Below are 283,087 nucleotides of genomic sequence, written 5' to 3' on the forward strand. Positions count from 1 at the left end.
AATTATAACAAATCAGTTCCGGTGCTTTAATCAAGCAAAAACGTATTCACCTATACAATATATTACCTGTAAACAACATGTTTTTATGACCTTAACTAAGTGGCGAGCTTCCTTATAATTTGGGTAAGTTACAAAATTCTCTAATTATCCAGGCATTATCTCTTTAGTCCGCCTACTCTATGTTTAATATATTCTACTATATAACGTATTACCTGTCAACAACAAGTTTTATGACCTTAATTAAGTGGCAAGTTTCCTTATAATTTGGATAATCCGCCTACTCTATGTATTATGCTGGTGTGAAAATATTTAACACTTAATATTGATTAAAGTACTCATTATTATTTAATGCAGCCTTTGCTGTCACATTTACAGGATTGTATACGCTTCTTTTATACACGTGAATAACATTGTCATGATAAGTACTTATCCAGGGGGGTAATTGACCCAGGGGATGGGTAATTGACCAGGGTATTATTGGCCCGGGTAACTGACCCGGGGGTAAATGACCCATGGGCAATTGTCCTGCCACCATACCACATATATGATAGGAAAAATAAATTTTATCGCTAATAGTTATATGCTGTTTGGAAAAAAAATCTCAGGATTTTGAGCAAGCTGGATTATGTTTATCATAACATGCAGATGGTAGGAGGAAGGTCAGTATGAACATAGGTTTAACAGTATATTTACCACATACAAGAAGGAGATGTAAAAGCAAGACATAACTACGATATAACATGATATTTCTAGGGGTAATCAAAGGTATTTTTGTCGCTCTGTGATATTTTCCCTCCGATTATTGTTTTTTCTTTCTTCTCAACATCAAGAACGCGTTGAGCATCTGTGATTCCACGTGGATTTAGAAGTCACCAAAAAAAAATAAAAAATATTGCCCTAGAAATATAATGTACAAGTCACTAAAAGAACCCTTCTCTCTACGGTAGCTCCACGGCCGCGAGAAATACCGTTAAGTGTATAAAATGTACATCGACGTGTGCAGCCAAAAATGTATGCGAAATTTTCATGTTTTGATGAATAGGTAATACCAATCCCTAAACTGCCAATCAATATAATCAAGGGTGAGGGGCTGATTTATCGGCTTTGTCCATGTCCAGATCGTCGAGGTTACTGTGCGTGTCTTCATCGGTGTTCTCATTATAATCTTTTTATTTAAAAAAGTCTTATAGCGTACCTAGTTTAATGCTGGAATTCATGAACGGCGTTTAGGGGTGGCAAGTGGGGCGACTGTCTCAGGCCCCGCTCTTGACGGGGCCCCGCGCTTCAGGCCTAAGGTCGTCCTTATGAGTTGATACCGATACTCTGGTTCCGCTTTGTCATGGTCGGCCCTAGGCCCCGCATACTCCTAACGCCGCCTCTGCTGGAATTATCATGCTTATTTTCAATATTTTTAATACGTTTCCAGAAATCTCCCTGGCTTTTACTTTTCAGTTGCCTGAGCTTTGCGTGCATACTGTGATTATGCTTATTTACATGGAATGCCACGATTAACATATAACATTTACTTGAACTTCATGATTAGCTTACAATACCCATATTCTTTTCTGAAGGGTTGCTATTATAAATCTTTCTTGTTCGTGTCTTTGTCTATCTCAGTTTTATCTGAATGTGTATTATGTATGATTCTATGTTATACATTTACTTCGTCGTTATCTATGTTTTTAATAAAGTCGCATTTCCGCTTTCATCCCAATCTTTGTTCCTTATAGTCACTGCATTTGTATGCGAATCCTTCTGATTGAATTCAGCACCAGCGAATTTTAGGGTAGTTGTAAGACGTGAATGACCATCTGAATAGAGTAAGTCAAGTTCCTTCACACTAAAGTTTTCAACGTACTTATGAGCTTTGACTGAAGGATTAGTCATTGTTTGAAACATTACCGAAAGTACGTGCTCCAAAATCTTTATCATTTCCGTATCTTCTGTTCAAAATAAGTAGAGTGATAGCTTTAAAAATTTCAAGTAAATTATTAACCTCATTATAAATATTATCTTGAGAGCATCTCTTTTGCTGCAGAAAATATTTTTCTAGAGCAGATGGGATATCATAAGAGTCTTGCAGTGACTCATCATAATGAAACACGTGAGACAAAATCATTTATGTCCACATAGTCGTCTTTTCTGTGTGTTCTTGCATTGAATTCTCCCATTAAAAACACGTGCACATTTTTTATATTTGCGACTGGAACATATTTAATTCGGCTGCAGTATTAAATCTTGATGGAAAAGGGGGACATACACCGCACCGATGATTATTAGATCCTTATCAGAATGGAAAATGGACATTTTAATTTGAACAAGAAAATATAGTCTGATTCATTTGTGACCGTTGTTGTGCGCACCTCTCAAGATAGTATAGTGCAAAGTTCGGCTTGTGAAGCAAATACCATTTGGGCGCACTCTCACGACAGTACAAGGTAAGGTTCGGTTTGTGAAGAAAATAACATTTGGGCGCACTCTCGCGATAGTACAATGTAATGTTCTATTTATAACGTAAATAACACAGATAGCCGAGACTGTGCAAAGCCTGAATGAGAAATTGGTAAAACTGATACAAATTAAAGAATAAGAAATAAAATATAGGATATTGACTTTAAGCAGGGCATATAGTTAAAGCAAAATTAACAAGATATGAATACTAAAATCTTAGTCATTACTAGGTACGACTGAATAGACCTAAGAGAATTGGGACAAAAGGTTCAGAACACTGGATAATTATTACAAGAAGCTAACTGTGCATACAGTCACAATATGTGTACATTTTCAGTGTTGAAACACGTACACGCGGTCGTTTATTTACTGCAGCACCAATTTGTTAAAAGTGTACTAATATTTATGTTAACATAGTCAGAGAAGACTCTGCTAGTTCTAAAATTGAGAGTCGTTGATACCTACTGTCGATTGCCTTGGCGTTCACCAATATAAAGTATACTGCTATCAGTGCAATAAAAATTCATCTCACCACGGTGGGTTGTGTTCACTTTGATGAAGAAAGCAACTCTCGGTCCCTAAATACTAAGTGTAACACTAGTGTACTTTGATGAAGAAAGCAATCCTCGGTCCCTAAATACTAAGTGTAACATAAGCAATCCTCGGTCCCTAAATACTAAGTGTAACACTAGTGTATTTTGATGAAGAAAGCAATCCTCGGTCCCTAAATACTAAGTGTAACACTAGTGTACTTTGATGAAGAAAGCAATCCTCGGTCCCTAAATACTAAGTGTAACACTAGTGTATTTTGATGAAGAAAGCAATCCTCGGTCCCTAAATACTAAGTTTAGCACTAGTGTATTTTGATGAAGAAACCAATCCTCGGTCCCTAAATACTAAGTGTAACAGTAGTGTACTTTGATGAAGAAAGCAATCCTCGGCCCTTAATACTAAGTGTAACACTAGTGTACTTTGATGAAGAAAGCAATCCTTGGTCAACTAGCTGTCAGTCAGAAGTGACCTATTTAAATTTAATAGACCATCATGCGATGTATGTTAAGTGCTTCAGACCGTTAGTAACCTGGACAACTAGGTTCGTGAGCCTGTGGGTCACGCTGATACTGTGGTCACTGTGCAAAATACAGCCCTTAATCGAAATTTGATACCGCCACAGTTTTTCATCATAGCTGAGTAAGATCTTTATTTACTTTAATTAGAAATTGTTTCCACAAGAGAGAAAAGAAATATGTTACTTATGAAAAAGTGACACACCCATCCAGCCCCCAGAAAATTGAAATGACTATTATAAACTAAATTATTTCAAAAAATGGGGTATGCCTAGCTAGTTATTTTTCTTTCATGGTTATAATCCTATCTTTCACTCGTTTAAGTATTTTGATTATCGATGTCATTGGTCATTACACAGTTTGTTTTGAAGCTATGCTTGACAACGACCGGTTTTAATTTTTTTTTATTTTTGTTGATCAGCTTATGAGCTAGTACAGAATTATTGATATATTTGTATTTTTAAAATCTTAATGAGCAGAAATCTCGTCAGTCAAATAGTAATACTTCCCAAAGAAAGAAGAAAAATAAATTGAAACACATAAGCTACTGAGATGTTTCAACATATCCAAAGTCTGTCTGCCACTCTACTACGACGTAAATTCTTTAAAACCGTTTTCGATTTATATTACTACAATTATGTTATCGAACTGTGCAGAAAGAGTGTTTGATCTTTTGCATTTGTTGTATGAACAAATTGTCAGAATCTTACGTAATGCTTCAGGACCTTGTTGCTAAGGGTGACATCCAATGAATGTCGAAATAATTGTAACCAATCGCTATTTTGTTTATCAGGGCCGTGATAGGGCCTATTTAATCACTGCCTTTGGTTTCCTTTGACTCATCTGGAACACACTGCGTTACTTCGAGAACATTTCCTTCACTGAATTAGATCTAGATACCACAGTGACTGTATGTTGTGGAAATGTTGCTATTTAAAGGTCAGTAAAGAGGTAGATAAGACAAATAGGTAGATAGATAAATAAATAAATAGATATGGACGGTCACCTGAAAGACTGGCTTATATGTCCGTAGTATAAAGGTGCCCATTGATTCAAATATTTATTGAAAAAAAGTAGGTTAAAGATGTGATCAATGATATTTGTACGATAGAATCTGAGAAACAAACGCTACATTGCGTTTAATAAACTCTTAAAACTCTTAAAACGTGAGACGTGCTCGTAATCAAATATAAGTAAATTATTAAATCATTTGGTAATTAAAATAAAGTGAAAATTGTTAATAAAGTAAAAGCAAAAACAGTAGTAAATGATAAACGACGTAAAATGTAATCTCACTGATGACGTTTATAGTTAATTTATATTGTCGACCAATTTCAAATCATAGGATGTTCTATGTATGTACGTATGTATATGTATATATATATATATATATATATATATATATATATATATATGCTTATTTGTTAGCAAAATACTGAAAGGCTGAATATATGTGCTGACTTCCGCAATATACGGATATTTCGTCATTTGCTGAAACACGGAAGGGTTATCCTAATATGCGGATTTTATTTTAAGCTTAACATTATTTCGTAAAAAGCGCCATTTTTCTCAAACTCGGGTGTTTACTGCTTAACTTTTCGTTTCCACGTTTCTTCTGTGATTAAAAATAGAACAAGTTGATAGATAAATTAAGAAAAATACTATTATATTTTGGTGTGGAGGTAGAGGAATTACATGTATTATTATTTCAGGTAGTATTATCAAAACCATCGTAGTCATCGTAATCGTCTACTATATAAAGGTAGTTTTCACATAGTATAGTGATCGAGGTGGTTTCGTTGCTATTATGAGATCGAATAATCAAGCTGTCAGCCATTCGATACGAAATGAATGACTTTGTTGTACGTAATACCTTTTAAAATATCACAGTATGATCTCTAATTTTTACCAGGTATTGTCCTGAAAGTGATATTTAGTGCCAGCTGCCTCGCCATCTCAGAAAGATCAGGTAGTATATTGGTCACGTATCTCTCTTGCTGTGTGTCTCTTTGTTTGTATGTATGTAAATACCGATGTATTGACTGATGAATGGATGAATAAGCGCCCGTAGAAAATATGTACCTCTGAATCAGTTTGTCCTTCAGTCTGTAGTTTGTAAAATTTGTAAGTATATACATGAGTATATAACTATATATGACAATATGACAACTTTTACCTCGACCCCTTTTGCATAATTTAATTTTGCAAATATGTTTAAACCATATAACTATATACATGGTATTAGTAGAAACATATGTATTCTTAAACAAGTCATATCCAACTATCTATTGATACTATTTGTAAAAGAAAGTGACTTAAACCTCATGAAACACCATATTTATCTAATCTAGTAGAAACATATTTATTCTTAAACAAGTCATATCCAACTATCTATTGATACTATTTGTAAAAGAAAGTGACTTAAACCTCATGAAACACCATATTTATCTAATCTGATGACAATAAAGGCAACAACACGGTGAAGTCAAAGATAAGCAAAGAGTTCACCGTGTGAATGCAGGTGAAAGATTAAACGGTACGTTTGACTTCAAGTTGAGATATGGAGCACACGATCTTGTATCATGCTGCCTCATTGATTTCAACAGTATGCATTCATCTGGAGAATGACTTAATGTAATCTGAATAAGACAATAGTAGATACGTAAAACAGATTCATACATTAGGAGTTTTCCTCACAACCATCATGTGTTCGATTGGCACATGAAGTAAACCACATGTATTTAAGTTTGAACCATATTTATTTGAGAAACTTTGTGAAATGCGATCACAAACATATGATTTGGGGAATCAAGTAGAACGCACAGGCTTATTAGCAATGTCTCCCCAACAGTAACAAGAAAACAAATATAACATCAAAGATCTCGATGCCGGTACCAATGGTTTTACAGAAAATACATACAAAGCATAACAAACAATACGAACTAATTAATTGCGATTGAAATGGTCGTGAGTTCAGTCAATTAATTAAATCTCTTATTCATCCTGTTTTAATTTTGCACAGCTAAAAAATATTTGTGTGCTGATTTCTACAGTTAACAGAGGGCGGCCAGAAAATAATATTTCAGTCGTAAGAGCGAAGGGGAGTGTGTATATAATTTATTTTCAATTTATTGTCTGAACCAAAGATTATCAGGCGGTGATGGTGCAGAATGTTACGTCTTTATGTTTTCATACAGACGAGTTGTCATATTAATGGAACACATTCACACATTATTCCAACAGAAGGCATATGGGTAATATTCGACCTGTTGGTTCCTTGCTTAAAAAGATTTGCTTATGAACACGGAAAGAACCAGTCTATAATCGATATAAATAGTCATCCTCGAGAAATGGCGATGAGTGAATCCAGTTATATTCTTTCAGTTAAATTGCTTTCTCAGTAAGGACAGAAAATACAGACATATGTATGAAATTCGTGATTGTCTTTCTATTCTCCTATAACATACAGGTACAACACAAAGCTGTATAGCCGGTCCTTTGCACAAACCGGAACCTTCCCCAGAGGGAAAAGATTACGTGGAATGCCATTCTTGGAAACACAGCACGTGCTGCCGGGCAAACTTTACTCGTGAATTACTTGAGAATGAGGTAAGCTAAAGGCACCATACCGCATGCAATTCCAAACGCAATCACCATATCGAGATAGCAAGTTGGTATGTATGGTCACCAATAAAGGAAAAAACATCGCAGTTTGCGAGATTGGCGTGGTTCTATATTGACATAGACTATATATTTTGCATACATTGTGAAAGAATGTGCCTTTCCATTTTGTGAGATACAAAATGTGTTACAAAATGGAAAGACATTCTTTCACAATGCATGCAAAAGATATTTCATGTCAACATAGAACCATGCGATCTTTTAATCTGTGAAAGGACACCAATGCAGGGATCGCGCTGGGCTTCGCCAGTCTCGCAAAATGCGATGTTTTTTCCTTTATTGGCGACAAAATATACCATTTTGATATCTTTTTGGCTTTTAAAACTTGTATGTACAATCTATCGTTTGTATTTGAGAAATTCAAAGGCACCATGACAGAAAGCCGCAAACTTGGATATAAAATTGCACTACAGTCTATTGTTACATAAACAAATCCTTTGTTCATATTGACAAACCACCCTGACACGACATTATAATGTCATAATCTGCTTATTCTGATGTTTGGTCTTAGTACTATATGCTGTAATATAACCCAAATATTCATTCTACCTGCCTAGCTACAATCGACCACCTCTGGAGGAGAGAAATGGAATGACCACAATCTTCCAGACGTTGGCAATTATTTTCGCATTTTGAAAATTATACCAGAAAAATAGTTTTGCTGAAACTTCAAAGAAAACTAATTAGCTTTTAAGCACTGATCGTTCTGTATACATACTTAGCAAATGAAATATAAGTCTCTCTACCTCAATGTTTTACAATTATTTGATGCCCCAACAATAAGAAATGGACATTTGTTTGGTCCTTCAAAGAGTGCCTTTAGCGGCGCCTTCAATAACACATGAACCTTCATAAATGCAAGCCGAAGACCTTTGATCAAAGAAAGTTGGCAATAAATTTAAATAAAAACATCGTTTCATTTTTCATAGTGATTGGAACATATTATATGTGCCCTGAAAGTTTCCTGTTTGCAACAAAAGAGTTCATGCTTTCGATCGCTACCAATGGCGGTTTACTACTAAAATTGAAGTTACAATATTTTTAAATAATATATATCTGGTTGTCGAGTTAAATGAAGGCAGGGCATTTTGCAAGAATGCAAAACTTTTTAATTTTTTCAGATGTTTTTATTTACCTATGAATAACCTCATCCCCTTGGTAGCTTCGGCATTATGGTAGTTGTCTCTGACTGACCAAAAGCTTGGCCAATTTAAGTACATGTACATGTAGCATATAAACAACTATACCGCCACTTGCTACTAGGGTAATAAATATCAGAGTGAATCGTTTCTAGAAACCTGTTTGTTGACAGTGGCATATAGATCAAACGAGGAATCGCGTTTATATATAGATGCGTTTTAGTTGTGTTTTCTGACGGGATTTTACTAATACATGAATTTTCTAACATATAATTGAATATTCGAATTCATGGATTTTTCAAATGCATGTATATTATTTTAACACATTATGGAGAGTTCTATACAAATGAAAGTTGTCAATATACAAGTGTTTTGTAGACTACTTGTCTTCATTTAATAAAAACAGATTTATTTTTCCGTTTTTTTAAATTTTCTGCGTAAATCCTAGTCACAGACGACATGTTATCTCTTAAAAATGTCACTTGTATGCGACATTATAATTTATTTTATCTAAACATCAGCTTATGTCGACAATATTGCATTGATAATGAGGATGTTGAGATAAATGGATAGTAATGCATTATGAAAATCGTGCCATTTTTTCAAAAATTGGCGACGAAATATTGATGTTGGCAATCCATGCCAAAGTCTCGTTTCCACAGCAGTGAGTAGTAAAAGACAAAAGAACAATTATGTCCTTGTCGATATAATTAACTTTAAGGTACCCGCACTGTACTTTAATATTTACAATGCTATCTGAAGCAATTTTCCTTTTTGGTGGAATTTTGAAGCAAACGCTATCGTCTGGTTGTTCATGTCACGAGTGACAATTTCGTTCCAGTGTTTCGATATTATGATTGCGTTAGAGATAATTTTTGAACACGGTAAAATGACTGTTGCTTTAATGATTGTATATTTTAATCCTCTGTACCACATCCACCACCCCACCACCCCTTGTCTCTAGAAACTTCACACAGAGAAGAAGATTCGTGGCCAAAGGAACATGAATATACATATGTGCTTCTTTTTCCTGTTGCATTTGGGTTTGGAGCCCTGTCATGGCTATTGTTCTTAGATCACGTGTGGGTTTTTTTTGGCGGTTCTGAGTTGACATATTGAATGGCTTCAATCATCACTCGAATATTCTGGTGACCTTGTGTCAGAAGAAAGAGGCAAGCACACAAAATTACGATCCAAAACAACTTTACAATTGATTTGTTAATGTATAAATGTATGTATAGTCTTTGGCTGCATGTCAGCCCAAAATTGGTTATATATTCCCATTCAAGAAGATGAACCCTAAAAATAAATGTAAATATCTATTCCTGAAAGATATAACATGAAAGGTAAAGAAAGTCTGTTAAGGGTATAAAAAATAAAAAATAAAGATAAATTAAATGTAGATTACTTAATGTATATGGTCTCAATTTTGTTATATAAGCAGCATTTTCGCAAAACATTAAAGACTCCATCAAAGCAGTCATCATCATCATCGTCATCCAGGAGCATGTTAAGATATGTCCGTCCACCTGCCCGTCAGTACCCTATTAAACGTTGTGTCACTTTAACATTGTGGGTAATCCGTGTTCCATGATGATTCTACTGGATAATATTCATATTTTATTACTGCTATTATAAGAAGAGGAAATCAAAACGGTATGTGCTTGTTTATATTCCAATATATGGCGATTTTTACACTCACTAAATAAAAGTTTCTTGTCTTTACAGGTGCTTGGTCTCTTCAATTGGACCTATGACGTTTGCGGTCGCGTTTCTGACAAATGCCGTCGTTACATCCTACAAGAAGAATGTTTCTACCAGTGTGAACCCAATGTTGTCAAGTGGATCGCGCCGAGCAATGATACGTTTATTAACGTTCCGATCTGCGCTTCGTACTGTGACGCATGGTTCGACGCCTGCAAAAACGACATGACTTGCGCTCTGAACTGGCTTACTGACTATGCCCGATACCCTAACCACGGCCTCAACAAATGTGCCGTCAATAGACCATGCATTACCTTTGCACAGATGTATCACAATGGTGCAGGGTTATGCAATCAAATGTGGGGAAACGCTTTCCGCTATGAGACCTCTAGCAATTGTATGGTTATGAACTTTGACCAAGATGGACCGAACCCAAATAACCACGTCACGCACAGTTCCATTATCATTGGATGAATAATTCATTTCATTTTCACTTTCTCTGTTACTCATGTCTTGTGAGTTTACATTTATTGAACGTAGCTTTCAATCTAAAATGTATTGCCAGAACTGTCCTGACGTGCTGTTAAACATACATACATACATACATACATACATACATACATACATACATATTCTTAATGCAATGTTTGCATGATAGGTTTTGTTCATTCGTTTCTTTCTTTCTTTCTTTCTTTCTTTCTCTCTCTCTCTCTCTTTCTTTCTTTCTTTCTTTCTTTCTTTCTTTTATAACACAAACATCTTGAAGTTATTCTTTCTTCGTGACAGTTTTCTTTCGGTATGTTCGTTCTTTTAGAAGTTACTGGTTTCCATCATCAATTAGTGGTATCACTTTAGGTAAAATTGATAGTACCAATTAATCCTTTACAAGATGTTCAAACTGGTTGTGACACTGTTGCTACCAGTGTGTACTACATATCGGCGACATGATGCCCAGTGCTAGACATCACCATAAACGGCCAAAATGAAGACATCGTAGCGAAATGACTGAAAAACTGTTAAAGCTACGTTAAAAATCCAAATAACACACACACTTAATATGTGAAGGAGGATGTGTTGATAACGATAGCCCTGTTATTCATCCAATCACTTCAATTGTCCCACACAATGAAGATTTAAACGATGACGTGAAATACTTAGGTACAACCAATCTCAGGAACTCAGATATGTTGAACAATGTGGACCAAAAACATTTGCGCCTACTACCACTGGAGAATATTGAATTACAATAGATATTAAGCTAGTATAAGCCCTTGTTTCTATATGTTCTAATTGGAACAAATAAACTCTACCAATGACGTTGAAACTGTAAGTTGTATACCCGTGGAACAACATATTTTCATGGTTAATTCTCTTAAACATGAATGTATAAAATAATTTCCGTATTTACTTTACAATGATTTCAAAGAAGCAATTAAAAGCAACTTGAGTTCACGATATTTTTTAGCAGAAACTAGAGTAGAAACTAGAGTAGGAACTAGAGTAGCAACTATATAATACTATCTGCCTGTGTTCTGACTATAGACATGTAAACAATGTCACAAAACATATTAATTTCCGGTACCAAGAATAGATGACTGCATGACAAAATTGGAATGCAAAATATGTCGCACAGATTTACTTTTGACAGAATTCTGGTAAACTCCACTCACGGAAAGAGCAAACGAAAAAATCTCTAATCGTAAGTCCAGATGGGCTTATGGTATGAATGGCTCGCTTTAAGTTTCCAACGTGTAATGAACATGAATACATATGGTCTAGATAATTGTGAAACTTGCATCTGTGACGTCATCGTCTACATAGACACCTGGAAAGATCACTTTGAAGCAATTCGAAGTTCTTTGATCAATTCAGTGATGCAAATTTAACAATTTATTTATCCAAAAGTGAGTTCTGACGTGTTTGTGTCACATTTAAGGACATTTCGTGAGACGCGTTCATGATAAACCTATATAAGTTAAGGTCATGGCTATCTCTGAATTCCCAGAGCCAAACATTTCTTTCACCTCCATATTTTGGTCATTCATTTAAAATGTCTGTGTGTGCACTTTCAAGACTACTATATTGCTATACAATTTAATCAATTACATAAACAACTGTGATAAAAAGTTACATTAAAAAGATACACTTCTCTTTTGAAAGAAACTATTCACCGAATTTCGACATAAATATACTTATATAAATAGCCGATCTGTTTTAAAGATAAAATAGGTTCATCATATAATCGAGTGAACAATCGAAGTCATTGCCTTGTTCAACTTCATAACCTGATTATTTCTGGTTCACTCCAACTTCACTATGGCGGTTCGTTTTAGTCTTTCGCTTTTGTCTTCTGCAAACTTTATATTGTCTCGCCTCTTTCGGCCCTCAAACTTTGTGTGGGTAGGTGGATTCGTAAGTACGTTGATACGTAGATACTTGGATAAATAGGTACGTGAATACGTTTTGGAGCTATTTTCCCTATCAAAATAAACAGAGAAGCAACCCAAATCTTCTGTAGGATATCTTTCTGGGAACAGATCATTACTCCCCTCTCATTATGTCAGATCGTTATATTGGAATTCAAACCGATTCCAAAGGCTATCTGGTCAAGCCAAATATGGCAGACCATAAACACACCTAGTTTCATAAGATTAATGTACTTCCCAAAGGCCATTTCATCATTGACTTACGTTAACATTACACGAGACATACCAGTTTTAATAAGGGATTTACCCTCTTTTCTTATACATTAGTTTTGTAAGGCTGTTTATTTCTTATTAGTAGTGAAAGGGTCCACTTTAGCGACAATGGGAATTAGTATTACAAGACACACACCCGAAGCACTAAAGAGACAACATTTTAAAAATCACCTTGGACCACTATAGCGACAAGACAAAAGGTTGGGTTTTGTATAGGGACAATTGTAATGGAACAGGTGGGTGGAGTCACGGTACTGGAGATCGATACCAATGTAGCAAGGGGCTGACATCAATTGAGCGGAACACTGGCAACAATGTTGCAAGTGGCTGACCAGAATACGCGCTACCCTAGGTATAGACAAATCCAGTAGAGATATAATCATATATAATACATAGACATAGATTGATGAACATCAATCCATCACACAAACAACTATACAACCGACTAAAAACAATGTTAGGCAAGAAGGCGAATCTTTTCGAGACAGTGGAGTGGCCATGCAAAGGGCCTTTGTGTTTTTGTTAACGTCATTTCGTTAACACAGAGGGCATCGCATTGGTGGCCTTCTATTCCTCAAACTTCTTCTGACGTCTGGACCGTAGATGATGATTCTGTTCAGACAGCCTTGTTTCTCCACATGTTGTTGTTGTTGTTGTTGTTGTTCTAGGGTTTAACGCCATTTTTCAGCACAAGAGAGGCTATACATGGCGGCCAGTATAACTGGTGGAGGAAGAACCCTGGAAAACCCAGGGAAGAACCACCGACCCACGAGAAGCTACTGGCGGGCTTTCCCACGTACCAACGCTAGCCGAGCCTTGGACTCGAACACACGCAGACAGAGGTGAGATGGCAGTGATCCGGAACGGTGAGCGCTTTAAACCACTCGGCCACTCGGGGCCCCGTTTCTCCACATAAATTCTTCGTTTCCAACCGCTCGTGTCGGTGATCCGGATGATTGCCCATGCTCATCTGACACACATGGGTAAGTGCGTATGGAACAGCATCGACAATACGAAGGTAGATAGTTCAACGTTAGTCCACATCTTGTGACGAGAACAGGTGAAGGGCATGCAGTGAACCGCTCATATTTATCGTGGAAGAGTGGATCGAAACGGATTGAGTTTTTCACCAATCCTAATACGCAGTACAAAATTAAGTCAGAGTTTGGATTATGTCTTCCAATCCGAAGAGAGCTGCTTGTGATGTAACATTCCTTATATGACGGAAACTAAAACGACGAATAATTGGGGTGCACCGGCTGTGGAGACGAGCGATGGCATAGCAGCGGCTACCAAAGTCAACACAGCCTTACTTACAAAAGAGACCGATTTCAATTATAATTTAGTGGATTTTCTCTCTTCGCAAGAATTTGTTACATTACCAGCACCTTAACCATCTTCTCCTTCTTTACCACACGCCGAGGATTTTAAACAGAGACAGAAAGAAGAACTGGAGAAATTTTTACAGCAGCAGAAAGAAGTAGAACAAGATTTTCTCCTTCAACAGCAACAGCAAGAAGAAGAGGCAAGAAGAAGGAAACGACCGGAAGAAGAAGCAGCAGTAGAGAAGAAACAATTTCTACGAGAGAAGGAAGGCAGTGAAAGACAAACGGTGACGGTAATCATAGACATTATTTGCAGAGTTAAGGTGTCTAAAACAAATGTATCAGACTTCTTTATTACTACCCAAGATATCAATATCTTTCCGAGTCAAACAGCGCAAACCTGTTACTACAACTAAGGTACCCAGATTAGTGATTTCTACCAAATGATCATCGACAGGAGCAAGTCCAGAAGTAGGCCTTGGCCTTGGAAAAGGCTTAAGACACTTAAAGCTGATTACGTCCCGTTCCTGAGTTTTTTTTTTCTCTCATAAAAGAACACCCAGCGGTCCTTTTCAGAGCCACCCACCTCTCTTGAAAAGAGATAGTATTCATTTTGCCAAAATCAATTAAAACTCAAAATCCCTTTTTTTTTGGCCATGATGTACGACGTGTGTGAGTGAGTGCTATAGTGTAGGTCCATATTCTAAAACGTCAAGACCAAGATACACTTATGTTTTCTGTCTGGTCTATTCTGTTACAAATTTTATAATCCGATTCAAAACATAACACTTTAAAAAGTTCATAAACTTCTTCGACGTCTTTGTTCACTCTCTGTTTTTTGAATTTCTTCACTTTCACAGGTTTTTCCTCTTCTTCCTCACTTTCATGTCTGGGTTTTTCCTTTTTGGAGTGCACCTCTTCTTTTCTTCCTGTTCGAAACCCCTCTCTTCGTTTTGCGCCTGTTGTTTTCATAGGGCGGACTGAAGACCAATGTCCTTTCTTTTGACATTGAAAACAAGTATGTTGACTTTTGTCTCTTCTGACTGCTGTCTTGCGTTGTTTGTTTTTTTTAAAAAAAATTTTGGACATTCGGTAGCACATTGCCCTTTTTTCTTACAGATATAGAAAGTATCTTGACTTTTATTTCAGAACTGAGGGGGAATTGTCCGTCGGCTTGTCTGAAGAAAACTTGTTGTGCGTCAACTTGTTGAGCGGGAATAAAGCCACCACTTAACAATATTTTTACCCTACTCTATATGCAACGAGAACACTAATTTCGGGGATTCACATGTGCCCACCGCGCACTATTTATTTCCTCGTCGAGTGGGAAAGAGGAACCTCAACTCGATGCTTTATTCATGCACCGCATGCTTTTTACTGTATATGTCTAGACGAGGCAATGGAGGACATAGTGCTGGAGGAGGCGCTGGTGAGCTCCAAGTGATCCAGGGTGCAATTTTGATTTTATTTGCCAAAGCTGAACGGGTGTCGTTTTACATTTGGATAATACGGAAAAGTAATTTTAAAAGATAAACTCTGTGCTTGTGATTTCCGGTCAAGTCATGTATGCGTGTGTTAGTCTTTTTCAAAGTCCTAAGCCAAAATTCTTCTTTTTGAATTTTGGTATTTTTCAATCACTATCATCGTGTGCGACAGGGCACGATGGTTTTATTTTGTTTACCATCTTTCAATATATTTTTTACCGATTTCAGTTTCTTAACCGATCCTCAGCAACATTTGTGATCATATCAACGACTCGCATTGCAACTTGTTTAGTGATTAGTTTAGAACGCGAAAACAATGTGATCACTGCAAACAATCAACGAACATCCTGGCCAACACTACTTCCGTAATATGCTCCATAAATGGTTTGGGTTTGGGTCGACGTGTGCTAGGTCATTTTCTGGGTCATTCCTTACCTACTTCTTGCATTAATTTTAATTTTACCAGCCTTGATCTGCCTTCGTCAAGACCAATTTCTGTATTCCAAACTACTTTATGTATTTCAATATAACGATCACGCAACTGGACAGGGTATGTTTATACTCAGTAAATTCCTTGTATACTCACTTGCTCCATACATATTTTATATCTAATGGTGGTTCTCAGCTCAAGTACTCTATCCGTTTGTTGGGTATCGTAAAGGCGACATTTAAGGAAGTTTCAAAGATCCATTGTCAACGTGCTTCATGAAAATTTTGCGGCTTTGTTCTCACCAACGTTGACTTGTTCGTGAGTGTTGGCGGTTGTGGAAGCTTTTCTGGTGCTGCTCTGATGTACTCGTCAAGTTCCCTGGTGCCTTGTTTATTTATTAGGAATTGTTCGGTGGCTTGGGCTATCCTGAAGATTGAACCAACCATCTCAGTGGTAGTTTATGTAACTTTCTTTACCTGTTCCGTGGTTACACATATGGGTCTAATCAGTGTGACAACATTTGTTTGAAGCCCTCTGTGAGTTATTACTGTGCAGTTTGTCTCGACTGCAAACTATCTTTAACACTAATGCAACCAGCTATAACATCGCAAATCAGTTCCTGGTGTTCGTTGGCCAACCTTTATGCATGGGATCATGTTGGTAACGTTCGCGGATTACTGTCCAATGGTTTGAATAATACGAGTACCATTCTATCTCCTCTTTTGCAATATATGTATTAACGTTCCATTTAGATTTTGGATGGATACTTAACATTTTGTATTCACACGATTTGGATCCTACCCTTTTCTCTCGGCTCTTTAAGATGGACCATTCGTCTTCTGTCCACAATGCACACATACTGCTTGGGTGTGATGATGAAATGTTCGTGCAAGCAAATCATCTCTCGTGATTGTCCTCCGCGACTCTAAAGCGCTTGCATTTCTTTCATTTGCTGAACACTTATAATGCGATAGAGAGAAGAAAAAAGAACTAGTCCATACAAAAATATGCAACCTTTTAAATTAGGTGAATTAACGACCTTTACGATACAATAAGTTCATGTATAAAAGAGCAATAAAAATACAGCAATGAAAACTAAATGCTTTTCCGATCAACATCACATTCGACAGTAACGACATGCAATAAATATAAATAAATACAAACGAATAGACGCAAATGTTGTATACAACAGGTATATCAACGTTTAGAGCTGCAATTCCATTGGAAAAAAATGCTTGATGGTCTAAAATTATGGCAAATATGCAAGAGTTTCCGAAGACACTGTTAGCAGCTTGAGCGAAAGTTTAGCTTGTAAACATTCAGGATACAGTAAGACAGAGTCAAACAGAGAAAGAGAGGAAACACAGCCGAGAGAAGAACACACACTTTTGGACATGAATTGGCTAACTTTTGCAATCCAGAATGTGTATTAAAACATATTCATTGTTGTAAATCCCCTGGGAAGCCAAGTGGGGGGTAGAATTTGCAATACACCAATCCCTTTTGCCATCCTAAATTTAATTCTCTCACTTAAAAGCCACATATTGCCACTTGAAAAACACTTGCTGAATGTTTGTTTCAAAAACATGCAGTGTCGGGTGAGGCAGGTTTGGTTCTTCAGTTTTGTTGCAAATTTAGATTTTGCCTTTCTAGGTTTTGTACACTGATTGACTTTACCTGCTGTCAGTTCCTCTCGTTCAAAATGTTTATCGTTCGAGTGAAATATGGTCTATAAACAGAGGCGTTAGATGAATTGGCCAAGGTGACAAACCAAGTCAGAATTTGCCTTAAACTAAGGGTGTACGGTAAAGTTATATTGGTTTGTTTGTTGTTGTTTCAAAACCGCACTACTAGGTATATCGAAGTTATTCACTGCACATGGATTTTGTATTTGTTAAGAAAGAAATTGCTGCATGTCTGTAAAATGTGGAGTGGAAAGATGTCATACGTAAGATTTTGTATAGCAATAGTTCTGACGTGTTTACCAGTTACATTAGACTTTAGATATAGTTATGTGTCACACAGAGAGAGAGAGAGAGATTACGTATATTTTGTTCAAATCTGAAAAATATAAAACTAAAGAACATTGAATATATGCATCGTACATTCATCCGTTGTACCTGTTAGTACAAAGAAAAGATTATATATGTCTGTCTATCTGTCTGAACATATATAAGTGATCTCGAATTATCTATTATCATATTACAGACAATCCCAGTAATCGTACCACTGTGGTATTAGGAGAGAAATAAATTGTAGACGTATACATACTATATACGCATACATACTTCTGCGCTATTATATACGGAGTGAATGAAGAGAAAAGAGCACGAGTATTTATACAAATGTGTAGCCTTTTATTTGACATTCAGTAGCAAGTAGAAAATAAAACAAAAGCACGCCACCATTTATGGAGTCAAAGAGGAGGTAAGTGTGCTTGTCTTCAACCAAGAACGTGCTTTGATGGAAACGTGGATAACCGTTGAATGGTTTCGTGCTCTCGATTATGGATAGCTCTTGTACCGCTTTCCTACAACAGAACAATACCAACCGCACGACAACTCCAAAACTATCCATAGTTTTAACGTTATGGGTCGATATGAAGCTTAAGGAGATTTACATGGGCGGGTCTCTCTAGAGGATAATGGGAATTGAACATAGATATACTGACAAGTAATAATGCCTACTAACCAATACATAGTGCACTACTACCAAACACCCCAACCTAATATCCAACAAGCATATTTGAGTATCCAACACACGTTATAACATCAACGCATATTCACCAATATCCAATTATCTACTATCCACCACCCCACAATTGCTATTCGAGTGACCAACACTCACTTGTCTACTATCTATCCAATATACACACTATATCATCATCACGCCGTTGACGTAACCAATACCAATTATCTACTAATCGAGATCCGCACTATACCATCAGCACGCCGCTGGAATGGTCAGTACCTAGTCATCCACTGTCCAACAACCAAACCTGCTATCCAACAAGCGTTTGGAGTGGCCAATACTTAACACCCTATTCATAAAATCAGGAATGGTTTGCAGACAAGTTTGTCCGCAACATATTAACATTAAACATTTATCGATATTTCTAGCGTCTCTTGATCTTTAGTCGGTTCAGTGGTCCTTTTGGCGATAGGTACAGAACATTTCCGATCAAATTCTGTGTTTGGCGACCTGTGAATCCACGTGGAATAAAACAACCCTATGTCCTGTGGTCATTTTAAATTTTTAAATTTTGCGCTAGATATGGCTATTACCAAATATCGTTAAATTGTCTAAACTGTTTGCGGGAGTGTTACGGAAAGATTTGCATGCAGAAAAATTGATCATTGTAATGAACAGGTAAAAACAGACAAACAAATGATCCATCAATATCAACAAAGATATGGGTGTCTGATTTATCGGACTAGAATGTTAAGAGTAACAATATAGTTCCAAATACTCGGCCCCATTGCGTTGTTTATTTTTTTATGACTGGCTAAGGTCATTTATTATATATCTCTTGATTGTAATTTAAACTAGTTTAATTATTTTTATAAACAAAATGTGTTCATGCAAAGCGTAAAACTGCCCATCCTTATTTCAGCACCTCTGTTGTCAGATCTTCTTTGTGGGAGGTGGGTAGTTGTACACGTTGTTAAGATCTTATACTTCGAATGTAAATATGTAGTTTTGAGAAAGTGACGTATGTAAGGTGAAATAGTTCGCATTTAAAACATGCACAATGGAGAGAATGTTGGCATACCTCTATGCTACATTAATGTAATGTGGATGATATTTCTTTGGATATTGTACTTTTATAAATTTTACATGAGTTAAGCACACTGCTAACTAAATGGACTGCTCCATTGTGCTACAAAATCAGCCTAAAATAGTCTAAAGCACACTATACATAGCAGCTATTAAAATAGGGAAAATGAATTTTGCCAGACTAGACAATACCAGCTTCTGAAGGTGCAATGAATGAATTACCAAATATATAAAATGTAAAAAAAGTTATTGGCTCTTTTTTATACAATTTACCTCTGAAGTTCAGGAAGTGAAAATGACCAAGTAGAGCTAGCAATTTTTTGAAAGATGCACATCTGAAGTAAGGCCAAGCTGTATACTCTATAACCCACAGTACACCCATAAATCATACACCAAAATAAAGGGAATTAAATTTTCTTTGAATTATACCTAAGATTTGCAAGGTCTTTTTTTAAATAGCCAGTATAACTAGTGAGGAAAGCCGAGGAAATTCTTTTTCTTTAAAATCCTAATCTATGCAAAATACGAAACTGTAGAGCGCCACCTAAACTTTCACATGTAATTCTTATTTCTATAATGCCTAAATATAAGTGATGGGCTTTGTAAAAGACCGGAACATGTGAAGTTTGCGATGATAGTTTTATTGTCGTTAGCGTTGTCCATCACGTTGAACTCGATACTATTTTGATTCAGTCTCAGATGTACATCATTACTATTTGCAAAGTCTTATATTGCGACCACTTGTCCAAGTGTAAATAATCCATTATTTTCAAGTAAATCCGTTGTTTGATTTTCTTTTAGCAGTCGTTTAATCCAACATTGTAAGAATCGTTATCTTCTGTCAACTCTGTATCGATGAAAGCATCCAAAGCGTCCGACACTTTTAGGAACGTAAACGGTTTACTAGACACGCTCGATAAGGGTTCGTGTCCAGGCTGCTGCTCACCTTGATTTGTTCCTCAAGTACAAATTCACTTCACTGAACAATGAATGCGCGAAACTCTTGAGAAGATCTTCTCTGGTGTCGGTGCTTGAACTGGTGTTGTCAAGTTTGAGAAGTTCGACATTTTGGTAAAAATAATCTGTTATTCATGTCGATGTACTCTTTAATTTATCTGTTGGTTTCGAACCCAACAGGAGCTGAGGTAGTCAAAGACTAGTAATTTGGATTATTGCATGTCATCATGACAACAAATTTCATTCTGACTTGGAACATTCACAAGAATCTCAATGTATCGTTTTCTTTTAGTAATCCAAAACAGCAAAATCTCTGCCAGCTGGACTTTTAGCTTTATTTTTCTTGTAGTGTTGGTGAGGCTGGAGAAACTTTGTACGTTTGTTTTCCATTTGTTCTTTTTTTTAAAATTATTTCCACTGTTAGCGAAGTTTCTTTTAATAAAAAAATTAATAAAATAAAATGATGTATATAGGTAAACAGTAGGAGGACGCAAGCTGCAGAGGCTCTGGTATGGAGCATCAGTTCGATCTTGATTAGAGTAAACACATATGAATAGCCCATATAACCAAAACAGAATTTTAAACAAAGAAAATAAAAGAATATGTAAAGAAAATATCAAAAGCGATAAATAAGATAAGGGGAATAATTAACCACTCTTCTAAAAGCAGCTAATGACATTCTCTCTGGTTTGGAAAGTGGAAAGATTACAGTCCTCACCCTCCTTGATTTGTCTGCAGTATTTGACACAATAGACCATGATATATTACTTTACCGTCTGCAGCATGTATTTGGCATTGATAATACAGCCTTACTGTGGTTCAAGTCCTACTTGGTCAACTGGACACAAATTGTGTCTGCAAATGAAATACACTCCAGCCCAGTTAATCTATGTTGCGGTGTTCCACATTATTATTATTATTATTATTATTATTATTATTATTAATGGAGTAACAAAAATCATTCGTAAGTTTAAAACGTGTTAGCGAATTCCTCATTGCAAAGTATTCCAGATCAGCATATTTGGTAGCTTGTACGGCCGGAATGCCAACGTCTGTCAAGTTGTTAGACTGTACCATCAGTTGGGTTTATTTCCGTTTAAACCGCCGGTAACCGGGACTTAAACTTAAAAAGTAGAATTTTTGCAGAGCCAAGGGTATCACAAATCTTGGTAAGTTGCAGGAACTTAATTTTAGTCTCATTTAGCCTTAGCTTTGTGGGAAATTATTTACAGGCATAGTAAAACAGTATTCAAAAAGCAGGTTTGACACATATGGTCATGGACGAGAAGTTAAACTTAGAACCTTGAATAATTTTGTTCCGCACTGCATAGCGAATGATATTGTAAGTCTTTTTCACGTTGAATTTTCATGTCAGCATCTCGAAATATAGCTAAACTTACTGAATTCGTGTCGAACAAGAATAATTTAAAAATAATTCATATTGACATACAACGCAACACCATTCGATACAAGCTGAAAAATACTGTTCTGTGCACGAGCCACAATGTCGTAGCATCAACGTTATGGAGGCTACAACGTGATCCTATTCGTTACAGTGGAGCAAATAAAACAATTGTTAAAGAAAGTCACAAAGAAGGTAAACGAGATTTTCCACTTATTTCTATAATGATACACGGTAATTCTGGTATTTGATAACTATTTCATTTCTCTCAGGATGTGTTACGAACTGTTCAAAATTGTTGACAGTAGACTGAAAAAGCACAAGGCATGTCATTTGTATTAGTAGGTTACGAACTGTTCAAAATTTGTGACAGTAGACTGAAAAAAAAAACACAGGGTGTGAATCCTGGCTGCTGTTGATACTTGGTGCAGCATTGTAGGTCATTCAACCATGCAACTAGAAGTCAGATTTTCAAGAATATCTTGGATAGTTGACATATATAATGACACCATTCCACTGATACTTGCTTTAGTCGTACTATATTTACTGTGATTCTGTTTTTATTACTATGGTGATAAAATAGATAGGTATTTCAAAATAGGTTGATTGCCATTCATTTGGTTGATCAGATCTTATAAAGCAAGCAATAAGGTAGGTAGGACAAGTGGATTTGTGTAAAATAGCTAAAGATGTTAAAGAAGATGTGTAATGGTGGTCTAGTTACTCCCTTTGCCTCAACCATTTTTTGTTACTGTTCTGACTCATCAGAGGGAATTAATCTGGTTGATTCGTGTGTGATTATGATTTTTAACATAGCTTTAACAATTTTCAGTCATATTGCTACATGCAGTGTGGCAGTTTATAGTGATGTCTATCACTGAGGCATCATGCCACAGACATGTAGCATGATGTCCCACCCATTCACATTATCCTGACACCAGGCCGACTAGTCCTAATACTAAGCTCTTAATGCTGAATACTTAGATAGGCAGCTATTAGTACCATTTTTGTTAAGTCTTTGGTATGACTCGGCTAGGTATCGAACTCATGATCTCCTGCTTCTGTGGCAGAGACTCTAACCACTAGGCCACTGGAGCGGTTGATTCATTTGTTTAACTAATTGCTATGTTTTGTTAGTGAGTGGTTTACATGTCCTTTTGTCTTCAATGCAGCTAACATTACTAAATGTTCAGTCATGTGACAACTGTAGTGACATTACCTACTATTGTAGCATCCTGATTCAAATGACAGCATTTTCTTATAGCCAGAATGTGGCTCAAACACTGAAAAAATAAAGAAATGACTGGAAAACTCTTGAATTTTTATTTAAATTACAAACACTTTGTTTTCTATATTGTAGGTAAAGAAAGTAAGTGTTTGTAACTCTAAGCATATGACTGCCGTATTATCAGTTAAATTAATGTCTGTTGGTGTATCTTGCAGATAGTTTATATTTAATCCAGGTTGAATTATAAGGTTATCTTCTGGGTTGACATAAGGGCTTAGTATGAAATTGTTGTATATTCTATTGGACAGTATCTTTGTTTCCCAAAGCTGCTTTTCTGGTTTTGTGCAAACAGTTCAATAGAAATGTATTAAGTGGTATGTGATTCCAATCCATTGTTGGATTTAGAAAGTCCTCCATATGTCCTCTTTATGAAATGTGGTATCCATATAAAATCTCGTCTATTCCACTGTATCAGTGTTTCCCTTTACCCTCATTTACGCTTTAGAGATCCTCAAATTTTTAATTTGACCCTCAGTTTTAATACAAAAGTTTGTTTTTTAATCAGTCTGACCCCTCAGTTTTGAGACCAAGGAGACTTTTGACTCTCAGTCTTGCACCCCTTGGGGATACACTGAGTATAAAAAAGCAAGAAAAGCTATTTTTTAATTGAAAATTTTGAAACATGGCTGACTATTTGCAAGATTGTGGCCTTAAGGGAAAATAGCTTTAGCACTGTAAATATACCTATACCTAAGTTTAAATTTTTTTTCCCATATTTGTCATCACTTGGAATAATATTCTTTCAGTTGTCTAGAAGAAACTAACCAGCCTGAAATTAACCCATACACTTGGAGGTCTCGCTAGGATTTTACAACTAGGAGCCCAGGACTCCTATTTTTGGTAAAAATAGGAATCCCACCAGGAAAAGTTGCATTCCCCTCTCGTAAGCATATTGGGCATACCTGAAGTGGCTAAATGTGCTTACTTGCTGTATTTTTTTCTGACCACCTGTACATATCTGGGTCTTCCTGCCTCAGAGTTCAGTCATTGTAAATGTGAGCACATTTTCCCACTACACAACAGCAGTCCAAGATTTTGAACTTGCTGCCCAGCTATTGGGTCATGTTCTTTTTGATGTACTCTTATCATGACAACATATACATCTGGGGGTCCTTACACTGAATTCTGTTAATGTAAATACTATATCAGCACAGCTAAAATGACCAATTGATCAACACATTTTCCCAGTCAGCAGGTGGTTGAACCAGGACTGGCAAGCCTTTGAATTTGCCATCCAGCTATTGCGTACATATGTAGGACTCGTGCATTAGTGATTTTCTGCATCCCAGATACAAAATTTGTGTTCAAATACGCGTGATTAAGCATTTCCTAGACCTCTGGCACTCCTTATAACAGATGAATGTGACACAGCCTTCCAGAATGCTATATAAAACAACTCAGAGATGTGCCTTCTTGATCAACTCAAGAATACAGAATTCTGGCTATCTTTACATATGATAAAGATTATTATTTTCATCAGCGTGCAGTAAGACTTCTCTGGAAAGTTGTCAAATTTACCCTACAAGAGATCATCCATGATGAACAGATAGTGTTTATTGCAGCTACTGCATGAAAATGGATGAATCAAGAATCTTTTGAAACCCATTTACAAACCTCAAATATAAATCAAAATTAAGAGGACACTATACCACATGAAATGTTGTCTATTTACTCACCTGCCATCAGTGTGGCAAACAATGCATTGGTGAGACTAAAAGGGAATTCCAAGTGACAATAAAAGAACACTTGAGGGTATCTGTAACCATAAAGATTTCCCAGTGTTGAAACATTTTAACCAATCTGACCACAGCATACAATAGATTGTGTTAAGTGTCAGATACTAGAAATCATTAAATCTGATCCAGATCGCTCTACCGGTAGTAGCACCATTTATGAGAAAAAGAGAGAGAACTCTTTTTGCATAGACCAGTTACATATACAGCTGGTAGAGATTAACATCTCTGCTTAAATGGGAGTCCAGGCATTTTTAACTAAACTCAAATCTCTGCAATAGCATCAGTATATATGATATTCTTGGAAATTTGGTCTTTGGTTACGAGGTCAACTGACCTTTGGACATGCTGTAGTACGGTCTATACAGACCATTGCCTGTTTCCTTTTTCTGTAAATTTCCCTCATTACCAAAAGACTGACAAGTATAAGATTTTCCTGGACCTCCAGAATATTTACTAGTCTTAAAAATTTGCTTTCTTAATGGATTGTGTATTTCAAGCTGGTGATGAAAACCATTTAGTTCAGTTTTTGGCTGACAGATCAGAAAATAATGGCATTGAACCATCATCATTGATTAATTTGAATGTTGTTTCTATGGTGTATCCATTTGTAGGAGGGGTTCATCATCATGTGTGTGCATGTGATTTTGGATTTTTAACATAGCTTTTTAAAAAAAATCATATCTATGATGTCTGTGCTGTGTGGCAGTTTATAGTGATGTCTAGCACTAGGGTATCATGCCACAGACATGTAGCATGATGTCCCACCCAGTCACATCATCCTGACACCAAGCTGACCATTCCTATAACACTACCTCTCTTAATGAAGAGCACCAAAAGAGGCAGCTGCTATTACCATTGTTATAAGTCTTTGGTATGACTTCCAGGGTTCGAAACCCGCGACCTCCTGCACTTGAGGTGGATGCTCTAACCACGTAGGCCACCTGAGGAGTTTTGGAAGATTTTAGCTTGCCTATAAATATGACAACATAACATCATGACTAAAGTAAACAAATAAGGTATCATTAAATATGGGATGTGTTGTTAATTAACATTGGCTTATCATACAGTGTGTGATCTATATTTTGGGCATACATATATTGTTACACATGGTTGACTGTTTATGTTCACGGGAAATGAAAAAGGTCGTTTATGAGCTGCCGCACTGCCATGATCTGTTCAAATAAACAAAGACCTCCTTTATTGATGTTTGTGCATCAGTGTGTACTGGTAGTATTGGCTTTGGTCACTGATGTATTGCTAATTACATGAATAAGAAATTAAATCAAGCCATAAGCAACCATATTTGGTAGTGCTGCTTGAAAATGGACATTTTGCTACAAAAATAGTACAAATTATTGGTGATAGATTTGTTGCAGTATGAAAAAAAGCCTGCATAAACAATATTGAGTGATAGCATCCTAAGATGGCCTATTATGATATTATTGTATAGTATATTAGCTAAATAAAAATCCAGTATGGATAATTTACAGTTAGATGATAGTAATAGATTAATGGGATTGCAAAATGTCAACATCTAATGGCCAGCTGATGGACAAGAAGACCATCAGTGAAAGAAATTGTTTGATTATCTTTTATTTCCTGATCTTGAATAGATGAAATTGGTGTGACAGTTTCCATTAGCAAGATTTGTCTGTAATTAAGACTAATGATATGTACATGATGAAAGCTGCTCAGTAATTTTGCTTACTGCAGTCTTGAAGAAAACTCCTTTACTACCATGACAACCTGATTTTCAAATCTGCTTGCCCAGACACAACCATGGATTATCAAAATTCTTACATCTCTTGGTAGATTCTGCAAATGTACGATTAACCAAGTTTATTTACTTGTATAGTTCATGATCTGTCAGTGATAATTTTTTCCCCATTTTAAAGCAAATTCTATTTTTTGTCTGGCCAGAATATGATATTCTTTAGTAAGTTTTTCTTTTCTATCATCTCCAATCCCGTTTTTTTACTGGTGGAATATCCCGCCTTGTTCTGCAATAAATGTACAGTGTAAAGATGATCATTGTAGACAATTTGTTCTTAAGTTTATTTAGCAGATAATCATTGTATTAGTAAGAAGAATTGTGATTGGTCAGAAGTGTCTGCTTGTCAAATCTTCACATGAAAGATGCATGGATGAGGATTTGAAAAATGGGGGGAAATGAGAATGGCTGGAATGCAGTCAGCGTGAACATAAATATTGGTCAGAGTGGCAAAATTTTTGAAATTATTGAAGTATTGTTTAAAGTTGAGTAAGTTTCTCTTTTTGGCTGATTTCTTTGTTGGATTGAGAGAAGAAAAACAATTATGATAAATGGCTCACTATGAGCAGTTTGGGGAAATATCATTAAGTAGTCTCCACAAAGGTGTATTATACTGTCTGGACTTGGCTGAGTTTGTAATTATTTTTATATATTTATAATGTATATCCTTATTTTACCATTTGTTTTCTACACAGGTAGAAATTTATGTTTAAGAATGATAATGGAATTAAACCAGTCTGGTTATAGGCTTGGTGTGTGTTTGGGAGATAGTTTGATAATATGAACCAGTTTGTTAGAATGAATTATTATAATACAGGGATCACTTGGAGCAGTTTGTGGGAATATTGTTAAGCCATTTCCACCAATATATAATGTTGTCTGAAATCTGATACATTTATTTGGTAAATTGTTTTTTTTTTTTTACCATATTTAATCAGTACAATTTGAAATTTTCATTTATGAATTGTTATGGAATTAAGAGAACCTCACAACTGCATTATAGGTTGGGGGGGGGTAGCTTGACAGTGTGGTCCAGTTTTATGAGTGTTTGTATGTTAGTCAAAGATCCGTTTTTGGCCCATTGTGCCATCTGTCATCTGGATGCCCTTTGTAAGGGAATCTGCATTTTGTAACCCCACTGAGGGAAAACAAACCAAACATTCGGACTATATTTTGTTTTTTGTTGTGTTTTTGGCAAATAATCAAAATCATGTCTAGTTAATATCCTGATAAAATATGTTGAACACCTAAAACATTTCAATGCTATTTTGAAATAACCCCTATAAAAAGTACACATTAGGACATAGACAGATGTCCTCATACCCTATAAAAGTACACAAGAGGACATACACAAATGTCCTTATACCCTATAAAAGTACACAAGAGGACATACACAAATGTCCTCACACCCTATAAAAGTACACAAGAGGACATAGATGTCCTCACACCCTATAAAAGTACACAAGAGGACATAGACAGATGTCCTCACACCCTATAAAAGTACACAACAGGACATGCACAAATGTCCTCATACCCTATAAAAGTACACAAGAGGACATACACAAATGTCCTCACACCCAATAAAAGTACACAAGAGGACATACACAAATGTCCTTACACCTTAGTATTAATGTGCCTGTATTCAGACCATAGTCTGATAGTGATCTTTGATGTTAAGTGTGAGTAACCTCAGCTTTACAGAGTTCTACATAATTTAGAGGTCAGGTGAAAAATAAAAAATGGAATATCAATATTTTAGTCTTGATGATGGTCAGTTTCAGGTGAAGGTAAATTGGTTGTTAAGGTGGTACTTGATTCTGTATAATTATTAATAATTACCATAATGTAAGCTAGGTAAGTACTATTAGTTGGAATAAATTACAGTGTATAATATTTTCAGTACTTATATGAAATCATGTGACCCAAATACTTGGTGGAAGCACTTGATGGCTATGCAACCTCAAGGCAACATCAGATCTGAAGTTTGTTTTGACGTACAGTACATGTAGTTAAGATATTTTGGATGGATGCACAAGCCTTAGGTTATGATAAATAACTGGTAGGTTTCTTCTTTATTTTAAAAAGAACTCTCTTAAAATGTGTCTTTGCACAGTGTTTTTTCTGCACTAACCTGTTTTTATTGTAAAAGTTTTTGGACAAAGCTTCAGGATGATTACCATCACAAGGAACCCCAAGAAGTCTCATCTTCATAGAACACTTTCTTTGATTAGCTTTGCAAAGAGCGTCAATGTGCTACTTTATTCAGTTACTTATTTGCTTTCATAAGTAAGAAACTTTGTACAAAAATCATGATGGAATGAAGAAAGGAAAGTAGGTCAGATAAGCAACAGTATTCAAAGATGAAATATTCTTTTTATTTTGAGTTGGTGTGGGATAACTTCAAGCTGGAATTTGTTTTTAGGTTGAGCTAAATTGGTTCTCAAGGATTCAGGAAGTCTGTATGGATACATGCATATATGATGAAACGTATATATGATGAACTAATTACATGCAGTTTCTTAACATTGCTGTCAGGAAATAGTACAGCATCAGGATGGCTGTTTTGTTTTCTTGACGGTGGTGTGTGTGCAGAATCATGTTTAATGCTTCAGTTTTTTCTGTCACTAAACTGGACAGGAAAAGGTATCCTTCAATATTGATCAGCTCAAAAGCTCTTGTAATTGTTCATTTCAAACTAATGAAATAAATTCCAAATCATTTATGGGTCACTATTTTAATCTGATTTTTTAAAATTACGTTTAAAGGTAACTGAAATTTTTATTTAAATCTAAATACATGTTTGTTTTTTTACATATAATTATTTAATGTTCGGCATACTTGTCAGAGTTACGGCTTTTACTGAAAAGACATCCACATCACAAGAGCCACGCAACTCACATTTGATACTGGCTGACTTGATATTCGGTTAACATTTATGTAAGAAATATATAATCACCAATAATTCCTTTCTATTAAAAAGTCAAAGTTTAAGACCATAATTATACATAGTAACTTTTGTAAAACAACTAATTATGAAAGAACCAGGCTATGAAATGCCCAGGTTACAAAATATACAAAATGACTGCCATTCAGTCCTTTGTCACTCACATTTAGTGTGTGTGATTCAGAGTTTTAACATGGCTTTTAAAAGTTTTCAGTCATATTGCTACGATGTCTGCAGTGTGGCATTTTATAGAAGTATCTAGCACTGTGGCATCATGCCACAGACATGTAGCATCATGCCCCACCTGGTCACATTATCATGACACCAGGCTTACCAGTCCTAACACTAACCTCTTAGTACTGAGCACCTAGCAAGGCAGCTGTTGGTACCATTTTTATAAGTCTTTGATATGACTGCCAGGTTTAAAACCCACAACCTCCTGCATCCAAGGCAGATGCTCTCACCACTAGGCCACTGGAGCTGTGTGTCACTCATAAAAACAAGTTTGTGTCCACAGCAGTTGCTTTGCATCTGTAGGAGGTAGAGTGTGAAGGATGTGGTTGTTAGTAATCAGTGCTCCCATTCTCTGACTTGTTCTAGATATGATTTTCCACGCACGAGGATGTTGCACTATTTTGTCTGTTTAAAAGACGTAAAATGTTTTGAAAGCATTCTATTCATATTGTGCAAAACAAAGGGCATGGTGACCAAGATATGTCCTGCTCATGAAATGATCAAATGGAGCATCCTGAAATAGCCTAAAATGTTGAATACAAGTCACTGACATCAAACAGGTAGTCTGTTCGGAAGTAAAAAGAAATCTTGTCAAGGATGAGAGTAGCATATGAACAGATGATGTAATCTCTGTAATCTGCATGTGAGAAATACAACCAGTATGTCAACACATAAAATGGCTCCACCCTAAAACAAAGACTTTCTAGAGATGAAATGACCATCAAGTACTCATTTTTCAACCAGGAGTTAAATACCACATTGATCAAATTCTTATGTGGAACAGTGCTTTACTGGTACATAATTTTCTTATCCATGCAACAAAGAAATCTAGCTGTTTGTTAACCTTATCTCAGTTGGGTTGTCTCGGACAGGTCATCTCAGTAATGGTATCCACGCAATAAAAACAAATTTAAAAAAAAAAGAAACCCTTGTTGTTTTCTGCTGTGCTTGACAGATTTGATCTGAAAACAAACAACAACAGATGTATAACATAAAAACCCATATAGCAACTTAAGGTTTTGCCAACTTTGAGAACACACTATATAAAACATTTTGAGAGACAGACACGCACACAATGCCAAGCTATTTGGTATTATGCTTGAAACTATAATTCGTTTACTCAGCATGGTTAATTTTGTCCTGTTTGTAGGGCAACTCATTAAATTTTCTGGTCAGTGCCATTATATATTGCTAAAAGTACCTAATTAGTTTTTTAATACTTTGTGTGAAACAAATTAAAGACTTGGCTACATTTAATGATGCTGACCTGAAAATTTTCTGAGCTTCAGATTGGATTAAGTTCGCCATACTGTGTGGAATGAACTATGACAGAAAACACTTTTCAAGGCATACAGATTATACACGTCTCTGTCTACAAAAAAAATGAAAAATCCAGACTCTCAAGAGCTACTGCAAAAACCATTTTAACTAGAAATGTGTTATATCAGAGCTGCTTCTTTCAAACATTGTCAGACACATTTAAATGTGATAATACAGTAAAAAATATCAGATATTTTTGTTTCTATTTTCTCATGCGTGGAACTTGCTTACTTATGGTTGATGGGTCGCTTTTTGCCCTATTAACAAATTCATATAAATTTGTAGAATTGTATTTTGAACAGCAAAAGCACATGGCTGGAAATGCTTGTTATGCAATACTTCCAACACCTAACAATTATTACTTTTTTCTTGATGTTTTTTTCCTTCCTTTTTCTAAGAACAGCTTATATAATGAGATTCTACTTAGGCAGTTATTAAGATTTTCATTTAAAATTAGTACAAGACCGAATGACCTTTGTATAGAGTGAGAAGCAATAACAATACCTGATGTATAAAAACGTTTTGAATCTGTTGACTAAATTGCAATGTGCAGGGTTATTTTAATTTATTTGTAAAACATTATGTGACAAAAATAATCTGTGTTGGTGTACCAAGACAAGGAAATCCCAGTATTGGGGTTACATTCTTTGGCTCCCACCTTGGCAGAGCCTCATGGGGAGACAAATTATAGAAACCTTTTGAATGGGATTTCCTTGTCTCGGTGCAAACTCAACATAGATTCTCTTGTAACTACAGGCAATCATGTAGCCTTGTATAAATTCTGGGTACTTACTGTGTGCCTCAGAATTGTCTCTGAAATTATTTTACTTCATGCCTTTATACCATGCAGTAATTTAACATTTGTAATAAGATTTAAAATGGCTACTGTTTTTTTCATTTATATGTAAACCACACCCTACATCTACTTGTCTAGGGTGGACTATGACATCAAGATAGCAAACAGCTTTGATACGCTTGAAAGGCGGAGTGTGAAAGCTTGCCAATAGCTTCCTGTGGCCTAGTAGTTCCTCCCAGGGTTTTCCCTGGGTCCTTCCTCTGCCAGATATACTGGCCATCATGTATGCTGAAAAAGGGTATCAAACCAAGAACAACAACTATGCCTATATTAAGCACAATACTGTATATACTTGTTTATCAGTCAAGTCCAACTTCTTCATTGTATACCTTGATCTGTCATTGCATAATCATGATAATGTGGTGGCTGAACAAGGTCTGTTTTGTTTTGCCTTTTACTACTAACAGACTGGACAGACCCAGATCTGCTGGCACATTATGCACTTATATCTGGATTTGTTCAGATTGTAGTTGGACTTGTTGGTACATATAGTATTAAGTGCATGTTTGAAATACTATAGCTGCCAATTTATGAAATTATCACAAAGGCTTTTTTGCCTTCTTTCTCCTCAATAAAAACGAAATACACCTGGAGCACCTGTTCAGTCTAGTTCCACATTTGATGACAGCTTTCGATGATGTGGTTGATCTGTTCTTACAGTATTGTGGTGGAGGCTGGGAAGGAGAGTAGACTATCATCTGATCTGACTTCATCACCCCTAAAGGGTTATGTCAAGGCAGAGTATCAAATCAAAAGAAGTAGTACAGGCATGTCTAGAACCTTGTGTAATACTATTGTGGTCTATGTACAAAGCTATCTATATGATTTCAGAAACACACTATATTGAAAATTGTCGACACTTTCAGAACTGAGTCCAAGACCTTAAACTGGAAACCTTGTGAAAGCATTTCTCTAATTACAGCTAGTTCTGGACATAATTTTATACTAGGTTGATCCCACATATTGCTAATGGTAGGCAGGTGTCAAATATCTACTGTGTAATGTTGTCAACACAGTATGCATATATGAATGGTGCTACAGTAGATGTGGTTGATAATCAGGAGTGATTACATGTTTTGCCATTTCTTTAGTGGGATGACAGGTTAGAGGAGACAGGGACCAGTATCTCTTGTCTGCATGGATATTGTCTTTGGTAAGAGTCAACTTTAAATCTGTGTACACCTGTCTGGAAAGAGTACATGATATAGATGTGTGTGTGTGTGTGTCTCTCTCTCTCTCTCTGTATATATATATAGAGAGAGAGACAGACAGAGAGATAGTGTGTGTGAGAGTATGTTTATTTATTGTTTGTTGAACAGATGATGTAACATTGGGTAAAATACAGGTTACTGTTTTCAGACCAATGAAATGGTATGATTTAAGTCAATAAGATTATAAGGTTGACAATTGTACTTGACATTGGAGGTGTGATAAGCATGACTAGTATTTACATAAGAGTTGATTGCTGAATCATGCAACCCTACATGAAAGACATGTATAGTACTCCCACACTACAAGATGTCTGGCTGTTAGGTGGTCCCTTTTATACTGTAGGCATAGTCATGAATCCCATTCCATTACTTAATTAGTATTATTTGTATTACTATACATGTATTTTATGTAAAATACCACATTATGAGGGTGTCCACTTTGACTGTAAACAACATTGGTCTTTTAGCGATTGTTTACATTGTTGGCTTAAAACTTGTAAATCAGTGAGTTGGTTTAGACCCTAATCTGCTGTACTATATATAATGTGATCAAAGAGCTTAGTATTTGCTGTAGGGTGCTAAGCTGCGCATTATGCATAGTTAGTGTGGTATGTTCAGCTAGAGTCACTCATTTACCCTGTACCATACAAGTTAGAGTGTTATCTTAGTTTCAGATGACTGGATGTAAGCTTTGATGTATTTGTCAAAATCAGGCAAGACTCTGCATTTCTTTCTACCTTTTTATTAAGCCCTCACTGTATGCAGTAATGGTAACTTGAATTTGGCCATGTCTGTCTGTCTGTCTGTCTAAGCTTGTTTGCAAGATTGCTTTTTTTTAAATAGCCCACTTGACATAGACAAATGAAACATGGTAGTGGTATTTGTATTCATGTCTAGAGGACCTCTTCAGGAAGTCTGGATGGGATCATTTAACAGCCCAAAGGAAAGGGGCATTTAAGTGTTTGTAGTCAGTTTACTAATTAGGAATAATAAGGAACATGTTCAGAGTAGTGAGTGAATTACATACTATTTGGGTTCGTTTATCTATTAATGTTGATCATATGCCAAGAAATCTTTCAGTCAGGTCACTTTGGACAGAATGTGTCAGTCTTATATTTTCATTGGAGTCAGAATAGATTCAGAATGGACTCCCAAATTATGAGAGCCTAAGTTGGATCCATCCAGTGCTTCTAAAATTACAGAAACCCAAGAAAGTGCTTCAGAATTTTAACTTTGGTAAATATCTAGAATGTTATGTATTTGATTCCATGCATACACCTATACATATCAAACCTGTTTCAGACTTCGTGATTGTTAGTTTTTTTCTTTGTGGTTTATTTTCATTAGGGTGATACTGCATGTTTAACATTCATGTACACATTTGTGTGGAAACCTGATATGCAAAGCTAACTCAACATTTACATGTGTATGCCAAATGTCCATTCTTATGGGTAAGGGTCAGAGGTTACTGTTGTAGATAAACAAGCTCTGAATGCCTTGACATTTGATATGTTTGTAGGTATGTGGTTTAAATGTACTATGTGTGCTTGCATATATCTCTGGGTCCAGTTGAAAGTTTCATTGAACCTGATCTGTCATTGCAATATACATCTGTGGATAAGGGTCTCTGTTGTTTGGTGTACTGATTAAGCATAATAAACTGCATATACCCTGATCTTTTGTTTCATCATATGCAGGCTGATCTGGGTCTTTGTGGTTAACCTGATTGGTATGCTGGTATTTATAGTATTTGTAAAAGCTCATTGGTGATAATATTGGTTTTGGCAGTTTCAAAATTAGGCCATTAGAGAATAACCTTTTATCCTAATCTGATACTTAATTCTTAGTTGCATTTATTACCATATATATTTTGTTACAGCACGGTCACACACACACTGTATTTTGCTATTCAGTCTGCCAGAATATTGCTTACCTTTTCTAGCATTATATTCATAACAAATCCTTTTGCTTTATCATGCAAATTTCTTTTGATGTTGGTTTCTAATCTCATACATGTTGTATCAGCTTTAATGGGTCTTTCAAGTAATAAGGCATTAAGTTTGCTGGAACAATGTTTATCAGCATGTTGATTTAGTGGATGTATAAAAAAATGTGCCAGATTATTGTTCTGGCATGTAAAAAATGTTTTGGATGATAAATCTTTGTCTTTAAGTACCAGTAGTATATATTGTACATGTTTTATTTTTGCTTGGAGTTGAAGATTGGCTGTCATGTCTGGGAGAGTATGTTTTATTGCTGTTACATGTACTTAATTGTAAGTTTTGCAGATTGATTCAGAGTATTGGCGATGCTTTGTATCCATTGATTAAGAGCATGGGTAATGCTTTGTATCCATAATTTATTTTCATCATCTTGGGCATAATCAGTGAGAAGGCTACTAACCTAGACAGGTGCTTTTGCTTGGATATTGTTTGAGAGGGTCAGGGTGAACAAGTTTCATTGCATCACAGAGGGAAAATAGAGAAATAGAGGGACAATAGCAGGTTAGAAATAATGTATAAAAAGTGAATCAAGCATAACCACTTGGATTATTTCATTACATCTATGTAATATTGTAAGCACAGAGATCATTAATGAATGATTTTGTCTTGTATATTTGATAATTGTGCGTACCAGATAAGAATTTTTCTGGTGCTTGTTCTGATTTAAATTTATCCCTATCAATAGTCAATCGTCTCACATTTGAAAGGGTGTGGATTTGAATCCAATTTTGGGATCAGTCATGGTCTGCTTTTCAGTGTGCCCTTTGGCAAGGCACTTCATATCAGCCAAGGTCAGCTGGTGCAGTGTGCCCTTTGGCAAGGCACTTCATATTAGCCAAGGTCAGCTTGTGCAATGTGTCCTTTGGCAAGGCACTTCATATCAGCCATGGTCAGCTTTTTCAATGTGCCCTTTGGCAAGGCACTTCATATCAGCCATGGTCAGCTTGTGCAGTGTGCCCTTTAGCAAGGCACTTAATATTAGCCAAGGTCAGCTTGTGCAGTGTGTCCTTTGGCAAGGCACTTCATATTAGCCATGGTCAGCTTGTGCATTGTGCCTTTTAGCAAGGCACTTCATATCAGCCATGGTCAGCTTGTGCAGTGTGCCCTTTGGCAAGGCACTTCATATTAGCCATGGTCAGCTTTTTCAATGTGCCCTTTGGCAAGGCACTTCATATCAGCCATGGTCAGCTTGTGCAGTGTGCCCTTTAGCAAGGCACTTCATATTAGCCATGGTCAGCTTTTTCAATGTGCCCTTTAGCAAGGCACTTCATATCAGCCATGGTCAGCTTGTTCAGTGTGTCCTTTGGCAAGGCACTTCATATTAGCCATGGTCAGCTTTTTCAATGTGCCCTTTAGCAAGGCACTTCATATCAGCCATGGTCAGCTTGTGCAGTGTGCCCTTTAGCAAGGCACTTCATATTAGCCATGGTCAGCTTTTTCAATGTGCCCTTTAGCAAGGCACTTCATATCAGCCATGGTCAGCTTTTTCAATGTGCCCTTTAGCAAGGCACTTCATATCAGCCATGGTCAGCTTGTTCAGTGTGTCCTTTGGCAAGGCACTTCATATTAGCCATGGTCAGCTTGTGCAGTGTGCCCTTTAGCAAGGCACTTCATATCAGCCATGGTCAGCTTGTGCATTGTGCCCTTTGGCAAGGCACTTCATATTAGCCATTGTCAGCTTTTTCAATGTACCCTTTGGCAAGGCACTTCATATCAGCCATGGTCAGCTTGTGCAATGTGCCCTTTGAGTCTGACAAGGAACTTCATATTAGCCAAGGTCAGTTTAATGCAGTGTGTCCTTTGGCAGAGCACTTTATATCAGCCATGGTCAGCTTATGGCAAGTTCTGCATGATGCTCTTTGACAAGATACTTGACACCAGTAACCATGGCACTTTAAAATCCCTTGTTTTTTGTTCCTGTGCCTGAAAATAACATATACTGAACCATATATTAGTATGAATGTAGTTATATTTCTAACTTGTCCATTGATGGAAGTTACTTTCTTCAAATTTTAAGTTGTGTGTTAATATCAGCAGTACAAATAATAAGTCACACTGGTGATTTTCAGCAACTAGATGACCGTAAAATGTTTGAAATCATTTGTTGACAGCATGAAAAGACCTGAAGATTTAAATCACCAGATTTGTTATTTTTATTTAAAATCACAGTGTTTTTGATGAATGTAAGTGTCAGCTGATAAGACGTTTGCCTCCAGGTTCGTTACACTTATCAGCTACACAACACAGTGCACAAAAATAACACTTTCTCTATCCTAAAATTTATATTTTCATGAAATGAATCACAAATTCACATAACATTTTCCAGCATGGGTGAGTTTCATTTGCAGTAAATATATCTAAACAGGAAATTTTTGTTTAGAAATAGTAGTAGTGTTTGAAAGAACTAACAATTTCAAACTTTTATGATATTTCAACAAATAAAAATGTCTTTCAGAATGATGTTGGAGGTGAGCATAACGAAGGGATTTTATCGAATAAGATTAGATAGCATTTGTCGACAGAAGTGGCACTCTAGGGAAGATCAGACTCCCTTGCCCCAAGATGGAACTGATTTTGTTCATGTGGACAAATTTATTAAGATTTATTTCCCCCGTTGTAAAAAACAAATTTCCCAAATTTATAAGCTTTAAATAATTAAAAAGTTTCTTAGTTTTGTATACCGGTATTGTATTATCGTGGAATGCAAGACATTTCATTTTGATCAGGAGATTTGTTTTCTGTGTACTTTTACCCTTTACCATCAATATCTTTATTTATTTATATATTTATTGAGATTATTTATCATGCTTTCAAGTATGTGAAAAAAACTATACTGTGCAATGAAACAGATCAGGATAGATAAACCCAGTGCCTAAAGACTTACAGAGACATCTGAGTTCTGTGCAGAGTTGGAGATACATAAAAAAACGTACACTATTTGTGCCAAAATTTCATAAATGTGTAAGAATTGGTATCTCCATTGTATTTTTTGGAGTTAAGTAAAAGGCATCAATTCTTTGATCCTACCTGTACTTGCATTTTGTATGTTTGCACATCTTTTTCATGGTTCTCAAGATAGATGCTGTAATTTTTGGGATACAATTGGGGGTTTATCTGTGAAGTTATGTGTACAGTGGACCAAATGGCAACTTGGTCCAGATTGGGTTCTAGAATTTAAAGCTCCTTTGAATTATGCCTAGAGGGTATTCGTTTGTAGCCTTTGAGTCATAATTTTGAGACTTCAAATATTGAGATCTCCACTTATAAATATAAACTTAATGGGCATTAAAAGAGAAATTTATAACATCTCACATTATTGGCCCCTGGGTATATTCTAAACTCCAGGGACTTGAATATAGAGGCAGTGATATTTAGGATGGTTTGCAGAGAGAGTGAGTGTAGTGGTATTTGTTTCATATACACTCTTGGGTTTTATTCTAAAAATTTCTACTTGTGTTACTGGATCTGCTGTTGATCCTTCTACTGAAGCTTTTGTGTATGAAAATCTTTTATGAACAGCACTTTGTGGTGTAAAAGCTGTTTACTTGTATTACTGAACATGCAATTGATATGTTTTACTGAGAACTACTGGTATTTAAATGAAAACTTTTTATAAACAGCAATCCATAAATATAGGTTATCTGTGAAATGACCGTATTGTATCTTTGTCTACTTTATTTGTTGTCATTCAAACAACTGTTAAATACGTAAAATTAAAGACCATCTCACGACATGCTGTGCAATTTTATTCATCAACACTGCTACCGGTAAACTACCAGTGTACGTATTCATTTGTGGACTGCATAATCAGATTTTAAGAATATACTGCCTTGAGCACGTTGGCAGATACATGGTGTTGTGGTTGGCATTGTTTCTTGGTAGCTGGAAGAAAATTGAATAAGTTGAATGTATAATCTCAGCTTGCTTTATTTCAGAGTTGTGATTATTGAATTACATTGGGTTATTGAAAATGAAATTGAGAATTCTTTATTTTAGGTGATAGGCTGTTGGCCCAGTTTTCCTTTATTTTTATACAATGCAAACTATAAGATTCATTCATGTTAAAAAAAGAGTGAGCTGGTAATTTAAGACAAATGCCAGGTTCCTGTCATAGAGCAAACTCGTAAACTGCTGATGGAGTCTCCTTTAGCAAACCAATTGTGTATGAATTCACACACTGATAATACTTTATATTTTTTTTCATATACATCATTTTTCTGAGTTGCAAATCCCACCCTCCTTTTTTTTAAGCATAAAGATGATAATATGATATCAGATGTTAATTTTTAGTGACAGCAAGAGTCTTCCCTTAATTATTATTTACATGATGTCCCATCCCATCATATCTACTGTTACGGCTGATTGGCTAATTTATACTGGGAAGTTTCTAAAGCTTAATCATAACTCAGATAACTGGATACTTGATTCATAATGCAAATTAGCATTCTGATGGTAATAGACTTACAATGGGAGTAAAATGGAAGACTTAAGGTATTTATAATAGCTTCAGGCCAATTTTAGAAAGAGCAGTCTTTTAAGTATTGAGGTAATGGGTTATGAGAAAAAAATGCCACCATAATGTCTACAGATTGTGTCAGCTGTACATATATGGTACCATATTTACTTGCTTAAAAGTTGAGTCCAATTGCAAGCTGCACAGACCCAGATCTGCCATCACATAATGTGCCAGCAGATGTTGGTCTACGCAGTTGTGTAGGAGCAATCAGTAAAATAAGCAATGTACATGTAGACCATGTTCTGCTGGTGCATTATGCAATGGCAGATCAGGATCTATTTTGTTCATCTGTTGGACTGAACTTTAAAGCGATTATGTATTGTATCTATGTCAATGTCTGAATAGCAAGATTTTGATTTTTATAGCCCCTATTTTTTTATCTGCATTTCTTGAGGCGATATAACATTTTTATAGTATGATTTTGGGACATCTGTCATCTGTCCAAAAGTTGATTCCACTACACAAAACATGATTTCTTAGATATAGGGCTAGCAATAAAAAAAGCCCAAGTTGACCAATGACTGTCTTGTCAAACATGGGGTAGATCTGCTTATCATGAAATTTTTTTACAATATTTTAATTCTTTCTGCTCAGTTATATCACTACACTGATCTCTGATCCATAGCAGATGACATGATCAAAAGGTACAGTATAACATAATTCATATTTAAGAAGACGTGCATAAATATTAATGAATCTCACAGTAAATAATGCTTTCTTTACTTGCTGGATTGTGTTTGTTATACTTAACTTTAAGACAAACAGCACATAAAATACAGGCCAAAATAGTTTTGTGAAGAAAACTGTTTCTACACATTCATTTCAAAAGAGCCATTTTTTGTATGATGGCAGCAGTCATTATCAAGTAATAGAAGGTAGGTAATATTGAAGACTCAAAAGCCTTTGAGACCTGTATGAGTATTTCCATTCTAAAACCAACTATAAAACTCTCTTATTTTCATTATTCAGGGCCACTTATTGGGAATACCAAAGGAAATTAGAGAAAGTACAAATATCAGTGCATTCATTTACCGTACCGTATAATCGAATTCATTGGATGGAAAAAAGTCATATGTACATTATGCAGTTAAACTATAATTCTCAAACTTAAAACTTTTTCTCACTATTTTTATATAATTGTATATACATAGGGTGCCAAGAAGGAGCATGTTCTTAGGAAAATTTCAATTATTATGTCTGTATATAAAAATAGCTTATTGTTAATTCTTCAAGCATGTTCTTATGAAATTTTCAGTTTATTATGTCTATATATAAATGTAGCTTATCAGTGATTTTTTAATTGTGTGTGCAACTATGTACATAAATCAGTATATAAATGTACACCAAAAGATTTGTTCCATGCATTTAATTGTCACCCTTTATAAATAAAGTTGTTATTGTTATTATTATTATTATTATTATACAGATGTAGTATAAAACTTCCTTTATGCTTGTCTGATATACTTTTGTATAGTAGCGTAAAAAGACAGTCGTCTATTGTAAAATACATGTACTTTAATTGTATAGCCAGCTTGTTGTTAACTTAATGGAATTCTTCTTCAGCAATGGTTCGATTATTTAGTACATGTACTTTTTAAAATTAGTTTACCCATTAGATTAAATATGTATATAGACTGAAGTGTATTTGCAGGCATATATAATCATAATATTGAAACAAAAAAATCAGAAAACAAGAATTACTATGTTTAAGCTGTTTTACTCTGCACATTGAACAAATAAAAAGGTACAAGTTGATACTTTACTCAGAAAGCAAATGATCAGAAGGAAGGGTGTGTATATTAAAGATCCTGACTTAAGAAAAGGTGCCGTCATTTTCACTGCATATTTGGGCAAAATGACAGGCACTGAGGTGATTATAGTACCTGAATCAACCGTTAACTTTGATCCTGGTTCTTGCATGTAATTGGCTGGGCTTGTTACCTCTCTGTAGACCGTATTTCTGATTGGATATTGATCAAACAGGAAATATGGGTTGACACTGAGATCTCAAATGAGTTCAGCAGTGAGCAAGATCCATCATGTTAATGACCCGATCTTGTACCCGATTCTGCTTGTCTGACCTTGTTATTGCATTCACGGCAACATTTCTGATCATATTTTAATTGAATTTAGAATATGGCTTTGTATCATTAGGATTTTTGACAAGTACATGTAAGGCTGTGCATGCATGTAAATATCACTGTACAGGAGTGACAGTACATTGTATATGATGATACAGACTTCCACCATGTACATTTATGTTTGAAAGATCTACTTTGCTATGTGGGTGTAGCAAGCATTTGACAGGGTATTACAGGGTGACTTGTATGGCTTCAATATACACGCATCTTCTGCATGATTTTGTTAGGATGCATTGGATGCATGAAACCAAATTTTCCAGATTGGAGCATTAAATATTGCTGATGTATCTTAGCAAAGCATTATGGGATCAGACATTTTTTATGTATTATGTTGATATTAAACTACAGACTGTCCTTCATACCTGAATTTGTAAAAAAAACCCCCAAAAAACAAAGCCCCCACCCAACAGATGTTCAACATGATTCGTTTATCATTTTACATAGCCATATCTGGCTAAAATCTTGTTTCATCTTTGGGACTGGTGGTTTAAAGTGCAGGGTAGGGGATCCAGTCTGATAACTGTGTGTAACAGATGGATAATAATAAACAAAAGATCAGTGCTGATGTTTGAATATTTTTGTCAAAGATATTATTTTCCTTTGTTTCTTTAGTATCAGCCTCAAACACAGTATGTTGTAAGACAAGAGATAACAATTTATTCAGCTGCTTATCTTGGTTACAGTTTCAAACTAGGGGCTTGTGGACATCAAGAAAAAAACCCAACCCTTGTAGCTTTTTAAAACTAACCATATAAAGATGCCAGTCATTTATCTTCAGTAATTTGTTTGCTCAACGACTCCAGCTTTTACCACTGATGGGTTGATTATAGGACTGTTGGCATGCCAATACAAGTAATGTGCAAATGTGTTGTGACAGTATTACCATGCCAACTATACTTGCTTATAAGTCAAGGCAAACTGCAAAGAACAAAGATCACGATCTGCCTAGCTTAATGTGCCTGCAGATCAGGGTCTGTGTTGTTTTTTCTACTGATTACTCCTGACAAACTCAGATCTGCCAGCACATTATGTGATGGCAAATCTGAATCTGTACAGTCTGCAGTTGGACTTTCTTATAAGCTAGTATATATGGTACCTTTTGTGAACTGAACTGTTTTCTTCTGCATGCAACTCAAAGAGTCTTTCCAACATTAAGGCCGGATGCAGACAAAAATACAGACTAGGATAAACGATCGTGAAAATCTGCCCTTTGACAGACAATGTAAACCTGATTCTAGGAGTATGAAATATGCAGAGCCGAGTCAAACAGATGGTCAAGGTGACAAGGTTATCAGTATTACCTGAATGTATCATGACTGTCTTGGAGATGCTGTATATGGTGTTACCAACTGTACAATGTCTTCTTAATAGTTTGCTCATTGAAACCTCAAATGTTTGGCAATGAAATTATGCATCTATATAACAAAGAATGTGGACAGAATTAACAGTAGAGACAAGTCCCACACATAAATGTAATGCATGGTTTTTATGTAGTGTACCTTTTTGAAAGTGTATTCAGAAAGAAATTTGGTGGCAGCTTGAAAACGATAAATTTTAAAAAGTCATTCAAGAATAATTTTCAGACTTATGGGGTAGTCTATTGCTGATTGGGGCCGTGAGTGGTCTAAAGCACTTGCTGCTACAGATCACTGCCATCTCATCTCGGTCTGCATGGGTTCGAGTCTCAGGCTTGGCCAGTGTGGGTATGTGGGAAAGCTTGCTGGTAGCTTCTCATGGGTCGGTGGCTCTTTCTGGGTTTTCCCAGGTTTTTACTCCAACATTTATACTGTCTGCCATATATAGCCTATCTTGTGCTGAAAAATGGCATCAAACCCTACAAAAAACAACATAACATCATCGATCATCCATCAATGCATTAGCACAAATTTGATATAATTATTCATGAGCTGCTTGAGGATTGCCATGAGGCTTTACATGGTACACATTCATCACATGATCTGCTGGGTCATAAATTAAAATGTTCTTGCTCAGGTATCCAATATGGCCAGCACAGTGACATCTTGAAAATCTTTACTGCTACTTCTTATGAAATGGATGGTCAAACCATTGTAGGGTTTTCACTAGAAGATTATCATGGGAGGTGATGCATTGCATTAAATTTGAGCTGCCATATTTTACTGAACTGTCGGTTCAAGGTAATTTATTTAATGTATTGATTTTGATAAGTTTTCATACAAAAATACCAAGTGCACCAAAGTCTGAAGGTTCTTAGAGTATTATTATTATTAAATAATTGTCCCAAGCGCAGCTGATAACTTTAAACACCTCAACTGATGACTGGTTGAGGTGTTTGAGGAAAGTGCATGTCATACTATACCCGAACAAAGATAACTGATTAGACTATAAACTTTTGTTTTTGATACATACCATCATTTACCTAAAATGTTTGATTAATACATTATTTAAAGCAAAATGTACCTTCGGTCGAGGTAAAAATCCATCACTGCATCTGTAAATTCACAGAACGCATCACTTTTGATGACACAGATTTTAGGGATATGTTTGGCCGTAAATGATGCCCAGTATGGCTGTCAGTGTGGTCATCTTTAAGTTTTTGTTATCACTACTCCTGAATGGAAGTTTGTATTGACATAGAGGTTTTCCAGAATACTTCTCATCGTGTGTAGTTGGGGCTGATGTGATGGTCAACATGGCCACCCGAGCAGCCATATTGAAAATATTGTTTCAGCTACTAGAGCTGAATGGATGGTCATATCAATATGATGGACCACTGCAGTGGCCTAAGTGGTTAGAGCATCCACCTTGGATGCTGGAGGTCACGGGTTAGAACCCTGGATGTGTCATACCAAAGACTTATAAAAATTATACTGGCAGCAGTCTCACTTAGCACCAGGCGTTAAAAGATTAGTGTTAGGACTCAAGGTGGAACATGATGCTACATGTCTTCTGCATGATGCCCCAATGCTAGACATCACTTTAAACTGCCACAGTACAGACATTGTAATGATATGATTCAAATTGTTAATGCTAGCCTACATTAAAAATTATATATATAAAAAAAAAAAAAAAACTCAACATGAGGTTTTAACTAAAAGATTTCTTAATTGTTCCTAAGTGAAAATTGCTGATCTGGTGTTCAATATGGCCATGACAGGGGCCATTTACGAAATCTTATCACTATTTCTTTTGAATGGAAAATCATATTGAATGGAGTTTTCACATTGTCTAGTTGGCTTTAACTGAAAATGGTGCTGATCTGATTTCTAACAGCTGCCACAATGTCCCTCTTAAAAATCTTTATATAACTATTTCCCTTAGATGGCTGGTCCTATTGACATTACGCTTTCATTAAAAGACTGCTTATAATGTTTTGTTGGTACTAAATAGGTATGGTACCAGTCTGATATTATTGGATATGGCCACATTGGCACACATCTTGAAAAACGTGTTATCATTGTTCCTCCAAACTGTAAAGTCGTGTCAACGTTCAGCTTCCACTAGAAGACTTCATATGATGCCCTGTTGGTCCTCAGTGAAAATGGTGTCAAGCTGATATCCAGTATGTCCATCACAGCAGCTAATTTAAAATCTTATCGCTGAAGAATATCAAAAATGGTTTCAGTATTCCGCATTACAAAAATAAGAAACGGTCTTAATGAGTCATATTTGAGGGACTCTTGGAGGTGTATCATTTATCATGTGTTCTGCATTTTGCATTACACTGTTGGCTTTCTTCAGAATGCTTTGATCATTTCATTTCTGTTCACTTTATATTGTGATGTAACTTGTGTTCATTCAACATTTGGTTTGCTTTCATGCTGAATTACCCATTTCTACATTTCATTCTATTCATTTTTATCCGATACTTTAGTAACTGTCTACAGACTGCGGGGAAAATGAATATTTTATTAATCTGAAATAATATAAACATCGTGATATTATTATCATGCAAAAGAAGTGGTGATATCACATTACAACTTTAGTTTCACAATAACATCACTGGAACTGTTGACAGGACACCCATTTTGTTTGGAATACAGATGTTTAGATATTATATTCAAGAAAGTTTGGGAATATTGGTTCACTTTGGGATTGGATAAATGGATTTCTGTTTAACTTTATATGCAAGTGAGAGTACAAAATGACAGATTAAATTGCCTTGTTGAAGTAATTTGAATATACCTTTTTCAGGGTAAATATTTTTGGGAAGAGGCCTCGCAAAACCGGCTAGCAAATTCTGTCCTTTCGGTGGGATTTGCTAGTCCTTGACCAGTTAGCATGCATATGATAGACTTTGTTTTTTTTTCATTAACTGTAGCTGAATTATTTTTCAGATTGACAGCTAATGTGATAACAGAGGAAGTTAAACTGTCAGTCCACCACAAATTACCATGACTACTATAGATGGCGAGTTTTTTCCAAGTCCAGATCGCAAGCCTCATCCACGAATCAAACCAGAGGCATCAGAGTATGCTGAGAGAAATCGAGGTGGAATGGAAAAATGGTTCGACCACAGTGTGAATGTGAATTACCAGTCACCACGTCCTGCAGAGCGAAACATATCCGAAGAAGCTCGCAAAAATGCACAAGTAAACAAAGGAAGTATGTCTGAGGTTCTTGGTGGTTATGCTGACCCTCCAATGCAGAGGAATATTCATCCACGTGCCATTAAGAAAGAAGCAAATGAAATTGCAGAAGCAAATAAAGGAGATGGCATGAGAAACTTGATGGAAAATTATGGAAATTTAGGTTTATCAGATAGACCAGCTCCAAAAGTGAAGGGTGTTGATGCAGAAGAATATGCACAAAGAAATCAGGGAACAGTTGACCACCTCATAAATAATTATGGAGTGGTGACCCCTCAAGCACCACCTGCCCCTAAAGTTAAATATGGGGGAGAAGAAGTTGCAGCTAAACACACTGGAGCTGGAATGGGGCCTCTTCTGAGAATGGAATTAGAAAAGACTCCAAGGGAGCCCAAGTATGGAAAGTTGCATCAAGAGTCTCAGGATGCAGGGTAAGTATTTTAAATATTATATGCTCATTTTTTTTTTCTCCATTAACTTTACATTGTCCGAATTGTTAAGTATTTTACGATATTGCACTTAAATGCACTTCATATTCCACTCATGAAGGATGTACTTTCTATTGTAAACAAACAATGGATGCTGATGCCAGCACTTTTGATTTGTAAACAAATCATGTACACTCAGTTAGTAGGCACTTTAAGTTTTGGTTGATTGTGTTTGTTTCTGAATGAACTAAAATGTATGTTTCATGGACTGCCACATACCAGCTGCTTTGCTACCTGCCACGTTAACTTCTTTAATACAATGTTTTGGATTTAGGCGGGTGATAGACACCAGATTTCATAAAATTGCTGGGTCCCTACAAAAACATGCAAGTGACAAGGCATACACTATCTTTTAACTGGTAATAAGAATGGCCAAAAATATACTTACAGTTTTACATCCTGAATTTCTTCAAATCCTCCTTACTGCACTCAAAATGAAATAAGCATTATATTCCATAACATCTTTTTGATAATTGCAATTAAAAGACTACATATTTTTCCAACATTATGATTTCAAACATTCATTGACAGAACAGAAACACACTAGCAGATGTCAACATGCTGCTCTTTCTTCACTGAAATCCGGTGTGCCTCATGTAGATTTGACAGATAAATCCAGTCCATAATCACAAAATTTCGCAGAAATGACAAAAATACCAAATTCTATTCCATATCAGATGGAAAAGTTGTTGCAATGCGCATTCGTTCACAATATGACTCCAAATTTCAATTTTAAGTAGACCAAAACTGCCATTTTCTTTTGAAAGTTATGTCTAGCACGTGACTAAGTTCAAATTTATATGGGGGAGTTACGTGCACATTTTGTTGTGTAAAGATGAATCTGCGCTTGCGTATTTAGTTTGGAATACAGCATACATTCTCTTTGTTTCATGTAGTGTATTTTTGTTTACATAATTAAGCCTTAGGTAGAACAAGAAAATGAGCATATAATAAAAAGGTTACTGTTTTTGTATGGGAAAATATGAACTTGTTTTGTCAGATGGATATACATGTACTGCACTTTCAAGGTTGTGCAGTATTTCCATCCAGACAACTTGTTTGGCAAGTATTAAATTACAATCAGTGCATCATGTGCATGTAATACTGTACACTGCTGGCAGTTATTAAATTACAATCAGTGCATCATGTGCATGTAATACTGTATGCTGCTGGCAGTAATTAAATTACAAGATGTGCATCATGTGCATGTAATGCTGTACACTGCTGGCAGTAATTAAATTACAAGATGTGCATCATGTGCATGTAATACTGTACGCTGCTGGCAGGTATTAAATTATAAGATGTGTATCATGTGCATGTAATACAGTACACTGCTAGCAGGTATTAAAATACAGATGTGTATCATGTGCATGTAATACTGTACACTGCTGGCAGGTATTAAATTACAATCAGTGCATCATGTGCATGTAATACTGTACACTGCTGGCAGTAATTAAATTACAAGATGTGCATCATGTGCATATAATACTGTACACTGCTGGCAGGTATTAAATACAGATGTGTATCATGTGCATGTAATACTGTACGCTGCTGGCAGGTATTAAAATAGTGTATCAAGTACATGTAACACTGTGAACTGCTGATGGATGTTATATAGTGTTGGGAATTGATGCGATTTCATGAACAATCATTAACTTTGCTTTCTGCTCAAGGCTAGATTAATAATAAAAGACTGTCTTGAAGGATGTCTTGCCCGAACTGGGGCAATAATTCAAGAGGCCTGAACTCTGACACAGCAGAATGGTGTGGAAATTAATTTTAAACAAAAGTCAAACATAAAGTGATCAGTGCTTGACCAGATTGATGAGAACTTGTCATGGAAACCTAGCTATAACAGATTGTTTGGGGTCCACAGCTTGCCATCATGCTGATTGTAATCTATGATGTAGGTCAAAAACATGTCAGTTAACTGTAGAATATTTTGTATGCATATTACTAAGGCTGTACAGTTTGGGGGATGAGGTGGGAGTTGGTGCAAAAATTTACATGCTTGAATAATGCACTTACCTATTTATATAATAAAGCAGAAATAATGAAAACACTGATTACATATATAACATTTGGTTTTATGCAAATAACCAAATATTGGTACATATATACATTGTAGTGTGAGTAATTAAGTTGATATACTCACCATCTGATCTTTACGCATCTATAATAGAGAATCTGTAAAAAATATGCAGAGAAGAATATTTTTTTGTTATTTCATCATAAATCATGATATGTCTGCATTCAGTTCAAAAAATGAATCGAGAAGAAACAGGGAAAGAGAAAGGAGAATTATGGTTTAGTACTTATGCACGAGTACACATGCCAGAGTCACCTCAGATTTGACAGTTTTTCCAATGTCACCAGTATGAATAATTTTTCATGAACAATATCCTCATTTTTATAGGAAATGGATGGTATTATTCATGATCATTGGACTGTGATGATTCAAACACTGCTGAGACACTTGTGCTTGATGGTAGCTCTTTTTTTGAAAAACATCTACACAGTACTGTTTATGTTTATAAGCAGTGCCTAATAAATCCAACAATATTTTTCAGGCCGACTTTGAGCATCATAAGTTACTTAATTAGGTATATAAATTAAATGATTTGTAAATTTGGGTGGGTGATAGATATTTGTAATCATGGCATTGTTTGGTGCATGGTTGTGTATGCAGGTTTGATTGAGCAAGTATTGGTTGGCTTTTGTTTGTTATGAAGAAGTATTTACAGCGGGGATTCCCCATATTAGGGACTCAGATTGATGTGTTATGATGAAGCAATTATTATAAATTTATAGTGGGGATTCCTAGTATTAGGGGCTCAGATTGATATGTGTTATGATGTTTCCGAGTATTATTGACTGAAATTGATATGTGGGAGCTGCATTGTACACCCCTTCCGCAATTTTAAAACACCCTGTTAACTCATGCAACCAGTGTAAATTGCAAAGGTAAATCTGGCACGTCTTTTTGTTTCTTCTTATAGCAAGTTGAAAATAATTTCCTATTTACTTACCCTCCCCCTTACTATTTTTGGACAAATGATAGCTTCATATACAGTACCTTTCATTTTATCATTTACAAAAATGGCATTAATGTACAGAAATTTGTATGTCATAAAATTCACACATTTGAATAAGAAATCATATATTTTGTAAAATGTTCTGTAATGAAAATATTTTTCTCAATAACAAATCATGTATATGACAATATATGACAAAATATTGATGAATGTATCTGTTGGTAAATGCCATTTGATGGTAACACTGTAAGACAAAAGCCAATTAGAGAAGTAATGTGAAGTAAAATGTGTTTTATCCTTTAATGCATTTAAAGTGTAATGATCATAAATATGATATGCCCTATGCAAAGAGTCAATCAGCTGTCAAGGCAATGTCCACAAGTACTTCCATGATCGACTGCTCCAGGGCCTTGTACTTATAGTGTATGCCTCAAATGTTGGAGGTTGTGGCTTCGAACCTCAGCTGAGTCATACCAAAGGGCACTCAGCAATAGGAGGTTAGAGTTAGGACTGGTTGGCTTTGTGTCAGGATAATTTGACTGGGTGGAATATCATGCTATATGTCTGTGGCATGAAACCCCCAGTGCTAGACTCACTATCAGCTGTATTATTGCAGACATTGTAGCTATATGACTGAAAAATTGTTAAAGCTACTTTAAAAATCAAAATCATACACACACATTCATAATCACCAAAGTATGGGGTGACTAAGTTGCTAAGCTGTGCTTTTCTGTTTTTTTTCAACAGTTAAGAACTTAATGGTCCGTTGACCAAATAACACAAGCCAATAATTAACAGATTGTCTTTATAGCTGATCAGAAAATCTGAAAAGTGCCAACATCACAGTAACATGTGGATGTTGTTCAGCTTAATTTCTTGTTAAAATTACACCAGAGACAACTCCAAAGTTTTTGCCTTTTGTAATGTTATTCAGCGAATTCATCAACATTTGTTTTGATAAATTTAAAAATAAATTTCAGGTTCTAGTAAGGCATACACATTTTTTCCTTTTTTCTTTCTTCATGGTTAATTTTTTAAGAAAATCTATATATTCTGTTCCAGGGCCATGGAACTGAAGTATTTTAGTAGTAAAAACATGGAGTTGTACACAGTCATTGCCATGTACAGTTGACAAAGAAGTGTAAGACAGTGTTCCACATTGAGCGAGCCCACTGGATATTTTCCATGCCCCGGCTGCCAGTGTACCCCTAAATTTAATATGTTCCCATATTTTGATCATTAGAGGGGGATAGAGCAGAGGTACTGTATTTTGGTGTCTAATGCACACCCCTGTGTGTTTTTTTATTTGAATGCGGTAACAGTAAAGTTTTGAACATAAAATATTTTATAAAATCTTCATCATTTTGCTCTGTGTCATAGTGTGATATTGTCAGCCAATTTGGATACTGCACAGATCATTTGTTAAATGACATTTTAATTTGTTATCAAGAAACCAGCATGGGGTCCTGATGATGATCGATAATTTTGTTTAAGATCTAATAAAAGAAAGAATGAAAAAGTGGCATATTGGAAGTATATTTTTCTGATTTATGGCTGGTCCTTAAATTTTTAACAGTTTATGGTTCACCTTAGTGATGGAATTCAGTCGGTTTTGTCAGGGTCCTCTAATTCCATTTTGTCATTATCACTCTCAAAAGTCACTGTAGATGTATGTCCTCACCTGTCATTCTTCTTCATTCTGTACCAGAAAACTCTCCTGCATTGTACTCCTTCCCAACAGCTCTGTTACTATATGCTTCTGCATAGGCAATGATGATTATCTCGTCTTTCACAACGTACATGTTTCTTACACCTCCCCAGTGGATTCTTTGCCGGACTGTATTTGTTCCAATATGAAATTGAATACAAGATTTATGTAAAAGTTCAGATTCAGTATCAATTCTTTTTTGGACTCTCATGACACCTTTAAAATATATCTCGGTGTCCCAACTAGAATTTTACCACGAGAGTGTATTGTAATTGTGCACAGCATATCAAAGCTTAGCCAAAATGTATTACCTTTAAAAACACCAAATCAATTAAACAATTGGACCGCTCCTGTGGCCTAGTCACAGGTTACAGTGTCCTCCTCGGATGCGGCAGACCATGGTTCGAACCCCATCCAAGTCATACCAAAGACTTACAAAAATAATACTAACAGCTGTCTCGGTAGGCACTCAGCATTAAGAGGTTAGTGTTAGGACTGGTCAGCCTGGTGTCAGGATAATGTGACTGGGTGGGACATCATGCTACATGTCTGCTGCATGATGCCCCATTGCTAGTCATCACTACAAATGGAAATCATAGTGATATGATTGAAAACTAGTTATAGCTATGTTAAAAATCCAGATCACATTATTGTAACAAAAGAAATATACTGTGATTTAAGATGATAAATAAAATCCAGGAAACAAGATAAATTTCCAAAGAAAAAAAATATTTGCCAATTTCATACATTAGCATCTTCTGTTTCATGATATGAATCAGTGTTACCGTAAGAGACAAACTGCTGTTACAAAAAAGCTGTCCCCTTTTTGTGCCTTAGATGAGAATATTAACACTGTTTGAATTCTAAATATCATATTTAAGTTAAACAACAAAGAAATTATTAAAATATTTATTCGATCAACAGATATTGATTGTTGAACACTTACGTGTATAGTAACAGACCTGCCAACCCTTGCGATTTTGCGGTAAATATTATGGAAATGATCCATAAAATACGGACTTGGCAATAAAAGTACAAATTAAAGAAATATGATTGTTAGCAGTAAATTCCAGATACTGGTTTGTTTGTGTTTGATTCAGATCCAGGTTTCATATTAGACTTAGTGGAATTGGTCTGGGAACCATACTAACTTTACTGGAGTACCTCAGACACTTTGAACTGCGCATATTTTGTGACATTTATTTGTTTTAAAAATGTCCATTAGGTGATACATTTTCAGAATGAAAGGGACAATAAAACTGCTTTAAAATTTTTAATAGTGCAGAAGAATAAAAGAATATTCAGATTCTCTGGGAAAAAACTGTTTTGATTTGAATATGGCACATGGCAAGAAAGATGACTCCTGTCGCCATGGTTCATGTGAAATTTAATTTTTTTAAGGATTACATCAAGTTGAGAAATAGCAAGAAGCAATTGAGCTCTGTATGAATTGGAACAGGAGTTTGTGAAACTGATCCGAAGGTATTTAATGCTCAAAACTAACTTTACAATTTTTTTAGGCCTACTTGAACACAATGTTGACCATATCTGCATCGGTCTTAAATCACACTACTGGACCTTTAAATGCAAAATTTCCAGCTTGACAGTACTTTAGTAGTAAATAATATTTTGTTACACCTTACTGAAAACTGCTCTAACTGGCAGAAAAAAATCGACTGCCTTGCTGACCAGGTCTAGTTGGGGTTATCAGGTCTGCAGTAATCATAATTGTTCCACAGCAGTGCGCTGCTACACAAAGCTTAAATGTAATTGTTGACAGTAGAGCAACTAGTTACCATAGTTACCAGTCATATGTGCATATTTTTCTGGTCATCACAGAACAAAAAGCAACGGAAAAGTGAAATGAAATTGGTTCATTAAGGTTTGTAAGCATTATTTATTTCTTTAATAAGGCAGGTAAACAATTTATTTTTACAATGCATTAGATTTAGTTTTCACAAGGAGTGAATGTGATGTGTAGGCAGCTTTAAATGATTCTTTCTTAAGTTTAAGTCTTTTTTTTTTTGTGTGTTCTTCTGTAAAACCTGCACCCTCCCCTGAAAATAAGAAAATGTAGGTTTTAAGAAGTGCATGTTATATACACCAAAAAATGGTACATGTGCGAAAAGTGCCTGCTTGACAGCTGAACCATAGCAACACTCTTACTGTGTCATTTTAAAATCAGTCTCTTGAGGAATTAATGAGTGCAAACATATTTATTTTTAAACATATTTATTTTTTGGGTTACACAGTAGTTTATTAGTAGTTCTACAGTCACTACACAGTTTTGGCTCATTTATGTTCACTTATGACACATACATAACTTGATACTAACAGGAGGGTTACTAATTGTGTTTTTTGTTGTCATTTTGCTTACACTGAAAGTGTCAAAAATAGTCAACTTTTGATTTCCTAGGATCATGTCTTTAAAAATTCATTATATGTGTACAAGTGCTTGTGTCTCTCACGCTATCCCACATTTTCACTATACAGAGGTTAATGTTTATGGATGCTGTTACTTGTTATTAAGGCAGATATGTAGCAACCTTTTCCATATATTCATCTATGTGTCCATCTGTCTTTGTTAGTTTCTTGTAATCAGCAAATCTTTGCAACCTCTTGACATAATTCAGTGCCATTAAATGGTAGTTGAACTGCCTGTCACACCTATGCATGCGTCTTTGAAAATGTTTCGGTTTTCTAGTTCTTTTGATTTTGACATTGTTATTACCTCTTGGGGTTTTCATGCACATTCTTGGATTTAGCTTTGGAAGTTGTTTGTAGTTTGGTTTTAAAGGTTTAATGCCATTTTTAGCAATCATTGGCTCTGCATGGCAGCCAGTATCTTTGGTGGAAGAAGAACCTGGGAAAACCCCAAGAAAAACCACCAACCCATGGGACAGTACCAACAAGCTTTCTTACATACCCATGTTGGATAACCTGAGACTCAAACTCATTCAGACTGAAGTTAGGTGTCAGTGATCTTTAAAGGTGAGCACTGTATTCCGCACATTCACTTGCGGCCTCAATTTGCTTTTAACCAGACTAGCTCCAAAACGATTCAGTATATATCACATTGGAGTTTGACATGTCCTTGTCATATAGATGCAGGTGAACCATTATGGGGATTCAGTGCTTTTAATTGACAGAGATTTGGGCCATATCATTTAAAGTGAAGTTGACTTCATCTAAGAAGTTGCTTGTTAGAGCCCCATCATATATTGGTACCCCCTCCCATACTCATTGATATGAGTGATAAATACAGACATGCCACCTATCAATACATATTATGATAAACAATCCATTATATGATACATGTAAAGAATAAAGAGGTAAATAAGTAATAAGTTAACTAGTCAAGGTCATGCAGGATGAACATTAATTATTATGAGGTATATATGACTTTGAATTAATTTTTTGCCTCTTTTTCACCTTTTGATCAGTTTTTCACCTTTTTTTTCTTCGATGTTGGTATTAACATGGCAAAATGTTGTTGTGTATTGGTGTTTCATTTTGCCTATTGAATATTCCGAACATGCCTTCCAGCATGTTGCAAGAGGCAACATACGTGTGCAACTCTTTTGCCCAGGGATGCATACCTGGCTGAGAATTTCTGGGGTGTTTTGAAAGATTGCAGTTTACTGGACACGTATATCAAGCTTTATCAGAAATATACTGCATTTCAGCTTTATCCCTGTTTTATATGCTCTTTCAGGATTACTTGAATTTGGTTTGCACTGTATAGCCAGGATTGTGCTCATTTGCTGTCAAGCCCTATACATTTTTGGTTACAATGACATTTATTTGAGCTCAGGGAATTGTAGATAATGTCTTTGAAATCTTTTTGGGTTGTTTTGTAAGCTCCAGCTAGATTTATGACTGCAATAGAACCAAGCTACAACAACCTGAGCAATCGTCTAATATGTTATCAACAACACCAACATTAAATTCACACAATCATTACAAAACCTAGGTGTTACTCTGGACAGGACTCTCACATTGCACCAACATGTCATGAACATATGCAAGGCTGCATATCTTGAGCTGAGATGCATCAGCTCAATTCGCAAATATCTTTCAGTTGATGCCACTAAAACACTTGTGTGTTCATTAGTACTTTCAAGACTGGACTATTGTAACTCAATTCTGTCTGGTTCATTTCAATATCCACTCCAGAAACTTCAAAAAGTTCAAAACACAGCTGCACGGATCATACTTAGAGTACCACGATCAGAGCACACCTCCCCACAGCTCTGTATCCTAGACTGGCTATCCATTAGATCCAGAATCAAGCACAAAATTTGTTCTCTGTGCTACATTTCACTATCGGACTCTAGTCCAACATACCTATCTGACCTCACCCATGTGTACACACCAGCAAGATACTTATGCTCCTGTTCTGATAATCGTATACTCGTTATTCCCACTATGAAAACAAAGTCATATGGACAGCGTTCTTTTGCATACCAGGGCCCAGCAACGTGGAATGAATTGCCCACTGAACTTGGACACAAAGACAGTGGTCACATTCAAGAGGGCTCTAAGAACTCACTTATTTCGACTGCAAGAACAAACTGAAAGACCTAATAATGTTTACTACCTGAAATATTCTCAGCATGTTTTTTATTCTTTAATGTTTTTCTAATTTCATGTTGTTTGTTTTTGTAATAATATTATTATTATTATTATTATTATTATGTGAGGTATTTTTGGGTTGCTGTCATGGTTAATCAGCAGAGGTGTAGACTTGTTCATTGAGCTCTGCCATTGTGAAACAAGGTCTGTAAAGTTGCCCTGTTATAATATTTTTTCATTCAGTGTAATAAACCAGAACAAAAGTATTTTGTTTCAAGCTATGTGAGGAGAGAAAAAACTCTGCCCCTACCCTTCTGAAAATTAAACGGTCGGTCCCTAATGTGAAGCTTTTCATAGTAAGCATACACACTGACAATGTTATAAATACATTGTTTCTGCCAGACACGTTATTATGGGATATAAACACCAGATACCACAAACACTAAGTTTGAATGCTCCAAATAGACACACGGTACTAATGGTATGGAAAAATGGGAACCAGCCTGGGAATGGGTGAACATATAATAGAGTATATATGGGTTAGGCTGACCAGGATTGGTTAATAATGTCAGTTTTGTTGTAGGAAAAATAATCTTTTGAGAGCTTATCCTAGTTGTAAATGATTTTTTTTTAGAGACGTTGTTTTATTGATGGAATTTCAGTCCATTAACAGAGCCATTATTTTATTTATGGAATTTCAGTTCTATAACAGACTTGAGTTTGGAACATTTATTACTCAAATTAGCATCTGACTCTTTGGTGCAGAATTGAAAGCACATGTTTCAAGCATGCAGGTTCAGAAAAAGCCGTGCCTCATCCTTTCCTAAGCACAGAAGATGACGTCCAGGTTTCATCTGTATGGATAAATATAGGTTTGATCATGAGCATTCAAAAATTTTAAGTTACTGAATTTTTAATATCATGGTGTTTGCATAGGTTTACTATGGGAACTGAATTAATCCAAATGTGGCATAGTAAATATAAATATGGCACATTTTGATTTGCTTCCAAATGGTGCAAGTAGCTTCCGTTGAATTGGAGTGTCTTACCGGGGTTTTCCTGGGCTCTTTCTCCACCAGTTTTACACTAGCCACAATATATAGCCTACCGGTATCTTACACTGAGAAATGGCATTAAAATCCAAAATAACAACAAACAACCAGTCATTAAATGCCTAAATTCTGAGTAATTATTTTTATGAAAATGAGCACAATCCATCAAGGAATCAATTCCAGTGCCAGTGGTATCAATCACTAACGGTATGTTTTGGCATGGTTTTTTTTCCCCTTCATAATCCCGTATATAATAAAACTTCAGCTGAGCTGTAAAGAAATGTGTGTTCATTATATCCCATAATATCTTTTTGAGAATCAGTTTACCATGCTACTACTGGTAGATTATAATATCCTCAATAAAAATGCAGTAGTTTCTATACTTGGCATTTCGTGTACACTCATTTATAAGATAATAAGTCCAACTGTAAACTGCACAGACCCAGATCTGCCATCATATATGGTGCTGTTCATTAGTAGTAACAATTTGAACAAACATCATAGAATCATGATCTTTTGTTGTTTGCAGTTTAATTTGACTTGTAGGGAGTCCCCGATTGACTGTGTGGTCCAAAGTGCTCAGCGTTATGAATCAATGCCATCTTACCTCTGAGTGGGTTTGTGATTGAGAGAAAGCTTGCTGGTAGCTACTTGTGGGTCGGTGGTTCTTTCTGGGGGTTTTCCCGGGTTCTTCCTCCATCATTTATATTGGCTGCCTGTCTTGTGGTGAAAAATGGTATTAAACCTTATAACAACAACAACTTATAAACGAGTATATATGGTAGGTCATGAAGAGAAGCCAAGTAATCATTTCTGTGTTTGAATCCCATATAGAATGTTTTAATATTTGAAAATGGCTTAGAGTACGAGATCATAAGTACATACAGTTTACGTAAGAATTAATAGCATTGAAATTTGCATACTTCCATCCTCTCATTATTCAAGTAAATAACATGATGTAATGTGATAGTAGAAAATGGTCTGTGAGCTTTTTTCATAGCTTGAGGAAATAAAATTACATCTGTTCTATTGTTTCTTCTAGGTGGGATGAGATTCCACCAGCAAATAGGACCCGACCTGAAGCAGAAGGAATCGTGGAGAAGAACAGTGCTGACACCATAGGGAATTTGATGCAAGGCAAGGTCAAGCCACCAACACAACGTGATCCTAAGCTACTGAAACATATGCAAGAGTCAGAAACTCCGTGAGTAAAACTTTTCACATTATGCACTGGAATAGGTCATGGTATAATGAGATTTCATTGTTGTAAAACTAGTCATTTGAAATATGATAGTAGTAATAATAATGTGTAACATAGGGATCTAATCAGTCATACTATTTGGTTTTTTATTTTTCATGGCACAAGTTTTTCTGTCAGGAATGGTAGCAGCTGTTGCCACAGCGCCATCAGGATAAGTAAAAAAACATTCTTTACTCTCTATAATGCGACCAGCCATTTTAAAATCCCAGCATACACCATGTTGTTTTATGTTTTGTTAGAATGTTGCTGGAAATGTTGACATCTGATCTATTCACATATATTTTATCATTTTGGCACTTAGTACTGACAGCTGCGAATTTGTGGCTTTTATGGTTTGACAGTTGCAACTAATCAGGAATGTACTAATTCATACAGTGTATATGAAAAACAAATTTGTTTTCATTAAAGAAAGCCTCTATATATGTACCAGACCAACATTTGTTTTAATTAGTCCTCATTGCCATTAAGATGCTATCTGACAAAAAATCCTGTGCTTTGGAAGCAATGGCTAGCAGAATATGGAAATCATGAAGTTGCAATGATACATGTATATAAAATTAGGTAAAGTTTAGGGTTATGCCTACCACAAGAAGAAAAATGATGATACTATTTGAATATCTGCTGAAAAGACATTAGGCATTTTAATTTTTGCAGTACCTTCCATTACTTCATATTATATACTTACATGTTGTTTGTGATTTTTTCATGACGTAAACAAAGATTATTAAACATTAAATCGGTGATCTCATCTGATAAGTAATCAGATACTAGTATTTAGGTCACAGCTAACCAACTTCATTCTAAGTTCAGCATTATCTTTTGTTGTTTGTTTTCTTTTTGTAAGTCATTTACTGTGTAGACACAGACACCTACATACACACACACACAGAGGTGGCCTAAGTGTGGGAGATTTTGGGTTTGAATCCCGACCAAGCCATACCAGAGACTTATAAAAATGGTACTAGCAGCTACCTCACTTGGCACACAGCATTAAGAGGTTATGCTAGGACTGGTTGACCTAGTGTCAGGATAATGTGGCTGGGTGGAACATGATGCTACATGTCTGCAGCATGATGCCTAAGTGCTAGACAACACTGTAAACTTCTTCACTGCAGACAGCATAGCGATATAACTGAAAAGAAATCACACACAATTAAAACACCTCATTTCCAGTAACTACAGATGGTGGATGTAAAATTGAAGAAAATTCAGCAAACAACAATTTACTTCAGACCTACTCAGAGGCAGTGATAATATTGCCTCAAAACTGGCGATGAACAGTCATTCTTGTTGCTTACAAGGCAGTCATAATATAGCAACATAGGGTGGCAATGGACAGTCAATTTTGTTGTTCACAGATGATCTTTCTGTTAGGAAGTGTAACCGTTGCTGTCTGTCTGTGCCTAGAATGACTTTTTACGTTCATTCCTACAGGTTTAGAAGAGTGATGATAACAGTTCTAAGAAGAAATCTGTCTGTATTCAGTCAGATGATATTAAAAAAAAAAAATAGAAATGAGGATGATTACTTTAAAAGCTCAGTAGTCACTAATGGTTACTGTTTTGAAACTGATTGTATCAGATTGGATCTAAGCCAACTGCCAGCATCATTTGCATTGATTGCATAACATGTAACATGGTTGTTTGTTCACAATAAATCACCATTTACTTTACGATGAAGTGTGCCTGAAATAATTATTCAGTTGTCGAAAAGGTCTGTTCAATTTAAACATTTTGATTGTTCATGCTAAGCTATCCTTTGCTTAACCTGTTGTAGTGTACCCAAAAGTGAATCACTTAAAACTGGTATTAACTTCCAACATTTGTGGAATACCATATGTACTTGCTTATAAGCAACATCCAACTGCAAGTAGCATTGATCATGATCAGCTGGCACATTATGCAATGAACAAAATAGGTATGTGCAGTTTGCAGTTGCGTTATACTTATAAGTGAGTGTATATGGTACTTAAGAATTTTATTGGCAGAACATTATTCAGCTGGAATAGCTTAATTTTGGAATACTTATTTGACTCACCGATCGTAATTGGGTTAGGATGCATCATTAGGCCTTGTTTGCACTTAGATTGTAAACTTTACCTTCTAACATTTTCTTGTCAGAAGCCCACAAACAAGTCCACTTCGTACTCGGCCTGAGGCCATGTACAATTATCAGAAGAACCAGAACCAGTCATCAGAAATGGCTGCCATTCTTCGTGGAGAGGCAACCGTAAACACTCCAAGTAAGCGTTCCAACAAAATGAATAAGAGGTCTGAAGAGTGGTAGGCTGAGTGATCAAAAGATACGGATAATTGAATGTGAAAGATGGCCTCAATTCCTGTGTACATTTTGTCAAATCAAAAATACCATTAACGGAACCATTTTGCCAAGCCATGAAACTGTTTTTAAGAGAGCTTTTCGAGTTTGTGTTGCTTTTCAGTTATACATATTTTTGTTCGTTTGTGAAATAACACATGTATATCACTGTGTCAAATAAACATGAGCCATATCAATAAGCCATAGAACTATTATGTATATCATTGTGTCAACTAAAAATTAGCCATATCAGCAAGCCATACAATTTTATATCTAGAGCTTTATTAAAGGTTGTGTTGTTTTTACTGTTGTTCTTTTTAGCTTTGTGCAGAATTTTTTTTTTTGATTTTACAGTGTTGTCTTATGTTTACTTTGTGATACTTCAAGGAATAATATTGTGAACACTCACAAGTCGAGTCCAACTGTAAACACATAGACCTTGATCTGCCATTACATAATGTGCCAGCAGATCAGGGTCTGTATCATTTGCTCCAGTGATTACTCCTAAGAAATTGCATTGACCAAGATCTGTTGGCGGATTTTGCAATGGCAGATCTGGGTCTGTACAGTTTACAGCTGGGCTTTATATATGGTACGTAAATGCATTTTCTTAAAGCTAATGTCAAATAATAGGCATCAGACAAGTTTACACTGGAAAATTATTCCATAGGCCCACCAGTTTAGTTGTCATTAACATCTTTTTGTCTCATATGCATTGGTATGGTGAGACAATGAGTATTACTTCTACACCAAAAGCATCATCATCAACAATGTTAGCACTTTGCATGAAAATTTCATCTCATCTGCCTCATACAGCTATTATCTCTAACATCAAAACTATTATGAAATGAGGGATGACCATGATATGGGGACAACTACTGCTAAAAGGAGACTGAATGAGTGAAGTCTCATAATGAATGCATTCACTTCAAGGATTCTTGGTTATGAAATATGGTTGCCGAATTTGGAATTTTCATTAGGCATCTGGCTTTTATGTTGCCTTTGCGTGGAGCAATGTCGGAGACTCGAACTTGCAAGTCATATATGGTGAGGGTAAATTATAGTACATTGTACAGCTCACACTGCTTTCCAATTAACCGTTTTTTGCTCAAGATTGCTACTTTAACAGGACCAAAGTTTCAACAATAGTGCAGATTTGACTGCTGGCATAATAGAAAGATTTCTCGCTTACAAAACAACTTTTATCAACATTCTTTTTTTAATGTTGCTATAGGTTTATTTTCTTCTATGCAGGTTATACTGTTCACTTTGAGGATCAGAAATCTCATAAAGTTGACATAGAACCTCTGTGTATAATAAAGCAAATTTTCAGATAAATCAGCTTGGTTTATGTACCTAAATTTTGAACTAATAAACGAAGACATGTTACAAAAAAAAGAGAATCAAATGTTTGATGATAACTTTGCTGATAAAGTGGAATTTAGTGAACAAAGTTTGCTGTAGTTTCAATATTTTGAGGAATCCAGATGTCATATTTGAATTCAGATGGTCTCCAACCATTTTGTAAATTTGGGCATAAACTTTTGTGACAACTTGTACAAGGCAGCAGATGAAGAAAAATACTGAGATATTCCTGAAAGAAAAGGCACTTTGGTTAATAGTATTTTCACTACATTCAAATGTAAAGTACAATTTATTTTTCATGAATAAATTTTCACCAGTTGTATGAATTCAGCACACTGTGTACCTACAAATTTACAAAAATCTGTTAATATGCATTATACATGGAGTGTTTTATTGCTAATATGTTATTAACCTGTACAAGGTCTATACAATTAAGTTACACTCACAAACATTTTAAACTTGCATAACTTGCAGGATTTACAATTAATGACTTAGAAACCAGTCATTGGTATTAAGATACAGTATTGGGTGCTCAGTGTTTTCTACAGGAGATGCAGATCCTCACTGAATTTATGGGATATCCCATAAGGATGAGCAAACAGGTGACAGTAATCTACAATCGATTTGCCATGGATATAATGAAATCTGTAAAATTCATCACTATTAACATGGTTCAAGCTGATCATGTATGTGCTTGGCTTCTAAGTCAACTGCTACAATCAAGCACTTACTAAATAGCTTTTTACCATCTACACTTGCCAAGATCACACAATGGCAGACGTGCAGTATGTGATGTTAGGTGGTAATGTGTTTGCTTTTGTAATAGCAGATGGTTGCTGTGCCATTGACAATGTATAACAACCTCGTGTCAGTGTCATAACACGTGAATGCTGTGCCATTGATAACGTACAACCTCGTGTCATTGTCATAACAAATGATTGCTGTGACACTGTTAGCATAAAACCCTGTTTCAATATCATAACTGACTGCTGTGTCATTGTCATAACAGATTGCAGTGTCATTGATAATGTATACAACCTTATGTCAGTGTCATAACAAATGATTGCTTTGCCATTACTAATGTATGCAACCTCTTGTCAGTGTCGGAACACATGATCACTTTGCCATTAAAAATGTTTACAACCTCTTGTCATTGTCATAACACATGATTGCTGTTGCCATTGGTAATGTATACAACTTTGTGTCAATGTCACAACACATGATCACTGTACCAGTGATGAAGATAACTATAGCTGTTATCTTATAATAGAAGATACTTACAAAACACATTTAGTGATGTTGCAGTATTGGGTCTATTTACTGGTTCTGTTCTCATATACCACCCTGACCTCCAAATCCCCATAAAATGTGAAAATCCCCTTATTAAAATACTAAAGAGGGGCATTCACCTTCTGTGTTAAATCCTGTAGAAATCACTGGGTGCTTAAAATGAAAATGTGATTGTAAACATGGGATAAGGATTTTAAACCCCAGTGCACCAAGGTGTTCATTAAATATTTTATTTCATTATTTTGGCACTTGGGGTTGTCATTGTTGTTTTTTATTTTTTACCAGTGATTGTATTTTATCTTGAAATATGGTACATGTCATTGTTGTGATTGTTAATGTATTTGGATCAGAAATTTTGGAACAAAAGAAGCAGAAATATTTTTAATAAATGAATATGCATAAGTTTTGATTTGAATTTTATTGAAATGCAAAATTATGCATGATATTCTTTTCAGACTCGGTCCTCTTTTTTGTTCATTTGTAGTTTTTAATTTTGTTTTCATTGAAATGGAAATCTCATTTTTGTTTTATCGTGTGACATTTGCTTAATTGTCTGTTTAAAAGATCTTATTTTATCATTTTAAATTCCATTTCATTGGATTAAAATAATGTCAAATTAGTATACAGTTTTGCCCAAAGTTTCTGATTACTGATGGATCTCCAATTGAAGTACAAGTCTTTTTATATTTTAGTTTATATCACACATGTAAAATAACCATTTTTAAACAATTTACTCATCAAAACTTGATAAAGACATGCATTGTGTGTTCCTACAATTCCATATCGTTCAAGACTCTTATTCTACTTCCAATGTATTTCTTGGTTATATTTTATTTGTATGCAGTTTTGTACCAACTTATGAAATTTGCATAAGTATTATACGTGTCACTGTAAAAACTGGACATTGTTAATGGTTTGCTCCATACTTAAAATACATGTTTTGCGATTAATTTTAACAATTTATGAACTTCTGTTTACACTTTTGAGAAAGCTTTTTCCCCAATATTTTGTTTATTTCAGTCAAAACCAGTTCATATTGGTTGTATTCAAACTTTTAATTATTTGAATGATTGATCTTTTATTTTAAAATACATATATACAATACTACTTTCCCAAATTTTGTATTTATTTACACCTTGGAACTGTATTTATAGTTGACTGACATATCAGCCATGTTGTCAACAAGAGCGTTGTTCATGGCAAATTTAATCCTGTCAAACAAATGTTTTTTAACAGCCTAATTTGCTTTGTTTATAATTTTATACAGAAAGTTGACAATTCTTTCAATTTTATTCAAGTAAAAGGGTGAAATCTAAAGAAACCACAGGTAGAGATGAAGGTAAAGAGAATGTATCCACAAAAGCAGGTTTTACTATAATAAAGTGAAGATAACAGATCTGGATGACTCTTATACAGTATATAGTTTTAAATAAGTTTTAAGAAACCACAAGTGTCTTTGGTGTACAGTTCAAGGTAAAGAAAAGGATCATCATACATGCCAACCCTCCTGAGGTATGAGTGTAATTATTGCTATTTTTATAAGTGGCAGAAAAAAGTAACTTTGGTATATAAAGTGTAATCTATATATTATTTGCCAGAATTACTGCACATATGGAAAAGATGCATTTATTTTTGCTACTAACCTCATTCTTCAGCTTGTCAAAATTCATGGACATCTTTTGTATAAGGGTATCCAAAAATGCAGGTTTCTCTGTAATTAAAATCAAGATAACAGATCTAGATGACTTGTACAGTATATATTTTTAAATAAATTTTAAGAAACCACAATTGCTTTCTGTGTAGAGTTTAAGGTAAAGAAAAGGGTCATGGATGTCCATTGTACAAAGGTATCCACAAAAGCAGGTTTCACTGTAATAATGTGAAGATAACAGATCTGGATGACTCTTGTATACTGCATTTTTTTTAAAATAAGTTGTAATCTAGCTAAGATGATTCTTAGAGGGTTGTGCATGAGAGCTCATTTTCATATGGAATGTGTTAAACAAGTTGCCTTTATGAGCTTTGGAGAGCAAAGATTGAAAATAATCAAAAGTTTTGTCGGTTTTACATGAAGTGATAACAATGTATCATTTGACAAAAGTGCTAATTTTGTTCAATAAATGCAGAAATATTGTAGTGAAATTACTGAAGTACATTGGGATTACTCTGATGATGTCAAAAGTTCTCTTTTTTACATGTCAATTTTTTGTGTGATTTTGGATGTGATATTATACCCATCGCAGATCAAACATGCTGGACGAGTTTATGAAAATCCTGATGGTGACATGTGGTCAATTTTTATCAATTCAGTGCCCATGATCCAATAAAACTCCAAGGCTAATATGTTAAATACATTTATTAGCATTCGACAGTCTTGAATATGGGTCCTATTCAGCTGTAATATGTAAGCATGTATATGGTTTATGTAGCAAGATAAAAAAATGTACTGTATATAACTGCTTATAAGTCAAGTAAAACTGCAAACAGCAAAGATCTTTCTCAGCCGTAGCATACTGTGCCTGCAGACCACATGTCGTTTGTTCTACTGATTATGCCTAACAAACTACACAGACCCAGATCTGCCAGTGTATTATATACAGTGGTAGATCTGGGTCTGTGCAGATTGCAGTTAGACTCTACTTATAAAGCAAGTATATACTATAAACATATAATACTCACTGTAAATTAGATGTTTTAGAACAAACGGAATGACTGTGATCATATAAGCTGTTTGTTGATAAGTTATCTATTGTTTTAACAAGCATATTATCAAAACTGGGTGCAACTTAAAGAAATATGGTAAAACTGTATTTTCCTATGTTAACATAACTGTAGAAGCCCAGAAAAGGCACGTTAAATGAAATTGTTTTTCCTTATGAGAAGTCATTAATTTTTCTTTTTGGAAGAATAGTTCCTTCCACAAATCATTCCTTTTGTCAGTCTGACACACTTTGTTTTCACTCAGTAATTATTATTGAATTTCATAAAAATTTGGAATGCATCTTGGCATAGATGAGAGTTTGCCTGGCTTCAGTTGCCAACACTCATCATAATTGACTGGAAGAGTTCTATCTGCTGATCGTCAGTCAGACCCACCCACTTTTCCACACATTAAATTCATTAAATATTGGATTTCAGCCAAATTTGGTATGCTGATAATGATTAGGCCTTGGCTTTGTTCAGGCGTCATCTGTTTTATTCTCGAGTCTGAAAGTCAGACCTGCCACTTTACTTTAGACACAAGTCCCTTAAATATTGGATTTCAACTAAATTTGGTATGCAACTTGATTTTCATGAGATCTCAGCAAAGTTTGATTGTTGGCATTCTGCATTGTTTTAGTGAAGTTACATCTCATGTTTATCAGACCCAGCTGTTTAATGTCTGCACAATAACTCCTTGATTATTATTGGATTTAAGCCGATTTTAATAGTATTTTGCTATTTACTAGGTTAACAAAATGGAGAGGACATCAAAATTCTAGAATGTATGTCTTGAGGATAAAGTTTTTAAAATGCAGACCAAGTTAAAACATCTAATCATAGCAAAACATACAAAATTAAAAAATGCAATAGTCCATATCCAGTATTCTGGAAGCCCATACCAAGTATTCTGGAAGCCCATATACAGTATTCTGCTATCCCCTGGGCTCCATATTCTGTTGGTCCCAGGTGCTCCAGGCAAAACATTGTCAGATGCTGTTAAGATACTGTGAATATGTTGCACAACATTTTCTGATTCTTCAGGGAGAATATTCACAACTGATTTATTTTTAAAAAATGTAATAGAATGCATATACACTGCATCATAATTTTAGTTTCTGCTATAACCTCACTCATTTATACAGTATGCCTGTTCAAACATTACAATGCTAAATATAAAATAAGAGACCCATCTTAGGCAGTCACCTCTGGGAAGTGAGAAAAGTGTCTGTCTGAAATAGGTGGCTGTTGAAACAAGGTTCCTTTATACAAGGATTTAGTTGAGGGACATTTAATAAGTGGCCGTTTAGGATGGCTGATTGCATATTAAATGTGACATTAATAGCAGTTTTGACTTTGCTTTCATTTATGGACATAATTAGAGGGAAGTTTTCAAGGAATGTTTATATTATCATTAGCATATGTTACTTTTTTGCGGAGTCTGTCTCGGTTTTCAAGAGAGAAATTAGTATAATTATATGAAACTCAGATTCTGTAATAAATTTTGCATTATTTTTCACAGTTCTATTTTGTTTTTTTAAAAAGGTGTATTCCCTCAACGGTAATGGTTGTGATTTATCCAACTGCTTCTCTTGATTGCATTCATTGTAATAATACGAAATATCTGAATCTTTATTGTTGAAGTTTATCCTCATTTGAAATGGATGAAGGTTGTGCCAGTACCCATCAACTGACCTGATCAAAAAATGAATCATGTGTTAAAGTTTTGTTCTAAATTCAAAATAATGTATATACAGTATCTTTTAAATGTTCAAAAAAATCAGTGAAAATTATGACATTTTTATATTCATTAATGCGGAAAGTGTATGTTTATAGTATGCACAAAGTGTATGGACTGTTTTACACTAATGTCTGCATAGCTACCAATTTTTTTTACACCCAACTAGAATGAAGTATCAGGGGTTACAGGTGATATCAGTCCTAAGCTTTACTGTGCTGTGTGATGTTAGAATAATTTAAGGCAAATGGAGTTAACCAGTCATTTATGAATATTTCATTATACATAAATTGGCATGGTACACTCAAGTGTGTCAGTGGAATTGAATGCAACTTTTACCTGGGGAGAGTAGTGGCTGAGTCAGAATATTAGACAAGCATATGTCACTTAACTACACTCAGCAACACCAACACGGTTGTCATACAGTCAGTCACTGTGTGTGTACTGTAGATCAGAAGCGATGAAGAGGTTCAAAGTTTGGTACTTGCTGTCAGTAATTACCAACAAATTATGTGTGAATTTTGATGTAGTAATGTAAGCTTTATGTGAGAATTCTGTTGCAGCATATTTGCACAAGATATATATATTTTTAAACTGGCAAGTTTGTGGAATATTGATGTTATTTTTTACCAGACTTGTGTAATAAAACTATGGTGCTTACCATTTAAACGTTGTTTTTTCCTTTAGGTACACATTTTAGACAATCTATCTTATGTTTCACTGCTTCACAAGTCTATAGCAGTACTGTTTGTTTTTCACTATTTGCAGCGAAGTACCAAGTTTTTATGATTTGATGGTTGCTACGAGTCACAGTTTAAAAATTTAACGAAAAAAGTGATTCTACTATTAATCCTGTTCCAGTCCATGAGATTAAGTATTGATGAAAATATTTTGCTAAACCACAAAAATTGATGTTCAGGAAAATAAATGAATTTACGGTAACAAAGAAAAGCTGCACTTTAACAAACAAAAAGCTGTTTCAGGAATAATCTAATAGGAATTTGCAATGTCTTTGATATTATTTACATCAGATTAAAAACAAAACTGATACAGAGAGCTGAATGTGGTAACTCTTTATCTTTACCATATTAGTTCTGGGTAAATTGGCAGGCAAACAAAGTCTGTGTTTGCAGAAATATTTATATATTTTTTGAAGATATCTAGGAAATCAAAGCGCTATGGGCTGTTCCATTTAAACTTACATGGTACCCAGCTTAGCTTGATTTTTAAAAATATGTGTCAAGGTAATTTGATTACAAAAAGTTCATAGTAAATTGAAAAGAAAATTTTATATTGCATCTATGGGTGTGTAACCCACATTAAAAGTGCCTTCTCTGGGTCCCAGGTACGTTTTACTGTAACAGGTGTATCCAGAATATTAAAGTTTCATTGCACTGTTTTCAATGGGATAAGAAAATACACTTAAGATACACAACGATTGCAATATCACCAAACTAAAGTATCTTGAAAATAACTAGACGTTACCATATGGTGGGGCATAACGAATTTCAATGGCTAATCATCAACCCAGCCTCATTATAATGCAGCCAAGCAGAAAATTGGAATTAGAGACCGCCTTAGTAGTCATATCTAGTCCAAATTAAATTCCATCATGAATTACTAATTGGCCTAACAATTTTATATATTAGTGGCAACTGTAGAAAAGAATTTATCAGGTCTAAGGTATCCAAGAATGCATTTTTTTTCTAATTATCACTGTATGTGATGTAAGAACTCGCAAGTATACCGTGACGATACCATTATGATATTCTCCGAGGTTTGTATGTTTTAGAAGATGAAACAGTGCCCTGAGCCAGCATTGCCATGTACAACCCACCCTGCCCTTAGCACCAAACACCACAAAGTCAGCAATGTGAAACCGCTACCTAAGTTTTGGTGGTCCAGGTGAACATCACCCAGATCAATCATCCTTTACAATAGCCCTGTTTACAACTAAGGCTAATAGTGGTGGGCATATTGCAAAGGTTCCACTCTAAAGTTTAACTATTTGCACTAAGTATAATTTTTAAGGAAAACGAATTTCCCAATTTTTCCTCACTGCATATCCTGGTTAGAATAAAGAGACCTTGTATATCTTAAATAACTTTTAATTGCGATTATGAATGTAATTTGCATTATAGATTATCCCACTTGGCCTTACTTCAATGTGTACCACTCAGAGACGGATAGCTCTACCTGGTAATTTTCACTTCCAAGATTTCAAAAGAGTACTGGAGAAGAAAACAGCTGATAACATTTATTTTTTGAATTATGTTATAATTCATTATTGTTTTTTCAGAAGTCAGTGTGGTTTATTCTTGCAAAATTAATTTTCACTATTGCATTAACTGCTTAAGTTTGTGTACTTTGGACCAGTTCATTTCTTGGGCAGATGGGAACAGCCGCTGACTTTAGGCAGTGCATTAATTCCTTAATACGACATATATAAACCAATTGCAGTCGCAAAACAACACTTTTCTCTGCTGTACTTGTTGCAAATACATACAACTTTATACCTGTCTTGCTTTCAAAAGTATTTATTATTAGAGCAGAAATGAATGGCTTGCTTTCAGAAGTATTTAATTATAGAACTGAACCAAATGGCTCACTTCCAAAAGTATTTAATTGTAGAACTTAACCAAATGGTCCTCTCTCTATATTTTTGTTCAGCTGGGCCGTAAATAGATATTCTTTTGAAAAACAAAGTTTGGAGAAGATATCATTGAGGAGCCCAACTACCTCTTCCCAAGAGGATGTGGAATGATGAAAATCAACTTTCAGTATAGCGTCAATAGAAACTTTCAGAAAGTTATGGTTTTCAGTTAAACTTATCCTGATGACATAAATTGGTAATAGCAGGTCAAACTGTATGCACATAAATCATGGCTAGCTGCTGTAAATAAACAGCATGGTAAAGGTTTTTTTCTCTCCATTTTTGTTATTCTTGTATAAACCAACTACTGGTTATAAATCTAAAATAGAATGTAAATTCCTCAAACTGGGCAGGCTGTTTGATATTAGATAAAGAATCAACAAAAAGGGTAAAATATCACACTTTCTGACAGGTGATTATCCTGGTTTTCTTTTCAAACTACCTTTGCATATACCTACTGTAACAAGGTAATCTATAATTTAGAGCTGTGCAAATTGAAGAATCTTGATAGATTACAATATAATTTTAATTTTTCATCATTTTATGTTTCGATCAGCAAATTCAAAAATTTTGAATGTGTACTGCATTTAATATATTAGTAACTTCAAATCTTTTCAAGGAAACTAAAAATTTGTAAATTAAAGACTTATTTTGGTATATTTTCATTTATTGACCAAATTGGAAATCCAGATTCATATTTAAAATTATTGTTACAATTAAAAGATATCAATTAAAGAAATTTCTTGTACGTTATTTTTGTTAGGAACTTCATTATGTGAACCTTTCTCTTATTAGATATAGATCAACAATCTCACAAGTCGACTCAAAATTAATAAATGAAAACTTCTACTCTAACACTTAAACAGTTTGATTAAAATGTCTTTAAAAAAAAAGAGTAAGAAATATAACTATGTTGACTTAGATTCTCTTATCATTGCTAGATCAAAATTTGACATAAGATCAAGGCTGTCAAAATATATTCTAACACAGAAAACTGGATAACTTAATATACATACAGTAAACACCTAACTTTCCATGTTGAAAATTTTGTGAAGTCTGTGTTGATACATTCCCCATATATTATTTCCTTTATCTTTCCCTTTTATAATCAAGAATAAAAAACATATATAAACTCAAAGTAGTCTCAACAAGTTCGTACTAAGATTAAAAATAGGATGAATTAAAGGACTTTTAATAAATAAATAGAAACCAGATTCTCCAATTTTCCATATTAAATTTAAATTTAAAGTTTCAGTCATGGATTTGAGCAACCTAAAATTATATTTATAGCAAAAACAGATCAAATAAACTACATAGATTTTAAGGGTAATATGTGGATTTTCCCACCTCTTTTTAGATTAAAGTAACAACATTGGATATCAGCTGTCAATTTTTTAAAAGATAAGTGTGAGCACGTAAATAAAAATAAAGATGTGTTTATCTAACATCAGAACATCAAGCTCATTGTTGGAGATTGGCATCCTGTGTACAGAAAAAAGTGACCGAGATTACGTGGTATTGTGCTGATTCGGTATACCGCATGAACCGTGCCCAGTGATAGTGGAACACTTTCTTGTTGAGTACATCAACTTCCATCCTTTTTTGTAAAACATGAATTCATTTAAGAGACTTCATGATGTTCCAACAGCAAAAATCCCAGATGTTTTAAGAGAATGTAGTTCTTATAATAAAAAAATTTTACCCCAAATTTTAGTTATTTTTAATTCTTTACCGATTATTTTTCTTTTCTGTATAAACATTTCATAGAACCAAAATATCCCCAACATTGTAGTTTTTTGTCATAAGGTTTGTTTTTGCAATTTTTGCATTGTGTTGACATGCTGTCAAACCCAGATGCATGTACATACATGCATATGTATATATATACACAAACACACATGTATACTCTTATGTAACTTGTTTAGGCTCGAATAAACAGTAACACAAGAAAGAGTTAAAACAACAAGCTTTTAAAAGTACAATAATTTATTTCCCTGGAAAAATTCTGTAAAAATGAAAAAAATATGAACTTATGGTTTTATAGAATCAAATCCAAAAATAGAGAATAAAATTTTAGTAGTCCTAATAACAAATGTTCAACTGATTTCACGTTTGAATCTCAACAAAGAATCCAAGATGGAAGATGATGATGTATGCTATAATCTAAAGTGTTTAAGTCTACAGTTCCTTGTAGAAATACAAATAATGACACTCCAGTATTGGAAATCCAAATTAAATTTGTAAGCAATGTCTTTCCAAAATTTCTGTGTGAGCACTCCTCAAAATATTTCCAGAGAAAAAAGAATTAACCCTTTTGAAATCCAACTGATCTGAAGAAAATTATAACTCAAAATCTGGCTACAACAAAATAACTAAACATCAGTGTAAAAAGCCCCAAACTGAGAAATCTCCTTCTATGCACCTTTGTTAAAAGTAACAGATGTGCAGTAATGGAAAAACCGGAATTGCAAAACACAGGGCCACATGACCATGTTTACATATGTAAAAAAATCACATACACAGAATATGGCCTTGATTAGACCAATGATTTTACTCTGAGAATATAAAAAAAAATTGTTTACATCTTAAAGCATGACCTCGACAAGATATCATTTTAAAATAAAAATAGAACTTATTTACATGGTTGCTACTAATTTTGAATCATGCTCAGGATCTAGGTCAACACGTGGTGTTTATGAAAGAATGATTCAGGTCAACTGATTTTCTGGAAAAATATAATCTCCAGTGAATACATTTACATCATAATAGTATTAAAAAAAATTATATATATACACACACACACACACACCTGCATCCATAAATAATACATTCATGCAGTAACCAAAATTTTGTTGAAATGCAACAAAGAGTAAATTTGTGTTATGGAAACCAGTCAGGAGTACATGCAATAAGGGCCATAACTCTTTGAATTTCATAAAACATTGGAAATCAAAGCCACCAGTTATTATGTACTTTTGAGAGAGTGACGTATGTAAGGTGAAGTTGTTTGCATTTAAAACATGCACAATGGAGAGAATGTTGGCATACCTCTATGCTACATTAATGTAATGTGGATGATATTTCTTTGGATATTGTACTTTTGGAAATTGTACATGGTTTAAACACACTGCTAACTAAAATGACTGCTCCATTGTGCTAAAATAATCAGCCTGAATTAGTCTAAAGTACACTATCCATACCAGCTATTAAAACAGGGAAAATTAATTTTGCCAGACAAGACAATACCAGCTTCTGAAAGAGCAATGAATGAATTACCAAATATATAAAATGTAAAAAATGTTATCAGCTCTTTCTTTATACAATTTACCTCTGAAGTTCTGGAAGTGAGAATGACCAAGTGGAGCTAGCACTTTTTTGAAAGGTGCACATCTGAAGTAAGGCCAAGCTGTATACTCTATAACCCATATTACACCCATCAATCATACACCAAAATAAAGGAAATTAAAGGTTCTTTTAATTTATGCCTAAGATATACAAAGTCTTTTTTAAATTGCCAGTAAAACCAGTGAGGAAAGCCGGGGTAATTATTTTTCTTTAATATCCAAACTCTATGCAAAATACGAAATTGTAGAGCGCCACCTGGATTATCATTACTCTGAAGCCACATGCCAAAACTGAGTGAAAACTGATCTTATGGGAACAAAAATCAGGAGTTGTCAGGGGCCACAACTCTGTGAATTTCATAAAACATTAGAAATCAAAGCCACTGAATTATCACCAGTCTGAAGCCACATGCCAAAGCTGAGTAAAAATTATGGGAACTAGAGTTAGGATTTGTCAGGGGCCATAATTCTTACTACCAAGAATAAACTCATAAAAGGCATATGTAATTTATTGAATATGAATATAAGCCAAATGGTTCTTGAGCTATGCAGGTTACAAGCAGCATCCCACATGAAGTTATTAAATTCACTGTAAAGGACCACAACTCTATCCAAATTCTCGCTGATGAAACAAAACCCATAAAAGGCACATGCGGGTGTTACATCACATGAAGGCTGTACAGGCATAGTGTGCAATTAAATTTCAAGCTTCATGATGTCAGGAACCCTGTAGAAATATAAAGTTCAATAATTACAAACAAGCAGTAAACAAATAACAAACAAGAAATATAAAAATGTTTACCGAAACTGTCAAAGCACAAGAATACACAACCAGTACTGTGTATGTCAGATGCTATGCATGTAAGTTTCAAAACCAATATTTTCAGTTTCATATTAATAACTAGTATCTGTGTTAATGTATATAGCACTGTGTGTACTAGATGCTACAGATTAAGTTTCATAACAGAACAATGACATCTCTCAGCTACGTACTTGCTGACGTTGTTGTTCTAGGGTTTAACGCCATTTTTCAGCACAAGATAGGCCATATATGGCGGCCAGTATAACTGGTGGAGGAAGAACCCTGGAAAACCCAGGAAAGAACCACCGACCCACGAGAAGCTACTGGCAGGCTTTCCCATGTACCCACGCTAGCCGAGTCTCGGACTCGAACATACGCAGACAGAGGTGAGATGGCAGTGATCCGGAACGGTGAGCGCTTTAGACCACTTGGCCACTCTGACATAAGTATGAGAGTTGAGCCCCATTAAAACATAAGCAAAGAAAGTGCACATACCCACTTATAAGACAAGTCCAACTGCATAATGTGCTGGCAGATCTGGGTCTGTACAGTTTGTTAGAAGTAATCAGTAGGACAAGCAACATAGACTCTGATCCTCATATGCATTATGCTACAGAAAATCAGGATCTTTATATTATATCAATTATCACATGATTTGTAAAAAGCTAACAAATGAAACATTTTATCAAGAATTTACATTCAAGTATTCTATGCAGCATTGTTTAGTAATATGACTGCCAAATCTCACGAGATAATTTTTTTCTTCCCCACATAGGTTGTATCACATGATCATGTCAAGATTAATAACTTGGGCCATTTGACTATGCAGTGATGGAAATGGTAAAATTCAGTGTCCAGTTTGTAACACCACAAATCTGGCTCAAGCAGTAGCCTTTTAAAGAGGCACAATTAGTTTTGATAATTACAAATGGGAAGATAGATTTTCTGCTTATTGATATGAGCCATGCAGGGTTCAATAAAATATCATTTAATTATGCTAGCCCTTGTAAAAAGTGCTGCTACTGCATGGTTTCAGTAAATTCCATGTTTTTAAAAGGGTGTATACCCTGACCTCACACCCCAAAATAACTCTTCAAATATCTCTGACAGGGTGGGAAAGATCAGAGGAGACTCAGACTAGATCTTGACTTATGACATTTGACTGGTCAATTTTATGTAAGGCTTAAATGATGGCCAGTCAGATTGTTCAATTCAAGACTCAAGTTTATTTTCATACTTTTGTAGGTGAAACTGAGTCTCTCTCTCTTGCAGACACACTAAAACAAATAACTAAACTACAAGCAGTGTTTCCAGCCCTTCTGACTCATATCACCGTCATAATTGTGCCAAATGCAAGAGATATTTGCTTAAAAAAAACACTCAGCATACACATAATTTTACACACCAATATATTATTGCCCTCTCTCTCTCTTGCTCTCTCTCTCTCTCGCATGCACACATATTCATTTATTACAAGCCTTTTTCAGTACTTTACAAAAATAATTAGGTTGACAACAAAATCAGACAAAGCAATGTTTTGTTATTTATTTTACATTAGTGTTGTTCAGTTGCCAAACATTGTGTCACAGAAACAGTTACATCTGAACCAATTATATTTTTGTATACGGTCACATCTCCAAAATAATAATATTTTTCACATATAATGTTTGACCACCTCGGTGGCCTTCTGGTTAGAGCATCTGATTCGGATGTGTGAGGTCATGGATTCAAACCCTTGCAGTTATACCAAAGACTTATAAAAATGGTACCAACAGCATTAAGAGGTTAGTGTAAGGACTGGTCAGCCTGGTGTCAGGATAATGTGACTGGGTGGAATGTCATGTTGCATGTCTGCGGCATGATGCCGTTGTGCTAGACATCACTATAAACTTCCACACTGCAGACATCATGGCAGTGTGACTGAAATTTTTTGTAAAAACACCTTTAAAAATCCAAATCTCACACATGCATACATATAATATTTTGAAAACAAAAAAATTATTTTTTGTGAACAAAATATACATGAAATACAGTAATACCCATGTCTTGTCCATCACAGATGATGCTTTGTCCACCACAGATGGTTGTTGTTGTAGGGTTTAACGCCATTTTTCAGCACACAATAGGCTATACATGGCGGCCAGATTTAATAGTGGAGTAAGAACCTGGAAAACCCGCGGAAAGATCCATCGACCCACGAGAAGCTACTGGCAAGCTTTCTCACATACCCACATTAGCTGAATCCGAGACTTGAACCCATGCAGACAGAGGTGAGATGGCAGTGATCCATAATGGAGAGCGCTTTAGACCACTCGGTCACTCGGGGCTCCTCTGGTACTTATGACTTGCTAATCACAGTGTGTGACTTATGACCAGTGATATCAATAACAGGTTATGCTGATGTCTTGTCAATAACAGGTTAAACTGGTGTCTTGTCAATCAGGTGATATCTAAGTCCTGTCCATGAAAGGTAATACCTATGATCTGCCATCATATCCATCTTGTACCTATATCATGTTAATCAAGGCTGATCCCACTGTCTTACCAATCACAGGTAATACTTATTTCTTGTCAATAATAAGTTATACCCATATCTTTTTAATTGCAGTTGATACCTTTGTCTTGTCAATAAAAGGTAATACCAATGTATTGTCAGTAAGGCAAGACCAAAATTATATAAATCACAGGTGATATTGTTATCTTATCAATCACAGTTAATATCTATGTCTTGTTAATAAGAGGTGATACCAAAATCATTTCAGATACTGATGATAGTTAGGCCTTGTCAGTCACTCTTATGGTAATATATAGTTCTTGTCAGTTACAGGTGATATTTATGTCTTGTCAATAACAGGCTTGACACTAAAGCACTGCATATGTAAAACATGATAAAAAGTATGGTGATAGAATAAAATCCTGATGACGAAATGTATCTCAGTGTGATTTATGCTTCTGTTTCAAAAGCTGCTGTGACCTATATTAATCTGTCAGTTTTAGCTAGATTTACTATAGTCAAGGGTATACATGGCATATGGATACATTCCAATTTCAAAAACATGTTCATATTTTTACCTGGAACAGCAGCATTACTCATACCCACATAAACAGATTTAAATACTGTTTATGGTCAATTGTCAATTCATACATGTCATTCAATGGGTTGATTTTGCTGTATACATGTATCAAGGGAAATAAAAATAACAATGTTAAAGCATTATACTGGATATAGTATTGTTGTATTTTGTTAAAGACTAAAATAATGACTACATTTCTGACAAATAAAGATATAAGCACAATTCATTTACATGGCAAGAAATGAACAGAACACTTAAATAATAATGTTCCTATAAATAAATGTACATACACAATGATACCAAACAAAGTATTTAATATTTTTATTGCAAACTAACTCTTCAAGTCCTAACAACCCATCATCCAAGTATCTTGAAAGTTCAGGAAAAGGCATTAGGTAGATTGTATCATGAAATGAAACTGGAGAACCCAAATGAAACCCGCCTTTGATGGTTAATCACTAGTCCTTGCATGTACCAGTTTCAATAATCAAACCTGGTTAAAGAATGGTGAAATGAAGCAAAATTCAATTACAGAAATATATTTGTATAAATAAATCTCAATCTTTTACTATTCCATACAAAATTTACAAATTGGTTCTGTAAATTGATCAACTGCTGAATGATTACACATATCGTGAAATTTAAATACAATGTACTCCACTACTTCTTGTGCATTTTTCCATCTGGGTACAATTTTTGGGCTTAATATGGTTCAATGTTGATAATTTATTACCTATCAGAAAGATTAACTAAAGTCACAAATACCGGGTAGCACTTTAACAATTTTCCAGTTGAATTATAATCCATTCTAGATAATAAATTACATAAAATAGTATCATGATGACTTGCATTTTAATAAATCTGTTTCTATCAATTAAATAAAATCTATTGAAACAATGATAAAATAAATAAAAGTCTGACCGTAGGCTCATGTGTAATAGCAACACTTTAAAAGCTACATCACGCCAAGTCAAGTGGTGTAACATGCTTTGCCTAAGAGCACATGAAGTGTGATCCAATCGTGGGAATTACCCCCCTTCCCTCACCCCTGCTGGTCAAAAGTCCAATACCTTAACCATCAAGTCACAGAATCTGGCTAAAAAATAAAGTTTAATTTAATCTGTTTCATTCTTTAGTTTGTTTCTCATCATTTAAGTCCACACCATGCTCACTGACCATGTGCGCTCTGTACACATACTTCCGTATAAAACCCTTCCCACATTCTTCACACTTGAAGGGCGGTTTAGTATCATGGAGGTGCAAGTGTCTGTAGTAGCTGCTGGGGTGATTGAAGTCCTTATTACAAATATCACAATATAGAACCAAGACCTTGTTCTGAGGCTTCCTGCCCCGCTTTTTGGGCATGTGTCTCACTCTACCAGATGTATGCTGGTGAATAAAAGATGACTGGTTAACATCAACTGAATCATCCGCATGCTGCTGATCCTCAGAATATGACTGGTTGAGATCATATGAAGACGTATCCTGTTTCTTCAACCTGGGAGGAGCTAACATGAATTGACTTGATGCTTTCTCTTCTGTTGCAGCTAACACATGTTCACTTGCTGCTGACTGGACCGATTTTTTTAAAGTGGAAAGTGAATGGTCAGAATCAGAACTAAACTCCTGGACATCAACTTCAGACCTTGCTTCAAAATTAGCACTTTTTGACTCCTCAAACTGGTTTTCCTCAACTGAAAATTCATCCATGGAAACTGACTGGTCTGATAAATTTAAGCGGGATGCTGACAATGAAGAAGAATCTGTTTGGGAAAATTTCATAAGTTTTGAGCTCGAAATTCTTTTTATCTTCGGAAGCAAACGAGAATAATACTTTTTGGGGTCCTCGCCTTTATGGTGCTTCTGGATATGTTCCTGAACTTGATACTTTCTGATGTAAAACTTTCCGCAGAGCAAGCACCTGAATGGCTTGACCATGTTGTGAGTTAGCATGTGCCGATTCAAGCTTGCATGATTAGAAAGATCACGTCCACATATCTGGCACATGTACAACAAGCGACCATCTTCACTGGAAAACCGGACATGCATGTTCTGTTTCTTATGAACTACATACATCTTAGACTGGTCTGAAACTAGTGTGGCAATCTCATGACTGTTTGGCTGTAAATTTGAATCAGAATCAAAGTTTTCCTGTATATCCATGTAGACTCTGTCAGAGTTAGTGGAACTGTTATCCATTTTCATGCAAGCTGATGAGGTTTTGGATGAGCCTTCTGTATGGGCAAATGACGATGACAAAACCTCAGAAGACAGCTCTGTATATTGTGACTTTGGTGTCATCTGCCTCCTTTGAATGCTTGCTAAAGGGATGTATGGACTCTTTGAAACAGACCCACTTGTAGTACTTATGTTAGATACAGTAACTTTACCTGATGGAAAAAGGTTAAACTCTGAATGTTCATTTATTTCTATATCATCACTGGGTTCAATTTTAATCCATATTGGAGGTATAGATGAGTTATCTCCCTTGGAAAAACTCTCATTAACACTCCCCTTTTCTGCCTTGACCTCTATGTCATCACTTTCAATTTCATTGAACAGTGCTACACCCATTGTTGTTGTTGTGTTTGTAATACTGCCATCTTCTTTTGGAACACCTGATTTTGACTGGTTAGTGAACACAGGATTTTGATTCTGTCCTGATATTCCCCTTGTCAGGGCATCTTGTATCAGCTGCTGCTGCTGACGTATGGAAAAATCAATATTGTTGGATGAGGCCACCATTGGCTGTCCTATTAAAATATTATGGATGTTTTCTGGAAGCAAGAAAGAAAAAAGGTGTTAACTGTATTAGGAAATTATCACCAAAGACTGGATTTTATTTTTATCTTAATTTGTTATCAACAATTCTTGTCCAAATTTCATGCATTTGCTGAGCTGTCGATAATCTGGAGAATAGAAATCACTGGTAATAATGCAAAATGTATCTTTAATTCACAGCAATAATGATATGTTGTTGTTGTTGTTGCTTTGGATTTAATACCATTTCTCAGCACATGATAAGCTATACATGGCAGCCAGTAAAACTGGTGGAGGAAGAACCCAGGAAATTCCAGGTAAGAACCACCGACCCATGGAAAGCTACTGACAAGGTTTCTCTAAATACCCACATTGGCAGGGCCCGAGACTTGAATGCATGTGGACAGATGTGGATTGGTAACAGTCACTTTAGACCACTTAGCCATCTGAGGCTACAGCAATACTGACATCTGACCGTTAGGTAATTTCATGCATTAATAAAAGCATTTACCAACTTGGTTAGGAATCATAGGTTATTATGATTACCATATGTAATTGCATGTAAGTCAACATTTTACTCAAAACTGGATTCATATTAAGCAGGGGTTGTCTTATGAGCATGCATATATACAAATTAGTCTAGAGACAATGTTGCAAACTTGAGATGTCTGCTGTACATAAAAATGCTGTAAATTCAAATATTTTTTTTTACATATTTATACCACTATTCCCATTCAGAAATGTGTATATGGTATGTATTGTATTTACGTCTTATGTTAGTATTCATTAAACAAAGATTATTTCTATAGTTGTTTGGATTTTAAAATATTATGGGTAAATTAAATAATACCCACTACAAAGTGAAGTGTCCATCAAGGTGGTTTATTGTGGGTATTTACTAGCAAGTATATTGTTTCCATTTTCGTGCAAGTCCTAACAACCTGTATGATGCAATACAAGTTTTAAGTCTTTTTCCTTTTCGCTCTTCCTGTATTCTACTGATCATTTCTGAACTTAATCTGTTCTTATCTATGCATGAGTATTGTTCTGTACTTGAGAACCCCCTTTTACAGTCTGCTGTTTGAAGGGGCATATACATAGTTAGCTTTGTCAGCTGAAAGAAGTTTGAAAACTTTTCTTTATGTTTGTTATGTACAATTTTCTACAGCTCACAGATATTGCCTTTTGGATACTTCTGCTCCAAAATAAGATATTTCGCTAAAATTTAACTTGTTTGAATTAGCACTTTACTGCAGACTACTATGCCAGATGTACTGTTCCGAAATACTGTATGAGGATTTCAAGTCCATTAATCTGGTAGTATACTTATTCATACAGAAGTATTTTGATCAAATAAACAGCTTTCCTTCTTAATTTCAGATTTAGATTATTCTTATCTGTTAGATTTATCTTAACCTTCTTGCTAGGGCTACAAGTTTTGCAGCACATGATCCCATAGTGCTAAATTGTCAATAGAGAAAAAAACAAAAATTCACTCTATTTTTTAGTTATCTGTATTTTAATTTGGCTTTTTAGTCTGCCTTTTCTACATTTAATTTAGAAACAATGCTGAAATGTGGGATTACTGACATGCTGTAGGCTTTTGCCCATACAGCATAGCATGTACAGTGGCCTGGTATTTAATGCCATTTGGCTCAAACTCATTAACTAGTATCTCCATTAACACTTTCCCAGCTCCAATTTTCTGGTATATTTCATAATGTTAACAATAAATTGCCTTCACCATTAAAACTGGTCAGTATTTGCCTAGCGTAATCATCACCTAAGGATGACCAATACTGGGACTCAGCTATTTTGGGTCTTCGAGATAGCCCATATTATAAATGCAGATTTGTAAATCTTCTTTGATGCAAGGTTCAGACTATGACAGAATGCATGTTACAGGGCCCAATCTGCCAAACTAATTCAGTTTAAGAACAATTCATGTCAAGCTGAAGAAACAAAATGTGATATGAAAAAAGACACATTGCGACAAGTGCTAAAATATTTTTCTACTGGCTTGGTTTATATTGCAACAAACACTTTAAGGGTGAATGGTCAAATAAATTTGTATAATGTGCAGAGTACATTTCCATATACATGATTTGAAACTAATTTGGAAAAGTTCTCATGTATCACTGTTTCCAGGTGCACAAGTTCATATGAGTTCTGTGCAAATCACATGATTGTATGCACTGGGTACATCTCTGCTGATGTACCAACAGTCCAGAATATATTTATGTACCAATAGTCTTGACGTATTACAATAATATAGTCCAGAATTTTTTTGATTGAATTAACAATAATTGCAAAGTAGTGTTTCAGCCCAAAACGTCAAAAAGTACTTTGTAATTCCAATAATAATTTAAATAACTCTTTACCTCACAGAGGATAGTTACAAAGTGCAGCGTGCTATAAATAGAACAACTCTTACCTATTCGACTCCATACGCATATGCCTGCCTGTTAACTGTTAAGCAATGTAGTGTATGTTACGTTTAACATCAATTTTTACCATTTTACATTTCTGGTACACATCTATTACATGTGGAAAAATTTAATAGTAAAGTCCGATTGTTATAGCTTGGTAATTATTTTTCATGGAAGAACTTTTATGTGCATTAAAATCTTGAGAGAACTCGTTCACCATCATGTCAGTGAGGCCATGTGACCAACCGTAGCTGCCATTTCTGATACTCGAAATTTACATATTTTTCGTCTGCATCTACATCACTAAGTCATCTGAATTTGATAATTTATAAAAACTAATTGGTGCCTAAATCAATATCAGAGCCTTTATCTAAGTTACTGAATCTTTCATAGTTGTGATTCTGATCGTGAAAATGTTGTAAGTACTGAATGAAATCAGTGACTGCCATTTTGGAGAGTGGAGATTATGACCCAGTTACTTTAAATAGCAGATATCGACCAGAGCATAAACAGTGACCATGTGATCTGATATAATTGTCATTCGCAGAAATGAATGTAGTATCTAATAGTTTTTTCCCCCCAAAGGTAGCCTACAAAGACCGCCTTAAAATGGCTGATGTTTACAGCAGACGTCAAAATGTGCTTCCATGCAAATAAAGTAGAGATGTCAAAAGGCGCTTCCATGCAAATGGAGTAGAGGTGTCCAAAGGTACCTGCATTAGGTAAAGGGATAAATGATTTCCATGACTGGGCTTAAAATAGGGATGAAGTCGTTTTTTTAGAAAACCTCTATATATACTACCGGTAATTCCACTTGACCTAAGACACAAAAGAATGCCTAAGAGGTGCATCATTTCATATGATAAATTCCATCAAATTCATAAACTTGTTCAGGCCTTGAACTTAAATGTTAATAAACATCTTTCTTACCCTTTATAACCATGAATAAAATCATGCAAACATTACATGACATTAGTCACGTAGGGCAAATGGCTACCCTCAATCACAGAAAAAAGATCAAGCACAAAATATAAATTAAATGTCACATTATCACTTCGGATATCAGAAACTAAAATGAGTCTTTAAAGAGTTGGAATATATGCTGATTGATTATTTAGTTGTTAGTTACCATATATCCTTACTTATACGTTCAGTACAATTGAAAAAGAACAAAGACTTTGATCTGCCAATATAATTAAAATACATCAATGTTTGATATCATTCTTAAAAATATCATGATATATTGTTCTAAATCAAAAACAAATTACTTTATCTTAGCATGGAGGGGGGCTCTGAAAATTGGCTTTGTTAATTTTTTTTATTTTGCTTGGCATTCGTGATCTAGTTTGCTGGTACTCCACAAACTTAGTGAATCACTGAGTATATAATTTTACACATGCCTATGAAGGAACAGGCATCCTGTTCTTTTTACCTCCATCTACATAAGTCTAAGCAACCATGTGATATTGTGGTTTATTTTTGTTGTTGCTGTTGTTATCATAGATAATGGAACTCAAATTTTCATTAAGGCATAAAAAACTGCTATATGGACTTTATGAATCCAAATTCCTGTACAAATGTATTAATTCTATACCAAACCTTTAACCTACTCAGTAGCTATACTGTTAAACTGGTCACATGTGTGCAACAAAGCAGTTGCATTTTATACTGCTTATAAATGTTACAAGAGCGGCTAAAATATGACAACAAAATTGACTAACTGGAAACATCAATGTGTGAGATGACCTTGCCAAAATATCAGAGCAGCTTGTTGCCATGATTACACTAGATAATGAAGGTAAAACAAGCTGAGGATATTCCAAGTATGGCTTTTTTAATTAACAATGGTAATTGTGTAATTGATACAAGGGCCTAAATACAGTACCCCTTGTAAGCATGCTGTTCATAAAAACCATAATAATGAACCACATTATAAATGAGAGTACATTGTACTCAAGGATGTTCTAACAAGAATAGGTAAATATAATAGAGCACAAAAACTAACAAATATACATGAAATCACATTATAAATGGTTTTCATTAGCCAACATCTAAAATGAAATAATTCAAGCAGAAATATTACAACAAAAGTTAATTAATAATAATGGGCTCTCTGACCGTACCACTATCCTAAGTGAAACTGCAGTAAATTGAAAGAATTTACAATGAAGGACTGTACACTTTTAAAGGCAATACACGATCTTACAAGAGATAAAAATGTACCTCTATCAGTGGAGTCCTCCTTTGATGTTGCTTCCTTTGTCTGATCATCAACGTTATGTGACAAAAATGGGATACATGTATCTTTCTGCAGTCCTGAAAAAAAAAATGATTACAGATGTACAAAGATCGTAATGCTACATTATGATAGTTGTCCTATGACGGTTTGTATGTTTTATTTTTATTTGGTTTTAATGACACTTTTAATACATTCTTGGCTGAATTATGATGAGGAAACAGAAGCTTAGTACCTTTCCCAAGGACACAATGAGGCAAAGGGTCCAGACTGGAGAGGATGGGTATCAAACCCATAACTTTATTAGTATACCAGCTAAGCTACTATGTTTACCCATCCAGTGACCAGAAAACTGAAAACAGCACTTTGGGTCTTGGACCACCAAGTTGGTTTAAAGAATTCAACTACGATATTAAGATTCAGGAGTAGACAGCAAAAAAATAATTATGCTTTACTTTAAAATACTTTGGTGATTAGAGTCCCTTTATGTCAGACACAAGCAACCTATGATTCGTGGGACGGATCTGGCCCACAACCTTGTTTTATATACTTATTTATATCATAAAGTGTGGCTTAAAAAAACCACATATTCAGCTGAAGTCCTGGAGGAGTTCCACTTTCCTTCTCTATGTGGATCACAATCTTAGTGCATCATGGGGGTCAAGTTTGGTCCCTCAAGGGTGCCACAAAAATTTCCTGGACAATAATCAATAATCAAACTTGTAGTGGTTTTTGCTCAACTGCATAACTATCACAAAACATATATTAGATCTGATTCCTGAAAAATGTTTTTACATTTACAAGACAGTTACTTCCTGTGTAAGTAGTGTTATTCTACATGAGTTGACTGTACTTGTAAAAGTGTCATATTGTACACAACCATAGATATTGTTATTCTACATGAGTTGACTGTACTTGTAAAAGTGTCATATTGTACACAACCACTGATAGTGTTATTCTAACATGAGCTGACTGTACTTGTAAAAGTGTCATTTTGTACACAACCATAGATATTGTTATTCTAACATGAGTTGACTGTACTTGTAAAAGTGTCATTTTGTATACAGCCATAGATATTGCTTTACATACAAGAGTCCCTTGAAGGGACTGACATTCTAATGACCAAAAAGAATTTCCAAGAATTAAAGACAATACCATTTCTTCATTTAAACTGCTGAGGTGTTCAAACAATATCTGTTATTCTACAGCAATAACAAGATTTTCAAATTCACTGCTTTCAATGTCAGATTGGCACAATTTTCTATTAGGACCAATAGTACACAATTAAAACCAACAAGACATTATACAAAGTCTTCCGAAGTCATAACAAAATTTCCAAGACAGCCAATCTAGTGGCCATATTGCAGGAATGCATCAACACCATTTTCATTTATGACTAAATTGACATCACAAGTCTTTCAGTGAAAACTGCATGTTAATACAACTTTCCAGTTAGAATGAGTGATAACAAGATTTTCAAGATGGCAACTGTGAAGGCCATACTGGATGTCTGAGCATCATCATGTTCATTTAGGACCAACTACAGTACACATATTGTGGATTATGGATTCCTTGTTTCCATGGTGAAATTTAATCAGTCCATGCTATTTCCATCACAAATCAGATACAATGCTAATCACGAGTGTCCATGTCAAGAGTCATATTGGATGGAATTAGTTTTATTGCCCCAATTAGAAACTCACAGTTATTAAGTAATAGTGGATATCCATTACACCATGTGTAACTGACATTACACCATGTATAACTGATATTACACCATGTGTAACTGACCTGTTGGATAAGCTACAGGAGACAGTGCATATTGCTACATACATGCCAACCCCTGGCAAGGAAAAAGTGTAATCCAAGTGGACAAAAAGAGTAATCCATGCTGAAAAAGAGTAATCCACATATAACATGATAAAAATTCAATGACCATATGAGTAAAAAATTATTTATTTATCCCTCTGGAATTATAAAGAACCAATATTCCTTTCATAACCTGACAAAGAAGAGGAAATTTATATCTTACAGTTACTGGGTCTTATAGCTGGGAAATAGATGAAAAAATCAACTCTATCTGTATATGAAGTACATTGTCAGGTAGAGTGGAGTGCCAACTTGATACTTCAGGAGTTCTTCTACTTTATCAGCAGCTTTTCCTGCAACATGGTGCATCATATGACAGAGACAACCTGATATATACAATGATGGAGACATTTTTCAAAATATAGAATGCAACTCCTTTATGAATTCCAGTCATCACTGATGCAGTATCAGCTTAAAACCCCATACACCTATGCCAACTTAAGTTTATACAAAGTATTATCAAGCAAATAAAGTTTTAAAAAATATCCAGTGGAATCTACTGTTAATTGTAGTAATGAAAGAAGAGCACTCTGACTTTGCCCTTTACATTGTCAAAGTCTCTTACAAAGACTGGGTACAACTTTTTATCACAATCACTACTCCTGTCTGTTGCAATACTAAATGGCCCAATTTTCATGGTTTCTGAAATTTTCAGTGAAGTATCTTCTGCTAAACACCCAAAAATATTAGGTGATTTTGATCTTGCACATGCCTATTTTCTGCAATTTTTAATCAGGAAACATTGATTTGAGCAAAGGACCAAATTGAATGTAGTTTTCTACTGCTAGAGGTTGTCCGTGTTTTATTACGAACTTGGCAGATAACGCATCTGCATTGATAAAATTCGTGTCCACAATTTAATTCTGCTGTATAACAAGAAGTTACCTCAGTACTGGAGTTAGTGAACGAGCTGATTCAATGTTTCTTGTTCTACCACCATGACCAATATTAAAATCCTTTCCATGCAACCATGCAAGGTGCCTGAAGATCACTAGAATTGAACGATGTATTGTGTAATTCATGTATTCATGTCTGAATCAGTTTTTTGTCTTTCCCTAATCAATCTGTGAAATTATTTGAAAATATTTTTGCTGAAACACTCATCGACTAAAATAAATCTGACGACTGTTAGCACCAAATACCTACAGACTGGTTCTGTTCTGAATCAGAACAAAGATTAAAAGTCAGAAAACCAGTCTGTTCTCTCCTAACTAAGCCATATAGCTGCTATAAATAGAAACCAAGGTCAAAAGTTGAAAGTATAAATCAGCATGTTTCTCGAAGTAGGGCAACTGCTATAAATAGAACATAATACTGTTAGGAAACTGCATGCGAGTCTTCGGACAAGCGTACTCTTATGTCGTAGTTACATAGAAGCCGTCTTTTCAAGAATACGGTCTGTGGGATTAATGGGATGTTAATGAAAATGAGAAAACAAATTATTAATTATTTTTGAGGGGAATATATAAAAATTGCGTAATCCCAATACAGTTACACGTAATGCGTAATTTGTGGAAAAAAAGTGTAATGATTATGCCAAAAGCATAATGGTTGGCATGTATGTTGCTATTAATGCTTTTTTAAAAATATAATGCTGTTTAATATCCAAAGACTTACTGACTAAAACACATTCACATTATGTGTATTGTGCAAAATGACACAAAGTCTTCTGAGCAAATAAACCTGAGAATAATGTGGTATAACATACTTAAGGATAGTAATTTTAAAGTGTGAGCATGAGAAAGATGCTGCTTATAAACAAACTAAAGGAAATAACATATACATTAGAGGGTTTCATTCCCCTATTTAGATTTTTTAAAAGTAAAAGTTGCTGTGATTCATTTTTAATTCTCACTGTCACATTTAAATTGTTTGTTTCACATATTCCAACACAATCAAATATACACATTTCTATCCAAAATAAAACCTCTGCTTCTCCATTTCTAGGTTTAGTACTTGTGACCCAAATATAATATCCATGTGACACTTTTCTCAGGAACAAGATGTGTTAATGTTTAACATAGACCTATTGCATTTATACAAACTCTACAAAGCATGAGATGCTGCATTCTATCACCAACAGCTTAAAAATTAGGATTGCTTATTTGATCATTTAGCAAGTTTTAAATGCCACACAAACAGGTGATTGATCAAAAAGCATATCACTCAAATTAGGAGATAAACATGTATGTGTGTTATTTTCAGTTGATGCATATACGATTTCTTTGGTACAGTATATATTTTCAATCCATAAAACACAATGTGAAACTGTTCCCAAATAACAAGCAACTATTGTTCATCAGTTTAATCACATACCTATTACAATGTGATATGATTGTCCTTTCTAAGAAGTTGATGTAAATATAACTAAAACTGTCTGTTGTCAAAGAACACAGACCAAATGCATATTTATACTGGGTTTAGCAGTTAGGCCAACAATGTGAAATTATTAAAATTATGGCTACAGTTGCCACAAAGGGTACTGAATCATTGACAACCAAAACTAAGCTTAGAGTCACATGAAGAAACTTTAGACTCTAAAGCTGAACTAAAAGAAATAAAAATGCAAGGTTAAATGCCTGTAGATAAATATGTACACAGCACAGAAAAAAATGCAGATCCAGTAGTAAGTGGAAATGGGGGAATTTATTTCCACTTCTCCATAATACAATAGGAACTAATAACTTCAGGACATCCAACTTTTCGTCATCATCATCTTTTGCAGTTCGAATGAAATGCCATTTATTATTTAAACTTAGTTGTAAACTGGGTATCTGTGGTAGATACAACTGTATTTACTGTATAGTAAACTACCTCTGTTTATTTTAGCTTTAATATAACTGGAAGTTCTTCATGTTCATATAATTTTGTTTTCCTTGTTGAACTTCTACTGAACACATCAAATCTATCAAAAATGTCTTGTACGTTGCCCAAAGATGTCAAGCCATGTGTTTGCCAAGACTATAAAATCCATCATATCATGTCTTGTATGTTGCCCAAATATGTCAAGCCATGTGTTTGCCAAGGCTATAAAAATTTATCTCTAATTGCACTGATTGCTTTTAATATGTGGCTCCTTATTTTAATGGCTTTATAGAACTACTTTATCAATTCAGACCTGAAGGTGGATGAGGTTTGGGCTTCAAAGGATATAAATCTTCATTAGTTCCTGTTTATTGTGAACCTTTAATATTAATTCTAAGGTTATCAAAAATGTTGTCACTGAGTTCAGTTTGAATATTGCAGCAATGCTAGCTTTATCGACTTTCAATTTATTAAAATGTCATAAGTTTTAAATTCATATATGTTAATAATGACCACATTGGTCTAAAAAACTAGAATAATAAGAAAATATGAAAAACACACTAATAGTCAGTCAAAAACCAAATTAATTTTATGAATTCTTTTAAAATAAAGTATGAATTGCTAAGCAATTACTTATTTACTAACTCTGAATGAAAAGCAGTACCAAAAGTTTATATAAATTTTTTTCAGTAGACAAATTCCATAAGATTATTGCAACAAAATAAATGCATAGTCTCTAATGATCAATGTCTGTTTCCGAGTTTGTGATAAGTGTTACTTCTACTAACAATTCAGAGCTACTCTGCATAATCTCCCCTTTCTTATGTTAGCATATAATAAATCATATTTTATTACAAAGAAAGATGCATCTTTCAAAAAAGAAAGCATGTAGTGTAACAGACCTTTTATAAGCATGCCACAGCTATATGATGCCATGATAGGCATATTACATTCACTGTATGTGATGATTAATGGAGAAAATAAAGATGTGTGGTTTGTTTCATATATCACTAGAAATCACTTTTACACAAAAATATCACAACTTAATCTCACTGTGTTTCTCAGTCCATACTGCAAGTTCAAAATTTATTTTTTCTACACAAAATACTTTCATTCGGAAGTTAATGTTTCTTTTGAAACATCTGTACTAAAAATAACATCAAAGTTCAAATCCTTCCTGACTAAATATTGTTTACAAGCCTAGCATCTGACTTCCATGTACAAACATCACTCCTCTGCAGGTGTTTGACTACAGATTGACCCAAAAGGTGACAAAGTATATTTTTCTCATGAAAATCACTCTTTATGGCAAGAACAATCACTGACAGAGATCAGCCTTGAATACAGTGTAAAGAAATTTTTCAAACATCAGTGAGGGGTGACAGAAAACCCACTAAGGCTGAAGTAAAATCCATGACTGAGTTTCACTAGATTGAGTGGATGTCCACTTATCTTAGGGGGAATCCACCATATATAGGTAGAATCCACCATACACAGTGGACATCCACTATTCGCAGTGGACACTTAAGACTCTTCCGGTGTGTCCATGTCCACCGGATCAAGTGGACATCTGTAATCCATGATCATGCTTGTACTGTAGACATCATAAAAAATCATTTAGAATAAACCCAACATTGATATGACCATCCATTCAGGAGAAGCGGCAATAAGATTTTTAAAATGAGTGCTGGTGTGGCCATATTGGACATGCAAGCGGCACCCTTTTCATTTAGATCAAGCTTGACATTAAGGAAGTCTCTAGTGAAAATTCTATGAAATATTAGTTTGCTTAGGTGGAGTATCAGTAATATTTTCAAGAGGGTCATTATGGAGGCCATGTTTTAAACATATATGCATCATTTTCATTTAGGGCCAACTAGACATCATAAATTTTTTTAGTGAAAGTTGATGTGAACCTCCATTCACGAACAGTAGTAATAGGATTTTCAAGATGGCCACAGTGGTGTCCATACTGTACACAATATTGGCCTCATTTTCATTTATAACCAACCAGACATCATAAAAATCTTCTGGCAAAAACAAAATGTTGATGCGACTCAATTGGAGTAGTGATGATACTTTCAATATGTCTGCTGTGGCAACCATATTGGATTTCTTAAGTGGCACCATTTTCATTTAGGAAAAGCTTGATATCTTAATAAATCTTTTGATGAAAACTCCCAAGTTGATATGACTAGCAAAACCTAAATTTTCAAGATGGCTGAAGTGGTGGCCCGATTGTATGTTCAACTGGCGCATATTTTATTTGGGACCAACTAGACCATGGATAAACATGTGTGGAAAGTTTCAAGACAATATTCTGTGTAATTTTGGAAAAGCAGTGATGATCAACTTATCCCAATGGATGGTTGACAAATGACATACCATTCCATCAGCTATTCTGGTCTATGACCAGTAGAGCTAAAAATGAATGCATGGTATTTTTATTATTTGAGTACTCTTCCAATGCACTCCACTTGTCAGTTATTAAGTACCTTTGAAAGAGGGACAGATTTAAGGTGAAGTTGTTTATATTAAAAACAAGCAATGGTAATAATGTCCGAATACCTTCATGCTAGTTTCAATTTGATCATAAGAACAGACCTGAAGATTCAATAATATTTACCTTCTTAATTCTTGAAAACATGTTTTTGTTTTGTAATTTCATTGTTTGTTTTTTGTAATCTTGTTGTCATACATTTTTTTATGTATTATCATATACTGTAAAGCACTTAGAGCTTCTAAAGATTAGGCACTATAGTAAATCCACATTCTTATTCTTATTATTATTATGCACTAACATTAAAATCTCTTTATACGTAGCATTAGGGAAACAAAATACTGTCTAAAACAAACAGCTGCTTGAAAAAGTTGCTTTCATGTGCTTAAGAAATGAACCTAATAGTCTGAAGTACACTAATTATAGCAGTTATTAAAATAGGGAAAAGTTTGCTTCAGTAGATAATACAAGATGTTGTAAGTGCAATAAATGAATTATAACGTAGTATATATACAAAAATCTCACATGTTCTTTTTTTAAATTTGCTTATGAAGTAAAAATAACCGAGAGATACAAGCTTTTTAGAGATGCATATCTAAAACAAGGCCAAACTATATATTCTCCAACCTAAATTATACCTATTAATGACACACCAAAGTAAAGGCAATTAAAAGTTTTTTTAACAATACCTAAAGCATACAAGATCTTTTTTAGGTGGCTAAGATTACCAGTGAGGACAATTTGGGATATAAACTTAAACCCTCTGCAAATGATTAAACTGTGGAGTGGAACCTTACCTGTGCAGAATTTGAAGAAACTGGTACAGATGGATGGCAAGAGTGGGTCATCCTTTTCCAAAAACTCTTTCCCCATGATGGACCCATAGTGATTATATGTTCCCTTTTTCACATTTGTGGAAATGATGATCGACTCATCTCCTGTCTCTAGGGCTAGTTTCTGAAGCTGAAAGACATACAAGATGTAGACACAACTGACACAGAAGTTATGGCTGACTCAAAGATAATAAATGGCTTTTGGCAGAAGATACCTACATACCTACTGTTATAAAGAGTACAGATTTGCATACTGTTGGCAGTCAGCAGCATTCTTACTCTTTCTTTTTTCTCTTTCACTATTTCAGTGGTCAAATAAATTTGTATCCAGACTCAGACCCACATCTATGGCGTTAAAAAACAACTTAACCCTAACAAAACAAACACTTGCCCAATGAGATCTTATTTGTTTACAATTTTTATGTCTCACCCAACTCCTCCCAAATAAATTATATGGACTGTCCCTTAAAATGGTGATATGGTTCATAATAACGAACCCCTGTTCACATTCTACTGTAGAGGGACTCACAAGTGCTGTGATTTCCAACAATTTAAAAAGTTCTGATTGTTCAGGTGTGGAGTCCATACTAGATGTGGCATACACCTCTGCTCTTATTATCTATGACTGTATGACTTCAACTTTTGTGATCTATGACTGTATGACTTCAGCTCTTGTGATCTTTGACTACAACTTCAGCTCTTGTGATCTATGACTTTATGACTTCCACTCTTGTGATCTATGACTGTATGACTTCAGCTCTTGTGATCTTTGACTGTATGACTTCAACTCCTGTGATCTATGACTATGGCTTCAGCTCTTGTGATCTTTGACTGTATGACTTCAGCTCTTGTGATATATGACTGTATAGCTTCAGCTCTTGTGATCTATGACCGTTTGACTTCAGCTCTTGTGATCTATGACTATATGGCTCCAGCTCTTGTGAGCTATGACTGTATGACTTCAGCTCTTGTGATCTTTGACTGTATGACTTCAGCTCTTGTGATCTATGACTGTATGACTTCAGCTCTTGTGATCTATGACTGTATGACTTCAGCTCTTGTGATCTCGATAACACTTGTTTTGCTAAGTGTTGTTTGAATTGCTCTCCAATGGGGTGGGGGGGGAAGAAGAACTATCCAGTCACTAAGGCAGATTTAGGCAGGCAAATTACCCATTTTCTAGTGCTTAGAGAATGTCCTTGTGACTCACAGACATTGCTCTGTGGTGATTTTCCACAATCAAATACCCAGACTCCATGACATCACAAGGTATCAAAATAGAAGGGGAATTTTTGTATTATCTGCTCCATGCTCACTACTCCCTTTGTGATGTATGGAGAATGGAAAATTCATGTGAACTGTACATTATATTTAACAGGCCTAACAGTATAGAGGCCAACAATAACTCAATGACACCAGAGGCCTATATAACAAATAATATGGTATGTATACAGTGCAGCCTTCCATAATGGTCACCTCTTTAACCAGGCACCTCTTATGTCCAGCCAGGGACTCATTTTCAAATACCGTGGGAATACATTTTTAATGGTTTTTATGAAAATTACATTTTCATGAATATTTAAATTTATGTATTAGAAAAGGGATCCTTTACTTTTTGAAGAAGCTGGGATTGGGGAAGGGGTCCTACAGTTTCCACCGAATCATGGATTGGGGAATGGGTAGTATACTTTCACCAAAAAAATCACTGTTTAAGGATTGGGGAAGAGGTCCTATAGTTTCCACAGGATAATCATTGTTAATGGATTCAGAAGGTAGTCCTTTAGTTTCCACAGAATAATCATTGTTAATGGGTTGGGGAAGGGGTCCAATACTTTCCAAAGAATTGTGAATTTCAGAAGGAGTCCTATACTTTTCACAAAATAATCATATTTAACAAATTGGTGAAAGGGTCCTTTAGTTTCCACAGGTTGATCATTGTTCATGGATTGGGGAAGGGGTCCTATAGTTTCTACAGACAGATGTTAATGAGTGTAGCTCTTCTTCAAAAGTCTCTTAGAAATGAAATTAATACCAAGTTAATGCTGATCACATGAGTGTCAAATAAAGCACACAGTAATTGAGTTCTAACTGAAAAGTATAGTATTTCTCATGAAGTATTTATACACCAAGTTACAGTGTCAAAGAAAGTGAGATTAATGCAGATAACAGGAACTGCAAATAAAGATCAGTGACTTAGTTCTAATTGAAGAGTGTAGTGTTTTTTATGACGCATCTACATACCAAGTTATATGACCAATCAATGATTCAGATCACTGTCATGGGAAAAATAGGTCATCATAACCAAGTTTTTACTGAAGAGTGCAATATTACTTCTGAAGCATCAGTATTATAGGTTACTGCATTTGTATGGGAAAATATGAACGAATTTTCGGAATGAATACTGCACGAACTTGTGAGTGCAGTATATCCTTCTGACAAAACGAGTTCATATTTTCCCATACAAATGCAGTAACCTTTTTATTATATGCTCATTTTTTTATTCTACCTAAGGTTTAATTATATAAACAAAATACACTACAAGAAACAACGTAAATGAATGAATGCTGTATTCCAAACTAAATACACAAGCGAAGATTTGACATTACAAAATTACATCATTATTGATGCGCACATAGCTCCGCCCAGATAAATTTGAACTTTGTCGCGCGGTCGACATAACTTTCGAAAGAAAATTGTGTGTCTAGTTAAAATTGAAATTTGCAGTCATATTGTGAATGAATGAGCATTGCAACAACTTTTCCATTTGATCTGGTGTGAATATATTTTGGTATTTTGTTTCAATTCAATGAAAGTTTGTGATTTTGGACTGGATTCATCTGTGCAAATTATACATGAAATACATCGGATTGAAGTGGCGCGGAAGAAGCGTATTTACATCTGCAAATGTGTTTCTGTTTCTGTCATTGAATGTTTGAAATCATAACGTGGGAAAATATGAAGTCTTTCAATTGCAATTTTCAAAAAGATGCTATGGAATTTAATGTGTATTTCATTTTGAGTGCAGTAAGGAGGATGCAATTGCACTTATCATAGAAATTACAGCACACTTTCAAAATGTATAATCCAGATTGAAAACCTATGACATGGCTCATGTAATTCAGATTTACAGAATTAAGAAAAAACATTTTGAGGAAATTCAGGATGTAAAACTGTAAGTATATTTTATTTTGCCACTTTTATCATCAGATAAAGAATACAGTATATTCCTTGTCAGTTGTATGTTATTTGTAAGGACATGATCACTCGTCTGTTATATAATGTAGCTAGCCTAAATCCGTAACATTGTATCAACGCGGAACGTGCCAAAACAGTTTTTTTTTCTTCCAGTCTACGAAACATGTTTTAGTTATTCAGAAACAAATTTAAATAACCACAATGTAAAGAGCCTCTTATGCGAGTGTATATGATTAGTTTACAAATCAAAAGTGCTTGTGTCTGTGTCATTGTTTGTTTACAATAGAAAGTAGTTCCTTTATTCACATGAATGCTATATGTGTATTGTCGCGCGCGTTCAGTATTGGGGAGTACTGAATGATTCTGACAGTGTAAGGTTAACGGGGAATAAAATGAGCATATAATAATAAAAGTTAAATGAATTAAAAAAGCAGTGCAAGAAAACCTCAACTAATGCTAGACCTAAACTAGAAAAAATAAAATTAATGCAAAGGCATGTACATAACAATGAATCATAAATTATAGGTTACAGTGTCCTAGTTTTCACAGATGGCTGTAGTACTCCTAGTTGGACATTTATCAAGCCATGTGACTCTACAGGAAATAGGGTCTGCGTAAATTACCTCAGTATAAACATTAGCTTCAATGTTGATATCTGATGAACAAACAAATGGCCAGACAGACATCAATCCATAAACCTGCTTTGATAAGACTAAACATATGTACCTAATCAAAACAAGCACATGTGGAGTATACTTATACTCCTTTAAATATCCAAGTCCTGACGGCTGGTAAACAGAGGTAGCACTTAAAGCTGTACCGATGTCACTTTTTTATGATTATGCTGATACCGCGTATAGCCGATTATTAAAATTGCCAATACTGATTATGAGACCAATTATTTCAAGAAACCACCTGCTCTACAGTTAGGGAAAGCACTAGCATTTGATTGACAAGTAACCCATGCCCTATTTTTGTTATAACTAACAATGCCTAAAATGGATGCGGATGCAGATTAATGGTAACAGTGGTAATGTGGGCTCAAGCTACCATACATGTGATAACTATTTCCCATATTTGATATCCCATCTTATTTCTTATTGTTATCTCATACATGCAAATAAAACTCTTTACTAAATAACATATTTATTCCGAATTAGTTTTTTGGAGGCACATATGCTCTGTGATATGTTTCTTCATTCCTCCTATTAATTTAATGATAGTAATCAATGCTAATATATGCGGTACAGTAATGCCGGGTCAAGTTGACTCGTGTAAGTTTCATTGGTGGGAAGGGGCCTTGAGTGGCCGAGTGGCCTAAAGCACACTCCATTACGGATCACTGCCATCTCACCTCCGTCTGCGTGGGTTCGAGTCTAGGATTCGGCCAATGTGGGTATGTGAGAAAGCGTCCCAGTAGCTTCTCATGGGTCGGTGGTTCTTCTCAGGGTTTTCTGGGGTTCTTCCTCCACCATTAATACTAGCTGCCATGCATAGCCTATCGTGTGCTGAAAAATGGCGTTAAACCCCACAACAACAAAATCATTGGTGGGAATGGAGATCATAGTTTGCTTGTCGAGAAAAAATCTACAGCATTCAGTGATCATTCCTGGGATTTAAAAAGCAGTTCATTAACAAGCAAAGCAGGTAAAGCGCGGCAAAAATAAATTTCAGAACTCCTGGTTGATAGAGATGTACTTTGTTAAGTTAGCCATAAAAAAGAGGGGTGGATTTAATTCCTGAATGCGTGAAATCGACGGTCGCATTATATGTCACTTATCTTACATTGCAAAGTACGATCATAGGGTTCTAGTATTAAAATGTAATTATCTAAATAAAGTTTCTTACAAAACTATTATTTGGAAAATAATAGACATAATATAGATTTGCTTAATACCTAATGCTTCTATTAAAAAAAGAGAGACTGTAGGAAAGTAGATATTTTACATTTGATAATGCATTTATTTCAGGTGACAACAGTTAGACCTATGCACTAACAGTGATGCGCAATGCAAAGACCATGGAAGTAGTGCAAAACAATCATGTAATGATGCATTTTGCAATATTATGGCTGTATTGCTTGTTGTCAATAAGGTAATAACTATCCCATTTTTTTCAATTTTTATTGCCTATTACATTAGTAGTTTGGAAAAATATTCACTACTTATTCTGGCGACAATGTTTGAAAATTGGCAACAAAATATTGAGATTGGCAATTTTCTTTGGCGACAACTTTTAGAAGGCCAGGACCATCCCTGTAATATGTATGCTGGAAGTTCAATGGCCACACGAGGCCTCATTGGCTGGTTGGCTGCTGTGATTGGGATGAGTGCATGCATGGTATTGATAATTTGTTGTGAGCAGACAATCAGCGGTAGTTTACAGCAAGCATGTTAAAAAGTATTTACTTTTAAAAATACATTTTCTTTTAATTAACCCCCAAATCAAATGTTTTTTCCTTAATTTCCACTATTTAATTCTAATTTTAAATTCAAGCCATGTCAAGATGAATGTTACGATTAAATTTATATTTTGGAAATTTGTTTACATCGGCACCAATTATTTCTGCCGATACAGATTGTGGCTGGTACAGTTAGCACCATATATCTATCGTAAATTCATGTATTTAGATCCCGGTGGCTGATAAAAAGATGTAATGGCATACATCTACTTAAAATTGCCACATCCAGGTGGCTGATAGATAGAAGTAGAACTGTATATCAGACTTAAATAGCCTCATCTATAAGGCTAGTAGATAGAGGTGACACCATACATCTAGCTTAAATTGCCACATGCAGGTGGCTGGTAAACAGAGGTAGCACTATTATTAAACTTTTCATAGCCATGTCCAGATGGATGATAAAGAGATCTAGCAAAGTACAGCTACCTTAAATAAATAGAAACATACAGATGCACAATCTAGTTAGATGTTAAATAGAGATAGTAATATATATCTACCTGAACTGCCACGTACAGGTGGCTGGTAAAAAGAGGTAGCACTGTATATCTCCCTTAAATATCCACAATCTAGTTAGATGTTAAATAGAGACAGATGTAGTAATATATATCTACCTGAACTGCCACGTACAGGTGGCTGGTAAAAAGAGGTAGCACTGTATATCTCCCTTAAATATCCACAATCTAGTTAGATGCTACATCAAGATAGTAACATATATCTCTACCTGAACTGCCACATACAGGTGGGTGGTAAACAGGTTACACTGTATATGTTATATATACAGATCCAGGTGGCTGTTAAATAGAGGTAGCATCATATATCTAACCTAAATAGCCAACTCTGGTAAACATAGGTAGCACCATATATCTACCCTAAATAGCCAACTCTGGTAAACAGAGGTAGCACTATATATCTACCCTAAATAGCCAACTCTGGTAAATAGAGGTAGCACCATATATCTACCCTGAACAGCCAACTCTGGTAAACACAGGTAGCACCATATATCTACCCTAAATAGCCAACTCTGGTAAACAGAGGTAGCACCATATATCTACCCTAAATAGCCAATTCTGGTAAATAGAGGTAGCACCATATATTTACCCTAAATAGGTAACTCTGGTAAACAGAGGTAGCACCATATATCTACTTAAATATCCACATCCAGGAGGATGATAAACAGAGGTAGTTCCATATATCTATCAAACTATGATGCTCAACTGAAAATGTATTTCAGAATGTATTCTTGACCATTAAGCTGTATAAATTTCCTAAATAAACATCTTATCAAATGGTATAATATATTTTTAATGATTATACTATCATGTCAAAACATGGCATAAAGTCACTGCTTGTTTCAATCTTTATGTACCATGTCAGATGTTACCTTTCTTAAATGGGCCCCCGAGTGGCCGAGTGGTCTAAAGCACTCTCCGTTACGGATCACTGCAATCTCACCTCTGTCTGCGTGGGTTCGAGTCTAGGATTCGACCAATGTGGGTATGTGAGAAAGCTTGCCAGTAGCTTCTCGTGGGTTGGTGGTTCTTCCTGGGGTTTTTCCGGGTTCTTCCTCCACCATTAATACTGGCCGCCATACATAGCCTATCGTGTGCTGAAAAATGGCGTTAAACCCCACAACAACAACAACCTTTCTTAATGGCTAATATACATGAGAACATTTGCTTGCCCATGTGAAAATTCACTTGCCCAAGGCAAAGATTTAGTAAGTCCTAGGTCATAAATCAGAGTATATAATCACTGTCTAAGTCATAATGTAAACCTACCAGTGCTTGTATCTGCCACTGGATGACAGACTTGACAGCCAACTTGTACTCGCTGGATGTAGGAACACTCTTTTCTATTGTCTCTTTCTGGATGAGCATGATTACTCTTCACTGCATCACACTTTCAAGGAAAGCAATTGTGGTTTTTGTTAAATTGCCTTTTCCCTCTCTGATGGAACATCTAACATTTTAATAAGCTGAAGAAAAAAATTAACTGTACAGATTACTATGTCCACAGTGTACAATTACAACTAGTACTAGACTGAAATAATCCAATTACTGTACAATAGATTGAAAATTACATTGTAGCATCTACTGTATAGCCCAACTCCAAACAACAGTCTGACAATGCATAATATGCTGACAGATCAAGGTCTATGTTGCATGTGAAACTAATTAATCCTAACAAATTACATAGAACTATTCAAGCACATTGTGTGATGGCAGATATGGGTTTGTGCAATTTGCAGTTGGACTTATAAGTCAGTATATAAGGTACAACAACCAATCTATACATAACAAAATACCATCACAAAATCATTCAAGTGGTAGAAACAAAACCCAGTCAAAATGGAATGAAAATGAACAGACACAAAACTGAAACAAACCAAAAAATACAGAAACAAGATTATATATGGAAATCTAAAGAATACAAATATTAAAAAATAAAACATTATGCAAGAAATAAAAATGGCTCCTCACTCCTAAGGACTAAATTGACCTACTTAATTACTTATTACAAGAACCCATCATATCATTATTATGTCATCAATGGCCATTCATACATGCTCATTCAAGAAAGTCAAATGACTAGTTTTCATTCATTCAGGCCTGGGATGGTGAAAAATCCTTGAAAACTGCCATAATATTTGCTTAATGCCTAAACATTTATTGCAAAATAATAGTTAAACATTTATTCCCAAAATTTAACTTCTGTGAAAATACTATTGGAGAAATTTGGGGTAGAACCCAAGTTAAACCAAATATTTTCACATACCGGAAGCAATGTCCTGCCTTTAATAGCCCATATGTATAAAATTATGGATGCATTAAAAAGTTGTTCTGAGTACTGTCTTCATCTAGAAAATGCATTCTCCACCAATGACATTAATGCATGGATCCCATTACCAAGGGATCTTAAAACCAAAACACTGTTCCTACTAAAATGTCTTTAGAAGAACAACACATCTCATATTTTAAACAGAAGTTAAAATACTTTGAGAATTACAATATTACAAATGCAGGAATCAAATTCCACAAATTTTACCATACTTGACAAGCATAAACATTTGCAACATGCTTTGACTAATATGCAAATCAGCTGATAGATAAAACGTACCTGGTAATCTGAAAATGCTGTTCTGCTGGGATAGAAGACGAAGTATGCACCCTAATAATGTGTCAACAACACAAGAATATAATAAAGTTAGTCTTCAAGTTGGTACACACACACACACACACACACACACACACATTAAGCAATCTTGAAAAAATGTTTCTCATCATAGAACATCTTGATACTATATCCCACAAAGTTGTGGAATTTATATATTAAATGCTCTGTGGCACAGGGTTGGCATCCACTTGTAGCTTTCCAAGAGCTGTAGAAGACAAATTACTGTGGAGTTACGTGTTTCCACAAACATAAGCAATGAACTGTTACATTCAGCAATAAAAATGTTTAAGCAAGCATGGGCACCATGAATGGCACAGTATATGCCCATCTGGTCTTTAATAGTTCTCTATGTTGATAACTGATATTTCTTTGCATAAACTATTCTTTTTCGGGACAGTGATTTTGACCTTTGCCCAAAAAATCGAAAGGCTTCTTTCATATCCAAGTGTAAGGTAGAACATAATTGTGCAGAAACCATTTTTCTTCTTTAGATCATGGAGCCGTAGTAGACAATGTAGACATGAAAATCTCAAACTAATGAAGGATACTCAACATGTATCTTTATGAAAATATTCGTGTTCTGGAATGACCTGTTGAATCAATTCATCTCATTCTTCATGGAGATATTCTTAAAATAAAAATAACATAACTCAACCTTGGAAATGAATATTTTGTACACACCAATGAAATTTCAGAATGTATGAATATTTAAAGATACAGTTTAGTTTTTTTAATACATATTAATGATTTATACAACAAAAAAATGGCAGCCAGTCATAAATTTTATTTTATTATCATTATTAAGATGGATTGTCTATTTCATGGACATGTCGTGTGGATGCGATTTTGTTTGAAGTAGTTACTGTAACTGACACGCTCAATGAGATATGATATTCTCACCAAGAACGACTTGAAACTATGCCTGACTGTACAGATGACTTAAGAAGGCATGAATATCTTGGTACATGTAATTACACATGGTTTACTTGGTTTCTTTGCTCTTTGTTCAGTTACAATGAAGTGACACAGTTGATCAATTTATAACTTTCGATATGGGACAAAATGATGTGCTTATTTAAAAGTATTCCTTTCATCTTAAAACATTCACCATAAAGCACTGGCACTTTCCATTCACTCTTCTGTTTCATTTTTACCAAATCTCTTGATTTGGTCATTGCATGTATTAGTTGCCTAGTGAGATCACTGTGATGTATATCAGGAGTATCCAGTCTCTTCCACATACCAGGGGTCATGCTACCAGGAAAAGTGTGCGACTCAGCTGCCTAAAGCTTCTCCTTTGCATATTTGGAAAGTGACAATGACTTAGCCCTGTGATTTTAAGATGAACATCGATTGATTGTATCTTTTGAGATGCTCCCATGAATTAGCCAGTTATTTCTGGTCTCGTGTGTGGTTTGAATTTTTAATGTAGTTTTTTAAAAAATTCTGTCATATCGCTACGATGTCTGCAGTTTGGCAGTTTATAGTGATGTCTAGCACTGGGGCATCATGCCACAGACATGTAGCATGATGTCCCACCCAGTCACATTATCCTGACACCAGGCCGACCAGTCCTAACACTAACCTCTTAATACTGAGCATCTAGCAAAGCAGCTGTTAGTACCATTTTTGTAAGTCTGTGGTATGACTCGGCTGGGGTTCGAACCCACGACCTACCGCTTTCAAGGCGGACACTCTAACCACAAGGCCACCGGAATGGTCTGGTGTCATAGCTCAAGGCGAAATATGGGTATCATGCCTTCCAAAAGCAGTTTTTCATTTCAACTGCATCAACAAACTCTTGCACATTCAAAGGTATGTGTTTGATAGCTGACTGACCATAAATCCTTTACCAAGTAAGCTGTAGCAGATATGTTTTATGTCTCTGGTTATAGCAACTATCACTGGCCAATTTTCACAAGTTATCAATGTATCCCCCAGGGGTGTAAAATTGAGGGTAAAAAAAACCTTGGTGTCAGAACTGGGGGGATCAAATGAAGTGTTAGGCAGGGATCGTCCTGGGCTTCGCCAATGTCGCAAATTGCGATTTTTTTTCCTTATTGGCGACAAAAATATCCCATCTGGCGATTTTTTTGGCGACATACTTTTTGGTTATTTAATTTGTACATACAATCACGGATTTGGACTGAATAAATTTAAAGCCAGAACGAAAGGAAGCCATAAACTTGACTAAGCAATGCATTGGAATCAATCTGTTACACAAACGATCCTTTGTTCTTATTGACAACCCTATCTTTACAGTGCATTGTTACATCATAATCTGCTTATGCTGACATCTGGTTTGAGTACTGTATGCTGTGATACAGTCAATCATGCTACCGCACTATACCTACAACTGACCGACTTCTGAAGACGTGAATAGAACAGATACAATTAATTGTATGGCTAATCCTTCTGTTTTTTTTTTTTTTATACATATACCAATACAATAGTTTTGCTGAACCTTCATAGAAAACTGATAACCTTTGAAGTACCGACTACTGTGTATAAATACAAAGCAAATGGAAAAAATCTCAATCACAATTACTTCTGTCGCCAGTGCAGCATTTTACTCATTGATCTTTTCCTTTTGCCATCAGTACCGTGTTACGGCTGCAGAGACTTAAACTCCGCAACAAGAAATAGCAAAAAAAAAAAAAAAAAACACAGTTTTGCATAATTAATAATAATTATTTATTTCTCAAAATACAGGAGTGAAAGAATCCCTAAATTGGGTGTGCATTTACGCTTATATATACGGTCCAATATTGCCAGGTGTTGACTCGTGTAAGTTTCATTCGTGGGAATGGAGATCCTATTTTCCTTGTCGAGAAAATTTATACAGCATTCAGTGATCATTCTTGGGATTTAGGAAGCAATTCGCTACAAGCTTTGTGAAGCTAGCCATAAAAGGGGGGGGGGGGGCTGCTGAGAGACTACTGGTGTCACCTGTCAGCACTGAGGACTGTGAACGTGGATTCAGTAAGATGAACCTCATAAAAACTGACATCAGAAATAAGCTCTGCATCTCATCTCTTGAGAATTTAATGAGAATCAGCATGTACAGATGTGAAAAATTAGACTTTGAAACTGCATTCAACAAGTGGGCAGCCCTAAAATCGCGACGGATCTTCATGTAACACTTTGTAACATTTTGTTAATGCTTGTTGTAATTAAAGTATTAACTAATCCATCTTTTGTAATTTTCATTGCCTGTTACATTAATAGACTAAATTAACACTTGGAAAAATGTACACTACTTTTTTGGGCGACACTTTTTGAAAATTGGCGACAAAATATTGAGGTTGGCGATTATTTTGGCGACAGCTTTTTAAAAGCCAGGACCATCCCTGGTTAGGGTTAAAAATGTACTGACAAACTTTCGTTTGACCCATACTTTTTCAGCTTGAATAAGGAAATTGCAACTTGCACAACATAGTCTCTCTCTCTCTCTCTGTCGAAAAATAAAGATAAACCAACACGCACAATTAACAAACAAATGCACTGTCCATTCAAAGAATAATTATATAAGTTCATTTTCCTTTTAAAAGCCTCCTTATAATCTGGATGTAGCAGTATTATAAACCAACACATTACATTTAACATATATAAGCCAGTACCAAATCCTAAATAAAATCTTTTAAACCAAATGGCAATTAATTTAATGCCTGTCGAAAAATGTGTACAACCATCAGTTTTAATGTACTTTGTCCTAGAACATATTTGTCCAAAAATCAAAGAGGCTAATGATTCATCTTCTTTTTAGTAAGTTACACTTACAGTTTTAAATCTTTCTCTTACTGCAGAAATGTTACAAACCAAAAAAATCTGCAATGACTCCCCCGACCTTGTAATCCAAATAACACATTTGTCTCTGCAAGCTTACTGATTTCTTTGTTGAGAAAGAATGCCATTGGTGATAATGTGTTCGCCATATATCTTGTGGCAAAGAGCAGATTTTTTAAAGTTCTTTTTAAACCCTGTCATGAAAGGATTATTCACTATAGCAGTCTTTGCCATATTCCAGTCAAGGGAATTATTTTCTCTATTTTTCATTAAAGTTAAATCCACAGTTACTCTTTTTCTGTACGTATTTCACTTTCTTGATTATGAGGGCAAGGCGTTTTCATCTGAAGATCACTTTCTAGTCCGACAAGCATTGAGCTTAAACGTCTGGACGACATCTTGCTGAGCTTGATGGAAATAACATGAGATCATGAGAGATTAGGGGAAGCTACTCCATCATAACAATGCCTATGCTCAAAGTATACATGATACCATCCCTCATCCTAAGCACTGGATGTTAAATAAATCCCGATCGCATTATGCAAATAATTTGAGTAAAAAATGCACAGAAACAAAATGTGCCATCAATTTTCTCCAGCATGTGTCTCTGACACACAAATGTGCATAAAGGGAAACACTTGAGTTAGTTATGATTTGATGATAAAAACATACAAATTTGTGTTTTGAAACTTAAACAATAGTATGTAATTAGCAGTTTGTGTTTTATGAATAGAATTGGTGATCTGAAGATTTAAACTGCCTCATGTACATTATTTTCTTCACAAAATCAGTTTGAAATATAAGTGAACCTTTTCAAGGGGGAAATAATGTCGGATATAGAAAAATCTAAATATTATGTTACTGAAAATTTAGCATAAAAATGCAATTATGTAGGTGTGAAACAAATTGGACAATGCTATGTGGAATTCAAGAAGTGCTGTAAGGTCAAAGTTACTCTCATTTTTTTTTTAAATATGGAAAAAAGCAGCAAGAAAATACTATTTAATTAATGCCTGACATTGCTACACAAATAATAAAACCATAAATTTGCAATCCTATCCATGGACTGCTGTAACGAAGCTAGAATGTGAGTGGTTACATGATAAAACCAATCTTTCTGAAAACAGATGCATTCACATGTTGGCCATTTCAGTTTGGTTGGAAACAAGTTTAGTTCATTCATACACTGCCTTTCATGCTTCATAGCATCATCTATGAATAGTTATTGTAACGTTTTTTCGGAAACAAAGAAACTGGGAAGGGCAATATGGTATCATGTAAATGTTACAGGGTTTGCTTAAAAAAAAGTTTAAGATTTTTATCAAATGCTATTTTATAGTGAACTTTCATAAAGTTAAAGAAAAATAATTCTTGCTTACAAGTACTGTAGTTGATTAAAGGGGACAAAAACCCCGACCTGCACAATTTTATTGTAAATAGAAGGATATTTAGACGTTTCCATATATAATCTATCCCGACTATATTTGTTTTGCATCTATTGTATTTGCACAACCATTTCATACAAAATATTGTCCTGTATTCCGAGATCAAACAGAAAGAACCTGCCATGAATTTGTTAGCTCCCTTCCATACAAATAGTATGTGAAGTCATTTGAGATAATTAACGTATAAGAGTTGTATTCAATTTGTGCAGGGAAGTGTCAATTAGAAACTAGATGGTTCAATGTGCAGCTCTAAATTGTGAGAATAATAGCAGTTCTGGAACAATCCCCAATTATTTAACTCTTTTTTTCCCTCCATCTTTGAAAAGTAAGAAATTATCTACCAAATGAAATAACATTAAAGAAATGTCTATGCTTTTTCATTCAATGTTTCCAACACCAATTTATTATGCACGTTTGATTTTGTGTGTAACTGCATTGGATGAATATGCATTTTTTTTTGACACTTATATTCAAGACTGATTTTCACTCGTATAATAAACCCCTCCTTCCCATTCTGCACTCATATTGTTGAGTAATGTCGATATAGAAAAATAAATCACTTATAATTGAAAGTCTGTGTGTTCATATAAACTCGTTAGATTTCTTATAACTACACACACCGAAACACCACGATACAAATTTTTAAACAAATGTTACTGTTAACTTTCTTGATTGATAAATCTTTTATAATAACATTATTCATTAATGTGGTAATTACTCTCAAACTCGGACCAGGCTGATTCGGTACAAATCGTGACTGATTCAGAACATATATCTGGCTAATTCTCCAAACTTCCAAGCTTATTCGGACCATGTGAAATGTTATTCAGTTTAGTCCATGATTTAAATGTCATTTAATTTGTTTTTAAAGATGATATTCTCATTATGTCCCAAGTACGTTGAGCAGTTCAAATATGCATTTAAAATAACAAATTCCCGTTAGTACACGTGATCATGGTATTGTTATATATAATAAAATAACGTAATCATGTTTATTGTGCATCGGCAATTTTTATTGAGAAATAATAAAAATTATGAACACTGATGAAGAAGCAGAAATAAACTAAATGATGGGCATAGTACATGATAACTTTCATAAACAGTCCAAATTCTGCGCATTAGCCATGATGTTGAACTCAGTAGTGACCGCATTTCCTGAGTAGGTGTCAATGATGCTTTTTATCGAGTTCAAGTATCATTCATCAATGGTTAGCAAATCTCAGTGAAAAATCAGATTAAATTGTTCAGTTAGAGAGATGATACTATAACCCTTTGGATTAATGATGGTCAGCAAGAATTCAGTTGATTTCGGGTTATAGAAGTCAATGCCATAAAGTCGTCTCAGGATGACTTTAGTTATTAGGTTGGAGCCCTTTCATGTATAAAACTGCAGATGTCACATCATGCCTATACAAGCTCTATTTTTCCAATTAAAATGCATTTAATGATTTGAAGAGCAGAGCAAAAGGGATAGATACCACTTCTTTTTCGTTAAGTACAGAAGCGAAGTTGATAAAATGGAAAAGTTGAAAAGCTGCAAACTTTATAGATTTAATAAGTTATTAAGTTGAAGAAAAACAACAATAAATAAAGCCTTAACAACCACATGGCGACATCTCTGAATTAGTATATATGATACTTGGGGCGGCTTCTCCAGGCTCAGTGGGGCAACTTCTCCAACCACTATGGGGCGACTTCTCCTAACACCTGGGATGAGCTATCCCAGGGCGAGTTCTCCATAATTCATTATCAACAATGCCAGTGTGTACGCAGTGTCTCAAATGACGTCACATGCACTATTTTTACAGGGGGAGGGAAGCGCGTTGTTCTATTCAAGACGGATCGGGAGAGATGATCGTTTTTTCATAAATTTCTTCGTAACGAGTAAGAATAAAAGGTACAAATTTTCAGAAAATGAACCTTATACATATATCAAATTATATATGAAGTTTGCGCGAATTTCAGTTTTGCATGTTTGTCCCCTTTAAGCTTTTAAACATACTTGCTGTTACAATACTGCAATCTAGTTACTCCTACCAGTTAAAATTAATTACAATGTATAGCTTCTATTAATACATATATTAAGATGTATGGGATCATGAATAGATCAATGAGGTATTCCTTTAAAGATATTAAGTTTTCTTTACCACACTATTATTTTAGAGGTAATCTATCTACCATAATCATAATGATCATCATCTATTCTATTTATATTTTATTAACACAGTAGAACTTTTGAAAGCATATCGACAATACAAAATTCTGAAATTATATATCTTGAAGTTTGCTTAAACATATGCTTAAATTGTGATTTCTCGGAAACTGGTGATCATGGGAAACCCATTAGCACGATAATTGGTAGACTGGCGTTCATCTTGTTTGTGCGTGTGTATTTTTGTTATCTTAACATCTGAACATGTTGTATTGGTATTTGTGCATGAAGAGCAGGATGAAGATAGACAAGGATATTGCAGTCTACGAAGATCCAATCATTTACGGTGAAAGTCGATGTCACAGGACTTTGTGGTCTGTACGTGATGAAGCTTATCGCTATACACGAGAATGTGCAAGGTTAAATTAGGTCGAAAGATCTACTGATGAAAATATGAAACAATAGGAGGACACACTTCATTTTGCATTGATCAATCTTACCCAAATCATTTTTAACGCCTCGCTATTTGATAAAATTACGCATGTTTAACCGTTATTGTATCTCGGGTCCCTTTTCTATATCAAGGGGCGTAACTCATACACTTATATTAAATTTCAGCAAGACAAATCAGATCCGGACTTATACCTAGAACTAAGAAATTGCCATGTTTTTTTTATTAAAAACTTTTGTTGTGTTTTCTTCTTTTTTTCTTTTCAGTAAGTATACCTAACTATCATTTGCTGTTTCCACGCCAAACGAAGTGCTTATTTTAACATTTTTGCTGTTTTAATTCAAATAATGAAAATGTTAATGCTATGTACAATTCTGATTTTCCTGGGAATTAGAATGTGGCGTTATGTTTGTAGCAATGACAGTTGTACTTCGTGCATTGAACTCCTCCACTGTGCCAGGTGACCGACTGAGAAGTAGGGATATACTGAATCAAAATTCAAGCATTGATCATATAAGGAATACTTAAAAGAATCGTTTTAAGTCTGAATGGTACGAAAGGATATGGTGTGAGTTTGTCATGTTTCTAAATATTTTAGGACCAGGAGCCAGTTTCATTAAACGTTTGAAATTTTCGTTCTCAAATTATTATTTTTAATTATATTTCTTCTTGCTTCGTTGAAAGCAATGGTTTTTTTCCCTAATGTAACTTTAAGCAGGCATTACCTTAATTCCGAGGAAATTTTGTAGATTGTCTCAAAATTAAGGAGTTTTTCAACTCTTATTTTTCAAGAATAAAAGAAGCTAACAAACTTTTCCATGTGTTAAACAATAAAATTAAACGTTATTTTCATTCTTCCCACTGTCTCTACCTCTGACAAAATTGTTAATATTACTTGAAGTACCGAAGGAAAAATAATGCGACATCTTAAATGCAGAGAAAAACTTTGCGAAATTAAGAAAAACCAGGGTCTGCTCCTCCCATAAATATAACTGAACACATTGATAGACGAACTCGGTAGAAAAAATATTATTTGAGTCATAGCGTACGCTACTGAAGAGTTGACTTGTTCAGGGGAGTTAAAAGAACTTGTGTTTTGGTATTGATTTGCAATATATCGAATACCCGGCACCGTACTGTTTTAATCTCTCTTCACAGGGTACAGCTTAATCGTCTTTGGTATTCAGCTTGGGGTAGTAGGAACGGTCATATACTTTTACTGCGTCAAATTCATCTTTCAAGGTGAACGTTTACGATCAAAATGATCTTTCTTTCTTGGAACTCTCCTTTTTATACTGAAGATTTCATTTGAGACGTCGTACTCTTGTCTCGTAGAGGATATGATGCACTTTTTCCCAGGGTTGACTAATGATTTTGTTGTTCTTGACCTTGACATGAATATTTTCATCCTGACCAAGGTTTTTTCAACACGTCAAACTTTACTAATTGACTTCAGATCAGTATCGCTCTTTCACCCTGCATTTGATTTAAATGTGTACTTCATTGTAATGGTACTGGTAGATAATTTGTAGGACCGTTACTGGCAAAACTCAGAATAGTCTCTTCGGGATGTTCATTGGTACACGTTCCTGATAGTTGGTCTTAGTTGTGATGGTGCTAGCATTTAGGTTCATCAATGAACATGCTAGTATCGGTAACAACGTGAAGGAGGCAGTCTTCTAGATGTTTCAGCTCTGAGTACACTCTTAAATGGGCATCGACTTTCACCTACGCAGCGGTGATTACATTGTCAAATTTGTCGAATGGAACGAACAAACGAAATAACTTCTTAATTCACCAAGATCTAATCTAGCAGCAGGGAGGGCGAACATCCTCTAATTGGTTCACTCGTATTTTCGCAAATTAAGCCTTCCTACAAAAACACAAAAAATCGTTAAAAAAAGTGCGTATCCAGTGTAAAACAACTTTGTTTACCTTTATCGCTGGTATGTTTTTTTTTTCTTTGTCGCGCTGAAGGAAAATGCGCGATTGTCGGTGACAATTTGGAGGCATGCCCTCCTTGCTGCTTCCTGCGTCCCTTTTCGAAAACCAAGGTCTTTATCGATGTACGAAAAAAAAAAATATTTGCGCGTCTGCTGCCATAAATTTCCGGCTGTAAATAAAAAATTTAAATTATCAATGTTAGAGAATCACATTCCACTAAAGTTTTCCATAATGTTCAGGAGCATTGACCTCCTCGATAAAAATCTTATCTTAAAACGTTTATCAAATACACGTATACGATCTCTTAATTTAAGTTTGATTTTATCGAGTATCTTATATAACGGCTCAATCTCGTGAATTTGATCATATCTAACAATTATAATTTTACACTGTGTTGTAAGCATTTTAAGGATTTACCACTCTGAGATTTCTATTTCTTGGATGATATCGCGTGTACGTTTATCTATCATTTCTAATTCATAAAGTTTATTTTCGAGTTTGTGTAAATCTTGCAAGTTCGCCACAACAAACTCCTCTCTCTCTCTCCAGTCATAATGTTCGGTCTCTCTCTCGTAGTAGCCGCGCATTACTTCTGCGAGATTGTCATGAAACTATTTTACGCGTTCGTACATGCTAGTTAGTTTTTCCGGGTCCATCAAATTGAGACAGTATTTACTGTGTAAATTTTCAAGGTGTGTTTTGATTGTTGCTATAATTTTGTCGTTCATATATGTATATGATTTTGTCTAAATGTTTGTTATGTTCAGACAAAAAATGATTACGCAAAAAACTCAGCCGTCATGGTATCCCAAACGGTTTTGAAAACCAGTGGTTTTACACCAATGTCAAATATTTTGATTTACTCAATGCTGTTAAACAATTAAATATAACAAATTTCAGAGGCGCCTTTATGAAAGATCAGTTACCGCAACAACCGAATAATCCAGAAACTGGAATTATTAAACTCGATAACAGCGATGGTCCAGGAACCTACTGGGTTGCTTACGCGATACATCCACGTGGAACTATCTATTTTGATTCGTAGGGTTATCACCGCCAGTTGAATTCCTCAAATACGTCCATAAAATACAAAGTATTTTCACTTCCATTCCAGTCTGGTATTCAACGCTACCAACACAAAACATTAACCGATCCGCCAATATGTGGACGTGAAGTAATTATTGTACTTCACTCGATATCAAAATCAATCAAACTAGAGACCGACCGAAATTCGGTTTCGGTTTCGGCGCCGAAAGTTGGCAAATGGCCTCTTTCGGCATAGTTTCTGTTTCGGCCGAAGCCAAAAAGTTAGATTTCGGTTTGCTTTCGGTTTCGGCCGAAATTGATATTGACCTTCGGTCATCAGCCGAAGATCTATTTTAACTTTCAGAATGCAACACTAGTGCTGCGTCTATTACTCTGCTTGTCGGCCGGTCAGTCGGCGCTAGACAATTCTAGGCACTGTTGCATTTCAGTCTACTCGCGTGTTGAATACAGAGATTTCGAAGTCTGACAATATTGATAATTTCAGTTAGTTAAACTGTGGCGAGTTAATCTGTGTGAAGTAGAAAATTAAAGTTAATAATAAACGGATTAGTTAATCATCGCAAAGAATGTCGAAAAATGCAGTGTGGGTCTGTGGGATTACATCACAAAAACCGGTTCTGATGCAAGCTAGGCGCAGTGCAAAGAATACAACAAACTGTTATCACTTAGCAGCGATACACTAAGACTTCAGACAGTTTCAGACTTGAAAGGTCATCTGGCCAGCTGCCACACGGAGCTCCATGGTACGTATCTCAAGAGGTCCATGAACGACGGAGCAGAGCGTGCCTCGAAAAAAGATGATGATGAAAGAGAAAGCGACTAAACATGCCTTACCGAATTTTGTGCAGTCGTCCTTGACATCAGTGGTCGAGAGCAGAATGGTCTGGCCTGATGACCACGTTGCAGTTCAGAGAATTGATAAGTGCATCATGGACCCCTGATTGTTGTCGACATGTTACCCTACTCAGTTGTTGAAGTGTAGCATTGCATCATGACCCAGGCCTATTTAATAAATCTTGAGTTCGGCAACTTCGGTTTATCTTTCGGTTTCAGTTTCGGTTTCGGCCGAAGGTGTAGTTAAACTTTCGATTTCGGCTTCGGTTTCGGCCAAGAGTAAATTATAACTTTCGGTCTGGTTTCGTTTTCGGCCGAAACCAGAAATTTAGTTTCGGTCGGCCTCTAAATCAAACCACCTCACAAAGTCGTGCACGATTATAAGGCCGGTCGATTTAACCAATCCTTAAAGAATAATGGTTGATATTTACGGAAGATCTCTTCTCTCAAAGACCAAAAGAAAGCGGTGATGTAGATTTATCAAAATATGCGACCAAGGATGAAATCGACAATCTTTTATCGTTATCCGGGATAGACCCATATGAGGTTGTTATTTTTCAGGACCGACACGGAAAACTAAAAACCAGCGATATAAAATGGCATGTAATAATTCGTAGGGTTATTGGAGCTACTCCGGGTAACATCCCTGTGTTCACTGATAGCGGAAAAATCAAAGATTCGCTGATATCAATCGCGGCGTTAAGAGATGATACGCAGAAAGCTGCAGGGGAACGCGTAAAAAAGACTGGTGATACAATGACACGTGAACTCAGCATGAACGGAAACAAAATAGTGGTTTTAATAGATCCAACATCTCGGGAAGATGCCGCGACAAAAAATTATGTTGATTCCGTTGACGGTAAACTATCCACGTTGCGGGTCGAGTATGACGTTCACGTAAACGCGTTTGCAAATCTTCGCAGAAACTTAAGAAAAATAAATGAAACCGCAGAAGAATTCTTTGGCACTCCACCCACCGCTGATATGAAACTTTCTGGTATCAAAACTAACATTGAAACGATCAAACAAACACAGCAAGATATCGTAAGCGGGATTCCTGAGATCGTTAACAAAACAAGTTTGATTAAAATCTCATCTGGAGTTACTCACGGGCATATTACCAACATAGTATACAAGGTATCATCTGGATTCGCAACATGTTCTAAACAAAATAATACTATCAAATATACCGCAACAGTCACTTGCGTGTATAGGTTGTCTGTGTTCAGTGCTGAAAAATTTGAGATATTAACAACGTATCCCTGGCGACATTCCACCGACAAGTTTTCCGGGGTTGTGATTATCATATTAAACAAGGGAACCGAAGAAACATTTATACTGGAAGCAGCCGATAAGAAATTAACCGCAGCATCTTACTGTTCGTGTTTGGAATTTGTAGCTGAAACGCCTCAATTGGTTACCGCGTAATGTAAATAATGGCGTCAGAGTCAACTGCGCAGCAATATAGGTACGATCAAGTACGCGAAATGGCAATCAGAGTTAAAAAATCCTATTGACAAATGCACAATAAAAAGTATAAAAAAAATACAAGCGGCATGTAGTCGTGTTGGATGCTATAGTATACTCAGTATCCGCGTTAGTTGCATCCACTGGAGTGGTATTATCAGCGTTAACACTCGCGACAACTGCAATCGCGGTAACAATTACCGTTTCAACATCAACGACAATTGCAAGTGTTTTTAATATAATCGCGAAAACAATATCTTCATGCGCGCTAACAAAATTGCACGATTATGAAAAGTTAAACAACGCGGCCACGAGCGCCTACTCGAAATTTTCGTTCCTGATATCATTAAGTCTCGACGATACAGCAATATCAGATTCCGAATTCGCGCCAATGGCAAAGATATACGAAGACTACACCAGTCATTTGAAAAGACAAAAAATAAATAGTGACGGAATTAGTTCATCGAGCTCTGCTCGATATAGCCACAAATACAAATCAGACAGTCGCAAATACAAACACCTAGAAAACTTCTTCGATAACAATAATTTCGACTAAACCAGAATTTAGTATTAATTTTCCAACTGCGATTCCAGTAAACGATATCGCGTTAGCACAATTACAAGTATATTACAATTGGTCCAAAATCAGATCAAAATCATTTTGTGGATTGCCAGCGAATAACTCGTTTGTGTTTGCAAATAAAAATAAACAAGATGGCACTCCCGACTGGAATGTCATTGGGTTACCAACCGGGTCTTATCAAATCGAAGAAATCAATGAGGAATTACAACGTCGAATAAAAAATATCACAGGAAAAGATACCAAAATAACAATAACTGTTCATGAACCAACGCTGTCTTCTGCAATCGAAATAAACTCTCCATACTACGCCGTGGATATATATAATAGTTCGATTAGAACAGTGTTAGGATGGCCTAAAACTCCACCTGAAGTACCACCGATACCACCAGAGAACAAAAAGTCTGATTATGTCACAGACAAGCAATCATACCACGAATTTGCCCCGTCATACAAGAAAATGTTGTTTGGAATGAAAAATTTAAAATTAAAAGAAAGTTTTACTGCCGATTATGATGGTTTAGGATTGAACAGAGAGCATGCCATGAAGTGGATTTTTAATTTCGACCCTTCTCCCTTGGAAGTAGTAAGGAAGATAACGCATCTGGGTTATGCTTTTAAATTACGCGATATTATTAGACTTTTTCAAGAAATTAATAAATTACATAAAACACAACTACAGCAAATACGGCAGCTCTTCCAAGAACATCTCTTTGATGCATCGCTATGAAGTGAAATCATCAAACGCGTAGAAATGTTAAATCAGCATGTATCCGACATGGAATATATTAACCAGCAAGCAATTCAGGTAACAATTGATGGTATAGATAAACAAAAATTTCTAGATTCATTCTTGTTAACAGAAGCCAATCTACCGAATTTTAAATTTCTCGGGTATAACTCAATCGAGCTAAGAAAATCAGTTAGTGATCTCATCAATGAGTTCTTTGATGACATACTTGCACAGTACAAGCGAACACTACCACCAGCAACTATTCTCCGATACAACAATAACTCACAAGGATAAGGCCGATATTTGTCCCCGGAAATCGTAAATATAACCGAAGTGGTCACGGTCAATCTTGTGTGTTATGTAATCGATGGCAGTTACAGCACGGACACGACAGTATCAAATCAAGTCCAGCAAGGATTTGTTCTTTATTCATTCACCCCGAAAGATATACCACCTGGATTTCTAATCGTGCAAGAGCCGATCAATCCAGTCTATCTACGGTGTCATAATCCGTGGCTGACCAGAATACATTTCAAATTAACAGACCAATCTTGTCACCTTCTTGATTTTCGAGGTGAAACACTACATATTAATTTACTTGTGAAATCGTAAAACTCTTACGATTTTCGGAAAGGTAGAAAAATATATCTACAAGAAATTTTATTTTTTTACTGACAATTAATCAAGCGAATATTATATAAAGTACCAACATGTAAAGGTTTTCATACACGACAAGCTAGTACTTGAAAACTACATCAAAAAGATATTTACACAGTTTCTAGTCGGCCCAGTTGATTTAGTTATTGATGTATACGGTAACGAAGACTTCTTATTGACCCAATCACAGCTGGATAAACTACAGACAGAACATATTTCTATGATCACTTGTAATAAAGACCAGATTCTAAATTACGCACATTCTTGCATTAAATCCGATCGACTAAGGGGAATATTATCTGTATCACCTTGACGAAATCAAGGAAAAAAATAATCATTTGTATCACCTTGACGAAGTTAAGGAAGTTAATTTTTTTTTTACCGTCAGTGACATTCTACTTTCGATTTCATTTCTAGGTACTTGATTTCATCAAGGCGATTTCATTTCCAAGTCCTTCATTTCTAGGTACTTGACTTCACAGTCTGACATACTTTCTTTTTAGTTGTCTTACGCGAGTATTTATTACTTTCTTTGCTTCATATTCTTGGGATAATTCCAACCTAATTTTTTCAATTGCACGAGACAACGAAACAAATTCATTTATTTGTGCTTCTTCTACTGTAGCCATCGATTTATATAACTCCGCATTTAGCCTCATGTAGTGTTTCAAAATCAGAGATGATTTTTTTCAGGATTTAGTTCATCATTAATTCCGTTTTCTTCTAATTTTTTAATAGCAACAATCACATCATTATTTTCGTAATTCATATATTATATATTTAAAAGAAAAAATAAATAAACAGTAGCCATGATGAGCGGTTATCAATCATGAGTCTTGCACTGTGTGTTCGGACTTTTTGTTCCAAGATTTTATCTTGTAGATTTTATCTCAGTCTTACAGATCTTTTCTTATAGATTCTCAGCATCCTCGTGATTGTTTTCTTTTTGGCCGCATTCTTTGTTGGACCCATGTGACGTAGAGCTTTATGCATCCAAGGCTACTGTTTATTTTTGGGGGGCTCCACACACATACCTCCAGCGAATTCTCTAAGCGAAAGTGAAATGAAATGTTAGAGTACTCAGAAGGCTGTCTGTGTACTTCATGTACATACCCCCGAGATCAAATCCCAGGAGTGAAAAACTCACCCCCACGATTCGACGTGGAGGAGATATGTACACGAGGGCCCTGCTGGAGCTCCCAATTATTATAAAACCCTAAATGGGCAACGTCGACAGTATATCCGTGACGAGACTAGAACCATTGGCATTTGATGGAGTCGGGGACGAGAGTCAGACGCTCTACAATTGCACCACGGTCTTATCTAATAATACAGGATTTAAAAATTATCATATAGGTAACTAATGACAGACAGTTAACAAGTTCTGAACTGGATTTTAAACATTACTGCTAAATTTAAGTTCTGAACTGGATTTGTGAAAAATAACACTTACCTGTACTGACAATTGTTGATTTTATCAAACGCGGAAGTGTTAATGTATTGAAATAGACTGCGGCGCAGTGTGTATACAATAAGACGGTTACAATTGGCTGAAAAAAAATATAAACTGTATACCGCTCTGCCGCGCTGGATATATTACCTAAAAGGTAATGATATGTGTGTTGCACAATCACCTTGACGATGTCAAGGGGGAGGAAACTAGTTGCATGAGATATGCTTAACGGAGTTATCTCCCTTAAATTTGTATTAAACTCCTCGGCTCTAACAATAATGAAAAACAATCCTTTGCTTATATTTTTTGAGAGGGCGGATTTATATATATTTTCTGCAACTTTTCGTACTGAAGGCGCACAAATATCAAAATATTTGCCAGCTGCATTTATCGAATGAAACATTTTTTTCCTTTGTGTTTAGATTTATGGATAAAATTGCTTTGGCGCTTTTATTGTTACATCCAGTGTTTCTAAATTTACAATTCTGACTTTGTGTGACACTTCTCAGATTGGATAAAGAATTATCGGTTTTAATATTGTTGATGTGATCGATCACAAGACCGTCTTTGATCTCTCCCAAGAAACATTCGACCACGAAACGATGACAGTAATATATTTTTCCCAATGATAAAGCTAAGATAACCAGAATTATTAACAGTACCAACTGGTTTTTTCAACCTACAGTGCCTAACTATTCCATCATGATTCGCTTCGTAATTCTTGATGATAATAATGTATTTGTCTAATTTATAATTTGTCTGAAAACTTAGTTATATAAACGCGCTAACATTTTAGCGCATCATTATTATTTTTTTGTTATAATATCTTTTAAGTTCACGGTATCTTTTTCCCTCGCATCTTGCACATAACTGTGTTTTACTCCTGACCCCAACACCACATCGCAGACACGGTATTGGTCCTAAACTCCCTTTTCTAATGCTTTGGGAATGTTCCCGCAAAATTCTTTCTTGCAGGATTTGTTACAAAAGGTTACAGATCCAACTTTAAACCAATTGCACTGATTCATTGTATATATAATATTTCTTATTTAAATGTTTGTTATAAATATAATATGGAGGAATTTGAAAGATTATCTGCAATCAAGTCCTGGAAAGCTTCTAGATTCGATCTTGACAGACTAACCCCTGACTCGCGGAGACGAGCCTTGATTGATCTGATTGATATTATCAGGGATGCCAAAAAAGAATTCGTAATGATGGAGCTTCTCACGTATGGTCTACATTCAAAATTATACGCCTTGCCGAAGGGAAGAACGACGCTGTCATGGATGCTACAATGAATGATGCACGAGCGAAAACAATTATCGATTCCTCTTTGATAATCAGAAATATTTTTTCAGAATGAAGTTTATCGTGCTAGCAGATTCCGATACGTGGATTATCCGTGACAAACGTGATCCTGTCCTTGCTAATGGAAAAACCATTCTGTTAAGTAAAGATTCCAAACCAGGAATGTTGACTGGGATTGATAAACCATATTACGCTCGACAGTATCCTGTAACAGCGGCCATTTATGGAATCTATCCGATAAAAAAAAAACAAAAATCATTAAACTTGCCCCAATGAGATTCTCAAAGCAGAATTGTGTAGCCGAGCGAGTAATATAATATTTTACAAATGCGAAGCGTAGAAACGGTTTAACTAATCTGCGACGTGAAAAAAATAAACAATGGGCTGAATCTATTAAGGATACAGGAGCGTCAATAAACGATGTCGCTGAGCTATCAAGTAAATTGAAGTTTCCAATAACCGCAAAAACATTAACCGGAGAGGTATTATATGAATCAGCGAATAAGTCAAAGGGAGCACCATTTAAAATTATTGACCATAACGCGCACGCTTGGACTAACGCAATAACAATGTTTCACAAAATCGTGTTGTGAAATATTACTCGTCCTCGAAATTTTCCGGGGGTGGAATGTTTGATGCTATCAGCCGGATAAGCGAAAACGACCCTGTATCAGTGTGGTTGTTTAAAAGTTCCGAAGATGGTGAATATGATCAGTTTGTAAGACCTAACGGCGAATTATGTCGTAAAGAATCTCTCCACGAAGAAATGAGAAAACTCGCACAGAGATATTCAGAAAACACTGAGCAGGTATTAACTAATTGTTTTACAGTTTCGTCAGTTGCTGCCCACGCCGCCAGATAGAGATATTTATGGAGACCAACACGCGCTGAGTTCCTTGAAGATGTCCAGGATAGTTGTATCGAATACGAAAACGGCGGTTTGTGGAATACCAAATATAACCACAAAGATATCATCTCCGTAGACATGATTGCGTGTTATCCGGGAAGTTTTCTCGGGATGGGCGAGTGTGCTGAATATTTTAAAAGATTTGGTCATCCTTGTCATGAGATGGCAAGAGTTACTATAAATGGTCCATTACCCGATTTTGAACTGACAGGATTTGCTCGTGTGACATCGTTTGATTTCGCTGAAAATCTTCATCCGATTTGTTATGTTTGGTTTGGCAGACACTTCTCGGAGAAACGTTGCGCACCAATAGTATTATTACGATATATGCTTGACAAAAGAATACTGATATCGTTGACGGTCAGTGAAGCGATCATATCGTACCGAAAACAGACTTCGGTTTGGTTACCAACACCGGAATGTATCAGTCTCTTTGAAGTCATTCAAGAATATGCACGAGAGTGTCCAAACGTTTCTACTGATGTCAATAACAATGACGCTCCTAATATTCTTAAGATTAAACTCAACAACAGTGAAAAAACAGCAAAAGATCTCGGTTAAAGAATAATCGGTAAATTTACTCAAGGTAGTGCATATGATCATAAACGGCATCACTCACGACTGAATATGGATGATGTTGAATTAGATTTTATAATTGCTGATGCCGCTGCGAGAAATATATTTTGTAATCGGGAGGACGCTTACTTGTCTGACGGAACACGGTTGGGCACAGTTGTTAGTTACATTAATGGAGAATCACCTCAGTGCACACATTTAAGATATTCGATGCTGGCTTATGTTTCTATAAATTTGCTATCAATGATAAATAGATTTCCTGACACTGCAGTTAGAGTTGCAACGGATTCATTTTATATCGATAAAAAATATTCAGAATTACTGGCTCGTTTTACAAGCAATGATCAATCATGGGGTTCTTGGAGAATAAAGAAGGAAATGTAACACTTTTATTGTGAATCCGCTGATGTTGCGGTTAAAGATAGTTATTGCAAATCAGAATTATCAGAAGTGTCGTTGGCGCCGTCTGTGTATGATCCAATCACTAGACACAAAACCGTTTATTTGAACGGGGCGGTGGGATCTGGTAAGACAACTCGAGCGATTGAATTATTTCGAAATTCAGATATGATTGTGCTAACACCAGCACACAGACTCGCCAGGGACATGAAACAACGAGGAGTCAATTCTTGTACTTATCAGAGCTTCTTCAAATACAGCGGTGGTGCGTGGACTCCTGACCGAATGGGAACACAATACATTCCGCGGATTATTATTTGGGATGAAATAGGCACTGTGTCATTAGATATATTTAAAATATTTCTTGATTGGCTGCTAATAAAAAATACTACAGTGGTTATGTGCGGCGATCACGGTCAGCCACCACCTTTTGTTGGTCCATCTCCGCATTTGTGGTAAAAAGATTTTGTTGATTTTTATGAAGAAGTGTCTTATGATTATAGATCTCTTGATGCAGAATTAAACGAGTTCAAGAAATTAATCAGACTACAACCGAATAAAATTCAATGTGAAATTATGCGTAAAATAATTTCAGAGACTTCAATGAGCGAATTTTGGAAAACGTGAAAACCAAACGATTTGATAGTGGCAAGCAGAAAGATAGTCAGAGACACACTTCAACAGCAGTTATTTCAATTACAACGGGAGAAATTTCCGATGTTGCCAGTGCCGTTGTGTTATAGACCAGCTGATACACGACTACAGAATACTGACATTGATATACCAGGACAGTCAGGGAAACAGAATTTAGTATTAAATGATATTGTCACAGTTGATGTCAATGTTGATGAAGCTGCACTGCGCGCTGATAAATCCCCGTGGACGCTAGGATACGCAATGACGATTCATTCATCTCAATGACTGACTATTTCTGATACAGTTGTTTGGATCGTTGATGATCGAATCGAGTGGTCAAACATAGTTTACTTGGCCGTGTCCAGAGTCAGAAGAATATCTCAAATGCGAAGAATTGTCTTGGATGAGACAATGGCTGATGGCTGATGAAATTAATAATGAAAACAGCAATGATATAATAAGAAAAAATTAGCTGGTTACAAACAGTGACAAAAAAAAATCGCGATTTTGACCATGACGTTGAATTTATTATGACACTGAAACAACAGCAGAATAATCACTGTGCGAGCTGTAATTGTATAATGTTGTGACAGCATTCGAGTAATAATCCAAGACAATTCACCGTAGATAGAAAAGATAGTAGTCGCGGTCATACACGACAAAATGTGATGCTGACATGTCTTGACTGTAATCGACGTCGGGGTGCTAGTTAAGTGATATGGGCGGTAATTGTGTGTCCTCGGGAATTACTTGTAACTGTTCACGTGTGAATCCACGCTGAGGAGCAGCTGAATCCAGTCTGTAGATTGCTGGTCTACCAGTGGATCTAATTATGTTAGATATCTTGTTTGTCGTGATGCTCCAGATATGATCAGTCGCTCCTTTTTTACCACCTTCAAGTTCACCTGGTTCATATAAATATCTCACATTGACATTGCCCAGTATTGGTTGTTTTGAAAAATCACGTCGATGTACGGGTATATTTGTTTTGGTAATTGCATTAATAGGTTTCATGTTGGTTGTTCGAGTTATTTCATTATTTAATGCAGTTATCACGCTTGGTAATCTTGCAACCCATTCGCGAGATCTCTTGTCCTGAGTGAATTCTTTCGCGTACTGATATCCAGCAAGTGTTCGATTAAATCGTACAACAATTTCTTGATCACGGTGAATCTCAGTATGTCCTCATCTGATAGTGGCGTTATGTTGTTTCATCAGCGCTGATACCGCACCCTGAAATTCTTTGCCAGGATCAACTTGTAACAACTGTGGCCATCGTAGACCACCTCGCTGATAAATTCGTTCAAAAGCAGAAGCAACCTCAGATGCTGTTTTAGTCGTTAACGGTTTTGCATCTTTGTATTTACTTGCAACATCAACTACATTTAACGCGTATTTGTATGTTCGTCGACGAACGGTATCATGTGGCAGAAATAATATATCAGCCTGATGAACTTCATTAGGAACACTAACATTAAAATGTGCAAAATTAATTTTTGTAGGACGCTGTAGATAAATTTGCCATATTGCCTGTTGGGATAACCAATCTGCTGTAGTATCACGTGTGACTTTTGTTGCTTCAGCGAGTTTGCTAATTGCTGAGCTACCTTTCCAGTATCCTCTTGGGGAATAATAAATCGACTCCATTATAAACAATTACCAGCACCTAGCGCTACTTTACCTTTCATTGCGGATTTTATTAACCAACTAGCTAACCTCTCCTTGAAAGATTTATCAGTGATGGAATTTAGCGCGTGAATTAATTTCACATTCGCGAGATGCCTATCTTGTAGATTTTTACTTTTATAAGCTACATCATGAGCATGACACGCTTTATCAATAGCGTTTATCGGATACTCACCTGGGTTTGGTTGATCTTGGTCATCAAGTCTGATAACAAGTCTGGTTCCAGGACCGCAGTAATTATATCATGGGAGGTGTTTTTCTCCTGGGTATTTAGCCCACGGAGCTCCTGGCAACTTTGTTAACTTGGCGGCAATATCACCTCCTCTTTGTTTTTTTTTTTACTTGACGCTGGCTTTGACTTTGGCTTTGGCGCTGACTTTGGTTTTTCACCTGACTGTGTTGACTTGCCAGTGGAAATAAATTTAAATTTCTTTGTACCGCATCGTTCACACTTGCCCGTAACCGCAGATCTATTATTTTTTGTTGTAATAGTTGTTAGATCACTTGTTGGCCTGATCGCCCTGCATTTCACACAATATAAATCCATATTTATTTTATATTATTCTAATGGAAATCACTGACTTTTCTGCAACAAGGAAACGAGAACCAGTTAAACATCACGCAGCGCTACCAAATTCTGTTCGTATGATTATAATTGGACTATCTGGGAGTGGTAAGACACAGTTGTTACTTAATTTAATAATGAAGTGGATGAAGTGGGACAAATTGTATTTGGTAGCTCCATTTGTGGACGATCAACGATGCTATGAAGTGTTAAAGATTTCAATGAAAGTGCAAAATTGTTAAATGAAAACGGTGATGATGTTGTTGAATTTATAACTGACATTAATGAAGTATTGATGATATTGATGGATTTATTAACAATTTAGTCGTGTATGATGATGTCATGTTGGATAAACAATAAAATCCAGCTAGGATATTTTCCAGAGGCAGACACAAAAACACAGATGTGATTTATGCAACCCAGCGATACACCCAGATACCGAAAGTGATCAGGGATAACTGTAATATTCTTGCAGTGTTTAACGGTGTTGATACACACACGTTACGAAATATACATCAGACTTGGTACAGTGGTACAGTGGTGATATGGATATAAATAAGTTTAGAAATATATGTAGTCATGCCCAATCAACCCCGCACGGATTTATAACAATAAATTTACATGATCCTCGAACACGGTATCGAGTCGGGTTAGATACGATTTTCGGAAAGTAGCAGCAGGGAGGCTATGCCTCCAAATTGTCACCAACGATCGCGCATTTTTCCTTCAGCGCGACAAAGAAAAATAAACATACCAGCGATAAAGGTAAACAAAGTTGTTTTACGCTGGATACGCACTTTTTTAACGACTTTTTGCGTTTTTGTAGGAGGGCTTAATTTGCGAAAATATGAGTGAAACAATTAGAGGCTCTTTACTGTCTCCTTGACAAAATAGGCAGCAGAGACGGTGACAGTTGTTGTTAAAATCTTATTTTGACAAATATATAGTGAATCAATTAGAGGCTATTCACCCTTTCCCCTGCTGATAATCTTCACGTACGATTTGGACGCTTTTGTTCAATTTTATTTCTTTGTCGATTAGCTAAAATATCTACTTGGATCCAACAAGTTTTTGACTTGGACAACATTAGAGGTTGAGGAAGTTTTCTCCACAAATAACCAAATATGACTTTACCAAAAGTCGTTCCTCCTTCCTTCTGTTTTATGTATTCTATGTCAAAGCCTTCTACTGAATCGGTACGATTGCATGAATTTATATTTTTCTTCTAAGGTGTCACAACACAGACGGATAACCACTGGTTTCTTGTTAAAATCCGAGGATCTCATTGAGGTATCTTGAGAAAAATCTCTGGATTTGTGTAGTCTTCCTTTGTTATTGTTAAATGGCAGGAAAGCGTACAATTTCGTATACTTGTAACAATTGGTATCCGGGGTCCCGGTCTAGGCCGATAAATTAGCCCCTCACCCATAATGATATTGATAGGCGATCTATCGGCCATCAGTATCGACACAGATTTGGGGTGTTGGTTGATTTATTGGACTAGTCCTTTTCGGCCGAGTGACATAATGCACTTTCCTTTACTTATAACTGCCATCTCACGTCTGTCCGCATTGGTTCGAGTTATGGGGGTCAGCCTTTGCAGGTATGTGAGAAAGCTTGCCAGTAGCATACGGTGGGTCGATGGTTCTCACTGGGGTTCTCCCGTATTTTTGCCTCGCCAATTATAGTGGACGCTATGTATATCTTAACTGTGTTATGATTCGAATATAACTTGATTAACATTTAAGCTTTTAATTCATCTTTAACACCGCTTACTCAAGTCTTACCGTACATACTAAAAGATGAAGAAAAAATTAAACTTGTTTAACCAGATGACAATTTTTTGCGCTTATCTATCACATACGAACAATTGAACGTGGTGTTTTTTAAATAAGAAGACGATTAGATATGACCGCGATTAATCTATGAACTGGTACAGATTAGAGTGTAACAAGACATTTTAGAAATAAACAACTAAACGGTATGCTTCATGATCACAACAATATTTCGTTGTACTTCCTAGTGGCATTGTCCAAACTAATATGTGACAGAATTAGTGAAATATCGTCACTGATTACCTGTTTACCACCAAATAATAACACAAAGCACCCAGAGAGTGTACAACACTTTTACCAAGTGTGGATGCGTTTTAATTCTGTCAATAATGAAATAAGTATGAAATAAATTATTTTGATCTTTGACAATTGATACATTTCACCGAAACGCAATTTGAAATGTATAAGAGGAAAGGATGAGAGGTGCATTAGGTGATGACATACACTAATGGTTAAAACGAGGACTAAAACGACTATGAAGAAATGATCTTTCTAGTACGTGAGAAAGACGTTGACCTTAATAGTTTTTTTTTTCTTCTTCAGATTAAATGATCAGATAAATAGGAGAAATCTTCAATAAGACATAACTAAACAAATTGGCTCAGGCTACGTATTTCTACAGGAAAGTATTAATCCAACAGCAAAGCGAAAACGTGATAGAAAGCTGCGATGTATGTTTTTTCCATCAGCTTAACATTCGCTAAAATATATCCATTCTATATGACTTGCATGAATAAGTTTTTTCACAAACAGGCAGTAACATCGGCGAAGACATTAATAAGTTTCCAATTTATTTTCACGGATTTTTAAAATTTATCAAGTACTTCAGTCATATGGGGGATTTCGAAATGTACAAAAGAAAAAACAGAATTGCCGACATTAGACAAGCGTAAATACATTTTCAACATCCACGGTCTATTTATGGGCCATATATAGCCTATCGTGTGAAGAAAATGGGGTTAAGTCCACAACAAAAACAACGACAAAACGTCTAGCCATCATGTTACTAGAGTACAATATTATTTAAAAGAGCCATGCATTTTAGAAGCATACTATTAAGGAGATTATGACAGGCTGTAACAGATTTTAAAAATAGCATAACAAATTCAAGAGTGGAATTAATTTGAGCCCTTTGATGTAATAGTGGATATTTGATATTTAAAAGTCATGGAAAAGGGTAGCATTGTTGGATATAATAATAATAATTTATAGAAATCCAAAGACTAATTTTAACCACTATAAGGCAAGAATACTAATGTGTGTTAAATTATGGTAGGAAAGAAAGTGAGAACAAATTATGTAGAGAAAGTGTATGATAATGTCAGCACGAACTGTCAGACTGGAAAGACCTGATAAACAATCATTTTTTTTATATCAATGACTGCAAAAGCTGCTATAGTTTCCTTTTTAAATTATTAGCTGAGCTAGTCGAAAATCACTCATACTGCTACATATTTTGTTTACACTATACAAAGAAAACTACAAATAAACTCAATTATGCCAAAATAAGCATAATAGCATGCTCAGCTCTCTGCAACTGTTTTCATTATAATCTCAAAACTTTCTGCGTTGTTAGATGGGCTAACATTCAGTTATCGTGTATAAATATTCTATGCCAAACGATGTGTCTTACTAACAACACATAATTTCATCTGTACATATTTTAAGAGCTGTTCTTTGCCTTTGATTTTAAATATTTTTACCAAGCACAATTTATTCATTAGCTTAAGAAATTCTTTTACAGAACCATGTATGTTTCTTTCTCAAATATGTTATTAGTTCAATGAACGGTTTTACCATCATTGCTGATAGAGAATAAATCCGTTTTAATTGTCTCCACTGTAAAATCTAATTGTGTTCAAATATTTAAATTTGTATTTTGAATGTCATATTGCACCTAATTTTTCAAAGTAATCACAAGTTTTTGTACAGTCGGTTTAATACCTTTCGAATCATTTATCAGCCTCTTTTTTAAGGGTGAAAAACAATTTTGTGTTTGAAACTAAATTATCAGAGGCTAATAAATAGTGCTAGAAAGGTCATGCAAATGTAAAAGAATATTCCGCTTGTAAAGTCCACCCACATTGTTTGTTATTGTGAAGACATTTTCTTCCAGCCATCGAATTTGGTTTCCTGTTGTTTAAATTGGACGTTTAGCTTCATTGCGCTCTGTAACGTGGGGTTATTCTTTAATTTTACCTGGCTATCTTAGTCCTACTTGCATTCACGATCTTCTTGGGTGTTTATGCGGCATAATGCTAATTCCAGTTATTTTCATACTCCAATTTTCCCGATATTTTCTACCCAACATCGATGAAGGCAATTACTGCAATTATTGAAATAGTATAGTGATGTTGTTTGTGGATACTTTTTGAAAATGGTTAATGCTTCATAAAAGAAACGTTTTTAATTGAAATGTGTTAACTGAAGCTTTCTTGTTCTTAACGCAATGCGGCAAGTCTGTGTAAGAGTTTTCTTTAAGCAGCCAATGTATACGTGCAGTGTTAAATATTCAATTGACCCAAACGTAAATCATATACTTTCGCTCAATTTGTTTCCAAAATTAATATGTAAAATGACATGAATATTCAGCAACATTAGTGTATATGTGCGTGTGTGCTTGATTTGGAATTTTAACGTAGCTTTCAACAAGTTTTCACTCATATCACTACGATGTCTGTAACGTGGCAGTTTATGGTAATGTCTAGCACTGGGGCATCATTTCGCAGACATGTAGCATGATGTCCCACCCAGTCACATTATCCTGACACCAGGCCGACCAGTCCTAACACTAACCTCTTATGCTGAGCGCCAAGCGAGGCAGCTGCTAGTGCCATTTTCTACAAGTCTTTGCTATGACTCGGCCGGTGATCGAACCCACGACCTCCAGCATCAGAGGCGGACGCTCTAACCTCTAGGCCACCGGAGCGGTTCAGTGACATTAATAATTTCTACTCTGTTTTAAATATGTTGATGCTTTGGTAACTGGTTTTCTATCCATCCTGCTCTGTCTCTGTCTCTGTCTGTCTCTCTCTCTCTCTCCTGGGTGTTTCTAATCGTTATGTTTAGGTGTTAATGTACAGAAACTAACTGCTGACTAATTTTACTGGTACGATTTCGTAAAATATGGCTCAGTAACGTTCAGAAATTCGTAGAAATATTTGTTATTCGTACAGAAAAAGCCTACGATAACTCTTATGTTAAATAAACCTCCGATTCTTTTCTATTCAATTTCGTTTTTTTCATACGTGTGAATAATTTTCTAACTGAGAAAAATACCAGATCTTGGCATAATTTACTCAGATTTTTATTTCTGAAAACGAATATTATGTTTGTAAATAGGCTCAACATTACAATATTTTTCCTCACAAATCCACATGATCCCCCACAATGCATTTTTTTTACCATTTCCTGCCTACATTACAATGGTACAAAAAGAATCAGACAGATACCAGTTTATTTTCTAATTCAACATTTAATATTCAATACCATCAAGTCAAACCGATAGGAACTATTTTTCACAAACAATACCAAGTTAAAGTTAAAGTTGATATTCATCTTTTGTATCTGATTCATCATTAGATCTTGGTCATGGTCTTGCCTCTTTGGTTTCTTGGTCCAGTCGCCTTAACACAGAAAGATGACATATCTTGAATTATAATCTTTGGTGTCTGGACCCTTAAGGAGTACCATCATTACTGTGATTACAGGAACGACGTATGAAAAGTTTTACAACCACATGGTTTCCAAGCTTTTCTGAATATAAATTTCCAGCTGATTTCCAGGGTTTTTCCAGGATGAAATTAATTTTTTCAGGGTTCACATATAACTATTACTGAATGGAATTAAAGAACATTTTAGATTATAAAACATGCATTTTCTAAATGTAAAGATGTTTCTCTTTCAAGACTCTCTAAAACATATAAGTCAGAAAAGATGGTCATGTAGAAAACCACAAATGTATAACACGAAACAAGTTTGACCATATTCCTATAAATTGGCATGTAAATTCATTTCAATGTACATAATAAAACTTCTAACGTTTTTTGCTGACCTGCGTTATGTTGCAAACATTTCCTATTACAGTATAAAAAAACAATAAAAGCAAATAATTAGAATCTTGTCTTGTAACGAAAAGAGTTAACCCTGAATTTATGTGTGCCAATAAAATCCCAAACAAGATTTTTCAAACAACGTACTCTCCTTAAGACGATCTGGTTGAAAATCCATCATTTAAAAAGTAAAAGATCTTAATAAATATATACTGTTGTATATACAAGGAGTGAATTTTCTGTAAACTCAACTTGTCTTCTTGTAATACGTTAAACAAGTCCCCAGACCTATATTAATACAGGGTTCTCATATCGTTTATAATATATAATACAAGGGACGACAATTTCTCATTTCAGCTCAGAGATTCAACAATTTGGACTACAAATTTGGCTTAAAACGAATAGCAGTCCATTTTCTAATCCGGGTTTCCTCCGAATATTCCCACCCCATTTTTCATATTTGGGCATTTGGGTATGGGGTCATTGCATATGCATATCGAAAATTTGGAATTTGCTGCCACCGTGCAATAGTGACATATGGTAGTCACGTACCAGCGGGCCTAGAAAATTTAAATGTATGTTATATCGACTTACACCTGTATGAAATCGATAGGAAAATGATCTATTTTTTCCGAAATGGCAAGTATTATAATCGTTATGTCTTTAATCCGCTGACAGACTAGACGAAACTACGGCAAAGATGAAACCTAACACTGTACTCGCCATTTGCATCACAAATCTCAAACGACGACATCGGAAGTCCAGTAGCCACGTGATATCAACAACTCCTTTTTAATGTTGTTGTAAAGAAATTCAATTATATTAAATGAAAGTCTGATACCTTTTGTAAAAACCGGCATTCTGGCCAGTCTGATTTGTCAAGCAAAGAGCACATGTCGACGTGGTAGTCACGTGATACAACAAAACTCCAGAAACTGTTCTCGGAATATATAAATATGGACAATTTTGTGTTCTTTCGTTTTTGTATTTTTATTACAGCCAGCATACGACTTTCATTTAATACCTTTTTTTAAAACAAAATTCTCTATGACATTTGAAAATGTGAGTTGCTAGATTTGTGTACTCATGCGACTAGCAATGCAAATCGCGGGAACCTGGTCACGTTTCATCAACTCTGTAGTTTTATCTTGTCCTTCAGCAGATTAAAGACATAAAGATAATAATAGTCACAATTTCTGAGAAAATATGTACTTTTCATATCGATTTCATGCATGCATCACTAAATCTAACAACGTTTAAAGTTTGCTTGGTCATCCGGTAAGCGGGTAGGCTTTGCCACCATGTTGGCATCTTGTGATGCTAGACTGGTTTTCATACCTTCCAAGTAAGGAAAGATATGGATATCGAGCTGACATTGAAAATAAAAGTCTACTAGACGAATATAGCCCAGTGAGCGTTAGGATTTACTCTGCATATATTTATATTGCAAGCACCCAAATGATCCATACTGCACCTTCCTAATATTTTGGTTAGAACTCGATAAATCGAACTCACGATCAGTTTAGTTACGACTCAATTTCGTGATTGTTTCGGGCATCAAGTGCCTGTTTTTTCCCGACTTTCATCAAAATTTGCAAAATTCAAGGACTTTTCATGGTCGGGAAAAATTATCATTTCTCCCAATTTTTTCCCAATTTCTCGGTAGCTTGGGAACCCTGCAACCATCAATTAATGTAACATACAGTAACACCGCACACATTCGTATTTTGCCGAATATTCAGTGCAGAAAATACAAAACATCAGCTTATGTGACATACTTCAGCCATTGACATGCCTTTTATCCCAACTTTTCTGATCCTTTCTTAATCTCTTTTCTTAACCATATTTATGATAGCGTTCTCTCAAGTAATCATTTCAATTTTGACATTTCGGTGAAGATTCAGCTAACGTATGCGAGAAAGCTTGCCAGTAGCTTCTCGTGGGTCGGTGGTTCTTCCCGGGTTCTTCCTTCACCATTAATACTGGCCGCAATGCATAGCCTATCGTATGCTGAAATACGGCATTAAACCCCACAACAACAACAGCAACGACATTTCGGTGGAGGATTAACACCTTGCATAACTTTCAACATCTTTCCAACTGTCGCCGCAAAATGTATTGAATGTTTGTCAGCAACGGCAGAAATATTACAAAAACCTTTTAATCTCTCCACTACGTTTTTCATTTGTATTCCACGTTCACGAAGACTGTTTTCTCGATAAACGCCCTAGTTTACTTGATACATGAAGTATTATGCCTATCCATGTATATCTCGGGATTCGTTATTATTCTGCTAAATGGATCGTAGAATGCAGGAATAGACTGCAGATGAGCCTTTGGTATCTTCTGATGGGGTGTTAGTACCATTTGACAAGTGTGACACGATCTGCTCTATTTACGAACATAACTTTTAATTTATGACCAATAGTAGTGATTCAAGATCGTATGATACGTCTTCTTGATCATCAAATGACCAGCCGAAAGAGTTTCATGGGCCAAAATAAGAATGTCATGTCTGTACAATTTTGGAGCTACATTGTGATAGTTCACTGACCACTTATCAGCAGTAGGTACTTCAGGTGGTCTCCATTTTCTCATTTGGACCCCATTTTTAACAAAATAGCAAACAGGTATTTCTGTAGATTCATTTTCGCTAATAGCTCTCTGAAACAAACATATCTCAGGATCTTTTCCCTGTTCAACGACAAGTGATTGCCGCGTGTCACCTTGACTGATATAAAAAGAATGAATAGTTAAAAAAGAATTACTGTGATCAATACCCTTTGATTGATCTGAACAAGGAGTAAATCTGACCTCATCAAAAGCCTAAAGGAATAGCTTCCTGATGAACATAATTGTCAAGAGTTATTTTTGTCGAGTATCTGCACAAGCTCGGTATAAATCAGGGATTTCGTTTTCAATAGGATAGACTTTCTGATCCAAACAAGGATTGTGAGTTACAAGTTGATTAACCACAAACTTATCTCCAGCTAGATCACTGCCTAGTACTAAATGAATTCCATAGACTGGAAAAGCCGACACTGTTCCGACTGTCACCGGCCCTGAGACTAGGTCTGATGAGAAATTTACACAATAGAGAAAAACGTTAACAACCCCGTACGCAAATCCCTGAATAAGAACACTCTCATTCGAAGAAAACTTCTTAGACATAGGCAAGGTACGTTATAATAGACGGTTCTGAGAATCTCCTGTGTCAAATAAAATTTTCATAGGAATAGGATTGGCCGAATCACCCATGAGTGATATAGAACCATTCGACATGAATGGGTAATAATTCTCCATAATAAAATAAGACTTGGGTTTGATTGACCCAACAAATATATTGCTTTCAACACGTGACCATAACCATGATCTCTTAGAAATAAAAAAAATATAATAGGTATTACTTGATTTTGTTGCTTATTCAATCTGTAGCAATCAGAAATAACGTGCCCTTCATTCATGCAATATGTACCCGTAGAAAGAGATAAGGACTTCTGCTCCGTCTGATCAGAAACTTGATTGCCAAAGGGTGTGCCAGTATGAAATTTAGCAGTGCTGGCATTAGGCTGAAGCAGATTTTTACCAGAAGACTAGTGAGAGGATGCAATTCTTGAACTCTTCAACCAGCATGAATGGTCTGAGATTTTCGTAATCTTTACCAACTTTATTCACTATACACCTCCTATCAAATAGCTGCTCTTTTTATGTTGCCAGTTCAACATGAGTTTGTCTGGTTTGTCTTTTATAGTTCCTAAACTTTTGTCGATAAGCGTCAGGCACGAACCTATTACCCTTCAAAATGCAGTTCTTAGGTAGATCATAATCAGCTCTTTTCTGTACTGACAGATATCAAAGGCGTTGCTAAAAAGGTCACTTTGAAATAAGAGAGACCAATGCTCTCTTGGCCATTTCAAATTTTCAGTGTCTTTTTCAAAATAAGGAAAATTATAATCTACTTCTTTTTCCTTAAAAGGGAATACTAACCTAATATGTTGAGTAGCATCAAAACCTGAACTTGTGTGTAATGTGGAGGACTTCTTTTCACTTGCCAGCTCTAATTCTTTTAACCTAACTTAAAATTCCGGTTCTTCCGTTTCTCTTTTTCTTACTTTCTCTCTTTCATTTTTCTGCATTTGCATTGCATTTCTCTCCTTTTTCTCAATTGTTAGATTTACGTATTTCTGTAACTGCATTTGTCTCTCATCCTTCTGCGAATGCATTTTCCTATTGCTTTCCTCTTTATCTAATTGGATTGGTCTAATTTATCAAATAATTTATTTCCTTACAATACAAAGTGGAAATGAAACAAATGCAGTATTGCAAATTAAATTCCCCCAAATCCTCGAATAACAGACACAAGTCCTTATAATTTTAAGTTCTGAATAAACTTTAGAAGAAATCCAAATTAAATCCAAGGATGAAAGTATTGATATGCCTGTGATAGTTTGTAAAGTACTGATGTGCCAACAGTCTGTTTTGCTCAAACGCAGTAATGTAATTTTAAGTTTGAATTCACTTTACATCCAAGTTCGCATTTCCAAAAATGTTATCAGAGTACTTTTGTATTTCCAGAAAAAAGTCCCTTGAATTGAATAATTTGAAAAATAAATTCCAGCCCCAATGAACTACTGGTTACAACAATAATATAAATTGATTTTTCTAGATCTTAAAGCATGATCGAATACAGTTTCTAGCGACAATATTATATAGTCCTCTGCTTGACCTCATATCACAATCAGCATTTTCCTGAACCCCCCCCCCCCAGAAAGTAATGGAAAATAACCTTCTGGAAAGTTCGTAATGTTTTCAAAATGTTGGCTATAATTAGAAATCTATTGCTAAAGTTATAACATGGAACCAAGACATTGTCAGGTACACCAGGTAAATTGTAGGTGAGTTCCAATAACCTATATCCAGATATACATGTTTACTTTTATTAGTAATGATCTTGATATTAAACCCATACTATAGCTATATATTAGTTATTTATAGAATTTAAAAAAATAAAATTCAGGTCAAGTATAAAGTAACATTGATTTTGAACAAAGCGAAGTCCAACAAACAATGTTACATTACAATATCAAATAATGAAATTAATAAAATACAAAAACCGTAAGAAACAATGCAGATTAAGTTTACATAACACCATACAGGTGCTAAAGTCAATTGTGTGTGAATGGTAGTATGTGAATTATGTGTGGGTTAAATGCTATGGAATATTTATTTATTCTGCATTTTGGGCTGGGGAATGGTTTTATCTCAAAGGTCAGTTTTTACTGGATTTATTTGATGTGTTACTATAAGTTCAACCGGGTCCCCCACATCAGTATATCAATGTTCCAGCATGTCCTAATGTTTGATTCATTTACCTAAGTTTGATCCTTCCCACTTAGCTAGACAGTGGTGTACCCCTTCTTCACCCCACATTCTTTATATCAGCATTACTTTAAGAACAATACCAGGTCTGAAATTTGTGTGTGTGTGTGTCAGGCTAAAATTGCTTTTAAAGTACATTATGAATGTAAACGTGAGGTGACATTTTTCTTACTTGGTATACAATACAAAAATTCATCAAATAATTGATTCCAGAAAAGAGAAGTTATATAATCGTCAACTATGAGAGTCTCTCATATTCATTTATTATTTGCAACTGTAAAATCCATTCTTAACATTATCAGGAATTGCATAAAATGTTAATTCTTTTTCAATGCAGTCGTCAAACACACTGTTGAAATGAGTAACATTATTATTACTTTTGCACACAAAATAATTTCCTTCATACCATTTTCCTAGATAATGTCTAAATATGTGACATGTGCAAATTTTTTTTATTACTGAAATTAATTTGCACAAGATGTAAAGGAGGCAGGGAAATGTTTCGCAAATTGCATGTATACTTTCTATAGTCACTGCACGGTCTGTAGTCAGTGAAATACTAATATTTAGATAAGAAGCATTGCTAGCCACACACATAGTTGACACGTGGGTTAAAGGCAAGCACAGTATCTCAAAAACTACATTTATGTGAACCATTTGGAATTGTATTAAGCTATTCAGTACATAATGTTTTTCAAAATTATCACCCATGGAAAGGGATTGCGCTTGCACTGTGAGCTAACGTACTGTCAAAAATGGCCTTCGGACCTGAAAAATGCATATATAAATTTGGGGTTGTGGTACAAAAATGCTTTATTCTATGAAGTTACACTGACCTGTCAAATGAAGTGAATGATATTCTTCTGTTTTGCTTTATTATACCTAACATATACATACATTATGGACATTTTTGACTACGTCTGCGTATTTTATTTTTTATGAATTTTTTTATTAAGGCAGGTGTACACAGCCTTAAAGTTGTGCTCAAAAACTGTCTCTTGCACCCTTAAACCTGATATTTGATTGCAAGCCAGAGAATGCCCAGTGTCGGTTATAGGGCAGGCAAAACAGTCCACATTTCGTGCCCTTTATTAAATAGTTCATGGATGAATATATTTATTACTAATCATCTGCACGCCGGTGAGTTATACTTTGACCTAGTTCTTGTTGAAACAAGTATATAAAACTGTGTACACAAAAGTAAATATTCTAAATCTATGTTTCTATCATCAATGATTTATAATTCAGTACTAAATGTTAGTTGGATGTAGCTAATGACATAAGGTTATTTAATGGGAATTTAAATATACTTGGACTTAGATCACCATGTGAATGCCCAAGATTGCAAGGAAATCAGAGGGTAGTTTTATTTGAGATGTAAAACAAATTGTACTAATTAAACAATGTTATAAAGACAATGAAGAAACTCTAGCACATGCATTTTCAAAGCTACTGGTATGCGTAATACACAATTCATGTACGCATGTATTTCAATTATATGCAAGTGTTCCCATTATTCTATTAGACTGCATGATTTAAATAGTAGTCTTACTAAACAATTTCCTTTATTTCTATCAATCATTCCGCCAAAGAAAAGTGGAAATATATGATAGTACATGCATTGTACAAGTATACTGAACTGAATAGAAAAGAGGACATATAAACTGAAAGACTTGTGAGTATGGGTTAACAAAATTAATTCACCAGCCATTTCAACAATGAGTAACTAACAATTACATTTAGTATTTCTCTTTGACCATATAAATAATGTTCTGTTTCCTGCAAAATGTAGTTGTGTCTATTTCAATACATTGTTGGCCTTGTGCGAGCGGCAACGACTTTCTTAAACAGAAGTCCCAAGTAGAATTTGGCAGCATTGTGATGTGGGCAGATTTTCAAGGAATCTCTTAAGCAAATAAATGCATTTCTGGATTTATTATCCTGCATGTAGCAATAAGCAAGAACATTTAGGGCCGTGTCTTTATGTGGAATATCAGGCTCTGTTTTGATCACATGTATCATGTTGTCCATAGCAACCTGTTTGTGTCTATCCTTCCCTTGTCTACTGAAATTAAGGTACTGGAAGAAATAAAGGCACATAAGTGAATCTAACACAGCCCAATCGTACCAGAAACGTTTTTCTTCATCTCTTAGCCCCTGCGGTGTTCCAACGGACCTGAACATCTCCATTCTCAATGGGATAGGTGTTATAGAAATCTCTGACTGGAGAAAGACAACGCTAAAGGAAACCTGGTTCTCCAAAATGTCTACAGTAGTGCTTCTCACATTCAAACACTTTTCACGAAATACCTGAGTGTTACATTTCAATGTAGTAAATGCATTTATGCCACATGGTGAAACTGAGAACAAGTACCTCATGTGGTTCTCACAAATATCTTGTAAACATATCTCTGTCAGATCATGATTCTCCAGTACTATTCCCAAACCACACAACTTGAGTCTCACTGAGGTAGCGTCACTGTTCATGCTGAGTGAGAGGCACTCCGTTGTTAGAGCTAAAAGATACTCTACATTCGCCCAGGACAAAATACCTGCATTTTCTTTGAGGACTGAAGCAAAATAAAATCCTAGCTGAGAAAAGAGAAACATGGCTATATACTTCAGTGGGTATTGAATGACGTAGGGTGCATACTTAGAGGCATGAGCGAATCGTGTTAGGTAATACGTCAGACTTTGATAATTTTGTGGAATTGTCTTTAATATAGGTCCCCTACTTCGTGCAGCACTCCATGCACATAAGAAATAATCCAGTACACCCTCATAACTGACTGCTTGCCTAAGTTCTAAGCGGTAATGTTCAAAGCTACTGAGATCAGAAACAAGCATGCGTCCAATATGACAGCAATCTATCCTACATAAAAATCTACAGCCATCAGAAAGAAGATGTTCAAGTATCTGAATTAACTGCATTCGTGCCATGCCAACTATTTTTCTATCGTATATGTTATTCCTGACAATGAAGTAGTCAGGACAAAATCCGGCAATGGCCCACTCATACAACTGTCTGATGCAAAGGACGAGGCAGCATAGAAGATTTTCAGTGCACCATAATTCACTTGGTGTGCTCTCCCTCATCCACAGCACACAAACTTTGCAATGATAGCTGGAAAATGCATCTTCAAGGAGAGGTTCAATAAATGTTTTCCTTACCATTTTCAGCAATATGTATACTTTCATCACTGTGTCTTCAAAAGATCTCACAAGGTCCCTTTCAGCTAAAGAAAATGATAATCTCCACTCCAGGTGTGTTTCACTGCTGCTTGTATGTCCAACAGGTGAGGCAAAGCAGCCATATTTCCGTGTGTTCTGTATCTGACGAGTTTTAGGCCAGTCGTAGAATCTACGACGATGAAACCATTCATATCCCTCACGTGGCCATTGTGAACATCTCAAAGCCTTGACATAGTCAAAAGATACATATTCACCTTGATCACGCGCTGCAGGACCGGTACGGTATCCAAGGTCATCCAAATGACAATTTGTGTTTGGCAGTACAGATACACCAAATGAATCTAAAGTGCAGTCAGGATAGGATAATGGAACAGGAGTATTATCTGGTAATATTCCAATTAGCTGTAGCTTAACATACCCAGGATGCGTTTGTCCATCCTGTAACATATAGAGATAGATCTTACCTGCCTGACAGTCAGACAGGTCTGTGATTATTTTTAATTTATTACCCTGAAACAACAAATCTAGATCCGAGTTTAGTCCAGGTCCTGTGGATCCCTCTCCTCTACTCCCAAACATATACCACATATTTCTAGATGTCTCTAAAGTATGTATAATGTACCTGAATGCCTCATTCTCAGTAGCAATCCTCACCTTCCTGTCTCGATGTTCCGGTGAATATCCGACCCCATCCATTATGTCGGATAGACGGTGAGATACAGCATAGCAAAAATCTGGGAATTGGTGGTACATATTTCTCTGCAGACAGAGAAAAGATTTCTTAAAACAATACGTCAATAATTGTGTAGAGAATTAAATAATAAATTGAGCTTTTAATTACTTGAGTGATTTAATAATAATAATAATAATAATAACAACAATGGACTTTCTCATTTCACGTATATCATCATCATCATCATCATCAATGTTTTTCTCCTTCTTCTACAAAAGTGACCATTCTGGTGACCTACCGGCTATAGCATCCGCATCTGATGCGGGAGGTCAAGGGTCACCAGAGGCATATGGCATCATGTCCAATAAAGTCATATACCCTGACACCAGGCTGACCAGTCCTAACACTAACCTCTTAATGCTGAGTGCCTTGTGAGGCAGCTGTTAGTACCATTTGATATGACTCGGCTGGGGTTCAAACCCGCGACCTCCTACATCAGAGGCGTACGTTCTCACCACTAGACCACCGGAGCGGTCTGGGGTCTGTGCAGTGTGCATTAAGACCCAACATATAAGCGATTATATATGGTAATACTTTAGACAACGTTTCAATGAAATTATGTTCGTTATGATCACAATTCATAAACTAAAAACACACTTCTCTTTCGTATTTAAACAGGTGGTAAACTAGATAGACATACTTATTAGACAAAATTGGTCAAATCCTCCTGAAGTTTCTTTTTCTTATCTGTATCGCACTTAAAAAAGACAGATTTGTTAAACTGATGGAAGGATAAAGAACAAACCGTACCAAACAAAATTGTAATTGTATTTCTTAATTACGTGACACTTTTTGAACTTTTAGAATGAAATACAGATATAAATACGGGGAGTGACTCATTGAAATTCTGAAATGTTTTGGTTTGGATCTGGAATTATAAGAGGTGAGCTGGATTACACGTGTTCTTGTCTAATTTTGACCAATTGGGGACAAAGTAAATGAAATGACGTTTTGATATCTACCTGAATCGTATGATAAAATACATGGAATTTTCATTTTTCCTTTGGACATTAATACTAGCAAGTCATCGGCACCAAATTTATTTATTATTTTTTTGAACAACACATTGCATGTTAACATTTTAATTATCAATATCGTTTGTGCTTTTCTGTAAGACCAATACTTGTCTCTAAAAGAGTTTTATCCAAAGAGGCACTTTCAATTTTACTTATAAGCAGTTCTAGTTGCATTTTGTTTTGTTAACGACATATATTAGCACAACTTTGAATACCTAATACATCCAAGATTCATTAAAAAAATGTAACTGGCAGAGTCTTGGTTATTAAAATGAAAGAAATGACTTAACACAATTGGCGAAAAAGCCTATTATGATTATACAATTACAGTTGATTGAGTTCATTTTATAGAACTTGATATTTTCGACATATTATAAAATATGTTGATGTACATATGAAGAAATACAAGTATTTACTGTTGCATTATACGTTTTATTTTTCAGCAAAGCTAGTTTCCGACATGACAATTTACATGTAATTTGACCTTTTAAAACAAAATCTGATATATGTCCGCATTGTCTTATTCGCATTAATTTTAGCACTGCATTAATGCTAACATGAATTGTATGATTCAGTAGTTTGATAGATTTTCCTTCTGTTCCATTTTCTGTTCTTTTTGATTTGCCTGCACATTCAACAAAAAGTTACAGTGCTGTTTTATTTAAGAAGAAAGCTACACTGACGATTAGAGCTGTGTTGTCAGTGAGTACATAACTTAAATCTTGATTTATAGCATGGAAAATAATTGTACAGTACTCCATCAGGCTGAAAGAGACGTGTTCCCCTCCTACATCAACATAACAACTTTATTTATGATGCATCTAAATAATTGCACAGTACTCCACCAGACTGGAAGAGACGTGTTACCCTCATACATCAACATAACAACTTTATTTATGATGCATCTAAATACTTGCACAGTACTCCACCAGACTGGAAGAGACGTGGTTCCCTCCTACATCAACATATCGACTTTATCTGTGGTTGAATTAGTGCAGATAAGAATAAAAGGACTTGCATCAAACATAAATCAATAAATGCTGACGAAGTGGTTTATATGCTTATTTAATAATAATAACAATAACAAAGATGATGATTATGATAGTGTTGGTAGTGGTAGTAGTGTCGGTGGTGGTGGTGGGACCGAAATATATGTTATATTTGCACTGTCCCGCTATGATGATATAATGTATGTATTCATGTTGCGATGCCAAAGTAGTAACATAAAAATGAAGATAGTAATCTGCATTAAGAGAGTAAGTCTGACATTTGAACACTTCCCTGTTAAACAGTAGGTCTGACATTTGAACACTTCCCTGTTAAAGAGTAGGTCTGACATTTAAACACTTCCCTGTTAAAGAGTAGGTCTGACATTTCTACACTTCCCTGTTAAAGAGTAGGTCTGACATTTCAACACTTCCCTGTTAAAGAGTAGGTCTGACATTTCTACACTTCCCTGTTAAAGAGTAGGTCTGACATTTCAACACTTCCCTGTTAAAGAGTAGGTCTGACATTTCAACACTTCCCTGTTAAAGAGTAGGTCCCTGTTAAAGAGTAGGTCTGACATTTCAACACTTCCCTGTTAAAGAGTAGGTCTGACATTTGAACACTTCCCTGTTAAAGAGTAGGTCTGACATTTGAACATTTCCCTGTTAAGGTGGCGCTCACCAGATAATATGTACTTTTGAGAGAGTGACATATGTAAGGTGAAGTAGTTCGCATTTAAAACATGCACAGTGGAGAGAATGTTGGCATATCTCTATGCTACATTAATGTAATGTGGATGATATTTCTTTTGGATATTGTACTTTTGGAAATTTTACATGATTTAAGTACACTGCTAACTAAAATGACTGCTCCCTTGTGTTAAAAAATCAGTCTGAATTAGTCTAAAGTGCACTATACATAGCAGCTATTAAAATAGGGAAAATGAATTTTGCCAGACTAGACAATACCAGCTTCTGAAAGTGCAATGAATGAATTACCAAATATATAAAATGTAAAAAAAGTTATCAGCTCTTTTTTATACAATTGACCTCTGAAGTTCAGGAAGTGAAAATGACCAAGTAGAGCTAGCACTTTTTTGAAAGGTGCACATTTGAAGTAAGGCCAAGCTGTATACTCTATAACCCATAGTACACCCATCAATCATACACCAAAATAAAGGGAATTAAAGGTTCTTTGCATTATACCTAAGATATACAAGGTCTTTTTTAAATGGCCAGTATAACCAGTGAGGAGAGCCGGGGAAATTCTTTTTCTTTAAAATCCTAACCCTATGCAAAATGCGAAACTGTATAGCGCCACCTTAAAGAAAATATAAAAATGTTTGCAATTATTTTTTTTATTTTCATATAATTATGTATGATGTTCTGAATAAAATGGTACATTCATATTGATGTTAAGCATGAAAATAAGCTAATTATGATCTTTTTTCTCTTGCTTACATAATGTGCCATGAGGTATGTTTGTGTGAGTAGTGACCTTAATTATGGGGAAATTAGATGTCTTAGAATATAGGAATAGAGTCAACTTAAATTTAAAACTGTTGCAATAAGTGACAGAAATATATGGTGAAAATGTTTCTTTTCATTTATTTGCAATGAAATAAAAAAATAAATGGAGAGAAAGTGAATTCGCTTCTTCCATATTAAACAATAGGCAAATATTTTACACTTTGACCTTTGACCTTTATGAACCTGATGAGTTACCTCCCTTTTTTAATTGTAAAATTCATTGTTGATCTCTCTGAAATAATTCTGGCTAGTTTCATGTTCCTGTCATTCAGCATAACATTGGTTGCTATGTTTACAAAATGTAATGTGCATTCTTAAAATAGCTCACTTTTATCGGGGGGGGGGGGAGGCTGGACTTGTTCGAGACTCTGACACTCATAAATATTGTTCTGTGGGGGAAAGGCAGGAGAATTATTCAAAAGGATTGTTTTGATGCTTGAAACTTAAATGTTTCAGCCATATAAACATAATTAAATCATACAAAAATAATACCTATATCTTCTTTATGGTGGCGCTCACCAGATAATATGTACTTTTGAGAGAGTGACATATGTAAGGTGAAGTAGTTCGCATTTAAAACATGCACAGTGGAGAGAATGTTGGCATATCTCTATGCTACTTTAATGTAATGTGGATGATATTTCTTTTGGATATTGTACTTTTGGAAATTTTACATGATTTAAGTACACTGCTAACTAAAATGACTGCTCCCTTGTGCTAAAAAATCAGTCTGAATTAGTCTAAAGTGCACTATACATAGCAGCTATTAAAATAGGGAAAATGAATTTTGCCAGACTAGACAATACCAGCTTCTGAAAGTGCAATGAATGAATTACCAAATATACAAAATGTAAAAAAAGTTATCAGCTCTTTTTTATACAATTGACCTCTGAAGTTCAGGAAGTGAAAATGACCAAGTAGAGCTAGCACTTTTTTGAAAGGTGCACATTTGAAGTAAGGCCAAGCTGTATACTCTATAACCCATAGTACACCCATCAATCATACACCAAAATAAAGGGAATTAAAGGTTCTTTGCATTATACCTAAGATATACAAGGTCTTTTTTAAATGGCCAGTATAACCAGTGAGGAGAGCCGGGGAAATTCTTTTTCTTTAAAATTCTAACCCTATGCAAAATGCGAAACTGTATAGCGCCACCTTAAAGAAAATATAAAAATGTTTGCAATTATTTTTTTTATTTTCATATAATTATGTATGATGTTCTGAATAAAATGGTACATTCATATTGATGTTAAGCATGAAAATAAGCTAATTATGATCTTTTATCTCTTGCTTACATAATGTGAAATGAGGTATGTTTGTGTGAGTAGTGACCTTAATTATGGGGAAATTAGAAGTCTTATAATATAGGAATAGAGTCAACTTAAATTTAAAACTGTTGCAATAAGTGACAGAAATATATGGTGAAAATGTTTCTTTTCATTTATTTGCAATGAAATAAAAAAATAAATGAAGAGAAAGTGAATTCGCTTCTTCCATATTAAACAATAGGCAAATATTTTACACTTTGACCTTTGACCTTTATGAACCTGATGAGTTACCTCCCTTTTGAATTGTAAAATTCATTGTTGATCTCTCTGAAATAATTCTGGCTAGTTTCATGTTCCTGTCATTCAGCATAACATTGGTTGCTATGTTTACAAAATGTAATGTGCATTCTTAAAATAGCTCACTTTTATCATGGGGGGGGGGGAGGCTGGACTTGTTCGAGACTCTGACACTCATAAATACTGTTCTGTGGGGGGAAAGGCAGGAGAATTATTCAAAAGGATTGTTTTGATGCTTGAGACTTAAATGTTTCAGCCATATATACATAATTAAATCATACAAAAATAATACCTATATCTTCTTTATGGTGGCGCTCACCAGATAATATGTACTTTTGAGAGAGTGACATATGTAAGGTGAAGTAGTTCGCATTTAAAACATGCACAGTGGAGAGAATGTTGGCATATCTCTATGCTACATTAATGTAATGTGGATGATATTTCTTTTGGATATTGTACTTTTGGAAATTTTACATGATTTAAGTACACTGCTAACTAAAATGACTGCTCCCTTGTGCTAAAAAATCAGTCTGAATTAGTCTAAAGTGCACTATACATAGCAGCTATTAAAATAGGGAAAATGAATTTTGCCAGACTAGACAATACCAGCTTCTGAAAGTGCAATGAATGAATTACCAAATATACAAAATGTAAAAAAAGTTATCAGCTCTTTTTTATACAATTGACCTCTGAAGTTCAGGAAGTGAAAATGACCAAGTAGAGCTAGCACTTTTTTGAAAGGTGCACATTTGAAGTAAGGCCAAGCTGTATACTCTATAACCCATAGTACACCCATCAATCATACACCAAAATAAAGGGAATTAAAGGTTCTTTGCATTATACCTAAGATATACAAGGTCTTTTTTAAATGGCCAGTATAACCAGTGAGGAGAGCCGGGGAAATTCTTTTTCTTTAAAATTCTAACCCTATGCAAAATGCGAAACTGTATAGCGCCACCTTAAAGAAAATATAAAAATGTTTGCAATTATTTTTTTTATTTTCATATAATTATGTATGATGTTCTGAATAAAATGGTACATTCATATTGATGTTAAGCATGAAAATAAGCTAATTATGATCTTTTATCTCTTGCTTACATAATGTGAAATGAGGTATGTTTGTGTGAGTAGTGACCTTAATTATGGGGAAATTAGAAGTCTTATAATATAGGAATAGAGTCAACTTAAATTTAAAACTGTTGCAATAAGTGACAGAAATATATGGTGAAAATGTTTCTTTTCATTTATTTGCAATGAAATAAAAAAATAAATGAAGAGAAAGTGAATTCGCTTCTTCCATATTAAACAATAGGCAAATATTTTACACTTTGACCTTTGACCTTTATGAACCTGATGAGTTACCTCCCTTTTGAATTGTAAAATTCATTGTTGATCTCTCTGAAATAATTCTGGCTAGTTTCATGTTCCTGTCATTCAGCATAACATTGGTTGCTATGTTTACAAAATGTAATGTGCATTCTTAAAATAGCTCACTTTTATCATGGGGGGGGGGAGGCTGGACTTGTTCGAGACTCTGACACTCATAAATACTGTTCTGTGGGGGGAAAGGCAGGAGAATTATTCAAAAGGATTGTTTTGATGCTTGAGACTTAAATGTTTCAGCCATATATACATAATTAAATCATACAAAAATAATACCTATATCTTCTTTATGGTGGCGCTCACCAGATAATATGTACTTTTGAGAGAGTGACATATGTAAGGTGAAGTAGTTCGCATTTAAAACATGCACAGTGGAGAGAATGTTGGCATATCTCTATGCTACATTAATGTAATGTGGATGATATTTCTTTTGGATATTGTACTTTTGGAAATTTTACATGATTTAAGTACACTGCTAACTAAAATGACTGCTCCCTTGTGCTAAAAAATCAGTCTGAATTAGTCTAAAGTGCACTATACATAGCAGCTATTAAAATAGGGAAAATGAATTTTGCCAGACTAGACAATACCAGCTTCTGAAAGTGCAATGAATGAATTACCAAATATACAAAATGTAAAAAAAGTTATCAGCTCTTTTTTATACAATTGACCTCTGAAGTTCAGGAAGTGAAAATGACCAAGTAGAGCTAGCACTTTTTTGAAAGGTGCACATTTGAAGTAAGGCCAAGCTGTATACTCTATAACCCATAGTACACCCATCAATCATACACCAAAATAAAGGGAATTAAAGGTTCTTTGCATTATACCTAAGATATACAAGGTCTTTTTTAAATGGCCAGTATAACCAGTGAGGAGAGCCGGGGAAATTCTTTTTCTTTAAAATTCTAACCCTATGCAAAATGCGAAACTGTATAGCGCCACCTTAAAGAAAATATAAAAATGTTTGCAATTATTTTTTTTATTTTCATATAATTATGTATGATGTTCTGAATAAAATGGTACATTCATATTGATGTTAAGCATGAAAATAAGCTAATTATGATCTTTTATCTCTTGCTTACATAATGTGCCATGAGGTATGTTTGTGTGAGTAGTGACCTTAATTATGGGGAAATTAGAAGTCTTATAATATAGGAATAGAGTCAACTTAAATTTAAAACTGTTGCAATAAGTGACAGAAATATATGGTGAAAATGTTTCTTTTCATTTATTTGCAATGAAATAAAAAAATAAATGAAGAGAAAGTGAATTCGCTTCTTCCATATTAAACAATAGGCAAATATTTTACACTTTGACCTTTGACCTTTATGAACCTGATGAGTTACCTCCCTTTTGAATTGTAAAATTCATTGTTGATCTCTCTGAAATAATTCTGGCTAGTTTCATGTTCCTGTCATTCAGCATAACATTGGTTGCTATGTTTACAAAATGTAATGTGCATTCTTAAAATAGCTCACTTTTATCATGGGGGGGGGGAGGCTGGACTTGTTCGAGACTCTGACACTCATAAATACTGTTCTGTGGGGGGAAAGGCAGGAGAATTATTCAAAAGGATTGTTTTGATGCTTGAGACTTAAATGTTTCAGCCATATATACATAATTAAATCATACAAAAATAATACCTATATCTTCTTTATGGTGGCGCTCACCAGATAATATGTACTTTTGAGAGAGTGACATATGTAAGGTGAAGTAGTTCGCATTTAAAACATGCACAGTGGAGAGAATGTTGGCATATCTCTATGCTACATTAATGTAATGTGGATGATATTTCTTTTGGATATTGTACTTTTGGAAATTTTACATGATTTAAGTACACTACTAACTAAAATGACTGCTCCCTTGTGCTAAAAAATCAGTCTGAATTAGTCTAAAGTGCACTATACATAGCAGCTATTAAAATAGGGAAAATGAATTTTGCCAGACTAGACAATACCAGCTTCTGAAAGTGCAATGAATGAATTACCAAATATATAAAATGTAAAAAAAGTTATCAGCTCTTTTTTATACAATTGACCTCTGAAGTTCAGGAAGTGAAAATGACCAAGTAGAGCTAGCACTTTTTTGAAAGGTGCACATTTGAAGTAAGGCCAAGCTGTATACTCTATAACCCATAGTACACCCATCAATCATACACCAAAATAAAGGGAATTAAAGGTTCTTTGCATTATACCTAAGATATACAAGGTCTTTTTAAATGGCCAGTATAACCAGTGAGGAGAGGCGAGGAAATTCTTTTTCTTTAAAATCCTAACCCTATGCAAATGCGAAACTGTATAGCGCCACCTAAAGAGTAGGTCTGACATTTCAACACTTCCATTTTAAAGATTAGGTCTGACATTTCAACACTTCCCTGTTAAAGAGTAGGTCTGACATTTCAACACTTCCCTGTTAAAGAGTAGGTCTGACATTTCAACACTTTCACTGTTAAAGAGTAGGTCTAACATTTCAAAACTTCCCTGTGAAAGAGTAAGTCTGACATTTGAACACTTCCCTGTTAAAGAGTAGGTCTGACATTTCAACACTTCCCTGTTAAAGAGCAGGCCTTACATTTCAACACTTCCCTGTTAAAGAGTAGGTCTGACATTTCAACACTTCCCTGTTAAAGAGTAGGTCTGACATTTAAACACTTCCCTGTTAAAGAGTAGGTCTGACATTTTAACACTTCCCTGTTAAAGAATAGGTCTGATATTTGAACACTTCCCTGTTAAAGAGTAGGTCTGACATTTGAACACTTCCCTGTTAAAGAGTAGGTCTGACATTTCAACACTTCCATGTTAAAGAGTAGGTCTGACATTTCAACACTTCCCTGTTAAAGAAGTAGGTCTGACATTTGAACACTTCCCTGTGAAAGAGTAGGTCTGACATTTCAACACTTCCATGTTGAAGAGTAGGTCTGACATTTTAACACTTCCCTGTTAAAGAGTAGGTCTGACATTTGAACACTTCCCTGTTAAAGAGTAGGTCTGACATTTGAACACTTCCATGTGAAAGAGTAGGTCTGACATTTCAGCACTTCCATGTTAAAGAGTAGGTCTGACATTTCAACACTTCCCTGTTAAAGAGTAAGTCTGACATTTGAACACTTCCTTGTGAAAGAGTAGGTCTGACATTTGAACACTTCCCTGTTAAAGAGTAGGTCTGACATTTGAACACTTCCATGTGAAAGAGTAGGTCTGACATTTGAACACTTCACTGTTAAAGAGTAGGTCTGACATCTGAACACTTCCATGTTAAAGAGTAGGTCTGACATTTCAACACTTCCATGTTAAAGAGTAGGTCTGACATTTCAACACTTCCTGTTAAAGAGTAGGTCTGACATTTGAACACTTCCTTGTGAAAGAGTAAGTCTGACATTTGAACACTTCCCTGTTAAAGAGTAGGTCTGACATTTCAACACTTCCTGTTAAAGAGTAGGTCTGACATTTGAACACTTCCTGTTAAAGAGTAGGTCTGACATTTCAACACTTCTATGTTAAAGAGTAAGTCTGACATTTCAACACTTCCATGTGAAAGAGTAGGTCTGACATTTCAGCACTTCCATGTTAAAGAGTAGGTCTGACATTTCAACACTTCCCTGTTAAAGAGTAAGTCTGACATTTGAACACTTCCTTGTGAAAGAGTAGGTCTGACATTTGAACACTTCCCTGTTAAAGAGTAGGTCTGACATTTGAACACTTCCATGTGAAAGAGTAGGTCTGACATTTGAACACTTCACTGTTAAAGAGTAGGTCTGACATCTGAACACTTCCATGTTAAAGAGTAGGTCTGACATTTCAACACTTCCATGTTAAAGAGTAGGTCTGACATTTCAACACTTCCTGTTGAAGAGTAGGTCTGACATTTGAACACTTCCTTGTGAAAGAGTAAGTCTGACATTTGAACACTTCCCTGTTAAAGAGTAGGTCTGACATTTCAACACTTCCTGTTAAAGAGTAGGTCTGACATTTGAACACTTCCTGTTAAAGAGTAGGTCTGACATTTCAACACTTCTATGTTAAAGAGTAAGTCTGACATTTCAACACTTCCATGTTAAAGAGTAGGTCTGACATTTCAACACTTCCCTGTTAAAGAGTAGGTCTGACATTTGAACACTTCCTGTTAAAGAGTAGGTCTGACATTTGAACACTTCCATGTTAAAGAGTAGGTCTGACATTTCAACACTTCCATGTTAAAGAGTAAGTCTGACATTTCAACACTTCCATGTTAAAGAGTAGGTCTGACATTTCAACACTTCCCTGTTAAAGAGTAGGTCTGACATTTCAACACTTCCCTGTTAAAGAAGCACATGCTTCTAATTATCTGAAGGAGAACATAACATAGAGAGTGATCGAGATAACATATTACAAACAAATGCAAGAAAAAGTAAACTATTTATTGTATTTTCTTTTCGGATCCACAAGTTGAGAATAATTCATATTTCAGGGCTCACAAATGAACATATCGCTGTTTCCATAAATATTCATCCTTAATACATTTCATGTAACTAAAATGCGACCATTAATCGTTCAGTCGTAATTTAAACAAAATATCGAAACATGAGTCTGAATGAAGTTACCAACTTTGAACAGATACTGATTAGTCCCGAGTTTATCTTCACCGGGCAACTGTGTGTAAGAGTATATCGATCTGTATACTGTTTATATTATTGTATTGGCCTAACCGAGACCTCTATTATGTTAACGTCTCCATTACAGGAGGCTCACCACGGGTTTATGTACATTTACTTAAATCATTCATTCGCGTGTGACGGAACGGTAAAATCACGGGGTGGAACTGACCTATATCAATAATCAAAATACACACCCCTATAATGATACTACTGCTATTGTCTTCTCACATCATCTCGTTTGTTTGCAAATCTCTACCTGTTTTAAACAGAGATGGCACGGAAATTAGTCATTTTATTCATTGAGATATAGGTTATAATCTGACCGTCGCTAGGGGCTGCCAAACACTATCATCGTGTTGGTATTTCAAATCAAACGGGAGTTTCTGTAGCAATACGGTCTCTATGTTTGCATGGGCCAGTCTAAGTTTTCAAATAACATATGTAATATAATTCACCGTCTTTGACAAATATCAATAAATCCCGAACTTATGACGTACTCTCTCAGCACATGTACAGAGTTCCTCCTATTTCTTTGTTCAATTTGGTTTAGAAACACTGAAAATAGACGCTACAAATGTTTGACACTGAGGATAGTTTTAGTGCAATTGACTATTCTTGAAACCAGAAATGGAGAGCAATCATCCTGTTTGCTTGTTTACAAAGAGAGCTTCTTTTTGCATGTGTGTATTTTTTGGATTTTAATGAAGCTTTAACAATTTTTCAGTGATATCGCTATGATATCTGTAGTGTGGCATTTTACAGTGACGCCTAGCACTGAGGCATCATGTCGTAGACATCTAGCATGATGTCCAACCCAGTCACATTATCCTGACACCAGGGCTAAAGTCCTAACACTAACCTCTTAAATGTGAGGTCCTGGCGCGGCTGCTGTTAGTACAATTTTTTTTTTATAAATCTCTGGTATGACTTGACCTTGATTCGAACCCGCGACCTTCCGCATTCGAGGTGGACGCTCTAAACACTAGGCCAGATAAATGGTCTAGCTTCTTTTTGCATATGACTTTTAGTTTTACTGCAATAATAACCATTTTTACAGAAAATACCTTTTATATTACCCAAAGCCTGTGTACTTGCATCAAAAATAAATCATTAAATGCTCATGAAGTGGTTTATATGCTTATTTAATAATAATAACAACGATGATGATTATGATAGTGTTTGTAGCCGTAGTAGTGTAGGTGTCGGTGGTGGGACCGAAATATATACTGTGTTTGCGCTGTGCCGCTATTATGATATATTTCTGCATTCACGTTGTGCCGCTATTATGATATATTTCTGCATTCACGTTGCGATAGCAAAGTAGTAAAATAAAAATGATGATAGTATTCTGCATTCAAAGAGTAGGTCTGACATTTCAACACTTCCCTGTTAAACAAGCATATGTTTCTTATTGAACGAAAGAAAACGTAACTTAGAGAGTGAGAGAGATCAACAATCTCATATAATGCACAAAAATGAAAACTAGTTTTTGCATTTTCTCTTCTGATTCACAAGTCAGGAATAAGAATGTTTATTTAGGGCTCACAAATAAACTTATATCCATTTCCATAATTATCCCATATTGTATATAAAATGTGCAATAATTGGATGTAACTAAAATGCGACCACTAATCGCTCAGTCATAATTTTTAAAAAAATTATAAAAACGTGGGACTGAATGAAGTTACAAACTTTAAACAGATACTAATTCATTCCGAGATCATCTTCACTGGGAACTGTGTACCAGAGTGTATCGATATATTATTTATATTAGTGTATTGGCCTAGCGAGATATCTATTATATTAACTTCTCCTTAGGCTCATTACGGGAGGCTCTCCACGGGTTTATGTCAATTTACTTAAATCATCTCTTCGCGTGTGATGGAACGGTAAAGTAATGGCTTGGAATTTGCCTATATCACTAATTGCAGTTCATGCAACTAAAATGCGACCATTAATCACTCAGTCGCAATTTAAGCAAAATATCGAAACATGAGTCTGAATGAAGTTACCAACTTTGAACAGATACTGATTAGTCCCGAGTTCATCTTCACCGGGCAACTGTGTGTAAGAGTATATCGATCTGTATACTATTTATATTATTGTATTGGCCTAACCGAGACCTCTATTATGTTAACTTCTCCATTACAGGAGGCTTACCACGGGTTTATGTACATTTACTTAAATCATTCATTAGCGTGTAACTGAACGGTACAATCGTGGGGTGGAATTGACCTATATCAATAATCAAAATACTCCTATAATGATTCTACTGCTATTGTCTTCTCACATGACCTCGTTTGTTTGTAAATCTCTACTTGTTTTAAACAGAGATGGCACGGAAATTAGTCATTTTATTCACTGAGATATAGGTTATAACTGACCGTCGCTAGGGGCTGCCAAACACTGTGAACGTGTTGATATTTCAAATCAAACGGGAGTTTCTATAGCAACACGGTCTCTATATTTGCATGGGCCTGTCTAAGTTTTCAAATAACATATGTGATGTAATTCACCGTCTTTGACAAATATCAATAATCCCGAACTTATGGAGTTACATCTCTCTCAACACATGTACAGAGTTCCTCCTATTTCTTTGTTCAGTTTGGTTTAGAAACACTGAAAATAGATGCTACAAATGTTTGACACAGAGGATAGTTATACTGCAATTGATTATTCTTGAAACTAGAAATGGAGAGCAAGCATACTGTTTGCTTGTTTACATAGGGGTCTTCTTTTTGCATGTGTGTGCTTTGGATTTTAATGAAGCTTTAACAATTTTTAGTGATATCGTTACGATGTCTGAAGTGTGGTAGTTTATACAGATATCTAGCACTGGCGCATCATGTCGTAGACATCTAGAATGATCTCCCACCCGGTCACATTGCCCTGACACCAGGACTACAAGTCCTAACACTAACCTCTTAAATGTGAGGGCCTGCTGTTAGCACAATTTGTTTTATAAATCTTTGGTATGACTCGACCTGGGTTCGAACCCGCGACCTTCCGCATCCGAGGTGGCCGCTCTAACCACTAGGCTAGATAAATGGTCCAGCTTCTTTTTGCGTAAGACTTTCAGTGTTACTGCAATAATAAACATGTGTTTATAGAAACAAATATTTCTTATTAAAAGAAAGAAAACATGACTGAGAGAGTGAGAGAGATCAACAATCTCATATAATGGAAAAAAAAGAAAACTAGTTTTTGCATTTTCTCTTCTGATTAACAAGTCGAGAATATTCAGGGCTCACAAATGAACATATCCCCATTTCCATAATTATCCCCCACTGTGTATAAAATGTGCAATATATTGATGTAACTAAAATGCGACCATTAATCGCTCAGTCATAATTTTAAAAAATTATAAAAACGTGGGACTGAATGAAGTTACAAAACTTAAACAGATACTAATTAATTCCGAGATCATCTTTACTGGGAACTGTGTGCCAGAGTGTATCGATATATTATTTATATTAGTATATTGGCCTAGTGAGATATCTATTATATTAACTTCTCCTGAGGCTCATTACGGGAGGCTCACCACGGGTTTATGTCAATTTACTTAAATCATCTCTTCGCGTGTGATGGAACGGTAAAGTAATGGCTTGGAATTTGCCTATATCACTAATCGAAATTCACTCTCATATATTAATAACACTACTTTAGTATTCTTACACCATTCCTTTCGTCTTTAACCTACAAACAATTTTAAAAACAGATGGCATGATTTATATAAAACATGCACGAAACTTAATTATTTCATTCATTGATTAATAAGTAAAAATCTGACCGTCGCTAGAGGGTCTCAAACATTGTCAACTTGTTGGTATTTCAAATCAAAGGGGAGTTGCTTTAGCAACACAGTCTCTGTACTCGCATATGCCAGTCTATGTTTTCAAGTAACAGATGTGATGTAGTTCACCGTAATTGAAAATCTCCATAATTCCGTAACTTTTGGAGTTAAATCTCTTTCATCAATGTACACATGTTCCTCCTATTTCTTTGTTCAATTTGTTTCAGAAATATTGAAAATAGACGGGGCAAATTTTAAACACAGACAACACAGTTTTACTGCAATAGACTATTCCTGAAACCAGAAATGGATTATAATCAGCCTGTTTGCCTGTTTACTCTGGGAATTTCATTTTGCGTTGAAATAAATAATTATACACTGTTACTATCCCCTTCGCGACAGTCTATTTAGAAGTTTTTAATGAATGAATGAAATGACTACGTTTTCTACATTTTTCTTTATCATTGATGCTTCTTATATTTTAAAATCAGATACGGATGCAAACAAATATGAGGGTGTGCTATTGCTATACAGTTAAATTCATACTGGTCATGTATTCATTCAACGCCGATTATTTCAGTAATGGTTGTCATGTTTTAGAATTTACTTTTGCAAATCTGCAAACTGCAATGATACACTTTATTTGGATCATCATACATTCATATTCCCTTGGAAGATCATTATTTGCACGCACTGAGAAGTACACACAGCATTATCAAGGTTAATGTACGTCAAGACTTTTGTACCAAGTTCACTTAAAAGTGTGATCCAGTACTACCAGGTTTGAATGTCGTACGCTGAATGTTATAATGAAAGCTTCGGATGTTGATAAATAAATTCGTACTACCCTATACTGTGACCAATTTACACGATTTGCTCTTTTCTTGACCCAGTTTACAGTGATATTTTTCCACCATTGTAAATGTCCATATCGATTGATAAGTTTCGTGTTGACAGTTAGGATGTAGAGCATCCAATAATCAGGATAGAATAGACTTTGGTACACAATTAGTATTATATTTTTAAACAATGATTTATATTTAATGTACAATCAGTAGATGTGCATGAATGACCTGTATGCCTTTTTGTTTTACTACAATAATACTTATTTTCATACAAAATACTTTAATAGTAACCAAAGCCTGTGTGCCAAAAATATGACATAACTAAAATATTATTAGAAGTAGATTCTACATTGTATACGTATTTCTTATGCACATTAAATCAAACGAGGATGTCAAACATCGAAAGTGTTCATTGGTAGTACATTTCGTTATGCGGATATGTGTACCTACCTGTTCCTCGTGTATCTTGTATATAGAACTTCACAATTTATCAAATTAATATTGGTTCAGGGATGTATCCTTAAAAAATCCAGAAAGACATACCGACTGATCGTATGTGCACAAGCAGTACGTGACCTCCTCTCCAGCACTGTTCCTGATGTATTATTCTTGTATTGAGTTGTTTGTACTCTTGAACGCTACCTTCCAGGTTATTCCATTGTTACTATAATTAGAAAATGGGATTCCTACATCAAGTGACGTAATGGACCGTGATAACAAGCATGATACTTTAAAAAGAAATAATAAGCATATGCATTGAAAATTAGGATTATGCAAGTTACTTTTAGTGACGAATTTTTAGTTCCTATGACCTCGTATTTTCTTATACATTCTTCCGTCAAGGGATGTCGAGATGGTATGCAGAATGAAGACGCCGTCACGTAACCAAATATTGTCATTTCATTAATGCTTGCAACGTTTCCGGTACGATTTGAAACATACCGAACATGTGATGTCTTTATATTACGATGTATAGTTACCTTAATGCCTACTTTGATAAGTAACATCGTCTCTCTTTCATACTTGTATGCTTAACGTGCTCATCTATTGTAGACGCAGCTTTTTCCCGACGTGTGATGTCATTCAGTACCACAATCCTCTAGTGTGGAGATATTGGAATTACGTCAGGAGGCGGGATGCGACAAGAGTTTTGACTGGTTGATCAAGCTTCCCTTTAGTTAACGTATACAAAGACAGCTAAGACGACAAATCAGGGTTGATTTACAGACACTTAACACCCACGTAGCGGTTGTAATAAATGCAGGTATTATTGAGGTTGAAGTAAACAACTCATAGCAATCATAACTATAGTTTATCCGGTTTTGGAACACATTCCAAATTACCATCCATGGAGGCATACCAAAGTAAAATACATGCAGGTCATGAATGCGCATTTGCTCATCTTAAATTAAATATAAATTGTCGCTTTAAAATTTAATCCTAATTTTCTTTAACCAGATTATATTCAATCCCGATTATTGAATGTTCTGTACTTTAATTGTTATTAAGAAACTTCCAGACGAAAATTATCGATCGCTAAGGACTGTTATTATAGTGACCAGGTAATAAAGTGGGTCAAGAAATTATCACGTCGAATCTATTCATCGCAATATATGGCAGTACGAATTTGTTCATCAACATGAGTAGCTTACGTTATGGCACCGCATCGCCTGACAATCAATCTGGATCACACCTTCAGGCTAATCTCTTCCAAAAATGTCCATATACTTTTGATTTTGATGTATGTACTTTTCAATGATTGTAAATATAATCTTTACAAAGGATTATGGATGTTTGAGAATCCAAATAAACTAAATAATTACTGTTTAAAGGTATTTATAATAAAATTCCATAAATTGACTCCCAATATTGAAATGCTCGGCTTTGAACGCCTACATGAATACTATAATTTCTAAATACATTCATTCCAATTCTGGCTGACAGTCCCAAAGGATATATATTACCTATGTATATTAACGTTAAGTAGGGGAAATATTCTAACTGTACACTCACCGCTATGAGTTGTAATGAAACATTGTGGTGCAAAGCCATTGTAAAGCCTACATACCCTTCTCAAGTATCAGGTACGTTGACAGTACCCATAGGTGGATAAACATTATACATGTATAATACATACGTCCATATTGTGGATGTATGGTTCCAATGTGTGTCTCATTACATCTTTTATATTTTATTCATCCTAACTTAATTTTTCTTTGGACACGTGCTTGGTCGGGACGAATCTTTTAATACAAATATTGACGTAAAGTGAATAAAAAATCCATTACATTGGTGTCAATAAGTGGGATTAGAGGAATATTTTGTTCTATATTTCAAAATTGTTTAACCAATTTCTAGTCGACCAAAACAACTCCTGACTTAAAAAAAAACAAAAATGCATATAACTGAATACAATAAAGCGACGTTATTGGACATTTTTATAAAAATTAAATCCACAATAGATTATAGTGAAATCAGTTTGATGAGATAAAAAGATCACTCCGATTTAATTGCTGAAGACAATCAGGTGGAAAAACTAAGTTTTTGAATCGTTTCAGTTCTAGATCTGACAATATACAAAAACATGAATGTGAGTGGCATTCATATCTTAAATAAACTTACTGAGCAGCTATTGTCTGTAGACAAGAAAATATGAAAATTTTACAGGATATGAAAAATTCGTTGAAATGAGACGTGTATGAAAATATAAGGGAGTTAAGTAAAGATTTTAATTCTCTTAAAGGTTATGTGAACACTGGAAAAACTATTTTCTAAAGAAGCAACTCTTAACAAGCTTTCGCATGGTGATTATATTAATACTAGTTAACCTTTCCAAAACTCAAACAGAAATGAAAACTATATGTAATTTTCTTGTACATATAACCCAACCTCCGATGGCGGACTTTTTAATGCGGTTGAGGCCTCAAGAACCCTTAGTTAAGTTACTAAATATTAGATTGAATCAGTCGAACAGTACGAAATGTATAAAGCGAAATTTGAAACAAGAGTTATGGGAAAAGACTAGTTATTATCAGAGCCTGCACAATCTAACCAAAACCTATCCCAGTTCTTCCATCAGGTTTCTCAGCCTGATGAAACAATGTGGTTATTGATTATTTCACTGACTCTTTCTCAGATTCAAATATAAGGCTCTCTATAAGGGAACTTAGGTGTAAAACAATCAATGAAGATGAAGGGGGGGGGGGAGGTGTAACTATGTACAGAACAGAATCCCCACCATACAAACAAATACCTGGAATGATAATCAGAGTTAGAATAAAATGTACAAGCAGAACTACAGTGGAATTAAAGGTTTTTCAGATACAGAAATGACAACCAAAAGCTCACAGGGTAGGGATAATAGAAAGACTCAACGTTATATAGACTGAAATAAAAAATCAAAGAGCAAACAGAGAAAGAAAACCTAGTTAGTGCTGAAATCGAGGATCAGAATTCAACAGGAAATGAAGAAACCATATGATCTCTGTGCTAAAATACAAAATCATCAGGCACCTTTGCTTGTGGATACTGGTGCTAGTGTTATTATCATTAGCAATAGAAATTAGAATGTATCGCAAAGTTTCAAAATGTGTGACATTATATTTGGTCACCTCAACTGGAGATAGGAAACCTTTCTTAGGAAAATGCTAGCTTGACTTTCCCTAGGTAGTAAAAAGATTAGGAATTAGGCTGTCGAAGATAATATTGACCAGAACGAAATCCATGGTCTAGACTTCGTGACGGGACATTCAATAGGTATTCTCTTGAATAAAAATTGTATAACAGTAAAGGGGGAAACTATTCCATGCTTTCGGTATCAAACTGAAATAGAACCCATTTGTAGCCTTGTTTCAGTCTTGGATGATGTCATTATTCCCCCAATAGTGAAATTATTATACCTTGAAAACTTGTTGACTTAAAGAGAAAACTGCGTTAATGGAACAAACGTGAAATTTGATGCAAAAGGATGACATATATTTGCCTAAAACTGTTGTCAATCCTACATTGGGCAGTGTACGTTTGTGGCTTCTAAATATTACTGACAAGGGCTATAAACGTCAGAATACACTGTAGTTCCCACTGTTCGTATGGTCATTTTGTTTATTGAACAACCATCCACTGTAAACGAAGTCAAGTTCATAGAATCTAGCCTAAATGAAAACACAGTACCCGAACATTTAGATCAATATTTCCAGGAGTCCTGCAAAGAAATAAACGTTGATCTCTTTGACAGATTTACTTATGGAATATCAGGACACGTTCCCAAGGAAAACGGATGAAATGGGTTTAACATATCTAGTTGAACCTCATGTTAATACAGGGCGTAAATACTTTCTTTAGGCAACAACGTCGAAGTTCCATTAGCTTGTATGAAACAAGCAGAGAAAGAAGTTGAAGTTATGGCAGCAAAAGGAGTCATTGAGGAATCTAATAACTCCTGGTGTTTCCATTTTTTATAGAAGACAAAAAGATACTTGTACATTTTGCACTGATTATAAAAAACTGAATTACGTTAAAATAAAAGATAGTTACACTCTCCCAAGAATTGATAGTACCATAGACGCACTGTGTGGATCAAAGTCGTTCACCACTCTTGACCTCAAATTGGTTACTACGGGTAAAAACAAATTGTACGCAGTAAAATATAGATAGCTCAGAAAAGGTCTGTCGGAGGCGCATGAAGCTATCTCAGACGGGTGTATTCATTTCACTTGTTGTTCATTACCTATTGTATTAATATTTAACTACCAAACTGCTACAGCACTTGGCTTCTACTCACTGAATAGACGATACAAGTCCAGTATTTGCTATTATTGGGTATTATTGTGCATTGAGGTTGATAAGTGGAGATTGATACATTTCTCCTGCTTTGTTACACCCTGCAAATGCATTAAAATACATTTACTACAACAATAAATAATACCGTCATCAGTGCATTATTGGTCTGCATATTTACATTGATTCTGTTTACAGTACATTCAATACGAATAACTTACAACACCATATATTTATTAATTATCCATCTAGAGAGATAGTGGACCAAATAAACCTAAACAACTATCAGTGTTTAGAGCAAAAGTAGAGAGCATACAGACAGACAAGCTATGGACAGAATGATAGGCTCATAAAAGAATATGTAGGCTGATAACCTATTAATGTACTAAAATACCTCAACATATATTCTAGAGAAATATACAGAGTACATATAAAATAAACTGTTACATTAACCATATTATAAATCTATTTACTTTATCATTTGTGATAAAGGTCAAGTCACATTTTCCTTGAAGCAAAAGAATAATCAGGCACTTTTCTTAATGCAATGCCATGACCAGCACCCTTCAGAAGCTCCAATGGAATGACCACCAATAATATGATGTTCATACGATATTGTTTATACATAAAAGTAGCAAACTAACCAATCAGAAAGTTACTTACCACTTGTCATACAATAGACCAAGCCAGCGTGAACAGAACTCGAACAGGTAATCCTGGTTCAAGGTTGCTTAAATGGCTAAATATGTATAAAATGAGAATAACACAATAATTGCAACTGATGACTTCATTTCACTCATCAATAAACATTAGCTACATAACATAATAAAATACTTCTGCCTAATTAAAACATGAACATATAAAATTATAAAATATATGCTCCTGCTACACAATCTTATCGTATGTAATGTAACTCTGTGCATGGTTTTATGACCGATATTTGTATTTAGTGTGCATGCGACTGTCATGCGTATGATGTAATTGTACAGATCTAATATATTAGACTGTTGAATGGGGATACAACTGTTTATTTAGTCACTGCATTAACGATGTTGCTGGGGTCTCAATATGATTGAATTTGCAATCCATAGAAAAAGATGTGGCAATCAAAGGAGATTTGTTATGCTAGATGTTACAATTAATGGAAATAGAAGACCCATCGTGAATTTGTACGGGTATAACGACGATAATCAATGCTTTTAAAGAAATCTAAGGAAAGATATTTAAGTATTTGGAGCTCGTCAGTTATAATATGTGGAGATCGGAATACTATCCAAGATAAGGGATTGTCGGATTATATAGATGGGTAAAGTATGGAAAATTTAGATAAAAGCAGAATGTGGGAAATAATACATAGAAGATTTATATTAAGATCAAAGCTAGATGGTATGTGTTAAAAGAAAAAAGAACGGCACATTTTTTGTAACTTTGAAAAAAGAAATTATGACAATAACAAAATAACAAAATCAAGGACATTATTTTAGATGATGGGACAAAATGTATACCTGAGAAGCAAGAAAACTTTTATTAAGTCTGGCTGCAGAATTGCTCGGTTTGACTTTAAGGATTTTAAAGAAACACAACTTAGATTTCTTAATCACAATATTATACTTGGTCAACAGGAAAGAGAATCATGTGAGAGTCTACTAACAATCAGTGAATACGATATGTCTATAAAATGGATGGAACATGGGAAAAGTACTGGCGCAGATGGATTTACGTCAGAGTTCTATAAATTCTTTTGAAAGACAATTGGGGGATTTTATGAGATTTATAGACGCAACAAACTTTGCACAAAAGATTCAAAGTTGATCTCTCTTAATGTTACCGCAAATTACTAATTTTGTTTCTAAAACAACATACTAAGCGACGATAAATGTACTCTCTGTAAGAGCAAGTACGAAAATAGTGAAAGTATATACTGTTCATTTATCCCAAAACAATACTTTTAGAAAGCGAACAATTTGACATATTGTTCAATCTCTTGCTTATTTTGGCTATATATTATATTGACACTGCAGGTTCAATATGCAAAATCTTTCTTCTGCTTATAAGCAAAAAGTTGAAATGCATAAAAACATTGAAAAATATACGGCTAGGTTAAATAAAAATAGACCAATTTCTTCAACAATGGGCATGAATCATGAACGTGTATTGTATTCAGTTCAGTAAACAGGAACAAATGCTGTAATATCGCAAAGTCCATGTCACCTAGAATGCCGTATACTTGTGTGTATCTAAGCTGTGTCTCTAAAGGGATTGCGTGTTTAATCAATGTATGCATGCGTATGTATGCGTGTGTACGTGTTTTCTGTTTCTTTCCTGTGCATGACATGTATTGTCCCTAGATTACCTGATGACCTGAAGTGTGTTATTGTAATTTGACCCTGGGATGGTGTTTCCCGAAACAGTGATCAACTTATTACGGGGAATATAATAAAAAACAACATGTTTAAAACAAAGTGGTGACTGGAAAATTAAATTTCCCTTGACGACAGACCCCAAACCACTTTCTCTATACCCCATGATTGATACATTGCTAATTTGGATTGTTCACCAAATCGTCAACATTTTAGACAGGGAAAAGTCACAACCAGAACAGACTTTTTTAAAAGCTATAGGATACATACCAGGTGCTATGATCCACAAACAGAATACTGGCTATGACAATTCTGAAGCGAGGAAAGACAAAACAGACATTAACAATAACCTTGAGAGAATAAATAATAACACCGTATGTTTACAAAAACAAGATCCAGTACTAAATAGTGTGATACTTTTGTTAAATAGTGGTTTAAGACCAACATGGCGCAAGATATCCAACTTAGACGAAGACAAAAAGAATATAATTGGGCATGATGTCATTATTTGGAAATACACAATAACTTACTATGCCGTAAATGTGACCCAGGTCAACGGAGACAATCAAAATTTCCAATAGTTATTCCACAAAATTCGAAAGATGTTCTTTTGAATCAGTTAGACAACCGTGTAACATGATTTAATTTGGGAGTTAATAAAACGGTTTCAAAAGTAGAGAAAGATACGTCTGATAACACATGGTCAGGATTTTGTGAAGCATATTAATAGTGTAGAGATCGAGGGAAAAAAGTTAAAGCAGGTTCATATCATGAAAATCAAAAGTGGTTTAAAATGGTTTATGTACTTTATTATAAATGAAAATGATGGAGGGTCATATGCGACATAGGGTGTATTTGAACAAAAATGGTTTAGGGTTACATGTTCAAAATTGTGGATGGTTATATTGTTATTTAAGTCATTCTATGTTTGGTTGGATGGATGTTTTTTTTTTGGAGATGGGAGTTCGATGGTTAACCGTCCAATGACAATAGTGACAAATAATTCGCTGCATCGTACATTAATAGAACATCTTTCAGAAGAAAATACTATACAAAGTTTTATATATACAGGTTCAGTACCCTAGGTCACCAGAAGTGAAATGCAGATGCAGGGATTCAGCATATATTCAGAAACGCACTTTCTCGTCTTTTGTGCTAGTGTTTAATATTAGATATGTCATTATTCACTTAAATGATACTAACCGCAGTGATGAGGTTGCAGAACTTACCCACGAGGAGTTGCATAAACTGACAGCTGATGCTAACATTGATAGCAAATTCGTTGAACTTGTTGACGAACATTTGATTCAAAGTGGTATTAGCAGACCTAGCATACAATGAAATATAATATTGGTAGGAGTCAAACAGAAATTGACCATTGGAAACCCATTGATGCACAACAATTAACTGGAGGCCAACTTGGAATTATTGCAGAAGTACATAAATATGCACTCAATCTTTGACTGCACCACCAAATGCAAAATCATTCTGGAATTATTTTGAAAACGATGAAGTGGAATCAACATCCATTCCGTATGTATTTCCCGTTACTTATGTTAAACAAACATCTACTTGACCAGCAAGGGCGCACTTGTTCTGGTAACATTTATCTGGAGAAGATGAAAACTATCGTTTGATACACTTGGCACGTGTGCAAATAGTATATTTCAAAATGACAGTAATGCTAAGCCTCCAAAATATAGAATTGTTAAAAACTTCAATATTCTTCAGTAAGGAATTTGTTTATCACTGGTTGACAATTGTATCAGTAGAAAAGGGTGATTGGTAGGAATGCATGTGTCTATTGCATCTGTACATGATGAGTCTGTACAATGTATACTTTGCGTGCAATTGTACTACGCGTGATGACATTATTAATAGAAGACTTATGGAAGACCATCAATGATATTGACGTGAAAAAATAATGGAAATGGAACAACAACTTTAAAATGACATGACCAAGAGAACCGCGCTGGTCGTGAAATATAAACTCGCCGTTTTGGTCGTAGATGCTATTTGCAGATTTTCCGCGGCAATAACTGTTGGTTTAGGTGTTATAGGAAGTACGGCAACACGAAATATCTTAGGTGATCCAATTGGAATTATTGTCGGGACTATATCGATATTAATCGCTGTATCTGATGAAGCTAGCAAATTAATTTCGATTCCATCACATGCATGAATAGTCATTTGTTTAGAACTGCTTGCAGCTGCACAAAGTAGTCTCAATACGATTAATAAACTGTACTATGTGGCTATCGAGGATAAATTACTTGGCACGGCCGATTTCGAGACAGTTTTGGCGGACTTGGAAAACTCCAAGCACAAATGAGGAACCATGTATTAGCGGATTTACAGACCATACAAGATTAATAATTTCCATTAAAACAAAACTATTACTACCGATTAAAAACAAATATTATTGTGATTACAGACATAAATGCATCAGTGATCAACTTCGTGCGCATTTTACAACAAGATCTTATACAATGCTAAACATAAATATGATACAAAAATCTGTCCATGGCGACACATCACAAGTACGTTTCGTAAGAGGTGAGGACACCAGCAGTAGGGTGTAATTCCTGAGGCGGGGAGTACAATCCTTTTGTTACAATAATAAAACTTTAGATCCATGGACGGAACAATTGCAAACATTGAAACAGAAATCCAAGCAAAAAGATATATTTCAAACAGAGACAGGAACCCCATTAAAAATATTTTGTTTTCTTTATGAAATTAAGTTTGATTTTGTGAAAAGAATCCAACAACTACAGGTCAGGTGTGTGGTAGAGTGGGGCTTGCTATCTGTGCCATAGCTTTCAAGGCTCGGAATTTCCACACAAACAATAGCAAAACAACTGGTTTGATTTCTCTTCAATTTTTTCTTTAAAATTATTTAATTAATTTTAATTTGAATTAGCTGTCACGTTCAAACAACGCTGTAATCGTTTCAGGTGTTTTGTGTGTTTTTTTGTGTAGCAATTAAGCGAATAATTTAGAATTATTTTTTGAGATTTTAAAACCTTGAATAAATATACCTCCTCTGCACATTTGACCTCGTGCAAAAATTTGTTTCCACCGTACAAACTAGTATATGTCACTAATTACCGTTTATATTCGTATGCAGTAGAGTGCAACTTGTTCTGTATATTTGATTTAATTATATCTGATTTAATATATATTTATTTGAATTTAATTGTTAGTTTGTCAGTTTTAAATTTTATTTTATTTTTCATTACATGCTATTGTGATGTAAATTTATTCACCGGGGATGACACTTTTTCCAGAAAATAGTTTGACCGTGACTGTTTCTTTTAATAAACACCATATATTGACCTGAATCCTGAACTTGATTCAAAATTAGCAGTAACCACCACGTAAATAAGTTTTAGTTTTATTTTAAAATGATTGGTTGTTGTCGAGGTCATGATTGAACTATGTGTTTAAGATGTAAACAATTATTTTTCTTAGAACAAAATGATTGGTTTTTCGTCAGGGCCACACTGGGTGTACATCATCTTTAACAAGTAAATAATTTCGACGAGAGTCTGAAACAAGATCACATGACCCTCTTTTGCGTTTAAGAATACGATATAACCTTTGTTTTGGAGAGATAGTCTTATTATTTGAGCTGTTACAATGGAAGTTGTATGTTGTGCTGTTTGGAGTTATTTCAAATTTCTTGGATTCAAAAGGATTTTTAAAAAATTCTCCCGGAAAATACGTGTGTTCACATGAAATTGTTGAACAAGGATATCTTTTATAAAAATGTATTGAGATTTCCAAAACCGGATTGATATTTCTTGTTTTTACAAGAAACGTTAGACTTCAACACTATTGATTACAGCATACATCATCGTCTTCCATCTTGGATTCTTCTTCAGGACTAGAACTTGAAATCATTAGAACATTTTATCATTAGGACTTTAGGAATTTTATTCGCGGATTATTCTTGGATTTGTTTTGGATTTGATTCTGAAAACCGTAAGTTCATAATTTTTCATTTTTACAGAATGTTTTCAGGGAAATAAATTATATTTTTCAAGGCTTGTTGTTTTCACTCTTTCTTTTGTTACTGTTTATTCGAGCCTAAACACGTAACAAACTCCAAATAGCGAGTACCCTGATCTGCCGCCAAATAATGTCCTCGCAGATCAGAGTATATCTTGTTTGTTCAACTGATTGCAACTTACAAAATGCATAGATGCAGATCCGGCACTGCGTTACGTAAAGCCTGGTCTGCGTCTATGCCATGTGCAGTTAGACGCGACGTAACAGCGAGTACATACGGTAATACAATAGGCGTTTTTGATGAAATTATGATCGTTATGATCACAATTCACGTGATTTCCAATCACTTTTCTCCGTTATGTTTAATCTGGTGGTAAACTAGATAGGCACACTTATTAGATAAAATTGTGAAATCGGCTTGGTTTTTTTTTTATCTGAGCGAGATTTTAGTTTTTAAAATTTATTTCAGCTAAATCGATGGAGTGATAGATACAAATCTTGCTAACATAACAGGCATAAGACAACAGTATTATTTTATATTATATTATAATTTTTTAAATAAAATTGCGAAAACAATTTAATCGGATTTCGTTTTTTAGGTGACATTTATTGAATTTGTAAAATATCATATAGATAGATTATTACAGTGATTGACTGAATGGTATATGTTTCGGATGCACAGGTAACTTCAAGTCCATTGACACGGAGTTCATGCGGCAAAGAAAAAGGGGATAAATGTGTCCTTTACACATACAATGAACATTGTTTTGATGTTAAATACATGTGGGCTAGATTTGGTGTGCTCTAGTCTAATTCAAGAGAACGTGTGGAAAACTTAAATGAAATGAAGTTTTGAGCTCTACTTGAATCTAATGACAAATTGCATGGAAGTTTCCGCTGTTTTGGGAATTAATAGCAGAAAGTCATCTCTACATAAATTATATATCATTTTATCAAACAACACACTGCATGTTAATATTATAAATAACAATATTGTTTCTCAACTGAAAGCCAAATATTTGAGTCTGAATGAATTTATCCAAGTATGCACTTTCAGTGTTACTCATGTTATAAACAAGGCCTGTCGTATTTAGTACTGTTCAACCTATTGATTCCGAAAACGTTCTAATGCAGGGATGAAATTAGGCATATTAGTTTGTCTATTTCTTTGTTTTCTTTTTTGTTCTCTTCTTCAAATTGAATCATCTCAGTTGGCAGAATGTCGATTTGTGCTCAAAAAGTTTAGATATATTTCAAGACCAAGTGAGGGATGGAGTGACGAAGGCAATTTTATATACTGATGACATATTTCCTGATTACTTACTACCGTTTATAATTAGCATCACTTGCAATACATCAGCTGTATATTTTCAGGTTTCTTTAAATAATTTAATTGGCGTCATCTCTTGATTTTTAAAATCAGCTATTATATTTCAAGTCTCTGTAAACTTATATTTTATTATACATTATCAAATGAGAAAAGCCTAAGATGATTGTGCAATTATAGGTGATTGAACTCATATAGTACTTTATATGTCAGGCATATTTTGGTATATAAAAAATACAATGCACAGATAACGAAATACAAGGTTTTACTGTTGTCTTATACCTGAAATGTTAGGAAGATTTTTATCTACATGACAAAATGCTTGTAATTTTACCTGTAAACACAAAACTCTGATGTCCGTCCCCATTGTCATGTATACAAAATTATTTTATCACTGCATTAATGCGATCATGAATTGATTTAGTAGTTTTACTGAGTTTCCTGCTGTAACATTTTTTAAAATTCCTTTTGTTAATCCTGCAAATTCAGTAAAAAGCCATATTGCTTTTCTTATTTAATACGACAGCTACACTTAATGTGAAAACTATTGCCACAGTGAGTAGATAAAAATGACTTGTTATATATAACTATGGAAATAACTATGCAGTTTTCCACCTGCCTGGAGAAGATGTGCTCCATCCAACATGAATATATTATTGTAGCTTACTTAGAGGAGATACGAATAACAGGACTCACATCAAACATAATCATTAAATGCTGAAAGTGGTTTGCATGCATATTTAATAATAATAATAATATTAATAATAATAAAATAATAATAATAATAATAATAATAATAATAATAATAATAATTGCAGTAATGGTTGTAGTATAATGAAACATAGATGGGATGTGTTACGTAGCTATTTGATATGTATCTCCACATATGTTGTGATCACAAAATATGAAAATAAATATAAGGGTTACAATCTGCGTTACAGTTGTAGGCATGGTATTTCTAGACTTCGATTTAAAATAAGAACATATTTAAAATTAATTGAACGAGAACCTAACAGTGAGAACCCATGCTCACCTTAATCCCTTTCTCAAACGTCTGCCTCATCCTCACTTTAAATCCATCCCAAACTTATGTCTCATCCTCACCCTAATCGCTTTATCCAAACTTCTGCCTCACTCTCACCCTAATTACTCTCCCAAACGTCTGCCTTAGAGTCTGGAGAAATATATATTTGTTGATTGAATGCATGTGTATGTGTGTATGTGCGCATGTGTGTTTCCTGAATGAACACGTAAAGCTAAAAGTTGTTTTGCATACAGGTCTCTGAATACAGTAATCTATAGATTTGGTGTATGTATTCACTCAGCTGTAAAACTTTTATATACAAGCAAAATATACAACAATAACATACTCAATAATTTTATTATGAGACGTCGTAGGTTTACCTTTCTGGCCTCTATAATCTATACAATTTAAATACACGCTATACGATACTCACTTATTTCGACAGCTGATCTCCCTTCATGACTAAAACCACTGAATAAAGTTTGTGATGTCGTTCAGTACAACTTCAACATACCTGTATGAACACAATGACAAATATTTTGTTTGTACGAGTACCTATCGCTTACATTCTGCATAGATTCATGTTCTTGTTACAGGGAAAAGTATAACCAACTGATACGTTATCTATTGAAAATCAGAATGTACATTTGATAAATATTTTTCATACACATTAAAGTAAATGATGTTTAATATTGAAATTATGATTTAAGTGCAAATTCCCAAAATATGAAGATAGTCAGTGTATCCCATGCATAGCTCTTCGCAAACTTTTAATATATGAGTTTGATACGTTTCAAAGAATATATATAAAGACCTAAGAATACTTACTGCATATAAACTAAGACCACGCAAGACCCGTGTCACTGGCTCTGAGATATAGTATTACCTTCTTTGTTTTCTTTAACCTTATCTTTCCAGGTTATTCCACTGTTACTAAATATAGAACGTGTGATTTCTAGATAGGGTGACGAAATGTATTGTGATAATAGGTGTAATACTCAAGACGACTCGTGTCCATGTTTTGTCTGCCAATGTTCAATGAGTCATCCACCAAGCGACGGCGCGAGCGAGGGGTTGGGAGAGGGAAAAATTGCCCGCCCAGGCTTGAGGCGAATGAGAAAAAGTCGTGATTCTTTTTTCTTCAGCTGAATTCTTTAACAGTATTTCTCCTTAGTGTAACGTGGACATTTCTACCTTACATTAATATTAAGATGGGAGGAAGGAATAGGTTTGCTGGCAACTGACAGAACTGATCGCTGTAGCAACGAAGAGGCGACGCTAACGAACTTGTCCTTGGGCTTTTCGAGCTATCGCACCGCCATTGTCTATACCCCATGATAATACTGGTATCACACGAATGAATATTACCTTATTGATTTATTACATAATCACAGCTTTTATTCCATATTAGATATGATCGACACCCTTTTGTTTCACCCAGATAACGTTTTCTTCCTTTCTGAGCCTTTTGTCCCGTCTTTACTTTGTTAAATTGTACCTTCTATCAAAATACATTTAGACATCTTTGGCTAATCACATGAATACTTTTGCGGCTTTTTCAAATCTAAAACATTCGTCATTTGTACATGTACTTTGGACAGTCTTGTCATGGAGACAAATACTAATCTACATCAATTTGTCTCCGGTTTTCTAGCACGTTTAGTACTGCAATGGAATAGTGATCTTTTTACGCGGAGATGCACGCTGTATTGAAGGAACATTTGTGTAAGATTGGACCAGCAAATTCCATTTGAAAGGTCAGATGAGAAAGCCGTCTTCAAGCAATATTAGAAAAATAATAAGCATTTTCACAGAATACATCTAAAACAACATAAAATGCCTAGTTGCCAAGACTAGACGATACACAATAATATTACTTACCCAAATAATATTCTACATTTTATACATGTATTCTCTACACACATTAAAACAGATGATGTTGCCCAATATCGAAAGTGTTAATCAGGACTATATTTGCAATGTGGATGAAAATAGTACCTGTTGCTTTTGTATTGGGTACATAGAACCACAAATTATCAGTATGGTTAAGTGTCCATTCAAATCAAAAGTATAGAAAGACTTAACGGTTTATGTATTACAGTATGGTTAAGTGTCCATTCAAATCAAAAGTATAGAAAGACTTAACGGTACATGTATTATCTGCACAAGTACGACGTCAGACCTTCAGCACCTTTTATGGGATATTTCCAAGTACCGTATACAGTTCTTTGTAATCAGGAACGCTATTTTTATGGTTATTCCACCGTTACTAAAATTATAAAGTGGGCTTTCTAGATAGATGACCAAATGTACCGCGATAAAACCTATACTACCTTAATGTAGGATTAACCGATCATGGCTTGGTATTTATCGATGTGTAAATTGTTAACTAATATCTCACAAAATAAACGTAAAGTCCGACGGAAGTACTTTATGTTAACTTCGCGAGTGATTAGGTAACATACTAAAAAAGTGTTCACTTTTAGGTTGCCGCTGTTTAAACCAGGCTATTACTGTTTATAACATTACACTTGCATATGGCAGGCGTTGTTATAGCATTCGTTCTTCTTGCTTTCTACGCAAACTCGTGTCCATCTAAGTGAGATCCCTTTCTCGTCATATGACCGAGAGTTTTGAAAGCCGTTGAAACATGTTATCGAAGCGAAATGTGATATCTTAAGACTGGTTTGTAAAGACTGCATTATGCCTTCCTCGGCAAAAGAAGAGTTTAGGAGTGCAGGAAGATCTGTGCAATTGCATTGCGTTAACTTCTTATGGGCGATTTTAATCTGTGGTTTATCAAGTTTGATCGGAAATCACGTTATTGGGTGGGTGGGTGTTAGTTGTTGTTATTATCATTGTGTTAGGCGTTGATACAGAAAACAACTTTACATAATATAATATAACAAGTACGCTATTTACAAAAATCATTAGTTTTTATTTTTATCTTTAATATAAAATTACATTCATTTTTCTGTAATAGGTCATTGTCGAATAAAAACTCACCAAACAACTGTCCAGTGAGACTTACGTTCAGTGCATCTTTTAACCCATTTGTGCTTTTCGTTTCTTATGTGTGTGTGATCTGGCTTTTTAACGTAGCTTAACAATGTTTCAGTCATATCACTACGATCTCTGCAGTGTGGCAGTTTATAGTGATGTCTAGCACTAGGGCATCATGCCGCAGGCATGTAGAATGATGTCTCACCCAGTCACATTATCTTGACACCAGGCCGACCTGTCCTAACACTAACCTCTCAAGGGTGAGCGCCAAGCGAGGCAGCTGATAGTACCATTTTTGTAAGTCTTTGATATGACTCGGCCGGGGTTCGAACCCACGATCTCCCGCATCCGAGGCGGACGCTGTAACCACAATGCCTCCGGAGAAGTCTTTTCGATTTTTAAATCGGTAGCTGTTGCAAATAAACGGGAAAATATTTTCAGACTAACCGGAGCGCTTTCGAGTCTAAATGGGTATTTTCCAAAGGCAAATACGAAACAGAGACAAGACAAAAACAATGGTTAAGGTTATTTGATTTTACCTGACTTTTTATCTACAGAAAAATGCAGATTGAAATTATTTTTATGTTTCAACAAGTTTGCCCTAGCTTCATCCTGGTCCTGACAAATGATTTGTATTGACATTGAAATCAATGAGTTATAACCATCTCTTATGTGTAAGTTTATGTAACCTCAAATTTTGTCTGGAATGTTTGATTGTTATTGTAGCTATTACAGGTCATTCGGTGACAAATAAGCAAATTTCGAGAATTATTTGAAACAAATGTTCTAAGTGCAAAAAGATGATTCTGTTTGTATGTATATGTCTTTTTCTAGTTCTGGTGGCTTAAACCGCTTGGTTTTAATGTTTTGATGTGGAGTATCTAGTAAGATTTCTTATCTTTCCTGGTTTCGGATCGATGTTGGGGTTATGAACAATTGCACTCAGATGTTACATTACAGAACGTGTGGCATCGGGAATAGAAGTGTTCTGCGACTGGACTTCAGTACAGCTTCTTTATCATCCAATCAGATCTTTGAAAGTTGATTCTTTTGTGTAGCTTTTCAGTTTTATTTTACACATTGATAGCACGAACAGTATGTCCGTTTCTTGGAGAAACAGCCAACAATGTGGTTTAGTAATAACGCTAATCAAAGTCTCCCACATCCAACATTCGCCACACGTCCTTTGATGAAAGTGATAACTTTCCTCTCTGTCTGAACCATGATGTTCTCACTGAAAAGAATGCGATGGCATCCCAAAGATTTCTCAAAATTGCATGGAACTACGCAACTAACTCTCCCGGCCGTGACTTCCTGACCCCTCCCTCTGCGCGCGCCCATACCTTGTCGGCTAGCAGAGCAAGCTCTATTCAATGAACTTAACATTGAGTGTACATTACGGGATTTTCGTTCACAAAAAGTACAAGCTTTGGGTTTTCTGCATTCTTCATTTTCTTATAACCTCCCTTAAACATGTCGCTCTTCCTCCATTGACAACTATTTTTGTTTGAAGGCTTGTTGTATTCATATTTATAGTAATACGCCAAATCATTATATTGACTGCACTAGACCTTTGATCGCCTTGTATCATGCTCTTGTATTGCTGTTGACACAGCTGATCATCTCTATTTTGTTCGCTCACTGTCTATACTCTTTAGGTATTGCCATGAAAAATGTAGAACGTGCATTTTTACATGTGTAGAAGTGCATTTCAATGTAAGTTTTCATGTATACGTCTGTCTATGTGGTGTAAGCAGACATGATTATGACTATCGATGTAACTCATATGTTTGCCAGTAGTTGTTTGACACATATATCACGTGCAAATAATTGTAATCATTTGCATATTCGTTAAGCCATCTGTAGGTAATATGCACAAATGCCAGTTTATAGCTGACCATGTATTGCAGGTTAAAACACAGTTTCTACCAATCAATATGTATGCTGATGATACATTTTAAGTGCACAATGCACTTGTGTGTTAACGCGATTTAAATGTATGCATACGCAGAATGTATGTATGTATGTATGTATATATAAAATATATAAATATATATCGTTATGTAGGGTAGGGGGTGCACACTGAATATTGATGGTATGACAAACTCCAAAAAGCACACACACAAAGTAAATACGTTATAATTTACACCTTTTAGATATATTGTTTAAAGGGGCTAAATCCAACATATTTACGTTAACATAAGTTCCATCTGGAAATTAACAATATAAATTGGCTGAAAGGAAATATCTTGTCAAATATTCAAACCATCATTAAAGTATGTGGCGACATCAGATGAAAAAGACTGACCAATATAATTATTTATGTCGAATAATACTGGCATGTATCCATACTATATATTCTATGTAACATGTCAATAATGCATTTAAGATTATAACAAGAAGGTATCATAAAGATTTGATCTTGTTTATGTCACGTTATTTATAACATTGATCGCATATGATACGAATGTACTTAATTAAACAAAGTTTAATATTGAACACAGTTTGAATTCCGTCTGGTCCAGTAGCTTTCGTGGGCCGAAGGTTCTTTCCGTGTTTTCTAGGGTTCTTCCTCCACCATCAATACTGGCCGCCATATATAGCCTATCTTGTGCTGAAAAATGGCGTTAAACCCTATCACAACAACAACAACAACAACAATTCAGTCTGAAGAAGCAATAAATCGAAATTCGTAATACATTTTACGTGTTTGGTGTTGTTTAATTTGGAATAATTACCTATGAAATTATTTTGGGATAGATGCGGTAGCACTGCAACACTACCGTCTCGGACACCGGTCCCGTTCCGGCATATGCAGGGTGCGCACAAAGAAGATAAGGGTTCCCTGCAGGTTCCGGTTTCGACAACCTAAAATACAGCTTTAAAGTCCATATTTAAATCGGCATGCGTTCCTTTTGTAACTGGTGAACTTTGTGTTAAATAGACACGAAATTAATGACTGCAAGATAAGGATACACTACAAGCAGACGAGATGATTGATTGCGTTTTTGTTTCAATTGTTAACAAATATTTGCTTAAATGTGGTGTTAGCAGACCATCGTATACACTGAAATATAAAATGTTAGGAGTAAAAGAGAAATTGAGTGTTGGCACCACCTTGATGTGCCCTAGTAACTCGATGCCAACTTGGTCTCATTGCAAATGCACGTAAAAATAAAACAAACGTACAATCGTATGCTGCAATAAAAATGCAAAATCACTCAGGGGTTGTTTCGACTTTGATCCAAAGAAGGCTTGTCAATTACAAGTGGATTACTGCAAAATTATCTCCAGCTAGGCCATCGCCTATTAATAAATGAATACCGATTGTTTGTCCAGCTTACGTCGTTGTATATTACTAAATTATTAATAAATCCATTAAGATAGTCTACGGATGGTGCTTCATCAATATCAGTTATAAAATTAATAATATCATCGCCGTTTTCATGTAACAACCCTGCGCTTTCATTAAAATCTTTAAGAACTTCATAACATCGCTGATCATGAACGGATGGTGCGCCTAAATACAACTTATCCCACATGAGCCATCTCATTATTAGATTAAGCAATAGCTGTGCTTTACTCGATACGAATGGACCAATTATTATCATTATGCTATAATTTGGTAGTGCTGGATGATGCTTGACCGGTTCTTGCTTTCGTATCGCTGAGAAACCACTGACATCCATGTATATCAGATATAATAAATAATAATAATAAATAATATGGATTTTTATTGGGTTCGATGCAGAGCATCCACATCCACAAGTGGATTAACAACAATAATAAAAAAATAAATAAAAAAGCGTGCACTTACAGGTAAAATGTGGTAAGAACAAATATGTATTTATTTCTAATAATAAAATCGGTGGTGATATCGCTACTTCACTGTGACAATTGCCAGGAGCTCCATGGGCTAAATACCCAGGAAACAATCACTTTTCAGGATATAATTAGTGTGGTCCTGGTACCCGACTTGATATCCGACTTGACGTGCGAGATCAACCTAAACCTGTGGAGTATCCTATAAGCAATAGATAAAGCATGTCACGTTCATGATGTAGCTTACAGAAGCAAGGATTTAGAACAACGACATATTGCAGACGAAATTCATACATTAAATTATATAAAAATAATTTCTCAGAGAATCATTAGCTAATTGGTTGGTAAGATCTGCGATGAAAAGTAAATAATTACTCATCCGATTATTGAAATTATAACCCAAGGGGATATTGGAAAGGTAGAGCAGCTATTAGGAAACTCAATGATGCAGCAAAAGTTACAAGTTCTGTTGCTGAAAATTGGTTAGCACGACATGCAATATAGCAAATTTAACTACCACCAACTAAACAAATTAAGTACGCACATTTTGATGTCAGCTCTCTTATTGAAGTTCATCAAGCAGATATTTTATTATTACCATATGATACTATTAAAATTGGAAAAGGTCAATTAACATTCAAATACGCGTTGACTGTCTTTGACGTTGCAAGTAGATATAAGGATGCAGAGCCGTTAGTAGTGAATGGGACCACCCTAGGGACAATGGGAATTACCATTAAAAACACCCCTGGGCCACTCTGGGGACTATGTAAATTTAACATGGGAAAATTGCTGGGCCACTCTAGGGACAAGGGGAATGAAACATGGGGAATAGAGTTTGGGCTTGTCTAGGGACAATGGGAATTTAACATGGGGAATAGAGTTTGGGCCTGTCTAGGGACTATGTAAATTTAACATGGGCGATATTGTCGTGCCACTCTAGGGACAAGGGGAATTGAACAGGGGCATAGAGTTTGGGCTTGTCTAGGGACAAGAGGAATTTAACATGGGAGAAAAAACTACTTTAGGGACAAGGGGAATTTAACATGGGACTTTTTTTTAAAAAAATAAAAAAAAATGGGCTAGGCAATTGAAAGTCAAGATCTTTTCGAGACCTATGAGTGGCCCTGAAAAGGGCCTTTGGCTTTTATGTTAATATTAAGATATATTAACATAAAGGACACCGCATTGGTCTTCTTCTTGTCCTTAGGCTGCGCCTGACTGCAGGACCGTAAATCAGGACTCTTTTGAGGCATCCTTGACGCTCCACATATACTCTTCGCATCCACAGACTGGTGTCTGTCCTGTGGACAACTGTCCACTTGGATCGGACATACATCGGTATGTCCGTCCTGAACATCATCGAAGATACAATGGTTGAAGATTGAACGTCGGTCCACATGTTGAGGCGCCGAGAACAGGTGAATCAATGCAGTGAACTGCGGTTATTTATTGGTAGAGGAAGGATTGAAACGGATTGAGTTCATTGACCAATCCAAACACAAAATTCAGTCAGCCCACGTCCAATCGGAAGAGAGCAGTCTGTGACGTCAAGTGGTCTATATAGATTCGCTAGCGCCTGTGTGTAGTCAATCCATGTGACAGTTTTTCAACATGACGGAAACTCAGAAAACGATAAATTGGGGCGCACCAGCAGTGGAGACCGCCCAAGGGAACCCGGACTTACTTTCAGAAGAGGTGAATTGGGATTTTGTGGATTTTCTTACCTCGCAAGAATTTGTTCCGGAGCCTTCGTCTCCTTCATTACCGCACGTGGAGAATTTTAGACAGAGACAGAAAGAAGAATTGGAGAAATTTATACAACAGCAAAAGGAAGCGGAACAAGCTTTTCTCCTACAGCAACAACAGCAAGAAGAAGAGGTAAGAAAAAACAACAAGAAGAAGCAGCAGCAAAGAAACAAGGGTGTGAAAATCAAACGGTCACGGTACTGTTAGACATTTTAGCGGCGTTAAGAAGTCTGGAACAAATGTATCAGACTTCTTTATTACGACCGAAGAGAATACGACCTTTCCGAGCTAAACACTCCAACCCTGTGACTAAGCCTACCGTGCCACCCTTAGTGATTTCAACCAAATCATCATCATCATCAACAGTACGCAGTCCAGAAGTAGGCCTTGACCATGGCAAAGGCTTAAGACAGTTAAAGTTAATTGCTTAAACTCACCCCTACACCAAAAAGGCCCTTTTCAGGGTCACCCACGTCTCTCGAAAAGAGATAGACTTTCAATTGCCAACATCCATTCAAACTCAAAAAAAACCCAACCCATTTTACCCCTATAGTACTTGTGTATGAGTGTGTGAGTGTACGTTCTTATTTTAAAATCAAAACCCAAAGACACTTACCTTTTTATACCTAATTTATTCTTTTATAAATATTTACAATCCAATTCACAATTCAAAACAGAGCACTTTAAAAAGTTCATAGACTTCTTCTGTCTCATTGTTTAGTCTCTCTGTTTTTTGAATTTCTTCACCGTCACAGTCTTTTCCTCCTCTTCCTCCTCACTTTCTTCCTTTCTTTTCTTCTCCTGTTTCTTTGTCTTCACCTGTCTGCTTTCTTCCTCCTTTTCTTCTTCCTCTTCTTCCTCTGAAGAATCCCTTTCTTCTTTTGACTCCTCTTGTTTCTTTTTTGGGCAATCTGGAGACCAATGTCCTTTTTCTTGACAATAATAACAGGTATCTTGACTTTTGTCTTTTCTAACCCCTTTTTTTCTTTTTTGACTGTCTGGACACTCTGAAGACCAATGCCCTTTCTTCTGACAGATATAACAAGTATCTTCACTTTTATCTGGCAAGGAAGGAGAGTAGTCTGTCGGCTGGTCTGAAGAGAATTTTCTAACGACCCCTCGCAAAGCTCTGATGAAACGTTCGATCTGTCTAGTCTCTTCCATCGTTGTGATCGGTTTGAGAGTGAAATTAATAGTGAAAGGACAAGACACATACCCTTTTATATACGCTGGTCTGCCATGACTATAAATTAGTCCATGATGTTTAAACTTTAGTCATTTGACGTTTTGCTATCAAGATGAAACGATCCAATTCATTCAAGAAGAAAGAAGAAGAAAGTAAGAGGCAGAAACGTGATTTATCGCCTCGTACCAGGGCTGAAGTCTTGGCACAAATTCATGCCAGTGATTTTGAAGAGGACATGAGTGAACCAGAATCCAAACCCTCTAAACAAAGTTCACCACCCTTAGTCAACCCTGAAAAGTACTATTCCATTCAAGAGACGGAAAAGCGACCCTCTAGAAAATTTAGAACCACGGCTTACAAATACACGGTGAAGTTTAAAGATTTCAAGTCCGAAGTACCGTTAGAGAAAGCAGAAGGGTTCATCACCGAGATGTGGGATTCTTTGCTCACCACACTCAAGCGACAATGTCAACCCAAAGAAGACGATCGCTTGAGACTTTCCATACAACACGACGGTTTGAAATCCCCTGTTTGGATTGAGTTTAGTAGCCCTGCAGAATTGACCGCTTCCAAAGTCATGGACAAAATTCAGCACGTGCAACAATCCAATGACCAGTTTGACATCACCGATGGAAAAGCCACACTGGACATGACCCACGTCTCTTCCCCACAAGGGACTGGACGCAAATGGATGTTATTGGTGGACGAGCTTCGCAGCACTAAAACAAGTCTCGTCCGAATTAACAACCCTCAAGACCAGATGTGTTTAGCCAGGGCTATCGTGGTGGGACGAACCTATGTCGACAAAAACGACACGGTAGAATGGAAAAGAGCCTGGGAGAACATTCGAAAATGGGACCGAGCCAAACAACGAAACGAAACAGAACTCCTGTTGCAACAAGCCGACTTGCCCAAAGACAAACCCTGTGGCATTCCTGAGATGCAAAAATTGCAAGATGCCCAGACAAACCCTGTGGCATTCCTGAGATGCAAAAATTGTAAGATGCCCTAGCTCCACGCTACACCTTGAAAGTGTACCCTCAAGAAGTGCGCGGACCTCTGTTGTTTCGAGGCCAAGACTTTAAGGACGGAAAATACATTCATGTCTATTATCACGATGAACATTTCGATACCATTACCAGTATCGCTGGATTCCTGGGATACAGATATTATTGTGAGAAATGTGACTATGGTTATAACAATCGAGAGCAACACAAGCATTGTGGATCGAAATGCTCAGGATGTTTGGCTTCTCCACCCTGTCTGAGCGAAGGGCAAGAACCAGTGCATTGTTCAACTTGTCAGCGCACGTTTGTCAGCCCTGCCTGTTACCAACAACATTTGAAGACGCAAGGTTCACAGAAGAAATGTGCTTGTCAACTGCTAAGATTGTGCCCTACGTGTGGACAAGGCATACGTACCAATAGTGCCAAGGCACACGTATGTTCAGGAAAGAAAAAATGTCACATTTGTCACCACATCGTGGACTTGGAACACCAATGCTACGTGCAAAAATACCAATCCCAACCAGAGAAAGAGGATGGACACAAGAATAAAGGCAATTTCATCTTTTTCGATTTCGAATGCATGCAAGAGACCGGTATTCACATTCCTAATTTCTGCGGGGCTCATCGAGCGTGCGAGAAGTGCATTCAAGAACCTATCTTCAGTCATTGTCCTCACTGCAGTAAGATTCCCGGAGGGCGTGAAAATATCTTTCGGGGACCGAACACGCTAGCCGATTTCGCCCGATGGGTCTTAGACCCCATCGACAAGACGTGGAGCCAAGAGGACATCGAACGTTACAGAGATTGTCATCGTCATGCCACGGTGATGGCTCACAATTTCTCCGGATACGATGGACAGTTTCTTTTGAGATACTATACGGAACAAGGCACCGAGCGTCCTAAAGTCACTTTGAACGGAGCCAAAATCATTTTCATGCAAGTGGGACAAGTACAGTTTAAAGATTCGACGAGTTACTTGGCCATGCCTTTGAGCCAAATGCCTAAAACATTTGGAATGACAGAAATGGCTAAAGGGTATTTTCCTCACTTTTTCAATACGGAAGCCAATCAACACGCCGTTCTACCCCATTTACCTGAGGCTCACTATTACGACCCTGACAACATGCGTACCGAACAAAGAGAAGCTTTCTACGCTTGGTACCAGGTCCATGCCTCCGACCCTTTCGACTTTCAGGAGGAAATGTTAAAGTATTGTCGTTCCGACGTGGACATTTTACGACGATGCTGTGGAAAATTTCGAGAACTGTTCATGGAACACGGAGGGGTCGATCCTTTGAAAGAAGCTTGCACCATTGCCAAAGCGTGTTCCTTAGTCTACCGACTACGATTCATGCCTGAAAACACCGTGGCTGTCATCAGTCCTCAAACAACCAACTATGTCAAACGTCAATACTCGGTCAAAGCCCTAAGCTGGTTACATTACTTGTGCGACAAGGAAGACAAATGGGTTCAGCATGCCCGCAACGGAGGGGGCGAAAAGACCATCGGAACGTATTCGGTCGATGGCTGGGACTTAGAAAACCCCAAGATCGTGTACGAGTTTAACGGTTGCTTATTTCACGGATGTCCCGTCTGTTACCATGACCGCGACACTAAAAATCAGTTTTTACAACGAACCATGGAAGACTTGTTCCAGGCCACTTGTCAGCGACGCCTAAAGTCAAAACAGGAAGGATACCAATTGGTGGAAATGTAGGAACACGAATACGATCACCGTTTGAAAATTGATCCCGAATTGAAACGCCTCGTGGAAAGTTACCAGTTCATGGACCCCCTGAACCCAGGGGATAGTATGTACGGGGGAAGGACCAATGCCACCTGTTTGCTGTACCAAGCCGACGAAGAGAAAGGAGAAGAAATCAAATACTTGGACGTGTGTTCGCTGTATCCCTACGTATGCAAATATTGTCGCTTTCCTGCAGGACACCCACGATTGTTAACGGAACACATCGATCTGAAAAACATTCGACAATACGAAGGTTTGATCAAGTGCAAAGTTTTGCCTCCCACCGACTTGTACCATCCCGTGTTACCTCACCATTGCCAAGGCAAACTGATGTTTCCTTTGTGTCGTACTTGTGCCGAAACGTGTAGCCAAGACCAGCCTTGTCAGCACACTCAGGAAGAACGCGCCTTGTCGGGGACGTGGGTCAGCGTAGAAATGTTCAAAGCTCTGGACATGGGATACCAACTGTTAGAAGTGTACGAAATTTGCCACTTTCCCAAGACACAAGAATACCACAAGGGTGACCCCACGCAGAAAGGCATTTTCGCAGACTACGTGGATGCCTTTTTGAAACTGAAGCAAGAAGCCAGTGGCTATCCTTCCTGGTGTCACACTCCCGAAGACCAAAAGACATTCAAAGAGAAATACTGGGCACAAGAAGGTATCACTTTAGATCACATCGAGAAAAACGAAGGCAGGCGATCGTTTGCCAAAGTGATGTTAAATTGCTTGTGGGGTAAAATGGCACAACGTCCGTGTTTACCCAAGACGGAGTATTTGACAGAACCTTCCAGTTACTTCCAGATGATTCACGATAAAACCAAATTCATGAAACACGTGGACGTCGTTCGCGAGGATTTGATTTTGGTCAATTACGAAGAAGATCTGGACTTTATAGAAGACGACCCCTTTGGAAATGTCATCATTGCGGCTTACGTGACAGCTCATGCTCGCTTAAAACTGTACGAAGCTTTAGAACTGTTAGGGGAACGTGTCCTGTACTTTGACACGGACAGTTGCATTTATATCCATCACCCGAGTCAACAGAACCCTGACATCGAAGGAGACCGTTTAGGAGCCTGGACAGACGAGCACCCCGCGACAAGATTCTAAGTTTCGTCAGTGGCGGTCCTAAAAATTACGGCTACGAATACCGGGACAAACAAGGAGAAGTGCACACGACGTGTAAAGTGAAAGGACTGACTCTGAATTATCGTACCAGTCGAGTGGTCAACTTTGGGGTATTGAAAGAAGCCTTGCAGTCTAGAGAAGATGAACACTTTAAAGTGACCACCTATCAACCCAACAAGATTGTACGTTTACCCACTCACCACATCGTCAGTCGACCCTTGGAAAAAGTTTATCAAATCGTTTACCAGAAGCGAGTGCGACTTCCCAATAATTTTACCTTACCGTATGGACACGTCGGTATTGGTCTGTATATAAAAAGGAACCATAGGCAAGATCGATAGTTCATTGTGACTACCAAGACCAAGCGAACAAGATGAATACTTTCAGAGAAACGCAAAACAAGTTCAGAAAGGCACAATTCAAGTTTGGGGCTTCTGAAGTGGAATGCGATTGTGAGCCTTGCGATGGGAACGATGCTGTACGTTGTGACCTTAGCGATGCCGTAAAGCATCATGGGAACTTTAGTGTCACTACCCCTATCATGGAAAGTGATGCTGTGCGTGTCAAACCTGAGGGGTGCGAAAGCGATGCCGCTCGTCCTCTTGGACACTTTACTGGGTTTCGTTTTAAAGGTGGATGTCCACCTTCACGTCTACCCCCCTACGAATGTCATCCATCCCTGAGCAAACTCCCGTCCATGTCACCCAACCCTCATCGAAACGAACCTGTGAAAGACGAATATTCGTTTCCTGTGCGTTTGTCTGAATACTGCGACTTTGAAAATCGTCTTCAATCGTTCAAAGGAAAATGGCCTAAGTACCTGGGAGGACCGACCCCGGAAGAATTAGCCGGAGCCGGATTTTTCTACTTGGGCGAAGGGGATAAAGTCAAGTGCTTCAGTTGCGGTTTGTCACTTCACCACTGGGAACCACAAGATTCGGCCTACCTAGAACATGCTCGTTGGTCACCGAATTGTCATTACTTACCCTTAGTGGGACCGAGACATTGAAGTAACGTACCATGTTATTCAAGAAGAAGAGACCAGACTGGTTAGGAGTCAAATGTTGGACATCACCGAGACCAGTATTTAAACTTCATTTCAAAAACGATATTGAATCATTACCTAAAGAACTGCAAGAGAAGATTTACATGGAAGTTTGGCAAGGGGCTTGCCAGAGTGAAATCTCAATGGGTGACTGTAGAACTTTTGTGCCGAGAAATTCACAAGAGGAAAGTGAAAAAAGTCAATCAATGTGTTAGATTTCTCTGGGTCAAGGGTGCATTCATTTTATTATATTAGTCCAAACCATTTACATCAAAAGAGTTCAGTGAGATTCTTGGACGTTACCCTGAGTGGCAGTGGTCAGAAATTACTCACTATGTGGATTACTTTTGCTCTAGGAGAAGATTGTGAATTGTACGGACTGACCTATTCATGGATGCTTTACAAGAGAACATTCGTGCTTTGCCTGTGGAGTTGAGAGAACGCATTTACCGAGAGCTGGTCAAAATACAAGTGAAACGTAAAGAACAGTTGCATCCGTTACGTCACCGGTGTTTGAACCACTGGTACCTGAATGCTATACAAGGACTGATTGAGTTGAAAGTGTTCAATTGGACAGACATTGATCAACGACCCCTGGTTTTAAAAAGAATTGGTTTGGTATTGATAATTCTATCTACTACATTGTAAACTTACTGGATCCAATTCCAGAGGAAGAGTTAACGAATTACCAACATCTTTTACGCAATGTCAACGTAGTGAAAGAGGAAACTTCTGAACGAATTTTAATTTGTAGATTAGTGATTAAACGATTTAGATTCGACAATGAATTAAAACCATGTCTGTGCAAACGGTACATTTATTGCGTCAGAAAGAGAATTTAGTATGACCTATTCATGGATACATTACAAGAGAACATTCGTAGTTTGCCTGTGGAGTTGAGAGAACGCATTTACCGAGAGCTGGTCAAAATACAAGTCAAACGTAAAGAACAGTTGCATCCGTTACGTTACCAGATGTTTAACCACTGGTACCTGAATGGTATAAAATAACTGATTCGTCAGAAATTGTTTCAGTGGTCAGACCTTGTTCAACACTTCGAGTTAGTGAATGAACGAAATGTTCATCATTTTGGTTACTTCGAGATTCACTTAGTGCATCGCATTGAAGAAGACGAGTTAAAGGATTACCAACATATTTTACGTGGAATCTACTTAAAGGTAGAGGAAACTTCTAATCGAACTCTGAAGTTTAGGTTACAGTATGCAAGATTTAGCTTCCCCACTGGAGAACGAAGATCTCTGGCTAGAAAGTACGTGTATTGCTTCCGAAACAAAGAAAGTACAAAAACAGGAATCCATGCCACGACTTTTATCACATGTGATTGAACAGATTCCGTGGAAGGAACTCAATGACCATATTCAAACCGTGGATCATTACCATCAATTATTGCAAGAACTGTATCCATTCAATTGGGACGACGCATAGTGTGTGTCTTAGTGACTTGTTTTCTGGGATTTCGTTTACCAGCCGATTCCTTGTGGACTCTTTACGAACAGTACTTACCACCCAAATGTCCTTAAATGATCACGAAAGGCTCCTTTTGCTCAAAGCCTTGCGTTTTCATCTGGATACTTTTCGACCTCAACAGGAAAAAAGATTCGTCAACTTTTAGCTACCCAAGACGTGTATGACGATGTGTTTGTAGCTTGTGACTTACACCCCTATTGGACAGACGTCCGTGCCTGGAGAAAAGGGGGTTTTGAGGCTTGGACCCAAGAAGTGGTCCAGTATGCACGAGAGTTGTTCAAGGAAAAAAGTTACTTTTCAACCTGTGTTAGTGACGGTGCCAGAAGAAGAAGAACCCGTCACCCAGGATAGGACTGTCGTGGACATGCCTGAAAGACCCTTTCGGGAGGACACTTATGTGACCTTACCCTCTATAGAACTGGTCAGAACATTATACAAAACATGTTGTACAGACACTTGTTTTTATTCCACGTTGATGGTTTTCATGTGCCTTTTATCTTTGTAAATAGGCCTTTGGCTTTTATGTATTTTTGTCTTTCGTGTTCATGTTTAAAACATTCAATAAACGTGTCCTGAAAAAAGTATATAAACTCTTGTCTTGTTTGTTTTCGTGTCACAAGTGACATTCCTAACACTATGGCTCCTTCTGCTGTCTCTGCTCCCTCTTCCTCCACTGTCAGTCATCGACGAACACTTAGATCGTGCCAGTTGGGAGGCTTTGTATCTTCGCCATCCCTTTAACATGCTCATTGCTGGACCTAGCGGTTCAGGCAAAACCGAATTCGTCAAACGTTTGATTGAACATAAACATCATTTGATCGATCGACCACCTCAGCGGATCGTGTGGTGTTACAAAGAGTGGCAATCGGCGTACAGCCTTTTGCAAGAAAGTCAAGGCGATTCCATCGTGTTTGTAGAAGGCATTCCTAAAGAAGACGACAGCATCGTCTCTGACTCCCGTCAAACCCATTTGGTCATTTTCGACGACATGTTAGGAGAAGACGAAGAAGAAATTAAACTGTGGTTTACGCGCAAAGGGCATCACTGTCATGCCAGTGTCGTTTACATCACCCAAAATTTGTTTCAACAAAGTAAAGCCCATCGCACCATCAGTCTCAATGCGCATTACGTGGTCTTGTTTAAAAGCCCTCGAGATAAATCGCAAGTGCAAGTCTTAGCCAAACAGTTAGGAACGCCTTGGCTGACTCAGGCGTACGACGATGCCACTCAAACTCCACACGCCTATTTACTCGTCGATTTGAAACCTACGACCCCCGAGGATTTGAGATTTCGTACCCAATTGTTTCACCACTAGTGCCAAGACGGAGGGCCTGTACTGTACACGTCTCCGTCCTCGACTTAACTTTACTCAACAAAAAAATCTATAAAAACCTCAGACACTTTTCGTCTGTCTCACACAGTTTGAACATGATGTCCCTTCAGTCGCATATTGCCGTCAAATTGATTCGTGCCTTGTATGGCATCAGTCGAGAAAAAAATCCACAAATACGAGCTCGTGTCTTAGAAGTTAGTCTCAAAGAAGTCTTACGATGGTTCACGGTGACAGCACGTCAATTACTACAAGGGATCATTCAGATTCCTCATCAAACCAAACGCTTTTTTGATCGAAACAAAGTTGCTTTGACCCAACTGGCCGATCCCCGCATCGACACTCAAACCAAAAAACAAATCATTTTGAAGCCTGGAAGGAGCGGTACTCTAGGAGGTGTCATCATTCGCTCTCTCTTAAGATGGGATCCTAATGCTCCCAAACTTCTCTCCAAGAAAAAAGTCAAACGAAGCTCCAAGAAGAAGAAGAAGAGCCACGGTGTAAAGACCAAGTCCCCAAGGAGACCCCTTGTCTTCAAGAACTTCTCCAGTGGCGGGGCCCTCCTCTTACCAGTCACCACCCCGGAAAAAGAAAAGAAGCCCCCAGAAAAAGAAACAGAGAAAAAGTCCCCAGAAAAAGAAAAGTCCACAAGAAACTAGTCGCAAGAGAGGCACATCGGCCAGGACGCAACCTTACACTCGCAAACCACGACCTGCAACGGCGGTGACCGCGTCTCCGGTAGCCTTAGGTTCATTCACTTCTTCGTTGTTGACACCATTAACTGAAAAGTACTTGGAGACGTTGATCACACCAAGAACTTCTCCGTTGATGACCCCAAAAAGAACTTCCCCAGTGGCAGGACCCTCCAATTTAGTGGCAGTGGCTGCTGCTCACAAAGTACCTTCTCCCAAAATCAAAGTCCAAGAAAGATCGGGCATGTTACAAAGTTTACTGGATTTGTCCAAGCAAGAACTGGCTCGATTTAGTCCGTTGCGTACCCCTCCACGACGTGTCATGCCTGTCCTCAAGTTGATACGACGTAAAGACAATCAGTGGCGACGCGTTCCAGTATAAAAAAGGCCTGTGACTAAGTAGGGGTATCAGTGTTTTTGGTGCTGAAGACTCAAAGATGTCACCCTCCAGAAAACATCCCTCTTCTAAAACCCAAGAAAAGAAAAGGAAAGGACTGCCTCCTCGTTTAGTCAAACATTGGTACATGTTATCTGTCCTGTCCAAAGCTTCTCCACCCCTACAAAAAAACTCATTAAATCAGCTTGCAAAGAGGTCATCGATACCGTGTGCGAATGTTGCTTGAACGTGCTGAAAGGCACGATCCCTTTGTCCAAACACCAGAAACAATGTTTAGGCAAACATCGTCACATTCTTCGCCAAATGGTTCAAATGAAAATTCCCATTCGTCAAAAGAAGATGTTGGTCCAACGTGGAGGAATTTTACCCCTCTTGCTAGGCCCATTGCTGAAAGGAGTCTTGGGAACCATGTTGGGAGGACTGGTGTGAGCAAGATAAAAAGGCCCTCTGAAGTCCCAAGACCTCAGAATCGACCCCTGACATCCCATGGAAGGACGAAAACTAGCTTTAGTGCCTTACAAACGATGGATAAAATACCATCATTGGCAAGAACAATGCACCCCGCATTTACCTCCCAATCCCAATTTGAGCGAAATGTCCCAGTTACAACACGAATTGCAGTGCTTGATGGATCGCCAAGATGTGTCCGAAACAGAAAAATCGCAAAAGTACGGTCAACTCTTGCAACGACTGCAACTCTTTCACCAGAAAGCCTCAGACGAAACAACTCTTCCCACTCTGAAAGGTTTTAAGAACTTGATGAAAAGTCCAGCACCATCACCAGTACCACTGCCACCACTACCAGTGACCAAGACAGAAAAAGGAGAAGAAGAAGAAGGGTTTCAAACTCCACCAGAAAAAGTTCGCAAGTTAACAACACCATCTACCTCCAGAATTGGATGGATTAAGAAGATGATGACCACCCTTTCTTCATCACAAGAGAAAAAGAAGGTGAAGACAGAAGTGAAGACAGAAGTGAAACAAGAACCGATATCCCCTGTTCAGACATCCTCCTCCTCGACACCTATTGCCGGTCGCACACGCAAAGCATTGCAATCCAAGAAAGTGCCCCAAGAGAAAAAGAGTAGCATCCTCCAAGAGTGGGTGTCTTATTAACAAACAAAAAAAAAATGGAAAAAGTGCTAGCCAGCATTTACTACAGCAGGTTACCCAGGAGTTCAAAAATTGTATCGTGCTGCCAAAACACGACTGAAAAGTCTCCGTTTACCTCAAGTGCAACGATGGTTACAAGAACAAGCTACCTACACTTTACACAAACCCATCCGACGCAAGTTTTCCAGAAGTCGCACCCGAGTGGAAGGCATCGATCATCAATGGCAAGCCGATTTAGCCGATGTCTCTCATTTGGCCAGCTACAATCGCGGCTACAAATATTTGTTTTGTGTCATCGACGTCTTTTCCAAATTTGCCTGGGTCGTACCCTTGACTTCCAAATCGAGCAGCGAGTTAGTGCGAGCCCTGCAACGGGTGTTGAAACAAAGCGGTCGTCACCCTCTTCGATGGCAAACGGACAAAGGTACCGAATTTCTGAACCAAGCTTTCCAAAAAGAATTAAAGAAACGTGACATTCATTTTTTTACCACCGTGAATCCTGAAACCAAAGCCAGCATCGTGGAACGTTTTCAACGCACTTTGAAAGAACGCATGTGGAAATATGTTACGCATCACCACCCTCTGAAGTACATCGACATCTTACCCAACCTGGTGCAAGCGTACAACCAATCTTACCATCGAAGTATCGGACGTGCGCCGCAAGAGGTGACTCCCGAGAACGAAGTGCTGGTGTATGAGCGCCTGTTTGGTACGTCCCCGACGAGGGCTGTCCCCAAGAAAAGTGAAGTGTTGGCCGTAGGAGATTGGGTACGCATTGGCAAAACCAAACGCACTTTCGACAAAGGTTACTTACCTAACTGGACTACCGAATTGTTTCGTGTAACTGGACTAGTGCATGGCCGTCATTCTGCCGTCTATAAATTGGAAGACATGAACGGAGAAGTGTTCAAAGGAACGTTTTATTTGCCCGAGTTACAACGTGTCACCAAAAAAGAAGACGACGTGTACGACATCGTAAGCATTCTCGAACGCAGAACCCGTAAAGTGGGCAAACGACGTGTCAAAGAAGTCAAAGTACGTTGGAAAGGATATCCACCCAGTTTTGATTCTTAGATCAACGCTTCGCAAGTCATCGACTATAAAAAAAAGTGACCATCATGCCCTTTCACACAGACGCAGCTACGGCGACCACTCCTTCACCAAGTTCTTCTCTGCAAGATTTACAAAAACAACCCTTGTGGGTGTGGTGTGGAGAACGTGTGCCTAAAACGCAAATCGTCTTTTTCTGCCAAATCTTCGTGGTGTATTGTGTCATCGGGCAGCCATCGCCAATTTGAGTTTGCAACAAGGAGACAAACAATTGTGGACCATTTTATTAAGCAGTTGCATCGGTTACCTGCTTCCCAATCCCTCCCTGAAATTCTCTTCCAACGGAACCAACGGGAACCTAGTGTCCAGTGTCAGTGCCAGTCACCACTCCAACAACAACAACAACAATCCCATTTTGAGCGGAGACACGCCTCTGACGTCCAGTAACCCCTCGGACAGCCACAGAACTCTGGAATTATGAGTCACCAAAACCAATTTTACTTAACCTTACCCAGTGACAGTTCCATGGAGGTGTTTCCCAACAACACGTTGTGCTGTTACACGGCCAAATTACCTCAGGCCATCCAATTAGATGACGAAGCCTATTGGGAAGTGGCTTTAGTGGAAATGATTCACCCTACACAAATCCAAAACATCACTGAAAAGCAAAACACTTTTGAGGTTGAAATCCTGAACGAACAATTGCAACAAGCCATGAATGAAATTGGGTTTTCAGGGGACACAAGACCATCCAACAATCCACCCTTCAATATCTACACCTTGAAAATTCCGTCAGGGTTTTATTTTAGTGGCCAACATTTGGTGGATACCATTACATCCAGGTTCGAGTTAGCCTTTGGCAAAGCCCTGAACAGAATCAAAGAAAGTGTCACCCTGGAGTACCATAAAGTGGCTCGTCGCTTACTGATGAAATTTTAGGATACCCAAAAATTGTCCATCAGTTTTAATCCTGATTTGTTTGATATTTTAGGTGGAGACTAAAAAATGGCTCCAAAGTTTAAACCGAAGATCAACAGCAATACGGAATTTTACAAGTTTTTTCGATTCCCTGTAGAACTGAACCAAGGACTGAATTTGATCTTTGTGTATTCCGATGTGGTGGAGTACAATGTGGTGGGACACTCCTCCGTACCGTTACTGTCATTCCTTTCAAAGTGGATAGTGCCACGACCAGTAACCAGGAAGGTGGAAACACCTATCACGTCCACCTCGAATTTGTACATCCTCACTATTAGCCTGTCAGTAAGTCGTATTTGGACACGGTGAACATTGCTATAAAAGGAGATCTAGGACAAAATATTCCATTCACCAAAGGGAAAGTCACGGTGAATCTCCATTTTAGAAAACGGTTCTCTCACGATTCGTAAGTCATGTATCCAGTGTACCGAGGGGTTGGTCGACAGCGAAGACACGGTTTAGGAGATATGCTAAAATCGGCCTTTCGTTCGGTGGCCCCAGTCTTGAAACCGATGGTGACACGCCGATTGCACGCCTTGAAAGATGCCGCACTGACGCAAGGCAAAGAATTTCTGCAAAATGTCATCATCGACAAACAAAATCCCAAAGAAGCTTTCATGAGGGCAGGCAAAAATGTCTTAATGCAAACGGGTAAAGACCTTTTGAGCCGACGAGAAACACCTATAAATGCCCTGCACTCTACCGAGTCAGGCATTCAACAAGGACAAGGCAGAAAGAGACGACGAAGAAAACATCCTTTCACCAGACTTCACACGTCTAAAGCTAGAAAGACAAAGAAAAGAAGAACCGTTCGAGACTTAGACGTTTTCGATTATTGAGAAAGAACAAAATGATGCACCGAGAATCTTGCGCTTGTTCCAAGTCGGAACTGGATCTGTTTGCCATGCCCCCCACCATGATGACCATGCAAGAATCCCAGTGGGTGGAATTTCACCCCGTCTTCTCTTTGACAGCCTCAGCTCCCACTGAGTTTGAAATCAAAGGACAGCCCGAAGATTACATCGATCTGAATAGCAGTTACTTGTACCTGAAAGTCAAAGTTGTCGATGAGGATAATACGTCCCTAGATGGTGATGAGGTAATAATTCCCGTCAACAATTTCATGCATTCCTTGTTCAGTGGAGTGGACTTGTACTTGAATAACAAACTAGTCAGTAGCAGCATGGATACTTACCCTTACCGTGCCTACCTGGAAAATCTCATGACGTACGGAATAGACGCCAAGAACACTCATCTCAATGCCTGCGTGTTATGGGAACCTGACGATGCGGGCAAGTTTGAAGAATTTAAAATTGATAAAAAGAAAGACCACAATGAGGGATTTGTAGAAAGAAGAGACAAAATCAAAGACGGAGAGAGTTTAGAACTGATGGATCGTTTGCATTTGGACATGTGATTGCAAGAGAAATATTTGCTGAACGGGGTGGATGTCCGCCTGAGACTGAATCGCAGCAGTACCGCTTTCCATTTAATGGCTGATAGTGCCGATGATTACAAAACCAAACTCCAAGAAGCCAGACTCTACGTACTCCGTGTGGAAGTGTTACCTAAAGTGGGAAACGACATTAGTCACACGTTGAGCAGAACGACCGCCAAGTATCCGATACGACGCGTGGAAGTGAAAACCTTCACCATTCCCAAGGGGTAAAGATCCATGATCGAAGATCATCTGTTCCAAGGACAGTTACCCAAACGTTTGATCGTTGGTATCGTCGAGAATACAGCCTTCAACGGAGCTGCCAATAAAAATCCTTTCTACTTTCAACACTTTGGCGTGTCCAAGATCGAAGTCAGTCGCGATGGCAAAACCTTGTGTACTCGACCCTTCGAACCTGACTTTGACAGGAAGAATTACTTGAGGTCGTACTTGTCCCTGTACGAAGCTCCCGGACAGTTAGGAACCAACACCAGTCACGGTATTACGTACGAAGATTATGCAGGAGGCTATGCTTTGTGGGCTTTTGATTTCACTCCAGACCAAGGCAGCGACGAGGGACATTTCCACCATATAAAATCAGGCCAAATTCGTGTGGAAATTAAGTTTGCAAAACGAGTCCCTGATGAAACGGTGAACGTCATCCTGTATGCAGAATTCGATAATACGATAGAAATCAACAGTTTGAGAGAAGTCATTCTAGACTATTATAAGCTATGGAAGACTGTTATCCCTCTTTACCTAGTGGAGAAACTTTGGACATGGAATGTGCGGAGACCGTGGAAGAAGAAGAAGTTATCATGATGAAGTCAAGATGGCCAGAACAAGAAGCCCATTTAGTCTCCTGTTTTGCCAAACACTTGGCCGAAAAAATGACAGAATTGATCAAGAAAGATTGCTATGGATGTCAAAACGATCATCCCAGTCAAATTCAACACGATAAATGCCTGATGTTGAGTCAAGAAGAAAAATTGGACGAGTATCTGGACGAAGCTTGGAGTCTCATCTCGGACGAAGTCGTGTTGCATCAGTGGCATAAAGACTTGCGTGAACATTCTTGTCCACCATTAACCACTCAAGAGATCCATCGTATCGAAGCTCTCCTGAATCAGAGTGGGGAGACGAAGCGAAGAAACGGTTATTTGTCAGACATTTTCAAGCAAAAAGTCAGGATCGAATTGATCACTTATTATTACCTGTGAAGAAGAAAACCACACAAATCAATGGATACCTGGGAACTTTATTACCTTTTGAACCACAGTTCGTACACGGCTTCTTGGAATCCTGTCGTCTGTGCTAAAGATGAACTCCCTCATCGCAAACCTCAAGACCATCAAGCTTATGTGATCAACACGGACGACAGTCATCTCCCAGGAACCCACTGGGTAGCCGTCTACTTTCCTCAAGAAGGATGTGTGGAATATTTCAATTCGTATGGATTGCCCCCGTTGGAAGACGATATCATTAACTTGATGAGAAGAAATGCTCAGACCACCCGATTCAATAATGTGAAATTACAAGGCACAGATTCCTTGGTGTGTGGACAATACTTGGTGTATTTTCTGCATCATCGCAGCCTGGGCTATTCCTTAGAACATTTAGTGACTCAGTTTGATCCTCGTTCTTCTTCTAGAAACGACGTGAAAGTAGATCGATGGTTTTGTGACCATTATGCTTATCTTTTGTCTCACGCTAGGAAACGTAGTGTCCATCAATGGCCTAATGACTTCCAACAGTGGAAATCACAATTTCATTCACAACGTTGTCAAACCTGTTTAAAGTAGAGTGTTAGTTGAAAAACATGTTTGTGATATGAAAAAAATGTTTGATGTTATATTGTTATATTATTGTCAAAAATGTTAGAGTTGTTTGTTAGTGTTAAGTGATTTTTGAAGAAAAAATGTTGTTTTGAAGAAAAAATGCCTTTGTGGTTTGTTTGGCTATAGGAATCTTGATTTATGCTCTTTGATTGTTACTATCCCTCTCATGACACTCATTGAACGTTCCGGCTCGAAAACCGTGGAGGGATGTTTTCCTTCACGTCCGCGCTTTGACTTTAAAGCCGGGGTAGCCTCCAGTCTAACCATCCATTGTCGACTCATCCTCCTACGAAGATGTGCTCCAAACTAGCTAAGCTAAACGAAGCCTACGTGAATTTGCATAGGGTCAGACACAGTCTGATACCGAAGCCAGAAGAGATAGAGAATGTGAGAATGTTAAAAGTCACTGAAGACCTGATAGAAGAGCTCTTCAGAGAAGAAATGAACAGGGAGAAAGAAGAATGGACAGAGAAGTACAGACTTCAGAAACAGCAGAGAGAGCAGCAACAGCAACTAAAAAAACAGCAGCAACCTGAACCTGACAGAGGCTTTGTGGATTGTCGTATCGACACCAAAGAGTTCTTCTTCTCTTTCCGAAGAAGCAGACCTATCGTCAGAAAGTCTGTCGTCAGAGAACGTCTCATTCTTAGAATATAAAAGATCGCCCTAGCTTCAACTTCGCACACAAAAAACAGCCCTTTTCAGGGCTACCCCAATCTCTAGAAAAGAAATAACAACCGATTTGCCAATGTGTGTCTGTAGAGTAGTGTGAATATAAACACTGACTCTTTTCTGGTGTGATTGTATGTGTTTGTGTTTGTAAGCACTAACGTACGTTTGTGTGGATAGTAGATAATTTTTTTTGATGTTTGACGTGTGAGAATAGTAGATTTGGGGTTTGTTTATTGCTGCTCAGCGTATGTGGATAGTATGTTATTTTTAATGAAAATCTTTAAAATAGTATTGGGTAGTAAAAAAGTGAGTGAGTGTTTCTTTTAGGTCCGCGCGTTGTTTGGTTATGATCTAGTTAAGATAAATTTTGTTTCAGGGGGATGCTTTCCTTCAGGTCCGCGCTTTTAATATAAATTGAAAATCGCTCGGCAGTCTAGCTACCCTTGTTGATTGATCAACACTAGAGAATGAGCAGAAGGCTAGCGAAAGTGTTGGAACTTCATGTGCACCTGGAATATGCCAGGCTCATACTAAATGAACTCTCCGCGGAGGCCATCGTCGAAGAGGGAAGGATGAAAGAGGAGGAGAGAAGAAACAAAGAAGGGGAGGAGAGAAGAAAAAAAAGAAGTGGAGGAAAAGGAGAGAGGAATGGCTGTACCACAGCCACAAGAATGAAATTTCAGAATCCCAGAGACAGAAGATTGGGATTCTGAAGCCACTCATTCCGCCTCTGCATTCCCCCCAAATAGAGTGAAAGGAGGTTGGAGTAGGAGATGTGTGTGTGGTGCCAGGCCTGGACGGTGCCATCATTAACCAGGTGCCATGGAGTTCAAAACAAACAGCCCTTTTCAGGGCTACTCAAACCTTTAGAAAAGAGATAGTAATACATTTGCCAATGTGTGTATGTAGAGTAATGTGAGTGTATGTGTTTGTGTTTGTAAGCGCTCACGTACGTTTGTGTGGATAGTAGATTATTGGGTTTTGTAAGAGCTTAAGTTGGTTTGTGCGGATAGAAGATTTGGGTTTCATTTTAATGCTTTGCGTGTGTGGATAGTAGATTTGTGGTTTGTTTATTGCTGATTCATATATGTGGATAGTAGATAATATGAAATGAAAACAGTAGGGGATGTTTTCCTTCACGTCCGCGCGTTTTAAGTAATGATCTAGGTAATATAAATTTTGTGTCTTAGGGGGATGTTTTCCTTCACGTCTGCACTTTAACTATAAGAACCCACAAAGTTCGTCATTGACACCATTCTGCAAAGAATAAAAAAGAAAATGGCTTCGAACTACTTTGATAAAATGAAAAAATTGCAAGACGTCCTGGACAATTTGGGCATGATGGAGCAAATGTTAGTTAGGCTAAACGAGGATCACTATTCTTATAGTCCCCATCGAGTGAAGATGGAGATTAACAACTTACGAAAACTAAAGGAAATCATCAGTGACCTGTTGAAAGAAGTTAAGGAGGAGAAGGAAGATGAAGAGGAGAGGATAAGGATGAGAGCATGGAACGAAAAAATTGAAAAAGAAGAAGAAAATGAGAAGAGGAAGAAAGAAGAGGAGGAGAAGCAGAAAGAAGAGATAAAGAAGAAAAAGGAGGAAGAAAAGAAAGAAAAGAATAGAAAAAGTGTAGGACAGAAAATAAGAAACTGGTGAGAAATAGAAGAAATTAGAAGAAGAAACCCAAAGGCCCTTTTCAGGGCCACTCATAGGTCTCGAAAAGATCTTGACTTTCAATTGCCTAGCCCATTTTTTTTATTTTTTTAAAAAAATTCCCATGTTAAATTCCCCTTGTCCCTAAAGTAGTTTTTTTTCTCCCATGTTAAATTCCCCTTGTCCCTAGACAAGCCGAAACTCTATTCCCCTGTTCAATTCCCCTTGTCCCTAGAGTGGCACGACAATATCGCCCATGTTAAATTTACATAGTCCCTAGACAGGCCCAAACTCTATTCCCCATGTTAAATTCCCATTGTCCCTAGACAAGCCCAAACTCTATTCCCCATGTTCAATCCCCCTTGTCCCTAGAGTGGCCCAGCAATTTTCCCCATGTTAAATTTACATAGTCCCCAGAGTGGCCCAGGGGTGTTTTTAATGGTAATTCCCATTGTCCCTAGGGTGGCCCCATTCACTACTGCCGTTATCAACTAAACCAACAAATGAAGTTTCATCTGCGCTTGAACGAATTTATGAACGAGGACATTACGATGGCCACAACTATTACAGGTTGATCCTGGCAAGGAATTTCTTGGTGCAGTATCATCGTTAATGAAACAACATCACGTTGAAATCAAACGAGGACAAATCGCAATTCATCGTGATCAGACAATTGTTGAACGATTTAAACGAACACTTGCTGAGAGCTTGTTTGGATGTCAATATATGGATAAATAATTCAGAAAGATATAGGATCCCGCATATGGGTTGCAAGATTACCAAGTTTGTTAACTGCATTAGATAATGCAACTATTCGAATAACTGCCATGAAACCCGTTAATGCAAGTGCAAGAAAACATATACCAATGCAACGACTGACTTTTCAAAACAACCAGTATTAGGTAATGTTACTGTAAGATATATATATGAACCCGGTGAACTTGAAGCCGGTTAAAAAAGAGCGACTGATCATATTTGGAGAATTAAAACACACAATTTCTAGCGTGGTAAGATCAACGGGTACACCTGCAATCTACAGATTAGTTTTGCATACATGCAGTTACAAGTAATTCCTGAATACACACAATTACCACCGCATTCGTTTTCATAAACTAGCACCTCGACGTTGATCACATTCAAAACAGGTCAGCATTACATTTTCGCGGGTATGACCGAAATTACTATATACGGTAAACTGTCTCGGATTATAATTTAAATATTGCCACAACATTTACTGTGTTACAGCTCGCACAATGATTATTTTGCTTTGTTTCAGTGTCATGACAAATTCAACATCGAGATCAAATTCGCGCTTATTTTTTTCACACTGTTTTTATCTAATTTTTTCTAACTATATCATTGTCATTAATATCACTATTTCTAGCAGTTTCTGTAAAGTCTATGACACTTCTCCGCAGCTGATATATTTTTTTTGACTCGATACACTGCGAGATAAATTAAATGTAACCATTTGATACGATCAGCGACGATCCAAACATTTGTATCAGAGATGGTTACTCCTTGTGATGAATGAATTGTCATTGCGTATCCTAGCGTCCATTGAGTTCTTTTCCATCGTCAACGACACTGGCATGAACTAAAACAAGATCATTTCACACAAGATATTGTTTCTCTGATGATCCTGGTATATCAAAGTCGATATTCTGTTGTCGTGTATCTGCTGGTTGATAACACAATGGTACGGGTAGTTTTGAAATTTTTTCTTTATAAAACAAGTGTTGCTGAAGTGTATCACTAACTATCTACTTACAACTATCAAATCATTTGGTCTCCATCAATTCCAAAATTTATTAATAGGAGTCCTGAAATTATTTCACGCATCATTTCACATTGTACTCTGATTAATTTCTTAAACTCTCTTTACTCTGGATCTACAATCATCAATTATTTCTTCATAATAATCCACACAATTCTTTAACCATTCGTACGGAAACAGTCCAACAAAGGGTGGTGGTTGACAATCATCACCACACATTATACAGCAGTATTTTATGGAAATAACCAATCAATACATATTTTTAACGTTTCGAATGAAACAGCGCATATTTCACTCTGAACAATAATCGTTGGAATATATTTATCCCCCATTCGTTCATGAGTGCATTTATCTCCCTTCCATCGAAATAATTTGTGATAGTGCATGATTTAATTTCTTTCTCTCATTTCTCTTGCTAGTCTGTGTGTAGGTGTTCATACAACTTTAAGTTTTAAGAAAGAAAACCCTAAAAACAGAAATAGAATATTATTTAAGAAACAAGGGAAAATTAAAACTCCAAACAAGCAGCAGGAAAGGTCCGGTCACTGATTTGTTTAGCCAATCTTAATCGTGACAGATTCGTTATTTTTATGATGGTTACTATATTTTTTCGGTGGTAAAAAAGGGTGATCGTTAAAATCAGTCTTATCACCTTCTCTGCTGCTTTTGCAGCTTGATTCACTACTTTAGTGACATCTGCGGTGCTCGGTAATTTCACTGGTGGCTGAGGTTTTATTTGTATTAATCGTGCTAGTGTATCCTTGATTGACGAAAACGCTTTACCGGCAATATCACCAACAGCGACAGCAATATTTCAAAAGAACAAGATTTTCAGCTTTCATACCATGTTCTTTTATAAATGGTATCACTTTGGTAGCAGTCCCTTTAAAACAACCTTCAACAACATCGCTGAGTCCATCACCGTAAATCGCTCTATAGACTGGTAATCGCGAGTTCATCACTCTGACCATGTTCGGTCCATGTTGAGCATTATAATCATCTGTTTTGTTATTAATTTATCTAATCATTGTAATAATCATCAGCAATTTCATCAATGAGATATCGATAAATGTTACTACCCATAACACCACCGGTAAATAATCGTAGGCAAATGTCAGAGATTTAATTGATGATTTCTGGAGTGTTATTTCCTGCGCGTTTTCGTCCGATCAGAACGTCTAATCGGTCAACGTCAAAAAGAATATTATTCGGACAAGCAACAAGGCCGCTTCCTCCTGGCGCAGTCGAAGGAAACCCACTTACAGTAGCGCCGGTATCAGGTGCATCGTAATTTTTTCTGTAGGTAGACTTGTTAATTTAAGAGAATCTCTTCTAGCTTGTACTTTTCATTGAAATTCCATTAAACCTGGATCATTCCCTCTGAGAGAATCTTTATTTTGAAGCACGAGATATATCTATTTAGCCCCAAGTTCAAGGTTTCGTTTTTTAACAAAATAAGGTTATACATATTTTTCTTTTTCTTCATATCCACGAGCAGTAACATATATTGCTCCGTTCGGATTACTTCTAATCTGTTCGATAAATTCAGGAAAATATATTTATAAATCTCTATAATTTTTTGGGCATTTTCGCAGCCATTGTTCTCGCTCTAATTGTTGCTGCGGTGGAGGAAGCTGATATTAGGGCTCCTGCGCAGGAGGGTGCGGTGAAGAAGGTGTTGATTCCCTTGATGATATTGATAGATCTTTTCCCTGTTTTTCCATCGTTATGAAATAATTGTTAGCTTCAGCAAGATAAATTTGATACACCGGATCATTCATGCTTACTCGATCAATTCCTTGGTTTATACGAAAAACCCAATTAATCCATGTTGTACGATTTAAACCCTTAACTTATTTAGAAATTACAAACATATGTGTTCGAGAAAAACTTCCAATGGCAGAGTTACCCAATTCAAATACATTGTCATTTTTTAAATTTCTTGCTTACCATCTTTAGTAAATATTTCATTGATATTAACTCCCCTTCTCCTATTTTGTTTTATTTTCGCTTTTTCTTTCTTCTCGCCAACATCATCTCCGGGACGTGGTTGAGCAGCAGGTTGTGCGGAAGCTATCTCCGCGGAAACATCTCGTTAATTATGTTTTGTTTGTTTATTTCTTCTCGCTATCTTTTAAGTTTGTTCAGCGGTTTATCTTACCGGCCCAAGATAACCTTCAGCAGTTGTTGCGAGCCTTTCAGATTTTTTTCGTGGCGGGTCTAAATAACCGTTCTGTACTTTCTGAGTATTCAACCTGAGAATCTTGATGTTCTTGCAATTTCTGTTTAAGTGAATCCTGAACGGGAAGAAATTCCTTTATTGCTTCTAGTCTCTCTCTCGAGCAAATCTCGCAGTGTAAGATTATTTAGCTGGTGCCATAATTGATACATTAATGATCTTATTGTAGCAGCAGAGAGGATGCGAGCTCAATAAAAACGTCCCGCGGTTAATGAAACGGACATACAAATTTTGAAGAAAAGAAAAGCGACAGCGATAAAGTTACAAAAAACCTAAACCAATTAGAGAAACCCTTGGTAAGTTAGAGGCTTCGGTTTGGCGTTATTGACCTTTTAATTTTCATTGGAAGTTTTATTTGTCAAAAATGATGTTCCAGCAAAGGACTCTGTTCACTCTCTCTGCTGCTGTTTCTTTTACTTAACTTTCATCCTTTACAATTAGTTAGACAATGGCGTACCAATTTTTCCCTCATGCTCTCTATATCAGTATCACTTTACTAGGTCAGAAATGTGTGTGTGTGTGTGTGTGTTAGTGTGTGTGTGTGTGTGAGGCAAAAATTATTTTTAAAGTACAGTAAGAATGTAAATATAAGGTGACATCTTTGTTTTTACTTGGTACACAACATTGTGTTTCATCAAATAATTAATTCCAAAATAGAGAAATTATATTATTGGAAACTATGAGTGTCTCTTATATTCAGCCACTATTTGCAACTGTAAAATCCACCCTTAGCTTCCAGTTAACATTCTCTAGAAGCCTTTGGCCTTTTCCTGACTCAATGATAACAATAGAAGAAAAACCCCCACAAAAAACAGACATTGTATTGCATACCATTTTAAAAATATTTTCAAGGCTGTCGTCATTTTATTTTGTCGCATTATGGTCACTTTTTAACACTGATATTAGTTTTGCGTACAAACTAATTTCCTTACAATTTTTCTAGATAATATATTAATATGTGATATGCGCAATTTTATTTTTACAGAAATTAATTTGCACTAAACGTTAAAGGAGGTATGGGTACGTTTCGCAAATTGGCATGTATACTTCCTATAGACACGTCTGTCTACAGTCAGTGAAATACCAATATTGGCTAAGAAGAATAACTAGCCACTCACAGCAGCATACACTCGGGATAAAGACAAGCACATATCTCAAAAACTGCACTTATTTGAACCATTTGGAATTGCATCAATCTATTTAGTACACAATGTTTTTCAAATAAATCACCTATGGAAAATGATTGCGCCTGAACTGTGAGCGTAACGTATTGTCATAAATGCCATTCGGACAAGAAAAATGACTGTGTTAATTTGGAGTTGTGTTACATAAACGTTTTATTCTATGAACTTCCACTGACTTGTCGAGTCAAGTGAATGATAGTCTTCTGTTTTGCTTTATTATACCTAACATATACCTACATTATGGACATTTTTGAATTCGTCAGTGTATTTTATTTTGTATGGATTTTTATATTAGAAGGTGTATGCAGCATTAAACGTGTGCACAAAAAGCTGTCCATTGCACCATTGAACTTGGTATTTAATTGCATCCGAGAGAATACCCAATGTCTATAATAACGGCATGCAAAACAGCTCACATTTGATTCCCTTTATTAATTAGTGCATGGATAAATATATTTATTACTAAGCACCTGCATGCCTGTGAGTAGTTATGTTGACCTAGTTTTTGTTGAAACAAGTGTATAAAAATGTGTCCACAAAAGTAAATATTTGAAGCTATGTTTCTATCATCAACGATCTATAATTCAATACTAAATATTAGTTTGCTGAGGTTAATGACATAAGTTATTTAATGGGAATTTAGATATACTTGGACTTAGATGTGAACGCGTAAGATTGCAAAGAAATCAAAGAAGTCGTTTTACTCTAAATGGGAAACAAATTGTACAAATTAAACAATCTTACAAAGACAATGAAGAAACTCTAGCACATGTATTTTTTTAGAATGCTACTGGCGTGCGTTATACACTATTCATATATGTATGTATTGAAATTGCATGCAAGTGTTCGCATTACTGTATTCAAATGCATGATTTAAATCGTAGTTTTACTAATCAATTTCCTTTATTTCTATCAATCACTCCGCCAAAGAAAGGTTGAGATATATGATAGTACATGCATTATTCAAGTAAATATAACTGGATAGAAAAGAGAACAGATAAACTAAAAGACATGTGATTACGGGCTAGCAAAATTAATTCACCAGCTATTTCAATAATGAGTAACATATTTCGAATCCACCATATAAAAGATGTAGTTGTGTTTATCTCAGTACATCGATGCACTTTTGCAAGCGGCAATTACTTTCTTAAACAGAAGTCCCAAGTAGAATTTGGCTGCATTGTGATGTGGGCGGATTTTCAAGGATCCTCTTAAACAAATAAATGCATTTCTGGGTTGATTATCCTGCATATAGCAATAACCAAGAACATTTAGGGCCGTGTCTTTATGTGGACCATCAGGCTCTGTTTTGATCACATGTATCATGTTGTCCATAGCAACCTGTTTGTGTCTATCCTTCCCTTGTCTACTGAAATTAAGGTACTGGAAGAAATAAAGGCACATAAGTGAATCTACCACAGCCCAATCATACCAGAAATGTTCTTTTTCGTTTCGCATCCCCTGTGGTGTTCCAACGGACCTGTACATCTCCGTCCTCAATGGGATAGGTGTTATAGGAATCTCTGACTGGAGATAGACCACGCTGAAGGAAACCTGGTTCTCCAGCATCTCTTCAATAGTATATCTCACATTCGAACATTTGTCAAAAAATGCCAGAGTGTCATATTTGAATACAGTCACAACATGTTTGTCAGATGGTGAACTTAAGAAAATGCACTGCATGCAGTTCTCGCAAATATCTTGTAAAAATATCTCTATCAGATCATGATTCTCCAGTACTATTCCCAAACCACACAGTTTGAGTCTCACTGAGGTAGCGTCACTATTCATACTGAGCGAGAGGCAGTCTGATGTGAGAGCTAAAAGATTCTCTACATTTGCCCAGGACAAAATACCTGAATTTTCTTTAAGGACAGAAGCAAAGTAAAATCCTAGCTGAGAAAAGAGAATCATCGCTATATACTTCAGTGGGTATTGCATGACGTAGGGTGCATATTTAGAGGCATCAGCGAATCTTGTTAGATAATATATCAGACTTTGATAATTCTGTGGAATTGTTCTTAGCATAGAATACCTACATACCGTAGCAGACGTCGCACAGAGTAAATAATCATATATTCCGTCTTACATCACTCCATGTCCTATGCGATAATGGTCCAGATTGCTGAGACCAGAAACTAGAATGCATCCAATATGACAGCATTCTATCCTACATAAAAATCTAAAGTCATGAGAAAGAAGACGTTCAAGTATCTGAATTAAATTCATCCGTGCCATGCCGATTATTTTTCTTTCGTATATGTTATCCCTCACAATGAAGTAGTCAGGACAAAATCCTGCAATGGCCCACTCAAACAATTGTCTGATGCAAAGGATGAGACAACACAGAAGATTTCAGTGCACCATAATTCACTTGGTGTTCTCTCCCTCATCCACAGCATACAAACTTTGCAATGATAGCTGGAAAATGCATCTTCAAGAACTGGTTCAATAAATGTTTTCTTTACCATTTTCAGCAGTATGTAGTCTTTCTTCACTGCGTCTCAAAAGACCTCACAAGGTCCCTTTCAGCTAATGAAAATGATAATCTCCACTCCAAATGTGTACGTCATTGCTGCTTGGATGTCCAACAGGTGAGGCGAAACAGCCATGTTTCCAGGTATTCTGTATCTGAATATTTTTAGGCCAATCATTTAATCTACGACGATGAAACCATTCATATCCTTCACGTGGCCATTGTGAACATCTAAGAGCCCTGACAAGATCACGAGATACAAATTTACATTGCTGACGCGCTGCAGGACCGGTATGGTATCCAAAGTCATCCAAACATTCTCAGGAATTTCATAAAATTTTAGTTCTTTTTCAAGGCAGTCGTCACACAGTACGCACAATACAATTTATTTTTGCCGCAAGATAGTCACTGGTGAAATAAGTAATATTATTATGACATTTGCACACAAAATAATTTTCTTCATACCATTTTCCTAGATAATGTCTATATATGTGATATGTACAATTTTTTTTAGAGAAATTACTTTGAACAAGATGTAAAGGATGCAGTGGAATGTTTCGCAAATGGCATGCATACTTTCCATAGTCAATTCACAGTCTGTAGTCAGTGAAATACCAATATTTGGCTAAGAAGCATTGCTAGCCACACACATAATTGACAAGAGGGTTAAAGGTAAGCACAGTATCTCAACAACTACATTGATGTGAAGCTATTCAGAACATAATGTTTTTCAAAATTATCACCCATGGAAAGGGATTACGCTTGCACTGCGAGCATAACGTACTGTCAAAAATGGCCTTCGGACGTGAACATTCCATGTATGAATTTCGGGTATTGGTACATAAACGTTTTTTTCTATGAACTTCACTGACTTGTCAGGTCAAGTGAATGATAGTCTTCTGTTTTGCATTATTATACCTATCATATACCTATATTATGTACATTTGTAACTACGTCTGCGTATTTTATTTTTTATGAATTTTTATATTAGGCAGGTGCACGCAGCATTAAAGTTGTGCAAAAAACTGTCCCTTGCACCCTTGCACCTGATATTTGCTTGCAACCCAGAGAATACCCAATGTCGGTAATAAGGGCATGCAAAACAGTCCACATTTAGTGGCCTTTATTAAATATTTCATGAATGAATATATTCATTACTAAGTACCTGCACGCCGGTGAGTTATACTCGAGACCTAGTTCTTGTTGAAACAAGTATATAAACTGTGTACACAAAAGTTAATATTTTAAATCTATGTTTTTATCATTATAATTCAGTACTAAATGTTAGTTGGATGTGGTTAATGACATAAGGTTATTTAATGGGAATTTAAATATACTTGGACTTACATCACCATGTGAATGCCCGAGATTGCAAGGAAATCAGAGGGTAGTTTTACTTGAGATTGAAACAAATTGTACAAATTAAGCAAACTTACTAAGACAGTGAAGAAACTTTGGCACATATATTTTCAAAGCTATTGGTTTGCGTTATACACAATTCATGTATGCATGCATTTAAATTATATGCAAGTGTTCCCATTATCCTGAACGATTGCATGATTGAAATAGTAGTCTTACTAAATGATTTCCTTGATTTCTATCAATCACTCTGTCAAAGAAAAGGGGACATATATGATAGTACATGTACATGATTTGTACAAGTAAATAAAACTGAATAGAAAAGAAAACTTATAAACTGTAAGACTTGTAATTATCGGCTAACAAAATTAATCCACAAACAATTTTAACAATGAGTAACTAACAATTACATTCAGTATTTCTCTTTGACAATATAAATGATGTTCTGTTTCCTGCAAAATGTAGTTGCGTCTATTTTAATACATCGATGGCCTTATGCAAGCGGAAATGACTTTCTTAAACAGAAGTCCCAAGTAGAATTTGGCTGCATTGTGATGTGGGCGGATTTTCAAGGACCCTCGTAGGCAAATAAATGCATTTCTGGGTTGATTATCCTGTATGTAGCAATAAGCAAGAACATTTAGGGCCGTGTCTTTAGGCTGAATATCAGGCTCTGTTTTGATCACATGTATCATGTTGTCCATAGCAACCTGTTTGTGTCTATCCTTCCCTTGTCTACTGAAATTAAGGTACTGGAAGAAATAAAGGCACATAAGTGAATCTACCACAGCCCAATCATACCAGAAATGTTCTTTTTCGTTTCGCATCCACTGTGGTGTTCCAACGGACCTGTACATCTCCATCCTCAATGGGATAGGTGTTATAGGAATCTCTGACTGGAGATAGACCACGCTGAAGGAAACCTGGTTCTCCAGCATCTCTTCAATAGTATATCTCACATTCGAACATTTGTCAAAAAATGCCAGAGTGTTACAGTTCAATATAGTAAAACAACATTTCTCACATGGCGAACTTGAGAACGCGTACCTCATGCGATTCTCGCAAACATCTTGTAAACATATCTCTGTCAGATCATGATTCTCCAGTACTATTCCCAAACCACACAGTTTGAGTCTCACTGAGGTAGCGTCATTGTTCATGCCGAGTGAGACGCACTCCGATGTGAGAGCTGAAAGATACTCTATATTAGCCCAGGACAAAATACCTCCATTGTCTTTGAGGACTGAAGCAAAATAAAATCCTAGCTGAGAAAAGAGAATCATCACTATATGCTTCAGTGGGTATTGCATGAGGTACGGTGCATATTTATAAGCATGAGTGAATCTTGTTAGATAAAATGTCAGACTTTGATAATTATGCGGAATCGTGCTCAGCATAGAATACCTACAAGCTGTAGCAGGCGCTACACATAATGAATAATCAATTATTCCATTATCAATGACTTCTTTCACACGTTCTAAGTGGTAATGTCCCAAGCTGCTGAGATCATCAACAAGAATGCATCCAATATGACAGCATTCTATCCTACATAAAAATCTAAAGTCATCAAAAAGAAGGCGTTCTAGTATCTGAATTAAATTCATCCGTGCCATGCCGACTATTTTTTTATCGTATATGTTATTCCTGACAATGAAGTAGTCAGGACAAACTCCTGCAATGGCCCACTCACATAACTGTCTGATGCAAAGGATGAGACAGAATAGAAGATTTTCAGTGCACCATAATTCACTTGGTGTTCTCTCCCTCATCCACAGCATACAAACTTTGCAATGATAGCTGGAAAATACATCTTCAAGAACAGGTTCAATAAATGTTTTCTTAACCATTTTCAGCAATATGTAAACTTTCATCACTGAGTCTCCAAAAGACCTCACAAGGTCCCTTTCAGCTAATGAAAATGATAATCTCCACTCCAAGTGTACTTCTTTGCTGCTTGGATGTCCCACAGGTGTGGCGAAACAGCCATATTTCCAGGTGTTCTGTATCTGAATAGTTTTAGGCCAATCATTTAATCTACGACGATGAAACCATTCATATCCCTCACGTGGCCATTGTGAACATCTAAAAGCCTTGACACGGTCAGCAGATAAATATTCACCTTGCTCACGCGCTGCAGGACCGGTTCGGTATCCATGGTTATCCAAATGAAAATTTGTGTTTGGGAGTACAGATACACCGAATAAATCTAAAGTAGTGCCAAGATGGGATAATGGAACAGGAGTATTATCTGGTAATATTCCAATCGGCTGTAGCTTAACATACCCAGGATGCGTTTGTCCATCCTGTAACATATAGAGGTAGATCTTTCCTGCCTGACAGTCAGACAGGTCAGTGATTATTTTTAATTCATTATCCTGATATAACCAATCTACATCCGAGTTTAGTCCAGGTCCTGTGGATCCCTCTCCTCTACTGCCAAACATATACTTCCTATGACGAGATGTAGAAAAAGTTGCGTTAATGGAACTGAATACATCACTCGTAGTAGCAGTCATCACCTTCCTGTCTCGATCTTTCAAAGAATATCCAATCCCATCCAGGATGTTTGATACATGATGAGATACAGCAGAGCAAAATTCTGGGAACTGGTGGCACATATTTCTCTGTAGACAGAGAAAATATTTCTAAAAAGAAATACTTCAATAATTGTGTTCAGAATTAAATGATAAATTGAGATGTAATTACTTGAGTGATGTCATAATAATACTATTATTATTATTATTATTATTATTATTATTATTATTATTATTATTGTTGTTGTTGTTGTTGTTGTTGTTGTTCATCAACAGATTTCACCCGATCACCAAATGAGATCGTACTTCCTCATTTCATGTATGTCATCATCATCATCAATCTTTCTTCCTTCTTCTACAAAAGTGACCGTTCTGGTGACCTAGTGGTTATATCATCCGCATCTGATACGAGAGGTCACTGGTCATGAGAGATATATATAATCATGTCCAACAAAGTCATATTACTCTGACACCAGACCGACCAGTCATAATACTAACCTCTTAATGCTGAGCGTTTAGCAAGGCAGCTGTTGGTATCATTTGTAGAAGTCTTTGATATGACTCAGACGGGGTTCAAACCCGCTACCTCCCGCATCAGAGGCGGTTGCTTTAACAACCAGGCCACCAGAGCGTTTTGGGTTTGTTGTAGTGTGCATTAGGACCCAACAAATAAGCGATTGTGTATTGTAATACTTTATACAACGTTTTAATCAAATTATGTTAATTATGAGGACAATTCATAGACTAAAAGAACTCATAATTAAACAGGTGGTAAACTAGATACAAATACTTATTAGGTAAAATTGGTCAAATCGTCCTGAAGTTTCTTTTCCTTATCTGTTTAACACTTTATACAAAACAGATCAGTTAATTTGATGGAACGATAACGAACAACCCGCAAATATCATTTTATTCATATTTCTGATTTACGTGACTTTTGGAACTTTTATAATCGAATACATATATTAATGCATGGAATGTCGGATTGAAATTCTGGAATATTTTGGTTTTGATTTACAACTATAACAGATAGGCTGGATTACACATATTCTTGTCTAATTTATGACTAATTGGGGACAAATTAAATGAATGAAGTTTTATGATAAAATGCACGGACGTTTCCATTCTTCCTTTGGACGTTAATACCATCAAGTCATCGCCACCAAATTTATTTATCTTTGCATCGTACAACACATTGCATGTGAACATTTTCAAGGTCAATTTTCGTTTGTGCTTTTTTGTAAGAGCAATACTTGTCTCTAAAAGAGTTTAATCCAAAGAGGCACTTTCATTTTTACTTATAAACCATTCTAATTACATTTTTGTTTTGTTAACCACATATAAGTCTTTACTTAGATGGATTGAAATATTCCATATGACATACTGCGGTTTGCTTTTTATTTATAAGCTGATGAAAATTAGCATTGTTTTCATATTTCTCTGTATAATTAGCACAACTTTAAATAAATAATACATCCAAGGTTATTTTAAAAGACTGTATGTGGCAAAATCTTTTAAAATGAAAATATACACAGCTTTTGCAATGACGTTTAATATAAGCTATCATTGGCGAAAATAAACTAGATTGTGCAATTACAGCTGATAGAGTTCATTTTATAGAACTTGATATTTTCAGCATATCAGTATAAAATAAAATGAAGTACATATAAAGATATACATGTATTTACTGTTGTCATATACATGTTATATTTAGCAAAGATATTTTCCCACATGACAATTTACATGTAATGTGACCTTTTAAAACAAAATCTGATATATGTCCGCATTGTCTTATATTCACATTAATTTTAGCACTGCATTAATGCTAACATGAATTGTTGTTTTTTTTTTAGTTTTATAGAGTTTCCTTCTGTTCCATTTACTGTTGTTTTTTTACCTGCACATTCCGACTTACGATTAGAGCTGTGGTGTCAGTGAGTAAATAAAATATAACCTTGATCTATAACATGGAATATAGTTGTACAGTACTCCATCAGGCTTTTTAACAACATCAACATAACAAATTTTATGTATGATGCTGATACTTATGTGAAGGAGAACATAACATAGAGAGAGTGAGAGAGATAAACAATTACCAAAAAATGCAACAAAAACTGTAAACTTTTTTTTGAAACTTTTTATTCTGATTGACAAGTTGACAATGTGACATATTTCAGGGCTCACAAATGAACCTATCGCTATTTCCATAATTATTCCTACTTGATAAATTTCATGTAACTAAAATGCAGCCATTAATCGTTCAGTCGTAATTTAAACAACATATCGAAACATGAGCCTGAATGTAGTTACCAACTTTGAACAGATACTGATTAGTCCCGAGTTCATCTTCACCAGGCAAATGGGTGCCGGAGTATATTCACCTGTCTATTGTTTATATTATTGTATTATCCTAACGGAGACCTCTATTATATTAACTTCTCCATTATGCGAGGCTCGCCACGGGTTTATGTACATTTACTTAAATCATCCATTCGCGTATGACGGAACGGTACAGTCATGAGGTGCAACTGACCTATATCAATAAACGAAATACACACTCCTACAATGATGCTACTACTATTGTCTTTTCACATCATCTCGTTTGTTTGTAAAACCCTACCTATTTTAAACACTGATTGGTATAATAAAAATACACGGAACGTAGTCATTTTATTCATTGAGTTATAGGTTATAACCTGACCGTCGCTAGGGGCTGCAAACATTGTATATTGGTTGGTATTTCAAATCAAATGGGAGTTTGTTTAGCAACACGGTCTCTAGATTTGCATGTCAAACATCGAAAGTGTTCATTGGGAGTATATTTCCATATGCGGAAACGTGTACCTGTTCTTCTTGTGTCATGTGTATAGAACTATACAAATTATCAAATTAATATGATTCAGGATGTATCTTTTAAAATCCAGAAAGACTTACCGATACTTATCGTATGTGCACAAGCAGTAAGCAACCTTTCCTCCAGCACTGTTCCTGATGTATTATTCTTGTATTAAGTTGTTTGTACTATCGAACGCTACCTTGTCTGGTTATTCCACTGTTACTATAATTAGAAAATGGGATTTCTAAATCAGGTGACGATATGAACCGTGATAACAAGCATGCTACTTTAAAAACAACAACAAATAATAAGCATGTTCATATAAACCTAGGGTCATACAAGTTATTCATTGTAACACATTTTTAGTTCGTATGTCCTCCTGTTTCCTAATAAAGTCGCGCAAATACACTCTTCTCTAGCGAGGTGTCGTGATAGTATGAAGAATGAAGACACCTCACGATATGACGCTATTAAAGCTTGCTACGCTTCAGGTAAGTTTTGAAACATATTGAACATATTATGTCTTTATATTGAGATGCATACATACCTTGATGAATACTTTGATAAGTAACAACATCTATTTTCATGATTGTATGATTAACATGCTTAATTATTGTAGCTTATATGCGAGATGTCATCCAGTACCACTATACTTCGGTGTGTTGATATTGGAATTATGTCAGGAGACGGGATGCAACAGGCTTTTTGATTGGTTGATCGAGCTTCCTTTAGTTACCGTATGTGTATACGACGACAGCTGCGACGAGAAAGCGGGGCTGATTTATAGACAATGAACACCAACTTAGCGGTTGTAAGTAAATACACTAAACCATCCCTATGACAACGATGCAGATATTATTGAAGTTGGAGTAAAAAAGCCATAGCAACAATATCATAACTATAATGGATCCGGTTTTGAAAAACATTCCAAATTACCATGTCTCCCCAGTTGTTTAGGTATACTAAAGTAAACGTCACACATGTCATGTAGGCCCATTTTGTCATCTTAATTTAAATATAAATTGTTGCTTTAAGATTGTATGTAATTGTATTTTTTTCAAAGTCTATTCAATCCTGATTATTGTATGCTCTGCACCTTAATTGTCTTTATGAAACTTCCAGACGAAAACGATCAATCGCTATGGACTTGTACTATAGGGGCCAGGTACAAAACTGGGTCAAGAAAAGACAACGTCGAGTCTAATCGCCACAATATAGGTAGGGGTAGTACGAATTTGTTTATCGACATGAGTAGCTTACATTGTGACATCACAGCGCCGGACATTCAGTCCGAATAACACCTTTAGGCCAATCTTGTCCAAAAATGTCAATGTAGTATAACATAGATCAGTGCTGTCCAACCTTTTTGACACCATGGGCCACTGAAAAATGTTTTTCTTGAAGCCGAGGGCCGCAGCAGAAAACTTAAAAGCAACGATTATATTGCTGCTCGAGCTCTGGCGGGCCATTTAAAATCAACCCGCGGGCCGCGGGTTGGACAGCACTGGCGCCATAAGGGATTAGGTTTATCATGTTCGCTCACATGGGTATTTGAGTAAACCAAGCTTCGATATTGTTTAAATAATTATATTCACGTGCTATCTACAATGTATATATGTTTTAGTTTTATGAGGACTTTTTAAAATAATTACAGACGCACATACATATTATCAACAATAGCGTGGATACTGATTGGACATTAAGGCTAGCGAATGAGTATCAACTGACTTGTTACATTAATGTGGAAATCTAAAACAAATATGTGAAGAGTATATGACTAATGCCATTAGTAACGGTACGGAAGAGGATGACTAAATAAAGAACAATGGCAAAAGACAAACATTTGTCCAGTGGGGATATATAGAATCAAAGACAGAGAACGCATAATTGTATTAAAAACAAAGTATTAATTGACAAGGAACATAAATAACTCAAATCCAATACCAATCGCTGGATTTAGTATTTGGGTGAGCAGATTGGAAAATGGACCGTATACTGATGTTAAACATTTTGTTTTATATGGTATCATCATCATCATCAGTCTCATGGCCTAGTGTGGTCGTCGAGTCACTGTTTTGCTGAACATCTGACCAGTTCCCTCCACTTGTCTCGATCATGTGCCAATACATGTGTCTCCGCAAAACTTTTCCTGGTCCATTCTGTGATGTTGCCTTCCCATTCTTTAGTGCTCTTATTGCTGACTCCACCTCTTCTTTGAGAATGGGGAAGTCATCATCATTTGAGGAGTTTGGAACTTCAAGCACTGATGGTTGTAGAATTCTTTGCAATACTCAGTCCATCTTTCTGCAATGTCACTCGCGTCTGTGAGGCATTTTCCATTTTTGTCTTGAATGGTACTGACTCTTGGTTGTTTCTGTCTGGTGAGGTCTTTCACAATTTGGAATGCCTTTTTGCTGATATTCTTTATCAGACTGTTCTCCATTTCTGTGCACTTTTGTCCGATCCAATTTTCTTTTGCTTTGCTCAAGTTTTTTCTGATATTCTTGTTTATTTCTCGGTACTTCATTGCCCCTTTTGTGTGTCTGGTGTTTTTGAGTTCTCGTCGGGCATCACACAACTTCAGAATCTCTTCTGTAACCCAGGGTTTTTTCTTCTGACGATGGAGGCCAATGATGTCCTTGGCAGCTGCTGTCATGACTGTGTTGAAGGTGTATGTCATCTCATTGACATCACCATCTATTACAAGAAGTGGAGCAAATTTTCCTCCAATTGTGGCTTGGAATGACTTGCAGATGTTAGGGTCCTTCAGTTGTTCAAGGTTGAGTTTGAGCCTGATGTTCCTTGGCTTGTTACTTTTCTTCAGCCTCACTCGGAAGTTCATAATCACGAGGTCGTGGTCACTTCCAACATCAGCACCTGGGAATGTCCTTGTTTTTGCTCTATTGATGCCAGATCGGTAACAGTTTTGAACCAGTATGCAGTCGATCTGGTTGTGATGGGTTCCGTTTGGTGAGTGCCATGTCCAGCATCGTGAAGCTTAATGTTGTCCTAGGGTGTTGGCTAGTACCAAGTTGGTGTAGCTTGCGAACTCGAGCAGCCGTCTCCCTCTTTCATTGGTAAGCTCATTGCAAGAAGGTCCACAATGTACGTCCCAGTCTTTTAGAGCATCTTTGCCAACTTTGGCATTCCAGTCTCCTTGGACGATGAGGATGTCTTTTTTACTGACCATGTTTAGAATACCCTGTAGTTTGTTGTAAAACTCCTCTATGTCTTCATCATCATGATCGGTATTTATATGATATGTCAGATACCTATTTGTTTTTAATTTAAAGTAAACACTCTTTGTCAATATTATAACAAGCTAATGTACTCAGACCTGGGTGCAGAACTTTTGAAACAAAATATAACATAAATTAGGGATGAGTTCTGAAAAAAAATATGACTCGTTTCGCACGATAAAGAAATGAATTAATAGTTATGCTAATCAATGATGACTTTATCAAGTATGTAGTTATGTATTGTATATCTGTAATGAAAACTCTAGTTTCTTGAGATAAATGCCTTAGTTTGGTTTAGCACCATGCATACATCTTGTGCATGCAAACATAATATACATAATCATTTGTTCTTTCTTTCCATATTTTCCAACATTGCTATTTGTGTCAAAGAAGTTGAATAAGTTTCATGTAAGCTATTTCAACGACACAATTCTGTACATAATCGTTTGTGTGTAACATGTTGAAGCATAATTAAATCCATAATTATTCGTGTTTGGAGTGTAGTTTGGGACTTAAAATATTCAATGACACTTGTGCTTTTTCACTGGTATCCAGTCTTTACTTTTGTGTCTATCAGCAATTGCTTGCAATGATCATTAACCTTGTATGAAACAAGCGATATTAAAGGGCAAAGACTCTACCAAAGTAAAATAGCTATCATTAAAATAGCTTTCTAATTTGTTTTATAGATGTTGTATAAATGTATACTTAGATTTCAGATTCCATATATGCCAGTATACGTCTTTGACTACTGATTTATTGCAATTTAGGCGCGTAGTTTGTGATCCTCTGACTAATTGCTGTCCAACCTTTTAGACACAATGGACCACTGAAAAATGTTATATAAGGGATATTAGTAACCCGAACAATACACCAATATGAGAAGTTTTATAATGTATCAATTGTGGAGTAAAGTCATTGTAAAGCCTACGTACCCTTCTCTACTATCGGGGGCATGTCAGTACCCATTGATGGGTAAACAATATACATGTACAGTATGATAGTGTTTTGGATGTATGGTTCTAATGTGTATATAAATAAATCTGTTTTATTTTATTCATCCTTTGTTTTCATTTGGTCAAGTGCTATCCTAGGACGAACATTTTTATAAAAAGGTTGACCTTAAGTGGATTAAGTAAATATTAAACTAGTATCAATAATTGGGATCAAAGGAACTTTTGTTTATATTTCCCAAATATTTTCACAATGTCTTGTCACCACAAGAACAATAGACCTAAAATAAGGAATCAAGCTGTTACAAGAACAGAACTTTATTGGAAACATTTTAAACAACATTCAATTCAAAACAGATTATGCTGAAATACTTTTCATGAGAAAAGAGGTCAGTCTAGATTCAGTGCTGGAGACAATCAGGAGGAAGAAAATCCAGTTATTATCCATTTCAATTCTCCAACTAAAATACACAAGAGATTGCTGTGAGTAGCATTCATATGTTAAATAAATTTACTGAGTAGCTAGATCTTTTTTGAAAAGAAAATGTGAAAAGATTATAGGATATGAAAAATTCGTTGAAACGAGATGTCAGTTAGAACATAGAGGGATTATGAAACGATTATATGTCTCTTAAAGTTCATCTAAACACTGGGAAAACAAATTGCGGTAGAAGAAACTGGAAACAAGCTTTCCAGTGAGGATTATATATATACTTGCTAGCTGTCGAAAAATCAAACAAAAATGAAATTTTTTTTGAATCATCGTTTCCTCATAGCCCAACTTCTGTCAGTGGTAAAAGACAAGTCAAAATTAAGCCCTAGCTGTAATATGGGCATAAAGAATTTGAAGACTGTCTCAAATTGAAATTGTTTTACAGATCAATAGCTGGAACTAAAATGAAAAATCCTTATGTCTGAAAGGAAGTCTTATAGTAGTACTAGGGATATTTTACTGGAATTATGTCCTCGAGAAAGGCAAGAGTTTTAACCGTTAGTTCAGATAATAAATGTCAGATTTGATCAGCTCAACTATCAGAAACGTGCAAAGCAAAATTGCAAACAAGAGTTTGGGGAAAAGGTGAGTCCTTATCAGAACTTGCACAATTTGTACGAAAGCTAACCCGGTTCGCCTATCCATTCGCAGACTCAGCCTTATGAAGTATTTTGGTTATTGATTATGTAATGGGCGCTGTCACAGGTTTAGAAATAGGGCTCCCTATAAGGGAACTTATGCCAGAAACCATCTTTGAATCCGAATGTGACGTTATCCGTCTGGAAACAGAACACATGTACTTGATGAAAGACGAAAAGGGAGTTCCATCAGTCTCTCTGCAGACCATGAAAGCAATGTAACCGTCTCTCAGAACAAGAATTGCATATGCCCTGATATAAAAGGAGGAAATTGACTTTAAAACCTTTAATGAATCAATCAAAGCCCTGAATAGTACAATACAATAGCTGATAGAAACTCTAACTGGTAAACCTACACAGAACGGATTCTCCAACATACAAAGAAATACCAGGTATAGTAGTCAAAGTCTGAATAAAATGTATAAGCAAAATTATAATGGATATTCCACTTGAACAAACATTGGATAAAAGTCAAAGAGGAAATATTCAGAACTTTCTGTACGAAATTGAGGTTGAATATATTTGTAGCCATGTTCAGTCTAGGATGATGCTATCATTCATCGCAGGAATGATATTATTGACCCTTGGAAAAGTTGCTGACCCACGTTTCAATAAAACAACTAATTTAATGGAACCAGGACCAAACTTTCATGCAAACGGATGAAATATTGTATCCTAAAACTTTTGCAAATCCTACTTTGGGCACTGTACCTTTCGCGGGTTTTAAATTGTTAAATACTACTGACAACGGCTATATATTATCAAACAAAACACACTAGTGGCCACAGCTGATATGTTCAAAATATGTATTGAACAACAATCTACTGTATATGAGACCAAACTGACAGAATTTTGCCCATGTGAATACACAGTACCAGAACGCTGCGACTCCTTGATGAAGAAATACATGAGACTGAAAGTGAAGCTCTTAAATATGTAGCAGTGGAATATAAGTTCACTTTCTAAAGATCCACGCATGATATGGGTTTAACAAGTCTATTTGAGCATCATGTTAATAAAGGTGTATATCCCCCACTAGGCAGAAACTTCGAAGCATTCCATTAGCTCGTATGAAAGAAGCAGAGAAAGAAATTGTAAATATGGCAGCTAAAGGGATCGTTGATCTAATAGCCCCTGCTGTTTACAATTGTCATAGTAAGACATAAATATATTAGGTTGATATTTTTACATTGATGCTAGAAAACTGAATGATATTACAATATAAGATAGTCACCCAAGAGGCACTGTCTGCATGAAAGTGGTTCTCCATCTTGACCTAAACAGTGTTTACAACAGGTATGTGGAACATGCATTTTGCTGCATACTGTTTTTATTAATATTATTTTCATTTTGTTTGTTTGTTGCATCGGAATGTTTGTTCCTGTTTCATATTTTTTTTTGGCTTATTTTCCAATTTATTTATTTCCTGGTTAATTCATTAATTCATTCTTTTACTTATTAGCTCTGAAATTAATCCGTGGATTAATTATTTACTTTTTCACTGTGTCATATATTTCCTTAATCAAATAATTCCGCAATTTATAAATGATCTTTCATTCACTTATGGATTTGCTTAATCACTCACTCATCTTGTTCAACAGCACTCATTTACAATCCTATTTCCAGTTCCGTGTTCGAGCTCATTCATTCTTTCACCAACCACACCCACGTATACGTATGCACTGATTTATAGTTTCTTTTTCTACCATTTTCCGTCTTTCATTCATTTGTAATTTATACTCTTATTTTCTGTGCCTATCGGTGCGCTAAATTGATTTAGCCCTGGAAAGGTCTTTCCGACTGTTGCTGTAGGTGGGGTCCAGTTCTGCGTGCGAATTTCTTACATGTAACACCCATTCTTGTTCACTTGGCCTTGTTTAATTGTCAGTAATAAAATCCGGTAATTTTTTTTTCTACCATGTTCACTTGATACTTGCTCCATAATTAATGCAACCTCGTTTGAATAGGACCTACATGTACCCATCTATGCAATGCCCGTAAAAGCTCGATCTCTCTTTACTATCAGCAATGGCAACAGTTGAAATTCTAAATTTATTGTTCCTTCATCCCTCCCGTTGTTTCCAGCAATGTATCAACTCGCTATTTCTCTTTTCAACTCTACACATTGTTTGAAATATTGCCGAAGTACGTTAAATCACCGGATCTCAGCTGTGATCTCAATCATCGCCTGAGGAAGCAAAAGATGGATCCCACTTCTGACACCATAAACGATGAAACGGTTTTGACCATTTGATGCTTTATTTCTCTAACACAGCTTTAGTTTTTTAACGACCCAAGAACTACTAACACTTATTTTGTTAAGGACATATTATGAAATAAACTGGATCACAAGTATGACAGAATTAGAATATTTGATGTATATTAGACTTATGTATTCGTGATGCAAAATTAAATGAAGATATATATCAATAAATTGAATAAGCAGCAATCACATACATGCACGGAAACAACTCACTGCATATGGGATTTTAACTGTTACTTCGGTTCTTGCATTCGGTTATTGTCTTGTACGGTCGATTTTTATACTTGCATGCAGTTACTGAAGTGCAGGGACAATATCACCAGTGTTCTGTTTGAGTTTATAATTCCTTAATGAATGTGTGGATGGGGGATACTATTCAGAGAATCCTGTTTATTCATACACAATGATTGGCAATTTTAGACAGAAAATGATTTTATCCTTTACATTTTTGCAGAGAATCAGAACTGTACTTCCAGAATTGCAATAGTTCAGGGGACAGAATTTGTCGGTGACTGTTTCGAAATCAGAAAAACGTTATGTCACTAATTAATTAGCCACAAATTCCGCTTTCTATGTGCGGTGTCTTTCTTTCCGAAATTAAGAATATCTGCATGAAACTAAAAGCATAGAAAACACAATTTGACGTCATTTATGTTTGTACGATTGACATCTTTGCATCATAATTTAACAACGCGTCATTTTTACAATGAAAGTTTCCTCACTTTTCTACCGATTCAACAATAATATCAAGATTTAGGGAACTAAAGGTAATATGTAAAAATGTCTCTTTTTGAGTTGTAAATTGATTTTTTTATACAAATTTTGTTTATACGTTGTTAGTGCCTACTGACAGTAAATATATTGTACGCGGTAATATTTTGTTAATTCCGTATTGCTTAAGAATATAAGGATCGCAACTTTCCACTTTTTATTTGTACTTCGGTCGTTGTTTCTATTTTCATGGTATGAGTGAACGAAGACAATTCTTTGCGTTTCATCATATGCTATATACTTTACTACACAAATTATAAATTGGATTCTGAGGCTGAGTCCGTTCCAGAATTGTTTGTTGATTCTTTGGATTTTTCCCTGCGAATCAACACTTAATGGTGTTGTTATACCTCTGTAAGAACAGGCTCGATACTTTCCCCCTATGATCGGAAAACCATCCCTGATATAACAAAGTAGGTGCCTTTGCATATACACGTACGTTTTCACCAAATAATATAATCTGCACATCACACAACATTTTGGCGTTCGTTACGGTGATTTGAACAACACGATTTATTCTTTGGCGAAACATTTCAGCGGTTCTCGTTCAAGTTCTAGAGGTATCTTACCGCTTTTGGCATGGTCATCTTTTGCCTGGTGTATTTTTGCCTAGAGTGACTGAATTCTCCCTCATTTTCTTGTAAATTCCCCGTTTTATGTTGCATCAATCCATCAAATGATTTTCAATATGGAGTTTGGTAGAAAACATAGGGAGGCGTTTGGATTGGTTGTGCGTAGAATTCTTCAGGACATTACAGCATTATACACAAGATGGATAAAAAATAAGAGTGAATTTGTCCACATAATTACAAAATGTGCGAGTTAAGATTAAATTTTTGACCGTCTTCCTTTTCTCGCACAGGAAACTCATTTCGTCATTGATTATTAAGACATATAGAATCTTAGCTTAATAAAAGGAAGATCCTGGACAAATGATGTGATCAGCACTCAGGTTTGACTAAATGTTCTTTATCCTAGACCTAATGCCTACCTTCACCTTGACGCGTAAAACAAACTAATTGCTGGAAAGATCTCATATGCATAACGCATATCATATCTCACAACATTCTGCAATTTCAGTCCTAATTTTTACTTGTGAAATAGTTTAGTAAAAAAACTAAAGATATGAACATTTTTAAAATACATTGTTTGCTTTCCTTAATCCACACACAGTTTCAGGAGGCAAAACTATTTAAGACATCATTGACTCTGGTTTAATAAGAATGAAATTAAAATCTTTCATACATATAGCATTATTATGTCAGATGCATGAGCTCTAATACTACAGCTAAACGCCTATGTCTCTCACATTGGTAAACACTTTAGATTTAGTTTTGCATTTGTATAGGTACCTTTTCCACTTTCGCTTATATTGATGCAAATGTAATATATGCATGCAATCTTTAATAAGAAAATCAGCCATTGCAGGTACAAGGGTCGCAGTGTTTACATTGCAAGTAAGATTATATATGCGCATTTGGGTTTCAATTACATAAATTATCTGCTTCGTACTTTGAATACAAATGGCAGACATGCTAATAATTGCTGTACATAAACGTGCTTTAATACAGAATAAGTTTGCAAACGTTCAAATTCAAAATCTCGGTGAGATGTGGAAAATGCTCTCTGATCAAAACATCTTCGGCACGAATCCAATAGCTTATTTCTTCCAGTTGCACAATTTTCAGAATTGTTTTAACCCTTTTAAATGTAGGTCCAAAAGTGAAACTTCTTGTCATCGCAGAATCAAAACACAACAAATGTTTACTAATTAATTCTTCAAGACGTACACGCTCACCGCACACGCACAGATACACACTTTGCGTTGTTTTATTTTAAGATCAGCACTAAAACTAGTTGCATCTTCTCAATGAAAACCGACTCTGCTTTTTTAGTTATCGCTGTCTTAATAAACTGGAATGTATTTAATCATTTGTTACAAACAAATTATTTGAAATATTTAATAATATTATAATGTTTGCAGTTGTAATATTGACCTACAATGTGGCTAAAAGGAGATACAAAGGCAGTTATCTATTTAGTCAGCGAGAAACGCCAATAAAACATAACTAACAATTCATGCTATTAATAACCCAGAATCAAGAGGAGACTATTATAAAAGACTGAATTTGCAACAAAGATAACTACAACATTGACACTTATTCAAGAGGTCGTCAAGATGGACGACATATATGTTTCTCATCGCTTTACCCCTTATATAAGCGTACGTTTAGTGGAGAGCAATTTTTAAACACGCCGTAGCTAAATTTGTACGTAAATGTATAATGAGAATAATTCCTCATATATGTTCAAGGCATAAACGTAAAACCTTGGTCAATTATGCCGGAGGATGCGTGGTCGAATCTCGACCTAGTCATACTAAAGACTTATAAAAAATGTTACTTGATAATGACTCGCTTGGCGTTCAACATTAAGAGGTTAGTGTTAGGACTAGTCGGCCTGGTGTCAGGTGCAATGCATATTTAATTTGCATTGTTAATTAATTTTTAGTTTTTTCTTATTCAATTATATGCTATTTCAATTTAGGATTTAATGATGGAATTAAGCATGTTATAAATCAAGTTTAGCTTCTAATTGACCTGAATTATTGATTTTTTATGTTTATTCTGTTAACAACTAATACGTAGCTAAACTGTTCCCTACGTGTATAGGTTTAATATCAGGTGTTTTATTACTAAAAGTAAATATGTTCATTTGGGTCTTGATAGAGGAATTTCTTTACAATTTACATGGTTTACCTGACATTGTAAAGTTCTATATTAAAAGTTTAGTAACAGACTTTCTAATAATAACTAACATTTTATTTTGTAAACATTAAAATATTTCTAGAATGTTATTTTCAATTAGGTGATGGTTTTTCTTTAGAATGTGTGAAATGTGACCTGAAGTCAAGTAGAGGACTACATAATCCTATCACTGGAACGATTATTCAGTCATGCTTTAAGATCTAGCAGAATCAATTGGCATTCCTCTTGTGACCAGTAGTTCAATTGGGCTGGAATGTATTTGTTCAAATGTTTCAAATTGAATATTTTTCTGGAAATGTATAATGCTCATTAAAAAATAATTTTCTTGGATTGGAAAGAGATATTCACTGGTATTTGTAGCGCATTCAAACATGGAATCATGTTACTGTGTTTCAACAAAAGACTGTTGGTACAACAACCCAAAACAGACCGCCAGAGATATCAACACATTCGGCGTTGGACTTAATTCGGATTTCTACTAAAGTTGTTTTAGAACATTAAATTATTAGGACTTGTGTCTTTAATTCGATGATTATTTTGGGATTTAGTTCTCAACACCGTAAGTTCTTTTTTCATTTTCACTTTGTATGCCAGTGAAACAAAGTATTTGTTGAAATGTAGAAAGTTTGTTGGTTTTCACTCTTTTCTGATGCTTTTTTTAAAGATCATAAACCCATAACAAATGATAATGTGATAGTGTTGGACATGTCGGCAGCATGAAGACCCAGTTCTAGACATCACTATAAACCGCCACACTGCAGACATCGTAGAGATAGGACTAAAATGGTTGAAGCTGCGTTAAAAATAATTTAAAAATAAACAAATACACACAATAATAATACGACTGGTTTAGAGTGAGCATGCACTTTGAGAATTTTTTATGTATCCACGGTAACAGACTGGGTGTGCATGCAGCCTGCTATTGTCATATTTTTCAAAAACTCGTGAGATCCTCTACAAATAACTAGATATGCATGTTCAGTGCATGAACATGTGCGTTATTGTGCATGAACAAGATATGCCCACAATGAAGCCTTAAAGATTATAATTATCCCACGTGGTGATTCCTCACTCTCCTGTGCATGGCCAATGTGTTGTGTATTTGAAATCGTTATGACCCTCCCCTATAATCATCTATATACAGTTTTAGGAACTAAAAGGATGACTATAGGAGTGACCCAACATTTGTCCTTCAGGTAATTCCCCATTTGGGATCTTATCACCTGAATTGTATATCATCTCGATATTAAGGTCGTATATAATATGTAATCGTATGAATTCATGTGATTAAATGTGAGGCGCATATGTTCTTAACCATAAGGGTTAATTGGAGCAGGCGTGATGTTTCGATAACTGGATAACGATAATTGGAGCAGGCGTGATGTTTCGATAACTGGATAACGATAATTGGAGCAGGCGTGATGTTTCGAGTGTAGGTGATGTCCCATGATCATAACTAAAAACTACTGATATGTTATAGTACATGAATACATAATAAGCGAAACAAGAATACTTCAGTTACCGCCGATATAGACGACAGACTCAGATTTGGGGTAGGGTCGAAACCAATAATCTTGGGGAAAGTGTTCTGCAATCTCTAATTTTGACTTAAAAGTTTCTATTTTATAATGACGGGACAAGCACCGCTAAGGGAAGATGCTTTCAACTCACATTTGTGTGTGTACGAGATGAACGTGGTGCCCGTCAGGTCATTATCTTTGATCGAGTTGTGACCAATAATGGCAGTGGTTATCATGTCAACTCTGGAATGTCTATCGCTCCAGAAATGGGGTATATGTGTTTGATGTAAGTGCCATGTTAGGTTTTGGAAATTTTATTGAAATTGCATTGGTCAAAAATGGTGGTATAGGTGAACCCGTTTATGCTGATGCTAGAGGTTCTCATAGAGTTGATTCTAAAAGCATAACTGTGGAAGATAATAACAAGTGGAAATAAGTTTGGGTGCGAGTACGAGCTGATGATAACATTATTCATAGAAATTATTATACAACGTTTATAGGCGGTCTCACCTCTTCAAATGAAACCCTACATCTCCAATAAAACGGTTATATAACTACAGTTATTTTCATTTTCTAAATCCTGGAGATAAAATAACAGCCTATGGAAAATTTAAAGTTAACCGGCAGAGTGTTTACGGAAATATTAAAGTAGGATTTGGTCCGCTGCATCATATAAGCGACATGTACTCTTCAAAATAAAAACTTAAAAATACCAACTCCAAGTTAAGCGGAAGTTGTTTTTATATTTGTCGCAAATACTGTATTAAAATAACTACCAATATAAATTAATAAATAAACAATAAATGAATAAAGTCACATTATATTATATGTTGCGTCTTTTTCTAGGAGACTGATTTTTTGTCGTTATTGTGCCTTTACGATATTAATTCGTTTTATACAATGAAGCGATCCTAGGCAAAAGCACACATGTTCCTCTTTATTAGCCAGTGTCGTTTCTACTATGAGCACCATAAAAATACAGCTTAGCATTTGATTGCCTTGGGTGATTGTCTAAGAGCTTACAATCGGTAGAGGAATGGGAAGGGGTAGGTTGGAAGGGGATATTAAAAAGTCAAAATACTCCGGATTACGGATTCCAGACCTGACTGAACCATGGTTATTATCACTTTGCAATACAAATGTTTGATATGGGTTCCTTTTCTTACGATAATCATACTGAAACCAGAATCACAGTTGAAATGGAGCTACTACACCTATGACCTGGAAAGTGTGTGTGTGTGTGTGTGTGTGTGTGTGTGTGTGTGAGAGAGAGAGAGAGAGAGAGAGAGAGAGAGAGAGAGAGATGTTGGTACGGAGCAAGGAAGAGGAGTAGATTGGATGAGTTTTATATGTCATATATAGGGAAAACACGCTTGAGAATGCGGTATAAGAGAATCAGACCATTGTGCAATCACTCCAACTATCAACATACAAGAAAGGGAACATGGCGATTGGGGCATGGAATATAAATGATAGTAAATGACCAAGAATATCAAAACATGATAAGGACATTTTTAAATCACTTCATGGAAAAATACAGTATAACATAATGGATGAATAGGAGGAATTAAAAACAATAACAGAAAGACAACACCTACCCCCAAAAGCATACTGTTGGCTTAAAAATGGCAAAGAAATATGGAGAATAAGAAGAAAAATCAAAAATAATAATGCGAAAAGATATAATGCAGAGGGGGAAAAGGGAATGCAAAAAGAGATTCAGGATATAGAAAATCTCGGGATGGAAATAAACGCAGGATAATTTGGAAAATTATATGACAGGGCAAGACACCTTTACAAAAGGTAGGAAGTAAAGAAAGGCATACAAATCTGGTTAGGTGTTTTTATTAAACCTATATTAGAAATAGAAACAATAAGCTATTAAAATTACTGTAATCGCCAAGAAAATAAATTAGAATTTTAATTTTAAAATATAAAGAAAGGAATAATGTATGGGAAGAAAAGAATGACTGGAAGAAAAACAATAATTAAAATCAAGAAATTACGACTAAATACAATTCAATAACTCTGAGATAATCTTGCATCAAGTATGGAAAAAGTAGGCAGAAATAAAATCAACCAAATATCTGAGTATGCTATGAAAATACTTTCATAACGTATGGCCAATGGTTGAAGTAGCCACGCGCACACGTATTATAAGAGTAATACTCAGTTGACCTCCATGCAAGGGCTGGGGGTGGTGGATGTTTACCAAAACAAATCACACTATATACTTCGTGGCCAACCAAACAGAGATAAACAAAATTAAAAATAAACTACAAGAACTAGGAACTTATTGTGAAAAACAACATCTATATATTGTTAGATTCCACAATACAAATTAACACTATTTTGATAACATATGAAATAAAAATACGATCAGCCATGGCCACGTGACCACACTTGAACATTGGAGAACAACAATTCACGTATTAATTCGTGTAACCGTATATATATATATATATATATATATATATATATATATATATATATATATATATATATATACTTCTGTTCCCACGTTAGCTGGGAACATTTTTAATGGTTTTAGGAAAAAAGGAGAACATTTTTTAGGAAAAGAATAGTCCGAACTTCCCCACCCCGACCTCCGGAGTAAACCACTGTAGGGGAAATAATCCAGCCATTAGGGCTAGCGGCGTCGCAACTACGTGCTGGTATTCCCAACATTTTCGACTCGGATCCAATACAAACATACACATTTTACCTGGTGTACGTAAAAAAGCATCCGTTATAAAGGTACTATTAAAATATGATGTCCATTATCCATATATTGATAGGAACAGAAATAAAGAAACTTGCACCATGATCAAGAGCAATTAGCATATAACCATATATACCAAAATATACACGTTTGCTCACAAGAATATATGGAAAGATTTTATGGAAAATAGCGCAGGTAATGAGAGAGCAATCATTCATTTAAAATATTTCCTCCAAGAGAATGTGTAGTAGAATCGCTGTAGCGGAAGCAAACCAGAAAATCCAGAAAGCCGACCCACTAAGGGAGTGGCGTCGCAATTGCCTGCTGCTTTTCCCTTTCACTGCAAGTATTAAACATATACCAGCAAAAACATACATCTTTTACCTCAGATGGGTAGACCAACAACGATTCATAAAATGACACCCCAAAAACAACAACAACAAACAAAACAATAAACACGATGGTACAAAGGAGGGAATGGAAGGATGGATGACGGTATGTATTTATGCATGCTTTTCATGTTTTTCTTTTCCTTCTGATGGTAAACAATTCATTTGCAATGTCATGAATATATGTATGCATGTATGTATGTATGTATGTATGTCTGTCTGTCTGTCTGCATGCATGCATGCATGCATGCCTGTCTGTCTGTCTGTCTGTATGTATGTATGAATGTATGTATGTATGTATGTCCTTGTCCTAGAAATAACTGGACGATGGAGGGTCTCCTCTTTGCCCTCCATAAATAAAATACGCAGGGGAAAATGTTAGACCTAAAATCTTAGAAAGAAAGAAATAAACTGAAACACTATTCTAAAACAAACAACAGAAGATGGTAAATTGCACTATTCAACTAAACTTGACATATTACTTACATATAGATGACTGTGTGTGTGTGTGTGTGACAAGAACATACACCACTTTAAAAAAATCTATTACTGTGACATGATCAAAAAGTTCCCATTCACTACACAGAGAGTGAAACGTATTCAGTTTAAGTTTTATCTGATTTTTTGGCATTTTTGGTTCCTTCGACCGTTATTGATCAGCTAGTGTCGACTGTTATCTTCCATATCTACATATAAGAAGCTACCTAACTTAAAATTGAAGTGACACACATTACAATTTGGTTGAATAACCATTCATTCCCACGATCCGAAATATGCACACCATCCGGGCAAAAATAAATGTGCTGTAAAAAGCAACAAATGGCTCAATAAATACACTTTCTCTGAGACATAACTAAAGAACTAAAAAAAGTCCTGAAGCAATACAACAAAGAAGAATTAATTCTGAAATTTGCGTATAACTACGACGAGTCATGTAGCGTAGAATGAAAAAATCAACCAACATGAAACACACACCGAGCGTGAGGAGTCTATTACAAGCGGTAAAGGGAAAAGTGAACCTCGTCTGAGCATACATCGTTCTATCCAAGCTGGAGATAAAATATGTTGGGGATACAACCCTGACTGAGACTGTCCCGAAACAAAAGATATAAAATACACGCAGCTGAAATGCCCCAGAGACTAATTTCTAAATTTGAAAACCTTGTGCTGGCCAGTAGCTTCTACTAAAATACCAAAGTCAGTGACTTAGCAATAACCTCACAATTGTGGCAGCATTGTGCAAATGAGCAGTGAAGGAAAACGCTGTTGCTTAACTTGGGGGAAGCTTGGTGTTTTCGACAGACGCAAAACACACAAGCAGCAGTACATGACGAGCAAAGAAAATTGTTTCTTTCTTTCCGTTTATTCGTTCTCTAGTTTTGCTTTTCCCTACTCTACAAATTGCGTCCGAATTCTGAACGTAGAAAACCCCCAAAATATCAAACAAACTTCTCGAACCCTACCAATGTAGAATCGTCTGTTTCCTTTCTTGTTAATTGTTTCCTTCTTATCAAAATAAACGAAAATAAAATCTCAAGGAAAAATTCGACAAATGAGATCCATTCCAATCAAAATAAACACAAGAATATAGCACGAAACAAAAAACGACAGCATATACACATATATTATAAACTGGACAAGACGACAGACTCCAGGCAATGATTGCTCGTTCAAAATATAAAGTGGGAAGGAAACCAGCCAGAAACCATTTTGCCTGAGGAAGGAAGTACAAACTACTTATGCATCATTATTTACAACAAGGCGAGGAAGGAAAGAAAGGGGCATGGAGACACGAAGCTATATTAATACAGCCATATTCAAAAATATAAAAAAATAGACCAACACTTGCAAACAAAGAGAATAAAATAAATTTTGTACAAATTCGTTTAGATATTGTTATGGAAACATCCACAATACCAGATTTTTGTGGTAAACAAAACCATATAAAAACCGTTTGAAAACTTTCGGATAGTGGAGGACACCTAAAAGGCTAATAGTTGACATAGCTAAAAGATGGAGAGGGTTCCATAAATAAACTGATGTCGAATATCTTGATCATCATGGATGTGAAATTTCAGTTCATCCTCGGCTTGACTTGTAAAAACATTCTAGTTCCATTAACAAAACTGTACTTGCTCACCATTCAGTCGTATTCGAATCGCTTCCCCCTAACGTAAAAGAAACTCAACAACACCAAAGCAGAAGTTTTCGTCCATAGTCGAACATTTTGATAAAAGACAGGATTATCTATTTAACAGCCTCACATAAACTTTATTCGCATACTTAAATTTGGTAATGATAAACTGAGTAGACCCAAGTCACTCATATATATAAGGTTCTTATGATATTTCACATTCCTATCTGTGATTGTAAGCATGTACAAAAATGATTGCAAAAGAAAATTAAATATCAAATATTAGATCCGGAGCTAAATTTTCCCATCTCCGCTGGTTCGAAGGATTCCAACAAATACTACAGTCGATGGTTAATAATTTGCGTTTAAAAGTCGGACTCTGTCATAAATGTGATACAGTTTACTTCAACAATACTTTTTTTACAATCACATGGCAGTAGTGTTTTGCATTCGATTGGTTTGAAGAGAACGAAGTACAAAATGGTTTCTCCGTAAAATACTTTTCCTCGTATTTTTCAAAAATTACTTTTTGCTTTATAACTAGATTGTTAGATCTTTCTAGCAAGGTCAAAAATCACAAGAATTAAAGAGCAAAAAAGTTATGCAAATCGCCTATTTTCTTGTCCTTAGATTGAAATACAGTTAATGCCTCTTAAACTTGTTTGAAATAACAGGAGTCTATTGTATTCTTATTTGCAAAATAAGATCTTGTTTTTTTCTTCAAATTTTATTCTCAGATATTTATTATGACACACACACACACACATACACACACACACGGTTGTTTTGAGGAAGCTCTAAAGTAATACCTTTTTGATAACTTGGAAATAATATCATTTATTTCAGCTAAACTTAAAGTAGAATGAAAACATTTAAAAGAAAATAGGACAGACGTTATCTATGTGATCATTTGCTTATCGATTTCCGTTATTGTCTTAATGGCATCGATCGCACAATTTTTCAAAACCCATCTTAGCACGGTATTTTGAATGGTGAGTTTCGGCTCAGAATGAAGACTGCATTTTACAAGTGTTAGAACGGCCAACCAGAGAAAACGGTGTATTAATTTCCAATTTTGCTTGAGACAAGGATTTTTTCTACCCGACTCAACTGCCTTAGTTTACCTCGAAATCACTGTCAAGATAGTTGTGTCGTAGGTATTGCCAGTGGTATTTATTAAAAAAATTGTTGCATTATTCCGCAATCTCTGATAAGATATATATATATATATATATATATATATATATATATATATATATATATATATATATATATATATATATATATATATATATATATATAACGGTATACTGGAGGTGTTATGACACTCACATGGAATTTGTAAAGTCCATTGTAGGGTTCTACGAAGATCGCTGTATGGGAGCGATATGCGCCAATAACATTAGACACTACACAGCCAAAGATAAGAAAAGGATGAAGGCCAAGGTTGTATGTGTCTGTATTATATATTTTGGCGTAGAGAGCGAGTTGATCCACTTGTAGGTGTCCACAGAATACACAATAAATTAGCAATTACACCTACATGTGCGTAGATGGACTGAATGTAGAGATGAAAGTATGATGTAAAGTGATTTTCATTTGTTAAAAGCTTCAGTTTAAAGAACACCCCCATATATATATATATATATATATATATATATATATATATATATATATATATATATATATATATATATATATATATATATATATATATATATATATATATATAGGATTAATTTTTAGCTAAAGTTCACTTGATTCGAATTCAGTATAGACCCGAAGATATTGCGAGGCACACACAACAAAAAGACATTCAATGTTTGGCTCAGACATTCTTATTTACATTTTTAGCAACTAAATTAACTAAATTTAGCAAGTGGATTATTCATGGTAATTTTAAAAATCGAAATGTTATGTATTGCAATCATTTTTATATCATATATTAACATTTGAACCAATCATTTTATGCTCCTGGGTTATGTGTGCGCTTAGGAAGCGGAGAATTATTAACAAACGGATTGAAAATAGAATGGCTGTTTGCAAACGCATATCGACTTCTTTCACGAGAAATGGTTCCTATATTTGATTCGAGTAAATTGTGAGTAGAAAATTACCATTGTATCTACCACTGTTCTACAGTTAATGGACGAATGTGTCGTACAATCGCATGCACTGTATTTCTCTTTAAGTACATCAATTTTGTATAGGTAAGCGTAACTTTGTCTTGGCAGGGAAAATGCGCTGAATACATAAATTTCGGAGCCGGTTATATCAGCGTGGTACCACACCAGAAAAGTCAACGATGGTTTGCTGAATAGAAAGAAATACCAGGAGTGAAAGAGCCATATAGTATACCTGAGTGGACGGTAATAGTAATAGTATGGAAGGTAACAGTAGTATGAGATGGAATTCACATGCGTGGAAGGAGTTGCTTGGAAGTTACTTACCTTGTCACTGATATAGTATGATGGACAAGTGTCATAACGGGTCATATGAGTTTACTGATTTACTTTTGCCGCTATGTGTGATCTGTTTCCTTCATGTTATTGCTTTTCTTCAATTTTATCGCTCGCGTCAGCCACCTGTGAATACACTTAACATCTGTATATCACTGATAACAAATCTACCAACAAATTTATTTCAGAGACAAATAATTGGGATACGGACAGACTAAAGACAAGCCATCACTTACTATGGTCCAAAATCACAGCAAAGACTCCAAGGCCATATAAAGAATTCATTGAAACAGTGGTGATAACACTCTTTTCATGCAAGCACTTGATGTTTCTGTTAAGACAGAAAGGCAGACATTGTTTTGTTGTTGAGTTTAATTATAGTAGCGTGCGCACAATTGTGCATGTGCCACTTTTTTCTGACTGCACCGCAGCCTGCTAGTTGTTCCTGGGGAAGGGGATGGTACCACCTCCCCCATGCTTTTATGGATTCAAGGAACCCTGATAGTTTGGTCTCAATATGTGGGTCCATAAAGGTCCCTACAGTTGAATGGTTGGCTGTCATTAGTGGGAAGGAGAGCTCGGGAACCGTCCTGCTTGCTTTACATCGCTGGTTTCTTGTTGCATTTGCCTGGTGTTTCTTGCGATTTTTTTTCTTTATTTCTTTTTGTTCTCTCGATTTTTTAAATCTTTTTTCTTCTTCAAAATGTTCTATGCTGTTTATAGAGGTTCTTAGTAGATATCATGTATGAAGAGAGATTTTCAAACTTATTATGGTTTTACTAGTCGAGGTGTTTAGTGTGTGTTTCCTACGTTATGTTATTTATAAGGTTTTATATAATACCTCTTTAAGTTATTTATTAATTGATGCTTTTAGAGATTGAATGTTATTTATACTTTATTTAGGAAGAGACCAGAGTCCTAGCCGATTACACGGTTCATTAAGGACATCTAGGACCGGAATTCTAGCTGATTACTCGGTTCGTTAAGGACATCTAGGACATCCGATGTTGCGGTTTCCTTAGTTTTTTTTATAGGTGCTTCGTAAGTGAATTATTTATTAATAATTTTATAAAATTGAATGATATGTTATGGGTTTTTATGTGGAAGCTTCTAAATTTATTTAGCTAGTTACTGGGTTTTTTGGTTTTGTGGGAATAGTAATTATATTTTGTTCCTAAGTCCTGCTGAGTCTATGAATTGATTTATATTTTTATATGCTGATTGTTTATTTTTATTAGAGTCCATAAGTAACTCTGGATATGTGTGTGGTGATCCAATCTATTTTTGGTTTTTGATAAATATTTTCCGAGCGGGATGATATTTTGGGCATATATTGAATACGTGGTGTAGATCTTCTGTGGTGTGGCAGTTAAAGCAGTTAATGGTTGCTAGTTTCGGTCCTATAGACCTTCCAAAACTGCTTGCTAGTTTAGTTTTTCCAGTTATTATCCTGTTTATGGTTTTCTGTTCTAAATAGGTACCCTTAGGTAGCTGTATGTTCCAATCTAAGTTTCTTTTGGGTTTCATGGTGCTTTTTACCTTTTGTGGAGGAGTTCCAAAAATCTTGCCATGTTTGGTCTATATATGTTTGTGCGAAGCTTATTGCTTCTGTAGAGCTATAGTTAAGCTTGATAGAGTTTTGATCTCCTAGTTTGATTTTTGCAACTTTGTCTGCTGTTTTGTTGCCAGAGATTCCAATGTGCGACGGTATCCACATGAGCTCGACTAATTGATGTGCTGTGGTGATATCGTCGATTAATTGGCATGCTCTGTCGAGGAATTGTTCCCTAGAGTGTGTATTGCGATTTTGGATCGATTTGATAACGCTTAGGGAATCGCTTATAATGACTGCTTTAGGTATTTGGCTGTCTTTGATCCATTGTAGTGATTCAAGTATAGCCCAGAAATCAGTGGTGTAAATGGAGCAATAGTTAGATAATCTGGATCCCGTTTGTATATTGAATTCAGGGATGACTATTGCTGCTGCTGTTCTTGGTGGGTTGTTTGTTTTTGATCCATCGGTATATATTTTAACATAATCCGGGTATTTTTGGTTGATTTCGTTTACCATTACAGGTTTTAGTAAGTTTTCTTGTCCTTCTTTATTGTCTAATTTGGTAGCTTCAGTGTTATTCCTTGGTGGTTTTTGTCACCATTGTGATTTGTTCTGGTCTGTATTGTTTGTTACGTGTTTTTTTAGTAGAGGTATCTTTTCTCTTAGTTCAAGAATTATTTTGCCACTTAGTGTGATAGGTCTGATTTTGGGTTTGAAGACAACTTTATACTTATTTATAGCTATTTTGGTGGGATGGTTGTCTGGGTGGGTATCTATCGAATGGAGTATCGGAGGAGTAGTTCTTGCCTAAGTAATTTTAAGGGTAGTTCTCCTGTTAGTGTTTGTAGTTCTTCTAATGATGTTGAGGGGAATGTTCATGTGCATAATAGTAAGGCTATTCTCTGAATAGTGTCAAGTTTTTGTAGTACAGGCTGCTTAGCCGAGTTATATGCTTGGCAACTTTAATCCAGTTTTGATCGAATTAGGCTTTTATATATCGTGAGGAGGGTTTCCTGGTTGGATCTCCAGTCAGTCCCTGTGATGTTTCTGAGTAAATTGAGATCTTTGTTATAATTCTGAGTGGGTTGTTCAATGTGCTGTTTCCATGTGAGGTGGTTGTCAAAGAACATTCCTAGGAATTTTACTACTGTTACGTATTTGATTAATTGATTTTGAATATAGAAGTTTGGATATACTAGGTTATTATTTCGTTTGGGGGTGAATATGATTGCCACAGTTTATTCATGAGATATTTTGAAACCCCATTTGTCCGTCCATCTCCATATTTTGTCTAGGCTGTGCTGGATTTCTTTAACTACTGTGTTATTGGCAGGATTTCCATTCTTTCGTATGCCACTATCATCTGCAAATTGTGACAAGTTTATTTTTGCGGAGGCTGCATTGAGGTCAAGGTCGTTTACCATTAGGTTAAATAGTAAGGGACTTATTACACTGCCTTGCGGTGTTCCATTTTCAAGTGAAAATTCTTTCGAATGGGTGTTGCCTATTCTTGTGGCAATTTTCCGGCCTGTGAGAAAATCGCCAACCCAGTTGAACAGGCGTCCAGTTATTCCAAACTGGTTTAATTTGGCCATTAGTCCATTGGTCCATACTAGGTCGAGCGCTTTTTCTAGGTGTAAAAAAACCGCTATGAGGTTGCGATCGGTTTTCCCATGTGCATTAAAAGCAAGTTTGATGTCTGTTTCCAATCTAAGAAGTTGGTCAGTGGTGGACCGTTTGATCTGAAAGCCACATTAATTTATGGAGAGTAGGTTATTGGTTTCTAGTTGGTGTTTTTACCTATTTGCGATTATTGTCTCCATTATTTTGCAAATATTGTTTGTAAGGGAGATGGGTCGGTACGAATTTATGTTGTTGGGATCTTTACCAATCTTGGGGATTGGTATTACTATGGCCTGTTTCCATTTGGTGGGTAGGTGGCCTTTATCCCATATCCTATTAAAGATTTTGATTATGGCTATTGTTATATTGATAGGTAGTTTTTTGTAGATAATGTAATCTAACTGATCCTTACCAGGGGATGTTTCCTTTTTGGATAGTAGGGCTATCTTTCATTCATGTACTGTGATGTCGCTATTTAGGTGAGATTCTTTTGTTCCTTGGTCTTGAAACATTTGAGGTTGGGTTCCCTCCTTTAGATTTTTGTGTTCTTGAAAGTTTCTGGTGTGATTATTCTTGCTACCCATGTTCGAAAAATGCTTCGCTAGGAGGTCTGCCTTATCTCTATTTGTTATGGCATTTTTAATTTTTGGGGCTGAGGTAGTTGCTTTCCCTTTTATGGCTTTTATCTTGTCCCATATTTGTTTTGAGTTTGATTTTAAACTCAGTTTAGAGCAAAAGGTTTGCCATAGGTTAATTTTAGCAGACATTACAATGTTTTGGAATATGAGTTTCTTTACGTTTTCTAATCTAATCTTTGTTCCAAAAATCTTTGAGATGTTATGTAGTTATAATCCAAGGAGACGGATAGACGAAATGCTTAATTCATTGAGTATATGCCATCTGTGCTTAACAGTGTGTCAACGGGTGACATGCATTTAAGCCGGTCTTGGACAAAAAACCATACCAAACACATAGCACTTGTACAATTCCCTTGAGTTTGTTCATATTCATACCACATATTCCAATGACTTTACATATATATTTTATATTTCTAGAATGATTAAAACGTTTCGTTGGGGCCAGGTGGTTTTAGGACAGTAGATTGAAGATTTTAATAACGAAATTTGAGGACAGGAATGTTGGTGGCCACTGGATTAGTGTTAGATCTTCGTGGTTAACCCGAAAATAAAAAAAAAAAAATTGTTGTTTTTAATTTTTCAAACAGCAAACATTAATAGAGAAATTATGTGGTTGAAGTCCAGACTTTAGTACCAAAGTTAGTCATCCTGCCCTTGAGTTTATATCTTGTCCTCATCAAAGTATAAAAAGCATTCTCAGTAAGTTATGAAGATGCATGTAAACAGTGGTGTTAAAAACGCATGAATAAACGTTTGCACAGTAACCTTCACAAATATATGAAGACAAAACAAAGGCCAGTGGCCTATTGTATTTCCCCAGCTAAGAAGGATAGGAATGTGGAGGGCGAGGGATGTTGAAAAAGGAAACAAAACATACGTCATACGAACAGATTTGCTGCACGATACTCTAAATATTTTAAAACCTGAATAACTGGTTCAAAGTTCATTAAAACTGGTTAACCGGTTTAAAGTTGATTGTATTATTACGGCCCAGATCACTCTAGAGACCTGGTGGATAGAGCGTGCGCTTCGGATGCGAGAGGTCGCTTGGCGAACAGCATTTAGTGGTTAGTGTTAGAACTGGTCGCCCTGGTGGCATGATCATGTGATTGGGTGGAACAGCATGCTGCATGTATGCGGCATGATGCTCCAGTGCTAGACATTACCCTCAACTAACACACTAGCGACATGACTGAAAACTTGTTAAAGATACGTTGAAAATCCAAAGCACACACATTATTGACCAGATTAGACGATTTCCTGACCATTGCTGTCGTTAGCAGGTTTATTGTTTAGTTGTACAATTAAACAACCAGGGAGATTTAAAGCCACCAGTAAAGGACAAGCATTATTTTGTATTCCACCCACAGGAGCTGCTCTATTCCAGCACTTCAGTCATTGTATGTACCAGGTAGGTCTGTAATGTTGTCAACCATACACATCCAGACCTTGCTGAACTTTCATGAGCTAAAGTAAACATAGAAAGCGTGAACCATTCGGGACAGATTTAGAAGTAGGAAAGCCATCATGTTACGTGTTGCTTCCTGGTGGCTGCGAAAAATAAACTGCCTTTCAGTAAATGTGTAAAGGTGTTCTTCACTACACTTATATATGCCTTTGTGAAGGTGATTCTGACAAATGGTAGATCTATAACGTTTTATAAATTTGATTCAAAGAAAGACTCCTCCTAACCTGTGTTTGTTGTTGTTGAGAAATCGGAATTGAAGGAATAATCGATTTCCCTCATCAGGGAACTGTTGACTATCACTACAGGACCGCAAATAATGAGCACATTTACTCCTATAGAATCATGTCTATCACTGTAACAAGATGAACCGGGTTGGGGTCAGATCACAATGATAACACTAAGAATGGTAACAAAAGTATGATGTTTATTTATAGATTCAAAGGTTTAAAATAAACTATATCACCTCGTGCGCAAATATTCAAATATTTCTTATTTTAAACACAAACGGCGCACTGAGTTAAATAACAAAATATAAATACTAAAGTTCCTAACTGAACGAATTACAATTTAAACGGGAAATGAATTGATCTTGAAAATTAAAGGCAGAAAAAACAGATCAATGACCGTTCAAACAAAGAAAATAATGAGAAAATTATTTGATACATCTGTAACATGTTTTCTCTCAAATAGTAATAAATGACACGTTTTCACTGAAATAGTGATAAATTATTGTAAAAATTGTGAAACGTGTCTTGCTGCGTCCAATTCATCACCATAAGTCATGCTTGTCATAGTCCTTTTCCGGATGGTCAAGGAGTCACCACGAATGGTCCTCCCATCCGGGTCTTCCTAGGGATCGGTATAACTACTTGTTCCCTGCAGACCCGTTTGATCCGAAGCCTTGGTCCCTCCCCACGCGATAACCAGTATCTTCTTCCAGGTCTACGTCACCACCGACAGTAGCACACCAGCCCAACTTAGCACCACGGCTAATAACGACACCTTCAGTACGGTGCAAATACAATGATACAGCATAGTTCTATCACTACGTCATTTATTCATTCCTTTCAGCCCTGTACCCCATTTTACAACTATATAGCTGGAAATATCGTGTCGTAAAGTGGACAGTTCAATGACAAGTCTTGTTTGACTCTAACATGAGTTTATATGTCCACAGGCTCTGCAGCAATACATGGCCGTGCGATCAAGGTAAATCGGTTTTTCCATTATAAGCACTTCCCAAGTGGAGCATGGCGTGAACCGAAATGCTAAAATGTATGATATAGATAAACCACCACCAACTAACGCCGTAAAAAGAAAAGAAACCCGAGTACATTCGCTTCCAAATAATATGTAAACAATAAATGTACACTATTCTGTGGCAAATACCAATGAAATTCAAACCATATTAAACATCCTAGGAATGTATACTGAGCATACCATGTTTCTGAGACAGATCAAAGATCCTGCGGGAAAAATAAACGACTCTTTTATTGCATGTCCATCAGGTGGCGGAGAAATAACATTTTACAAATTTATACCAGGAACGAAACTAATTACAAATGTCATTAAAGCTTTATAAATGAGTTGAAAACTCTTGACTGTGTCACGTGGGGCTTACATTTCAGGAACAAGACTCATCAAATCATGTATGTCGGTCAAAACAGATTAAAGAAATTTACATTTCATGTTTTTCTTTTCCGTCTGGTATTAAACAATTCATTTTCAATGGCATGTATGTATGTATGTATGTATGTATGTATGTATGTATGTATGCATGCATGCATGTATGTATGTATTTGTGTGTATGTATGTATGTATGTATGTCTGACTGACTGACTTTTTTTCCTCTTCAACACAGATTACATGAGGTTAATCAAATTCAGGATAATACAAGATCACAAAATACAACAGAAAAGTGACTAATAATGCAACAGTAGTTCTGTGTCAGCTATTGTATTGACAAAAAGAAATATCTCAATACCTGCAATTATGCAAATCTGTAATCATTTGTCTAATCATGGTACTGATCTTTTAACAATTGCTTGATGATGCTATTATTTCGAAACGTTAACACGTCTATATTGTTATGCGCATAAACTTAACTTTGAAATGATGACGAAAAGGAAATGGAAAACCTAAACAATGTAATTGTATATGTAGTTCTTTCTATATGACACATGTAATTATGCACATATATACCTGTTTGCGCGTGTGCGTGCTTGCATGCATTTATCTATGACTGACTGTCTAAATGACTTCATTGATATATGATGAGATATATAAATACAGAAAAACATATAGAAATCTCCATGAAATATACATAAACTAATACATAAACACACACACACATATGCTTACATTCATATATACGCATATATACATACATACATACATACATGCATACATACATACATACATATACTCATATAAACACACATATACACATACATATATATACATAAACATATACACTGTATACAGCCCCATACAACAAAATTTGCATATTTGATAAGAAGACGTTGGTCGTAAATGTTTTATTTTATTGATAATTTACTACTTATTATTGATGTTATATTTGGACATGTTGGGTGATAGTAGGGCATACATTTTATTGTAGAATGAAGATTTGCTGTTTGCCGTCACCCACATGAGTCTATTCCATACATCATCGTCAATAGACGACATGCAGTCAACCCTGCTTCCAAGAAGTGTCTCCAACAATATATCGTCTTCTAGGTTGAATAAGTTAATCCCGTCTCTCACCGCTAAAGAGTTAGTCACTCTCTCAATGAAAACTCACTGAATTGTTCTCTATCGTACATTTCTTTAGCTTTCAATAATTCTTTTGCAAACAATTTCTTCGTTTCCTTAGCCGCATTTCCGTGTGAAACTTTGTTACGTTTCGTAATTTCCAATAAGGGTTAGCGTACGGGCTAAACCTCTTTATGGGCAGAAACATAAAAGATGCTTCATTCAAAATCTTCTCCGTGTCTTGAATAATAATTTTAATATCGACATTCGTCACTAGTTCTGCCTTATGCATTTGCGCTAAAAATTCATTGTGTGTTGTTTCCTTATACCTATTTATTTGTTCTGCCGAGGCTCTCTTCCAGTTTATGGAATCAATGACATGCTCGTCAGCCATTGTTGTACTATGTACTAACGGTTTGACCAACTCTGTCTTTACAGGATGATGATCTGAAATGTTCAAAAGGATGATCATCTATTATTTCAGCCTTAACAACTATGTCGAATTTACTTTTTTGCAATATTATATGGTCTATCAGAGATTTTGAAGAAAAAAAAACTAAAATCAGGCCCTTCACAAATGGATTGTCCCGAATATAAAATATTTAAGTCCATCGTTACATTTTACCTCTATCCCTACTACTCTGTCGCTGCCAGCACTCGACAAGGGATTAAAGCGGAGTGATTTCATATAAAGGATTGCTATTCCCGCGAACCCTGTATGCCTTAGCCTTTCTTACAAAATTCACCGTTAGCCTATTGTCAGAGCGTGAGAATGATTTAAACTCTGGATGTATATTGTCTAGGAAATTGAGCTGCTCCGGGAGAAGCCAGTTTTCAATTAATTTTTAATGTCATATTTCATTTGTTGAATACTGCTTTGTATAAAATATTTCAGGTCTATTATCTTGTATAAGTTCTCTGTTGTTACTGAACTGTCATTTTTATCATTTGATAGGGATGGTACTGAATTGTATTCCGATAACTTTATCACCTGTTCGGGTTCTGGTTCAGATCGATGAAACTGTTTGTTAGATCTTTTTCTTTTAGATGTTCGGCTCACACATGTACTGCTATCAAGAATACCCGTGCTTGGCTTCTGTCTCGACACAACGCTTTTCACTTCTAGTAAGTTGTTATGTCCTATTAAGAAAAGGTATAGAATAAATATATTCTCAGCTAATCTCTACTCTAGAGGTGCACTGTCACATCATACTGTCCTCTCAACTATACGAGTCACAGGATAATTGGCATTTTCCAATTTAGCCAGGTCGTGTAGTGATAGCTTATATCTTGTAAAGTCTGCACATCCAATCCCAAGCACGTCTTGTAAAATTATCTTGAACAAAGTCCCAAATTTTGAATTGATTTGAACGTATATATTTTTTCAGTCTGAGTTGCTATCAAGTCTTCTTCTAAATCGTAGTTTTCATCACCACTGTATCGCTCATCTATTTCTAGCCTGTCAGCCATGTTATCCATGTTCAAGGTTTACAGTGATGTCCGTTTTAAGTTGCTAAATGAGTTAAAGCCTGTTATATATCTCTCGCACTTGCACTAACGAATGGGAATCCTCTTCTTCTATAACATATATGTAACAGTTGTATGTTCTGCTACCTCTCGTGCATCACTTAGCTGTAACTGTTCTCACCGTTTTACGATACATGATACCTGTAACTCAGAATTACAACCTTGTAACGGTACCAAGGCTAACGCGTCCGCTACATTACTATCGTGAATTCGCACATGCGATTTGCTCGATTTCTACTCACTATCTGCTCACTAAAAACATAATATATAACAATTACAATGATATAACTACTGGCACTAGGACTGAGTACACCTTTACACGGATATGATGTAACGTGATCAACAACTCACAAAAGCAGCTCACAAAGTACATATAGTTTTTAATAAGGATACTTATGTAGCTGACATGCCCACTCAGCTCGTTTCTAACATCGTGATCAAAATGTTCAAATGTGAATTCAGATCTCAACTAGAATTTGACTGTAGATGGTACATTTCTGACATATCTATGGCATATCTTCATAATCATTACTTATGATCACTAAATCAGATCATGTATGAATCACAGCTCCATTCATCGTAATAACAATCACATACAACATAAGATATCACTAAACATATATATTTATCTATCAGGATATGTCTGCGTTTTATAACGTCATATATTACACATGAAAACTTGAGTACTATTTTCAGTTTTCATCTATTTGCACATTGCTGACGAACAAGACAAGTGTGCATTCTCTATTTATTTTCATAGAGTATATAACCGTGGTACACGAGTAAAAAGAGTGTCACACTCAGCACTGCGTCCATTGATCCAAGAAGATCTTTCAGAATAATCCAAGAAATTCAAATCCTAATGCAGCCCTGTATAAAAATATCATTATTCACATCAGTTATGCGCAACAAAATTAAGGAAAACTGGAAGTTAGCTACAATGTACTGACTACGGGACTGAATGACTTGAGTCACAAATCCTCGTACAAACCAAATAAACAATAGAAGTAAATAACTAACACAAACCAGGCCCGAATGTTAAGCTAGTGCGTTTACGCGGGAAAAGACTGTACCAAAGATTCGTTATTGTTTTAAATGCACCTTTCCCAGGCCTAGAAGGGGGCATTTTTAAAGTAACGTCTTGAACCATCAAGGAAATTACAATAGATCCCAATAGTAAACGATCATTCACACGTTTGTTTGGCCGATGTTTATCTAAAATATTAAAAGTATTTTCGAAATATTTTCATGTTTTATTAAATTTCGTATGATTCACTGGGAAAATTTCTACCTCTGTAGGGAAACACCAGTTTTGATGACTTCCTAGCACAGAGTGTCAATCATGGCTATAATAGCCATATTTTGAGACCTTCCCGAGTGAGAAAAACTACAGAACATATTCGAGATATATAGAATCTAAGTTGGGGTTTAGACCGAGACAAGGAAATCCCAGTCAAGGGGTTACATTATTAATGTCTCGGTCCAAACCACAACGTAGATTATGTTTCTCACATAATAATTTCGTTTATAGTAAGAAAGATCTTCTCACCTGTGCAAAATAGTTTCCGCGCAACTGTTTACATGCTGTACATTAATACAAATATATTAATTAGGACTGTGGCGTGACCGTGTCATTCAATGTACAGTTTTTAAGCGTGACCCCCCCCCAAAAAAAAAACAACATAAAACGCTGCATATTGTTGATGTATTATCATATTTAATATATGGATATTATATGAAATTAACAATAAATAGTTAATATTTATTACACGAAAATATTTCATTTTCATGGGTTCCAATTTAGACAATTATATTGTAAAGAATCAAACAATTCTGGGTCCACACCTCTGTTTTAGTGTATAGGTTATAATTATAATGAATGTTTACATGTAGCATGAAGGTCCGTGCTTGGGTTATTCACGGGTAATTAGTGATCTGTGTCACTATCATATTTATCTCTCCTTTTCTTTGCAGGAGGTGAAACTTGTATTGTCCTTAATATTGATTGTAATATTACCATGTGTATAAAAGACCCTCCAAATACGGACCCTAGCCGATTACCATGTGCTAAACTTTCAAATTCAAGTTCACGGATTCTTTGGAGAGAAAAAAATTCTGTCTTAGAAATATGACAAGTGCTACCGTGAAATTTGCTTATGGATTACTGTGTTGACGGATAAATGATTCCTTATGGTTGGTAAGTGCAATATTGTCATTAAATATTATAAGTACATTTTTGATTCGGCTTGGGCACAATGGAGATTCGTAACAAAATTAGAATAAAGCATGTTTGACATAACACATTACTGGTTGTTACTAAGTTTTCTGTACATGTTAAGAGATTTGGGAGGCTATGTAGTGTATAGGTCTATAGTATATGTGCATGGATCAGTGTTTTCTGTCAGTTCATTTCACACAGCATTGAGAATTCTATCCTATCTGTAGCAGTCATTTTTCAGGTCAGCGTCATTAAATGTAGCTAACAGTATATATAATGTTTCACATGAAGTATTTAAAACTAGTTACAGTTAATGACACTGAGCAGCAGGGAGGGCGAACAGACCAAAGGCGTTTTCCATTAAAAAAGCTCTACAGAAAACTTTGTTCGCAGAAGGGATGAAATTTAAAATAGAACACATCCACGATGATCAAACATTACCCAAAAATATGTTACTACAATCTAGTAGTTGCTGCGTTGTTGTCGTGGCGGTGATTGATTTTTTATTAAAATATTTTTTAATTTCACAATAATAAAAAAATTATCTTTATTAGATTAAAATTATAAATATATCAATAATATGGATGTTGGAGTAGCACTTATAACAAGGTTAGCACGAGAGCGACATGAAGCAATAAAAAAATATTTACCAATAAGAGAATCAGTTAAACGAAAAATACGAGCACTTGAAGATGCAAAGCAGGGTTTTGCTGAGTCAGCTGAGTTATTATTTAAACCAGTAACTGCAACTACTGAAAAAATCCTTTTAGGAGATATTAAAGATCTTGATGTAAGAAAACGTGGTATTCTTCCGGTGCTAAAAACAATTGAAGAACAAACTCGACCTCAACCTACACATGCTCCTGCACCTGTATTTGTAAATGAGGAAAAAAAAATATCAACGACCAAAATCTCCAGAAGAAGAATTTCAAGATGTACCACAATCTCCTGAGGAACCTTATGATGTATTAAAAACTATTTTCCCCGATGAACATCCTGGTGCTACCGGTTGCGGTTGTAATTCTGTCTGCTCCGATAATGTTGTCAATGATGTATCTCGGCTAGAAGTTCTTATTGGAGGAAAACGAGCAGGAAATAATTCACCGGAAATAACCAACGAAGCAACTGATATCTGTCGGAGATTATTTCAGGGTGACATCATGGATATCAGCGTGTATCGAAATCTCATTGATGAACTAATCGAAGATTACAGCGACTAGTTAAAGACAAATAATTAAATAAGATGATAATACACAAAAATTATCGTAGACCCGTACAGGTCCGCGTGGTAAGCTCGCGATTACCAGGATATAAAATTACTTACGGAAACGGATTGGGTGATAATATTAAAGGTTTTGTTACGTGAATAGCTCCTACAGTCGGACCAATCGCAAAACATTTATCGGTGAAAGCGATGGATTTTATTCGTGATAAAGCCGTAACTGCTATTGGTAGCGCTGCCAGTAAAGCGTATAGTACAGTCAAAGACAGAATATTAAATTTAGTGCGGCAAAAAAGCCTATTGATTTACCGAGTACCGCAGTGATGCCTAACTATGTTAGCAGGATAATAAATGATGCAGCAAATAAAAAATTAACATCGCTGATAGGCAGCAAGATGGAACAATAAATACCAGTATGATTTCAGGAAGCGGTCTTCGTTTTAGAAGATAACAATTACAATATAAATGTTCTCGCGAATATCTAACTCTGCTTTTGACATGAATGAACCCATAAGTAAAGATGATTCAGTTCGCGATTATCAATATTATTCATATGACGCAATAGACCCAGGCTTTTATCGAGGTTGTTGGTGAAATTTTAAAAACCGACAATACTGAGTACGGAGTCGGTTTTAATGTCGGATTTGTCAATAACGGTATTATGGCGCTATTTAAGAGCGCCGCATACATGATTGATGGAAAATAAATTGAATCAATTAACGATAACGTCGATGCTGCTACAACAATTATAGGCCTAGCGAGATATTCAGACGATTTTACAAGATCAGCTGGTCCTGGTATGATGTTTTACAAAGATAATTCTAATCACGCTGATAATAATCCTTATATTGTAAGACAACCAAAAGATCGCACTGCTCCTAATCCAGTTGATGCTAACATTGAAGATATGATCATAAATGTTAATAATAATTTTAATTTAAGATACACCACACGTAAAAATATGTTAGTAGGTACTCACAGAAGATTTTCGTGTGCAATTCAATTATTACATATATTTGGATTCTGCCGAGATTTTAGAAAAGTTATTTTTGGAACCAAACATACTTTTGTCCTTTATCGGAAAGGTGATAGCAACGATGCCATCCGGAGAGAGTTTGGTGCTGGTGCTGGCGACAATGGTAAAGTAGCATTAACTAAATTAACGTTGTGGGAGCCATCAATAACTCTAACAATACTTGAAGAAGGTCAATTACTCTCCTTTATGGATCAAGGTGGTAAATCAATAATGTCGTGGTTCACAATAGTAACGGCTATTTCTCCTATTACCAACATTAATGGTAATTTTACATGGCATATAGCATCACAGCAAGGTGTTTCTGCACCAAGGCATATTTTTATCGCTCTTCATGTTGTTCATCGATTAGGTAATCAAACAAATAGTCATATGATATTTGATGATTTTAACGCCAGCGAAATATCATCACGAATAAACGGACATCAGGAACCAGTTGAATAAATATCATTGGATTTTGCAACTTATTCGGTTGCACGTGGATATCACAGATTGCTAAGTTTCCTAGGACGAGATCAAACTATTGATACCGATTTAGAAATATCACAGTTAGATTTTATAAAATTTTATCCGATCTATTATTTTTCACTGGAACATATTGATTTGCTGAAACAATCGGTCGTTGATAAACATTTTAAAGCCAGAGTAGCTAATCCGGGTGCTACTCAGTTTAGGGCGGTTGCTGTTATGCTAAGCGATAGGACCATGATTTTGGAGGTTATTGGTGGCCGAATGAGATTTATTGATGCTCCTGTGGAAAAAATGTAATTTCAATTAATCACGTTTATTATAAATAATACCATACGATCACGTTAGCGTAACTCTGACTCCGGGTCAGATAAGAAAACTTCAATCGAATACCACAAAAGTCTGTGGGGTAAAATTAAGATTAAAAAATAATCAAATTCAAGGTGGTCCTAATAAACTATCTATTACTAAAACTCAGCATAAACACTTTAGTAAAGCTAAATCAGCTGGTGCTGGTGTCCACATTGATTTATCTCCGAGTGCGGTAAAAGATAAGGTTAAAATAGGTGGTTTTTTCCAGTTATTATCTGCGTTACCAGCGCTGTTAGGTGCTGCTGCTCCCGCTGTAGCAAAAGCTGCTACGTTAGGTGCTGTTGGAACAGCATCAGGAATGGCACTAAAAAAGCATTAGGCAGCGGATGCAGCAAAATAAAAAAGATTACCAGGAACCCCACCATGGTACGGAAAAGTCAAATAATAACTCCGATGTCAAATTTTGATTTATTAAATGCTGCTAAAAAACTAAAACTAAAATTCTTTAGAGGTGTAGTTATGCGAGATCAGTTACCGACACGCCCAAATAAATATGAAACAGGAATTATAAATCTTGACGACAACACAGGACCGGGTACTCACTGGGTTGCCTACGACGTTAATCCACGTGAAAGTATTTACGCTGACTCATACGGGTTAGCTTCACCACGAGAATTTCTAAATTATGTATCACAATTATATACTCCAACGTGGTATTCTACGTTACCGACGCAGACGTTAACTGATCCACCAATATGTGGTCGTGAGTCAATAAATGTTCTCGCAGCGATATCTAAATCTGATATTTCTATCATAAAACCGTCCACGAATACACTTCTGATAAATTAAATCAATCATTATTATAATGGTTGACATTTATGGAAGATCTCTCTCAAAAACGTTAAAAAGATCCCCCGCAAAAATAGATTTATCTAAATACGCAACAAAGGACAACGTTAATAATCTTTTAGCGATATCAGGAATAGATCCTGACGAAGTTGTTATTTTTCAAGACCAACACGGCAAATTACAAACTAGTAATATTAAATTAGCTGATATAATACGACGAAACGAATATGACACCCACGTGGGTGTATTTGGTAATCTCCAAACGGATATTAGATAAGTCAATGAGGCCATCACTGAAACAACTAGAAAAATAAACGAAATTAATAAAAAACTCGCCGACATTAAAACTGCAGTTGATTTATTTGAGGGAACCAGCCTATTTATTCCTGGAATTATCGAAGAAACGAACTTCATTAAAATCCCACCAACGATAACATCATCGCAGATTAAAAATATGATATTTATCACAGCAACAGGATCATCAACGTGGACACCAGAAAATAATACTTTTAAATTTACCGCAGCAGTTACTGGTGTGTATCGATTATATATATTTTCGAAAATAAGATTCAGAATAATAACTAGAGAATACGATTGGAGACATTTACGTTAGAATCTGAAAAAGTAACATCGCCAACATCATATTGGTGGTGTATGGAATTTATCTCTGAAACTCCTCAATTATTTACTAGGTAAATTAATAAATGGCATACAGGTACAGATAAAATCAGGCGCGATCGTGGCAGAATTCGCTGAAAACCGTCATTGATGTATACCAAATAAAGATAAAAAAATACCAGCGCAGGTTAGTTATCATTGAAGTTGTTGTTTATTCGGTATCTGCCGTTGTTGCCGGCGCAGGAATAATATTATCAGCAATGACAATGATGGCCCCGATAACGGTAACTATTTGTGTATCCACCACCGCGACAGCTCCAGGTGTTCTTGGCGTGATTACAAAGAAATTATCTTCGTACGCCAATGAAAAATTATCCGACTACGTAAATAAATTAAATACAGCAACGACCGCTTATTCAAGATTATCATCGTTGTTATCAGAGAGTCTCAATGATGGAAATATATCTGATACCGAGTTCGCCACGATGATAAAAATTTACGAAACGATTAAAGTAACAGATAATAATAATGACCTAATTACTGCAGCAGATCGCGGCAAACACAACCCCGATTAAAACAACAATGATCTCGGCGAGTTCGACTAATCCGGAATTTAGTATTAATTTTCCAAAAGCTGTTTCTATCAATGAAATTGTACTAGCACAACTACGAGTTTATCACAGCTGGCCCAATATCAGATCTAAATCATGTGAAGGATTATTATCAAATAATTCTTTTGTTTTCGCTGATAAAAATTGCGCCGACGGAACACATGATTGGAACGTAGTTGGATTACCAACAGGTAGTTATCAAATCGAACAAATTAATGATGAATTAACGCTGAGAATAAAAAATATAACAGGAAAAGATCCCGGAATAAAAATGTCTGCACACGAACCAACACTGACCTCGATAATTGAAATATCCACAGATTATATTGTTGATATTTATGCGAGTTCGATAAGAACCGTACTAGGTTGGCCAGAAATTGCTCCAATAACACCACTGATACCACCGGAACCTAAAAGATCCGATGATTATACATATGATACATCATATTACGGAGTTGTTGATTTAAGTTTCATCGAAAAATTAAATGATTTAGAAACCACAAATATATTTAACGATGATAATACAAATCGTAATGATAATTTTATTTTCAGAGAAAAAGATAATATGATGTGGATTTTTCGCATTGAGTTAAATAGATTTGGAAAAATGGTAGATGAAATATCTCTTGAGTTTACTAATGTTGTTGAATGGTTCAAAGAAATTAATCAACAACTTGAGAAACAATTACAAATACTGCGGAAATATTTTCAGGAGTGTATTTTTGACCTATCGAGTTCATGCGATAACATTATTCAGCGTGTACGTGTATTAAATTATTTAATACAAGCGATGTACGATCTTAATAAATTATTAAATAAATCAGCGTATAATGGTGGTCCATCTATGGAAAGAAAATTTATTAATGCGTATTCGCTCGAAAGAAAAGATTATGCTATAATATTTTATAATATTCCTGGATATAACGTAGATGAATTAAAAAAATCCGTCACTGACACCGATAATGAATTATTTCCTAAGTTATATGACGCGTGGATCAAATTAAAATTATTACAACCAGTAACTGTTCTTAAGCGCGATAACGCCGTAGATGGCACCGGCAGGCATATCTCGCCGGTGGTTGCAAATATAACCAATGTTGTTGCGGTTAATCTTAATTGTGGTATCATCGAAAACAGTTATAGCGCAGATGCATCAGTGTCAAATCAGGCACAACAGGGTTTTGTTTTTTATTCATTTTCACCAAAAGAACCACCTGTATTTTTACTGATACAAGAACCAATTAATCCGGTTTATCTTCGATGTCACAATAATTTATTATCAAGAATGAATTTTCGTCTAACGGATCAATCTGGAAATTTACTCGATCTGCGTGGAGAAACACTAAGCGTAAATCTATTGGTGCGATCATAGTTGTATACGTAAAGAAATAACACAAAAACCGATAAAAACCTGACAAATTATCATTTTTTTTAGTTTTATTAAAATTTATTTAGTTACCGGAATAAAACTAAATTTGATCCACTCTCCAGATTTATATGAAAATGCTGAATTATACACTCGCTCTGCAACTTTGTGTACTGTGAGACCATTAATGCTAAAATGTTTGCCAGCAGAATACGCTGAAAGAAATACCATCTCTTCACCGGTATTTCAATTTACCGATTTAATCCCCTTGGCCGTTTTGTCATTATAAACAACATTTCCCCGTAAACTATTTTCACTTGGTGTTATTTCTTGAAGATTATTGATAGAATTGTTGAGTGGATTTCCATCAACGTGGTCAATTACGAACCCATTTTTTATTGGTCCGTTAAAACACTCATACAAAAATCTGTGATTGAGATAATCTTTTCCTGGATGATTTCCGGTCCTAAATTTGAGATAACCAGAATTACCAATATTTCCAGCAGGTTTTTTTTTGTTTTGCAGTTTCTAACAACACCATCGTTCGATGCCTCGTAGTTATCAAAGATTGGATGCCTCTTGAAGATAGTATCCAAATATGATTATTTATCTCTCTAAATCGAAGTTTGTCTGAAATCTATTTAAATAGTCTTCTTCACACTTGATAGCGATACTGCTATCGGGTGATTTTTTATTATAATATCACTTAAGTTCTCGATAGCGTTTTCCGCGACATTTTATACAAATTTGTGTTTTTCTTCGTATTCCGATGCCTCATTTGATGCATCTAGTTGGTCCTGGGCCAATTTTACGAATACACGCAGAGTGTTCTCCTCAGTATTCACCTCGACATGATTTATTGCAACAAATAAACGAACCAACCATTAGCCATTTACACTGATTTATTATTATTTAGATATTTGTTTAAAATATAATATGAATTTATTCGACCTCGATGAAGCCGAATATGATTTGCCTGAAGTAAATCGTGCGAAAAAGGAATTTTACGATGATGGTGCGGCTCAATTCATGTTTGGTCAACGTGGAAAACTGTCGGCGCCTACAACACCATGAACGATATACGAGCTAAAAAAATAATTAGTTTGCTAGGTGATAACAAATACATATTCAGGATAAAATTTATAGTTTATAATGAAAATGATGTATGGATTATTCGTGATAATTGGTGGAAAAAGATCTACCACGGTGAGTGAAAAATCTAAACCAGGGTTATTAACGGGAATTGATAAACCGTATTATGTGCGAGCTTATCCTGTTACTGCTGTTGTTTATGGAATTTATCGATTACAAAAGCCTGATGTTGAAAACCTCACCAAGATGAAAATATCGGCGAGGATAAATTGTGTAGCTGAGCGAGTAATAAAACACTTTACAAACACGAAACGTGGATCAGATTTAACATACCTACGACGAGAAAAAATAAATACCTGGGCGGAATCAGTTGCTGATGGTGCATCAGTTAATGATGTTGCTGCGTTATCAACGAGGTTAAAATTTCTCATGATGGTGAAAACGCTATCGGGGGAGATTTTATATTGATCTGCGTATAATTCTAAAGGGGTGCCTATCGTAATTGTTGATCATAATTCACACGCCTGGACTAACGCGGTAACAATATTTCTTCGAGATCGTGTCGTTAAATTTTACCCCGTGGAATCATTCATGGCAGAAATTTTTACCACAAATATGTTTGATTTTATTTATAAAATAAGTAAATCCGATCCCGTATCTGTTTGGTTATTTTCCAGTGATACGCGATATGATCAGTTTGTGCTACCTAACGGAGACGTGTACAGAAGTGAATTATTACATGAAACAATGAAGGAATTAGCAGAAAAATACTCAACAAATCCAGAACAATTATTAATTAACTGCTTTACTGTTTCATCAATTGTTGCTCACGCTGCCAGGGAAAAAATTCGTGGAAACCTACTCGGCGAGACTTTCTCAAAGATATCCAGGACAGTTGTATCGAATACGGTCACGGGGGATTATGGAATACCGAATATAATTGCGTTCATGTGATATCATTTAACATGATAGCGTGTTACCCTGGAAGTTTTTTTAGGAATGGGCGAATGTGCTAAATATTTTACGCAGTTTGGACATCCCACCGACGAAATGACTCGTGTATCAATTAATGGTCCGCTGCCAGATTTTCCTTTGACAGGTTTCGCTCGTATTATTTCGTTCAAATTAGCTAATGAGTTACATAAAATCTGTTTTATTTGGTTTGGTAAACATTTTTCAGAACAGAGATGGGCTCTAATAGTTTTATTACGATATATGCTGGATTCTGCAATGTTGACGTCGTTGACGGTCAGTGAAGCAATTATTTCATACCGAAAGCAGAATAAAATTTAGTTACCAACAGAGCATGATGACGCAAAAGACCTGGGTAGAAAAATAGTTGGTAAATTTACTCAAGGTGGCGCATATGATCATCAACGACATCATTGCAGATTAATTAGATTTTATAATTGCTGATACCACAGAGAGACGAGTATTTTGTAAACGAGAGAATATTTATTTATCAGATGAAACAAAATTAGGCACCGTATTTAGTTACATTGATGGGGAATCACCGCAATATACTCATTTAAGATCATCAATTTTGGCATATACGAGTATAAATTTACTTTCGATGGTAAACATATTTCCAAATGCCGCAGTTAGATTAGTAACTGATTCGTTCTACATCGACAGAAAACATTTATCAGCGCTAACAAAATTGACCGGAGATGGCTCATGGGGTTCTTGGAGAATAAAAGATGAAATTATTCTTAATCATTGTATACCAGCTGATGTTGATGCTGAAAATAAATATTATTCTGACAGTGTATAGAAATCTCAACAGAACCATCTGTGTATGATCCGGTATCACGATATAAAACCGTTTACGTAAATGGGCCAGGTGGATCAGGAAAAACAACAAGAATAATGGAATTATTTAAAAACTCTGACGTAGTTGTGCTGACACCGACACACAGATTAGCTCGAGAAATGAAGCAGCGTGGGGTTAATTCATGCACATATCACAGCTATTTAAAATATAGCGGCGGAATATGGAATTGCTCACGAGTGGGTGATAAATACATCAATAAAATACTTATTTGGGATGAAATTTGTACTGTTTCATTTGATATATTAAAAGTATTTCTTGATTGGTTATCAACGAAAAATACCGCCGTGATAATGTGCGGTGATCACTGTCAACCCAATCCTATTGATGGAGAATCCCCTCATGAGGTATAACGGTACCAATTGCGCAAGTCCAGGTGGGCGGAGCTTAAGGTGTATGGAACATTGTATTCAGAATTAAAGAACAAAACTAGCTGTGATTGGTGCATTATGTAAGACTTGTACTTTCTGTTTGGCTTAAAAAAAAGTTGAGCCTCTTGGCAACATGTGAGTTTGTGTTAATTTCTATCTAGATCATATTTTGTATTTTTTATGATTTTTTTTAAAATATGGTACACATGACTGAAAATGTGCTTGTTGTGACTAGATAACTCTTACCCCTGTCTAGTTCCAGTAGAGTTATCTCTCTTAAATGCAATGGAGTACCTGGTTATGTCATTGTCAAATTGACAATCTGGCATTGTTGTATATGACAGCGTGTGACATGCATGCCCAAGTAGGACAGAAAGTATATTTATTTCACAAAACATTAGCATTGAGGTATATGGAAAAACAATTGGTACCGTGATACCATGAGCAGTTGAGGAATTTTGTTGATTACTATGAAGAAGTTAATACCGATTATAAATCTCTTGATGAACAATTAAGTGAATTTAAAAAAAATAATCGGTTACAATCTAACAAAACTGAGTGTGATGTGATGCGTGAAATAATTCCAGAAACACCAATGAAATTTTTTTTATCTCTGTGGACACCAAATAATTTAATAGTTGCTAGTAGAAAAATAGTTCGTGATTCACTTCAACAAGAATTATTTCAGTTACATAAAAAAAAATTCATTGCTGCCAGTACCGTTATGTTATAGACCATCGGATACTCGGCGGCAAAATATTGACGTTGATATACCAGGACAAGAAAAACAAAATTTAGTATTAAATGATATTGTTGTCGTCGACGTTAATTTTGTTGATGAAACACTAAATACAGAAAAATCTCCGTGGACGTTAGGATATGCTATGACTATTCATTCTTCGCAGGGACTAACTATAACTGATACTCGTGTTTGGATTGTTGATGATCGCATAGAATGGATTAATTTAGTTTATTTAGCCGTATCTAGGGTTAGAAAAATATCACAATTAGCACGTATTGTTTTAGATGGATCGGCGGCTGTTGACGACGATTATATGATAAAGAAAAAATTATTTAGTTATAAGCAATTTGATAAAAAAAATAATTATAAATTTGATTTAAGCGTCGATGATGTAATATTGCTTCGACAACAACAAAATAATCACTGATCCGGTTGTAATTGTATTATGACGTGGAATTATAAAAAATATGATTCAAGACAATTTACCGTCGACAGAAAAAATAACCATTTTGGTCATACGCGGGAAAATGTTACTCTGGCGTGTTTGGAGTGTAATCGACGTGGAATTGATTATCTAGGTGATTGAGGTGGTAATTAAGTATCAGCTGGAATTACTTGTAATTGTTCACGAGTAAAACCACGTTGAGGAGCAAGTGAATCAAGTACATAAATTGCTGGTCTACCTGAAGATCTTGTCACGGTAGATATTGTATGTGTTGTTGTACTCCAAATAGAATTTGTTGCTCTTTTTCTGCCACCCTCAGCCTCACCTGGTTTATGTAAATAACGTAAAACAATATCACCTAATACTGGTCGAGTTGAGAAATCCCTTCTCGCTATCGGTATATTTTGTTTTGTAATCGCGATTATTGGTTTCATTGATATTGCTCTTGTTGGTTCATTATTTATTGCTGCTATGACGCTCGCTAATCTTGTAACCCATTCTTGAGATCGTTTATCTTGAATAAATTCTCTCATATTGATAACAAAATAATCGTTCAGCAAGTGTTTTATTAAATCGTTCAACAATAGCTTGGTCGTTATGGATGTTAATTTTTCCTCGTCGTATATTTACATTATTTTGTTTCATTAAAAAAGTAACCGCACCAAAGAATTCTCGTCCAGGATCAACTTGAAGTAAACGTGGCCACGTTAATGGTCCTCGCTGATAAATTCTTGTAGATACGTCAGCAACTTCAGTGGCTGTTTTAGTTATCAACGGTTCAGCTTCTTTATATCTGCTCGCGATATCAACGATCGTCAGCACATATTTGTAAGTGACATCATTAACAGTATCGTGTGGTAAAAACATTATATCGGCCTGATGAACTTCATTAGGAACACTAACGTCAAAATGTGCGTATTCTATTCGTTTAGGTGGTGGTAAATATATTTGCCAAACGGCTTGTTTTGATAACCATGCTGCAGCCGTTGACGGTTTTACTCGAGCAGCTTTGGCGAGTTTTCCAATAGCTGGTTTACCTCGCCAAAATCCAACCGGAGAATAATAAATTGCTTCCATGATATTTAATTTCCTGCGTCTAAAACTAATTTGCTTTTCATTGCAGCATTAATTATCCAGCTGGCCAATCTCTCTTTGATAGATTTGTTTTGTATAGAATTTAACGAACTAATTAATTTTACGTCAGCGATATGTCGTTGCTGCAAATCATTGCTTCGATAAGCGATATCATGAGCTAGACAGGCCTGATCGATTACATTTATTGGATCCTCACCAGGATTTGGTTGATCTTGATTATTTAATCTGATATCGAGTCGTGTTCCTGGTCCACAGTAATTATATCGGGAAGATGTTTTTCTCCTTGGTACTTAGATAAAAAAAATCCTGGCACCGACGCTAACTTTGCGGCAACATCACCTCCGTAAGTTTTTTTTTCTAGTTGTTTTTGTTATTGTTGGCTTTTGACCAGATGAAGTAAATCTAAATTTTTTTGTGCCACATTTCGTACACGCACCGGTATCTGCTGACCTATTATTGCGCGTGACGACCGTGGTTAGGTTTTCGGTTGGCGTACGTGTTTTACATTTCACAAAATATATATCCATAATATAATTATACCATGAATGTAATTTATTTATCAGCCACAAAAAAACATGAACCAGTCAAGCATCACGCTGCGTTACCAAATTCTATAAGAATGATAATAATTGGCCCATCTGGGTCGGGTAAAACTCAGTTGTTGTTAAATCTGATAATGAGATGGTTGAAATGGGACAAGTTGTATTTAGTAGCACCATCTGTTGATGATCAGCAATGTTATCAGGTACTGAAAGATTTTAGTGAAAATGCATCATTGATAAATAACGGTGATAATAATATTGAATTTATAACTGATATCGAAGAGGCTCCATCCGTTGATTCTCTAGACGGATCAGTTAATAATTTAGTGGTTTACGATGACGTGATGCTGGATAAGCAAGCTAATCCTGCAAGAATATTTTCGCGAGGTCGACATAAAAATACAGATATTATTTATGTAACTCAGCGATATTCATAAATACCAAAAGTAATTAGACATAATTGTAATGTTTTAGCGGTTTTTAACGGCGTAGATACCCACACGTTGAGAAATATTCATCAAACGTGGTGCAGGGGGGATATGGATTTAAATAAATTAAAACATTTCTTTAGTCGTGCTCAGACAACACCGCACGGATTTGTAACGGTAAATTTACACGATCCAAGAACACGATATCGAGTTGGCCTTGATAAAATATTTTAATAAAATATCAATCACCGCCACGACAACAACGCAGCAACAACTAGATTGCAGTAACATATTTTTGGGTAATTTTTGATCATCGTGGAAGTGTTCTATTTTGAATTTCAGCCCTTCTGCGAACAAAGTTTTCTGTAGAGCTTTTTTAATGGAAAACGCCCTTGGTCTGTTCGCCCTCCCTGCTGCTGACACTGACCTGAAAATGTACTGAGCTAGGACTGCATATAGGATAAAACTGACTATGCTGTGTAGAACGAACTAGCAGAATACCAAAAAAGCTCGACATCGTATGCGTGTGTCTTTGTCTATCACGAAATGTTTTTGTATGGTGTGTTGTCAACGATGGATTTACCTTCCGTTGCTATGTTTTTGTTATATACTTGTTGTTGTTGTTTAAATTTAGAACAATTACGTCAGGCACAGCAGAATACAAGGGTTTCTTTTTTCTTTAAAGTAATTCTGAGCTCGTGCGCACCTTTACTGAGACGACGTTTCTGAGATCATTGGACTGAGAAAAGAAAAGTAAGGTTAGCAAAATAGCTAGATGTCTCTGTCACATTGGTGATGAAACATTTGTGCAAACGTTCCTGTAAACAGCTACATATAACCGACACACGTATTCTCCCGACAGATATGAAATGTCAAAGCTAATTGATAAATCACCGGCCTCAAATGCCTCAGTGCCTCACCATATGAAGCTATGAAATTATTTTTGTTTCTAAGAATGCCCATTTAGTATGACCTCTGATACCTAATGTATGTATATATTGACATTAAAATTGGGAACGGCACATTTTATAACAGTATAAATATATATAGTGGGAATCTTATGTTGTCTATACCATGATCGAGAGGCTAAAATCTTTGAGGTATGGAAAGACACATGGACGTCAACTATACATTCCAGTCTGATGAATATAAAGTCATTGTGTCATCCGCAATTGCCAGACGTGTGAAACATACATTTCAATAAAGTATTACAAATTGGTGTAGAATGTTTGATGAAGTGGGAGGAATCTAAAGTGATTAGGCAGGTACGTATGATGTTATTGTTATATGCAATATATGTGTGTGATTTGGATTTTTTTAACGTAGCTATAACAATTTTTCAGACATATTGCTACGATGTCTGCAGTGTGGCAGTTTACAGTGATGTCTAGCACTGGGACATCATGCCGCATATATGTAGCATGATATGCCATCCAGTCACATTATCCTGACAACAGACCGACCAGTTCTAGTACTAATCTCTTAATGCTGAGCACCAAGCGAGGCAGCTGTTAGTACCATTGTTGTAAGTCTATGGTATGACTCTGCCGGGAATCGAACCCACGACCTCCCGGTCGGAGGAGGACGCTCTAAACACTAGGCAACAGGAGCGGTCTATATGCGATGTAAATTTTAACACTATTTCTAGTGTGAAAATTTGAAATGATAGGCATGATATGGTGTTTAGCGCCATTTTTCATCACCTGATCGGCTATGAAAGATGTCCTATTTATTTGGTAGAAAACGAACCCGAGGAGACCTCGACAAGAACCACCGACCGACTGGAAGCTACTGGCATCCTTTCTCACATACCACGTTTTTCAAGTGAAGGCTCGGACTTAGCGGACAGGAGTGACAAGTGTGAGTGATCTGCAAAGGCCTAAGCCTTTGACTCCTTGACCATCAGGGGTCCTTAAATATTAAATGAAACTAATTTATATTGCATATATCTCTTTCTTCAGATTCGGATAAAATCTATGCTTTGCCATGATGGTCAACACGTTAAAGTCCTTAAAAGTTTTCTTCAAGTTTTAATGTAGATCGCCTGACACTGGATAATAACCACGGTGAAATAAATCTTTCATATATCTATCTATCTATCTATCTATCTATCTATCTATCTATCTATCTATCTATCTATCTATCTATCTATCTGAAAGCTTTCTTCTGTTTGGATTGAATAATATTCATTTCCAATTACCGATGTGTGTATTATCTTAGCGCACGTAAAACGTCCGTTTTTTATACTTTGAAATACACGTTGTATTTGAAGCAATTTATCTTTTATACATTTAATTTTAACGCTCATAGTTTGCATTATGCATTTGGCAAGTTCGTCTGCGATATTCACAATGTAAAAGTGATGGATCGTTCGATACATCGTACGCAAGTAAGTTATCTCCGTGACAACGAGGTCATGTTCATGACGTTCCTGTTTTACAGCCGAAGTAAATGCTGGAGTTAAGCTCGAATATTCTGTGTATCGATGATTACATAAATGCAAATTCAATAAGTCCAATATTATAATTGAGACTGTAAGATTGACCTGGATCATTTATATATGGGTGACAGTGTCTGCGTTAGTTTTATCTGGTGTCACATCCTGGTCAAACGAATATGACTACGAGGTGCGTGATTCTCAAACCCAAATGATCCGTTCTCTATACCATTGTATGGTAGGTCTTGAAGGATTTCTTTCGTCTAATGTTGTGGACAGCACTCCTGATGTTCTTGAGACTGAGTTATATCAAAGGAAGGAAATAATAAAATACACAGCTTGAGAATAATTTGATGAGGCAAGAAGAGAAACTGGATCGTCTTCAGCACGACCATCTTGACCTGCAAGACGCTGTCAACACGTTAATGAAACATATGAGAGAATGCAAGAAGAAAGATTTGACCTCATCAATGCAAAGCATGATGGAAATTAGGTCTGAATCGTCAGCGACACAGATCATCACATCTGCTGTAGCTCATGACCTTGATAATAAAAAAGAGAACGATACGGTAGCAATCACTACGGATGAGATATGCAATGGAAACTTTTTGATGGATATTTCAAGTAATAAGACTGTGTCAACAAGACGTGTTTTAGAGAAACGAAGACAAAGTTTCCGAAATAAGTTCTATTAAAGTTAATTCAGATTTTAGATGAGCTTATTCGAAACATAAATTTATGATAAACATCTTCAAGAAACTAAAAACATACAAAAACACAACAAAATAATATAACTTCTTTCATATTTGTATAATGTCATAGGAACACATGGCTGTAGCAACAATTCCTTTGCAATATGGCGTTTTCCTCTTTTATCCATATATTATACAATATCACCACATCTTAGGGAATTAAAAATTACCAAGTCAGATAAAAAATGGCGAATGCCTCTATTCAGCTGTAAAATTATTGGTTTGCACTGTACGCTCATTAGATTAGAAACCTTTTAATTATTTAGTCTTTTCATGTCGTTCAGAAGCATTGTTGAAGTTTAGAATATTTAAAGTTTCGATGGATATAAGATATTTTATTTTAAAAAAGAAGTGCCTATTTTTAGAAAAAAATATTCAAGGCAGTGGTAGTTTGTTAACTGCTTACTACATAATAAAGATACAAGAATTGTGCCTTTCCACTGTTCATTTTTTCGTAGATCCATGTTACAATTGTCATGATTTCTTCCACTACCTACTTTTTTGTAAGCCTGCATTGCAAATGACGTCATGTGCACATCCCACAACCTCATAACGTTCATTGTGATGAACTGAACAAGGCGACTTATTTTTGGGCGAATCATTACCAAATCTCTCTTTTCAACGTCAAGACGTAGCCTTACGTTTTTGACACGGCCATCTTTTGGTTGTCGTAACGTAGAGCCTGAATGACATTTGCTTCATTTCCTGGCCATTTTCCCATTTTAAGTTGGATTTTGGTGGAAAAGTAAGGAGGCGATCTAATTCGTTATATGTAGAATTCTTCCTTGCATTATAGCATTATATAAAACAGGTCACGAAATAATGGAATTTTGAGCAAACTATCTCACATATAACAACAGTTCTGACAAGATTCCGAATATGACGGTGTACCGTTGTTTCAATCTGGTATTCAAACTATTGAATGGTTAAAGTCCATGCTCTTTTGAAGCTCACTGCTTGTAAGAGGTTTTCTCACTATTTCCGTTCGTTATATCCCGCAACTTCACAAGTTTCTTAGGTTTGTTTTTCAAATACCATTCCATGTTAAAAGTATATTGGTAGAACCTATATGCACTTCAAAACCCTACTTCCGACTGCCCAGACAATAACTATTTCACGCAATATAAAAAAATGTAAACAAAATATAATCAATCTGATGAAAATGATCTACCAAGTTCGCGTTAACATATGGGAAGCATATAAATAAGCAGCTCTTTACTGAAGGGAGACAATACATACATTTGTATGGTTTATATCCCTAACCGATATTTACTGACATGTTTAACCATAGAACATACCTCCTGTGTATGTATCGATCACGTGACATATTTTCTCCCTGATCTTTATTCGACTAAAGCTTTAATTTAAAATCAAAGCACGTGATCAATTGTCAAAACGATTTTGTTTACTGTGTACTTTACATTGTACTACTTTAGAAGATACAAAATAATTCATGCACTTTAAATTTAGCTCCGTATTAATTTACAACAATTTAATAACAGTTAAGAAGCATATATTAACCATGCTATTGACCTTGTTAGATAACATCTTCACATATATAATCAATATTTGGTATAATTAACAAGTTATGTCGCACACCATTCCTGTGTTGTCATATATGATCATTATGAACGTCGTCAATCTTTTCTTGCATGCTGTTTGAGATTCAGTAATTCTTCGTAGCAAAGGGTTATTAGGATTTTTGTACTGCCGTGTTGTTAAAGTGATAAACAGAACAATTATTTTGTCACTGTTTACGAATAAAACATTTTCAAAAAGTTAATAATAGCAGATATAGTAAAGGAGTAACGTGTTTGTTGTTCCTGGGTTGTAAATGTAATTTCCTAATTCCAGTAATACAAATAGTATTATAAATACAGGGGCCTTTAGCCCAACAATTCAGTTTAGTTCCAGCTGCCTAAGTGGATACATATCTGCAGTTTTCTGAGATAGCATCAAGAGGCTGCAAGCATCCGGCAGACGCAGTTCGCTACGTTTGTGGCTCATTTGTCAAGACAAGTGCAAAAACGTACTCCGTTGAAGCATCTGCTACGATGTGTGAGGACTGCAAGGCATATTTCGGCATGCCTTTTGGTGATCAAGGCAATCCACGGGCGCCTCAACAATGTACCATATTCAACGACAATAGCTAACATATATTGACGCCAGTGCATTCCCATGCTTTGAACTTTAAATAAAATAACAACACCATGGTAAGTTCATTGTTCTTTCTGACGTTAAATGATGCTAGACGCGTGTGCGTCGAGAATTATCAATATGTGGTTGTTTTCATTGGATTTTAACGTAGCTTTAACAATTTTTCAGTCATATCGCTACGATGTCTGCAGTGTGGCAGTTTATAGTGATGTCTAGCACTGTATCATCATACTGCAGACATGTAGCATGATGTCCCACCCAGTCACAATAGCCTGACACCAGACCGACCAGTCCTAACACTAACCTCTTAATGCTGAGCGCCAAGCGAGGCAGATGTTAGTACCATTTTTGTAAGTATTTGGTATGACTCGGCCGGTGATCGAACCCACGACCTCCCGCATCCGAGGCAGACGCTCTAACCGCTATGTTACCATACAGTTTGGATGAAGGGAAAGAAATTTATTCCAGAGAGGTTAAGGAGTTGTCTAAAAAGTTATTCCCTTAACAGTTTACACGGAATCCGAGAAAACAGCATCTGCAATAGAACGGTTATAAGAAAAATGTAATCACGAATGTGCATATGTTTGACTGAAAATAGAAACGAAAATTGGTAGATTTATTGACAAAACCGATATAGAGATATATGAACAATTATACAGACACAACCCAATTTGAAAACACAATGAAATGAAAAGAGAATCTAAGGTCTTTATTAACTTTTTAGGTATCCGCACACCACTGCATTTGCAAGTGCAAATTTAAAATAAAAAAAAAACGGTTCGAATAATAAAGGAAACGAGTATCCTTCGAAATCAGTAATAGTCTAATTTTACGAAAAATATTTTTGTGAAAGCAAACTTATGCCAGTGATAATAGGTGATCAACTTATATCCAGATGCAAGGCTTAAATGAAGAGAATATGCATGCTATATTTCATGACGAATAATTTCAGCCGTACGACAGACGACGCGATTGTTTATTTCTTGAAAAGAAAAATGGCCATTATGATTGTATTAAGACTTCTTGATAAATTAGATAAAAAAGTTGCAAAAATAAAACCTTTCTATGAAAGGAGGCTGTACTATCAGAGTGGCGTGTAATGAAGATTGCATGTACAATGCTATTTATGTGTATCAGATCAGTCCATACCATTATAATTTATATTAAACTAAACTGAATATACCAACGAAGCATGTGTTTATACGATAAAACAATCAATGCCCACATGTCGAGCTGATATTTTGACGTTAATTTGGAAATTCAAAAAAAGGTCATTCCACCTGCCCGACTGAATGAGCAAGTCGGGTTCTCTCTCTCACTCATCCTTTCTCTCTCTCTCTCTCTCTCTCTCTCTCTCTCGATCAGCTGTCATGTTTGTTAGAAAGTTTAGATTCAGAAGAACCAGGAAAAATCAATGATCAACTGTAAGCTACTTGAACGATTTCTGACATATCTACCACGCGCCTTATACAACCCGTCAATCAGAGATAGATAGATAGATAGATATATAGATAGATAGATAGATAGATAGATAGGTATGTAGGTAGGTAGGTAGATAGGTAGATATATAGATATATAGATAGCTAGCTAGATAGATAGATACACAGATAGATAGATAGATAGATGGATAGATAAATAAATAGATATATAAATATACGGATAGATAGATAGATAGATAGATAGATAGACGCAGTGCATGTACAAAAGTACATATTACAAGACATTATTGCCATAGGTTTTGCCGTTCAGATTGTGGATCATCATGTTTGTCACTAATATTGTTCTCATTTTATTATTATTATTATTATTATTAGTGGTATTGATATTACCAATAAACAAATACAATTATGTCATTGCATTAGTAGCAAGTCCGACATGATAAAAATACATTTTCTAGATTATGGACTAATGCATAAACACGTTTTCATTATCAGAAACATTAATAAATAGTTGTCGTCGTTTCTTACAGAAACTGCTACGATTCGTTTGTTCCATCATAATTGCATGTAACCGCCTTAGGTCATTACCATCACCATTTATAGGACGGAGATGCAGACCTGCATCTAATAATCAGACTGAGAAAGTGTGTAGAAGTGAACGGAGAGTACTTTTCACTAAGAAAGCTCTTTGTTGTACAGGTCACGTAATTTCAGACCTTTGTAAATACCCCTCGTAGCTTTGTTTGAATAATCTTTGGTGGCGTTTTTTTTCACAACATTTCATTTAGTTCGTATTCATCTGTGCGTGTTCATTGAACAAATAAATCGTCACTATCAACGGGAGTACTCATATAAATTGTTTGTGGTCATTGGATGAGAATATATCTCTCCATATATTATAATTATTGCATTATATTAATGTAAGTGCGTCAATCCAGAAGTATTGCTCATTAGTATTATAGTAACTAAAAGAAAGAAGCGAAAGAGACACGCCCTTATTAAAATAAAATAAAATCTGTTGTCATTTGCGGGGATAACATATTCATGCAACATTGTTTATTGTTCATAAATTTAAGGATTCGTTATTTCAGAAATCGTTATTTTTGAATGAATATCTTCAAGGCAAAAGTAGAAAAGCTTTTCGAACTGGACAATTATCAATCGTTCCATTATAAAAATAAATCGACTTTTGGTTCGTACAAAAAGGGATCAACTGTATATTTGGTATATTAAAATACATAAATGCAAAGTAAGTAATTACTAATTTGTTTCAATTCCTCGAAAATATGGAACCGTTCAAAGTATTTAAATCAAATTTATCAACCAAACTGTTCAAAGTTTCCTTTAGCTATTTATAATTTCCCGTTTTGAATATTTGTAAACTTCCAACGGAAACAGTGTGAAGAATATTCGTATATAATGGTACATAAAATGGTATAAAATCGGCAGTTTTTATTACATTTTAATTTTAAATCGTAGAATATCAGATACTGCCTAATCACTTACGCAATGTAAAGAAAAAGCTATATATATATATATATATATATATATATATATATATATATATATATATATATATATCTGTACCTATCTCTGATGATGCTATTCTGTCAATCCGATTTCAGCTAAATGTGGCATTGAATTAATATTTACTTCATTGTGAGGTTTAATGACAATTTGTGTAAAACAAAGTCTCCGGTCAAAAGACGCACATTTAATAAGGCTACAATTTGACAAAATATTCCCCAAAATATTCAAAAAAACCCATTTTCTCTAAGATAACAGATTAATGTCGAGAGAAAGTTGTTATTTACAAATTTTCTTATACTTAGATGTGCATATATTTTTTCGTCAAATATAGGAATGTTTTGTTCTGTCTGAAGAAGACACCTAATTAAATTGACTTATAATGGATGCCTACTAAATTGGGCGAAATAACAAACGGTGTAACAACGCCTGCGTTTGAAATACAAAAATCTAATGTTAATATTGTAGGCATTAATTGTACTGATTTCTGAACGTACACGAACGGAATTTCAAGAGACAAAAAACGCCCTATGCCTTAGTTTTAAACGAAAACTTCATTTAATTCTAATGTTCAGAGCCAGCAGTGTACTGAGACATGAGCTTGCGAAATATTATCCAAATCGTGTATTTCCAGTAGCAATCATTTCATTCTCAAAATCAAATTTAGGATAATTTTCCCTTCCAGCCATAATGCAGACACTCTTGTTTTATACACATATATAAAAGTCAAGCTTTCCAGGTGTAAAGTTGCTTTTTCTTAACTATTATATTGCTATGATCTGTTAATACAGTTTCTTAAGAACGTAAGCAAAAACAGCCTAAGTTGCACTTCACAAACGTATTCCCTTGGCAAATTAAATTTTAGATTTTGTTTCCTACCTCGGGAAGTTCACAAAACAACGATTTAAACAAGGCCTATTTCAAGCATTCATATTTTAATTCTGCTTTCACTCTGTAATGGGGCTATATAAATCAAACTTGGTCGGTGGTAGCAGGAATAGTTTTTAAATACGCCATTGGTTTTGTAAAATACAATTAAGAGGAGACAAACAGTCCTTAAAAATTAGATTCAGCTTTGGTGTAGTAAGGTTTTTTTTTAAGGTCACGTTGACATGGGTAATGAGACGTTTCAAACAAAGGATTTAATCATCATTCATTTGCCTCGATTTATACGAGTTTGGTTGATCTCTTAACAACATTCAAAACATCATTGGCTATATTACGTAGTAGAAATGGGAGACAATTATCTTTCCAAAGGATACATCGAGGTAGCCAACAACAAAACGTCCAGTCGTCATGTTACCAGAGTACAATATTATTTAAAAGAACCATGCATTTTAGAAGCATATGATTATGACAGGCTATAACCTCTTTTGAAAATTGCATAACAGATTCAAGAGTGACAACTTTCAGTCATATCGCTACGATATGTGCAGTGTGGCAGTTTATAGCGATGTCTAGCACTTGGGCAACATGCCGCAGACATGTAGCATGATGTCCCACCCAGTCACCTTATCTTAACAACAGGCCGAGCAGTCCTAACACTAACATCTTAAAGGTGAGCGCCAAGCGAAGCAGGTGTTACTACCCTCGACCTCCCGCATCCGAGGCGGACGCTCTAACCACTAGGCGACCGGAGCGGTTCTCTCTAAGACAGGAATGCTGCGTGTTAAGTTATGGTAGAAAATAAAGTGAGAACAAACTATGTAGAGAAGGATTATGATGATGCCATTTGAACTATCGAGCTGAAGAAACCTGAGAAACAATCATTTTGTATACCAATGACTGCAAAAGCTGCTATAGTTTGCTTCTTAAAGTAGTGGCTGAGCCAGTTAAAAACCACACATTCTGCTACATATTTTATTTACACTATACAAAGAAAACTACAAATAACAAACTCCCTAAGACAAAATAAGCATGAGAACATGTTCATTTCTTTGCAGCTGTTTTCATTACAGTCTCAATAATTTCTTCTGCAGGTAAAACAACCCACATTTCATGCCCTTTATTAATTAGTTCCTAGATTAATATATTCATTACTAAACACCTGCACGCCGGTGAGTTATAATGTTGACTTAGTTTTTGTTGAGACAAATATATAGAACTGTGTACACACAAGTAAATATTATTAAAAAGTACACAAATGTAAATATTAACCATGTTAAATCATCAACAATTTATAATTCAGTACTAAATATTAGTGGGAATTAGTGGGAATTTAAACATACTTGGACTCAGATCACTATGTGAATGCCCAAGATTGTAAATAAATCAGATGGTTGTTTAGTCGAAATGTGAAACAAATTGTCCAAATTAAACAATGCATGACTGAAATACTAAACAAGTTCCTTTAATTCTATTGATCACTATGTCAAAGAAAAGTGGAAATATATGACAGTACATGCATTGTACAAGTATATAGAATTGAATTGAAAAGAGAGCATAAAAACTGAAATACTAGTGATTATGGGCTGACAAAATTAATCCACCAGCAATTTCAATAATGACTAACAATTACATTCATTATTTCTCTTCGACCATATAAATAATATTCTGTTTCCTGCACAATGTAGTTGTGTATATTTCAATACATTGATGAACTTGTGCGAGAAGCAACGACTTTCTTGAACAGAAGTCCCAAGTAGAATTTGGCTGCATTGTGATGTGGGCGGATTTTTAATGATTCTCTTAAGCAAATAAATGCATTTCTGGGTTTGTTATCCTGCATATAGCAATAAGCAAGAACATTTAATGCCGTGTCTTTATGTTGAATATCAGGCTGTGTTTTGATCACACGTATCATGTTGGCCATAGCGACCTGTTTGTGTCTATCCTTCCCTTGTCTAATGAAATTCAGATACTGGAAGAAATAAAGACACATAAGTGAATCTAACACAGCCCAATCATACCAGAAATGTTCTATTTCATTTCTTATCCCCGGTGGTGTTCCAACGGACCTGTACATCTCCATTCTCAATGGGATAGGTGTTATAGAAATCTCTGACTGGAGATAAACCACGATAAAAGACACCTGGTTCTCTAGCATTTCTTCAACAGTATAAATCTCATTCAAAATCTTTTCAATGTATGCCTGAACATTACATTTCAATATACGAGTGGGATGTCTCCCCCATGGCGATTTTAAGAACGTGTACCTCATGCGGTTATCACAAATATCCTGTAGACATATCTCTGTCAGATCATGTTTCTCCAGTACTATTCCCAAACCACAAAGTTTGAGTCTGACTGAGGTAGCGTCACTGTGCATGCCAAGCGAAAGGCACCGCATAATGAGAGCTAAAAGATTCTCTACATTTTCCCAGCAAAAAAGACCTGCATTTTCTTTGAGGACAGAAGCAAAATAAAATCCTAGCTGAGAAAAGAGAATCATCGTTATATACTTCAGTGGGTATTGCATGACGTAGGGTGCATATTTAGAGGCATCAGCGAATCTTGTTAGATAATATGTCAGACTTTGATAATTCTGGGGAATCGTCCTCATCATAGTATACCTACAGTGTGCAACAGGCTCTAAACAGAGTAAATAATCACGCATTCGATCAAGAATGACTGCTCTCTCAAGCTGTAATTGGTAATGTTCCAAGCTGCTGAGATCATCAACAAGAATGCGTCCACTATTACAGCATTCTATCCTACATAAGAATCTAAAGTCAGAGAGAAGATGTTCTAGTATCTGAATAAACTTCATCCGTGCCATGCCGACTATTTTTCTATCGTATATGTTATTCGTGACAATGAAGTAATCAAGACAAAATCCTGCAATGGCCCACTCGTACAACTGTCTGATGCAAAGGATGAGACAACACAAAAGATTTTCAGTGCACCATAATTCAGTTGGTGTTCTCTCCCTCATCCACAGCATACGAACCTTGCAATGAAAGCTGGAGAAGGCATCTTCAAGCACAGGTTCAATAAATGTTTGCTTTACCATTTTCAGTAATATGTAGACTTTCATTACTGTGTCTCCAAAAGACCTTAAAAGGTCCCTTTCAGCTATAGAAAATGATAATCTCCACTCCAAGTCTACTTCATTGCTGCTTGGATGTCCAACAGGTGAGGCGAAACATCCATATTTCCAGGTGTTCTGTATCTGAATAGGTTTAGGCCAATTATTTAATCTACGACGATGAAACCATTCATATCCCTCACGTGGCCATTGTGAACATCTAAAAGCCTTGACACGGTCAAAAGATATATATTCACCTTGCTCACGCGCTGCAGGACCGTTACGGTGTCCAAGGTCATTAAAATGAAAATTTGTGTTTGGCAGTACAGATACACCGAATAAATCTAAAGTAGTGCCAAGATTGGATAATGGAACAGGAGTATTATCTGGTAATATTCCAATCGGCTGTAGCTTAACATAGCCAGGATGCGTTTGTCCATCCTGTAACATATAGAGATAGCTCTTATCTGCCTGACCGTCAGACAGGTCTGTGATTATTTTTATTTTATTATCCTGATACAAACAATCTACATCCGAGTTTAGTCCAGGCCCTGTGGATCCCTCTCCTCTACTCCCAAACAGATAACACCTAGGAAAAGATGTCAAAAAAGTCGCCTCAGTGGAATGGAATACATCACACGTAGTAGCAGCCATCACCTTCCTCTCTCGATCTTTCAATGAATATCCGACCCCATCCAGGATGTTTGATAGATGATGAGATACAGCATAGCAAAATTCTGGGTACTGGTGGTACATATTTCTCTGAAGACAGAAAATATTTCTAAACAAATACTTCAATAATTGTGTTCAAAATTGATAAATTGAGATTTAATACTTGAGTGATGTAATAATATTATGGTGATTATATTATTATTATCATTATTATTGTTATTAATATTATAATAATAATAATAATAATAATAATAATTATTATTATTATTATTATTATTATCATCATCATCATCATCATCATCATTATTATTATTATTATTATTATTATTATTATTGTCACAAGATGAAGCCGGTTTGTTACTGGATTATTGAAGACACCCAAAGCAACTGCACTAACAAATGTTTATAAACACTGATTAGATATTAACAAATTTGACACCATTATAAACAAAAAGATAAGGAAAATTATAAAGTTCCTAACAGGGCACTATCAACAACAAGTACCTCAGCGAGAAAACTCAAACATGAATTTAACGAATGGAATTTTAAACAAGAATTGAGTTACGTCCTATCTCTGGTCAACACATACAAGTATATGGTCTACACCCCAATATAAACAAGGTCTTATTAAGTACCAAGGGATAAAGGGATATGTATGAATTGATGAATGTATCGATCATATAACAATATTGAAAAAAGAATGCATGAAAGTATGCATCTATCGCTCATATTACGATATTGAAATGGGAATTATGAATCTATCGCTCATATAACGATATTGAAATGGGTATGCATGAAAGTTTGCTGAGATAGCAATAGTGAAAATAATTACATGGAACACGTAATATGTATATAACTATCGTGGCGCACATTTGACATCCAAGATGTATCTCCGGTTCCACTCGCTCCAGTCAATGGTCAAAAGGACGTCCACACATGGTCCATCCCTCTCGGTCTTTTAAAGGATCCCTCGAGAACCCTCACATTCAACACAGACCCAATGGTCGCGAAGCCTTGGGCCCTCGCATCGAGAACACCAGTACACTCTTCCGAACCAACGTCACCAGACATTGCGTCCACGTCACAACAAACCACAGAGTTATTTGACTCTACATTACCAAACCATATATAAGGCAGCTGAAGTTATAACTAAACCGTGAAGCACATATGGCACGGTTAAGTGCTTCTGCATTGTTAGATGTTGCGCATGTGCGCACATGAATTCGTTATCCATTACATTAATCGTTCAATGCATGCAGCATATAATTAAATTCAATTTGTATGTTTAGCTACTACAAATAGCTAACTCGATCCAGACTATAGTATTTCTAATATCATGACGTTGTAAAACCTAGGTATTGACTCTGTAGAATTTAGAATAAATTCTAAAACGTCTAATATATGAAACAATTCTGTCATAAAACGAATAGTAATAAAAAATACAAACTTAAATTTGAATACCTCCACAGCTGGAGATTTGCTCCCGTAAAGAGGCAAGCTTCCTGACAAGACTAGTAGTGTAATTTGTGGATAGAGAGTTTTCTTTATATGTAAACTAGCTGCGCAGCTAGGTACTTAAGTGTTCACTGCAGGTAATTTGAACATGCAGCATGGGTTGAGTCGCGCTCAGTATTTCAAAATAACGAGCAGGAAAAAATAAACCACCATCGGGTGACGGTGTAAGCGTCAACGAAACCCGGGTATATTTTTTATCACATATACATATTTATATACATTATACACAATTTCATGACATTGACTCCCCCCTTTAAAAAAGGGGAAACACATTTAGAAAAACACGGAATTGAACCAAAAATACAAACTGAAAATTTGTTTACATTTGTAAAAAAAAAATGCGATTCACACTCTGCTTAAGTAATCGGCCCCTACGTTTTCCGACCCTTGATTGCTTCGATCCGGAAACGATATTGCTGCAGAGTCAATCCCCAACGCATCAGTCTTCTATTTTCAACTTTTGCCTTGTTCAAATTTATGAGAATCTGATGGTCCATTTCAAGGACAAATTCCTTTCCGAAAAGTTACGTGTGGAATTTACATATACCCCACACCAATGCCAAACACTCCTTTTCGATCACGGATTAATTTTGCTCCCTAGGCAGCAATTTCCTACTAGCATAAGCTATTGGTAATGTCACCCCCTCTTGCTCTTGTAACAAAATTGTTCCTAAGCCCGTGTAGAAAGCATAAGTTCTCAAGATGGACAATTTTTTAAAATTCTGGTGACTTTAGGATCGGTGTACTGATCAATCTTCCCTTAAGAGCGTTGAAAGCTCTTTCTTGGCATGAACCCCAAGAAACTTCATTGGGCTGCCCCTTCCTAGTTGAAACCGTCAATGGTCTAGCTATAGCGGCGAAATTTGGAACGAACTTCCTATACAAACCTATCAACCCAAGACACGATCCTATCTGTTACTTGGTTTCTGGCCTAGGAGCGTCTTTGATAGCTTCAATTTTGCCAGGGTGTGATTTTACTTGCCCTGACCCACTTACTAGATTCCAAGTTAGAATATGCCATACTACACTTGGAGGGTCTTGGTGTGAGATATGCCTTGCGGAATCTGTCGAACAAATCGACTAATAAACTAACATGATCTTCCCAGATTGAAAGTTTCCACTTTATTTTTACCAAGTTTCTCGGGTTCTCTGGGTCTCTGATCTTTACTTGATTACCCCCCTTGTTATCCCTTGAGATCACATTCTGGGTAGCTCCCTGAGCTTCGGCAAAATGGTCTGCCTCGGAAGCCATATCAGAGATAATATTGAAGGACTTTTCCCTCAGGAATAAATACAATTCCTTACCACAAGTTTTAACAGCTGGTCCCTAAGTAAAAAAAATCGGTAAGGCCTTCGAATGCCTTTTCTATCCTGCCACATTCAATCCACCGCTGAAAATAATTTCCCGTCCTACTGACAGACTGGGTGAATGTCTCTCCTTTCTCGGGTTACTATATTTAAACTTTTGGCGGAACCTTTGCTCTGTCAACTCGTATCTCTTAAGTAGTGCCTCTCTCAACTCGTCATAGTTCAATGAGTCGTTTATGGGTAGACGAGAATACACATCTAGCGCTTTACCTATAAGTAACGTGCAGAGATGGAGCGACCAATCATCGTTTTTGTCCACTTCTGGATGGTGGCATATCGCTCAAACCTATGTAAATAACTATCCAAGTTATCTATGTCATCTTCAAAAGGGGGCAGTTATGGGCTTCTTAACGTTGACTCTTGTTGCCTATCTTTCTTAGCCTCTAATAATTCAAATTTCCTTTTATCTTCATTTTCCATATTAATATCTTCCAACTCTGTTTTTTTTTTCTAACTTTGTTCGTTTCTCCCTTTCTAACTTGCTTTCCTCAAGTTCTCTTACCTGCTATATTATTTCTCTTTCTGCTTCCCTTTCCCACCATATCTTCTCCTCTGAATACTTCTATCTTCTCTTTCTCAAATACCATCTTCTCCCTTTCAAATGCTATCTTTCTTTCCTCAGCCTGCTTTTCTAGTTCTCTCTCCTTTACCCCTTGATCCCTTTCCCGTGCCTGCACCTCCGAAACAAATTTTATAAGGGTCTCCCCATCATACCCAAACTGTTTGCCCAACTCGACTAGAGCTTTGCGTGACGACATAATATATACTGTATACTGTTGATAAGAACACCAGTCCTAAGTGCACTGTCATATAACACATTAACATATACAATTTTAGGACTACACGAACCAACCATTTATTCCTTCTGCATATATATATATATATATATATATATATATATATATATATATATATATATATATATATATATATATATATATAGAATATATGTATAGTATGTACGCTGTATCAATGATATACCACGAGATGTATGCATTTTTCATTAAAAGGAAACTTGGCTTGCCCGAGTTTCCTTTTAATGAAAAATGTATACAGCGAGTGGTATATCATTGATACAGCGTACATACTATACATATATTTTATTTATACCACATCAAAGGTTTCATTTTATATAGGAGATAAAACTGACGGCCACAAAACAGCGCACTTTAAGGGAGTGAACTCTTCACAACCCCTCGCATGTATGTACGCTCAAAAAAGAAGTTCTGTAGTTATTCATAATTTCCTGTACACTTCATTCATATTAATTTATATATGTTTCCTTTAGCAACATTAATGAAATTAAAACACAAGGCTGATAGTTAACATTCAAAATATTTTTAATAATGTGCATGCAACCATTGAATTTGCAGCGTTCATTGTCATGAACAGTAACAGTGCGGCCATTTGCATCGATAGCAACCGTACGATTCGAGCCGGAAATGTCAAAATAATGAAGGAACAATAGGTAATTAAACAATTTAACCCTAGCCACATTTCATTGATATCGTTTATGTCCATATTTCGCTATTTCTACTGACTGTCAGTGTCACTTTTAATAATTCTCCTACGTTTCCGCTGTGTGGTCCCTGTTTGAGAATTCGCCTGTTGAAAGTTGACCCAGTTAAGGATCTCGTTCATGTTTTCCGTTAGGTTCATAAGAAACATATTTTGTACGGTGATGTTTGATCCGTAGAATGGGTTGCTGATAATCTTATTCTGCTGAATATTACACGTTTGGGAACTTGATATACTGCAGTCTGCAGCTGTGCAGCTGGAAATTTCTTTCTTGTGGGGGTGGGGGTTAACATCATCATTACTTGGGTAGCCGGTGTTACTCAGGTAATTGGAGTACGTCTGTTGTTGTTTTTCACTAATGTTTGAGTAGCTGTTTATAGACTGCACGTTTTTGTGGCCAGAAATTTGCATGACATCAGTTGGGGTAATGTTTTTTTTCTCTTAACTTCTGAATGAATTACTTGCGGCTACTTGTGTTTGTTAATTTCTTTCTTTCTGTAATATTTGCCTTCTCTTTCATCTTTTCATGATGCTTCCAAGTTTGTTAATTCCAACGACTTGTTTCCTAAACCATTTTGGGTTTGTCGCTGAGATTGGCATAGTGTTGGGCGCAATATAGAAAGGATCTTCACGTTGACAAAAGTGTGCTGGTCTTAGCTCAGCATACCGTTTGTAGATCGCAAGTGGACCTCTCTCTTTGTTGTTTTTGTTTTCATACATCTTAGGATTAATATCCCTGATGTCCTTGACATTATCTCCTGTTCTTGTTTTTGTCTGACTTTCATTGAGTTCAAGATATGCAAGGCCATTCACATTTTTCTTTAGTGTAACATCCTCCCATTTCAGATTGTAATGTTCAGTCACTCCCCTCAAACCAAAATGTACAGAGTTGTTAAACCACAATGTGTTAACAATGGCTTCAGGTGTTTCCATCCCCATTAGTTTTTTACTATACAAGGCATTTATTTCTTCATCTGTGATCGGTTGACTCCGATTGGGTTCATTTCCTTTTCCTTTAGATTTTAAATCTTTTTGCTTAGCCCGAAGAGCTTCCTTTGTTAATGCAAAATTTGTGTCTGTTCCTCTCATGATTTTACTTGCATATTTCTTGATTTTAAGGTGGCGATCAATGGAGCTGATGATGCTTCTGAAGCTGTTCGGTTCAAACTCAGATCCATCTTTTCTCCTAACACTCAATATAAAACAAGCCAGGTGCTGATCCAATTCAGATGGGTTTATCTTGTCTAACTTTCTGAATTCATTTTTTGACTGCAAGAATTCTGTCACTAGCCTTACATCAAAAGTGTCTTTTTTAAAGTGTTTGCATTCTGCTTACTTTCTATAAATTTCAGTATATCATCAGGCTCATGGTGTACAAATCTGTCTTCCCTAACGCAATGATCATTTTCATTTACAAATGTCTCAGCCATGTCTCTATCAAACTCTCCAATTAGCTCACAGTTTAGTAGATTAAATTTTGCTTCTTGATCTTGCTCCTTATCTGATGTCATTGTTTTCTTTTTTCCACAGAGTTGCAGTGTTTGATTTTTGCCAGAGGGAGAGACTTGAAACAGCAGTGTTGACAGAGATGACAACAGACGACACAGGGTGGAGCTCAGTAATATTTATTTCCTGAATTGGGTATTGTTGGTTATTGTATATAAAAATGTTAGTTTCTATAAAATATTTTACAAGAAAACCATTATCTTGTTATTTTTTCCTTTTTAAATGTAATATTACAAGAAATTCATATCATGTTTAGAGAGTATAATAGCAACAAAAACATCTTCATTATGCGTATTCATACGCCATGGGCAAATCACAATTTGATATACCAACACTATTGGTATATCAAGTTGCTTTATACCAACACTTCAAAGGCCACGCTATTTTTAATGGATGTGGTATAAATATATATAAATAGATACATACATACATAATAAATAAATGGCAAATAAAACGAAATATGAGCGAGGTATTCGCTCACCCGCCTGAATTTATTATTGTCAGGAAGGTCACAATCTGAAACAGATAACTGAAAAAACTTACCGGAGTCAAGACATATGCAAAATAACGTCCCTGCTCCGCCTAATCCACTAATCCCACTTCTGACACCATTTGTCACAAGATGAAGCCGGGTTGGTACTGGATTCGTGAAGACACCCAAAGCAACTACGTTAAAAAGATGTTTATTTATAAACGCAAATTAAATATTAGCAAATCTGACACCCTTAAAACAATAAGTTAAGGAAGATTATAAAGTTCCTAACATGGAACCATCAACAACAAGTAAGTCAACGAAGAAACTCAAACATAGATTTAACGAATGGAATTTTAAACAAAATGTGAATTACGTCCTTTCACCGATCAACAAATAAAAGTATATGATCTGCACACCAATATAAACAAGGTCTTATTAAGCACAAGGAATATAGGGATATGTATGAATTAATGAATGTATCCCTCATATAACGATATTGAAATAGGAATGCATTAAATTATGAATATATTGCTCATATAACGATATTGAAATGGGAATGCATGAAATTATGAATCCATCGGTCATATAACGATATTGAAATGAAAAAAGATGACATTTTGCTCAGATAACAATAGTAAAAATAATAGCATGGAACACGTAATATGTGTATAACTATCGTGCGCACATTTTATGTCCAAGAAGTATCTCCGGTTCCACTCGCTCTATTCAATGGTCAAAGGAGCGCCGACGCATGGTCCACTCCTCTCAGTCTGTTGAAGGATCCCTCGAGAGCTGGAGATTTGCTCCCGTAAAGAGGTAAGCTTCCTGACAAGACTCGTCGTAGTGTAATCTGTTCATGGAGAATTTGCTCTATATGTATACTAGCTGTGACAGATATGCGCAGCTATCTACTTAGGTGTTCACTGCAGGCAATTTGCACATGCAAGATGGGTTGAGTCGCGCTCAATATTTCGAAATAACTAGAGCCAAAATAAAAATAAACCACCCTCGGGTGACGCTGTATGCAGCGACGAAACCCGAGTACATTTTTTATCACATATACATATTGATATAAATCATACACAATTTAGAGACAATTATTATTATTATCTTTATTATTAGTATTATAGTTCATCAACAGATTTCACCCGATCACCAATGGAGATTGTACTTTCTCATTTCATACATATCTTTATCATCATCATCAACATCGTCATCATCATATCATCATCATCATTATCGCCAACATCATCATCATCAATACTTTTTCTTTCTTCGCCAAAATTGACCGTTCTGGTGATCTAGTGGTTATATCATCCGCATCTGATACGAGAGGACGCGGGTTCGTCAGAGACATATATAATCATGTACAACCAGGTCATATTACTCTGATAGCAGGCCGACCAGTCCTAACACTAACGTCTTAATGATGAGCGCCTAGCAAGGCAGTTGTTAGTACCATTTTTATATATTTTCGTTATGACTCAGCCGGGGATCAATCCCGCAACCTCCCGCGTCAGAGGCGGTTGCTTTAACCACTAGGCCACCGGAGCGTTCTGGGTTCTTTGCAGTGTGCAATAGGACCCAACAAATAAGCGATGGTACATAGTAGTACTTTATACATCATTTTAATCAAATTATGTTAGTTATGATGAAAATTCGTAGACTTAAAGAACACTTCTTTTTAATATTGAAACAGATGGTAAACTAGTTACACATACTTGTTAGTTAAAATTGGTCAAATCGTCCTGAAGTTTCTTTTCCTTATCTGTTTAACACTTTAAACAAACCAGATCAGTTAAATTAATGGAACGATAACGAACAACCCGCAATAAACAAAATCGCGAAAATTCTCAGAAGACCACATGATCCCAACAATGCATTATTTTTACCATTTGCTGCCTAAATTTCACTGATATTACAAGAATCAGACCGATGCCAGTTTATTTTCTAATTCAACATTTAGTATGCTTCACCATAAATTCAAACCGATAGGAACTACTTTTTACAAACAAGACCAAGTGTAGGTTAAAGTTGATATTCATCTATTGTGTCTGAGTCATATTAGATCTTGGTCCTGGTCGTTAAAATTTAGTTTCTTGGTCCAGCCGCCTTAACACAGAAAGATGATATCTCTTGAGTAATAGTCTTTGATGTCTGGACCATTAAGAAGCACCATCATTACTGTGATTACAGAAACGACGAATGAAATGTTTTACAACCACATGGTTCCCGCGCTTTTCTAAAGATAAACTTTCAGGTCATTTCCAGGGTTTCTCCAGGATGAATTTAATTTTTCAACGTTCACATATGACAATTACTGAATGGAATTAAAGAACATTTTAGATTATAAAACATGCATTTTCTAAATGTAAAGATGTTTCTCTTTGAAGACTCTCCAAAACATCTAAGTCAGAAAAACTGATCATGTACAAAACCACAAAATGTATCACACGAAACAAGTTTGATCATATTCCTATAAATTGGCATGTAAGTCATTTCAATGTATAGAATACAAATTCTAACCTTATTTTTCCTGATCTGCATTATGTTGCTAAGTGGGAACAACATAATGAACATAAATTAGTTTTGTTTCCTTTTAAACCTTTATGTCTAAAGAATTCAATATATATATATATATATATATATATATATATATATATATATATATATATATATATATATATATATATATATATATATATATATATATATATATATATATATATATCTTTTAGAAAGTAAACATTTCCTATTACATTATAAGAAACAATAAACGCAAATAATTAGAATATTGTTTTGTAACGAAAAGAGTTTAAACAAGATTTTTCAAAGAACAGAATCTCCTTAAGTCGATCTGGTTACAAATTCATCATTTAAAAATAAAAGATCTTAAACATTATATACTGTTGTATAAACAAGGACTGTGTTTTCTGTAAACTCAACCTGTCCTCTTGTAATATGTTAAACCAGTCCCCAAATCTATATTAATGCAACGGCTCGTATCGTTTTTAATATGTGATACAAGGGACGACAATTTCTCATTTCAGCTCTGAGAGTCAACAGTTTGGACTACAAGTTTGGCTTAAAACGAATAGCAGTCCGATTTCTAATCCGGGTTCTCTCCGAATATTCCCACCCCATTTTTCATATTTGGATATTTAGGTGTAGGGTCATTGCAAATGCATATCGAAAATTTGGAACTTGCTGCCACCGTGCGGTAGCCACATATGGTAGTCGTTTACCAGCGGGCCTAGAAAATTCAAATATATGTTATATCGAGTTACACCTGTATGAAATCGATAGCAAAATGATCATTTTCTCAGAAATAGCAAGTATTATAATCGTTATGTCTTTAATCTGCCGATAGACTAGATGAAACTACGGCAAAGATGAAACCTAACACTATACTCGCCTTTTGCATTAATAATCACTTGACTTCACAAATCTCAAACGACGACATCGGAGTCCAATAGTCATGTGATATCAACAACAAACTCCTTTTTAATGTTGTTGAAAAGAAATTTAATTATATTAAATTAAAGTGATATAATTTTTGTAAAAAACCAGCAATCTGGCCTGTCTCATTTATCAAGCGAAGAGCACATGTCAGCGTGGGAGTCACGTCTTACAACAAAACTCCAGTTGTTCTCGGAATATATAAATATGGAAAATTTTGTGTTCTTTAGTTTTTGTATTTGTATTACAACATTATACGACTGTCATTTGATTTTTTTTCTTCAATTCTCTACACCATTTGAATATGTACGTTGGTAGATTTGTGTACTCATGCTACTAGCGATGCAAATCGCTAGTACCTGGTCACATTTGACCAACTCTGTAGTGTCATCTTGTTCTTCAGCAGATTAAAGACATACAGATTATAATAGTCACAATTTCTGAGAAATTAGGTAATTTGCATATCGATTTCATGCATACATCACTCAATCTAACAACGTTTAAAGTTTGCGTGGCCATCCGGTAAGCGGGTACGATTTGCCACCACCATGTTGGCCTCTTATGATGCCTGACTGGTTTTCATCGCTTCTTTGTAAGGAAAAATACGGATATCGAGCCGACTTTGAAAATAAAATCTACTAGACAAATATAATCCACTGAGCGTTTGGATTTACTCAGCATGTATGTTTATTGCAAGCACCCAAATGATCCATAATGCACCCTCCGAATATTCTATTTGGAACTCCATAAATCTATCTCACAATCAGTTTAGTTACAACTCAATTACCTGATTGTTTCGAGCTTCAAATGCTGGCGGAAAAGTCCCCGGTATTTGCCGACTTTCATCATTAATTGCTAAATTCAAGGACTTTTCACAGTTGGGAAAAAATATAATTTCTCCCGACTTTTTTACCGATTTCTCGGTAGCGTTGGAACCTTGCAATCAATTAATGTAACACACAGTAACGCCGCATACAGTGGTATTTTGCCGAATATTCAGTGCAGAAATTACAAAACATCACATCATTATGTGACATCCTTCAGCCGTTCGCATGCTTTTTATCACAGCTTTTTTATCCTTTCTTAATTTCTTTTCTTAACCATATATATGATATCGTTCTCTCAAGTCATCATTTCAGTCTTGACATTTGGGTAGCGGATTAACACCCTGCATAACTTTCTAGATCTTTCCAACTGTCGCCGCAGAATGCATTGAGTGTTTGTCAACAACGGCATAAATATCACAAAGCCTTTTAGTTGGCCATCGCAACCTTTTCCGCTACGTTTTTAAATATTATTCCACGTTCACGAAGACTGTTTTGACGAGAAACACTCTAGTTTACTTGATACGTGAAGTATTATGCCTATCCATGTCTATCTCGGGATTCAATATTATTCTACTCATTGGATCGTAAAATGCAGGAATAGGTTGCAGATGAGCCTTTGGTAGAGATTCAAGATCGTATGATAAGACTTCTTGATCCCCAAATGACCAGCTAAAATAGTTTCATGGTCCAAAATAAGAATGACATGTATGTTCAATTTTGGAGCTAGAATGTGATAGTTCATCGACCACTAATCAGCAGCAGCTACTTCAGATCGTCTCCATTTTCTCATATGGACCCCATTTTTAACAAAATAGCAAACAGGTATTTCTGCGGATTCGTATTCACAATTATATCTCTGAAACAAACACATCTCAGGATCTTTACCCTGTTCAAAGACAAGTAATTGTCGTTTGTCACCCTGACTGGAATAAAGAGAATGAATAGTTAAAAAATAATTACTGTGATCAATACCCTTTGATTGATCTGAACGAGGAGTAAATTTGACCTTATCGAAAGCCTAAAGGAATAGCTTCCTGATGAACATCATTTTCAAGAGTTATTTTTGCCACTGCTCGAGTATCTGCACAAGCAAGGTATAAATCAGGGATTTCGTTTTCAATAGGATAGACTTTCTGATCCAAACAAGGCTTGTGAGTTACAAGTTGATTAACCACAAACTTCTCTCCAGCTAGATCACTGCCTTGTACTAAATGAATACCATGGACGGGAAAAGAGAATACTGTTCCGAATGTCACGGGCCATGAGACTAGGTTTGATGAGAAATTTGCACAATAGAGTAAAACGTTAACAACCCTGTACGCAAATCTCTGAATAAGTACATCTCATTAGAAGAAAACTTCTCAGACATAGCCAAAGTACCTGATAATAAAAGACTGAGAATCTCTTGTGTCAATTAAAATTATCATAGGAATATGATTGGCCAAATCACCCATGAGTGCTATAGAACCGTTCGACATGAATGGGTTATAATTTTCCAAAATAAAATCACATTTGGGTTTGATTGACCCAACAATCGAATTGCTTTCAACACGTGAACATAACCATGACCTCTTAGAAAAATTATAATAAATATTACTTGTGTTTTTTGTGCTTATTTTTTAATTTATAGCAATCAAAAATAATGTGCCCTTCCTTCTTGCAATATGTATCAGTAGGAAGAGATAAGGCCTTCTGCTCTGTCTTATCGGACACTTGATTGCCAAAGGGTGTGCCAGAATGAAATTTAGAAGTGCTGATATTAGGCTGGAATAGATTATTACCAGAAGACTGCTGAGAGGATGCAATTCTTGAACTCTTCAACCAGCATGAATGGTCTGAGATTTTCATAATCTTTACTAACTTTATTCAGTCTACAACTCCTATCAAATAGCTGCTCTTTTTCTGTTGCCAATTCAACATGAATTTGTCCGGTTTCTCTTTTATAGTTCATAAACTTTTGTCGATAAGCCTCAGGTACTAACCTATTAGGCTTCAAAATGCATTACTTGGGTAGAGCATAATCAGCACATTTCAGTACTGACAAGGAAGTGCAGATATCAAAAGCGTTGCTAAAAAGGTCACTTTGGAATAAGAGAAACCAATGCTCTCTTGGCTATTTCAAATGTTCAGTGTCTTTTTCAAAATAAGGAAAATATGAATCTACTTCTTTTTCCTTAAAGGAGATACTAACCTAATATTTTGAGTAGCATTAAAACCTGAACTTGTGCGCAACGTGGAGGACTTGTTTTCACTTGCCAGCTCTAATTCTTTTAACCTTACTTAAAATTCCCGTTCTTCGATTCTCTTTTTCCTTATTTCTCTTTTTCCTATTTATGCATTTGCATTGCATTTCTCTCCTTTTTCTCAGTTGTTATATTTTCGAATTTCTGTAACTGCATTTGTCTCTCTCTCCTCCTTTTGCCACTGCATTTTCCTCTTGCTTTCCTCTATATCTAATTGCATTGGTCCAGTCTTGAAGTTCAAGCTTTCATAACTGTATTTTATTCCTGTATTTTAATTTCAGTTCCTTAAATTGTAAGTTAGAGTCAGATGGAGAATTACTAATCAACATCAAAGCACTTTTATCCCCAAACATTTTGTCCACCAAATACTGGAACAAACTATTTTTTCTTGCTACATTAAATAATCATTTGCCTCAGAAAGTTCATAATTTCTGACAAGTTGGAGACATTCATCATTTTTCAAGGAGTCTACCCGTTTCTGAGTAGGATTTGAAATAAAGTCCTCCACTTCAGATGTCATTATAAAGACTTATTGGTCTCACTAATGATTTCTAAAATGTGAAAAAATACCTGAAACTTAGGAAATTCCAAAACAAGGTGAATTTAAATTACAAAACAATTTTTTTTTCTGAAAAGCTTTAGTGTGATTCGTATCCCAAGGATGAGCGCAAATTTTCTGTTACGAGGATAAAAGAGTGAAAAGCAACAAGCTTTGTAAAATTTATCAAATAATATATTTCCTTACAATACAAAGTGGAAATGAAACAAATGCAGTATTGCAAATTAAATCCCCCAAATCCTCGAATAACAGACACAAGTCCGTATAATTTTAAGTTCTGACTAAACTTTAGCAGAAATTCAAATTAAATCCAAGGATGA

The 283,087-nt window shown here is 35.8% G+C and overlaps 5 protein-coding genes across 18 annotated transcripts; 2 read left to right on the top strand and 3 right to left on the bottom strand.

Moving 5' to 3' along the window:
- Positions 1 to 4,311: 4,311 nt before the first annotated feature.
- On the top strand, positions 4,312 to 10,581 carry LOC149770843 (riboflavin-binding protein-like). The gene is made up of 4 exons (XM_089949036.1): positions 4,312 to 4,457; positions 5,431 to 5,487; positions 6,988 to 7,127; positions 10,067 to 10,581. The coding sequence occupies exons 1-4, from the start codon at positions 4,442 to 4,444 to the stop codon at positions 10,514 to 10,516; spliced, it is 663 nt and encodes a 220-aa protein (XP_089805162.1). The 5' UTR covers positions 4,312 to 4,441; the 3' UTR covers positions 10,517 to 10,581.
- An 11,212-nt stretch (positions 10,582 to 21,793) lies between these two features.
- LOC149770844 (uncharacterized) lies at positions 21,794 to 68,895 on the top strand. Of its 4 annotated transcripts, none has more exons than XM_089949049.1 (4): positions 21,794 to 21,883; positions 46,453 to 47,135; positions 58,605 to 58,766; positions 60,944 to 68,895. In XM_089949049.1, the coding sequence occupies exons 2-4, from the start codon at positions 46,510 to 46,512 to the stop codon at positions 61,107 to 61,109; spliced, it is 954 nt and encodes a 317-aa protein (XP_089805175.1). In that variant the 5' UTR covers positions 21,794 to 21,883; positions 46,453 to 46,509; the 3' UTR covers positions 61,110 to 68,895. The 4 variants fall into 4 exon arrangements, with proteins under 4 accessions (XP_089805175.1, XP_089805178.1, XP_089805176.1 ...); XM_089949052.1 differs by lacking the exon at positions 21,794 to 21,883 and adding an exon at positions 22,232 to 22,311; XM_089949050.1 differs by lacking the exon at positions 21,794 to 21,883 and adding an exon at positions 33,318 to 33,418.
- A 3,958-nt stretch (positions 68,896 to 72,853) lies between these two features.
- On the bottom strand, positions 72,854 to 211,951 carry LOC149770845 (uncharacterized). Of its 11 annotated transcripts, none has more exons than XM_089949045.1 (10): positions 211,737 to 211,886; positions 211,288 to 211,411; positions 161,381 to 161,456; positions 156,485 to 156,605; positions 154,225 to 154,387; positions 140,109 to 140,213; positions 100,972 to 101,168; positions 93,502 to 93,667; positions 85,518 to 85,610; positions 72,854 to 80,882 (listed from the first exon to the last, which is right to left on the bottom strand). In XM_089949045.1, exons 7-10 carry the CDS (start codon positions 101,068 to 101,070, stop codon positions 79,231 to 79,233), a joined length of 2,010 nt encoding a protein of 669 aa, XP_089805171.1. In that variant the 5' UTR covers positions 101,071 to 101,168; positions 140,109 to 140,213; positions 154,225 to 154,387; positions 156,485 to 156,605; positions 161,381 to 161,456; positions 211,288 to 211,411; positions 211,737 to 211,886; the 3' UTR covers positions 72,854 to 79,230. The 11 variants fall into 11 exon arrangements, with proteins under 11 accessions (XP_089805171.1, XP_089805169.1, XP_089805172.1 ...); XM_089949043.1 differs by having other exon boundaries at positions 140,077 to 140,213; XM_089949046.1 differs by lacking the exon at positions 154,225 to 154,387.
- LOC149770846 (uncharacterized) lies at positions 202,399 to 204,012 on the bottom strand. The gene has a single exon (XM_089949053.1). The coding sequence runs from the start codon at positions 204,010 to 204,012 to the stop codon at positions 203,092 to 203,094; it is 921 nt and encodes a 306-aa protein (XP_089805179.1). The 3' UTR covers positions 202,399 to 203,091.
- A 54,553-nt stretch (positions 211,952 to 266,504) lies between the features above and the next one.
- LOC149770847 (uncharacterized) lies at positions 266,505 to 275,883 on the bottom strand. The gene is made up of 2 exons (XM_089949031.1): positions 275,748 to 275,883; positions 266,505 to 269,387 (listed from the first exon to the last, which is right to left on the bottom strand). The coding sequence occupies exon 2, from the start codon at positions 269,379 to 269,381 to the stop codon at positions 267,243 to 267,245; it is 2,139 nt and encodes a 712-aa protein (XP_089805157.1). The 5' UTR covers positions 269,382 to 269,387; positions 275,748 to 275,883; the 3' UTR covers positions 266,505 to 267,242.
- Positions 275,884 to 283,087: the final 7,204 nt, after the last annotated feature.

This window comes from Sinohyriopsis cumingii, unplaced genomic scaffold (genome assembly GCF_028554795.1).
Source record: "Sinohyriopsis cumingii isolate HCF-2022 unplaced genomic scaffold, ASM2855479v2 utg002260l, whole genome shotgun sequence".
Classification (NCBI taxonomy): Eukaryota; Metazoa; Mollusca; class Bivalvia; order Unionida; family Unionidae; genus Sinohyriopsis; species Sinohyriopsis cumingii.

Excerpts from the sequence above, each read along its gene's own strand:
- LOC149770846 (XM_089949053.1), bottom strand. The coding sequence starts at position 204,012 with ATGCTAAGAACAATTCCACAGAATTATCAAAGTCTGATATATTATCTA.
- LOC149770847 (XM_089949031.1), bottom strand. The coding sequence starts at position 269,381 with ATGTACCACCAGTACCCAGAATTTTGCTATGCTGTATCTCATCATCTA.
- LOC149770844 (XM_089949049.1), top strand. The coding sequence starts at position 46,510 with ATGACTACTATAGATGGCGAGTTTTTTCCAAGTCCAGATCGCAAGCCT. Across the intron at positions 47,136-58,604 it reads CAAGAGTCTCAGGATGCAGG|GTGGGATGAGATTCCACCAG; the intron begins GTAAGTATTTTA and ends TGTTTCTTCTAG. Across the intron at positions 58,767-60,943 it reads ATGCAAGAGTCAGAAACTCC|AAGCCCACAAACAAGTCCAC; the intron begins GTGAGTAAAACT and ends TTTTCTTGTCAG.
- LOC149770845 (XM_089949039.1), bottom strand. The coding sequence starts at position 140,207 with ATGTACCACCAATTCCCAGATTTTTGCTATGCTGTATCTCACCGTCTA.
- LOC149770843 (XM_089949036.1), top strand. Across the intron at positions 5,488-6,987 it reads CGCCATCTCAGAAAGATCAG|GTACAACACAAAGCTGTATA; the intron begins GTAGTATATTGG and ends TATAACATACAG. Across the intron at positions 7,128-10,066 it reads GTGAATTACTTGAGAATGAG|GTGCTTGGTCTCTTCAATTG; the intron begins GTAAGCTAAAGG and ends TTGTCTTTACAG.